Source organism: Dendropsophus ebraccatus, chromosome 8 (assembly GCF_027789765.1).
Source record: "Dendropsophus ebraccatus isolate aDenEbr1 chromosome 8, aDenEbr1.pat, whole genome shotgun sequence".
Classification (NCBI taxonomy): domain Eukaryota; kingdom Metazoa; phylum Chordata; class Amphibia; order Anura; family Hylidae; genus Dendropsophus; species Dendropsophus ebraccatus.
Genome location: NC_091461.1, coordinates 14,069,458 through 14,355,522, shown reverse-complemented (window position 1 = coordinate 14,355,522; position 286,065 = coordinate 14,069,458). Strand labels below are relative to the sequence as shown.

The 286,065-nt window shown below is 43.0% G+C and overlaps 7 protein-coding genes, 1 long non-coding RNA gene and 2 gene segments (V, D, J or C); 6 read left to right on the top strand and 4 right to left on the bottom strand.

Annotated features, from left to right (window-relative positions):
- Positions 1–45,871: 45,871 nt before the first annotated feature.
- Positions 45,872–46,828, bottom strand: LOC138799962 (salivary glue protein Sgs-3-like). The gene is made up of 2 exons (XM_069981767.1): positions 46,810–46,828; positions 45,872–46,530 (listed from the first exon to the last, which is right to left on the bottom strand). The coding sequence occupies exons 1-2, from the start codon at positions 46,826–46,828 to the stop codon at positions 45,872–45,874; spliced, it is 678 nt and encodes a 225-aa protein (XP_069837868.1).
- A 23,049-nt stretch (positions 46,829–69,877) lies between these two features.
- On the top strand, positions 69,878–70,885 carry LOC138798397 (uncharacterized). The gene is made up of 2 exons (XR_011364070.1): positions 69,878–70,278; positions 70,633–70,885. It is a non-coding gene; the product is annotated as an uncharacterized lncRNA (long non-coding RNA).
- A 9,491-nt stretch (positions 70,886–80,376) lies between these two features.
- Positions 80,377–104,781, top strand: LOC138799090 (DBH-like monooxygenase protein 2). 3 transcript variants are annotated; one of them, XM_069979858.1, is made up of 10 exons: positions 80,377–80,484; positions 80,787–80,889; positions 81,705–81,871; positions 83,494–83,585; positions 84,023–84,119; positions 88,255–88,314; positions 89,318–89,451; positions 93,088–93,202; positions 94,167–94,267; positions 104,719–104,781. In XM_069979858.1, exons 1-9 carry the CDS (start codon positions 80,398–80,400, stop codon positions 94,248–94,250), a joined length of 939 nt encoding a protein of 312 aa, XP_069835959.1. In that variant the 5' UTR covers positions 80,377–80,397; the 3' UTR covers positions 94,251–94,267; positions 104,719–104,781. The 3 variants fall into 3 exon arrangements, with proteins under 3 accessions (XP_069835959.1, XP_069835958.1, XP_069835960.1); XM_069979857.1 differs by lacking the exon at positions 104,719–104,781 and having other exon boundaries at positions 94,167–94,586; XM_069979859.1 differs by lacking the exons at positions 83,494–83,585; positions 84,023–84,119; positions 104,719–104,781 and having other exon boundaries at positions 94,167–94,586.
- Positions 103,605–111,368, top strand: LOC138799961 (DBH-like monooxygenase protein 2). Its single transcript, XM_069981766.1, has 9 exons — positions 103,605–103,796; positions 104,719–104,865; positions 105,656–105,811; positions 106,734–106,847; positions 107,382–107,465; positions 108,784–108,951; positions 109,274–109,376; positions 110,899–111,065; positions 111,279–111,368. The coding sequence occupies exons 1-9, from the start codon at positions 103,605–103,607 to the stop codon at positions 111,366–111,368; spliced, it is 1,221 nt and encodes a 406-aa protein (XP_069837867.1).
- A 695-nt stretch (positions 111,369–112,063) lies between these two features.
- On the top strand, positions 112,064–116,328 carry LOC138798396 (DBH-like monooxygenase protein 2). Its single transcript, XM_069978838.1, has 6 exons — positions 112,064–112,106; positions 112,390–112,486; positions 112,889–112,948; positions 113,433–113,566; positions 114,077–114,191; positions 116,100–116,328. The coding sequence occupies exons 1-6, from the start codon at positions 112,096–112,098 to the stop codon at positions 116,181–116,183; spliced, it is 501 nt and encodes a 166-aa protein (XP_069834939.1). The 5' UTR covers positions 112,064–112,095; the 3' UTR covers positions 116,184–116,328.
- An 8,050-nt stretch (positions 116,329–124,378) lies between these two features.
- Positions 124,379–195,093, top strand: LOC138799960 (ephrin type-B receptor 5-like). The gene is made up of 16 exons (XM_069981765.1): positions 124,379–124,530; positions 131,838–131,925; positions 132,512–133,220; positions 169,436–169,594; positions 170,719–171,051; positions 174,313–174,437; positions 179,331–179,490; positions 180,825–180,942; positions 186,890–186,945; positions 188,258–188,377; positions 188,758–189,005; positions 189,112–189,285; positions 189,696–189,845; positions 190,059–190,252; positions 192,232–192,387; positions 193,803–195,093. The coding sequence occupies exons 1-16, from the start codon at positions 124,379–124,381 to the stop codon at positions 193,909–193,911; spliced, it is 3,051 nt and encodes a 1,016-aa protein (XP_069837866.1). The 3' UTR covers positions 193,912–195,093.
- Positions 195,094–219,661: 24,568 nt separating this feature from the next.
- On the top strand, positions 219,662–220,105 carry LOC138799959 (T-cell receptor beta chain V region CTL-F3-like). The segment is given in 2 exon segments: positions 219,662–219,722; positions 219,792–220,105. Coding segments are annotated over 2 exon segments (375 nt in total).
- A 14,540-nt stretch (positions 220,106–234,645) lies between these two features.
- On the bottom strand, positions 234,646–251,680 carry LOC138799084 (immunoglobulin kappa constant-like). The segment is given in 5 exon segments: positions 234,646–234,878; positions 238,908–239,014; positions 239,617–239,634; positions 241,418–241,744; positions 251,160–251,680. Coding segments are annotated over 5 exon segments (486 nt in total).
- An 8,531-nt stretch (positions 251,681–260,211) lies between these two features.
- Positions 260,212–264,529, bottom strand: LOC138799081 (trypsin-like). The gene is made up of 5 exons (XM_069979850.1): positions 264,428–264,529; positions 263,246–263,405; positions 261,861–262,114; positions 260,993–261,129; positions 260,212–260,641 (listed from the first exon to the last, which is right to left on the bottom strand). Exons 1-5 carry the CDS (start codon positions 264,459–264,461, stop codon positions 260,498–260,500), a joined length of 729 nt encoding a protein of 242 aa, XP_069835951.1. The 5' UTR covers positions 264,462–264,529; the 3' UTR covers positions 260,212–260,497.
- A 3,200-nt stretch (positions 264,530–267,729) lies between these two features.
- LOC138799070 (trypsin-like) lies at positions 267,730–273,060 on the bottom strand. Its single transcript, XM_069979836.1, has 6 exons — positions 273,046–273,060; positions 270,831–270,992; positions 270,003–270,162; positions 269,670–269,923; positions 268,290–268,426; positions 267,730–267,947 (listed from the first exon to the last, which is right to left on the bottom strand). The coding sequence occupies exons 2-6, from the start codon at positions 270,922–270,924 to the stop codon at positions 267,801–267,803; spliced, it is 792 nt and encodes a 263-aa protein (XP_069835937.1). The 5' UTR covers positions 270,925–270,992; positions 273,046–273,060; the 3' UTR covers positions 267,730–267,800.
- Positions 273,061–286,065: the final 13,005 nt, after the last annotated feature.

Here is a 286,065-nt window from a genome sequence, read left to right as displayed (position 1 = left end):
AGGGTCACTAGAGAGGTGGGGGCTGGGATACAAAAAAAACACTGGCTAATTCTGGTTGAAGACAGAAAACACCTTCTTAGAATAAGGTAGTAAGTGAGACAAGGCAAAGCGGTGTAGCAGTGATGAGTTTGTGATTACTGCAAGTATGGTAAGGTAATGGGATAGGGGGAATTTTAATAACATTTCCAGCTCTGCTACATCTGTATATATGATAAAAGAAAAGAAAAGATATTATTTGTCCCCTGTTTGAGAGGAAAGCCCCTTTAAATTCTCAATTTCCTAGTCTACATGTTGCATCTAAGGGTCCATTTACACAAAAAGATTTGAAGCCAAAGCCAGGAATGGATTTGAAAAGAGGAGAAATCTCAGGCTTTCCTTTATCTGATCGCTGTTTATAGTCTGTTTCTGGCTTTGGCTTCAAATCTTTGACAGATAATCTGTCAGATAATCTTTCTGTGTAAATGGACATTAATGATTGTCATTGTGGTTGCGATGGATTTTTTGGGGGTTGCAGGTCACACACACCATCTCTACCAGCAATGACCTTAATGTATGAATATATGAATGTGACCTGCGTACGGCACGATTTTCCCATAGGTTTTGTAGCCCAATTACACCTGTAATAAAGTAATAAATTATAATAATTGTAATAAATTAACGGGATAATCTCCGCTGTGTCTGATTTTTAAAGAAACTATAGGAAGGCTTAGATAGAATGGAAGGAGAGGGGGGAGCAGATACAAGGCGGTCTACTCGGGGGAATCACATAGGACCTATTATTTTTCATAATTCGTTGCATTTTTTGCTATCTATCTATCTATCTATCTATCTATCTTTCTCCTATCTATCTATCTATCTATCTATCTCCTATCTATCTATCTATCTATCTATCTATCTATCTATCTATCTATCTATCTATCTATCAATCTTCTATCTACCTATCTATCATCTATCTATCTATCAATCAATCTATCTATCTCCTATCTATCTATCTATCTATCTATCTATCTATCTATCTATCTATCTATCTATCTATCTATTCTTTATCTATCTATCTATCTATCTATCTATCTATCTATCTATCTATCTATTCAATATCAAAACGGTGTATGACCATGTGCACACCTGCTATTGTTACCAAGTTTTTACAGCGTTTCTTTGAAAAAAATAAAAATAAAATAATAATAATATATATATATATATATATATATATATATATATATATCCTACACAAAATGTGTATGACCTCAGGTTGTGGTACAACATGACAAATCTTTTTACAGCAGTTAACAACAATGGCCATAGGGGGCAGTAATGGTGCAGCAGAGAGTAAATCCAGAGATACCAGAAGAATCTGGTTCCCTGGTAAACCTGTTACATGCAGGAGGCACCGCTGTCAGATGGCCGCACATTAAGATGTATAGATACCGGACACGGTAAAAGCTGAGGAGAATGAACAAATGAAGGTCTATGGGAGGAAACCTTACTAACTGAGCTATAGGTATAGAATGGTGAGGGGGGACATTGAAAGTATATTTATGTATATCTCCGTAATGACGTGTTGCTATTACCTGTCTGCAGTGTTTATCAGCAGAAATAAAAAATTTCAGGTTAAAAATGGCAAAAAAAAAAAAAAAGTGGGAAAAAAAACCTGTGTTTTAGAGGTAAACAATCTACATTTAGTTTTCTTTATGTTTTTCTCATTTATCACATAATTTGGCTTTTTTTTTTTTTTTTTTTTTTTTTTTCACATAAATGTTTTCAAATAAATTAAAATTAAAGATCTAATTGCTATAAAATGTGCTATAAAAATAACCAAAAACTTTATGAAAAGAAAAAAAAGAAAATGTAAGAAATTTGAGGCTCCTTTTCCTTGGAAAACAAATTTACTTTTATTCTTTAGAATCCTCTGTGTGAACGCGGTCTAAGCCGTCCTGAAACCTTCTGAGATTAATCCCTATATATTAGTAGTAATATTAATTATTATTATATCTTATTATTAAGCCAATATTTATGCTGTATATTATTGATAAGCCAACGCTTTATAGACTTTAATTCCATTCCATAATTTATCATTGTTATGTAATAATTATTATCTCGGGGAACGCCCCGGCACACGTCCATCTTGCCCTAAAAACAATTGTTACATAAATCATGCTTATGCTTTGTTAACACGGAGCGATAATTCGCCCAATCGATCGTTTAACGATTTTGAAGGAACAATTTGGTTTTTATAACAATGAGCGTTTAGACGAATAAATCGTTAGAAAAATCGTTAGAAAATTCATAAGAAAAATCGTCATTGCGATCGTTTTAAGATCGCTTAAGCCCATCTCACACATAGGGTAAATCGGTGAAAGACTGTTTACACTGAACGATCGGAGAATTTTTAGCGAACGACCAACAGCGATTTGATAACATGTTAAAAAATATCAAAATGAACGATTTCCTGCTCGTCGCTTGATCGTTCGCTGTGTTTACACGAGCTGATTATCGCTCAAATGCCATCGTTATCGCCAAAATTCGAACGATTATCGTTCGGTGTAAACGCTGCTTTAGTCTTCTTACCTTGTTACTTTTATGTTGTTTCATCTATTGATACATGGGTTGGGGGGGTAGGGATAGTTAGCTGGATAACTTGGAAATATTTGGGGGTCTATCTCAATGATCTATGGGACCTCCTCATCTGATTTTATGTTACATAGAATCATACAAACATAGAAGATTGTCGGCAGATCCCCCCTGGTCCATTTAGTCCGCCCTTTTAGTATTTCCCTCTTATTGTCTTAGGATAGATATATGTATATACCAGGCACATTTACATTCTGTTATTGTAGATTTACCTACCACATCTGCTGAAAGTTTGTTCCAAGCATCTACTACTCTTTCAGTAAAGTCATAATTTCTCACGTTGCTTCTGATCTTTCCCCCTATAACCTCTCACTGTCTCCTCTTGTTCCTGAGTTCAGTTTTTTTCTAAAAACTCTCCTGAAGCTTATTTAGTGCTTTAAAATACCTTGTTTTTGATTTATTATAATAGTTTTTTTTCCCTGACATGGATGGTGTTTTTGTTTTTGCCTCTTTATACACTTTGTAACTTATTGCAGCTTTTTTTCCCCCCTTCTACTTGTCCCCAGCTCTCGGTTCCCGAACCATAGCTGCGATGCTGTAAACCCCCCCCCCCCTCCTCCTCTCCCCGACTTGATTGACACCTGAGAGCTGAGCGCCAAGCAGGATCAGGGATGAGAATGCAAAAGAAAGAAATTTAGAAAAATTGCATTCTTCTTTAGTTTGTCCCCTTTCTCTCACTGTAGTGTTTAGAACATTTGCCTAGGTTCCCGACCACTGCCTTGTTTCCCAAATGATACACCATACAGAAATATACAATATGTGTCAAACCAGCCAATGAATGGCTTAGCCGTCGACGCATTTCGACCTTTGGTGGAGTTTCTTCAGGGGACTAATAAGGCAGAAATGATAATGCTCAGGGCAGAGATATAAGCCCAGGTACCAGGTGACCACATAGATGTCAGCTCTGGAGGAAATTAGCCTTTATCTGCTATATGACTCTAACACCTAGTATAATGGGACCTGTGTACTGTATGTGGCGAGTTCCCCTTTAAGAAGCAAAGGACAGACGGATAGTGAGCAGTGGGCAGGCATATAGTGACACAACTATATTGTTTTAGGTCCCCATAATATTTTTATTGAATGACAAGATCATAAAACAGTGGCGGGTTACAGTATCTCCTCTGTCCAAGTGATCGTCAGTGTAAAGTGAGATCAGAAACTAGAAGCAGCAATGGCCACAAAGAATACCTGCTAATGCAGGGGGATAGTGCGGGCATGCCTGGTGGTCTAAGACTGTGAAACATTTACTGTTTCACCGGAGGATATGAGTGATTAATACTATTGGTCCTGGTGGTCTAGAGTAGTTAGGAATTAAAGTGGTAGTTCACAAAAAATAAATAAATAAATCAACTGGTGCCGGAAAGTTGTACAGATTTGTAATTTACTTCTATTAAAAAATCTTCAGTCTTCCAGTACTTATTAGCTGCTGCATGCCCTGCAGGAAGCGATATATTGTTTCCAGTCTGACACAGCGCTCTCTGCTGCCACCTCTGTCCAGAGCAGTAGCAAATTCCCATAGAAAACCTCTCCTGCTCTGGACAGTTCCTGACATGGACAGAGGTGGCAGCAGAGAGCACTGTGTCAGACTGGAAAGAATACACCACTTCCTACAGGACATGCAGCAGCTGATAAGTACTGGAAGACTTGACATTTTTAGACAGAAATAAATTACAAATCCATAAAACTTTTTGAAACCAATTCACTTAAAAGATTTGGGGGGAGACTGTGGAGCAAACACATGTTTTCCAGTGCATAAGATATAACTTCCACCATTATATAAGCTGGAAGGGTTGGGCACCATAGATGTATATACAGATAGAAACCGAAAAGGAACCATTAGCCGCCCAATGGCTTATCTCTTCCCAGTCCAGAACTCCCTGTTATTGTTTAAGTCATTGGTATAATAAGTCTATTTTTATTCCAAGTTTATACTAGTATGTGTGATAACATAAAACATGAGTGACTAATACCGGGACTGTGCTGGCCGAGGAAAGAGTAAAGAGGTCACTAGACAACCTGGTGCATATGTCACATAAATGCAATGTTACCAAAGTAGCAAATGGAATCTTACAAGCTGTGCAATGCCTCATGGGAAAAGAGTATGCAAATTTGGCAATCTCCTCAAAGGGACACACTACTTCTTCTCTAGCCTCATGTTGAAAGCCTCTCACTAGCGGCAAGAATCCCCAAACAGATGTCTACAGATGGGTCACTCCCATTGAGGTCAGAGGTTTTCAGTGCAGTGAAGCAGAGATCTCTGTCTTTTGCTGGTTAACCCTTTTTTGTGTTGCAGCATGTAAGTAAACATTGGGTCACTTACACACTGCAGTACATAAGGGGTTAAGCAGAAGGACACACGCTCTTACCTTCTCCCTGGGCCCCCCTCCTGCACGGGCCCCATAGCAACTGCCTACCCTGCCTCTATGGTAGCTAGGCCACTACTAGTACACACACACACACACACACACACTACCGTTCAAAAGTTTGGGGTCACCCAAACAATTTTGTGTTTTCCATGAAAAGTCACACTTCTTCACCACCATACGTTGTGAAATGAATAGAAAATAGAGACAAGACATTGACAAGGTTAGAAATAATGATTTGTATGTGAAATAACATTGTTCTTCCATCACACTTTGCTTTGCTCCCAGAATCCTCCTTTTGCAGCAATTCCAGCATTGCACACCTTTGGCATTCTAGCTATTAATCTGTTGGGGTAAGCTGGAGAAATTGCCCCCCACGCTTCTAGAAGCAGCTCCCACAAGTTGGATTGGTTGGATGGGCACTTCTGGCGTACCATACGGTCAAGCTGCTCCCACAACAGCTCAATGGGGTGGTGATCTGGTGACTGCGCTGGCCACTCCATTACCTATGATAGAATACCAGCTGCTGCTTCTGCTGGAAATAGTTCTTGCACAATTTGGAGGTGTTTAGGGTCATTGTCCTGTTGTAGGATGAAATTGGCTCCAACCAAGCGCTGTCCACTGGGTATGGCATGGCGGTGCAGAGTGATAGCCTTCCTTATTCACAATCCCTTTTACCCTGTACAAATCTCCCACCTTACCAGCACCAAAGCAACCCCAGACCATCACATGACCTCCACCATGCTTAACAGATGGCGTCAGGCATTCTTCCAGCATCTTTTCATTTGTTCTGCGTCTCACAAACGTTCTTCTTTGTGATCCAAACACCTCAAACTTGGATTCATCCGTCCACAACACTTTTTTCCCGTCGTCCTCTGTCCAATGTCTTAGTTCTTTTGCCCATCTTAATCTTTTTCTTTTATTGGCCAGTCTCAGATATGGCTTTTTCTTTGCCACTCTGCCCTGAAGCCCAAAATCCGGCAGCCGCCTCTTCACTGTAGATGGTGACACTGGTGTTTTGCGGGTACTATTTTTTTTTTTTCCCCAATTTACTCTTTATTAATTTTACAAAACAACCAACATATCCCATAAAATCACAAACAATAATACTATTAGATAAATACCGCTACCCACCCTCAAAAGGAACCCTTATTAAAGTAGGCCCATGAACCATAATACAGAACCTATTTCTCCCGTGGAGTCACCCCGCAGGGCACCGATTAACATTTTTCAGTTGCATGAGGCAACACTTGTCTACCTCTCACTTCCACCTCCCACTATCTGTTCAGTCTCTATTTTACTCTATCTGTATGGGGTCCTCGCTCCCGCCCCCGCCCGCACGAGGGCCACACCCGCGGCCGGGCCAAACCGGACAACACCAAAAAACATTCCTACTTTAAAAAAAAAAAATATATATATGAACTATTTAATGAAGATGCCAGTTGGGGACCTGTGAGGCGTCTGTTTCTTAAACTAGAGACACTAATTTGCTTATCTTCTTGCTTAGTTGTGCAACGCGGCCTCCCACTTCTTTTTCTACTCTGGTTAGAGCCTGTTTGTGCTGTCCTCTGAAGGGAGTAGTACACACCGTTGTAGGAAATCTTCAATTTCTTAGCAATTTCTCGCATGGAATAGCCTTCATTTCTAAGAACAAGAATAGACTGTCGAGTTTCAGATGAAAATTCTCTTTTTCTGGCCATTTTAAGCGTTTAATTGACCCTACAAATGTGACGCTCCAGAAACATAATCTGCTCAAAGGAAAGTCAGTTTTGTAGCTTCTGTAACGAGCTAGACTGTTTTCAGATGTGTGAACATGATTGCACAAGGGTTTTCTAATCATCAATTAGCCTTCTGAGCCAATGAGCAAACACATTGTACCATTAGAACACTGGAGTGATAGTTGCTGGAAATGGGCCTCTATACACCTATGTAGATATTGCACCAAAAACCAGACATTTGCAGCTAGAATAGTCATTTACCACATTAGCAATGTATAGAGTGTATTTCTTTAAAGTTTGACTTCCTGATTGGTCCATGCTGAACACACCCCCTTCCTTATTGCTGTCATGTGACCACACAGACCTCTGACAGCAGTCCTGCTTCTCTATTGTATCCTGTACTACACTACTGCATTATTGGGATCTGCATCTTCATTCTGTGTCCATAAACTGCTGCTGTTTCTTCAGGTTTATACCCATACTATACATATTACTCCACATGCTGATTGCTATATTGTACAGTAAGTTTTATTCAGAATAAAAAATCATTATTTTGGGGGTGTGGAACCAATTGTCTGCATATTAGTGATTTCTTATGGGAAAATTTTCTTTGGTTTAAGAGTAAATTTGGATTACAAGCACAGTCCTGGAACAAATTATGCTCGTAATCCAAGGCACCGCTGTATATATATCTGCCTTCTGTCTAACTAGCTCAGTGATCACCAGGTTAGGTAGCACAAGTCCCAGGTCTCTGACTCTGGGCATAGCTATCTCCTTAAGATTTCCCCAGGTAGTCAAGTGTAGTCAATAGGATACTTTGGCTCTCAGCAACTTTGCTCTACTGGGGATCAGTCCCTCTTCCTTTCTTTGGGGGTCACTGTCCTGATGGTAAGAAGAATCCCAGGTGTACACAAGGGTTACCCATGTCAGTTACCCCACCTTTAAGGGTATAGAAACTGAAAACCCAATAAAACACCCTCCCACCAGAACTACCTGACTTATATGGGGCTGTGTCACAGGGCAAGAAGATACAGAGAGAAAAAGTGAAGGGATAGAGAGTCTGCACCTGTGATTGGTCAAAACATTATAGCTAAACCTTTACATACACAGAAGAGGAGAGTGAGACACCTAGTGGTTGGAGCAGAAATCACAGCTCCTAGCTCTTAGTCTGACACCTGACAGAGGTACACAAAGGTGGTAAAGAACTTAGTGAACCCTCCATTAATGGGACACTATACGTCAACATCTGAAAATAGTTTTCCGATGTCTCCGAGACTCCGGAGTTTACTGCTGAGGGTAATTTTTTTTTTTTTTAGAAATGCCACTAGAATTTTGTGGTGTCCCCTGTTGTCATTTGTTATATAGTTTCTCTATGGAGTTAAACATTCTGTCTGTGGGTTGAATATAATAAATTTAATAATAACATTTGATATGTTTTGTGACTTTGGGGAGGTGGAGTCCTTAGGTTGCTAATGGGGGATAATCAGTAGACCCCGACTCGACTTGCTCAAGTCATGGTCTCAACGCAAAAGAAACGGCCACCAGCTGTAGCTGTAACCTTCCTCATGTCGGTTGAGGGGGCACTTTTTTGTGTCAAGTCTGATGCCATGAGGTGCCGTAAAGCGGAACCATTCTCTTTTGGAGAAGGTGGTGGAGAATTGAGGCAGAAGTAGACTTGTTCATCATCCTTACCGCTGTCTGAACCTATTGCAACATAAAAACTATTTTAGTCTCCAATGACCTCCTCTGTTTTCTGGATCTAATCTAGCTGGATATTCAAGACAATCCCAGCAATGTTGGCAAAACAATGACCCTTGTTTTGTCGTTTTTCAACAAATTAAAAGGAAAGTTGTGCGGTAATTGTTTTTGCATTTTTTGGAACATCAATAGAAGAGTAATATTTACTATACAAAGGTTCAGTCTACATTTCCTGCCAGACGTACATCCAACCAGATATGGTACAAGTGGTGCCCCGAGGCTGGCCGTACACATAGGATGCTATCCTCTCTCACTTACTCACTCTCACTTACTATAAAAGGAAGTAGATAGCTGACTGCCAGATCCCTCTGATGCTGCTTATCGTTGGGAAAAAATAAAATTAGTTGGATTAGATGGGCTCTATTCATTCTCTATGAAGACATCATAGAGACGAGTACAGCACTCAGTGCTTTATAGCAGCCCCATAGTGGAGACACCACAAAGTGGCTGGAAGCTGATCTAGAGATGGTGGTGGTGGTGGTTTGAAGGTCAGGCCCTCCACAATCTCTTACCTGTCCCCTATCCTGTGGCTTCTATCTGGCCATTGTGCCACAAAGTCCAGATTGGTGGAGGATTTTTTGAGCTCAGACAGAGTGACATTTTTATTCTTTATCACCTCTCTTACCAAGGCCTTTCTCCTTCCATTACTTACTTTGGTGGGGCAGCAACTCTGGAAAGAGTCCTACTTGTTCCAAATTTCTTCCATTTAACCCCTTAATGACCAAGGGCTTAAATGTATGCGTCATTAAGGGCGTTAGAGGGGGGGGCGGGCGGCGACCCTACTCAGGACCTCACGATCCCGGGTGCATATGCAGCCCGAGACCATGGCTATTACCGGCCACGTTCCAATTGCCGTGCCCGCTAATTAACCTTTTAAATGCAGCTGTCAAAGTTGACAGCTGCATTTAAAATGCTGCTTTTCCCCTTCCCTGTTGTCTATTGTGGGGGATTGCCCTCCGCAACGTGATCACGGAGGAGCGATCCCCTTATCTTTACTAGGCCAGGGTCTGCACTGTAATGGTTATGATCCCGGCTCGACATTCTATTACTCACGGCTGCAGAGCAATAGAATGCAATAGAATCTCATTGATCTATGCAGTATATCTATACTGCATAGATCTCAATGAGAGATCAGAGTAGTAATACTAGAAGTCCCCCAGGGTGAATATCCCTAACCCCAGGGGGAATAACCCTAACCCCAGGGGGAATTCTAGTATGTACGTAAAAAAAGGGTTTTTTTTATTAATAAAAAATCCCCTCCCCTAATAAAAGTTTGAATCACCCCTCTTTCCCCATGTTATAAATAATGATAGATAAATAAATAAACCTGTTTGGTATCGCCGCTTTTGTATTCCCCTGAACTATAAATTTATTTCACTCCTGATATCTCACGGTAAATGGCGTAAGTGCAAAAAAATTCCAAAGTGCAAAATTGTGCATTTTTGGTCGCATTAAATGCAGAAAAATTTTAATAAAAAGTGATCAAAAAGTCACATATGCTCAATGAAGGTACCCATAGAAATGGTGCAAAAAATCATGGCGCAAAAAATGACACCTGACACAGCCTCATAGACCAAAGGATAAAGGCGCTATGAGCCTGGTAATAGAGCGATTTTGAGGAACATATATTTTTTAGAAAAGGTTTTAATTTTTTAAAAGCCATCAAATAAATTAAAAGTTATACATATTACATATCGTTGTAATCGTACTGACTTGAGGAACATGTATAACAAGTAAGTTTTACCCTAGGGCATACGGCCTAAACACGAAACCTCCCCAATTAAAAAAATGCATTTTTTTTTTCAATTTCACCACATATTTTATTTTTTCTGGTTTCGCAGCGTACTTTATGCAAAAATTAAGCCTGTCATTGCAAAGTACAATTAGTGCTTAAGGGGTTAAGGAGAAACTTTATCCACATTTAAAAATCGAGCACAGGCAGGGGGTGAGGGGAACACAGTAAAAAATCTATACTTACCCGTCTCTGATCCCCCTGAAGTGCAGCGTCACACGCTCACAGATCACCACCGGACTCCAGCTTCTCCTGGTTTCCTCCATCGTCATGTCATTGTCATTTTAAATAAAATAAACAAAGGTTAGAATGAAAAAATGTTATAGGTTTTTGCAAGCCGGGTTAAATGCTCAAGTCTCCATATGATTTCTATGGGGTTTGTTACTCAAGCCGAGCACTCAAACATTCAAAAATGCCTGAAAACGCCAGTAACAAGCACTCGAGCATTTAAGTGCTCGCTCATGCCTATCAATAGCTCGATCAGCAGATGATGAAACCAGAATAACTCATAGATTCTTTAGTGGTCAATTTGATTTTTTTTCAGGACTGGACTATCGACATTCCATAAACACTGCTTACAAAGTCCTATAGGAAGTAATGGGAATAAGTCCTTACCCTGCACCATCACATGAATAATTTTATTCTCTTAGTAAGATGCCGGACATGCTGACTGCTCAGGAGAACCTCAGGGTGGACATTTAAGTATTATTCACTTTAACTAGTCAAACTGGAGAAGCAGATGTGGCTTTTATCATGTATATCACCTCTGACTCCTGGGATACAAAACCTGTGTCATATCCACACACTGCAAACAGATGGAGACAATCTAAGGGGAACAACAGCCATGAAAGAGATTTGTATCAATGTAACCATAAGCTTTTCTAAGCAAATTGCTATTTAGGTTTTACTTAATCAAATATTTGGATATTCTTCCCGTCATGTCACAGAATGAAGCACAGATTGTATGTTCTGCAGGTCTCATGTGTCTTTTATTTTTAGTAAAAGACTTCAATATTAAAATATAACTACTATAATACTGCCTCCTATATACAAGAATATAACTACTATAATACTACTCCTATATACAAGAATATAACTGCTATAATACTGCTCCTATATACAAGAATATAACTACTATAATACTCCTCCTATATACAAGAATATAACTACTATAATACTGCCTCCTATATACAAGAATATAACTACTATAATGCTGCTCCTATATATAGGAATATAACTACTATAATACTGCCTCTATATACAGGAATATAACTGCTATAATACTGCTCCTATATACAGGAATATAACTACTATAATACTGCTCTATATACAAGAATATAACTACTATAATACTGCTCCTATATACAAGAATATAACTACTATAATACTGCTCTATATACAAGAATATAACTACTATAATACTGCTCCTATATACAAGAATATAACTACTATAATACTGCTCCTATATACAGGAATATAACTACTATAATACTGCTCTATATACAGGGATATAACTACTATAATACTGCTCCTATATACAAGAATATAACTACTATAATACTGCCTCCTATATACAAGAATATAACTACTATAATACTGCTCCTATATACAAGAATATAACTACTATAATACTGCTCCTATATACAAGAATATAACTACTATAATACTGCTCCCTGTATACAGGAATATAACTACTATAGTACTGCTCCTATATACAAGAATATAACTACTATAATACTGCCCCCTATATACAGGAATATAACTACTATAATACTGCTCCCTATATACAAGAATATAACTACTATAGTACTGCTCCTATATACAGGAGTATAACTACTATAATACAGCTCCTATTTACAAGAATATAACTACTATAATACTGCTCCTATATACAAGAATATAACTACTATAATACTGCTCCTATATACAAGAATATAACTACTATAATACTGCTCCTATATACAAGAATATAACTACTATAATGCTGCTCCTATATACAAGAAAATAACTACTATAATACTGCTCCTATATACAGGAATATACCTACTATAATACTGCCCCTATATACAAGAATATAACTACTATAATACTGCTCCCTATATACAAGAATATAACTACTATAATACTGCTCCTATATACAAGAATATAACTACTATAATGCTGCTCCTATATACAAGAAAATAACTATCATAAAATTGTGGGCAGTATTATTATCAGGGTGACAGTTTATAGAAATATTCTATGCAGTGACCAGGGTGTGGCAGTAGAGGGCACATTATGTGACACTATTATTTTCAGGGCCACAGTGTGGGACTATAAGAAGTTTGTCTTAGTATAGAGGGTAAAAATCTGCTGAGAAAGTGAAGAGTCAAAGACTGCTAGGTGCAATGTAGCAAGGTGCAATGTTTATGCCAAATAGGAAAGAGAATGTAAGAAAGTGACAACAATCCGAGAGGTTGTCACTTATAGTCACTGGATGGAAATGTTTATTCTGCCTGTAATTGTCTATTATCACCACTGTATTGACTGTACTATCTGCAGTGATTCTAGGTAGCGGCATTGTCATATCATAGAAGCCCTCAGCATATCATTACCATTGTTCTGGCCGTACTGGAAGCTGTAATTTCTAAGATTACAAACTGATATATCACACAATAACCTGACTTGCCAATTGGTTTACATCATTATTAGAGTCCCAGTAAGTTTCCACAGAGTGTGACATCCCCCAAACCAGGTAGGGAGCGTGTTATAAGAAAACAGCAAAAAAACAACCTAATTCTAACCCTGGTACATACATTATTTAACTTTTCCTTTACGTATGTGTTGTATAAATCACGGTCGTTGTTGCCATTTGCAACAAGGGCCGTTATTTATACAAACCAGGCTCCGGCCGCACGCTCCAATGTGTGCTGGGGTGAATTCGGATGCGGGCGCACGGGTGCACGCACCGGACTTAAGCAAGAATGAAGATCATGTGGCCGGTACTGCAGTATCGCCCAGAATGACCTTCTCACACCGGCTGTTCTGTGACCCGGCCTGGGCACAGAACCGCTGATGTTTTACAAAGTGTGACCACGGCCTTATACTGTATTATACTCCAGAGCTGCACTCACTATTCTGCTGGGGTGGTCACTGTGTACATACATTACATTACTGATCCTGAGTTATATCCTGTATTATACTCCAGAGCTGCACTCACTATTCTGCTGGTGAGGTCGCTGTGTACATACATTACATTACTTATCCAGTACTGAACCTGAGTTACATTCTGTATTATACTCCAGAGCTGCACTCACTATTCTGCTGGTGAGGTCACTTTGTACATACATTACATTACTGATCCTGTACTGATCCTTAGTTAAATCCTGCATTATACTCCAGAGCTGCACTCACTATTCTGCTGAATTTTAACCTAACCAAAAAAATTATGAACTGTTTTCAAAAAGACCCAGATTGTTTTTTGTTTTATGTTTTGTAACTTTTTCCTAAAATAATTGCTAGAACTTATATAACTTCACATGTACACCCTGAAGCACCTGGTAGCGGTGCCAAGCGTTTACCTGGTTTAACAACTTTGATTTGATAACACGATTGGTTCTATTTTTGTACAGTGTCATACCAGTCATCACCACTAGATGGCTTCCCGCACACAAACAAGTGTCCTCTCACCATCTATCTATTTCCAGTACGACATAGAGTTAAAATGATTGTGTCCAGATTATTCTGGAAACCTCGCTCTCCGTCTTACTCATACACACTTATTATGTTTACAACACTGGACAATACATTATGTAAGGGAATTAGCTTTTTAGGTAACACTGTCTGTAATTTTATAGATTAATTATTTAAATTAAAAGCTGAGCTGTTTTTTTTTTGGGTTAAAGGAAACCAATCAGCACCGTATAGAGATACTGTACAGCTTGCGGCACGTACTGGCCATGGCTTCAGCAGTAGCTTTAGTAAGGATAAAAAGGGGGGGCGGCAACTAGTCATGTGGGCGGGGAGCTGCTCAGGACTAGTCACTGCTCTCTACATGTCGTAGCGCAATACAGGGATGATTGACAGACAGGGGTCTCTCTGCCTGTCAATTATCCCTGCACTGTGCGCTGACAGGTAGAGAGTGGTGACTAGTCCTGAGCAGCTCTCCGCCCACATGACTAGTTGCTGCCCCCTCCTTCTTTTTCTCCTTACTAAAGCTACTGCTGCAGCTGCGGCCGGTACGTGCCATGAACTGCACAGTAGCTTTATACAGTGCTGGAGGGAACCATATCAGCACAAATGTGCTGATTGGTTCCCTTTAATAAATAGGGGGTCAGGTCAGAATCCAGATGTTTTAAAAACCAGAGTGAGGAGACCTTGCATAGGCGGTCTTCCTATCTGGAGGACCTGAAACATTCTTGAATGGTTTGTGTCCCGTCGCACAACTTCTCTCCGTGTGATCTGTAAAGTGATTTCTTATCCCAGAAACAAAGCCCCAACATATTGACCACTAGGCGCCTTACGCCACTGCAAACTTCTGTCCACTGCCTATCGTTAGGGGAATATTGTCTCTAGCAGCAGAGAGTCCAGGACAGATCCAGAAACAAAGACTGGGGCTTATCCTGGACTGTTTGCATGCCACCTAAGCCTACAGCGCCTCTGTGCTATAGTGGGCTCACACTGTACTCAAAAGGTATCCGTACTTCCCTCTTATCTCTCACCACCCGAACATTTCTGGGCAACTGTACTAGTGTTCCTACTATGTGCACAGTGCTGTATACGGAGTGTAATCCCGCTCCCTCTATTTGGTCTGTTTTTTTGGTGTAACCCCTTCCTTGCTGTTATCCTTGGAGTTGGCACTGGTTAGTGTACTGCCTTTACAGTAGTCACTATAGCTTCCCTGTTCACTACTGGACCTAACTTTCTCCTTTTGGTCATTTTTACCCCAATATGGCTGCAGTAACGGGTTTGGCCTATAGGGTGCACATGCATGCTCTTCTTGCCATTTAAAGGGCCAGCGATACACTCTCCTAATTTGCACCCCACCACTCTCTGTCTGGCACTCCTTTTTTAGGAGGAGTAGGTGCTGTCCATTGATTGGCCAGAGATGTAAGGGCAAGGAAGTCTAGAGGTAATCACAGCTGAGCTCTGCTCCCCTGAAATAGAATAAGACAAAGTTGTGAGAAATAATAACCGGGAGAACACTACCATCATTTGGACACCAAGTAGGCTCGGACTGGCCCACAGGGGAGCAGTGGAATCCCTCGGTGGGCCCTACCCCTTGGTTGGCCCCTGAGCAGGAGTTGTGCCTCCCTGTTTAGCATATAATAGACATATAATCCCCTAGCATTGTTGCAGATGCCTGTCACCCAGTCACCCACTGCCTCTATATAGTAACCTGGGGGGTTCATCGTATTATATAGAGGCAGGGAGTGACCAGGGTGACAGGCAGCAGAAAGTAGTGTACAGAATCAGTGCAGCCCCTCTGCCCCGGGAACCGCCCCTACATCCTCAATCTGCTCTATGTGCTGCGTGGCACAGCGTGGCCTTGGAGGAGATCCTGGATCTGACAGCATGTGAGCTGGACCTGGTGTTTTCCTGTACCAGAAGAAGATCTGTGTGTACATGAAGTATGTGTGTGAGTCTGTGTGTATGGTGCATGTGTGTGTACTATCTATGCACATATGTAATGTACATTTGTTTATATGTGTAGATGATGTGTGTATGTGACTATTGTGCGTGTGTGTGTGTAATGTGTATGCATACATTTAATGTGCATTTGTTTATATGTGTAGATGATGTGTGTATGTGACTATTGTGCGTGTGTGTGTGTAATGTGTATTAGTGATGAGCGAATACTGTTCGATCGATTAGATATTCGATTGAATAGTGAGATATTCGAATATTCGATATGCGTACGAATATCCCATGAATATTCGATAAATATTTGATAAGCGCTCAAATCCCCCAGCTTCCGGTTTTACCATCCAAATGGTCAAATAGATGTTTTTCACTAATCGAATACTTGTTCCCATAGACTTTAATGGGATCAAATATTAGATCAAATATTCGAATATTCACGGGATATTCGTACGTATATCGAATATTCGAATATCTCACTATTCGCTCATCACTAATGCGTATGCATACATGTAATGTGCATTTGTTTATACAGTATGTGTATATGATGTGTGTATTGTGCATGTGTGTGTGCTATGTATGCATATAGGTAATGTGCATTTCTTTATTATGTTCCCACACCCCCCTACCTGCCAGAGATTTGTTAGCTTCGCGGGACTTCTCCCTTCACGAAACTTAAGGGGCACGCTCTGCTGCACAGAGTGACTGACAAGTTACTAGCAGTGAGCTAGCATCGCCGGTCACATACACAGCTCCGTGCAAAGTCGCTATAGTAATGTGAAAGGTTTGGCACTAGTTATGTCTGTTTTATGTAGGGTGGGCCCCTAGAATAATATTTCCTGGTGGGCCCAAGGTACTCCAGTCTGACACTAACACCAAGACTGTGTAATGCTTCACCTCACCTGTGGTGGCACTGCAAGGTTATTTGGGACTTGATTCTGGGTTCTTTGGGGATAATGCAGCAGGCTGGTCAGTTTCCCTGCAGGATCCTGTAGTATTGCACAGCAGCCATTCAGGGAAGGAAGAAACCTTGATGGGTGTTCCAGCCTAAAATACTTATCCCCTATCCACAGTAATAGCATAACCCAGCTAGGAAGACATGACTCCTCAGGAGCTTAGGACCACCCACATGACTACACATACTTTATACTACTTTATAACTTTGAGTTTTATGTTGCGTCATGAGGAATATTGGAGACAGTGGCAGCTTATTGTATTACTGCTATATTAAACACTTAGGTGTATGGGGGAAAGGTTATAAAGAGAGGCCGGAGGAGACGCAGTTGGAGGGAGGCCGGCATGACATGGAAACTGACATGAAGGGGATAGTATAGTGTGGGGGTTGGTCTGGGGTGGGAGGGGGAGCTGGGGGCAGAGACTGCGTGAAGAGGTTATAAAACCTCTTCCTGTCTCAGCCGAAAAGTGTGTGTGGAGCCAGCGGCGTTGTGAGGCGAATGTGCAGTGTGACCGGCTTACCTGTTGGCGCTCTCTGAGTCTGAACTCCTCTGGCAGTTGAGAGAGGCGGCTGTGATGGTGGAGGATCGGGCCTGGTTGGACACTCAGGTGCAGTCCATCTTGGAGATCCCGGCTGCGACTCCTGCTTCCGGTTGTTCCCATCAGTAGCCTCATGGTTATATATATATATAGGTGCAGGAGCAGACTACCTTCTACTTCTACTTAACCCCTCATGTACTGCAGTGTGTAAGTGACCCAGTGTTCTCTTGCATGCTGCAACACAAACAAAGGGTTAATACAGAAGACAATTAGCTCTCCCCTTCACTACTCATGCACTGATAACCCCTGACCTCTGCAGGAGCTCAGAGAACAGAGGTCAGAGGTTATCAGAGAGCTCATTATTAACTCTTTTTTGTGTTGCAGCATGTAAGAGAACACTGGGTCACTTACACACTACAGTAAATAAGGGGTTAAGCAAAAGGACACAGGAGACTCTTATCTTCCCTCCATGGGCCCCATAGCAACCGCCTTCCCTGCCTCTATGGTAGCTACGCCACTGGGTGGACTCATTGGCTGTGGCGGTGTCTCCGGCAGCCGTTAAATCAGCTACTCCTCCCCTGCGGCATTGCAGTTGTCGGCGGTCTTGGCCGCCTGTCAGACTCAGCCCTGGCTCCCCTCCTCGGTCCCGGCGCTGGCGTAGGAGCCCCTCCGGGGACCCTCCAGGCCGGGTTCCCCTCCCTCCTACTCCGGGCTTTCCGGTTTGAGAGGAATCCAAGGACGTGGCCGGGCTCTGCGGAAAGGGGGAGGTGCCAGTTCGGTGCTTCGGGCCTTCTCCCCTTTTCCAGTCAGCTGTTGGTTCCAGTTGCAGTGGGTTCCCCCGGTGATAATCTGGCCTGCCAGTGCTGGCCGTCGTCTGGAGAGTACGCGTGGTTCTACCCGCTGGTCGCAGTCGGGGTGGATGACGTCATCGGTGACAGCCATCGCTGCGAGCCTCTAGCCATCGCCGGCCTACTAGTGGTGCCTCTGCGGGGGGGGGGGGGGGAGCCGGGTGCTCAGGTTGCTGCGTCTCCAGGCCCTGCTCCCGTCTTGGAAGTTTATCTAATCCACCTGCGGTCCTCCCCTGATGATGTCCAGTGGTGGCTTCTTGGATCCTGCTTGGCGGTTGGACCGGGAGCCTCCGGCCTCCAGCTCACAGCGCCCGGCAGCCTGGTGAGTTTCTGTCTCTGTTGTCTTCTTTGCCAGTGCCTGGTATTGCCCCAGGGGTGGTTGAGGGGCCCGTGGGTACTAGTGGGAGGGCATCTGTGGTTGGGTCAGGGAGTCTGGTTGGGGGCCCAGGTGCGGGCTGCCATCAATTGCTGGCTGGCTGCTGGTGCACGGAGGTGCATCTGGGTTGGGGGCTGTTCAATCACCAGTGTCAGCTTGGGTTGGGGCTGCGCCAGTGCCTCCGGGTCCGGGGTTTGCCGGGGTGAAAGGTCTGAGTGGACTGAGGACTGGGTGCAGTTGGACGATCAGGCTAGAGGGGAGGTTTATGTGTGATTCGAAGGGCCCTTGGGGGCCCATTTTAAACTAGAAGTAAGAGAAAAAATCTGGAAGGATGAATATGTGGAGATTTTCTCCCTTCTCCTGCTAGACAAATCCAATTGGAAAAAGGGGAAGCGTTTTGAGCTTAAAAAGGAAGAGAAGTAGAAGTGCCGCTGGCGCCTCATTCCTCAAACGTTCTCAAATTGGTTGCAGGCCTTCACCATTTTGTCCATTGTGATAGGGAAAAGACTCCCAAAAATTGTTCAGGCCTCTTCTGCCATTTAGATTCTATTGGACAGGCATACCGGGTTGATCGTGCCTGTCTAGGCTGTACCCTGTCCTATGCGTATTTTGAAGCTTTTAGCTCTTTTTTGGAGTGGGCGGTTCAGGACCTGGCAGGCGTGAGATCAGTTAAACGCGATTTTTTTGTTCGTTGGGCCTCCCGGGTCGACCATTTGTCGTACCTTGCTGGGAACCATCGAGTGGGTGTCGGATCACTTAAGGGTTCCCTTATCTCGGGAAAAGACTGAGGGGCCGGCGACTGCACTCAATTTCCTGGGAATCACCATTGATTCTGTTTGGAGTGCAGGTTGCCTGATGACAAGCTTGAGGCTCTGAAGTGGAAGGTCGAGTAGCCTCAAGTCTTGAGGAAGATTCAGTTGAGGGACCTTCAATTGTTGTTGGGCAAATGTAATTTTGCCTGCCGCATCATGCCCATGGGGAGGGTGTTCTGCAGGCATTTGGCAGGGGCAACTGTGGGCCTCAGGGCGCCTTGCCATTTCGTCAGGTTGATGAAGGAGCTGAAGGATGATCTAGCGATGTGGTATACCTTTTTGGAGACTTATAATGGGAGGTATCTAGTCCTGGCGCCTGTACTTGACAGTTTTGATTGGGAGCTTTTCACTGATGTTGCGGGGAGTGTCGGGTTCGGGGCTTACTGCCAGGGTCAGTGGTGTGTGGGCGTGTGGCCGAAGGTGTGGAACTTGGCTCTCTTGGAGCTTTTCCCCATAGTGGTGGCGGTGGTGGTTTGGGGGGACAAGTTTCGAGATAAAAAAGTCAGCTTCCATTGCGACAATCTGGCGGTGATGACGGCCATTAATTCAGGGTCTGCCTCCTCTCTCCCAGTGGTGAGGATGCTTCGGCACTTAGTGTTAAGCTGTCCCTCTCTCTCAATTCTTAGGTGGTGGCGGTTCACTTGCCTGGTGTTCACAACTCAGTGGTCGATTCTCTTTCTCACCAGCAGTGGGAGCGTTTCTGATTGTTGGTCCCAGAGGCTGCTGCGGAAGGCATAGCCTGCCCTCAACATCTATGGCAGCTGGTCTGAGGACAGCGGGGGAGCTGGTACAGTCTTCTTTGGCCAGGAACACCTGGATGACATATTCATCAGCCTGGGATGAGTGGACGGTGTGGGAGAGGGACTGGGGTGGTATACAGTCAGATCAGGATCGGGTCTTGGCAGTGTTGGGCTGGTTGGGCTGTGTATCTGCAGGGGGCTGGTTGGTATCCCGGTTGAATCATTTTATGGCGGCTTTAGCCTTTGGTTTCAAGTTGCGGAGGCTTTGTGATGCCACAAAGGATTTCCTGGTTGGCCAGGCTCTGAAGGGTTTTAGGAGGGGCAAGGCGTGGCCCGATACCAGGAGGCCTGTCTTACGGGTTGTTGGAGCAGATTGGTGTGTGTTGGGATTCAGTTTGTCAGTCGGAGGCGGAGGTTTCATTGTTTAGGTAAGCCTTTTTCGTGGGCGTTTTTTGGGATCTTGCGGGTGGCAGAGCTGGTGCCCCTGTCGGCCGTTCTTATGTCTGCTATGAGGTGCAAAGGGTGGCGGTTCGCCCGGTTGGACGTCAGATGGGCTTCTCCAGAGAGGTGGCGGTGTTGAGATGGCTGGGTGTGGGCGGTTTGATTTGGAATCGGATTCTCCCCGATTTTCATCGTTTTGCAAGACTTGACAGGCCTCCGGACATGTTGGTGTTACATGTGGTAGGTAATGATTTGGGGATTCGCCCCTTTCGTGAATCGATCAGAGATGTACGTTATGACCTCTTGCAGCTGTGGAGAACTTTCCCAGGGGTGCTTGTAGCTTGGTCAGATATCATCCCTAGGCAGACTTGGCGGGTTGTTTGGTCTGTTGAAAAGTTGAATAGGGCCAGGATGAAAGTGAATGGAGCTGTTGTGTCTTTTGTGGCTAGGAATGGTGGGGTGGCGGTGCATCATCGCCAATTGGAAGTTGGTTCCGGGAATTTTTGGCTGGGGTATGGCATTCATCTCAACGCCGTCGGAATGGATCTGTGGGCATTAGCATAGCAGGAAGGCTTGGCGAGAGCCATTGGTCTGTGGAGGAGCTCGTACACTTGAGGTGTTTAAGTGTGCTTGTTGTGGCGGGTTAGGAGGTCCTTGGGGTTGTTAAAAGTAACGGAAGGAGTACATAATAAGAGATGAACCCCACTTTAACTGGTGGCTCATCGGATAATGGTGAGGCGTATGGGCTACTGTCTGGGTGGTGTCCCGGGAAGCAGTTGGGTGTATTATTATTAGAAATCGGCCAGTGGTGTTAGATGTACGGGGGACTCCTGAGCCTGTGCTAACCGGCTGGAGACGGGGACCATAATAATAATAATATGGGTATTTGATGATGTAATTCTGGTGGCCGGTTTTTCTTATGTTTAGCTTCAAGGACCCCCCTTTCCATTTAGGATAATTCTCAGGTAGAATATTTTATCACTATTTATACATTTTGTTATGTTATATTTTTCTATCTTATTTATGTTTAATAAAATTGGCTGCTGTGGCCATATTTTTTTTTTTTAAAGAAATAGGTGTTAGTGTGTTTTCTTAATGTAAAAGTACAGTAATGGGTTGGGGGGTTGAGAAAAAGGGGGCATTGGGGTTTGAAGCAGAGAGATTAGTTTTCCCATGTCATGGGCTCTCTGTAACCACAAAAACAAATCTGGAGGGAGAGCCCCCCCCCTAACAAATATCTACTGTTCCCAATCCCTGTGTATTACGTAGTTTTTTACTTTCACTAACACAATAGAAACGACTACTGATTCACTCGCTAAGCTATGGCAACTTTCTCTCACCACTGAGAAAAAGTCTCTCCATTAGATCCGGGCAATCTCTGCACCTTCCACGCGCCTGGCACTGGTCCCTGTTGGCACAGAAGGAATTTTCTTTCATCACCTCACTGTAACAACCTGATAGTATTCGGCCTCATTAACCCCAGGCTGGCGCTGTGCCCGGATGGTGAACGCAACGACCTCGGCATGAGGGTGCAATATCGTATCTGTCGACTAGAGGGAGTATAGCTAAAAGTATCCAGTCCCTGCCACCTCAATGCATTCATAGTTTCTTCCACTGCGATTCTAAAAACATCAGCTACCAAGTGGAGAAGATTTGGTAGCTGGTCTGATTCATTTTGTGATTGATTCATTGTTTTTTTTTCTAGATTATCCACTAATAAGTTTTTTTTTTGTGTTTTTTTTGGGGGGGGGGGATATTTTACATATTAAGGCCATGTTCACACAACATATGTGTTATATAAATCACGGCTGTTGTTGCAATTTGCAACAACGGGCGTGTTTATACAACACATATGTTTATACAACACATACGTTGCATACAACACATACGTTACAGCACATACGTTGCATACAACACATACGTTACAGCACATACGTTGCATGAATGAAATCCCGTCCGGAGCGTACAGTATATGCGGTTGCGCCTGAATTCAGCAGAAGTGAAGATCATCTGGCCAGTACTGCAGTACAGACCGGGATGATCTTCTCTGACACCGGCCGTTCTGTGACCTGACAGGTGTCTTATGCCATGTGAACATAGTCTAAAGCCAATAAACAAGAATCCGAAATTTATGAGCCTCATATCTTGGGCCAATACCAAAGGACACTTTGTTCCTCCTAGGTACGGAGAGGAAATCATCCAATTGGCCTATACCAAAGGACCTCTTGTTCCTCTGAGGTAGGAATATGTCAGGAAATTGTAACATATCCCTGCTTGGATCGGCACTAGCCGATCAAAGCAGAGTATTTTGTGAGAGTATCCAAATTTTTCTTGTGGCTCATGGCCAATGGTAATGTAAAGAAAAAGAAAAGGTACATTCTCTTTAATGTTCGAGTGCTCGTTACTCGATCCCCACCGTGGTGAAGGATCTTCCCTTGACTTCTCTTGAGATTTTTAGACCATTTTTGGTAATTTTAAGCCATTTATGATTCAGTCCCAACCATCTTGGTTTCTTTCCAGGAGAGGGTGTGGAGAAAACTATTTAAGAGGCAGTTTCCTGGCACAGCTCCATATTATAGCTACTACATTGGCAATGCCTTCTCCTTAAACCCGCTGACTTCTTGAGAGTCACGTTAACCAGGCACCAAGCGGCTGGAAAACTACAGCTTTTACTGTCAACTCCAAAATTCCCATTGATACCCAGTTGGCGCCCCATGAATGTCTTATCTGGAGCTAACAACAGCATTAAGTCTTTATGAAAGATTGGAAACTGAAAATGTATTATATAACATGGCATCTGCTATTCAAGAGTCTAGGTGACATCTCCTGAGGGGCTAGTATTGGTCTCCATTAGAGATGAGCGAACATGCTCGTCCGAGCTTGGTACTCGATCAAGTATTAGGGTACTCGATGGTACTCGTTACTCGGACGAGCATCTCGCAATACTCGAGGAAATCTCATCATCCGTTTCCTGTAAGTTTGCGCACTTTTTCGCAGCCAATAAACATGCAGGAGACTCGTTGGTACATCCTGTGATCACGTGGGACCCATACATGTCGATAGCAGCGATTGGTTGGCCAGATCAGATGACCCTGCCATATAAAACTCGGCGCCGGCAGTGCTCGCTTCAGACGCATGCTGTGAGAGATCAGGGACAGAGCTGCTGCTGGTCAGGGAGAGTGTCAGTGTAGGATTTAGCGTTCTAGTAGGCAGGGTATATACTAGCAGTATAAACAAACAGACCTTTTCAGGGCTTAAAAGCTTTTATTAATACTATTACTATAGACTGCTGGCTGGGAGTTGTAGTGCTGCTCCCGCGATTTAACCAGCACACTGTGGTGACCGTCTGCAGGCAGAAAGGGGACATTAGGTGTTGCATACACACCCCTAAGAAGTGCTCAGTGTACTCCTTTTCGATTTTGGGTCCGGTGGTCCTGGTGTACTGCACTGTATAGCTGGGAGTTGTAGTGCATCTCGCATAGAACTTACTTCACTGCTCATATTGTATTGGGGTGACAAAGCATGTGTACAGTTGTTGCCCATACCAGAAAGCACCACCTAAACTAGTGTGTACTGCACTGTATAGCTGGGAGTTATAGTGCATCCCGCATAGAAATTACTTCACTGCTCATTGTATTGGGGTGACAAAGTGTGTACAGTTGTTGCCCATACCAGATAGCACCGTCAAGCCCCCCCTAAACTAGTGGGCACTACACTGTATTGCTTCTTTATCACTTCTAATGGTTCTCTGTGTCCTCACTGCTTTGCTCTGACGTCACACTACGTCTGCGGAGGAGCGGGACTGGTTGCCGGGGGCCCGCTGATCGCGCCCCCGCCAACCAACCAGCTGTTTTATTTTATTTTTTTTCATCAGCCTCTGAGCCACGATTGGCCGAGCACAGTTATGCTCAGCCAATCGCGGCTGAGCAGCTGATGACGCGGCAGAGGGCGCCCGGCACTCGGGAAGATCGGAGGTGTTCGGGCCGGCAGGCCGAAGATGACGTTTGGCACAAGATGGCGGATGGGCGCGACACGGATCAGGTAATGTATAATGCACTACACTTCCGGGTACACGGTTGGGGGTGGTGGGACACGGGGAAGGGGGCCGTTCACAGACATAACATACATTACAAAGTTGTATAACTTTGTAATGTGTGTTATTCTGTGAATAATTTTTTACCGCCGCACTACCCCTTTAAGCATCCTTGTGTTATCCATTTCAAACCATATAATCTGTGGATGTCAACTTGCGGGGGTTCTCTGCCGTCCTTTCATTTTTTAGCTCGGGGACTGTTAAGAAGACTGTATGCCTATCACGCACAACTGTGTGAGGGTGTGAGGCTAAATCTAGCCATAATACGGCTATTTTAGTTTTAGGCACAACAGCAATGCCATGGGTAAGCGCCAACAGGCGGTGCTCAAACTGCTGAACAGCACCTTCTACCTTCCTTGGATGTTTTAGCTGTTTTGAAGGCAGGATTGACCAGGCCTTTTACCAGTAGCTTCTTTCCTTCCTTGGATGTTGTAGTAGCCTTTTTGAAGGCAGGATTAACCACAATACGTCTCCGGAGGAGCAGGACTGGTTGCCGGGGACCCGCCAATCGCGCCCCCGCCAACCAGCCTGCTGTTTTATTTTTTATTTTTTTGTGTAGCCGTGGCCTCACCACCCCCGGTTGAGAGGCATCAAGTGTACTCTTGATGGTGAGTGCTGACTGACAACTGGCCTAGCCAGTTAGCTGTTAGCACCCGGGTTCATGTCCACTACATATCCCAGCCCCTGGACTCACTCCATTTTTTGGGTGGGCTCACTTGATTCCTCACTCACTTGTAATGGCTCTCTGTGTGCTGAATGCCATGCAGTGTCTGGCCTAATTTTTGGGATGCTCACTAGCTTCCTTACTCACTTGTAATGGTTCTCTGTGTGTTCAAGGCCCTGCAGTGTCTGGCCTAGTTTTGGGGAGCCTCACTAGGTGTGCCTGCCCTTGCCTCGTTTTTGCTGGGCCTTAACTGGCCTCCATGTTGACTACTGCTGGGCCTTTACTGGCATCCATGTTGACTACTGCTGGGCCTTTACTGGCATCCATGTTGACTACTGCTGGGCCTGCCCTTGCCTCCTTTTTGCTGGGCCTTAACTGGCATCCATGTTGACTATTGCTGGGCCTTTACTGGCATCCATGTTGACTACTGCTGGGCCTTTACTGGCATCCATGTTGACTACTGCTGGGCCTGCCCTTGCCTCCTTTTTGCTGGGCCTTAACAGGCATCCATGTTGACTATTGCTGGGCCTTTACTGGCATCCATGTTGGCTACTGCTGGGCCTTTACTGGCATACATGTTGACTACTGCTGACTACTGGTGTGCCTGCCCTTGCCTCCATGTTGGCTACTGCTGATCCTGCCTGGCCTCCATGTTAACTACTGTTGCTCCTGCCTGGCCTCCATGTTGGTTACTGTTGCTCCTGCCTGGCCTCCATGTTGGTTACTGTTGCTCCTGCCTGGCCTTCATGTTGGCCACCACTGATCCCGGCAGTTCTCTGTGTGCTCAATGCCATGCAGTGTTTGGCCTAATTTTGGGGAGGCTCACTTTCTTCCTCACTCACTTTTAATGGTTCTCTGTGAGCGCACTGCCATGCTAGGTCTTGTAAAATGTTTGGAAGGCTGACTGGCTACCGCTTCTACCTTGTTCACTCTGTCCTCACCGCTATGCTGTGTCAGGCTGAATTCACAGAATTAGGCATAATGGTGCCATTAGGCAGCCTCAGAGGCATACATACATGCTGCCCCTGCTGTTTCCTGTCCATTTCCGTTGTGTTTCCATCAATTTCTGAGGTTGACAGGTTTTCACACGACCTTCCCTCTACCGAACTTGGGTCCCCTCAAAAAATGCTCGAGTCTCCCATTGACTTCAATGGGGTTCGTTACTTGAAACGAGCACTTGAGTATCGGGAAATACTCGGCTTTCGGCTTGAGTACTGCAGTACTCTATACTGCAAAGATCTCAATGAGAGATCAGTGTAGTGATACCAGAAGTCCCCCAGGGGGAATAACCTTAACTCCAGGGGGACTTCTAGTATGTGTGTAAAAAATATATATATATCTTTTTAATTAATAAAAAATTGCACATTTTTAGTCACATTAAATCCAGAAAAATTTTAATAAAAAGCAATCAAAAAGTTGCAAATGCGCAATCAAGGTACCGATATAAAGTACAGATCATGGCACAAAAAATTACACCTCAGCTAGCCACATAGACAAAATGATAAAAGCGCTATAAGCATGGTAACAGAGTGATTTTAAAGAACATTTTTATATATATTTAAAAAGTTTAAATTTTTTTAAAAGCCATCAAAAAAAAAAAGTTACATATCGTTGTAATTGTAACAACTTGAGGAACATGCATAACAAGTCAGTTTTACCCTAGGGCAAACAGTGTAAATGTAATGGCCGAGAACAGTATTTATTGTCAGGCGTCTGGAAATGTATTGCTATTGACAACCTTAGACAGTCTGTATTAGGGCCTATGTATTTGCTGCTCTTCCTTAGCTCTCTTGTAGTGGTATTGTTTTCTGCTATGTATTTATTCAATATGTTGTTATGTATTAATTGCTAATAATACAAGTGTTGAGCTTGATCAGTGCTCCTCCCCTGCAACCCATCACACTCTAGTGATTGGCCAGGGGAAAGTTGGCTCCGCCCACCTCCTAACCAGAGGGGCTGTGCTATCTCCTCAGTGACAGTTGGTAGTCTGGCATTGCCAGAGTCCCATCTAACCTCCCTGCATCACCTCAGTAATCCTGTCAGACTCCATCTTCAACCCCCTAACCTGTTTCCAGTCAGCCATAAGGACTAATACATGTCTTCAAAGTCTCAGCAGGACGTCCTCTGTATTTATTAGTGCTTGCTGTCGGATTGGTGAAGGGATAGAGGGTCTCCCATTCACCGTCCACATCTTCCTGGCTTCCAAGTCAGTGTGTCCATGCGTCTTCCTCCTACATGATAGTGAGTGTCGACAGCGTCAAGTCTCTTCAGTAACTTTAAGTACCTATTCACATGTATCCTTATAAAGGCGGAAAGCTATAAAGTCTCTGGAACAGGTCTGTCTCTTTGAAATCCTATTTATCCACTAAGTCTAAGCTATAGTAACCAAGGTAACCCTCCCCCTGAAGCTAAGGACTCTGATCAAGCCAACAGTTTGCCATTATCAGATGCCCCTGTATTGGATTGTATATAGTTATCCTTCAAGTAAAGTCTTGATATACTTTCACCGCTTTTGTGTGAAGACTTTTATTAAAAATTATATGTCCCTGCATGTATGCTGAAGAAGACAAGGGCCCCAGCACCCTCGGACCCCATCGTGACAGGAAGGTTTCAGAAGGTGAGCCCTAAGGTTGCACTTCACCACCCAGCAACACAATACCCTCAGCATATTACAATAATACCACCAAAGGGACGTTATAATTTTTCTTGGCGTCACGCATAGGACATTATATAAACACGAAACCTCCCCAATTTAAAAAAAAAATGTTTTTTTTTTCTCTATTTCACCACACATTTAATTTTTTTCTGGTTTCGCGGCGTACTTTATGCAAAAATTAAGCCTGTCAATGTAAAGTGCAATTAGTGGTGCAAAAAAATAAGGGCTCATGTGAGTCTCTAAGTGAAAAAAAGGCAAGCGCTATGGCCTTTTAAGCACGTGAAGGAAAAAACCAAAGCGCAAAAATGGAAATTGGTCCGGTCCTTAAGGGGTTAAAATCCCAAAATTTATTATGAAAACATAAAAAATATAACAGATAGAGTACACTCTCTTTCCTGTTAACATGTTTCGGCCACATGTCAAGCGGACAGGAAAGAATGTACTTTGTTATATTTTTTTATGGATTTTTAATAAAATTTTCAATTCTAAATCGGACCATTGGATTGCTCTTCTTCGTATACTTCCCTGCCTGGCTGTCTTTAGGTGAAAACCCTATGCACTCCCGGCTGACTGCAACAGAGCTCAAGGTACTGTGATTTCTCTTGCAAACACAATTTGGGTTGCAGCGGTAACAAACTTATTTGAACTCGAGTACGGACAGGCACCGGCTCCATTGACTTCAATTGTCCAATAGTCTGCTAATGATTACATTTGGGTCATTTATAAACATATTATACTTGTATGGATCTGGATTGGGTCGGAGTGTAAACACATATAGGAGCAACAATCACAGAGGGAACCCGCCCTTAGCTGCCACCCAGCAATCTCACAGCTACACTGTGCCATTTAGTTCCATTAAAAGAAGATCATTCCTATCATAAGACTGCTTGATGAATTCCCCCCATGACTCTCTCCCAATCCTACTAGGACCCTCAAAATCCCAAATCCGAATTCCCCTCGATTGAGCTGTAAATACACATAGATGAAATTCTAAGAAAACAGCTGGTTTCGGCAGTGTTGCTTAACCCCTTCATCACCGAGCCCATTGATGCACAAAAGTCCGTCTCAAATTAATGCAATGTTCCTCTTCACCTTCTAAGACCCATCGCACTTTTATTTTTCCACCTACAGGGCTGGTTGGGGTCAACTTTTTGAGCAATGATCTCTAGTTTTTATTAATATCATACTGGTGTAAAAGAACATTTTTGATCGCTTTTTATTAATTTTTTTCTGATATATAATTTAGAAAAATCAGCAATTCTGTATTTTTTTTTCCGTTTACGCCGTTCACTGCGCGGGAACAATAATGTAATATCTTAATAGATTAGACAATTCCACACGCTATGATATATAATATCTTAATATTTAAGAAAATAAAATAAATATATTGTATGTATATTTATTTTATTAAATATTTTTATTTTTTATAATGGGCAAGGGGGTATATTAAACTTTTATGGGGGGGGGGTATAAGGGGTTTTTTCATACTTTTAAAAACTTTTTTTACTACACTTTTTTAAACACTTTTTTTCACTGTAAAACATGCAATCATTAGATTGCATATACTGATCTATGCTCTGCCATAGCATAGCATAGATCAGTGTCATCAGCGATCTATGCATAAAGCCTGCCTGAGAGCAGATTCTATGCATAGAACGCCAAAACGACAGGACAGAGGTAAGAGGCTTAGTACAGCCATCAGTACATGCAAAGAGGACCCCCGTAGTCACTCAGTAACAGATGCTTGTTCTCTCACTGAGTACCTTAAACACAGCGATTGCTTTAGATTGCGGCGTTTAAGGGGTTAATGAGACGCAGCCTTGGGACCGCAGCTGCCTCTCATATTTCTCGGCTCCCCGGACACTGATGTGTGCGGGACCACTCTCACCGTAGCGGTCCTGCACACATCAGACCCCTTCAGTGTCAGGAACGTGCATATATGTTCCTGCTGCACTTAGTATGTATCTACGTATTGCTGACATGAAGGGGTTAATGATCTTATGTGAGTAATGGCGGCACATTAGTATCACAGTGGTTCTTGTCTTAGAGCAGAGAGCCGCGGGAAGTTGCTGAGATACATTAACCACACTCTATATACACACAACAAAGTAAATGACTTCCCACACTGTCAGAGATACCAAGTACGTGTCCTTTCACACAGGCCGATCATTGACCAGGAACGTCGCTAGCGATAATTTGCCTGTGTAAGGGGCAGTGACCAGCTGAAGACTAAGAAAAAGCCATATTATCGCCTGACTGCTTCTTTTGTGCTTGTTCAAAAATGTATCTTTATTGGCCACACATCTACCTGTGTAAACAGGGGTTTCTGTGGCCAAGAAAGATAAAGAGGAACTGAAATCCTGGATATGTATATACTGGGGTCTGATTAGGGTATGGGATATGTATATATCCATGCTGTCAGATTTGCAGATCACAAGCAGTGGTGTATACTTACCAGCCATGCTACTTGTTATCTGGCGTCTGGTTCTCCGGTCCTCCGGTTGCCGTTTCTATCTTTAGGCCGCCACCTCCTCCGAAATGACTGACAGCTGGTGGAGGCGGGGATTAAAGATGGCCAATAAGTAAAATCTCCAAAATGGCTAGGAGAGATTAATAGATCTTGCAAAATTGGCTTCCTTGATTCTTGATTTAGAGGGAGACTAAGAGAATTCCCTACTCCTGTTCACTGAGAAGTGAGGCATACACTGGATGCCTCTCTGCTCAGTGAACATTCACTAAGCTGAGTGCAGGTCACATGTCGCAGCAATGGGTGCTCGTATTCTCTGGAGTACCTCAATGGATAAAACTACTGTATTTTCCGGCATATAAGACGACTTTTAAACCCCTAACAATCTTCTTAGAAGTAGTGGTAGTCTTACACGCCGGGTATGGTCTCCCCATACGGTGTGTGTGTGTGGGGGGGGGGCTAAAAAATGGCCACATCCCCACCATATGGGGCGACCATTATAGAATAAAAAAAAGACAAAAAAACAGTTAACTCACCTGGTGCCCGTTCCCTGCCTTTGCACGTCTCCTGGCCAATTCCTGGTGCAGGTAGTGTGATGTACACTGACTGTGCCGGGGATTCCCCAAAGCTATTCTGAACAGCTGAGCATCTCATCGGAGATGCTCGGCTACCGGGAGAGCTTTGGGAGGCTCCGAAGTACTGGAGGCTCCGGAAGTACCTGAAGCCTCTGTCATTCTCCCGATGCTCTCCAGGCAGCCGAGTGTCTCCGAGCACTGCCTGCGTCGGGTACAGGCCAGGAGACGGGCGGAAGCCGGGAACGGGCCACAGGTGAGTTAACTGTTTTTTTTTTTTAACCCCTTCAGGACCAGGCTGATTTTCGTTTTTTTCCTCCTTGTGCTTAAATGGCCATAGCAGTTGCAGACCCACATGAGCCCTTATTTTTTGCGTCACTAATTCTACTTTGCAATGACCGGCTGAATTTTTGCATAAAATATGCTGCGAAATCAGAAAAAAATTATATGCGCGGTAAAATTGAATAAAAAAACACAATTCTTTTTTTTTTTTTGGGGGGGGGGGGGGCTTCGTTTTTACGCCGTGTGTCCTGGAAAAACTGACATATTATGTATGTTCCTCAAGCCGTTACGATTACAAAGATATATAACATGTATAACTTTTCTTTTATCTGATGGCCTGTAAAAAATTCAAACCATTGTTAACAAATATATGTTCCTTAAAATCGATCCATTCCCAGGCTTATAGCGCTTTTATCCTTTGGTCTATGGGGCTGTGTGAGGTGTCATCTTTTGCGCCATGATTTGTTATTTCTATCGGTACCTTGATTGCGCATATACGACTTTTTGATCGCTTTTTATTACAAATTTTCTGGATTTGATGCGACCAAAAATGCGCAATTTTGCACTTTGGGATTTTTTTGCACTTATGCCATTTACCATACGAGATTAAGAATGTGATAAATTAATATTTGGGCGATTACGCACGCGGCGATAGCAAACATGTTTTATTTATTTTTTTTTTTTTTTTTATAAAATGGGAAAAGGGGGGTGATTCTGACTTTTATTAGGGGAGGGAGCTTTGCTCCTTCATGACAACTTCACGGGTGAGCGATCTCTCCACTAGACACCAGGGATAAGCTGCTCTGAAGTCTTCAGATGCAGCTGTCAATTTTGACAGCTGCATCTGAAGAATTAATTAGTGGGCATGGCGTTCGGACCATGCCCGCTAATAGCCGCAGCCCCGGGGTACATGCAGCACCCGGCGCCGCACAGCCACCCCGCTTCGAACGCCCCACCCGCGGGGAAAGGGTCAATTTAGCTACAGCGCTGCGGTCAGGCAGGGGTTAACATTTTCCGTCGAAAAGGCGAACACCATACAATCTTCTCAAAAGTCAGGGGTCGTCTTATACGCCGGAAAATGCGGTAATTCAGAACAAATTTTATTTCTTAATTAATGTCAAGAAGCTGCTATAAAGCCATGTAGGATGTTATGGTTGCAGGCGCTATTAATAGGTAGATGAAATGTGCAAAATTAGTTAAAATGACCCCAATTTGTACCCTATGTTATGGTGAGTTACAGATAGGATGACCTGACAGAGACTTAGCTTTGATTTATGTGGACTGTATTTACTGTTAGCACGTAATGTCATACTTAGCAGGGGTGTGGTAGCCACAGCCTGCATAGTCCTTTTCCTAATGGATAATCATTTCTGAGAATTATACAATGTATTAATGGAAGTCATCAACTGTAAACTTCACACTGACAATGAAAACAGGCTAAAGCCATACCGCATTGGAGAGATGCCAAACATAATGGTGTCAGACAACTGGTGCAACTTTTTGCCATGGTCACTTCTATTGCAATTCAACTTTTTGTAAGTTCAGCGCAACCTTGTACTGACGAAATCCATATGGGGCTAATTCAAAACTTTGTTCTAAAATATTTTTTAAAAAGACAAAACACAAAAAAAATTGCTAACTACCCTCCAATTCCATGCTAAAGACTATCCAGTCATCTGACACTAAGAAAACTGACACTTGTATGGGAGCACTACCCCAAACATGTAGTTTCTATGAATCAGGACTGTGAATACAACAGACCTGGGAGCATATTGAAATCCACATATGTACAGGAAACAAAGGATAAAAACCTAGGGGCACACAGATGAGCTCTACATAAATCCATCAAGTCTCGGTGCTGTGGGGACATTTTTAAACCTAAAAAAAGCCCAACTTTCTACTGCCGAGTTCTAATGTGTCTTGCATAAACCTGTTTCTTTTTTTTATTTCCATTCTAATGTTTGCCTGTTTCTTTTAACCTTCTCTTCAAGGGACGAAATTCACAAAAATTTGAATAAAAAAAGAAATAGGTTAAACAGACACCCTCCGCTCTGCCGGTTTAATGCTCGAGTCTCCCATTGACTTTAATGGGGTTTGTTACTTGAGTTGATCACTAGAACATAGAAAAATGCTCAACTCAAGTATTTTAGCGCTGGCTCAACACTAGAGCACATATCTCCCTATCATAGTCACCATAATGGTTATTGATGTGCACACGTGTTTGGGTGACTGGCGATCAGGGGATTCCTTTACTGTACTAAGGAGTTTTCCATGATTTTCCATGACTGTGTTTGGGACAATTTATTGACACACTGAAAATTAGTAGATGCATCCATACTCCATGGATATTACCGAGATACCATGCTTTATATATATATATATATACACTCACCGGCCACTTTATTAGGTACACCATGCTAGTAACGGGGTGGACCCCCTTTTGCCTTCAGAACTGCCTCAATTCTTGGTGGCATAGATACAACAAGGTGCTGGAAGCTTCCTCAGAGATTTTGGTCCATAGTGACATGATGGCATCACACAGTTGCCGCAGATTTGTCGGCTGCACGTTCATGATGCGAATCTCCTGTTCCACCACATCCCAAAGATGCTCTATTGGATTGAGATCTGGTAACTGTGGAGGCCATTGGAGTACAGTGAACTCATTGTCATGTTCAAGAAACCAGTCTGAGATTATTCTAGCTTTATGACATGGCGCATTATCCTGCTGAAAGTAGCCATCAGATGTTGGGTACATTGTGGTCATAAAGGGATGGACATGGTCAGCAACAATACTCAGGTAGGCTGTGGCGTTGCAACGATGCTCAATTGGTACCAAGGGGCCCAAAGAGTGCCAAGAAAATATTCCCCACACCATGACACCACCACCAGCCTGAACCGTTGATACAAGGCAGGATGGATCCATGCTTTCATGTTGTTAACGCCAAATTCTGACCCTACCATCCGAATGTCGCAGCAGAAATCGAGACTCATCAGACCAGGCAACGTTTTTCCAATCTTCTTCTGTCCAATTTCGATGAGCTTGTGCAAATTGTAGCCTCAGTTTCCTGTTCTTAGCTGAATGGAGTGGCACCCAGTGTGGTCTTCTGCTGCTGTAGCCCATCTGCCTCAAAGTTGGACGTACTGTGCGTTCAGAGATGCTCTTCTGCCTACCTTGGTTGTAACGGTTGGCTATTTGAGTCACTGTTGCCTTTCTATCAGCTCGAAACAGTCTGCCCATTCTCCTCTGACCTCTGGCATCAACAAGGCATTTCTGCCCACAGAACTGCCGCTCACTGGATGTTTTTTCTTTTTCGGACCATTCTCTGTAAACCCTAGAGATGGTTGTGCGTGAAAATCCCAGTAGATCAGCAGTTTCTGAAATACTCAGACCAGCCCTTTTGGCACCAACAACCATGCCACGTTCAAAGGCCTCAAATCACCTTTCTTCCCCACACTGATGCTTGGTTTGAACTGCAGGAGATTGTCTTGACCATGTCTACATGCCTAAATGCTGCCATGTGATTGGCTGATTAGAAATTAAGTGGTAACGTGCAGTTGGACAGGTGTACCTAATAAAGTGGCCGGTGAGTGTATATATATATATATATATATATATATATATATATATATATATATTGTAAGGGATTAGGTAGCGGGGTAGTCGTCTCCTGAGTAGACGGGGCACACTCTGGCAGGCACAGATAGAACACTGGAGTTTGTACAACTGACCTCAGCCAGTTTTATTTAGAGATAGTGGTACAGAAATAAATCAACACAAACAAAATCCTATGCCTGTCCGGCACTAACTAAACAGCAGGATACCTCACTAACAAGGTGCCAGCCTAATACCAGTCACCACACATAACAGAAGTTGTACGTACCACTTGTATGGCTCTCACAGGTTCTTAGCAGATGACCTGTTCCCAGGCTGAGAGCCAAGGTGTGTCTGCACTCCTGGCCTTTTATAAGACTTGCACACCTGAGGACTGACTGATTAACCAGACAGCCCAAGAGCCGGACTGTCTGTATGGAGTGGGGCCCACCCTCACTCCCCACTCCAGCAACACAGGCCCTGATAATTAGTTTTGTTCAAACCTGATCTGCAGAAGCCACAGATCTCTAGACACTATTTTCCTGGTTGCTTTTTTTATATCACAGACATGATAAATCTTGGGCATATATACACCCCATCTACCACTTCTCCAGACACTCTGTCACATATCCTCCCTCCGTGTTTCAGACCCAGGGCTGGAACACATCTGGACACAAGACAATGTACACGGGACAAGGCGTCAGCATTTCCCATTTGTGTTCCTGGCCTATGCTTTACAGTAAATCTGTACTCCTGTAAAGCCAAGAACCACCTTGTGACCCTCCTATTCTTTTCCTTATTCTCACACATCCATTTGAGGGGAGCATGATCAGTAATTAATACAAAGTGCCGCCCAAGCAGGTAGTAGCGGAGCGCTTCCAGGGCCCATTTAATAGCGAGGCACTCTTTTTCCACAATCGCATACTTTTTCTCGTGGTCATTAAGTTTTCTACTTAAATACAGTACAGGGTGTTCTTCCCCATCCCGCACCTGTGACAGTACAGCCCCTAGTCCCACATCAGATGCATCAGTTTGAAGTACAAACTCTTTCTCAAAGTCTGGGGTTATCAGCACTGGCTGAGCACACAGAAGGTTTTTAAGGGTCTGAAAGGCTTTCTCGGCCTCTGGTGTCCATCTAACCATGACCGAGTCTTTACCTTTTGTCAGGTCAGTCAAAGGGGCTGCAAGAGAAGCAAAGTTTGGAATAAACCTTCTGTAGTAGCCGGTAATCCCCAAGAAAGCACGAACTTGCTTCTTATTTATGGGCTGAGGCCAACTTTGTATGGCTTGAATTTTATTTATTTGGGGCTTTACAAGACCACGGCCTATAGTGTAACCTAGGTATCTGGCCTCCTCCAGACCAATGGCACACTTTTTTGGATTGGCTGTGAATCCTGCCTCACACAGAGAATCTATAACAGCTTGCACCCTAGGTAGATGGGATTCCCAATCCAGACTTTGGATGATAATGTCATCTAGATAGGCTGCTGCGTACCGTTTATGAGGTCTTAAAATCTTATCCATCACCCTCTGAAAAGTTGCGGGGGCTCCATGCAAACCAAAAGGCAAAACAACATAATGGAATAGCCCATCAGGGGTGGCAAAGGCAGTTTTCTCTTTGGCCTCATCTGTTAGTGGTATCTGCCAATACCCTTTGGTCAGATCTAGGGTGGTGATGTAACGTGCCTTTCCTAGCCTGTCAATGAGCTCATCCACACGGGGCATCGGGTAAGCATCAAACTTAGATATGGAATTTAGTTTACGAAAGTCATTGCAGAACCTCCAGCTGCCGTCTGGCTTGGGGATCAGAACTATGGGGCTAGACCATTGGCTATGGGACTCTTCAATTACCCCTAGTTCCAGCATTTTCCTCACCTCTTTGGATATAACCCCTCTCCTGGCCTCTGGTATTCTGTAGGGCCTAAGCTTAACCTTTTCCCCTGGTTCAGTAATTATATCATGTTTGATAAGAGAGGTGCGACCTGGGATATCAGAGAAAAAATGTCTGTTCCTAAAGAGGAAATCATGTACCTCGACCTTCTGTGCATTTGCAAGAGAGTCAGGTACTGTTACCTCTGGTATCAATGGCTTCTCGGAGCAAAGCTGCCCTGGTGGTAATGAGGTGTCTGCGGCAAGTGATAGTCTATCTTTCCACGGTTTAATAAGATTGACGTGGTACACTTGCTCAGGCTTCCTCTTACCTGGCTGGCGGATTTTGTAGTTCACCTCATTTACTTTTTCTAATACCTCAAAAGGGCCTTGCCACTTAGCTAGAAATTTACTTTCTACGGTAGGGATCAACACTAGAACCCTGTCACCTGGGGAAAAAGTACGTATTCTGGCACTGCGGTTATACACTCTCTGTTGTGCCTCCTGGGCCTGGGCCATATGTTCACGTACAATAGGCATTACTGCTGAGATCCTGTCTTGCATTTGTGCAATGTGTTCAATTACACTTCTATAGGGTGTAGCTTCCTCTTCCCAAGTTTCTTTTGCTATGTCTAGAAGACCCCTTGGGTGACGGCCATAAAGCAACTCAAAGGGAGAATACCCTGTGGATGACTGTGGGACCTCACGGATGGCAAACATGAGATAGGAAAGAAGAAAATCCCAATTTTTCCCATCTTTGTCCACCACTTTCTTTAACATGGCTTTTAGGGTCTTATTAAATCTCTCTACCAGTCCATCAGTCTGCGGGTGGTAGACAGAGGTACGCAGCTGTTTAACCTGGAACAATTTACACAACTCTTTCATGACTCGTGACATAAATGGGGTACCCTGATCTGTAAGGATTTCTTTTGGTATTCCCACACGACTAAACACCTGCACCAACTCTTTGGCTATGGCCCTGGATGATGTGTTACGCAAGGGTATAGCTTCAGGGTAGCGAGTAGCATAATCCATAATAACAAGAATATGCTGGTGACCTCGAGCAGATTTTACAACAGGCCCCACCAGATCCATCGCTATTCTCTCAAATGGCTCCTCAATGATAGGTAGGGGTACCAGGGGACTACGATAGTGGGGTCTGGGAGCTGAAACCTGGCACTCTGGACAGGAGTCACAATAATCTCTCACATCTTTGTGAACTCCTGGCCAGAAGAACCTTTGGAGGACTCTATCTGTAGTTTTCTCAACTCCCAAATGTCCCCCCATAATGTGACTGTGGGCCAGATCTAGCACAGTTCTGCGATATGCTTTAGGGACCACTAACTGCTCCACCAAATCATCTCCCCTTTTCACCACTTGGTACAGTAAGTCATGTTTTACAGCCATGTATGGAAAGGCAAGTCTGGTGTCCGGCTCCACCAGGTTATCATCAATCATTTTCACATTTTCCCTGGCTCTGATAAGGGTGGGGTCTTTTAACTGTTCTGCACCAAACTTATCTTTCCTCACTTCAAGATCAGGCATATTGTCACTAGGGAGGTCTGGACTGCTCTCACCCTCTGGGGACACAACATCACGGGGTTCAGCTTCCTCACTATCCCCAGCCATAACAGTGAAGGGGAAAGTTTCCTCCTCACCTAGAGCCCCCCTCTCAGGCATTGTATTGGAGACTCTCTGTTCCCATAACCTCCAGAAATGTGGGAAATCCCACCCCATGATGACATCATGCATTAATGATGGAACTATCCCCACCATAAATTTTACAGCACCAAACTGAGTATGTATGTCCACTAGGGCAGTGTTGTAATGGCAGGTGTCCCCATGTATGCATGTCACCCCAATGGTTTTCACCCTGCGTTTTCTGGGATCTACCCAATCAGCTTTTACCAGGGTGACTAGACTGCCTGAGTCTAACAATGCATTTACATCTTTACCTTCTACAGTAATAGCGCACATTTGTTTCTCGCCCCCAGCATTTGGTAATGCAGCACACACAATCTGAGCATACAGGGATAAACGACGGTTTATACAAGAAGCATCACATTGCATGGGTTCATCATACATTGGGCAATTGGCAACAACATGACCTGGCATATGACATCTGAAACATTTTACTAAGTCTTTATTTAGTCTCTTATAAGCCACAGACCTCTCTGGCATGGTTTGCCAGCTTCTAGAGCCTGGGCCTTCAGTCTCTCCCCTTGCACGCACAACCATATTAGATCTGCCAGCCCCCTCTTCCCTTGGAACAGTCTTACCAGAATGTCCTGGCGTTCTCCGCTGTGGGGCTAGGGGGCGCTGCGGCAGACTCATCAGCTCCTCCGCTGCTGTGTACCTCTCCACCATCTCCACCATCTGGTCAGCATTTTTGGGATCTCCATGACTCACCCACTTGCGCAAGGTAACAGGGAGGGATCTTAAGTACTGATCCATTACCACCCGTTCAACCATCTGTGGCCCTGACAGGATCTCTGGCTGCAACCACTTCTTGGTCAGGTGAATGAGGTCGTGCATCTGAGAGCGTGGAGATTTGTCTGTGCTGTAGGTCCAGTTGTGCACTCGCTGTGCGCGGACAGAAACTGTGACTCCAAGGCGTGTTAGAATCTCCTTTTTCAGCTTGTCATAGTCTATAGCATCATGATTTTCCAGGTCAAAATATGCCTTTTGGGGTTCCCCAGAAAGGAAAGGTGCCAAAAGTCCCGCCCACTGCTCCTTTGGCCAACTTTCTCGCTCCGCAGTTCTTTCAAAAGTTGACAGGTAGGCTTCCACGTCATCAGCTGATGTCATCTTTTGTAGAAAATGGCTAGCCCTTATGGAGGTGGGGGCAGCATCTGCAACACCTGGGACCTGTCCAGCGACAGTGGTTAGTTGCTGCACCACAGTTTTTAAGGTCTCCCGGTCATTTCTTTGCTCCTCCTGGGCAGCTTCTAGTTGGGCTGTCAACCTGCGGGTTGTTTCTTCGAGCACCCTTTGCTGCACCCTGGTAGCCTCTTGTTGCACTCGGGTAGCCTCCTGCTGAGATGCAACAGCACTCAAAATAGCTTTTACTACATCCTCCATTTTGTCAGATGTAGAGACACAGTCTTTAAACCAGTGCAATAGGAGTGACACTGGCCCTTTAAATTTTCCAGTCTTGTTTTCTTGTGCCAAGATTTGTGCCCACATCCTCCACCAATTGTAAGGGATTAGGTAGCGGGGTAGTCGTCTCCTGAGTAGACGGGGCACACTCTGGCAGGCACAGATAGAACACTGGAGTTTGTACAACTGACCTCAGCCAGTTTTATTTAGAGATAGTGGTACAGAAATAAATCAACACAAACAAAATCCTATGCCTGTCCGGCACTAACTAAACAGCAGGATACCTCACTAACAAGGTGCCAGCCTAATACCAGTCACCACACATAACAGAAGTTGTACGTACCACTTGTATGGCTCTCACAGGTTCTTAGCAGATGACCTGTTCCCAGGCTGAGAGCCAAGGTGTGTCTGCACTCCTGGCCTTTTATAAGACTTGCACACCTGAGGACTGACTGATTAACCAGACAGCCCAAGAGCCGGACTGTCTGTATGGAGTGGGGCCCACCCTCACTCCCCACTCCAGCAACACAGGCCCTGATAATTAGTTTTGTTCAAACCTGATCTGCAGAAGCCACAGATCTCTAGACACTATTTTCCTGGTTGCTTTTTTTATATCACAGACATGATAAATCTTGGGCATATATACACCCCATCTACAATTTCTCCAGACACTCTGTCACAATATATATATATATATATATATATATATATATATATATATATATATATATATATATAATATATATTTACTGTATGTACTGTTTTAGGATTGATGTATTAAAGATTGCGTTTTAGTGACAATTTACAGTGATATGTGTTGAGAATTAGTGTCACACAAAATTAATCTTTGAATATTACCTTAAACAAAAAAAGAATCTACGATAACAGAGACTAAGAAGCAGTAAAACCCAAATAACGTCAATCTACTATTATGATGGGAAAGTGCTCGCCCTCCGGTTCCGAAGTAAAAAATGTGAAAACAAAGACTTATGGGAGTCTCTGAACATGCGCGGCCCCTTACAATCTCCGTATTATGTGTGTGAGTGTCCCAGGCGGTCATGGTTGGGGCATGGTATTGTTGTGTTACTCCATCTTTGTTTCCGAGATAGAAATTCTCTTGTCTCTTCTGCTTGAAGAATTCTGAAGGACTTCCACTAACATGCCAATGGTCAAAATCGAGAAGTGGAGAAGAATCAGGACAAGTCTTTTTCTTAGAAACCATAAGGACAGAGCATTATAATCAGGGCGGATGACAATTAAATGTAATAATATTCATCAGTGATAGAATCATAATAACCAGGAAGAATTAGGATTCAGATTTGAACTTAGAATTGATCAATTTCTAGAACTGTCGTCACGATGTTGGGATGGATTTAGAGAAAAAGGATAAAGTTCTTTTATTGTACCTCTAATTTGGTGACAATTTTAGTATCATTTTAAAGCATTTTATTTTTTAACCCCTTAATTTTTTTCCATTTTCACTCTTTCCATTACAGTCCTGATGCTTTTTAGTCTATACGACGTATCTGTTTAAGGCTTTGTTAAAGGAGCTGTACTTTACATAGGTGCCTTTTATGCATATTAAAGCATTTCTTTTTAAATAAAATGGTAAAAAATAAAAAAAAAATTGACAGTTTTTGTAATTTTTTTAATAATTTTATAATTTCATTTTAATAATGTTATAAATGTACTGTACAGGTTGTGGTGTGGTGGTTTGAAACTAGTAGAAGAAGATGTTGTGGTGGAGGTCCCAGTGGTCAAACTACCCTACCCTATGATATGCCATAATTAGGGATGAGCAAACTTTTGAAAAGTTCGGTTCGTTTTGATCCGGCAAACTTTTGTGAAGTTCGGATTCGGACGAACGGCTGAATAATTGCAGCTACAATAGTGGGAGTCTGATAGGGTATAGTTTTGTTTAGTTGCAGTTGCTATTACAATGAAAAAAGTGGAAAAAATCAAAGTGCAAAAATAGTGAAAAAAAATTAGCCAAGGTGTAAGTGATTACACGGGACATAGGACACAAAGTGCCTTGGACCCAGTAGGGTTGAAAACAGACATTTGACAGTGGAACCAGCAGCAGTAATAGTACTGTATTGGACCCAGTATGGTTGATAACAGACAATTGACGGAAGAGGAGGAGGCAGCAGCACTTGATTGCACCCAGCCCAGTATGGTTGAAAAGAGACTATTGGAGGAGGCGGCACCACTTGATTGCACCCAGCCCAGTATGATTGAGAACAGACTATTTGAGAAGGAGGAGGAGGCAGTACCATATTGTACCCAGGCCAGTATGGTTAAGAACAGACAATTCACGGAGGAGGGGGATGTTCAGCCTTGGAGTGGTGGCCTGGGAATCCTCGCTGATGATGTTGTTCACCGCACTTTCACGAACACGGATGAGTGGGATGATGCCATTGATCTTATAGTCATGCCTGCTCACAAAAAGAGTTGCGTCCTCAAAAGGGATCAACAATTGGCAGGACATGTTCGAAGTAACCTGTGCACTATGATGTTTATCACATGTGCCATACAAGGTGTATGACTCAGCCCTCCCTGCTGCTTTCACTAGGCGGCACCCAGGTATATCTGAGGAGACTAACTTAAGGTCTCACCCTAACAGGGGTGACAACACACATCTTAATATTCACAGACAACCAGGATACATGGGATTATAGGAGTAATAATTCCTTGTATCCTGGTCTATTCTGTGAAAAAAGTACAATTTTGCATCGCCGTTGTTATTTTTACCAGATTTGTAACAAACTTTCTCAAAGTTCGGCAAACTTTTTGCAAAGTTCGTAACGAATCTGGTTCGTAACTGTTCGGTTCGCTCATCCCTAGCCATAATATTAGGATAGGGCATGTCCCTTTCAATTTATATATATTTATTATCTTTACTTTTCTTCTTTTTGTACTAAAACAGATCCCAGAACGAAAACCTGCGGGAGTCTTTACATCTTTCTGGTAACGTGCTGGGACCGCAGCCAAGAGCGTCCAATGGTTTTTATTGTTTTTGCTAAAGTTTAACAATTTATTAAACAAATCATCGTGTAAAGATGTATTGTATCTACCTGTAAATGTTGCTGTGACTGGCGGGATCTAGTTTGGCGACAACTGTTTTTTAATAGTTTTTGTTTTAAAGGTTACGAGGTGAGCGCTGTCAGGATAAACTGGATTTATAACCTCATTTCCATAGCGATTCAATACGGTTATGGAAAACATATCTGTCATTATGGGCTAATGTATGACAAAAGCTTCTGCAGAAGATCTGGATGATATTATTATTATTATTATTATTATTTTTTTTTTTTTTTAAGCGACAGTGGGCATTTAACATTTTCTAACACTAGTTGGGAGAAGTGTTCTCTCCCAGCTCTGTGCAATACAGCAAATAAGCTCTCCCTGCTCATTCTAATAATTGTTCAGGGTTTGACCCCTCGAATTCCAATGTATCAAAATTTGTGAATGCAACAGTTTAATTTTTCTATTCCATCTCCCTTTCCTTAAGGCAATGTTCACACAACCTACTTTTCCATTAAAAAACGGCCATTCTTTACATACTGCAATGAAATGCATTGAAGTCAATGAAACAACGACTGTCACTTTCACACAATGTTTTGAACAACAGCAGTTGTTTGGAGTGCCAAACAGTGGCCATTGTTCAATGCATTGCGTGAAACGGCCGCACTTTTCAAAAATAGTACGTTGTATGACCATAACCTAACACTCCACATATCACTTCCACTCCCCCAATACAGCTCTCCACGTCTCCCTATATCGGATTTCTCCTCTCGGTCTACCACTCTACCCATGCTCTATGTTCTGTCAACAATCTAAGACCAACACTCTCCATAATCCTACATACCTACCACCATTATCTGCTACACCACCTATGGAATGCGACACCGAAGGTTAATTCTCAACATCCATAGTTTAACCCCTTCGCGTCCCATGATGTACCGCGTATGTCATGGTGGCACGAGGGGAGTTCAGAGAGGGGTCCTGTTTCTGCGCCGGCTAATTAAGTATTTAAATGCAGCTGTCAAACCTGACAGCTGCATTTAAGTGCTCTGCTCCCGATGTCCCTGATGTCTAGTGGGACGGATGCGATCGCAGAGGGGAGACCTATTCTTCTGCCCGAGCCAGGCCTCAGCATCGCACTGACGCTGATCCTGGCTCAGCAATACATTGCTCTGGTCTGCAGCAGGCCAGAGCAATGTATCACTGATCTAATGGATCATAGCTGTCTGTATACACAGCATTGATCTCTATGAGAGATCAATGCTGTATAAATAGAAGTGCCCCAGGGGGACTTCTAGTTAATATAAAAAAAAGTAAAAAAGTGTTTTTATTAATAAAAAAATCCCCTCCCCTAATAAAACTCCAAATCACCCTCCTTTTCCCATTTTATAAATATAAATAAATAAACAAATAAACAAACACATTTGGAATCGCTGCATGTGTAATTGCCTGAAATATTAAATTATTGCATTCCTGATCTCGCACGGTAAACGGTGAAAGCACAAAAAAATTCCAAAGTGCAAAATTGCGCATTTTTGGTAACGTCAAATCCAGAAAGAAATGTAATAAAAAGTGATCAAAAAGTTGCATATACGCAAACAAGGTACCGATTGAAATTACAGATCATGGCACAAAAATGAAACCTCAAACAGCCCCATAGACCATAAAATAAAAGCGTTGTAAGGACGGGAATAAAGCAATTTTAAACACATTTAGTTTTATTTAAAAGGTTTTAAATTTTTAAAATCCATCAAATAATATAAAAGTTATGCAAGTTACATATCCTTGTAATCGTACTAATGGGAGAAACATAGATAACATGTCAGTTTTACCATAGGGCAAACGGCGTAAATGCGAAACTCCCTGAAATGAAAACAAATTCCTTTTTTTTTTTTCAATTTGACAGCGCAAATTATTTTTTTCCAGTTTTTATGGGAAAATAAAGCCTGTCTTTGCAAAGTACAATTGGTGTTGCAAAAAATAAGGGCTCATATGGGTCTCTAGGTGAAAAAATTGCAATTGCTATGGCCTTATAAACATAAAGAGGAAAAAGCAAAAGCGAAAAAATTAAAATTGGCTTTGACCTTAAAGGGTTAAAGTTGCTATTACTGTTATTATATCTGCATTTGACCGCGATTGGCAACCATCTCGGTTTCTCTCCAGGAGAGGGTGTGGATAAAACTGTTTAAGAGGCAGTTTGCTGGCACAACTTTTATAATAGCTACATGTTTGGCAACGTCTCCTCCGTAAACCCATTGACTTCTTAAGTGCTACATTAACAAGGCTGTGAGCGGCTGGGAAACTACAGCTCTCATTGTGAATTCCAAGATGTCCATGGGTATACAGGTAGGGGTGCATTCAGGTCTTAATGTCTGACAAGGACTATAAGGACTATTTTTTAAACATACAGTACAAAGAGGATGCCAGAGGTTCCTTCGAAAGAAAAAAATCGAAACCATTAGCTCTGTACTAATCAATAGCTTTCAGTCATTAAAGGGGTTTTCTCATCTGAGCTTGTTATCCCCGATCTGTAAGGATAGATAAATAGAGCCCTCATAGCGCATTCACTGTGGCCTGCCATCTATTTATTCTCTATGAACCCACAAAACCCTTTAAATCAGCAGCATTTGGTGGCCCCATAGAGAATAAATCAAGTGTAGGCCAAATGAGGCTATGCAGGCGTGCTGAGAAGAGGTGAGCAAACATTGAGCACACTTGATTTCATCGCAACCCAAGCGCGCTAGAAAAGATTACTGGTAGCTGAAGAAGTTGGATGCATCCCTAAGGTAGCTTGGAAGACATGGATACAGACATAGGTCATAGGCTGTATCCATGTTTTCTAGGACACCCTTGGGCTGCATACAATTTCTTTAGCCGCCAGTAATCAAATGTAGCACGCTTGTATTTGGATGAACCCAAGTTTGCCTGAGGTTCACTTGTCTCTAGTGATGAGCTCTCCATTCATGGCAAGGAGGTTCCATCCAGATTCTTTGGATCAGTGGGGATCCCAGTGGTTGGCTTGGGATCAGTGGGAGTCACAGTGGTTGGCTTGGGATCAGTGGGGGTCACAGTGGTTGGCTTGGGATCAGTGGGGGTCCCAGTGGTTGGCTCAGGATCAGTGGTTGTCCCAGTGGTTGGCTTTGGATCAGTGGGGGTCCCAGTGGTTGGTTTGGGATCAGTGGGGGTCCCAGTGGTTGGCTTGGGATTAGTGACGGTCCCAGTGGTTGGCTCGGGATTAGTGGGGGTCCCAGTGGTTGGCTCAGGATCAGTGGGGGTCCCAGTGGTTGGCTTGGGATCAGTGGGAGTCACAGTGGTTGGCTTGGGATCAGTGGGGGTCCCAGTGGTTGGCTCAGGATCAGTGGTTGTCCCAGTGGTTGGCTTGGGATCAGTGGGGGTCCCAGTGGTTGGTTTGGGATCAGTGGGGGTCCCAGTGGTTGGCTTGGGATTAGTGACGGTCCCAGTGGTTGGCTTGGGATTAGTGGGGGTCCCACTGGTTGGCTTGGGATTAGTGGGGGTCCCACTGGTTGGCTCGGGATCAGTGGGGGTCCCAGTGGTTGGCTTGGGATTAGTGGGGGTCCCAATAGTTGTCTCAGGATCAGTGGGGGTCCCAGAACTTTTTTCTATTAAAAGTACATTAAAAGTTATATAGATGTGTCTATATAATGTATAACCATATCTGTTCAGTTCTACCACACTGGTTAATTGACATCCAGGAAGTGAAGAAAAATGGCATCTGTGCCAATCCACTTTGTTTCCTGCTCCCACTGCTCTCCCACCTTAGGAGACAGAAATTCCATGCCTCTATCTCACATTGTGTGTGTTTACTGAGCACAGGCTGATGGTGCAGACAGGGGGCGGGGCGTGGTGTCACAGGAGGCGGGCGAGATCTTGTCTCCCACCTGAGGGAAAGCAATTCATGCTGGATCCTGTAGTACTAGTGTACAACTGCTCAACCAGGAAGTACAGCCACAGAATACAGAACAAAGACCCCTAAAACAAATGGATTTTTGTAGTTTTAAAACTGGCATAGACAGGTAAGTAATGCTATATGCTTCTGCAACAGGTTTTTTTTTTTTTAATTCTACCTGGAGGTCCTATTTAACTATGTAGCTCTAATAATTGTTTAACTAAAACAAAGGCAAAAAAAACCACACCCTTAAAACCAAATAAAAGCTCGGGTACTTTAGTGTCAAGAAGCTGCTAGAAAGTGCCGGAAAAAGGTAATGGTAATTGATTTTTTTTTTCTGATGTGTGAAGATGACAGGTGAAGTATGTTGAATTATGATCACGCAATGTCATATGTAGCAGAGGCGTGGTAGCCTAAACATACTGAGCCCTAATGGATAACCAGTTCTAAAATATGTAAGTGTGGGATTTATTACCTCTATCTCTCACTGACAAAGAAAATAGATTAGGCTAGAGCCAGATGATAGCTTGTGAGATGTAGGGCAACTTGATTCCACTGATTTTATTGCAACATTCTTAGCTGAGTCCTAATTTTAGCACAACCTAGCCTTGTAAAAGAAATGGTAGACCAGTCAGCCCTTACTGACCACCGAAACATGTTTTTAAGGTGGTCCGATAGTCATTGAATATAGAGTGGGTTTAGGGGTGGAGTTCATTCTTTATGCAGTGGATGCTGGATGTATCATACAGCTGACATCTGCCTGCAACTACCAGGAGCGGAATACAGAGTAGTTTAAGGCTCGTTTTTTGCAGGTAAACCCTAGCTCATATTTATTTTTTTTTAGTTAACCTTTTTTTTTTAAATATAATTTTAAACAATTAAATTTCTTTTGTATATTATGGATCCTTTAAATCAACGCTCTGCCAGTACAGCCTCTCTGAGGCAGACTATATAAGCATATCTACAATGACAGGCATGGAAGCCTAGTAACTGAGTCATGTTTTGACGCAAAAATGCCCCCCAAAAATCTGCCAAAAGAAGACCTTGAATAAACATAGCCTAAATAAATATATATATATATATATATATATATATATATATATATTATTTCTAATTACATAAGTTTGTAAAGTAAATGGTAGCGTGAAAAGATACAACTCATCCCACAGATCAACAGATCTCTTATATGCCAATGATAATGGAAAAGTACTATAGGTGAAGCATGTAAAAGGTGGGGGTAAAAAAAAACTAAAATACTGTTGCCTAAATCCAGTGTTAGGCTATGTTCACACGGAACAGCCGGTCTCTGAAATCATTGGCGCCGCAGTGTTCTGATGCGGGCGCATCCGTGCACGCCTGCATTAGAGCACTACACTGCAAGCTATGGAGCGAGCGGCTGGATCCACTCGTTACATAGTGTGCACTGGGTTTTCTGCGGCCGTTATTCACTGAATAGCGGCCGCAGAAAACTGACATGTCAGTTTTCTATGGCACCGCTACGGATCCCTGCCGGAATGTTTACCATGTATATACACTCCGGACGGGATCCCTTCAGCCTGCAGCACTACATCAGCTCCGTGGAAATCATGGCTGTTGAAACAAGGGCTGTGATTTCCACGGATCCTAGGTCGTTGAACATAGCCTTAGCCTGTGTTCACACAGTGCAAAAAAAGGGCTAAATACGGCCAGAAATAAGGAACATGATGATTGTTTCTGGCTGTATTTATCCAAATATGGCCGTATTTTGTCCTTATTTTTACGTATTGATAAGGAAACAATATATGAAAAACACAATCTCTTATCACAGCTGCGATCCTTAATAATATGCCGGAACCGCAGCCAAGACCAGCAATTTTTTTTTTTATGTTGTTGCCAAAGCTTAACAATCTATTAACTCCGAAGATTCAAGCAAACCAATGATTGTGTACAGATATATTGTATCTGTGTCAGCCTGACGATAAGATTAGGATATAAAGGTAACAATGGAGACAACTAGATTGAAGCGGTTCGGGCTTTAAGTCTGGATTTACCCAGAGGAGAATTTGTTCATCTTTTCCGTTCATCTCATTGGGATCACTTTGACGGCAATCACATGGATTTCTGCACGTTCTATGGAGTTAAAGGGGAGAGTTGCAGGAATTTTATGCTGGAAAAATTGTGTGAATTCACCCGAAAGGCTAAAGAGTTCAAACGATGAGGATGAAGAGGATTTATGACCTTATTTCCAGAGTTATTAAATGCAATCATGTAAAACATATGTATTACTCCAGCTATTCTTAAGTGATTATATAATAAAGACGTCAGGGTATAAAGCAGAAGCTGTTATTATTATTATTATTATTATTATTATTATTATTATTATTATTATTATTACTATTATAATTACTATTATTTTTACTGTACTTTATTCAAAAATATTTTCAAAAATATTAATTCAAAAATATTTTTATTTTTACTATATCTAGATTTTAGAGTTTTATGTTTTGACTGTTATATAACTGTTAAACTAGAAAACAGGCAAAGTCAAACAGCAGCAATCGATGGAAATTGCAGAAAGTGGTGGATACACGCTGGGAAGTCCATGATTCCAAAAAGTGGCCAATAGAACTGAGTATAAGGAGAGCAACAGCATCCAAGTAGAATAATCTTCAAATGTTGAAATACAAAATTTCGACTCGCGATGAGTCTTTGTCAAGTTGAAACATCATATTTTATGCTCGGTAAAAATCAGTATTTGTATTTTATTTTTTTATATTTTGTTTAAGTCAAACTAGGGCTATATTTACAGTGTTGTGCTCTTTTTGGGTTAGACTATGTTCCCACTGAATACTAACAATGGCCGTTCTTTAGTAAATAACCGTTGTTTAACGCTAAACCACATCCGTTGTTGTAAAACTACGGCCGAAATGAATGATCATGAACATTACTTCCAGACGTGGTTTTACAACAACGACCGTTGTTTGTGCTCATCTGTGTGTTGTGTGAACATAGCCTAATACTGTAACGAAAATGAGAAAATTCCAGAATGCCCCTTAAATTTCATGTTTTACATTAAACAAATGTAATTTAAATCTTTTTAATTAAAATTCTAACCCTTCTACTTTTTATGGTCATTTTTACATATAAACATCACATAACATACTGACATATCTAAGATTGTTTAAATATGTTACATGGGGGGATAAGTTTCCAAAATAGAACTTCAAAAATATTTTCCCCCGAAAACCTTAAAAAACTAATATCCTATGTCATTTACATGAGACATGTTATAACCCAATAATATGCAATCATTTTGTAGTTTGTACTGTTCTATCTATCTATCTATCTATCTATCTATCTATCTATCTATCTCCTATCTATCTATCTCCTATCTATCTATCTCCTATCTATCTATCTATCTCCTATCTATCTCCTATCTATCTATCTCCTATCTATCTATCTATCTATCTATCTATCTATCTATCTATCTATCTATCATTTATCTATCTATCTATCTATCTATCTATCTATCTATCTATCTCCTATCTATCTATCTATCTATCTATCTATCTATCTCCTATCTATCTATCTCCTATCTATCTATCTCCTATCTATCTATCTATCTATCTATCTATCTATCTATCTATCTATCTATCTATCTATCTCCTATCTATCTATCTATCTATCTATCTATCTATCTAATATCTATCTCCTATCCATCTCCTATCTATCTATCTATCTATCTATCTCCTATCTATCTATCTATCTATCTATCTATCTATCTCCTATCTATCTATCTATCTATCTATCTATCTATCTATCTCCTATCTATCTATCTATCTATCTATCTATCTATCTATCTCCTATCTATCTATCTATCTCCTATCTATCTATCTCCTATCTATCTATCTCCTATCTATCTATCTATCTATCTATCTATCTATCTATCTATCTATCTATCTCCTATCTATCTATATCCTATCTATCTATCTCCTATCTATCTATCTATCTATCTCCTATCTATCTATCTCCTATCTATCTGTCTATCTATCTATCTATCTATCTATCTATCTATCTCCTATCTCCTATCTATCTATTCCCTATCTATCTCATATCTATCTATCTATCTATCTATCTATCTATCTATCTATCTATCTATCTATCTATTATCTATCTATCTATCTATCTATCTCCTATCTATCTCCTATCTATCTATCTATCTATCTATCTATTATCTATCTATCTATCTATCTCCTATCTATCTATCTATCTATCTATCTCCTATCTATCTGTCTATCTATCTATCTATCTATCTATCTATCTATCTATCTCCTATCTATCTATCTATCTATCTATCTATCTATCTATCTATCTCCTATCTATCTATCTATCTATCTATCTATCTATCTATCTCCTATCTATCTATTGTTGTTTTTTACATTAATAATTTTATTTTAAAAAAGTACCATAAAGTATCCTTTATATAAAACTTGAATACCTATATAATTTTATTGATTGTGTGAAGTTTTGTTCTTAGATTTCTTAATACTGTAGATCACTGGAGCCCCCCCCCCCCCCAAAAAAAAAAAATAGTATTTATTTATACCAATATTGGTGTTATTTTTGCAATTTTCATATTTTCCCAAGTACATGAAGGTCAGAATGGTTTCTTTATAACCTTTATCCATCATGAAGCATCAGACATTTTTCTTTTCTGCTACAAATGACCTGCAGCCTAGTCTGACTTTAGCAGTGCTTTCCCCTCTATAAAGAGATCCCCTTTTCCATGATAATTCATCTGTGTAATACACCGTAACCTGAGTGATATTATTCAGCAGTTTTGTAGCCGGATCTTTTACCAAATTCTATTTTTCCTTCTTATTTTTATCGTTATAAAACACGTATATAATGTTATTCTATAGCAATCATTTGTTAGTTTTACAATTGCTCAGTTATCGAAATTTAAAGAACTAAACCAGGCTATTAAGCCATACCCCTAAAATAATTGAAGGTGGCAAAGAACGCATCCTTGGGCAATGTTTCCATGACGTTTTTTTTTTGTCCGTTTATGATTTTTTTTAAAACGATGTCCGTTATTTCGCTGTTCCATTGACTTCAATGCATGGCACTGAGGTCATCTAAAATGCGGCAATAACGGGCAGCTTTTTAAAAAGAAAAAGTAGACGACTTATCTATTTTTTTTACTTGAACATAGCCAAACACCCATTTACATCGGCCACTGCTTCACTGGAGTTAATCCCAGGATTGTTCTAGCAAAATTGCCAATATTGTACCCATATGCAATTAGAATTTTATCAGATTATTTATTTATTTTTTTGCTTTTTTAAAAAAAATTTTTTTTATAAATTCAGCAAACTGTATTGTAAACTACATTGTGTCTTAAAGGACTAAACCAAGGTTCTGTTGTAGTAAGGTGGTCAAGACTATTGTCTTTAACTTCTCTCATATAATAATAATAATAATAATAATAATAATAATAATAATAATAATAATAATAGTAGTAGTAGTAATAATAATAAAAATATAATATAGGACTTATACATTTGAAATACTTGTCCCTTTATATAAGGATCTGCCGCATCCTCCAGAATTCTACATGCTGCCTTTACGACCCTCTTTCCTTAATAGATGAGAGTTCTGTATGGGCTCCTCTATGTCAATATTTAATTGTTTTATAAAGTATTTAAGCCAATATATAAACTAGACAGCCCCTTAAAGGTTTTTTTTTTTCTCACAAGAACTATACAATTGTGCCTACTGCTTTCTTCTACAGTAAAACAATAAGCACACACCCATACCGCACGACTCCAGATATTCGGTCTTCCAGTCCTGGCTCTGTTTCTATTGGAATGGCTTCTGATAATGTCCTACTTCTCACTCAGCCAATCACTCAGCTTAATAGTGGGAGTGCGATGGGACGGGGGATGGTGGATAGGAGTGTAGTATGAAGTTATATACCTGGAAACCCCTTTAAGAATATACCTATCCACAATGCACATGTATTTTATAATAATGGCCACTAAAAGTACCAATAGTACATAGTCTAGTAGTTTCTCCTAATCAGTTAGGTATTGGCTACCAACTTTCTGAAATTAGAGGCCCCTCCCCCAAGTCTACTAAAAGTTATCTAGAGTACATGTATGTCAATACATCTTTTCTATATCTAACCAGTTGTCATAATAATAATACGTTTTTTCACCCTAATAATTTATGGGATGGAGAATGGAGAGTGAATCCTCAGTGCTGGACCTTGCCCGGTCTCTCCTATGTCATTTATGTCTGTTATAATAATAGAGAAGTTTTGTCGCAGATGTAAAATTATGTTGGATCATCGCCGGGCAAACAGGACGCTGTACTCGGCCCACAAATATGGAACGCTAACTTTGCACATGGTCTTACAATGGGTAGATGTCTATACAGTCCGTCATACAGTATATTCATAGGGGTTAGGGGCCCTATATCAAAATGTAAAATAGCATTGGCTTCTGGTGCTGATCAGTGATGAGTCGATTCTACTCCTCCTTCTTTGCTGCCATATTTCCCCGTAAAAAAAGGAATCCTTATTTTCTAAAATAAGACACCCCAACTAGCCTAAAATAAGGCATCATCCAAAAATAAGGCACCCCCACCCTAAACTATGTCCCACCCCCCCACCCCCAAAGTAAGGCCGCTAACCAACCGCATAACATCTGCCCCCTGGGACTCACCTAATCCCCTCGTGTATCTTGACAGCCGGCGCCGCACTGGTCCATGGCCCCTACGTCCCGCTGGTCACTCCTGGTTGGTGAGTATGTGAGTATGTTGGGGGGGGGGGGGGTTCCAGGCGGGATAGCCGGGGGGAAGGCCAGGGGGAGGGTGGGGGAGAACAATAAGACATCCCCCGAAAGTATATAATAGTGCTTCTTTTGGCCGGGTGGGCAAACACAACAACATTGTAGGGTCTGCCGAGATAGAACAGGTCCTCAGTACCTGCTGAAACAAGAGCAGCAGCAAACCTGGGCCGGGACACCTCGCTCCTGGGACATTACTACAAAAACTTACAAGGCCACATGGATTTTTGAAAACCTTTTTTAGTTGATTTTTTGTCTTTTTTAGGTCATTTTATTTGTAAGTGATTTCAGAGGCTTCACTAACCTTTTCTTATAGCTATGCAAATATTAAAGAGATACTGTGAAACCAAGTGAGGAACAAGGTGTAACCACCACCCCACACCACCACCATCACCACCACCATCATATGGGATAAGTGTGGGCGGCGGCTTAGAGGGTTGTGATCAGAGATGTGAATGCAATAATCTGCTTTGATTAATAGTTGAATATAGGACAGAAAATGACATAATCAGTTGGCCGTCATCCATCATTCACTCTCTGGCAGCCGACAGTCCATGTCATAAAGTTCACATTCACATTGTATGGACATACGTGAGACTTAACAAACATGTACTATATGTACTCTCTCCACTTAGAGCAGATGTATGGTGGGAAAGATGGGAGGTATAACCATTCAGCTCATGGGCAATGTATCTTGAAGTTACCCAATGGTAATGTAAATATAGGCAATCCTACGCACTAAGGAATACAATGTTTAAGCCCTTATACTGTAGTGGCTGTGTGCTCGGTGTGATCCATGTGATCTATGTGATCTGTGTGATCTATGTGATCTGTATGATCCAGCAATCTAAAGATCTGCATACACCTTATTCTGACTTTGTACTGATGGCCAAATCCACCACCAGTGTCCAAACCTGCCATTACTGGTAGATGTTGCCATAAGTACAAAGTGAATGGGGGGTCTCCCTTGTCTCCACCAACATCATCTTTCAGGCGTGATAGATTTTTTAACTACTTGACATCTTTATTCTTGAAGAGATAATCTACCAGCCGAGCTAACTGACAGCCGATGACCCCTCCCCCCCCCCCATAGAGATCACAAAGATGTCTGGTCATGCCAACCGTTAATTCTTTAAGGACCAGGCTAATTTTCGTTTTTGTGTTTTCGGATTTTCCTCCTTGTGTATATAAGGCCATAGCACTACTTTACACCTACGGACCCACATGAGCCCTTATTTTTTGCGTCAATAATTATACTTTGCAATGACAGGCTGAATTTTCGCGTAAAATGTGCTGCAAAACCAGAAAAAAATTATATGCGCGGTAAAATTGAAAAAAAAACAAAACACAATTCTGTTTCTTTGGGAGGGCTTTTTACGCCGTGTGTCCTATGAAAAAACGTACATGTTATATATGTTCCTCAAGTCGGTATAAAAAAAACAACATGTAACTTGTATAACTTTTATATTAATTGATGGCTCATAAAAAATAAAACCTTTTACAAAAAATAAACGTTCCTTAAAATCGATCTATTCCCAGGCTTATAACGCTTTTATCCTTTGGTCTATGGGGCTGTGTCAGGTGTCATTTTTTGCGCCATGATCTGTACTTTCTATCGGTACCTTGATTGCGCATATGCAACTTTTTGATCGCTTTTTATTACAATTTTTCTGGATTTGATGTGACCAAAAATGTGCAATTTTGCACTTTGGAATTTTTTTGTGCTTACGCCGTTTACTGTGCGAGATCATGAATTAACTTAATTAATATTTCGGGTGATTACGCACACAGCGATACCAAACATGTTTGTTTTATAAAATGGGAAAAGGGGGGTGATTTGGACTTTTATTAGAGGAGGGGGTTATTTATTTATAGGGGACTTCTATATACACAGCACTGATCCCCCTGGGGGACTTCTATATACACAGCACTGATCCCCCTGGGGGACTTCTATATACACAGCACTGATCCCCCTGGGAGACTTTTATATACACAGCACTGATCCCACTGGGGACTCCTATATACACAGCACTGATCCCCCTGGGGGACTACTATATACACATTACTGATCTCCCTGGGGGACTTCTATATACACAGTACTGATCCCCCTGGGGGACTTCTATATACACAGCACTGATCTCCCTGGGAGACTTTTATATACACAGCACTGATCCCCCTGGGGGACTCCTATATACACAGCACTGATCCCACTGGGGGACTTCTATATACACAGCACTGATCCCCCTGGGGGACTACTATATACACAGTACTGATCCCCCTGGGGGACTACTATATACACAGCACTGATCCCACTGGGGGACTTCTACAGTATATACACAGCACTGATCCCCCTGGGGGACTTCTATATACACAGCACTGATCCCCCTGGGGGACTTCTATATACACAGTACTGATCTCCCTGGGGGACTTCTATATACACAGCACTGATCCCCCTGGGGGACTTCTATATACACAGCACTGATCCCCCTGGGGGACTTCTATATACACAGTACTGATCTCCCTGGGGGACTTCTATATACACAGCACTGATCCCCCTGGGGGACTTCTATATACACAGCACTGATCTCCCTGGGGGACTTCTATATTCATAGCACTGATCCCCCTGGGGGACTTCTACAGTATATACACAGCACTGATATCCTATATACACAGCAGTGATCCCCCTGGGGGACTTCTATATACACAGCACTGATCTCCCTGGGGGACTTCTATATTCATAGCACTGATCCCCTGGGGGACTTCTACAGTATATACACAGCACTGATATCCTATATACACAGCACTGATCCCCCTGGGGGACTTCTATATACAGAGCACTGATCCCCCTGGGGGGACTCCTACATACACAGCACTGATCCCCCTGGAGGACTTCTATATACACAGCACTGATCTCCCTGGGGGACTTCTATATACACAGCACTGATCCCCCTGGGGGACTCCTATATACACAGCACTGATCTCACATTGAGATCTATGCTGTGTATATAATAGAGCACCGATTTATCAGATCGGTGGTCTATTATAATGGTCTGCTGCAGACCATCTACATAGACTGCGAAGATCAGCATCATTCCGTCATTAGAACGGAATCAGAACGGAGATCCCCCACTAGACACCAGGGACAGGGGGCACAGTCACTATTCAAATGCAGCTGTCAGCTTTGACAGCTTCTTTTGAATAGTTAATTAGCCGGCCGCTGCAATCGGCTGCAGCGGCTAATACCTGCGGTCCCTGGGTACACATAGCAACCGAGGACTGCGGGCTGCAGAGAGGGCTCATGCCGGGAGCCCTCTCTGATCCCCCTTAATGGCCGCATGACGTGTATACCCGTCATGCGTCATTAAGGGGTTAAAGGGGTTGGCCACTTTATAATAAAATAGTTTTGTATGTAGTATATGTGTATTCACATTACTTACTGACAGCAGCTTCATGTGCACCTCATAGAACTAAAATCAGACTCTTCCTCTAGGCTGTGCTGTCCTGCTTATGTGGTGAGTCTGCCCATAAGATGGCTGACATGGAGAAGCATGTGACTATGCCCCACCCAAAGTGTCCTCCATAGGCATACAGTATAATGGGTCAGTGTTGGACACTGGGGGCGGGGCATGGGTACATGCTCCTCCATGTCGGCCATCTTGTGGGCAAACTCACCACATAGCAGGGAGGGGAGCACAGCCTGGAGAGATAACTGTCGGCCAAATTGTTATTGAAGATTTATGAGCACCTAAAGGGGTTATTCAGTGTTCGAAAAACATGGTCACTTTCTTCCACAGACAGCACTGCTCTCCCCTGCAATTGGTGGCACCCAATATGTCTGTCAACAGGGAAGTCATCACTACTTTTTCTTTCAAATCAACTGGTGTCAGAAAGTCATATAGATTTTTAACTTACTTCTATTTAAAAATGTCAAGTCTTCCAGTACTTTTCAGCTGCTGTATGTCCTGCAGGAAGTGGTGTATTATTTCCAGTCTGACACAGTGCTCTCTGCTGCCACCTCTGTCCATGTCAGGAACTGTCCAGAGCAGTTCCTGAAAGTTTATGCCCTTATTAAGATATAGAGCACCGAAACTAATGGAGACGCTTGCTGGGGAATAGGGAAGGGGGTAATGCTACAAGAACAATAATGAAGAAGCAGCTACAGAGGTATCTCCATGTACAGTACTCTAGCAACATACAGGCTTCAGGGCTGTGCACTATGTAACGTTTATAAAAGATCCCTTGTAATCCCTACACAGATAAGATCCCAGACATCTCATTCTCCTGTACATGGGATTACACACACACACACACTCAGCCAAAGCATGCTGGGACTTGCAGTATCAATGTATAAATGGAACCTATAGTTAAATATATCTAAATACTATCTCTTAGGACTGGTTATTTATTCTTAGTTATATAAAGGGATTATAGAAATGACTTCATTTATTACATAAGGGTGTGTGGACATGTTCTCCTCCTTATATCTCTATGAGGTGTGACAATATAGGGAAATGCTGCTTACGGCCTCCTGCATATGGCTGCGCTACTTATACATTGTGAACCTAGTCATTAATATGCCTCAATTATGTGGAAAATTAGATTCAAATTTGATGGTCAATTCAGATTTGGTCAAATATGGTCACTGTGCCGGGTGCAGAACACTGGCTCAATCATTGTATAGATTAGTGCCATGATTTATGCCTTTTCCATTGTCTACACCTGGGGGGCATTATGATGTATGTCCCCCTTTGTGTCTGGGCCTGCATCAAGTTACTGAGCAGGAGGCACACAGCATATAGTAGCAGCCTCACTGGTACCCTAGTGTAGATAGCCATGGCTACTGAGCAGGGGCTCCTCATTTAGTGAGCAGGGGCTCCTGTCATTTTGATTGGAATCCCTGCTCCTGTATAGCATTCTGGTATTTTGTAACCTCTTTAACCCATGGCTGCCCGGCGGCTGAATGGGCTAATCCATTGATTAATAAGTAAATGATACTTTATTATAAGAAGGCATTTTCATATTAGAGGAATAGGTCACCAAAAATGTTTTTCTTTCAAATCAACTGGTGCCAGGAACTGTCCAGAACAGCAGCAAATCCCCATAGAAAACCTCTCCTGCTCTCCAGACTGGAAAGAATACACCACTTCCTGCAGGACATACAGCAGCTGATAAGTACTGGAAGACTGGAGATTTTTTTTTTTTTTTATTGAAGTAAATTAAAAATCTCTGGCACTTTCCGACACCAGTTGATTTGAAAGATTTTTTTTTGTGAACTACCCCTTTAAGTTTATTTCTCAACATCTTTAGAAAACAGCACGTATGCACAACGGCCTCAGATTACTACTGCCTAGTGTGAACTATTCGGTTACTTCAGGCCATTATTTTGATGCAATTTTTGGCAAATAAAATTACAGTCAAGCCACACCCCCCACTCATAAGAAGCCACACCCATTTCTGATAAAGCTATGATTATAAAACAAGGCACAAACGTGTCTGAAAATCGTAAAGGATGTTATGTAAACTATGTAAGGTGCAAATTATACAAGAATTCTGGGGAAATTTGCAGTATTACATTTAGTTGTGTGAATAAGCTCTCAGAGTTTACACTTTTGTCACCTTAACTAAAGGACGTATCAAGAATTAGAAAAACCAAAACTGTCTCCTCCCAGAAACAGCACCACCCCTGTCTTCATGGGGTATTGCAGCTCTGTTTCTCTGAAGTGAGTCGAGTTGTAATACCACACACAACCTGAGGACAGGGGCGGTGCTGTTTTTGCAGGAAAGTGGCTACTCCTGCCCGGCCCCTCTCTGTGTCCTGATGCTGCTTGTTTTTTTTTTTCAAGAGCGCCCGTGTTTCAGGCCAGCAGCGGTGACCTGAATATCCAATTAAGTTTGAATGTCCCTCCCCCCTGACCAGGAAGTGAGAGGTGGACAGAGCCCTCCATAGACTTCAAGGGGTCCGGTGCCAAAGCCCCTTAAAATCCTGACTTCTTTAGGTAGAGTTTATATTGAGAGAGAGAGAGAGAGAGAGAGAGCAAAAAGCTAAATATTCATGACCTCGCTTATCTATATTCTTATATTTGTTCATCCATCTTTAAATCTAGAAACTTCTTAACTTCATATTTGTCTTTGTATGGGGAAAAAAAAATATATAAAAATTATAACACATAGTAAGATGTAGTAAGGTAGAGTATACTGTATACATCTTTTATCAAACATGGTAAGAAGTGAAACTGGCTCAGTTGCCCCTAGCAACCAATCAGATTCCACCTTTCATTTTCCAAAGAGTCTGTGAGGAATGAAAGGTGGAATCTGATTGGTTGCTAGGGGCAACTGAGCCAGTTTCACTTTACACCATGTTTGATAAATCTCTCCCCTTGTGTATGTGTGTATGTGTGTGTGTGTATATATATGTGTGAATGTGCGTGTGTATATATGTCAATGTGTATGTGTGTGTGTATATATATGTGTGTATGTGTGTGTGTATATATATGTGTGTATGTGCGTGTGTATATATATATATGTGTGTATGTGTGTGTGTATATGGACCCACCATCATTTACCCTCCGGTGTCCCCGTAATGACAGGCTGCAGGGACGGGCTCGGGGTTTGTGGGTGTTCTGCAGGATATTTCTATCACCTGTACAATTAGGAATAAGATACTGCGCCTCTTCCATGGTGTTATTATAGGATTCCAGGGATGGCTGAGCACATGGGCAGCGGCCACACTGATTATTATTTATTATCTATACAGCTGGTTATATCATAGGAGAAATATTCTGATTATATCAGCACTGCCTACTGTAATATAGAGACTGCTGCTATCTATCTATCTCCTATCTATCTATCTATCTATCTATCTATCTGCTATCTATCTATCTATCTATCTATCTATCTATCTATCTGCTATCTATCTGCTATCTATCTATCTATCTATCTATCTATCTATCTATCACCTATCTATCTATCTATCTATCTCCTATCTATCTTCTATCTATCTATCTATCTCCTATCTATCTATCTCCTATCTATCTATCTTCCTCCTACCTATCTATCTATTTCCTATCTATCTATCTCCTATCTATCTATCTATCTATCTATCTATCTATCTATCTATCTCCTATCTATCTATCTATCTATCTATCTATCTATATATCTATCTCCTATCTATCTATCTATCTATCTATCTATCTCCTATCTATCTATCATCTATCTATCTATCTATCTATCTATCTATCTCCTATCTATCTATCATCTATCTATCTATCTATCTATCTATCTATCTATCTATCTATCTCCTATCTATCTATCTATCTCCTATCTATCTATCTATCTATCTATCTATCTATCTATCTATCTCCTATCTATCTATCTATCTATCTATCTATCTATCTATCTATCTCCTATCTATCTATCTATCTATCTATCTATCTATCTATCTATCTATCTCCTATCTATCTATCTATCTATCTATCTATCTATCTATCTATCTCCTATCTATCTCCTATCTATCTATCTATCTCCTATCTATCTATCTATCATCTATCTATCTATCTATCTATCTATCTATCTGTCTCCTATCTATCTATCTATCTATCTATCTATCTATCTATCTATCTATCTCCTATCTATCATCTATCTATCTCCTATCTATCTATCTATCTATCTATCTATCTATCTATCTATCTATCTATCTATCTCCTATCTATCTATCATCTATCTATCTATCTATCTATCTATCTATCTATCTATCTATCTGTCTCCTATCTATCTATCTATCTATCTGTCTCCTATCTATCATCTATCTATCTCCTATCTATCTATCTCCTATCTATCTATCTATCATCTATCTATCTATCTATCTATCTATCTATCTATCTATCTATCTGTCTCCTATCTATCTATCTATCTGTCTCCTATCTATCTATCTATCTATCTATCTATCTATCTATCTATCTATCTATCTGTCTCCTATCTATCATCTATCTATCTATCTATCTATCTATCTATCTATCTCCTATCTATCTATCTCCTATCTATCTATCTATCTATCTATCTATCTATCTATCTATCTATCTATCTATCTGTCTCCTATCTATCATCTATCTATCTATCTATCTATCTATCTATCTATCTATCTATCTATCTATCTATCTCCTATCTATCTATCTCCTATCTATCTATCTATCTCCTATTTACCTATCTATCTATCTATCTATCTATCTATCTATCTATCTATCTATCACCCTCCTATTAGTAGACATAAGAGAAGTGGGACTGTACTCACCTATTACATGTAAAGTAATCCTCCATTTCTGGACCGGTTTCCCTGTGGAATCACATTGTCTGCAGGTTGCTGTACTTACCCAGTCCGGCTCCTACATTAGACTCATTGAGACCCCAGTCATGTCTGTAGCCGCCCTTAGATCCCTCTATTCTCCTACTATGAATAGGCAGAGGACTGGGAAAGTTACGTCACTAAATAGACACAAACTCCATGGATTGTGAATGCAGATGTGGATGTGATCGGGGACATTAGACAGATGGGGTCAGAATGTGGGAAATGTGAACAAATAAGAAGGTGTCATACCTTTTCATTATACAGTCATGAAGCTTTAGATGTAAAGGAAGAGAAGTTATACTGACACAAGCTATAGCCATCTGTATCCCACCTGTGTGCCGCTGTATACAGTCTGTACCACCTACCGTCTGCATTCTGCCCAGTGTTCCTGTATTACAATGGGATTCTATGGAGAGAAAAAAAGACATGGTAGCACATCCATAAACTTATGACTGACCATCTGCTCATCAGCACTATATACTACTAACATCAATGGTTAGTGCATAAGCCCACACACCGCCTCAAGGTTCCTGATTCCTGTGGGTTCCTAACTTATGTGAGTCTGACACAGTGCTCTCTGCTGCCACCTCTGTCCATGTCAGGAACTGTCCAGAGCAGGAGAGGTTTTCTATGGGGATTTGCTGCTGCTCTGGACAGTTCCTGACATGGACAGAGGTGGCAGCAGAGAGCACTGTGTCAGTCTGGAGAGAATACACCACTTCCTGCAGGACATACAGCAGCTGATAAGTACTGGAAGACTTGAGATGTTTAAATAGAAGTAACTTACAAATCTATATAATTGTCTGAAACTTTTAAAAATATTTGCCCCTTTAAACCTGTATTACAATAGCTACAGGCATCAAGTGGCCTCTTGCATACGACTGTATTGTACAGTTCGGATACTGTTCGCATCTCAGGTCAGTACAGGACCCCTTGTATTTTATGTTCTTATGTACATAATTGTGGATTATGCAGCCAGGGTCCATAAAGTCGGAGTATTAGCCATCCCTCTGAGACGTATTAGGTAGATCTGGGCAGGTTTTCAGCCTCTGAATACACATTCCAGGAATATATTTTACCTGCAGCATACAGAACTCCACCCTGCGGGTAACAGAGACGGTTACAGATACAGTTGGCTGCTATATACTAATATGTAAAGTTGTAAAGCACTTTAATAAAATATAGTAAACTTTTCCATGTGATTGGCAGATATCATAAGTTTTCACAGTGATGAGTGACATCTAGTGGCCACTATGTAGAAATGCAGCCTGAAACCTCTGAATTCCACAAGGGGAAGATTTATTTCTAGTGGTGGATTTAAAGGCAGATATAAGGGGTGTAGATATAGGGGGTGCAGAGGTGGCAGTCACACTTTGATCTAGTACCTAAGGGTGCACAATGGTTACTGTGCCACATAAAAAAACTCTAAAGTCTGTTTAAAGTTTGTGGTAAAGACTTAAATAAAAGCGAAGCGTCAGTCACCCTACCACCGCCTCCTATATTATATGACTTATTGTTAGGATTATGATGGGGGAGATTTATCAAACATGGTGTAAAGTGAGACTGGCTCAGTCGCCCCTAGCAACCAATCAGATTCCACCTTTCATTCCTCACAGACTCTTTGGAAAATGAAAGGTGGAATCTGATTGGTTGCTAGGGGCGACTGAGCCAGTCTCACTTTACACCATGTTTGATAAATCTCTATAATTCCACTGGTTTTCTAACTAAAGTGGATGGGATCACAGATGTGTAGGGTCAGTGTTTTTCGGGGGTCAGTGTCTTTCGGGGATTGCTATCTCTAGGACCTAAGGTGGTTGGCTTACTAGAAATAGCAATCCAACACCGCAATGCATGTTTTATATCTGTCAGACATCTTTATTCTTTATCCAAAGAAAGCTACAGGCAACACTGCCCATCTGTGAGTTATACTCACTGTTCCCCATCCCCCCAGCCCCCTTTTCTTCTGTTTCTGCATGTGTTTAGGGGCGTCTTTTACTTTATGGACACAGGGTTGTGCGCTTTCTATTAGTTTGGGGTCTCTGGGGTCAAGAGAATATGTACCTTTTTAGCAGGTGTGTGTTTATATAGGGGGTCTAAGAGGGTCTGACTATGCTTATGGGCACTGTCATGGGCATGGTATACACTGGGGTTGGGGGTAGTGCTCATTTAGAGGGTCCATTCTAGGGTGTCTATAAGTCTAATGTTTAATGTGGTATGTGATCTGTATGGTCTGTGTGGTCAGTATCAGTGTACATTGATCTGGGTCTATTATTAAGGCCGGTGGGGTATCTGTATATATATATATATATATATATATATATATATATATATATATATATATAAATTTTTTTTTTTTTTTTTTTTTATGGCATCTGGGGTCTATTAGTAAGGCCATTGGGGGGGTCTATATTTACTATATTTACTTATGGGATCTGGCCGTCTATTAGTAAGACCATTGGGGGGTCTTTATTTCCTTATGTGGTCTGGGGGTCTATAAGTAAGGATAGTGGGTTATCTGTATACTGTATATTTATTTATAGGATCTGATCTGGGGGTCTATAAGTAAGGCCATTGGGGGGTCTATATTTACTTATGGGATCTGGCGGTCTATTAGTAAGGCCATTGGGGGTCTGTATTTCCTTATGGGTATCGGGGGTCTATTAGTAAGGACAGTGGGGTATCTGTATATATTTATTTATAGGATCTGATCTGGGGGTCTATAAGTAAGGCCAGTGGGGGTTTGTCTGTATTTATTTATGGGATCTGGTCTGGGGTTTATTCATTTAGGGGTCCAGGCATGATGGGAAATGTACTGTAGTTTTGCACCAGCTAGAGGGCCGCAGCTTCCCCATCCCTGCTCCAGACAAAGTCATTGTCAGTCTCAGCCTTGTTACCCCTGGAGCTGGATGTAGAGCCCCCCATTACTGATGTGCAGTAGAAGGAGACACAAGGGCCTTGGGGTGAAGTCTTCCTCTGAGCCCCTATAGCTACGTCCCTGTGCACACCGCTGCCATAACACAGCTGTGTCCTTCAGAGAGGAGGCGAGCCGGCCGGTGGGGGTTGTGTGAGGATATCGGATGTGATGGAATGTGAGAAGCAATAAAATCATAGAGCGTGAAGACATTACAAGAAGGTTCCACATCAGGTGTAACACTATGGGAGCTCTCTGATACTATCGTCAGGTCGGATTATGGACATGTGATACCCTCATTTCCGATGGCAGATTAAGAGCAGATATCCCTGACTAATAAGTGTAGGAGGCTGCGGGGGCAATGACCTGGAGTTTATGGTTAGTTTGGATAATTATGTCCAGATATCACAGGAGATGAGAAAATAAAGGAACCCATGTTATGTTATACTAGCCTCCATGGGGCCCCGAGAGAGAAAGAACCCTGTCATGGTTGGTCCCCTACTTATTACTACTGAGTGGTAGTCTCTCCTCTATAGAGAAACTACAAACAATGGATTGGGCCCAGGGGTGATGGAAATAACATGGAGGGGGAATTAACAATTTAAGTGATATTTATCGCAATGTATAACATTGTTGTGCACAACAACCAATCAGAGTTCAGCTTATATTTCTCACATTGCTCTGGTAAAATGAAAGCTGGGCTGTGATTGGTTGGTCTGGAGGTCTCGTAATAGGCCCACATTATTTTAAGTTTTGACACCCAGAGGAGACGGTCTTGATGATTTATGGTGCTGTCTTATAGTAAGATTCCCATAGCAACCAATCATAGCTCAGCTTTCATTTTACCAGAGCAATGTGAGAAATTAAAGCTGAGCTGTGATTGGTTGCTATGGGCAATGTACAGAATCTTACTATAAGACAGCACTGTAGAGTTCCCCTTGGTGTTTGTTTTCCACATTCTATGACTCCTAAATCAATTCTACAGCCACTTGAAAACTGCCCAGGTCCTTGTCATTTGAAGGGGTTATCTCAACTTAAAAAAAAAACCTGTTACCTATTCACAGAATAAGGGATAACTAGTGAGTATGTGGGGGCCCAACTACTGGGATCACAAGAACAGAAGCCCTTTGCCCCTGGGTAAAAGGAATGGCAACACATATGCTCAGTCACTGCTCTTCTGTTTCAGGAAGAATGCAGCCATGTTTTTGTGAGCCTGGACAACCACCTTTAAGTCCTATAGTACGTGCATGTAGCAGAGGCTGAGCATATGCACTGTTGCTCCTTTTACCTGGGGGACAAGAGACCCCATACTTTTGATGATAGTGGTCCTATACAAAGTGAATGTGTGGTGTCCCACCACTGGTGTTTGTCTCTCTCCTGTGCACCTGTTAAAAATCTCCTTCTCTCAAATTAAGTGGTGGATGAAGTTTCCCCACTAGGTGCTAGTGTTTGTATCCTTATATGTATTGCACAGCTGAAGAAGGTCATGGGTTAATGTTTTGTGTGTGCCATGTGTTCCAGGCTGACCAATAGGAGGTGCCCTTTTCTTTTCCACCTATTAATTTTCTTCTTGCTCCTGCGTACACTCATCCACACCCCTCACAGGCAGGCATACAGAAGGCCCCTGTAGTGGATTCTAGTTACAAGTGTAAACAGATGCAGTTAGAGACCAACACTTCTTCTACCACTACTACTATATCTACTATGCAGTGCTAGGCACACAACAAGGGAGAGTAGTAACCAAGGCCAACCCTAACCCACACCAGGAACATGTCTATACAGAGCAGGGCAGTATCCTGACAAAATAGGAACTAGCCTCAGTAGGACAAAGCAACCATAAAAGTAAAGGTCTACAAATCCTACTGCGCAGCGCAGGTAACTGGGAAACCTCGGACAACTAGCTACGCCCAGATAACCACAGCTGGGGCTCGTACTACCCTACTGGCATGGGTTCTGCGATACCAGAGGGCAGAAAGTGTTAAGACATTGTCTATACTGGAGTTTGAGTAACACATTATTGAAGATATATCAACTAAAAGTTCCGACAGAGTATACAAAGCTACACTGGGTTGCTGGCAAACTCCTCTCTTCTGCTCTACTCTTTACTCTACAAGCACCGCTACAACTACCTCTCTTACTTCTCTCAAGCACCTCCTTCAAGCACTAACGTCAAGCATTCCAGAGTGTATAAAGATTTTTTGCTTGTGAAACCGTGTACCATAACCTGCAAAGTTCTACATTAAAGCTGTGATATTTTTATACTAACAGGACTCTCTCATCCTCTGGGTTATTTTTCCCCCTTCTGTGGGTGGCAGTACCAACATTTCAGGTGGGTCAGTTGCCACTCAGGGCTGCCATGACAAGAGCCCAAGGGACCCGCAACAACCCAGCAGGTCACCGACCATTTGGGGAATACAGCCAACCATACTACAAAAACAGGTACCAACATTACATCTGTGTGCTGGACTAGCACTGGCGTCACGACAACTAACACCTCCGGCTGAGGTGACAAACACCAGTATCTACGTCACCTCAGGTACTAAACAACAACCACAAATGGAGCAGTGGTTAAGTATGTGCACTGATGTGCCGTCAATTTGGTCCAAAAGGACTAGTTAAAGGGGTTATCCAGAATTAGAAAAAACACATCTACTTTCATGTAAAAACAGCACCCCCCCTGTCCTCAGGTTGTGTGTAGTATTACAGCTCAGGTCTATTCTCTTCAATAGCTGCAATACCGCACCCAAACTGATACGGCAAACAGATCTCGGATCTCAGGGAGACTAGTCAAAGGAGACACTGTCGGCTGCTGGATAAACGGTCCATGGAGCGTTAGTTACGAGTCTCAAAACAGGGAACTAAACAGATATCCCTCCAGGGAAGGACCTAGCAGCCGACAGTGTCTTCTTAGGCTGGTTTCCCTGAGATCAGTGATCTGTTTGCCATAGTGGTCTATTAGGCATTGCTCCCACCTAGCCAAATCAGGTAGACGCATATCCGTGTAAGAGCAACGATCAGCCATGGTGAAGGCAATCATTCAGTCATCTGCTGATCATTGTCTTACATCATGCTTAAAAATCATAGGCCGCACATCACTCCGTGTAAACGGTGATATATGGCCAATGGCCCAAAGAAAACAAGGGATAACAATGTCTGCATAGCCATGGCCGCATGATTATCAAGCCATCTAATAGGATCAGTAAATGAGTGTGATCTAGCAAATTGGCGCTCACTTACAGAGAGAGTCGAGCCATCTAATATGGTCTTTATTGTGATCAGCAGAGGACTCATACTTGATTTCCTAGCGGGGGGGGAATACAACATTATACCGTGCTCTTTAATCAATGGATTGTCTGGGTATAGATGATCAGGATGGGTCCTCCACATTGTGAAACACTCTTTGTATTCATTCTCCACTCTACACAGTTTGAGGGTCCTGAACTGGCTTTTCTAAAATGGACAAACCCTTTAAGATGTTGAAATATCATTTAAGTATTTTTCCTATATTTTCCACCAGCCCAGTTATATGTAAATAAGCCAGAGGCTTCACCATCCTCTCCCTCTCGTGTGAGCTTCCTGTCGGGTTCCGGCAGTGCCGAGAGGGACAATTCATTACAGATTAATGACAAGATACCATGGACATTAACTTCTGAATGAGACTGAGATCAGGAGATAAAGCTACGAATGAGGCAGACACCCTGCGGGCCCCACATTAACCTTCACCTGACGGGTCCCACACCATCTCACAGCGGGCCCACACTGGAAAATAAGAATATTAACCCAATGACCCCAGCTCCTCAACAACCTCTTATCAGTCCCATAAGCCCTTATGTCAGTAGATGTTTAGCCAATAAAGCGTACACATTTCTGAGTACTTTTCATGGATATTAAACTCGGCTTGCACAATACTGTATATTGTTGGCTCAAGCTGCCAATGGGATAATTCCACAAAATAGAAATGGCTAATGGGATTTTCTTCCGAACTTTATTTCTTTGAGAAAAATCTTATTGCGAGTTACAATGGAAAATTACAAGCCGTGACTAATCTGTTAACAGAGGCCAGGGTTGGACTCGCCCACTAAAGTGCCATAGGGTGCACCAGCGAGCCTGGTCTCTGGCACAGTAATAGGCACCCAATAGAGCAGAGGATAACACCATGCCTCACGATTGTTCATTCATTTAAAAGGCTGGAAATCAGGTCACCCCCTTTTTACCAGTTAATAAAAACTTCCGTAGTGCAGCCCGCAACTGCGGACCAGCGACCATGACTGCACTACGAATGTGCATCAGTAGTGTTCCATGCTTTACGGACCGCTACATGGAAGATAACAATCCATGCTGCAAATTCAGGTCCGCACTAGGACCTTTGCATTTGTTTTGTGGAACAGATTAGGGCCCCGTTTACACGTACTGATGTGTGAAAGGTCCACTGAAATCTATTGGCCCTATGTTATGTCCAAAGTTGTACTGTAGGTTCGCAACTGCAGAGAGAACCACGGACGTGTGAATAGGGCCTAATTCTCTATGGGATCAAGGAAACAGCCACATATAGCATTCAGCTGTTTCCAGGTTTCCATAGGGCGCAGGTATCAAACACGTGGGCCCTCTAGCTGTTGCAAAACTACAATTCCCATCATGCCTGGACAGCCGTCTGTCCGGGCATGATGGGAATTGTAGTTTCACAAAAGCTGGAGGGCCACAAGTTTTTCTTTAGGGAACTAATAGAGATGTGGCTGTGTCAGCAAAGAATAAAAGAGGACAGTGGAAAAACTGGCAAAGACATGATGGGCAAATTTATCAATTGGTTGCCCATAGCAACCAATCACAGCTCAGCTTTCATTTTACCAGAGCACTATGAGACATCAAAGCTGATCTGTGATTGGTTGCTATGGGCAACACAGGCAGGCTCGATCGATCTTGGTCAGTGTGCCTCTTCTGAGCCTTTGGCTTCGGATTCAGTAGTTCTTGTAAGTAAAGGTAACACACTCTGAATAATACATATGTCACTACGGAAATTAAAGGGGTTCAAAATAACAGAACTGTTAACGATTATTCAGTTTCGATCATGTGACCCAGACTTCCCCGTTCAGTCTGTGAGCTCTGTTGTTTGTGATGACATCACGGCCTTGTACCCACTGTGACATCACATTCTGGAAAGGAGGTAGAGTAACCACCCATTAACTTCTATAAGAGCAGGACATAAACATAAGAGGATAAAGCCCATCAACGAAAGACAAGGAAGGAAGACTAGTATCAGTCTGAACATGGATGTAAAGACCCTGCTGCTTATACTTATCGTCATACAAGCCTTCAGCATGACAGAGATCACTCCAGGGACATGGCAATTGCCGCAAGACATCGAAATCACAGAAGAGGAAGGTAAACAAAGACGTGATTTATGTAGGAAGATGCCCGACCATCAGACGTAGACATTGTTGGTGGATACTTGTTGGTCAAAAGTTGCAGAAATAGAAAAGTCTATGTTGGCAACAGTAGATCCTCATCATTCCATGTAACCTGTTGCTGCCATGGCGGGATCCTTTAGACATGTCCGTAACAATGAGGATGATGATACTTCCAAAGGTGTATTCCCAGTGTAGAAACTTCATAGGCTTCATCAATCACCACAACATTTCCATTGTGGAGGTCTTATAAGGTACCCTCATGCTTACACTCTTTTTGGTCTTAGGAACATCTTCTCATTTTTTTTCTTTGTCCTCTTTCTTATTTTAGGGGTGGTGAGAGAAACCTTCTTTGCAGCTCCCCCAGGTGACCATGTTGAACTTGTAGATATGATCGTACCATTCAAGGATTCAGGAAATGAGAATTACATTATGGTACTCTACATCATCACCTTCAACCTCGCCTGGATGGCAATTTTTTTATGATAGATCCCATCATGGACCTGATCAATCTCCTCTTGGAGTCGAGGATGGAACCATGGCTCTGTTTCTTCTTGGCCTAAATAAACTGCATTATCCACCTACTTGTCTTTCCTGTGCCATGTATAAATTCAAATATGGAAATTTTTGATTAACCATTGGTGATTAACCCTTTTTGTTCTTGGGTTTTCATTTTTTTCTTATTTGCCTTCTAAAAAACCATTATTCTTTCAATGTTACAACTACAGAGCCACATGGGGGCTTGTTTTTTGCAGGATCAATTGTACTTTGTAATGACCCCCTTAAAGCTTTTTTCCACCTACGGAGCTGTGCATGGAGAGGAAGGGTTGTTTTGTTTATCAGTTTCATTTTTACATAGATAGAACCTTTTGATCACTTTTTGTTTAGTGTTTTATGTGACACCGCATACGTTTATTTTTACTTATTATTTACATAAAATGCAAGTGATTTAAATCTGGAGAACCGAGTGGTCAGTTATTGCCTGCACGGAATGTCAGTCTACAAATAGAAAAATCTACAGGGAAAAAGACTGCAAATCTTTTACATATAAATTAACCTTTGCACGTCCTGCATGGGCTATAGGGTTTGTGTAGGAAAATCACTATGTTGCTTTCCAAGAATGGTCTCTGATACCAACAACAGATCCAATAACCAAAGCATAATAGGATAGATACAGGTCAGTGCCGGCCACGATCCAATGAGAAAGGACGGTACAGGTCATGTCCAAGGGGAATAATAAACCGTATTATAAATAAACAGGAATTAAAAAATCTTGCTGCTCAAACAGGGTAAATATTCTGAACCATAGACTGAGCAATAACAACAGGCAAGCGCCTGTCTCAGGATGACGGTAGTGCCACCCTAATTCCCATCATAATAGATAGAAGATGTTATTGTTCTTTACAGTCCTGCTTATACCTCCATTGCACCTTGTTTTCATGAATGCTTAGTGACATTTGCTCAGGTCATGGTCGTCTTTCTGCCAGAATATTCTGCATGACGATTCTACAAGGACTTTTCATACAACAATCCTTAGTAACTCTGCTTAATATGTTAGCCACAGAGTAAATATCACTGAGCTGGAAATACATCAAGTTTCCATCTGAGCATAGGTATAAATGGAATCCTAATTTATGACTAATGATTACAGGTATTATATAACAACTATATCACATATGGTTTGGTCCACGAGAGAGATCCAACAACAGGGTCCTTCAGTGGGTCTAGGCTTTGACATACGGTAATAATGGTTGTTTACCATACCGATGTCCCAAGGGAACCCATTTGAAGTCAATCATTCATGTACTCTATTTCATAATTGAGTAATGTATATCTTATAAGATGTTGTTAGATCTGTCCTAGTTGACCAATTTTAGATAGATAGAAGTTTAAGGAATTCTCTTCACCCTTCAACCCCAAAAGATTAGCATTTTTTTGCATTGGGATCATAACCTTAGGCTGAGTTCACAAGGAGTAAAACTGGCGATAATCCGAATCCCGCCAGCCTCCGTGTGATACTGGCAGTCTATGGGAGGCTCGCCCACCTCCTCTCTCCACGCCTCTCAGCTTGAAAGAATTGACATGTCCACTCACACACGAGCCTCCCATAGATGGCCAGTATGACACGGAGGCTGGCAGGATTCCGCGGCGGAGAATTCCGCCAGTTTTACTCCGTGTGAACTGGCCCTTAAACATAGTCCTTAGAAAAGAATGTGGTTGAATGGAATAGTTACCTGGATACATAATAATGATAGACTGAAATCTATAGAAGAGAAAAGAGTGAGATTATAGTTAGAAGCTGAAGTCATGACCAGAAGATGAATCAAAAATGGAACTAAAAAACTGTCCAAAGCCAAGCCGACTGGAGCTGAAACAAGATGACCTACGAAGTGACAGAAAAAAAAAATACATACTAGTGTATTATGTATTGTATTCCAGTAGTCTAGTAATTATGAGCTATGGGAATTATTGACAATGTATCATACAAGCAATATGGTTGACAGAAGTCTTGACATTACTTAGAGTGTGGTGGTGTATGAATTTTCTTATGTAGTATGCCCATCTTATGATTCACTTTATTTTCTCCTCTAAGGGAAGGATACGGAAGTTAGAGGTGCTAGTGTCCAGAAATAGAAGGACGTGGGCCTCTGAGCCAACATTTTTGCCTTGTACTGTCTTTTTGTAGGACTACATGGACCACTACTTACTATACATTATAAGGCGTCTTCCCTCCCTGTCCTTGTTCTGCATGACATGTAACATATACAAGGTGGTGTAATCCTCCTGTCCTCCTCTAGACATGCCGGCACAGAGACAAGATGTCCTTGTGAGAATTTAGCTTTTGCCTGTAAAGTTTTTTCCACTGTTGACTTTTTTTGTCTATCCAGATTGATACGTCTGTCATGTTCTTATATGTCACGTTGCGCTCTATTCAGAGTTAATTTCTTGATCATTTTATGCTTTGTCAACACTGCTTAAGTACTTAGTGTCTTTCTTCAATAGCAATGTTTGCATAACGCGCAGATCATCTCAGGAAGAACGGATTACGGCCGCTTGATCTGCCAACTGCATCACAATTATGGTTTCTTTATCCCAACCAATGAATGATCTGTGATAGTAATAATGTGCCATCATGCTGGCTGAGCCGCTTTAGCTTTTGGAGAAGGTCACCATTACTGGTGGGCAAATCAGTTGGCCAATGACTTTCCGAAACCATATTACAAATGTTCCTCCTCCAAGGTAGTCCCCATACTAGCTTATAATGAGGGTTGTTCGAACCTGTAGAGAATAGATTCTCCAATACAGAGGTGAGCTGAGAGTACCTGATGAATAAGGGAAGCTATACCACTAGGTATCGGGGATGGTCTGGGATACTAAATCATTCAACACAAGAAAACACCAAATTACTTGACAACAAGAACTCTCTTGACACTGATACTAAATACATAGACATGGGCTACCCAAGGGCTGTTGAATAAGCTAAATCATTGAACACCATAGGTTGGAGACTGAATAAACATTGGGGGAAACAATCTACTAAAGGAAAGTGATTAGACGATGAGTTGGTCAGGTTAGGGTCTTGATTATTAAAACTGTTGTACAACTAATAGTATTGTCTGCTACACGAAACCAGTGGTCACCAAGAGCTGGCTACTGAACCAAAATTACAATGGGGGCTAGAGCACCAAAATATGGAAGAAGAGTCATAGGTCACTGTATGAGACCAGTTACCGAGGCATTAAAACCAATGGTTCCTTCAGATTGGTTAAGGTGCTAAAATACTGACCAAAGTGGACTATCTTGGACTATATTTTTTCTCTAAAAGACTAAATCACTTCCACTAAGGGGCTGTATGGGACATAAAACCACTAGATACATGGGGCACTAAGCAACTGGTCAGTGGGGTGTTTCATAATTCTTACCCATATAGTTCACATCTCAAGAATAACTTGACCAGTGGAACACGTCATCTGAGCTTGATAAGGCCGCTCAACATTTTATTGTTACCCCCCATAATTACGGAGCTTCCCAGTGTCTTCTCGGTGTATAGCAGAAGTATCACTAATCTAAGCCATTAACTCTGAGTTTTTCCTGCATATATTTCCCTTATCATAGACACAAAACCTGCTTCCTTATCTATTGAAATGTAAAACCCCATTTATAAGGAGGAGGTTGTGTAATATGAACATCTGTTACTGGTGAGAACTGAATCTATAACTGAACTATACACTAGATAAGGATAGGAGCCAGGTGGTTGGTATTACTAAAATACTCCAACGGTGCCTATACAGGGATGGCCATATAGTTTTGGACAGGGGCATACCAAAACAGGCTCCATAGCCTATCATCACTGAGACTTTATTTACGGTAAATTAATATATGGTATTGTAAAAATCAATGTAATTATGCATAATGGGTATAGCAAGGGGGCAGAAAGTTTTGCTGCTCAGCCAATCAGCAGCTGCAGTGTAGTCCAGCCTTAGCCGCTAATTGGCTGAGCCCCCTGGGGTGGTCAGACTGTCACTTTGTAAGATTTCATGGTTAACCAGGTACCATCCACTCTGCCAAATAGGTGGTACCCTGTTAAATGCTTGAGTCTCAATTTCAATGGGTCTTAGCTCGCTCAACACTTCTACGATAGCTATTGATACACCCATGGCAACCATGACTGTAGAGCTCAGTAGTTCCAAAGGATCTCAAGGAAAGAGAAAGTGGGCACCCTTCCAGCGGAGACTCTAATGCAGGGAATTTAAGCAAAAAATATTCTTTGGCCCAGAAAGACAGAACCTTTTTAAAAAAAATTCTCCTGTGGTCCTTTGTGACTAGTGAGGTCTTGGCGAGTTGTTGAGTATATTTTTCTCCCTATGTAACAGCATAATATGTCCAATGACCACTTTAGCCCATCTTGGGGCAGGTTTTAATGTTTTTACTCAGCTTCATGTCATCACTTTTCCCACCATATACCGTGACCACCGTACTTGGTAAACTGGATGTCTACAATGTTACGAATGAACAATTTAATTCTCGTATAATTTTTGGCAAGAATTGAGAAATCATATCACAACCTGGAATATAATATTCTGGCACCTTGAGTCTTGATAAGATAACTGTGAGATTCAGTGACACCAACACAGAAAGGAGGAATAAAATATAAATTAGGAAAATCCTGTAAAACGTCACTGACCCTTATTAATGAATGGACTCTTTTAGGAGTGGTCACTATGCCCTGCACCGACCCGTCCAGACCTCCTCACCATGAAGATTAGGAAAGGATCCATGTGGAGATGTGCCTTTCTGCTCCTGGTCGGGGTTCTCCATGTCCTGGGCTCGCGGGGACCTCTTGATTTATCGTCATCCAGGGAGATGACATCTCAGGAACGGGAGGACATTGTTCTTTTAAGTTGGGGATACGACAGAGAAGTCCAGGAGATTTCTATCCAGATACAGACACCTATTGCCTCCTCTATAGCTCTGGGTTTAGCTCCCGATAAATCACTGAATAAGACTGACTTTGTCGTGGCCGGATGGAACGAACACAATGAGTCATATTTTTATGTAAGTCTAATATCAAGGTCATCTCCATGTACTAAGGAGTAAGGGATGATTGTATATCATGCCAGTATGATCCATAAAGCTGCCATTTATCTCCAGAGTGCACTATTATAGTAGTTATATTCTTGTATATAGGAGCAGTATTATAGTAGTTATATTCTTGTATATAGGGAACAGTATTATAGTAGTTATATTCTTGTATATAGGGGGCAGTATTATAGTAGTTATATTCTTGTATATAGGAGCAGTAGTATAGTAGTTATATTCTTGTATATAGGAGCAGTATTATAGCAGTTATATTCTTGTATATAGGAGCAGTATTATAGTAGTTATATTCTTGTATATAGGAGCAGTATTATAGTAGTTATATTCTTGTATATAGGAGCAGTATTATAGTAGTCATATTCTTGTATATAGGAGCAGTATTATAGTAGTTATATTCTTGTATATAGGAGTAGTATTATAGTAGTTATATTCCTGTATATAGGGAACAGTATTATAGTAGTTATATTCCTGTATATAGGGAACAGTATTATAGTAGTTTTATTCCTGTATATAGGAGCAATATTATAGTAGTTATATTCCTGTATATATGAGCAGTATTATAGTAGTTATATTCTTGTATATAGGGAGCAGTATTATAGTAGTTATATTCCTGTATATAGGAGGCAGTATTATAGTAGTTATATTTCTGTATATAGGAGCAGTATTATAGTAGTTATATTCTTGTATATAGGAGCAGTATTATAGTAGTTATATTCCTGTATATAGGGGCAGTATTATAGTAGTTATATTCCTGTATATAGGAGGCAGTATTATAGTAGTTATATTCCTGTATATAGGAGCAGTATTATAGTAGTTATATTCTTGTATATAGGAGCAGTATTATAGCAGTTATATTCTTGTATATAGCAGTATTATAGTAGTTATATTCTTGTACAGTATATAGGTGCAGTATTATAGTAGTTGTATTCTTGTATATAGGGGCAGTAATATAGTAGTTATATTCTTGTATATAGGGGGCAGTATTATAGTAGTTATATTCTTGTATATAGGAGCAGTATTCTTGTATATAGGTGCAGTATTCTTGTATATAGGTGCAGTATTATAGTAGTTATATTCTTGTATATAGGGGGCAGTATTATAGTAGTTATATCCCTGTATATAGGGGGCAGTATTATAGTAGTTATATTCTTGTATATAGTTGCAGTATTAAAGTAATTATATTCTTGTGTATAGGGAACAGTATTATAGTAGTTATATTCTTGTGTATAGGGAACAGTATTATAGTAGTTATTCTTGTACATAGGATACTGAGGATACTAAAGTGATAGATTAGTGACATACTGTAGTATTTTTTACCCCTAATTCACACTGCAGAGTCTCAGTCTATTCCTATATAATGCTCCTTCAGCTGGTTTCCTAAAGGTTGGTTGTTCCTCATCAGATTTTAGAAGCAGGAGACAGGTGGGAACAGTTTGAAGATAGAGGTGTAATTTACTGGTTTACTTAGTTGAGCATCACATGACCTAAATTCAAATCTTTATTACCACCAGCCTGTTTACATGTATTAACCTTCTGTAATAATTATACCATATTCAGGATGCTCATGTAGAAGGGGATTGGCCCCCAGTTAAGGACAAGTCCCAGGACTATGTGTTGCTTAACCTGAGCCGCAATGATACTCACACTACTATGAGAGTTTGGCGTAAATGGTTCACATGTGATCATTACGATCATGAAATTGAGGTAGGTGTTTTTATTAAACTTTGAAATACAAACCGTCCATGCGATCAATACATCAAATGCTTATAGTAATCACAAGCACTTATAAGCTCAGAAAGGCTTCCAGGTGAGATCCCGGTGCGGCATTACAGCTAAATGAGTGCTGGATTCATAGGGAGCTGTACAAGGTAGCCCAAAGAAAGGGAAGGAGCAAACAAAACTGCATAGAGATAAAACATGAAACCAAATTAAAGTATCACTGTCGTTTAAATTTTTTTTTGCAGAAAGCAATAGTAAAGGCGATTTTTAAGAAACTGGGTATGTTAGGCGAAAAATGCATTTTTATCATGAAAAAGCAGTTTGAATCTCCCCCCCCTGTCTTTATGGTTCTGTATGAAGAGAAGAGGGGTGGAGGGAGATGAGGCACTAAAACAGGACAACAAAGAGTTAATTTACAGCTACATCACCGGGCTATCTCCTTTGAAGTCAACACTGATCTCTCTGACCTCTGAATACCAGCTTTCATACAGCTCCCGCTGTGTAATCCTTTGTTCTCTGCTGGCGACTAATCTTCCCCCTCCCCACTCCATAGATTAGACAGGACTCGACTGATGTAAACTAGTTGAGATTTCCTGATAATGGGCAGTGAATGAGAGAGAGGAGGGGGGGGGGGGGGGACCTGGGGAAAGTGTTTTCGAATGCAGATAATGGCTTATTTGCATAATAAACCCAATTACAAAGTTTCTTAAAATCGCCTGATTTCTGCAAAAAAAAAAAAAAAGACAGTGACACTTTAACTGACAAAGAACATCTTAAAGGGGTATTCTGCTCAAATTTAAGTTGAATGTACCATTATTACGCTGTTTTATTCCTGGTGATTGTAGTGAATGGGAGTGAAGGAAATACCCTAATAAGTATAGAATACTACCATCTGCCCACGTAAAAGGCCATTTGGCTGAGAATTCCTTCTTGTTGATATTAGATAGACCAATGATGAACAGCACAGGTTTGCAAGTGTTTTGCTTATATAAGCTGATCTGATACAGTTACTTGTATCTACTATAGCTGATGGGTATAGAGAGGGGTGGGAGAGGGCAACAATCATATCAAAGAACCAAATGTGATGGTCCATTTTGCCTATTGTTATCCTGGAGACACCAGCTGAGACCTATATAAGGTGGGCAAATGGTTCCATGACCATACCAAAAATAAGGTAGGACAATGGACACCTTTGGACATTAGTAATATGTATTGCAGATGACAATGCATTGGAGTTCGAAAATCTATGGCAGGTACACAGAGCCACAACTGACATCCCAGTTTGGAGGTAATCACCAAATTTAAGTACCCCTCTTAAATAACCCAAATAAACATGACTTACCATCTTCCCTGCATGTACAGTAGCTATTGTTAAATGGGGGACATCCGAAAATTACCAATGAACAACATGGCAAGTTACCGACCTCATGCTAAGTCAATGCGTCATCTCCAATAGATGAAGTAATATCGAAGAATCCGAATTCGATCAGTTCTTTTATGGGCAACGTCGTTTTTCATTCCCATAAACCAGCCTTATAAGTTTGGTAGATTAATTATTTTATAGTTTGGTTGTATTTTTTTCCAGAACGACACGGTGAGAGTGATGGTTGTCATCGGAGATGGAGAACAACTGGAGCTGAGAGATGACAACACATTCCGCAAGTCAATCTTCTTTCTGGAAGTTGTGTACCACATGGACTTTCCCGATATAACGTTAACCTACGATTTCAAAATGAATGATGTAAGTACCACAAGCATTCTTATAAGATGTCTATATAGCACCAACATATAATGTACTGTTGTACAGAATTGCTATGAAATGTATGACTATTGAACTCACAATTCAGCTTCATACAACTTTTTACTAGGTTTTACTTTTCTTCTCCCTACTAGTATGCTCTATCTGATCAAGATACGTCTTATGCATGTACGTTCTTTCCAATGCCCAGAGTGTCCAAGAAACATCACATTATAAGGGTAAGACCATCTTATGTCTATTGGATCTCTATTGCCCAGTCTATAGACAGACAAATGTGCACTTTTCTCTTCTCCTAAGGGGTTTTGATGCATGCCAATTGGCTCACAGCAGCTTCTTCTAATTGTTGAAGCTCCACAGGTGGTCTACAATGCCCAACTGAGGGGTGCAGGAAAATAGTTGATCACCACCAGCTTTTGATGACTAGGCCCAGCCTAAAGCCCAAAGAGGTCCTAGAAGACAATTAGGCAACTTATTCTTGCTAAATTTAAAAACAAATATGGTCCTCGATACCTATTGAGGACACTTAAAGTGTCTGTGGCATCATAAAAATACTTTTGACCCCCTCCAAGATCTCTATATATCACTAGGATTGATAGCTATCGAGTACCCTCACCACCCACATCTAGACAGCACTCAGACCCCAGCTGATGAAAACTTGCAACATGCCAAAATGACAGGGAAGTAGAGATATGTAGAACCCATTGGGCTAGACTCTCTACACATTATTCTGATCTACTGAAATTTCCCATCTCTACAGGGTATCTAAGGCGATTGGTTGACGGAGCAGGGATTTCCCACCTTCAAGGGCTTTCAGTTCCCATGTGGGATGTCTAGTGCTTGTTCCGAACCTGTCACAAAGTGTCATGATACATATGGTATTCCATATGTTTTATATCACTTCTTTATAGTAATTTTTTTTTTAATTTTTTTTTTATATAGTATGAGCCAATTGAAGACCCAGATACCATTGGCATAGTGCATCACATTCTGATATATGTTTGTGGAGACAACACCACCATCATGTCAGACGTTGGAGATTGCTATGGCAATGATGGCAGATATTCCCAGTGCATGAGTGCTACGTTCGGTTGGGCCGTGGGAGGAGAGGTGAGTAGACACCAGTAGACACCACATATAATGGTCTTCACACAATTCACTACCGGTCATTTTCCCAGTCTCAATAGGACGTGTAGTTAATTTCCATCCCAATCCTACTGGTTTGTAAATACCAGAAAAGTCCAGCTGATGTATAATAGAAAAAGTATCTGATGTCTGTATGGCAAAACTCCATCCTACACTCCATCCATGTTCTGCCATATGGGCTTTGCACAGTGGAAGAGACAAACGTAGGAATCTCCACAATGTCTACTCAACGTACTTTAGTACTTTTAGCCGTTCTTTCTTTGCAGCCATATGATTATCCGGCAGATGTTGGATTTGCTATAGGTACACCTGATGATCCTCAGTATGTCAGGATTGAAATCCATTACAGCAACTTTGAGAATAAACAAGGTAAGGAGATCAAGTCTATGACACTATGCCTGGTCATCCAATGGGCAGGAGAATTGTCAGCCACAAGATTTGTCTAACATGTATATTTTGCTCTGATGAACATTAGAAGGGGCACTCTAGACACTCATTGGGTATCTGGTGGTTCCTTGAAAGCAAATTGGGTGGGGGGGAGATATACACCCATCAGACACCTCTAAATTACGTATGTCATATAAAGAATATGATAGGAAATATGCTTTCTACTAAGGCCAGCAGATGTTGGATGAAGGTCTACTGGGTCAACAACTAGCTACAATAGGATAAAATAACAACATAAAATGCCATCCTCAGTACCAAGCATTCCCAGGCCTATGAGGCACAGGGGCCCATAGTCATGTTCATGCTCAAGCCCACACTGGCTAGCATTCCAAATCTCCCGAAGTGCTGTTGGGGCATTTGGGAGTGTTCGGGGTTATTTATGAGATGTTGCAGGATGTTCACAGAGGTAGAGCTTAAGGGGGAGATTTATGAAAGGGTGTAAAATTTAGACTGGTGCAAACTGCCCACAGCAACCAATCACAGCTCAGCTTCCAACTCTGGTGAAAGGAAAAAGGAGCTGTGATTGGTTACTGTGGGAAGTTTGCACCAGTCTAAATTTTACACCCTTTGATAAATCTCCCCCTAAATGTCCAGATTTTACCTGTTGTTTAGAATGCATTGTTGGGGATCGGGGAGACACAGGGATCACTGTAAATCTGTGATGCCCATGGATCAACATAGCTAGAACCGAAGCTCTATTTATTAAAGTTTTTGTTTATTGCATTTTTGACTTTTAGGAATAAAAGACAGTTCTGGAATAAGGATTTCTTACACCCCTGAGCTGCGTCCTCATGACTGTGGCACCCTGATGGTTGGAGTATTTACATTTCCCATACATTTTATTCCTCCTGGATCTGAAGAATTTAGAAGTTACGGACTGTGCGACACTCGTATGATGGAGGATGTAAGTGACCCAAGATCAGAACTCTGTACCGTTATGGTATTGCCCAACCCACCCATAAAGACCATCTCTTTTATTTAATGTCACATACTCCCTACTTAGAGCACAACATGTCCAAACATGTCCGACCACTAGATGTCTTCAAAGGCCACCAAGGCTACCAGATATGCCGCTCTTTCCCTTCCATTGTTGACAGCTCATTGTCTAGGTTACAGACCACCACTCTGCTACTAAAGCAGTGGTCTGGTGCTGTATAGATAGATAGATATATATTTGTATTATAGTATATATACACTAGCCAGACCACTGCTTTTAGAGCAGAGTGGTGGTCGGTAACCTAGAGAATGAGCTGTCAACAGTGGGAGGGAAAGAGCAGCATATCGGGAGAAGGGGGCAAATTTGCTAACAAAACATTTGTAGCTCAATGAAAAGTTGTTGTTTTTTTGTTTATCAGATTTTTTTAAACATTTTATTTTATTTTAGTTGGTCCTTAGGGGGACTCTTTCACAAAAACTGTAAACTTTACGTTCAAGTCCAGTACAGTGCAATATAATAGTCTTTGTTCACAATGTGCAGAAAGCTTTAGGCAGAGAGATGGTACACAGGTCACTTCTCCTTTATTTAGTACCTCTGCTGGTAAGTTAAGGAGACTTGAGTTGGGAAATACTTGACCTGGAATTTGACTAGGTGACAGTCTCTAAGATAGGGTACTTGTTAGGTAGACTTGAGCCTTGATATGGGTGACTACTTAAGGGTGCTCAGTGCATAAAGGATTAGACTGACAAGGCCCTCTACAGTCTTGTCTTGACTGCAGCATAAGTCAAGAGGAAACTGTACTAACAGAGAATTTCGTCTTTGCTATCACGTGACACCCATGCGGCATATGCAGGAGCACAGGCACTGATGAAGAAGCCGTTGTTGGCCAGAAGCTGGAAAAGGGTATATGGCAGAGCAAGGGGGCACTTCGGCAATACGTAACTTCTCCTAACCTGACCTGAGACACGATGGACCTTGCACCTTAGTGGTAGTCACACCTTAGGTGTTTATCACAGCAGGGTTCTTGGGCTCGGAAACATAGAATAGAATAGAATCACAGCAGTGCAGGATCAGGATGAGCACAGGCCCATGGCTAGGCTTCTGGAAGGAAAGGCTTTCTCTGGTCTGGATACAGCTGGAGCTTTTACCTAAGAACTCTGAAGAACAGACAGACTAAGAATTAGAACCCCTGGGCATGCTCCAACCACCAATTCATGCTAGAGAGAATGAGCTCCCATTGGTGGAGGGGGGCCTAAGGTAACTTGAGCACCCATTGGCCCACGGGAATGAGGAGACGTTTAGAGTGGCATGAGAACACACCAGTATTTACAGAAACATGGTTAACCCTTGCCTATACTTCAGCACATGCTACCTTTCAATGAATAGAACAACAGTGTGAGACACATGCATTCAGTAAAATATTATAGGCATACAGAGAATCCCTGAGACAATGAATAAAGCAACAGAGTGTGCCGCCCTCCATACTAATATCCTCCAGCAGCGCGAGAAATGGGGTTCTGGGACACTGAAACTGAATATTAAAGGAGGAGCTCGGATCACATATGAAGATGTCTCCTGTTCTTTTGTAGATGTTAGGACGCCCCATTCCTGACCTTACAGTCAAATCATTTCTATTACATGGACATCTCACTGCTTACGGGGTGCGGATCCTACATTACAGGTAAGAGCAGAAGAGACATTTGAAAATCCATTTCCCTCTAAAGCGCAGTAACTATAAATCCTTAGCCACTGAGTTAAAGGGGTTATCCAGCGCTACAGAAACATGGCCATTTTTCCCCCTACTGTTGTCTCCAGTTCCGGTGTGGTTTGCAATTAAGCTCCATTTACTTCAATGAAACTGAGTTTCAAAACCCCACCCAAAATGGAGACAACAGTAGGGGGGAAAGTGGCCATGTTTCTGTAGCACTGGATAATCCCTTTAAGAAAGCCTGAGGACAACCAATATGGCTGCTATTATATCTCCAATAGGGAAACCCATCCTTAAAATTGTAGGGGCTAAGCAACCACAGACTTGTGAATGGAGGAGGAAGGTGGCATTGATTGTTGTGTAGTCCATCTACCATCACCATTAACAGGAAAACCCTCATCTCTCCATAGAAATGGCACATTAATAGGAAGCCTTGGAGAAGACAAGAAATATGATTTTAATTTTCAGCAAGTCAGACATTTCCCAAAAGATCTTACAATAAAAATGGTAAGAGTGATATAGATATATAATGACATGAGATGAGTGAAGTGGGCTCTGTTAACAATCAACTCTTAAGTCCATGGAGAAGGTGGATACAGCCCGAGGACCCTGTGAAAGACATGGATACAGCCATAGGCGGTCCTCAGCTATGTTCGCCTTCTCCATGGACAGCAGGACTCAAAAGCAGATGGTTTGGCTTTGTTAAAAAACCTTATTAAAGCCGCTTCGCTCACCTCTAATAACTATGTTTTTATTTCTGTTCATAGTCTTGTCTTCTGTTACGTCCCTTTACGTTGTGATGAGAGGCGCATGTAATTTCTACATGAAAAACAGTCTCTTGTATAACAACCCTGACACACACATATGTCCCATGTAAAATACGACATGGAGAGAAAGGAGCTGCTGCACATCACACCTATGGCTGACACTAATGCCTCTCGGCTACAGCTCTTTTCTCTCCACTTTCTCTCCACTCCTCAGGGTAAGACCCACTTGACCCCAATCAGCAGGAAGCACCTGTGCACACATGGCAAGTACCTATCTTTCCCATTCTACCTGCAGGAGCAATGGTGAGTAGTAAGATCTTGTTCACACTTGTGTTGCTTGGTGGCAGTATTCTCCGCCAGCGGCGCCTGCTGGGTTTGGGGGGGCCCTTGGGTTTTGTCCTGTGACATCGGGGTTGAAGGGCAATTCTATGGCCTCCCTTCCCTGCTTGCGCTCGCTTTGCGGGGTTTGCGATCGCCACAGTGTTGAGTTAGTGTAGGGACTCATGTGAACCAGGGGACCTGCACGTGGTACATGCGGCAATATGGTTTGATCAAATTATATACCAACATCCTGGCGTTGGTTTTTAAATGTAGCCGAGAGGCATTACTGTCAGCCATAGGTGTGAGGTGCAGCAGCCCCTTTCTCTCCATGTCGTATATGTCCCATGTGGTTGTCCCTGTGGGTATTCCTTGCTCCTTCCTTCCAGGCTCGGTTTTATATTAGAGTGTGCCCAGAGGACAGCCTTAGGCCAGGTTAGTTCTAGTTCTCAGTCTTTACAGTTTGGTAAACACTCAAGAGAAATATCTCTTGAGCGCCTGTGCCAGAAATGTCACTGTATTCAGTATACTACTGCTCTGCGGTCAGTAAATTTGCTGTACTTTCTGCATTCATTTCCTCAGGAGAAATATCTGGGGTTCAACCAATTTTGTGGGGCCTGTGCCAGAATTGTCACTGTACACAGCAGACTACTGCTCTGCAGTCAGTAAATTTGAAGCACTTGCTGCATTCATTGTCTGTCTGCTCCTCTGTCTGTGGCAGAATGTTATGACCATTGTTTCTCCCTAAACATCTAGATATATACAGACTATATACAGGGAGATGGTGATGAATTCATTCCGAGGGCAGGGCTTGAACTCAGAGACAAGATCCAGCCAGACACAGCAGAGGATGATGTGTCATTTTGGGAGGCGAAGAAGTCGGCATGCTGTTCGGAGGAATATTTAGAAATATCTAACTTGCTGAAAAGTCCCTAAAGCGCACGGGACACTGGAGTTTCTTACCTTCATCCTCAGTACCATTTCCGTGCCATTAGGAGTTACCTATGCTAATTAGGCATTTTGGGGCGGGACCACTGCCCTTAGTGAACCAATCTGCCCCTGTCGGCCCACTCTACTGATATTCTTAGAAGGGGCGGGCTGGCCGGGCAGATTGGTGCACTGGAGTGGTAGCCCTGCCCCCCAGTTCACCAAAACACCTAATTAGCATAAGGATTAAACTTCCAATAGCGCAGAACTTGCATCGGAAATGAAGGCAAGAAACTTCAGTGCCCTATGAGCTATAGGGATATATAAGCAGGTTAGATGCTTCTAACCTGCTGATAGTTTCCCTTTAAAGTGAATATGCAAAAGAAGAGCCTATAAAGCCTCATTTAAGAGACTCAAAACACAGGACTAGCCAGGTATAGCAGCCTTCAGAAGACTGGACCTGGATACAGTAAGTATAGCTGTTATATAGCTGCCTTCAGGAGACTGAGACTGGATACAGTATGTATAGCTGTTATATAGCTGCCTTCAAGAGACTGAGCCTGGATACAGTAACTATAGCTGTTTTATAGCTGCTTTCAGGAGACTGGACCGGGATAAAGTAAGTATAGCTGTTATATAGCTGCCTTCAGGAGACTAGACCTGGATTTCTGGTAAGTATAGCTGTTATATAGCTGCTTTCAGGAGACTGGACCTAGATACTGTAAGTATAGCTGTTATATAGCAGCCTTCAGGAGACTGGACCTGGATACAGTAAGTATAGCTGTTATATAGCAGCCTTCAGGAGACTGGACCTGGATACAGTAAGTATAGCTGTTATATAGCTACCTTCAGGAGACTGGACCTGGATACAGTAAGTATAGCTGTTAGATTGCAGCCTTCAGGAGACTGGACCTGGATACAGTAAGTATAGCTGTTATACAGCTGCCTTCAGGAGACTGGAACTGGATACAGTAAGTATAGCTGTTATATAGCCACCTTCAGGAGACTGGACCTGGATACAGTAAGTATCGCTGTTATATAGCTGCCTTCAGGAGACTGGACCTGGATACAGTAAGTATCACTGTTATATAGCTGCCTTCAGGAGACTGGACCTGGATACAGTAAGTATAGCTGTTATATAGCAGCCTTCAGGAGACTGGACCTGGATACCGTAAGTATAACTGTTATATTGCTGCCTTTGGGAGACTAGGCCTGGATACAGTAAGTATCGCTGTTATATAGCTGCCTTCAGGAGATTGGACCTGGATACAGTAAGTATAGCTTTTATATAGCTGCCTTCAGGAGAATGGACCTGGATACAGTAAGTATAGCAGTTATATAGCAGCCTTCAGGAGACTGGACCTGGATACAGTAAGTATTGCTGTTATATAGCTGCCTTCAGGAGACTGGGCCTGGATACAGTAAGTATAGCTGTTATATAGCTACCGTCAGGAGACTGGACCTGGATACAGTAAGTATAGCTGTTATACAGCTGCCTTCAGGAGACTAGGCCTTGATACACTAAGTATAGCTGTTATACAGCTGCCTTTAGGAGACTGGACCTGGATACAGTAAGTATTGCTGTTGTATAGCTGCCTTCAGGAGACTGGACCTGGATACAGTAAGTATAGCTGTTATACAGCTGCCTTCAGGAGACTGGAACTGGATACAGTAAGTATAGCTATTATATAGCCACCTTCAGGAGACTGGACCTGGATACAGTAAGTATCGCTGTTATATAGCTGCCTTCAGGAGACTGGACCTGGATACAGTAAGTATCACTGTTATATAGCTGCCTTCAGGAGACTGGACCTGGATACAGTAAGTATAGCTGTTATATAGCTGCCTTCAGGAGACTGAACCTGGATACCGTAAGTATAACTGTTATATTGCTGCCTTTGGGAGACTAGGCCTGGATATAGTAAGTATCGCTGTTATATAGCTGCCTTCAGGAGACTGGACCTGGATACAGTAAGTATAGCTGTTATATAGCTGCCTTCAGGAGACTGGACCTGGATACAGTAAGTATAGCTTTTATATAGCTGCCTTCAGGAGAATGGACCTGGATACAGTAAGTATAGCAGTTATATAGCAGCCTTCAGGAGACTGGACCTGGATACAGTAAGTATTGCTGTTATATAGCTGCCTTCAGGAGACTGGGCCTGGATACAGTAAGTATAGCTGTTATATAGCTACCGTCAGGAGACTGGACCTGGATACAGTAAGTATAGCTGTTATATAGCTGCCTTCAGGAGACTGGACCTGGATACAAGTAAGTATAGCTGTTATATAGCTGCCTTCAGGAGACTGGACCTGGATGCTTTGTTTTAAAGCATGATAACAACAACAAAAATAATGAATGTATATTCCAAACTTGCAATCACATACTTTATCACATCTACTGTTGATTTAGATTTTGAAGTTATAACGACAATGACACTTTAAATTCAATTTCCTGATACTGAAAAATCCCTTTAATGTTGTACACAATTCCACTGGCACTAAATTGGCATACAGTAAGCCATCCAAGAACTTTGCCTGTTTAGTCTAGCTTTAGGACAGTAATAACACATCTCCCTCTGTATTACCCGTCTATAACATAACCCTGTTATTTGTTTTTCTTTCCTTAGGGGGATCAGATAGTGGTTGAATGTACATCCAACACAATGGACAGGGAAGGTGTCACCTTTGTAAGTTTTGTATCTCATACAATGCTTCTCAATGCTTTCTGTATTGTTTCATTATTTTCCATCAAAGTTTGATTAATGGGGCGTGACCTTCTGGACCAGCACAATGAAGGGACACAGTGATCAATGGACAGAATGCAATGCACTATCATTGTGTTGATTGGCCTAGGTCACAGAGGCCACTCCCCCACCAAATCAAAGGGCAGGCCATTTTGTTCTAATCCTGGAAAATGCCTTAAAGGGGTATGCCACTCAAACATTACTTTTGATATGTTGCTGCCCATAGTGAGACTAACAATTCCTTCCATACTTGTTATTATCTATTCAGTCTCCTTCCCCCTGTTATCAGACGCTGCTTTCTGCTGAAAACACAAAACTCTGTGTGTGAGCCTCTCTCTCTGTCTCCCCCTCATCCCCCCTCCCTTCTGAGACAGCTGATGTAAACAAGTCCTTGACTGGCTTTATCTGCAACGTTGTAGCTTTTTTGTTATGCTAGGAGGGTTAATCTAAGGTCAAGTTGCTAATGAACTGTGAATAACCCTCCCAGCATTACAAAGAAGCTACAGAGTTGCAGATAAAGCCTGCCAGGGACTTGTTTACATCAGCCGTCTCAGAAGGGAGGGGGGAGACAGAGTGATTTTGTGTCTTCAGCAGAAAGCAGCAGCTGAGAACTGAGGGGAGAAGACTGAATATATCATAACTAGATAATTGTTAGTCTCACCATGGGCAGCAGTATATCAAAAGTTATGTTTGCGTGGAATAACCCTTTTAAGTGACTGTAGCTGTACAGCAATCCAGCATATAGTCTGTGGACAAGAATATTCGGCCTGTTTTCTTAAAAAATAAATATATATTTCTTCATTTTTATGCCAGCTTTTATGAGCAGATAATATGATATAATGTTAGCAGCTAAGTCTTAAATTGATATTATCAAACAATATAAAATTATAATAAACTTACCACTAGGGGCACTGTTCTTGATTTTACAAAAATCCTTTTTCCTCAGGGAGGTCCCAGTACTCTGAATGAAATGTGTGCTGGATTCCTGTTCTATTATCCTATTGTGCCAATCGCCGCCTGTTGGAGTTTTATGGATATTCAATACATTACAGAGGCCCTGGGGTTGGAAAGGGGAGAGACGTGAGTTCTATTAAATATCATAACTCTTAGAATATATACAGACTCAGGGGACATTATGTATTGGGCTGGTCATTGTAGTTCACTAAACTAAACTGGAGGTAGCCATTAATAGGTCGGAAACTATCCTGTATTATGCTCCAGAGTTGCACCCTCTATTCTGCTGGTGGGGTCACTGTGTACATACATTACTGATCCTGAGTTACATGCTGTATTATACTCCAGAGCTGCACTCACTATTCTGCTGGTGGGGTCACCGTGTACATACATTACTGATCCTGAGTTACATGCTGTATTATACTCCAGAGCTGCACTCACTATTCTTCTGGTGAGGTCACTGTGTACTGTACATACATTACACTACTTATCCTGTACTGATCCTGAGTTACATCCTGTATTATACTCCAGAGCTGCACTCACTATTCTGCTGGTGGGGTCACCGTGTACATACATTATATTACTGATCCTGAGTTACATCCTGTATTTCTTTTATTAAAATTTTAAACATAACAATAAATAAATACAGAAATAACGCACCATATCTAACCAGAACGAAACAATAAATAGAAAAATGAAACCATAACATAAACCACCGGCCCATCCCCACACTCATTCCTCCACACAGACAACCCATATACTTATATACAATATATACACCTATATACCTATATACAATATATACACCCATATACCTAGATACAATATATACACAATATAAACTATTTAGCTAAACATATTAATAAACTATATACACTACTATATACAAACCTATATACACTACTATATACTATACACCTATATACACACCTATAAACACACCTATATACACTACTATATACAATACACCACTATAAACTATACACCTATATAAATAACTAAATGTGAACCCCCTGGGCCAGTTGCATTGTGCACAACCTAATACCACAGACATAATTCTACTCAACCCAACACCAACTAAACAAGACATCATCATTACACAAATAAACTAAAACTAAACAAGACACGATACAAAATAATAACCTACAACTAAACAATACATATAATATTTTTAATATATTTTTTTTTTTGGCCCTGAGCTGGTCCCGCATCCCATGCCCCCAGTACATGATCACGGACGTCCATGAACCAGCCCAGGATTTTATATATATATAAAAGTCCCAACAAAGTCCCACAGAAGCCCCCTCCCCCCTTTTACCCACCACCCAACCTATCACCAAACCCGAACCCCAGGTGCAAACAAAACATATATAATATATACAGTATATACAATTTATACAAACATACAAAGACAATCACAATACAAAAATATATAACATACTAAACCCAACAATAATGAGACTTCTCAGCCCCACACACAGCCCAAAAGCCCAAGTTCAGCATCTGCAAGCCCTATACTCCAGTATCTCTACAGCACAAAACAAAAGACTAATGTGCCAGCATCAGCCGCCACCAGGAGAGGAGACGCAGGCTAAGGAACCTTATAGGCAAAGCCCCTCCAAAGACAAGAGGCCCTACCAGCCCCCAGCCTCTCGTACTCCAGAGAGCGCACCTTCACCAGGTCACCGAGTGTGCCCCTAACCACCTCATCCACAGGGAGGATTTTACGTTGCGTCGACACTAAACACCGTGCACTCCACGTGTGGTGCCTGACCACTATGCTGACTAGGAATAAAGTGCTCCGGTCCCAGCCACCAAGGTTTCTGAATGCTCCATAGGCCTATTCCGCATAGGAGAGACGGGCCAACCTGGGCCACCCGATGGAAGCGCCCACCCTGTTGTAAACCTCTGTATTAAAGGGACAATGAAGCAGAAAATGCTCCATGCTTTCCAGCATTCCTCCACACTCCTCCCGGGGATATCCCCGATCCTCAGAGCTTCTGCACTTCAGATTGTCCCTCACATACAGTTTCCCATGGAAGCAGCGCCAAGCCAAGTCCCAAAACTTCAAGGGGATCCTGATGGAATTCAATAGGCCCAAACCAACCTCCAGATCCCGGCTTGGGCAATCCTTGAGCGCCAGCGGTTTTTGGAAATGGGATGACAGGACCCTATTGTCAAGGAATTTCCTCGACAGAGTCCTAATCTCCCACATCCCCAAACCCCACCGACGAATGACCTTCAGAACCAGGGTAGCATAAGCAGGAAGATGCCCATGTGGTGTGCGGAGATCCTTCACTTGCCCTCCTGTCTCCCATTCCTGGAAGAAAGGCCGAAACCATCCCCTACAGGAGAATACCCACGGAGGAGCCCTCTCTTTCCAGAGGTTTGTAATGTTGGTCTTAAGAAAGGTATTCCCCAGGAACACCACGGGGTTGACCATACACAACCCCCTCCCTTTACGGTAAGTAACCTCCCTCTTGACTAGGTTCAATCTATTCCCCCATAACAGTTGGAAGAACACACTGTAGACCCGAGTCCAGAGCGGTTCTGGCAAAATGCAAACACTGCCCAGATATATCAGCAAAGGGAGCAGGAATGTTTTGATCAGGTTAACCCTTTCCCTGAGGGTCAAAGACCAACCCTTCCACTGATCCACCCTCTGAGCGGCGATCTTAAGCCTGCTGTCCCAGTTTTGTTTGGGGTAATCCCCTTGGCCGAATTCGATGCCAAGGACTTTTGCAGACTCCTGGGGCTCTGGAAGGGTGTCCGGGAGATCAAATCCAGGATCTCCACCTCCCAGCCAGAGACTCTCACACTTATCCTGGTTGATCTTGGACCCAGATGCCTCTGAGTAGCGCTCCACCTCTGACATCACACACTGCACCTCCTCTTGCGAGGAGACGAATATGGTGACATCATCGGCGTACGCTACCACCCTCAGAGTGGAATACAGCACCGCAGGGTCCATTCTCACCCCCGTCAACGGTCCACAATCAATCCTCCTAAGGAAAGGATCAGTTGCAAACACGTACAACAGTGGGCTCAAAGGGCAACCCTGACGGACACCAGACCCAACCTCAAAAGAGCGGCCAATCCAACCATTCACAAGCGGGAAACTCTCTGCCCCTGCATACAAGGTCTTAAGCCAATCAACAACATCCAATCAGTTACATCCTGTATTATACCCCAGAGTTCCACTCACTATTCTGCTGCTGGGGTCACTGTGTACAAACATTACATTACTGATCTTAAACTAATCCTGAGTTACCTCCTGTATTATACTGCAGAGCTGCACTCACTATACTGCTGGTGGGGTTACTGTGTATATACATTCAGGGCCGTATTTACCACTAGGCACCCGTGGTCCGGTGCCTAGGGCAGCACCTTGCAGGGGGGCAGCACCAGGGGGACAGAAAAAACTATTTTTTTTTTGTTTTTATTTTTTTAGTTTCCCTGCTCCCGTTCAGACTTGCCAGTAAATCTGATGTCTTTTCCAGGGAGGTGGGGGGTATGGTAGTATTGGTCAGGTCTGGTATCGCCAATAGGTGCGTGTAGATGGGGCGTCTTCAGGTTTAGTGCCTAGGGCAGCAGCATCTGTTCATACAGCCCTGTATACATTACGTTACTGATCCTGAGTTACATCCTGTATTATACTGCAGAGCTGCACTCACTATTCTGCTTGTGGAGTCATTTTGTATATACACTACATTACTTATCCTGCAGTAATCCATACATACGCTCTGCTGTTCTCTTTTCCAGTATAATGGATGCAGTTATGAACATTGACTCGGTAGAATGGGATGATGAATCCAGAGCAGCTGCCCAGAAAGCCGTCATGGACACCAATCACCTTATAATTGTTGAGAATCGGGAGGTTAGTAGAGTTGTAAACTTGTCCAGTTGCCTGCTATCTGCTTAGCATTTTGTTACTCTCTTCTATCTTGTTATAATTACTGATTGGGTTAGAATGGATGGATCCAAGCCGCCATATCTCCTGTAAACCCAAAATGAGGGTTTGCTTAGTGAATTTGTTGAATGTGGCAGATTTTAAAGGACACACCCATGACACAACCACGGCACGCCCACTTGGCTAGTTTTTAGAGCTAAATGATGGGTTTGTTGAATTTTTGGAAAAATTGTGTCACACACCTTTAGTAAATATGCCGGAACACTAATCCGACAGGGAAGATACACAAAAACCGGACAATTTGCTGCCAGGAACACATTAGTAAATCAGCCCTGTAGTGTAAGGTTTGTAGATAGCCTTCCCAAAAATCTTCCATCAATAGACTTATAGCCTCTGACTTGTCCTAGAATACTTCCTTCCTTGGCTTTGTGGTGGACATTAAGTATAAAGTTCCTTTTCCCTGGTGATGTAGCTCCATTTCACCTTTGCTCCAGCACAAAACGAACATTTCCTCTCGCTCAGTAAGTCGGTGACATGCTTGAAGGGGGCTGGCTATGTGGCTCAGTTCATTGGCTAAACCAGCCCTCTGATCCACCATGGCTGATACAGAGACAGAGAAGGGAACTTTTATTTCTCCATGAAGTCCTTTTTTGACAAAAACGGCCGATGTTTTCCATTAAAACAACGGCTGTCCTTTTTCAAACTGCAATGAAATGAACGGCCGTTGTTCAATACATTGTGTGAAAACAAAAGACATTGTTACATTGACTTCAATGCATTTTATTGAAGTATGAAAAGGACGGCCGTTTCAATGTTGTTTTTCTTGTCGAACATAGTACGTTGTGTGAACATAGCCTAAAGAGAACCAGTCATATTATGGAGATTGTTTTAAAAATATAATTGAACGTTCTGTGTGTTTTCTTGTTTCCAGGGGAAGAGGTTGAATAAGACGACTCCATTGCCTCCCATCTCTCTACCTCCTCCGTACCACTGTGAAGACGATTCTTTGGAGTAAAACACATGGACATTCTAGTAGGAGTCCAACTTTCTGCAAATTGCATATAGATTCTTAAAGATTTTTAATTTTTTAATCTGGGATCTAAAATCTAAGAAGTGAATGTAAAATGTTATGGAGCTTTGGATGGACCTTAAGATTTTTCTAGACATCATCTGGAAAAGTGGTCTCCAACCTGTGGCTTTCCGACTATTGCAAAATGGTAACCATCGGCTTCCAAGGCATGCTGGGAGTTGTAATTTAGCAAGGGTTGGAGAACTACTACACGTGGGAGTATCCTGCTTTGCTATGTAGCAGAAAGACGGCAATATCCATTGATGTAGACAAGTTTCTGTAGATCAAGCCATGATGTTCCCACTGCTTGTAGGACCCGCCTGGTCCATGTGTGTACCGAAGGATCATCTGTATTCCTGGGAATAATGGAAATCCTGCTTATAAAATGTAATTAAATTGTATGTGTGGTTGACTAAAATTTCCCATTAAATTGGAGATGTAGTAGAATCCTATCTGATATAATGCCTGAAATCTCCAATTCATTTAACTGCTTTACTATCTAAGGCTATGTTCACACAGCAGCCGGGATCTCTCGCAGCCCCGCAAACAACTGACATGTCAGTTTTCTACAGCTGCAATTCATTGAATATCGGCCGTAGGAAACCCTGTCAGTTTACACTAGGAAGCGAGTGGCTACGGCCGCTTGCCTCATAGTGTGCAGTGAGGAGTTCTGATTCGGGCGCAGGGATGTGCCCGCATCAGAACTCTACGGCCAGAATGATCATCCGGCGGGTACTGAAGTACCGGCTGGGATGATCTTTGCAGAGACCGGCCGTTCCATGACCCGGCCGGTTCACGGAACGGCCGGTCTTTTCCGGCGTGTGAACATGGCTTTAGGCTATGTTCCCACACAGTATTTTGGTCAGTATTGTGCAACCAAAACCAGGAATAGATTGAAAACACAGAAAGGCTATGTTCACACACTGCTGAAACTAAGTTGATGTCCGGAATTTAAGTGGCAAATAATTGTTGTTATTTTAAAACAATAGCTGTTGTTTTAAAATAATGGTCGTTATTTGCCACTAAATGACGGTCATCAACTTAATTTCAACAGTGTGTGAACATAGCCTTTCTGTGTTTTCAATCTATTCCTGGTTTTGGTTGGTTGCAAAGTACTCAGCAGAAATGCTGTGTGGGAACATAGCCTAAGGCCATGTTCACACAACGTAAAAATAAGGGCAAAATATGGCTGTATTTGGATATACACGGCCTGAAATAAAGAATTGATAATTATTTCAGGTCATATTTATCCAAATATGGCTGCATTTTGCCCCTATTTTTACGTTGTGTGAACTAGGCCTTAATATGAATTTGCTTTATCCAGGAGACTGACTACACCCAAAAAGAGAAATCACACCATGCCGCCCTCAATATGAAGAAACAAGGATATACTGTGAAAATCCTGTCCCCTATAGTAATGGAACAGTGCTATTCTTTTCCTTTAAAGTGTCGCTGTCGTTTGTAAAAACTTTTGACATGTCATAGAGAAGTCAAAAGTTTTGATCAGTCTGGGTCTGAGTGTTCACACCTGTATTAATCGGGAGAACAAGCGGGGAGAGCATGGTGCTGCAGAATGTCGTCTCCCCGCTCTGCATCATGTGAGATCAGTCGGACTCCATAGACTTGCATATGCAACCAATCGGAGCCCAACTAATCACGTGACACAGAGCGGGGAGAGCATTGGATGGCTTGATCCTGCTTTATCTACATACTTTTTTTTCCCTTTCGCTGTATAGCTGTGTTACCACAACGTCTTTTTTATGTGAAAAACATCCGTATTTTAATAACGAGTGATGCCATTAATGTTTGTGATCATTAATAACGTCCATCATTATCAAAAGACGGATGTCACATAAAAAAGTTTTCTCAAAAAAGTTTTGGAAAAATAGCTTATTTGATGAAAAGGCTGAAAAATTGATCTTAAGGAATCAGCTTATTATTAGGCTTAGTGGCCAGAATGAGAACCAGAATGAGGCCAGAAAAATTCTACATTTATATTCTCTGATCATTTCTTTTGATCTGTACTACTTTTACAAAATAAAAATCCAGTTTGTTAAATAATTTGCTCCTGTATTGCTGCATTCCAAGATCCAAAACTGGCAGTGCGACATGGAGTTAAAATTGTGCAGTGTCCCACTGCGTGTCATGTTATCCAATGGTTGTACTTCACTATATCTGCACTTCATCAAAGTGTTTATTGTTTCTTCTGTTAATGCATTGTTAAGATGTCCTTATACAATTGTTATTGGCACCTAATAATGGTAGTGTTTATAACTGCAAGCACAAGGACTATGCTCAAACGTTGCCAAAAATTATTATTATTATGTATTTATTTATTTCTTTTTAAATCACCCCTGATTCCAGAGCGATATATAAGTGATAAGAGTTAACAAACAGAATATTACAAAATCAAGAAAAACAAATATGAATATGGTAAATGGGATAGAGGACCCTGCCCGCGAGGGCTTAGATTCTACAAGGTAAGGGGAGGGAGACAGTAGGTAAGGGGGAAGCTAGTCAGAGTGTTGTGCAGAGTTATTGTAAGTTGTACCCAATAGTTGGGCTTTCAAGTTGCTCTTAAGAACCAGTTGTGTTGTGGTAGAGAGTTCCAGAGTATGGGGGAGGCTCGGGCAAATTCTTGAAGATGGTTGTGTTAGATACAAGTAAGGAGTGAGCAAAGACGGAGATAATGGGAGGATCAATGGTTGCATGAGGAATGGTAGGGGGGATATCAAGTCAGAGTTGTATGAAGGGGACAGGTTATGGATAGCCTTGTATGTCATGTAGACTTAAATTTAGGTAGATCCTAGAAAAAAAAGGGTGTCCTTTCTCAAACCCAGCCTTCCTCAGTGCCTAGAAATGGCATTGATTTGGGAGCGCGCAATACACAGTTATCATCATAGTCATCGTCTTCCGAAACCTTGCTCCCACTGGTCCTGGCATGGCCTCCCTGCCCACACTCACAAATCCCTCCTCTACATTTGCCTTGGATTGTGCTTCCACTTATCACTGCTACTACCAATGCCCCTTTTACCACCATCAGTGTTATTATTGTCACTACTGCTAGCAGCATGCCCACCACCATCATGGTTATTGGTGGCTCTAGTAACCCCACAAGTGTCCCTGTCAGCACCACCAACACACTGGATACCACTGGATTCCACTGCCTATAAAGCCAGGCATTACAGCTACTGTATATGTCCTCTACCTTCACCTGTCCTCCAACCAAACTCAGGTGAAAAAGTTGCCCGAAAAGAGTGGAATGTTACTACACTATGAAAAAATATTTACTGTATGCCCATGAGCAACAACATATTTATTGGCATTGGTGATGTAACATTCTAAGGCCATGTTCACACAATGTATGTTTTACATAAATCACAGCCTTGATTTATAGAAAGCATTTCTATGATATTATAATTATTTTTGATTGATGTATTGGGGGAAATAAGATTTGTATATGTATATGTGTATGATTGTCCTGATTGATGGGACGAGAGCCATGTGGTTTGTAATGTGAATTTTATTTAAGTCAAATAAACTTTATAAATTAAAAAAAAAAAAAAAAAAAAAAAAAAAAAAAATTAATAGAATTCCGGCCGGAGCATATACACATAGTATACGCACACGGTGTGCGTGCATCCCAATTAATGGTCATGCTGGTCACAGAACGGCCGATGTCTTACGCCATGTGAATATGGCCTAACACTGTAAAATTGCTATAGACACAATATTTGAATCACCACTTGCAGTGTAAATGTGTGGTGACCAAGTGGTGACAACTGCTGTTATGCAGGACTAGTTGTGGTTAAAAAAAGAACATTTGTACTCACAGAAGTACTTTAAAGAACTGTCACATGTCCCGGAGGGACACATGCAGGAGCGGGATCACCAATGTAGAAGCTGATCAGCACCGATCAGCTTCTACATTTTGTCTCCAACCAAAGACCTACTAAGAAAATAGTAAATGCCAGTGGGCCCTTAAGCAGAATTATCCAACCCTGGACTACAATAAGGTTGTAGAAACTTGATGCTATCCTTACAGAGTGGACTGGTGGTAGTGACTTACTTATAGCAGTTTCAAGAAGTCCTGGAATCAACAGACTCTCAGAGTCAACATTCCTAGTGGCACTAGTAATAAAAGGAAAATACCTAATACACGGAACAATACACAACATGGTTTAAATACCCATGGAGACACAGGCTGCCAAAGTTTCAGTGTACAGCCAAAAAATCATACAGATTAAGAAATTGAAGGGTTAAAATGCAATCTATCACAATAAAGGTTGGATGTGTCTCTAATGGCTGTCCCTGACTGCCCCAGTTATATTTACAAAATTCTTATTTTACTCTTTTGCAGTAAGCCCCTGGATCCGTATGACAAAACCTTTCTTCTCAGCTCTTGCCTGCAAATGGCTGCTGTTCCCGGCTCTGGCTTTATACACTGCCTATGACATAGACAATATATCACCATATTTAAAGTGTCACACTCATCTATAGTCCCTCATATTTGGCTTAGAGACAGGAAGGACTGACTGCAAGGCCCTAGGGCTCAGGCTGCCTGGCCTTGTGTGATTCATCATCTGTAAAAAAAAATCCATGCATAACTGAAATGTATGTCTATCGCTACTACCATTAGCTACAGTAAAATAATTTTGAAATGTTAGTACTAGCTGAAATTGAAACTTTTGCGCCAAATCCGTTTTGTGATTAAATATTTAGCTCATCTTTATGTGCAAATGCACCATGGTAGCAACTTGTGTTGCAGGAGCGTTCACAGTAGGGTTGCTGTTAGAGTTGTTTTTGTTCCTAAGACTATATTCCCAATACTAGATCATAGGATGGAACGTTCTGATAGTGGAAACATAGTCTAAAGCCCCTATTATACGGGACGTTGGAGAGGGGCAAACGAGCGATGTCAGGGCTCGCTTGCTCCTCGTCCCTGGCTCGCTGCCGCTGCTATTACCCCCTTTGGCAGCAAGCAGGTGAGTACCGGGGGGGGGGGAGGGAGGGAAGCTGCGATTGCTAGATCGTCCGGGCAGCCCATAGCAGATATCAGTGGTCTGCTGTCGCCGCTCCTATTTCACAGAACGATGGCAGCAGATGGCTGCTTTATTAGTCGTTTGTCTTTCAACATGTTGAAAGACAAATAAATGCATCAGTCAGCCAACATCGTTCATGATGGCAGATCGTTGCCTTCTATCACACAAGACGATTATCGTCTGTAATGGCCGATATCGTCTGAATACAGCTGATATTCGTTTCGTGTAATAGGGCTTTAAGACTGGACATCAGTACCTTGCCCAAAGGTCCCTTAATCTCTTCTCTACAGGAAGCAGCTGATCAAGTAAGTACAGGGTGCAAGTGTCCAGGAATAGAAGGGCGTGGGGCTCTGGGCCAACTTTTTTGTCTTGCTGTCTCATGGTCCACTACTTACTATACATTATAAGGCGTCTTCCCTCCCAGTCCTTGTTCTGCATGACATGTAACATATACAAGGTGGTGTAATCCTCTTGTCTTTTCTAGAGATGCCGGCACAGAGACAAGATGTCCTTGTGAGAATTTAGCTTTTGGCTGTAAAGTTTTTTCCATTGCTGACATTTATTTTGTCCATCCAGATTGATACGTCTGTCATGTTCCTATATGTCACGTTGTGCTCTATTCAGAGTTAATTTCTTGATCATTTTATGCTTTGTCAACACTGCTTAAGTACTTAATGTCTTTCTTCAATAGGAATGTTTGCATAACGCGCAGATCATCTCAGGAAGAACGGATTACGGCCGCTTGATCTGCCAACTGCATGACCATAATAGTTTATTTATTCCGGCCAATGAATGATCTGTGATAGTCATAATGTGCCATTATACTGGCTGAGCGGCTTCGGCTTTGGAGGGGGTGGCCATTACTGGTGGGCCAATGATTCGTTGTAATGTCTGAAAACAAATTACAATTGTTCGTCATGCAAGATTTACCCATAGTAGCTTACAGTGCTGCTTGCTGTGCTGTTTTTCAGCAATTTTTACATAATATGTGTTGAAGGCTCAGAATGTAACCTCAGATATAGATGTGAATAGAGACTGAACCACTAGGCACTAGGGGCTCTGAACCACTAGGCTCCAGGGATGGTCTAGGACAGTATAGGGAGCCTATGGCCCTCCAGCTGTTGCAGGTTGCAGGTTCCCCATGCCTGGTCCAAGACATAAAACCATGAAAAATTGGAAGACCTGGAACAAGAGACCACTGCGCAACAAAAACTGTCTGGGTTACAAAGGGTCCTTTTACACGTACAGATAAATCGTCTAAGCACTCCTTTAGAGAACAATAAGCAATGGACTTTTTTCTTTTAAATGATAGGTATTTAGAAGAGAAGATAATAGCCGAAGTCGGCTCAAAACATGCGATCAACCACATAACAACAAATTTTCATTCATAGTTAGATCGTTGCTGCATTTACACCAGAAGATTATCACTTAAATTTGAACAATTTAACAATTTTTTGCACAACAATCGGCCTATGTAAAAGGCCCTTAAGACTTATCCATCAGACGCTGATACTAAACCAGTAGACATGGCCTAGCACAGATCTACTAAGGATATTATACCATTAAACACCCTCGGCTTGACCATGGTTCTCCAAACTGCGGCCCTCCAACTGTTGCAAAACGACAATTCCCATCATGCTCGGACAGCTAAAGCTTTGGATTTGTTTGTCCAGGCATATGGAAATGTAGTATTGCAACAGCTGGAGGGCCGAATTTTTGAGACCCATGTTCTAGATACTAAAGCACTAGCACTGAGTATTCCAATCTATTAAACCATATATGGGGAACCTTCAGCCCTCCAGCTGTTTCAAAACTACAATTCCAATCATGCCCTCGGTTTGGGCTGTCCAGACATGATGGGAATATCAGTTTTGTAACAGCTGGAGGGCCGAAGGTTCCCCATCTCTGTACTAAACAATAGTGATCAGACACTAAAGTGGCAAGGTAAGGGCCTTAGACATGAAAACAACTGTACATCTGATGGTATTATCTAAGCCATTAAACCAGTGTAAGGCACTAAACCAGTGGTCCCCATCAGATGGACAATGAACTAAATTGACCTTGGGGATTGGAGCCCAAAACTATGGAAAAAGAGTTATTACATGTTGAATAAATTAGACCCGTTACTGAGGTATTAAAACCACTGGACTCCTTGGACTGTCTGGGGCACTAAAACACTGACCTCCAGGGACTATTGGGGACATTAAACTACTAGCCAACCGGACTATCCAGGGAAGGAAACGACTGGCCATCAGGGACTATCTGGGACACTAAATTACTTACTACCAGGTACTTTCTGGGACACCAACCTTCTAGAAACCTGCCAGTTTCTGATACTCCATGGAATGGATACTAAACCACTAAACATCAGAGCCTGGGAAATGGAACCACTCAAAAATGACCACCAGGACACTCACTAGGACAATAGACCACTACCACAAGGTGGTGTCTGGGACACAAAGCCAATAGACATATGAGGCAATAAGCATCATTTCACCAGGAACCTTTTATAGCTGTAGCCTGCTTAGCTCAAAAAAGTCTCAAGGAGAACCCAACCAGCACAACATATCTTTGACAGACGGTCTCTCGTTATTTGGCCAGAAAGTTCTAGTTACCACTTACTCATGGGGCTTTCCAGTGTATTTACTTACTACTTAAAGTATCAAGGTCAGAGTACACTGGCCAAACCTGCTGCTTGCAGTATATTGTATGTGTGGGTTTCTCCCAAGACCTGAGACATGACGTTGGCAGTAATAAAGGTCGGGCATGATGAAACTTCACTGCCCGACCCCTTTTTTCTCAGTTAGAAAAGTCCTCGCCAGAGCAGTCTAGCTGCAGCCTACCCCTCCCCACAGAGAAGAGAGGATTGTTTAGTGGTGCCAAATGTTCGTGTGTATGGGGAGGACGTTCGACTGACTGTTACTTAAGGTGTATGGCCACTTTAAGTGCAGTATTACTGATATAAGCTTTATATTACTTTTATATATTTATTAGTTTTGTTCCAAGATGGTTCAGTTATGACCAACCTTATCTCCTTATCTCTCGAACTGTAAACCCTATTACTTGGGATGTAGTTGTATAATCTGAGAACATGTAATCCCTTATTATATAAAGACATATTCTACTCCAGATAAGGATGAGAGCCAATAGGTAGGTGGACACTGGCGTTCATAATATGCTGCATCAGTACAATGATTGCCTTATTGTGGACCAGGTATTATCTATAACAGAGCACCATTCCTTTTCTTACAGCCCCGAGACTTCAATTACAATAAATCAATAATATTCATTTGGACTCCAGGGCCCCACAAGCCACCATAGTTGTTATGATAAGGTCATGGGCCCCCACCTATCTATATTACTGTTGAATCTTATGTGTTGGATTCAGCATTGGGCTTCCATAGGCAAAAAAACGTAAGGCACAACCTCTACCTCTGAATGCCCACAACCGCTATATCTTCTGTGGTGGGTAACTTCTGTTCATTATACTAAGTCCACGAGTTTTGGAACTGTTCCTTCCGTAGAGTGTATAGAGGTTTTGTCTGTACAGTTCAGATAATACAAGAGATTTATTAGTTCGATGAAATATAAGTTCCACATTTTCCCAAAGAGTATCGCCAAAGCTTTCTCAACTTTTCGTAAGGGTTCAAAATATTTAGGTCTTTGTCCAGATTTTCTTCTCTCGTAGATCTTTATGACTAGTGAGTTCTCCAGTACCCTGCCAATTCATCGAGAACATCAAGGTCTAATATTAAAAGAGTCCATAGGAGGGCAACCTGACCAGATGACCACTCCTGTCCATCTTCCTCTATGAGTCTGTCTCTGGTTTTGTCTCTTTTTGACTGGCTTCAGAAATGGTTTTGACCATCGTACTTGGTGATACCGATGTCTATGATTACGAGTGAACAAGTTAATTCTTATGTAACATTTGGCAAGAATTAAGTAATCATTTCACAGCTTGGAATATAATATTCTGGCACTTCGAGCCTTGATAAGATAAATGAGATTTAATGACATAAATACAGGAAAGAGCAATGAAATATAAACCTCTTAAAAAGATCCTGTAAAACGTCACTGACCCTTATTAATGAATGGACTCTTTTAGGAGTGGTCACTATGCCCTGCACCGACCCGTCCAGACCTCCTCACCATGGAGATTAGGAAAGGATCCATGTGGAGATGTGTCTGTCTGCTCCTGGTTGGGGCTCTTCATGTCCTGGGCTCGCGGGGACCTCTCGATTTATCGTTATCCAGGGAGATGACATCTCAGGAACGGGAGGACATTGTTCTTTTAAGTTGGGGATACGACAGAGAAGTCCAGGAGATTTCTATTGAGATACAGACACCTATCGCCTCCTCTATAGCTCTGGGTTTAGCTCCCGATAAATCACTGAATAAGACTGACTTTGTCGTGGCCGGATGGAACGAACACAATGAGTCATATTTTTATGTAAGTCTAATATCTAGATAAGTTTGCTGAGGAGATAGGTATTATGGTACCAGTATGATCCATGAAGCTGCCAACTATTTATATGGGAGCAGTATAATAGTAGTTATATTCTTGTATATAGGAGCAGTATTATAGAAGTTATATCCCTGTATATAGGAGCAGTATTATAGTAGTTATATTCCTGTACATAAGGTCAGTACTATAGCATTTATATTCCTGTATATAGGAGTAGTATTATAGTAGTTATATTCTTGTATATAGGAGCAGTATTATAGTAGTTATATTCTTGTATATAGGAGCAGTATTATAGCAGTTATATTCTTGTATATAGGAGCAGTATTATAGTAGTTATATTCCTGTATATAGGAGCAGTATTATAGTAGTTATATTCCTGTATATAGGAGCAGTATTATAGTAGTTATATTCCTGTATATAGGAGCAGTATTATAGTAGTTATATTCCTGTATATAGGAGCAGTATTATAGTAGTTATATTCCTGTATATAGGAGCAGTATTATAGTAGTTATATTCCTGTATATAGGAGCAGTATTATAGTAGTTATATTCTTGTATATAGGGAGCAGTATTATAGTAGTTAAATTATTGTTCATAGGGGGCAGTATTATAGTAGTTAAATTCTTGTTCATAGAAGCAGTGCAATGGCTGGAGTAGTGATCAGCTGAACTACTGCTAGCAATGGCAGTAGGGCGCAGAGTTTAAGGGGTTGCTGGTCATCAACAGAGCCTAGATGACCCCCAGTTCTCTACCCTTGACCTGATTTGCTAGCCGTGACGACTGAGGTCCTAGGCAAAGTAGAAATGAGGGGATAAGGTATTTAAGCATATTCTGTGGTAGTTGGCATGGCCACTCTTCTTTTCACTTGCATTATTCCTAGTAATACCATCATAATTATCCTTATATAGGATGCTCATACAGAAGGGGATTGGCCACCAGTAAAAGACAAGTCCCAGGACTATGTACTGCTCAACCTGAGCCGCAATGATACTGGCATTGTTATGAGAGTTTGGCGTAAATTTTTCACATGTGACCATCATGATCATGAAATTGAGGTAAGTGATTTGATATTTAAGGATGGACCAGAGTATACAGAATAATCCTGATCAACATCCTCCAGTATTATACTCCAATAGTGCATTCATTATTCTACTGGTGGAGTTATTGGGCACATTTACCAATGTGCACCCCTGGCGTACGCCACGGAAAAGGCGCAGATTATTGGCTTTTCCATGGCGGACACCAGCCGTAAAGCAAGGTGCAGCAATGCAAGAAAGAGGTGTGGCCTCCTCGTACGCCTAATTTATCATGCTTTCTGACTAGTGAGTTCATGCAAACCACGTCAGAAATCGAGACCTGCTTCTGATCAGGTATACAGTTCTGTGCCTGCCGGATTTAAGGGGTTTGCATCACTTTAAGACCAGCGTACATCTGTACTGGTTCCTGGTGCAAGGGGTTCCCACAGGTAGAACTAGTGCTCTATTCTTCCATGGACACCCTGCAAACCCCAATGGGGGGTAAAGGCAACTAGTTGTAGCCACTTTAGCTATGCTGATAAAGGCCCGGACTGAAGCCCTAACAGATCCTGGATAGCAGCGAAACACTATTTTTTCCTCCCACCATCACAGTATTATTCCAATGATGCTATGACTGGTGCATTGAAGAGACTGCAACACTTACCCAAAAGCCACAGAACCTTGAAACAGTTGCCTGGTGGGGTTGCTTGCCAAAACCCCACTGATCTATTATTGATGATATTGATGGCTTTTCTGGAGGATAAATTATCACTTTAAAAACTACAGATAACCCCTTCAATAATTTATCATCTGATTATATTCTTTTTAGAATGACACGGTGAGAGTGATGGTCGTTATCGGAGATGGAGAAAAACTGGAGCTTAGAGATGACAACACATTCCGCAAGTCTATCTTCTTCCTGGAGCTTGTGTACCACATGGACTTTCCGGAAATAACATTTACCTATGACTTCAAACTGCACGACGTAAGGACCAGAAACCTTCTCATGAGATCAAATGATGGTTATATAGCACCAACATATTCTGTAGCATTGTACACAGACTGCTATCACTCACTGGGGATCACATATATACTAATTCACCTATCATGATTTTTTTGTGAGAGGAAATCTAAGTTGGCCATACATATAATGCGAGTGCTGGCTAAACCCATAGATTTCCTCAGGACCATCTAATCTGTATAGTAGCCTAAAAACTCTATCCCAATGGCACATGGTTGAAGAAGAGACAGATTGGGCCAGAAGGATTCCAACCAAACAATCCATTTTGTTCCCTGGGAAATAAATTGCCTTGGTAGGAATCCAAGGGCCCTATCACGAAGCAAGATTTTTGGCCAAATGGGCCAACATCACCCCAATAGGGCCAAAGATCAGCTGAAGCATTTGTTGGCTGATCAGATTATTTTCGTCAATAAAATTTGCTGCCAAATGGCCACATATCTCCTTACGTGGTAGGGGATATATGACTGATGCATGATAGCTACAAAGAGCCACACAAATGATCCAGCATGTGACCCAACCCATCTTATGACTGATCTGTCTGCTGAATGACATCACATCCACTTACAGGGCGGCTCATGCCATATAAAATGACCTCAAAAGTGTTTTTCTCTCCCTCACTAGTAAAAAAGCATAAATGCTTGATTAAGCTAGGCAAGCATGTATTTGGGGGGATTGGGAAAGATACAGCAGGTACCATCAAATGGCCATTGGTAAAGATTCCCGAAACCATGAATGCTCTTCATTTGACTCCTGTTAGCTGGAGAAAATGGATGCAGCCCTAGGGCTTCCTGGAAAATATGGATACAGCCATGGGTTGTTCAGGAGACAAGTGCCAAGCTTTTGGGGTTTAATGACCCAAAATTACTGTCATTTCGCTCATTTCTAGCCAGTAGCTGCTACTCCGCAGCTCAAAGGGAAACCAATTTCATTTAGATGCCATCCTAAGTCAGATCCGAACCCAAGACCCAAGGACAAGTGCTTAGCCAACATGGTTCAAAAGGTAGACATGGTGGGGGCATTTATTATGTCTGGCATTTTCTGCGCCGGACTTAAAAATCTCTCTGCAGCTCTGTCACTATAGAGATTTATGTAGAGGCGCACTGCCTCTACATAGATCCCAAACGCACCAGTGCGCGCCAGGAAACCTAAGCTAACTCAGAGCTGGAGTAGGTTTCTTGACTATTTTTTGCCAAAGAAAATGATGAATAGCGCGGACTCTGAGTCCACGCCCCCTATTTCGCCCCGTCCCCCTGGCGCACCAAGCGGAATGTGGCCAGATGCAAATATTTTATTTGCAAAATGGCCATTTGCGAATAAATTTATTTGCATCTGGCCACTTTCCGACAAAAAATATGAATTTTAACATTGATAAATGTCCCCCATGGTGTGTTAAGCATCAGGATGGGTATTTAATATGGTACTTAGTAAGTTTTATTAAAGGAAATTGTAAATTTGTCCTATTAAATGTATGATTCTTGCTATAACCCATCATTTAGTTTTATACTTTATGTTTTCATTTTCTTCTTCCTACTAGCATCTTGTATCAGATCAAGATACGTCTTATGCATGTACGTTCCTCCCAATGCCCAGGGTGCCCACGAAACATCACATTATAAGGGTAAGACTGATATGTGCTCAGGATCTTGAGGTGGCCAATAAGGCCCTTTTATCCCATCTGAGAATACCGGCGCTATGAATGATGCATGGTAGTTTAGGGCTCTTGTACTGGTTTTGCAATGGGGCCCAGGAGCTTCACGTTATAATTAGAGATAAGTAAAGTGAATCTGGCGGATCAAGATTCACAAATTGCGCAATTCATTTTGTTCTGCGAATCGAATTCCTGACGATTTGTTAAGGAAATTTGCAAAAAAAAAAAAAAAAATGCAGGCCACACATGCTGTCTGGAGTGTCACTGGGAGAAAGGGATTAAGCATAATCCCTAGCCCCCGTCCAATCAGCTGCAGGCCCCTCTGTGATGTCAACACCTCCCCCTCTATATAAGGTGGTTCGGTTATGGAGGTGGCCGGTCGGCTGTGTGTGAAGGAGAAAGCAGGATGGCAGCAAGGAGTTACAGCAGAGCAGGGAGAGACTAACAGAGTGATAAAGGGACAGAGAGGAGAGCAGGGAGAGACTGACAGAGAGATAAAGGGACAGGGAGAAGAGGAATGGCGGAAATTGGATGATTGACTGGCTGATTGACTTTTTTTTTTACACTTTTACCACAACATGATTTTAACACATTCACCCTTCTGTAATAGTCCCAGTATTGTAGCTACTATAGTTTTGGCTGTTTTAATGTAATTTGTTAGGGTTCGATTTGTGAATCTTAAGGAGTTTGACCAAAAATTTGCGAAGCTCGTGAAACAAATTTCCGTCTGCTTTGCTCATCTCTAGTGACAGGCAAGTGAGTGCCGACCTGTCAGAAGCGTTCGCTTGCTCCTCGTTCACCGCTTGCAGCCGGGGCTATAAGATGCGCCATCGGTGAGCGGGTAAGAGCACGGGGCCATGGGGGGGTGCAGGAGCAACAGCCAGCAGGCCGTCCTTATTGTTCAATAATTTTTTAACATATTGAAAGACAAGATTCAGCCGAAATTGTGCATGTCGGCTGATTGTTGCCTTTTAACAATAGCTATTACACCAAGGGATTATCGGCTGCAATGGTGTAATAGGGCCTTTACATTCACCACATGGCTAAGGAAATGTGTACTGTACAGGAGCAGTCACCCACTGAATTGGATCCAAAAGGTATATTTGCTTATCTCTAATGATTAAAATAAATGATTATCCATGGAATAGATGGCTTGTTCCGCCAAAGTGGGAGCAACAGTACTATTGTTAGCGGTTCTCATCTCTGTCACATTGAAGCTATATAGTGAACCATTGCTCTTGATATTTTATAACTAATGTTTTATATCACCACTCTATTTATTTTACAGTATGAGCCAATTGAAGACCCAGATACCATTGGCATAGTGCATCACATTCTGATATATGTTTGTGGGAACAACACCACCATCATGTCAACCGTTGGAGATTGCTATGGCAGTGATGCCAGATATTCCCAGTGCATGAGTGCTACGTTCGGTTGGGCTGTGGGAGGAGAGGTGAGTGGACACTAGGATGTGTAAGGAATTGATATATCATGGTATTCTCACAATCAACAACTTCAGCGCCTATAGCAATATCCATCCCAATCCCCCAGGTTCATAGGGAGAACACCAGAAAAGTTGTGACATTCATCAACAATGGTCTTATTTATGGAGCTATAATGAAGGAACATTTGTAGTGTAGAAGATCTCTTTATAGAAAATACATAATGGAGCCTGTACAACAATGCACATATGGAAGAGACTACAATACCTTAGCAATGCCCAGAATCTTCTGAATGCCAATGCACCATTTTATTGTACCCGTTCTCTTTTGCAGCCATTTGATTACCCTGAAGATTGTGGTGTCTCTGTAGGTACACCCCAGGATCCGCTCTACGTCAGAATAGAAATCCACTACAGTAACTTCAAAAATATAAAAGGTAACTAGATGAAGCATGGACTGCAGTGATCATAGCCATACATAACATGCATTCTAAAAGTCAGGGCCTTTCACTTTATTCACATTCTATGTTAGGCCTTTGTGCTAAATTGAAAAAAATAAAAATAATAAAAAAAAATCCAGTTTTCTCATAATTCTGCACTCAGTACCCCATAATAATAAAGTGAGAACAGAATGGTAGAAATCTTTGCCAATTTATTGAAAAGGAAAAAACAAAATCTCCCATTGCGATAAGTATTTAGAGTGGATGCTCCGCACTGGGGTGAAACCCCTTTGGCAGTGATCCCGGCCTCCAGTCTTCTTGACTATAAGCCTCCAATGTGTAAACCTGGACTTTTCTGTAATTCTTCTCGGCAGATCTTCTCCCCTCTGTCAGGTCGGATCGGGCCATTGGTAGACGTCATTGTCAGGTCTCTCCAGAGATGTTCCATTGAGTTACGGGCTCTGACTGGGCCACTGAAGAACATTCATAGACTTGTTCCTAAGCTGCTCCTGTGTTGCCTTGGCTGCGCGGCTTAGGGTCATTGCCTTGTTGCAGCGGAACCTTTGGCTCAATCTGAGATCCAGAGCGCTCTGGATCTGGTTTTCAGCAATATTATCTTTGTATCTTGCTTCATTCATCTTTCCCCAAGCTCCCTCAGGATCAGTCTCCCCTCTTCCACCAGGCCTCATTGTAGGGATGGTATTGGGCAGGTGATCAACAGTGACTGGTTTCCTCCAAACATGATACTTAGAATTGAGGCCTGTTTGGTGGGGTAGCCAGCTCTAATAAGAGTCCTGCTTCTTTTAAACGTCTTCCATTTTAAGGCAATTTGTCAGCACTTGGACCCACCCCAAGGTGCTGACAGTGTTATGTAAATGACAGTGCTCTAGTAGATATGATATCTTTTATTTAGCTGTCTGTGGAGGAGATTCAACACACTCTATACTTTCTTACACTAAAAAAGAGTCAAAGATTTTTGCTTCTGGCATGCCTCGTCGCTGCTTCCTCCTCCCTCTTTTCTTTGAATAATCATTCTGGCTCCATCTCAACAAAAGGAAGTTCCCACTCAGTAAATTACTAGGTAAAGTGGGTCACTAGTGAGACTAGTAATTGGCTAAGGGCGCAAGCTCTTGTGTTGGGTTGTCACCAGTAAGTGTTACGCAATGGGGACCAGGTACTTTTTAGACCAATGACCTATTTAAGATCGGTGGAGATGAGCACTTACCAGACACTTCTATATATATATTTTCTTCTGGAGCGAATGTAGAGGCTTCACCAAAGAAGGTTTTCTCGGCAACAGTCTAGATTTTTCAAGTGTTGCAAAAAGGTTTGGGGTTATATACAAATACAGAGAATACAGTAGTAAAATGAGAGCCTGCCACTACCAGGGTACGTTGAGTCCAGATGGGGATTTGGACAATCCTGGGTAGACATGGGGACCCGAAAGTCCCAAGGAATAACATAGAGCTGTACCCAACGCCGGTTTTTAACAGTTCTTCATTGCACCTTTGACTTTCAGGATTAAAAGATAGTTCTGGAATGAGGATTACATATAGCCCTACCCTGCGTACTCATGACTGCGCCACCCTGATGACTGGAATATTCACGTTCCCCATAGAGTTTATTCCTCCTGGATCTCAAGCATTTAGAAACTATGGAGTATGTAACACTCATTTACTGGAGACGGTAGGTGAACACGGAGCAAAACTCTGCCTTGACATCATTGTCCTCCCTTGTTTTACATCCACTGTTCCCCAAACAGAACTCAACATGTCCATTAATAGTTATTGATCTCAATGTTCCTATAAAACCTTAAAGGACAAGTCTGGCCTCCAATTGGCAGGGTCATGGGGGAAAATAACAAAGGTTATTAACTCACCTCTCCCCTTGCCCCTTTAGTCCCGGATCACCACTCCAGGACCCCCGCAGGGTTCTGGGATCTCTGGATACTGCACACATGACAACCCAGTTGATGGACTGGCCGATTAGCCAGTCAGTGACTGGGGTGGGCTGTCCATTAGCTAAGACGTCATCACAACTCAGGGGAAATGCCTTTTGGCGAGAGTCCTGGAGCGGGTACCACCGCCTATCGGAGGCAAGAGGAATGTTAAGCAATACTTCATTGTTACTCTCTCCCCTGCCCCTGTTGCCTGTAAGAAGTCGATTGAGGCCAAAATTTCTTTAAGAAATTTGTTCTCTGCGTCGGTAGCTTGTGTCTCACTATGGGATTTTAATATGCAATGGTTTCATCACTTGTTTCTGTAAGGGTGTAAAGAAAGAGCTAACATGACAGCTACAAAGACCTTCGCTAGGCCCCTGGCTGGTATGACAACTATTTGGCACTCTACAGTCATGTCACAGTGGTCCAAGATCCTTTCTAACATCTCAGATACCACATCCACTTCTGGCCATGGCATCTGAGGGGTTCTAGAGATCAAGATAGGAGTTATCTCAAAAATTGGCCACTGCAGATGGACGTCAGCTGTGTAACATGGATGTCAATGGTGGTGGGGGGCATACAATAGAGGGTAGCAAGAAGATCAGGCTTAAAAAGGTCTTGTCTCTCATGTGGGTGGGGTGGGGGGTAGGGGGTGACACCGCAGTCACTTTTGAAGATGTCTCCTGTCTTCTATAGATGTTGGGTCACCCCATTCCTGACCTTACAGTCAAAACATTTCTATTGCATGGACATCTCACTGCTCGTGGGCTGCGGATAATGCATTACAGGTAAGAGCAATGGAGGCTTCTGCTAATCTTTGTGATCTATACCTAAGATCTGTTTCTCTCTAAAATAGAAAGCAAAGTAACTATAAAGCTTTAGACGCTGCATTGAGATCTGGTTGCCTGGAGACAACCAATATGGCTGCCATTACATCTCCAATAGGGACATCCATCCTGTCCCTAAGATTGTGGGGATAAGGCAGCCAAAGACTTGTAGATGGACGGGGAGGATAGCATCTATTATTATCTATCTACTATGAGTAACTGGAATAATCTCATCTCTCTATAGAAATGGCACGTTAATAGGAAGCCTTGGCGAAGACAAGAAATATGATTTCAGTTTCCAGCAAGTCAGAAATTTACCAAGAGAAGTTACAGTAAAAATGGTGCGGGTATATATACATATATAATCATGTAACTGCTGTGGATAGACTTGTCTCCTATTACGTCTTATGATGAGAGGCACATACACTTGGCAGTCGTCACACAATAGTAACAGTCTCTTGTATAGCAGCACTAACACACACATATATTCCATGTGGTTGCCTTCCAATGCTGATGGCTGTACTTCCCATCACAGACACCCCCCCCCCCCCCCCCCTTAGGGTCCAAGCTCTACCGGGCAACCACGTCTTTAAAGTTAATAAAGAAAATCAAATCAAATGAGGCCATTTTCCATCCAGATGAGAATCAACAACTCTTTTTCTCCTTGGTGACATGAGCCGTATTGTGAATGGATCCCTGTTCTGTCTATAGCATAACCGTAGATTTGTTTTTTTTCTTTTCAGGGAGATCAGATAATGGTTGAATGTGAATCCTACACAATGGATAGAGAGGGTGTCACCTTCGTAAGTCTTATTATGATAGGTATTTTGCTTCCCAATACTTTCTTTCTTGCCCGAATTTGTTTATCTTGGAATTGGCCATCAGTGTTTGATTGGTGGGGTCTGACCTTCTGGACTCGCACAATGAAGGGACCACGATAGTTGGTGGTCATGACTTGTATCTATGTAAACAAATAACAGGATGCAGGGCACCATCATTGCGCTGATTGGCTGAGGGCTAAGAGACAACACTCCCAGTCATCAAACTAAGGATTGATCATCTTGATCTAGTCCCGAAAACTGCTTTAAATTAGATAAATGTGGCTAAACTAAGCAAGTTTTTTTAATTTTTTATAAAGACATGTATATATTTGTATATTACTGTATGTTATGGGTACATAATATTATGTTCTCAGATAGTTCTTATTTGCCAAAAAACATTGTTACATTTATATTAAACTCACCACTAGGGGGCACTGCTCATAATAAATAAAAAGTGTTTCTACAGGGAGGTCCTAGTACTCTAAATGAAATGTGTATTGGATTCCTGTTTTACTATCCCGCTTTACCAATTGCCACCTGCTGGAGTTTAATGGATATTCATAACGTCACCGGGGCCTTGGGGATGGAAGAAACCGACAGGTAAGTTCTACTTGATATAAAAGCTCTGTATATACAGAGGATGTGTGCACACTGATATACCTGAGCCACGCACCAAGAGATTTGTCACCAACCCTGAAGAGGTCCAAACAAAAAGATTTAAAAGAAATGTAAGCCTATTCATACGTGTATCAGGGCTTTAAACACTTTAAAGTTCATTAAAAGTTTTCGAAGTGCTTGAGAATCCTGGTACTTTCCAAGATGTAGCCTTAATGTCTCTGTTTTCTGATCTCCCATTGTATTTGTGGTCAAGTAGCAGAGCAATCTTTGCCATCTTCACCTGCATATCCACAAAACATCTTCAAAAACACCTTAAAAACAAAACAAAAAACCCTGGCTTCCGCCCTGTTTATGGTTTCTTTTTGGGTATGGGATGCTGATTTTATAGGAGGTTGTGATTATGTTATGGACCAGTAGGAGAAGGAGAAGAGTCAGGTTATGATTGCTGTACAGTGCTCTCTCCCACCCACGTCATGCTGTTTTCATTTGCAGTATAATGGAGGCCGTATTGAACGTTGATTCTGCAGACTGGGATGATGAAACACGAGCAATGGCCCAGAAAGCCGTCATGGAAGCTCCCCATCTTGCAGTGGTCGAGAATCGGGAGGTGAGTAAAGTTTATCTGTTGGTTTATCTGGTTTGTAAAGGTTATCCTCTTCTGACTCCCATATTTTTTACCATTCATCCAAGTTAAAGTAGACAGATCTGTAGAACCTTGTGGAACATGTAGAAAGCCATAACGTATCTTTTGTAAATCATGGCACCATCTATCTACTAAAGTAGACAGATCTGTAGAACCTTGTGGAACATGTAGAAAGCCATAACGTATCTTTTGTAAATCATGGCACCATCTATCTACTGTAACACTATCCTGGCGTTTCACTATATTGTCTTTTAGAAAGGTCTCAAGAATCATTGGTTTATGCTATTACACCAAGTATGCTCAATGTAATGCAGGGCTAAGCTGGACTGCCAGCCAATAAGTTCACAATCGACTTTGCCAAATCATCAAAATCAGGCTTGCCATCAATCGGAGCTTCTGCTTAGAAAATGGGATGCTCTTTTCTAGTGGCTGTGAGCATAACCTATGAAGTTGGCAGGTTATCCAAGCAGCTGAATGAGAGACATATCTCTTTAAGCTTAGTTCTAATCCTGTCACAAGGAGGGTTTCCAGTGAATATTTAAAGTTTTGTTGGATTGGAGAATGTCAGATGGACATGATAGGAGAGGAAGTTCTTGAAGAGAGGGTAAGAATGAGAGAAGTCTTGTTGGGGTAGATGGCTGAGAAAGGTTGCCATTGGTAGAGAAGACATAGAGTGTGGGTTGGTATGAGTGTTGAGTTGGATTCTTGGAGTTAGGCAGCCAATGTAGGATCTAACGAGAGGAGGTTGGTGTAAGGGTATGTTCACACTACGGAATCCACCCGTCCCATAGACTCCATTCTATGCTTAGGAAGATTCCGCCATCCGCCCAAAGAATTGATGTGTCAATGGAGCCTATGGGATGGTCGGAACTTCAAGCGGGGGCGAGGTAGCCAGCAGCAGAATCCGCGGGAAGTTCTCTGCACGGATTCCGTAGTGTGAACTTACTCTAAGAAGAACAGGGGGAACACGTGTCCAGTCATAAGCTGTCTTTCCTCAATTCACCATAAGTTTGCATCTTTATTTCGGTGGGAAGGGGAAAAATAAGTTGTTGCCAGAGAACTAGGAGAACAAAGGAATGAGCATGCTGAAATTCTACATTCCTGAATCTATTTCCCCTTCCATCTGCAGTGAAAGAAGAGTTAGGGTCCTATTCCACGAGCCGAGGAGGGCCCGATCAACAATGTAAACGAGCGGCGATCTGCTAGATCGCCCCTCGTTTACTGGGCCTATTCCACAGCCCAATGATGGTTGAGCGAGGGCTGCAGGGACATCGTTGCCCTTGCAGCATTATACATTACCTGTCCAGGCCTCTTTTCCGCGCTGTCTTTATCCCCGGGTCCCGCGCGCTCTATCTTCAGAATGGCCGATCAGCTGACAGGCCACACTCAGCCAATCACAGGACGCGGCGGTCCCGGCCTGTGATTGGCTGAGCGCTCCGTCAGCTGACCGGCCATTCTGAAGATAGAGCGCGCGGGACCTGGGGATGAAGACAGCACGGAGAAGAAGCCTGGACAGGTAATGTATGATGCTGCTGCTTGTCAAATCGTCGGTCGCCCGCCGCACAACGCTATTCAACCGTAGCGATGCGCGGTGGGGGAACGATGATTTAAGGTCTGGCCCTAAATGAACGATCAGCCGATGACACGATCATCGGCTGATCGTTCTCTCTATTTCATAGAACGATAATCGGCCGAATCGGGCCAAATGGGGCCGATCCGGCTGATTATCTTTACTGTGGAATAGGGCCCTTAGGGGCTTCCCTTGCAAAATTTCTTGTTGATATCAGCAGTATTTTTGTATTGTTAGTATTATTAAGCTTTTTCTACAAATTATTGATCGATTAATAATTGATTGTTCTGTATATTTTCCAGGGGAACAGGGTGAATGAGACGACTGCATTACCGCCCATCTCTCTACCTCCCGCATATCACTGTGAGGATGATTCCTTGGAATAAAACACATGAACATTCTAATAGGAGTCCACCCACTGTACCTGCAAGCTACATACAGATCCTGGAATCTGGACAAATCTGGAATATGTATAAGAAGGTCTTAGAAGCCACATATGTAGGGAATGAATGGGTACAAGTTATGGCTTTGGGTGGGCTTCTAGAATTTTTTAAACATTTTCTTCAACAGTGGTCTCCAACTTTTGGTCTTCCATCTATTGCAGAATCACAACCACCGGCTTACTGGGCTGGGAGTTGTAGTTTAGCAGTGGATGGAGAAATACACATAGGGGAGCACTGTCTTGTTCTATTGACCAAAAGGAAAAACAAAACTACTATGTTCTCGATGCCTGTAGGACAGACTGGGGACAGACATGTTTGTACGGGAGGCTCATCTGTATCTCTGTGAATAATGGAGATCCTGCTTATAAAATATAATTCAAAGCCTTAAGCCAAATGTAATGCGTGGCTGACTGGAATTTTCAATTATCTGCATTGTGTATCCAGTATAATCCAATCTGACGTGGTGCATTAAATTTCCATACCGAACAACTACTGTCCTTGGCGTTATTAAGAGTCTTTGCCTTGTATCCTAGAATTTACTGTATTCTCTTCATCCAGGAGCCTGACTATACCCAAAGGGTGACATCACACCACTCCACGCCATCTCCAATAGGAACCTAGGAACGTTCAAGGACAGACTGACATTATGCTGCCCCCTATAGTCATTACACAAGCTGTAAACTGGACAACCCAAGTTTAGCCAACGTCCTTTTCAACTTTTTGACTTTTTTTTATCCCATTTCATTTCAATTCCAATTTCAGCATTTACAAAGATGCATAATAGCAGCCACATGGACTATAGGACACCACTCAGTCTGGCACTGACTCATTGACTTCGTTGAGAGTATTCTAGACATGCTCTGTGACCTGTGCTGGTTAGGGGTAGCTGTGACCACCATCTTTTATGAACACTGGATCCTTTGTTACACGTTTGATAAATTTGCATGAATCCTCCGTTTCTAGACCCTCAATCTCCAGTGGCCAGTGTGGTGAGTACATCCTCCAGTGCTACCGTGCTTCAAAATGTATCTAAAGATGCTCTAATGTTCCTCAACCAACACAGCATGTATCCAATGATAATATATCCCATGTACCTTAGATGTGCGTCTCATAGGGCTGGATTTTCTGAAGGAAGATAGTGGACATTCCCAGACTGTGTTAGAAGCTGATCCATCTCTATCCTCCCAGCTGCATCTGCAGTACAAGCTGAGGTTGGGGCAATGGTGCGGACAAAATTCTAAGTGACATCCGGGCGTCTCAATCAATAATAAGACCAGATTCCCAGTCCTCCCAGTAGAGTGCTCTTATTTGTGGCTTATTCCATTACCACCTAGGAGGATACTGAATGTTCTCATGTAGTGTAGCTGTCAAATCCATTATTCTAACATTCGGGGCTCTGACCTAAACAGTAAAAAGAAATCAAAAAGATCTGACTGGTTAAGTTTGTGAAGATGGTGCCAGACTTTTGGGTTAATGTCCATTTCTTGGGTGTCGTACTAGAAGAAAGAAGAGAAACGAGAGGCGCTTCCTAGCGAATTATCTGCCCATTAAGTGAATGGGCAGATAGAACACAAGATAGATGAAGCAATCCCACTCACCTTTCAGAGTTGTGCAAATGTTAGGCACAACTCTATGAAGCGTATTCAGTGTTGCAGAATTGGTGCGGCACCTCGGGCGTCATACCCAGCGTTCTTACGAAGGTGCAATAAACATCCAACAGCAACACTCAAAGCTCACAACGGACAACTGGGTGCAACCGATATATCTAAACTTGCATATAAGGCCGATCAAGACGTAGCGGTTTTTCTATTCTTGGGAATTCAGACCTCTTCTACTCGTTGTGAGCTTTGAGAGAGTTGTTGTTGGATCTTGGGTGCCATGTCATAGGTCATCTCGTGGGCATATCCTAGCTACATTTCATAATTCAATCTGTGGCTCTCCAGCTCTGAGACAAAAATCCACATCCATAAACGTTGTGCTATACCATTGTATCTTTGTGTCCATATCATCTACAGTAGGGCTTTTGACATGCATCCATGGCAGATGTTTTGCTTGTTACATCCTGTATTATTCTCCAGAGCAGCACTCACTATTCTGCTGGTAAAGTCACCGGGGCACATTTTTGAAAAGTACATCAGGGGCGTATGCCAGGAATAAGGCACATTCACCCCTTCTCCCTGGCGTTAACTTGCCGTATCCCCTGCTCGCTCAATGGATGGGCGGCCTGAGGGGCTCGGGAGTGTGGCAAGGCAGGAAGTTGGAATTGCCTCCTCCCGTTTCTCATTCAGTACATGCATGACATTTTTATGTTGTACCAGTCCTTAATGCACCAACTATAAATGTATTGGAATATACTGTAAATTTAAATGAAGAAGTTACAAAACGATTATACTTGATCCAGTTCAGATCCTCGGGATCTCAAGCATTTTGATGGAGAAGGTAAGTGACCCAGTAACAGAACTCCGTACTGTACTTTGATGTCACTTTCCTACCCATAAAGGTCACCTCCCTTGTTCATCATTCGATCCTATACGGAACTCCGCACGTACACAAACAGCCCTTCATCGAACTCGTCCTTCGATACTGTAAGGAATTTGGTCTATGACCACTAGATGTCCTCAGAGGTTTCCAAGAACCATAGCTTCCCACGTTTTCATCATCATCCATCAGAGAGACCAGGTCTTTATTATATCACCAGTCGCACGTTTTACAGCAGCTCAGTATTTTCCCTTATTTTGTTACATTACAGTTATAATACTGCAAATCACGATGAATTTTTCAAAGCTTTAAAAGTTAAACACAAAGATTATTTAAGTTTTCATCTTTAAATGCAACAATAGTTTGAATTTGTGATTTATCCCTAAGAGCTTTTTTGAGGGAAGACATCAGGGAGCAATGCTCTGCAGCACAAAGAACAAATTACTATTTAAAATCGGACGCAAACTATTTCTACAAATGTCTCACCTTTGGGGATTACTTTTAAAGGGGTACTCCGGCAAAAATCTTCTTCTTTCAAATCAACTGGTTTCAGAAAGTTGTATAGATTTGTAAATTGCTTCTATTTAAAAATCTTAAGTCTTTCCATACTTATCAGCTGTTGTATGTCCTGCAGGAAATGGCGTATTCTCTCCAGTCTGACACAGTGCTCTCTGCTGCCAATTCTGTCCATGTCAGGAACTGTCCAGAGCAGCAGAGGTTTTCTATGGGGATTTGCTGCTGCTCTGGACAGTTCACAACTTGGAGGAAAATTTCTTCTGGCGGAGGTCCAGAGGCCGGTCCCACCACTCTCCGTGGACAAATGGAGAGATAAGTTCATACTCCTGAACAAATTCCCCCCTGCTCCTGCCGGCTGCCAGAATTTAAAAATGGCCGGACTTCAGGAAGTCAGAAATTTACCAAAAAAGATAACAGTAAAAATCAAATTACTGCTGTGGATTGACATATCTTCTATTACGTCTTGTGATGAGAGGCACATACACTTGGTAGTCACACAATAAACAAGTAACAGACTCACAGCACTGACACACACATATGTTCTATGAAGTTCCCTCCCAATGCCGATGGCTGCTCTTCCTGCCACCGACCTCCTGTGGGTATCTCCTGCCTCCGGGGCTTGGCGTAACAGAGTGTGGCCACAGGACCGCCTTAGGCCAAGTTAGTTCTAGTTCACAGTCTACAGTTCTTACAAGTTCTTGACGAAACTTCCTTTTGCAGAGCACAACATAACGTCCGGTAAATAATCTGTGATTCTTTTAAGCCCACTGCAATTGTCCCCTACTTTAACCGTCTATTGCAGAGCAGCTGGATCCAGGACATGAAGACTGTCCTCTGCCACCAACCCTGATGTTCCTTTCCACCGCTGCCACTTGTAAATGTGCAGGCAAGGCATCAAGAGGCCCATCGCCTGCTGCCATCCCCATTGTCCCTTACCGACAGATGTAGAACTGCTCACAGTCTGCACAATCCCCTTGCCTGCCGCCATACTGTATGCTGTCCCTGCTGTGCTTTACGAGTGTGCTGTGGTGAGCTCCCCCTGGTGGCCGGAAACTGCCATTCCATACACTGTTCCTGCTGTGCTGTATGAGAGTGCTGTGATGAGATCCCTCTGGTGGCCGGAAGCTCTATCCCTGCTGTGCAAGTGACATGTGAATTCTTCTTCATGAAAAAATAAGACAAAGCCATGGCCCAGCTAGACCACAGCAGGGATAAACTTGTCTTGCCTCTTCTCTGCTCACTTAAGACTCACTTAAGTGTGGGTGTATACTTCCTCTCCCCATGTGACAACCGCCTACAGGTGGTGTAATATCCCCTGTGAGTGGTGGAGAAGAAAGCATAGAAAAGAGAGGGGTTCAGGGATAGGTAGAGAAGAAGAGAAGGTCCTTATTGGTGTACAGATCACAATTAACAATAACCCTTTGGTTACCTGCAGCTGTGCAAAACATAAGTACAGTTACGTACAACAGTGAAATCTTGTGGCAAAACTTAGGTACTACTTCATTAACACAGGTACTTGACTGTGAAGTACAGACCGTGCTTACCTGGGCAAAGCAAAGTTCCCGGGGCGTCCCAGTTACCTGCACTATGAGATAGGATATGTAGACTTTCTGGTAGCTTTGTCCTATCCAGGCTAGTTCCTCTTTATTATCAGGATCACGGCGTGGGCTAGGATGTTCCCAGACTCTTCTCCCTTTTTGTAGAGTTTAGCACTGCATAGTAGATATACTAGTAGTATAGAAAGAACTAAGTGTCTCTAATTGCATCTGACCACTCTTGTTTTAGACTAGACCAGACTAGACTGAACTGACTTGCCTCGGACAAGGGTCCTTGCAGAGCCAGGCCCTGGCTTGACTATAGCAGGGATGTCCACTCTGTGTGTCCTTCTCCCACAAGAACTTATGCCTCACCTCCTCCCACCAAGTAACTTCCTACAGGGGCTAAGTAAGGTACCCTGTGAGTGGTGGAAAGGAATGTGTGCAAAAGAAAGAAAAAAGGAGATAGGCTAGAAGCAAAGAGCACCTCTCATAGGTCAGAAAAAGCATGTTGTATATGCAAAACAGTAACCCATTCCTAAAAGAGCATACATACAGAAAATACTGACATCTAGTGAAAAAACTTTAAAGGGCACTACATCACCACTTAACCACTTGGAGTAAGAAGCTTTTGAGACAGAGAAAAGAACACCTGTGGTGGCACACTATATTATTATCCTTCAAAATATTTCTAAAAGACTCTCAAATGTCCATTCATAAAGACAGCAGGTGTCCAATAGTAATATATCCCATGTACCTTAGTTCTATCCTTCTGCACCTAAGATGTATGGCTCATAGAGTGGATGTTTTAAAGGAAAGTTCATGGGATTTTAGACGCTGAGCCATCTCTACCCTCCCCCTCAGAGGTTGGAGCAATGGTGCAGACAAAATACTAAGTGAAATCAGCACGTCCCAATCAATAATAAGACCAGATTCCCAGTCCTCCCAGTAGAGTGCTTTTATTTGTGGCTTATTCCATTACCACCTAGGAGGATACTGAATGTTTTCATGTAGTGTAGCTGTCAGACCCATAATTCGAACATTCGGGGCTTTGACCTTAAACAGAAAAGGGAAATGTCATCAAAAAGATCTGACTTTGAGTTTGTAAAAGCGACGCCAGACTCTCGGCTTTACCTTTAATCTCTGGCTGCAATGCCATAATCATAATCCTGGTTCCTATAAACAAGTCTTTTACGGAAACATGTACTATATACACTTTGTAGTGAGAGCTTGAAGGGGCGGGATTAAAAAAAAATTAAAAAATTAAAAAACAAAACATTAAAAAAAAAACAACAACAGAGTTCTATGCTCCGCCCCTCTCACCCTGGACTGCTTTAAATATTGATCATCAATTCACAAATACGAGCTTGACTTTCCAGTCCACCATGTCCTGGATTTCTTGCCCTTCTTCATTAGTATTCTGCTATTTTGTAGATTTAGAATTTCAACCATTATATAAGAAACCAGTTTCCTAGCACTCGTTGTTAACTTCGCCACTGGTTAAATGTTGGTCAATGGCTAGCGTAGAACTGGGAACCCAAAAAGAGTTTTACCATGTCAAAAGCCACATGAACATTTCAGCCTACCAAATATTTATGTGTTGTGGGAGATCGGACATTATAACTCTGAATGAACCCTTGGCCTACAGGCATTGAAAATGTATTAGCAACTTTAAGGGGTATTTTTTCTTTGTTTTAAATCAAAAGTGGCTCTGACCTTAAGGGGTTAAGATATTCCCCTATGAGAGGATGTCGGGGGAGAAAAAAGTCAAGCAAGAGATGTAATGAATCAGTCAACCATTATCCAAAGTAATCCAATTATCCAACAATTTGTTCATACAAACGTGGCTCTATTACACAGACAGATAGCTACCTGATTTGGCAGGTGAGCACTTTGTGTAATAGGGCTGTAAGACTAGAGACAAACAAATGTCCTGAAAATTGTTTCAGGCAAATTCACTGGAAACGGTTGTCAGTTTAGTTCAGATCCACTTTGTGCCCAGCCCATGTTACCTGAGCAGAGAGATACTGCATACAGTGTGTGCTGCTCCACTAGGGTATAGAAGCAGGGACGCCTGTCTTGGATAGGTGTCTCTCCTCCTGTAATTCGCATGGCATAAATTCTGAAAAGGTTGGCTTTAGAACAAGTAAAAATTTGGGGGAAAATTTAGAGTGAATTTGATTAGCAGAGATATACTGTATACAGTGTGTGCTGCTCCACTAGGGTATAGAAGCAGGGACACCTGTCTTGGATAGGTGTCTCTCCTCCTGCAATTCACATGGCATAAATTCTGAAAAGGTTGGCTTTAGAACAAGTAAAAATTTGGGGGGAAATTTAGAGTGAATTTGATTAGCAGAGATATACTATATACAGTGTGTGCTGCTCCACTAGGGTATAGGAGCAGGGATGCCTGTCTTAGATAGGTGTCCCTACTCCTGCAATTTGCATAGCATATATTCTGAAAAGGTTGGCTTTAGAACAAGTAAAAATTTGGGGGGAAATTTAGAGTGAATTTGATTAGCAGAGATATACTGTATACAGTGTGTGCTGCTCCACTAGGGTATAGGAGCAGGGATGCCTGTCTTAGATAGGTGTCCCTACTACTGCAATTTGCATGGCATGTATTCTGAAAAGGTTGGCTTTAGAACAAGTAAAAATATGGGGGAAATTTAAAGTGAATTTGATTAATTTAGAACTCTCTCACCTCCATCTGGAATATTTCCTGGAATGCAGTACATATAAACGTGTTGTACAAACGCAGCGTGAACTTAGATATGAAAACTACCCCTTGTTCTTTTAGTGACTTGCTGGTCTGGTCTTTGTAGTGCCTCAGTGATGTCTTCACTTGGATTTTACTTTTGCACTAATAAAGTATTTCCATCCCGTGACCAAATGTTGAAGAACTGGGTCTACGTATGGAATTTGAAGCTTTGTATGCAGAAAATAAAAAAAAACTATAAAAGCTATAAAGAAGCTAAAAAACTAAATCAGTAGAAAATTACACACAGAGCTCTGATTTGCTCTGATGTTTTTCTTCGGAGGACAAGTCATTTAAGGTCTTTAGAAAGAGGTTTAATGGTATCGAGGCAGAAAGCAATAGAATCCTTTGTGAATGGTCCCCGAGAGAGTCCTCCACTAGTCCTCGGGGCAAATATAAACAATTTTCTGAACCATATTGGACTATTACCTACAGAGTAACAGGTGCTATGTATGATCCATCAGAATCCATGCAGAAGGTGCGGAGATGCTTGTAATACGTGTTCAGTAGAGTGGGTGAGGATTTAGTGACTGGTGGAGAGTGAGGGGCACTGAGCGTGGAAAGATTAGTGAGACAGCTGGGGAGGGAACAAGGTGGGGGGGGGGGGATACAGCTCTGAGCAGACACAGTCTCCGCTACCCCCCTAACTGGAGGAATAGAGACATTCATAACTCTGGAAGCCTGAAATACTGGCACAGGAGACTGCAATGAGCAGGGAGACACCCAAGGAGAGCCCAGGGACGAGGAGATACATCTAGTATGGATTATAATAAGGAAAAGAAAGACCCTAAAGTGTCTGACTGCTGTCTGTCTAACGCTCCCGGCACCGTCATCTGCTCCGGCATAAGGTCATGAGGGGACAAGCTCATCTCTTCCACCAGTATTACTTGTGGGCACCTTATAAGTCTCAGATACCTGCCTGGATTGAGCACGGATATCAAGATGTCCATCAAGACACTTACCTGTATCTTCTACCTGCTGCCTCTTGCATCTCTTCTTCAGGGTGAGTGTGCTCCGTCTTGTTATGTTCTCCTATGTTCTCCGTCTTTCTTGTCTGTCAGACTTACAGCTGGCTGTGCACCATGGAGGATGCAGTCGTGCAGGTATCCCGAAGGACTTGAGTCCGGGGATCTGATCGCCTCGACTTCTATTATCCTGGAAGAATATTAGAGTTTATATTTGTAATTTTTTTTTATAATTGGAATATATGGGGGGAAATATATTCTAATAGTGTGGAAAATGACCCAGCAAAACTTTAGACCAGGTCTGAAATGCGTCAAACTTGTCGTATCGGCTCCGGCTGTTTTTGGAATACCTTTACACACTTTTTATAACTTTACTCCATCTATTTTTTTGCAAACTTGTGTGCCAAAATTTATCGCAGTTGTAGAACAATTTGTTGCTTGTTGTGCCGCTCCCCTTGTTAATACAGATCGTGCCCCTTACTGGCTAATATAGAGGATGAGTAGACAAAAAAAAAACGACCATAAAATCCGTCACTGTCTCAAACCACCTCCGCATTTGCCAAACAAATGTTACAGCTAAAAACTAGTTTATAGATAGTAAAGCCAATATACGGATAACACTTTTCGGGATACTAACCAGATCTACTGGATGTGATAAAGGGAGATTAGTATCCCGAAATGCGTTATCCATATATTGGCTTTATTATTTTATAAGACTAGTTTTTAGCTATTACGTTTGGTAAGCGTGGAGATGGTTTGTGACTTCTGTGGTCAGCTTTTTTTCTACTTATCCACTATATTGTCTACAATGGTCTCTTTTCCTTGGAGAGCATCCTGAACACTCGACCCCCCGACTGGCAGCCCTCTCCAGTTTGTGATACCCCCAGGTGGGGTAAGATGCCTAAAGCCGAAGGGGCACTAAGGTGAGAGTCCTCCTTACAAGCTTCGGGTCATCCTTATTGGTACTATATCACACAAGGGGCTGTTCTTTGTTATTTATGTTCCTTCTTCCCTACTCCTTTCTTCCTAAGACATGGCGCACAATATGTATGCCAGTTTTATTGGAACAAACTGAACCAGAATTCTGATGCATTTATCTTGCATAAAAACAGTGCCCCATCTGTCCTCAGGTTGTGTGTGGTATTGCAAGTGGGCTCCACTTACTTTATTGGAACTGAGCTGCAATGACACACGAACGAACTGAGGGGTGCTGTTTCTGGAATGGGACCCCAACTTCTTTTTTTTTAATAGAGCGCGACGCTGCTCCATTCATTGTCTAAGGAGCTGAATATAATTTCTTCCTATAGAGAAGCAATGGAGCGGCTGCAGGTATGCTTCATTTAAAGGGGGACTATCAGCAGGTTAGATTAATAACTGATAGCCCCCAGGGTGTTGAGGAGGAAGTATCAGCGTGATGGGGGAGGGGCATTGGTCCTAACGGTGCTCCCCGCTGTGGATTCAACTACTAACTGCCCCGTACCCATTAGGGGGCTATCAACAGGTTCGATTAGCCTAAGCTGTTGAGGAGGTTAGAAGGTGGGGGTCCCGGCAATCAGACCCTCAGCAAGCTAACACTTATCCTATCCTATGGAATATCCCTTTAATTTGGAAGCAAAGTTACGTAAGATGAACCCCAGATCCATGTTCTCCACAAGAGAACAATTGGGGTATCTCTTATTTCAGGGGTCTCCAACCAGCGACTGATGGGGTCTGCAATTTCATCCCCGGCAGAGACACAGATTGGAGATTTCATTCTGCTTTTCCCCCTTTCGGACTTAATGGACTTTTCCATTCATCTGTTTCTGGCTTATCTTCCTGCATCACGTGGCAGATTTCCTATGTATTAAAAGATAAACCCACACGCAATGTTAATGCACATAATGTAATAATATTACCATATAACACAAGTAGGAGAGCGCGTACAACGCTGATCTTTCTGATCTGTAATAAATGACCGCCCATTGTTTTCCATAGAAAATGAAAAGCATTGAGAAAAAGCGTCCCTTATATATACTCCGCCAATACTTACCCTGGCGGTGACCCCACCATGATATCTGGGTAATATACCTCTTTCCTATCCGGTTCATTAGGTGATACAACTACCAGAGATACATTAGCAATGGCCAATATGTAGTATACCAAAAAACATGAGGCTGCTCTTATACACAACATGAACTATAGGCCATAAATCTCTGATCGGCCCTGTGTAGTGATGGTGAACTGAACAGGAGCTGAGCTGCAGTAACCTGCTATTACTGAAATAGGAAAATACTAAGCAGCCGCATTGACACTGTTCACATGACACTGAGATGGTACTGACAGCAGATGAGTGAATGTTTTGTTACTCCGGCCATCTTGAGAAGTTTTAAATGGTAAAGGATTATTGGATACCCCTTTAAAGAAAATAAAATAAATCAGGAAGCTGTAAAAATAAAGAAAGCATACTCACCTACCCTGATTCTGCACTACTGCAATTCCTATAGCTCCTGCTTCTGCCACTCATTCTTCCTGGTCCTTGTGACGTGCATCCCTATAGAAACTGACTGGCTAGGAAATGACTAACCTCAGCAATGCCTGGCCTTAAACAGTGATTGGTCTTACAGAGTGGCGGGGACCAGGAGTAGTCAAAACACAGCAGCAGGCAAAAGGAGCAGGTGAGTATGACTTTTTCTTTTCTTTGCACCCTGACCTCTTTTTTATTTCTGGAGTTCGAATACCCCTTTTATATGACATGTATGGTAGCCTGCCAGATCACCCCAACAAATCAATAGAAGATAGATAAGTGAACAGAGAGTACTTACCAAGTAGACTTTAATGGTCATTTATTGTAGAAACAATCACCAATCAAAACATTTTTGAGAGACAGTGGATTTCAGGGGTGTTCCACAGGCGACAGCCGTTTCGCGCTACTTGCGCATCTTCCGGCCTAGTGGGACCTTGCACTGGATTACAATTGGCAGTGGATAATTGCTAAAGCTGTGCCGGGAATACTTCTCTAATAGTATCTATCACCCCAACAAAGGATTTTGAGCCAGGGAGGGGTCAGAAAGTAATACAGATTTGTATATTACTTTTAGTAAATAAGTAAATACTATTTACTCACTATTTAAAAATCTCCAGTTTTCCAGTACTTATCAGGTGCTGTATGTCCTGCATGAAGTGGGGTATTCTTTCCAGCTTGTTACAGTGCTCTATGCTGTCACCTCTATCCAGAGCAGGATAGGTTTACCATATGGATTTACAACTGCTCTGGACAGTTCCTTCAGCAGACTGCATCCCACTCCCTCTTGCACACAGCACATGCTAAACCCCTCTACCACTTCCTGTAATTTGTCCTGATCTATCTGTTACTAGAGACAGATTATCCTTGACAACAAGCACTGGGCAGCAGATTATAGAGCAGTGGCCAACACTATAGAGCTGTTATGTTGAGTAAGGAGTCACTCAAAGTAAGTGAAGTAATTTACAAATATGTTAGGCATCACATGGAGGAAAGTGTTTGGAAACTTGATAGATATATAAGAATATTTTTGGATTATTTTCCCTCTAAAAATAGAACAGTTTCTTACTATCACAACTTTAGATTCATTGTGCTATTTTCTTTTTTTTATTATTATTATACATTTTGTATTATATTAAATGACTCAATGTTTCTCATCTATCTAATGTACTTTGCAGTGTGGGGGTCATTCTATAAAACCTTTACCTCTATGTGCAATTCTATAGACAGGTTTTCTGTTGATGAAACATCCACTCAACAGAATATAGGAAGCTAAGCCTCGTAATCCGGTCTCCATGTCTATAACATCTTCCAGTTCGTTTCACTCACTAAGTAGTTGCATGTTTCACTATCTGGTGCTTGAAGAATTGTCCTTATTTCCCCTTGGATCTGTATAAGGTGAGAAGAGGAGACATGTTCCTGACATGTGACATTCCGTGCGAGGATCCCTTGGTGAGGAAGCCCAGTGTCACAATGCATGGCAGACGTCACCAACGCTGTACGCCAGTGGCCATAAGTCTAACAATGCGGCCTGACCGGGGCTGGTCTCAGCTGCTACATGCATGCTGTATGACCTACTTTCTGATCCGGCAGATTAGAAATAAAATAGACAACACTCCAGAAAGAAATATCAAAAGAGATGAGGGAGAGAAAACAAAAATTAGCTTCGGAGAGTCCTTAAAGGACTCTCAATGCAAAATCTGCAACAGGACCTTCACCCACATTTGCACCCTTTCTAAGTGAATGCTATGAGTATGCGTCTTTAAGAAAAGTGTGTATAGCATATTGTACTGTAAAGTTGGTTTCCGCCATAATGTCTGTGCACCTGTATGCAGCATTGTATAGTGGTTGCCATCATGGCTTTCGCTGTATGCCAGGTGAAGGTGTTGGTCTGTGAGGGCAAGTAAGACGAGATTAATATTATATGGGACACAGTGGCTCCAAAAGTATCCTATAAGAAGACCTATAATGGTAGCCATATTGCCATTATTATGGTACATGGCCACTGGGACCACTGATTGGCTAAGGTGGTGACATGTTGGCTACCAGTCTGAGGCACCTACAGAACCTTCTGCACCAGATAACAGCAAAAACGGGGGGTTGAATAATTTTTTTATATTTGGACCTCTTAAATTTTATAACCCTTTTAAAGTATAGATAAGCCTATAGCACTTGAACTGTACTGGCCACATGGAAGTCAAAGGCCACACATTAGTTTTGGGGAGTAAATGTTTGTATGTCAAAAGCTGAGGATGGTCAAGTAATTTGCCATAACCTCTGGTTGCTAGGTGGTGTTAGCAGTAGGCTAGGCACTTGTCACAATGGCCAGGAGTGGTATGCCCAACCCCGGGTATACTAGCACTAGGTTTTGGAAAAGGTAGAACCAGGTGTATGTGGGTGCAGGTGCGGAGCAGAGTAATGAGCACAGAGTCCAGCACCGATCTAAAACAACACTTTACTTTGGAATATCCAGTGCAATAGAAGTTAAGAAAAAGTGAAAGTGCGCAAAAGATAATCACAAAAAACAATGTCCTTTCTCCTGGTGGACAATACAGAAAGATTGGTTTGGGCGTTTGTAGTGTAGATAAAGAAGTGTCGCTTGACTAAAGTAGGTTAAGGGGCTGTCTTGTGGCCTTGCCTAATAAGTGCGGTACACTGACGGGATACCTTGCACTGTGCGTGTTACTTGGTAAAGAATCTTGTACTCACAGCTAAGACTGAGAAAGAGGAAGAAGAAGGCAGCCTTATGCCAGATCAGCCCACAAAGTGTCAGGTTTGGAAGTAGTCCCAAGGTTGAACAACTGGGTGTAGCTAACCCCTCAAGGTTTCCCGAGTAGGTCAAGCAGATTTTAATAGAGTTCGTCAGCTTATACACTGCAGACTTTTCCCTTTTTTAGATAGTCCAGACTAGATCCAAGATGGTATCCAAGGCTTTTCCCAGAAGAAAGTTACCCTACCTTGGGGTTAAGCTCTGCATACTTGTTCTCAATACTCCTAACAAAACTGTCCAGATTCTAGAAAGAGAAATAGATGCTACGTGTCTGCAAAAGTCTGGTAGGGTGCTACCCCCTGACACCATTCATAATACTAGTGTTATCTAGGGGTCCAGGTGATACTGTTACATCTGAACTCTCTAAAGCTACAACTCTAGAACAAGAACATGAGATTCACATATGATGAGAAGGAATGGAGACATCTCTCCTAGAAAGAAGACCACCTCAGGATAGAAGACCTCCGTTCCTATTATTTCTGGATTTAGTCAAAAGGAATAATACACAAGGGAGGTGGTTAGGGAGAATTTTCACAGAATGGAGGAACCATGTAAGACTTTTTTGTTTTAATAACAAATGCCTTCCACATGCATTTCAGTTACCGACGTAGAGGTTAAGGTGCAATCTTTAATGGTAGAAGTTCCAACAAAGATGGTGGAAATGGCAATATACTGTAGCAGCCGCTGTCAGTAGATGAACAAGCATGTGCAGTGCTAAACGTGCAGTCTCAAAATGTCCAAGACAATAGCGGTGGAACTTCACATGAGTTGCAGCAGCAAACAGTAGAGGTGCAGACACAGGTATTTGAATTGGAATCACAGATGGAAAAATCCATTTATTGATTAGCAAGGTGTCACTCCAAATGGAAGAGGCAACCGTGTGATTAAAGAAGTGGTAATTCACATAGCCACAGTGGGACTGGGGTGCTTAGGGGTCATCTGTTAAACTGACTCTGGGAACCCAGAAGTGTCTGGGACTTTGATCTATTTAGGGGTTCACCATGGTTCCCCATTGGGCCAGTCCAAGCATTGAAATGTAAGCTAGATGTAGAGGTTCACCATACAAAATTATTGTCAGGAGCCAAGCCGCATGCTCGGTCTCTACCTCTGCCGAGGCGCGCGGCTTGGCTGAGAATGATGCTGACGGCGTCCTTCACAACGGGCAGCAACGGTTTCTGGGGTTGCGCCAACAGCGTCCTTAGCAGCCGCCCTGCACGTTCAGATCTCGGGCCGCGCTCTGATGTTATCACTAGAGATGAGTGAACCTCAAGCGAACCCGAACTTTCGGCATTTGATTACCAGTGGCTGCTGAACTTGGATAAAGCCCTAAGGCTATGTGGAAAACATAGATATAGTCATTGGCTGTATCCATGTTTTCCAGACAACCTTAGAGCTTTATCCAAGTTCAGCAGCCCCAGCTAATCAAATGCCGAACATTCGGGTTCGGATCGACTCGAACCCGAACCCGGTTCGCTCATTTCTAGTTATCACGCTCTGCTGTCGAGCGGGACTGGTTGCTGGGGTCCTGCCCATAGTATCCCCGGCAACCAGCCTGCTGTGTTTATTTTTTCTTTTGTGTATTGCCGCGGCTGGGGCCTTACCACCCCCGGTCGATCGGTTTCAGGTGTATCCTTAATGGTGACTGACAGCTTACCTAGCCAGTTAGCTGTCAGCATCTAGGTTCCTGTTCACTATAAATCTCAGCCCCTGGTCTCATTCCAGTGCCTGTGATAGCGCCTTGTGCCTTGACCTAGCATTCTCCTGACTGTTTATTGTTGTTGTTCTGACCTTTTGGATTACGTACCCTGGCCTTGCTTTCTGAATTCTGATTTTGTACCTTCACTGCCCAGCTGCTGTTGACTTAGTTTCCTGTGTATTTCAGTGTAAGATTTGTCGACCAGTTGTCCGCAGTAAATCTTAGTACTGTTTAGGGCAAGTAGGTAGGGACAGCTGGGGCGGGTGCCAGTCTAGGGCTGCACTTGTCTACGTGTCTTTCCAGTACCCTACCTGACATTTATATTTAGAAGACAGAAAGTCTACTATAAGAGCTTCCATTGTGTATGATTTGCTCACAGTTTAATCCTTTCTTGTATTACAGAGATCCTACTTGATACAACACAAGAAACCTCAGAGATTGGCTGGTCAACCCACCCAGAGGGAGGGGTAAGTAACCCGAGGGAATGCTAACTAAAAGCCTCCTACAGGTGCCCATACACTTTATACTTAAGTTGACCTTAGCCCCCCCCCCCCCCCCTACTCTCCACCTATAGATGAAGTGGGTGGAAAGAAAGGATGGGCATGCTGATTTCTTTGTGTACAACCCTACTGTTTCAGGAGGGATAAGCCAGTGCCAGAGCTGAAGCTTACCACTCCCCTATGCCTAACGTTCATGTGTATGGGATGAATGGAAAAGATAATATTCAGAGACAGTTATTATAAATGTCTGGGCAGCTTCTGGGCAGCCAAATCTAACCTGCCGCTAGTCCCCTATTCCTCATGGGGCACTGAGGAGGAAGGTATGTCTCTTACCTCTTTGCTGTTCCGGTGCTGTTAGCAGTGTAATCCTCAGTCTGTAGCACTGTTAAGAGCACTACCCTGCCCCCCAGAGCAGGATCAGCACTCTGGGCGGTGGGGCAATGCTCCTAACGGTGCTCCAGACCGAGGATTACACTGCTAACAGCACAGGACAACAATTGCCACCCTGGTTTCATAAGTATACTTTTTTCCCAACTTTTCTTTTCTTTTTTAGTGGGATGAAGTCAGTGTGTTAGATGGCCAGCGACGTCTCCTGCGCACCTATGAAGTTTGCAATTCATATGCTCAACGCTCCAACCAGAGTAACTGGCTGCGCACAGGATATATTCCAAGCCGTACTGCTCGACGTATATATGTCACATTACGTTTTTCAGTACGAGACTGTGCCAGCTTGCGGGCACCCCCATCTCGTCGTCACCTGGCCTGCAAAGAAACATTTACACTATATTATCGCCAAGTGGACAGTGCCATGGAAGCTGAGGATTGGGGTTGGACAGAAGAGTCTTGGATAAAAGTAGATACTATTGGAGCTGGTAAAAGTTTTTCACGAGACCCGGGAAAAGGTGGGCAGGGACCTCGAATGGATGAGAGAACTATAGATTTTGGACCAATAGAAAGAAGTGGATTCTACTTGGCCTTTGTGGATTCGGGAGCCTGCCTATCTTTGGCTGGAGTAAAAATTTATTTTAATAAGTGTCCAGCTACTATTAGGAGTTTGTCATCCTTCCCTGAGACCCCATCAAGTGGAGAAGGTGGGGCATCACTGGCGGAAGCTTCAGGAAGCTGTGTAAGTGGCGCTCATGTTCAGGGTACAACGCGGCTCAGTCTACACTGCGGAGGAGAGGGGGAGTGGATGGTGTCAAGTGGAAACTGTGTCTGTGACCCGGGAAGAGAAGAGGATGAAGAAGGAGCTGAATGTCGGGGTAAGATACTTACAAAATACCGTGTGACCAAACTTACCATGCTTCACCAACAAGTATTTTACTTCATAGTAGGTAAGGGCTTATGAGCCATCAAGGTAGGGCTCACTGGTGCTATAGGTTATGTTAAGGAACAGTTCCTACAGCTGGCACCATGCTATATCCTTACAATAAATTAATGGTGTACTATATGGAAAAGCAACAAGAGGAGAGAGTGGGAAACCACTTGATGCTCGTAACACAATAGTGGTATAGAATGATGGAATGAGGGCACAGCCACAAAAAAGGGGGAAGGGCGGGGGGGGGGGGTATTAGCAGATGGTTTTCACTTCTTGGTGGGGGAAACTATACTGCATTATGGCACTGCAACATAGCCCTTGAGAGACAAAGAATCCAGATCAAGGTAAACGTTTCACCATCCATTTTAAAGAACTTGGCGAATGTGATGGTATGACCCTGTTAAAAGTCTTATTATAGACCCAAATGTGTCTATGTACCCTGATACCGCCCCCCCAAGCCCCCCAAGCCCGTTGTGAATACTCATTTTGAATTAGAATTAAATTTAAAAAAAAATAATTAAAAAAAAAAAAATGTCATACTTCCATATAAAAACTTTTGATCAGTCATTCGTCCGACAGTTAGCTCTTATCCTCCCCATACACATGGTGGACAGTCTCGTGTTCCCCATTGGGAGGGGGGTATGCCACAGCCAGACTGATCTTTGGCTAACTTATCTCTCCAAAAACAAAGGGATTGGGTAGTGAAAATCCCTCACACCTGACTTCCATTTCCACCGACATCACCTGTTGGTAGAGACTCGGGAGAACCCCAGTCAGCTGATTGTAGTATAAACACAGAAGGTGCCAGGAGTAGTCCAGGCTTAGCATGTTCTCTCTCTCTCAGCTCTTTGTCATGTGACCTGGATGGACTTATAATGTAAGCCTATGGGGCCATCCTGGTTTTATCGACACAGCGTGGGGAGAGCACCTCGTGGCTCGTCCCCTATGTGTTTTTCTGATCGGTCATGGTAATGGCAAAAAAATATACTTTTAGCTTAGTAACTTAGTAACAAGTGCACTGTTATGAGGTCAAGTTATTTTAGCTCTTTAGAAAATAATGGCTTCTGGCTTTATATCCTCCATCCTATATGTACTCAACCTAAAAGCAATGGATTGGGCCCCAATTGCCCATGATGGGTCTCAGCAAAGATACATTTGCGGATAGAAGAGCTTTTCATCTTTTAGTCTTTGTTGGGGTTAAGGGTGGTGTTTCATATAGGATTAGGTTGCTGTTCTACATTCCTCCCATGCTTTACACTGCAGCATTGCTTATATCTATCTGCTTCTATGTAAAAGCAAAATACACCACACGTCCACCATGAATTCATAAAGAAGTCATATCCCGGACAGCAGTGATAGTGACTAGAAAATAGTATGCTTCTGTAACAAATGTGTCAGACATTGCATTATATATAGTAACTAAGGAGGCTGCCTATTTATTACAATAAAGACCATACATTGTATGTCTGTCCTATGGTTAGCTTTCTCCTCCATTGTCTGAATAGGGAAAGTTCCATCTCTGATTATACCAGTGTAATCCTTTAAACCCTTCAGTAATAAATAATCTGTTTCATTTAGGTTAAAGATTGAGTAGAGTCTATAGCCCAGAATATTCTGATTAAACTAGAATAGGGTAGTCACCATCCTCCTGACAGCGAGAAAAGTCTGTGTGCCTTTACTACCAAGGTTGTAGTGTCCCTCTGGTTATTACTCTACATTCTCAGTAATTGATAAAACACACTGTAGTGTTACTATGATTACAGCGCTACTACAGAACATGATCGCTATATATAAGAATATAACTACTATAATACTGCTCCTATATACAGGAATATAACTACTATAATACTGCTCCTATATACAAGAATATAACTACTATAATACTGCTCCTATATACAAAAATATAACTACTATAATACTGCTCCTATATACAAGAATATAACTACTATAATACTGCTCCTATATACAAGAATATAACTACTATAATACTGCTCCTATATACAGGAATATAACTACTATAATACTGCTCCCTATATACAAGAATATAACTACTATAATACTGCCCCTATATACAAGAATATAACTACTATAATACTGCTCCTATATACAGGAATATAACTACTATAATACTGCTCCTATATACAGGAATATAACTACTATAATACTGCTCCATATATACAAGAATATAACTACTATAATACTGCTCCATATATACAAGAGTATAACTACTATAATACTGCTCCTATATACAGGAATATAACTACTATCATACTGCTCCTATATACAGGAATATAACTACTATAATACTGCTCCTATATACAGGGATATAACTACTATAATACTGCTCCTATATACAAGAATATAACTACTATAATACTGCTCCTATATACAAGAATATAACTACTATAATACTGCTCCTATATACAAGAATATACCTACTATAATACTGCCCCCTATATACAAGAATATAACTACTATAATACTGCTCCTATATACAAGAATATAACTACTATAATATTGCTCCCTATATACAGGAATATAACTACTATAATACTGCTCCTATATACAGGAATATAACTACTATAATACTGCTCCTATATACAGGAATATAACTACTATAATACTGCTCATATGTACAGGAATATAACTACTATAATACTGCCCCCTATATACAGGAATATAACTACTATAATACTGTTCCCGATACACAAGAATATAACTACTATAATACGAACTGGAGAGAATAGAACGGCTGCACATCCTATCTATGGCTGATACTAATGCCGCTAGGCCTATATTAAAAATCAACACCAGAGTGTCTGTATATGAATTGATCAAGCCATATTGCCCCGTGTACCACCGCGCAGGTCCTCTGGTCCACACGGGTCCCTACGCTAACTCCACACCGTGTCGGTCAGCGACCGCCCACCCCGCAAAGCGTGCACATGCAGGGAAGGGAGGCCATGGAACGGCCCTGCAACCCCAATGTCACAGAACCAGACCCAAAAAGCCCCACCAAGACCCAGCCAGCACCACCGGCGGGGAAGGCTGCCCCCAAACGACACCAGTATGGATATGGTATTACACTTACCATTGCTGCTCTCACAGAATGGGGAAGACATAGGGTCCAGACATGTGAGCACAGGCATATCCTGCTAATTTTGGTCATGTGGGTCTTATAAAGGAGTGCTAGCTGTTCAGAGAGGGAGAACAGTAAAACACGAACTGGAGAGAATGGAACCGCTGCACATCCCATCTATGGCTGATACTAATGCCGCTAGGCCTATATTAAAAATCAACACCAGAGTGTCTGTATATGAATTGATCAAGCCATATTGCCCCGTGTACCACCGCGCAGGTCCTCTGGTCCACACGGGTCCCTACGCTAACTCCACACCGTGTCGGTCAGCGACAGCCAACCCCGCAAAGCGTGCACGTGCAGGGAAGGGGGGCCATGGAACGGCCCTGCAACCCCAATGTTTTTTATTTAGCCTAGCGGCACTAGTATCAGCCATAGGTGTGAGGTGCAGCACTCTGTTTCTTCCCTGAACCACATTTTGTTTCTCTCTTTTCTCCGTGTTTTGCACTCCTCCTGGTGAGACTCACATGACCGCAATTAGCAGGAGACACCTGAGTGCACATGGTTTTAATCCCTCCTGTTTTTTCCCATTCTGTTTGCTGCAGCTATGGTGAGTGTAATATCTTATCCAGACTTGTGCTGCTTGGGGGCGACCTTCTCCGCCGGCGATGCTGGCCGGGTTCTGGTGTGGTGTTTTTGGGTCTGGTCCTGTGGCATGGGGGTCGCAGGGCCGTCCCATGGCCCCCGTTCCCTGACTGTGCACGCCTGCGGGGTTGGTGGCCACTGACTGGCACGGTGTGGACTTAGTGTAGGGACCCATGTGTATCAGATACCGGCACGAGGTACATGGGGCAGTATGGCTTGATCAATTCATACACAAAATTCTGATGTGTTTTTTATTTAGCCTAGGGGCACTAGTATCAGTTATAGGTATGAGGTGCAGCACTCCGTTTCTTCCCTGAACCACATAACTACTATAATACTGCTCCTATATACAAGAATATAACTACTTTAATACTGCCCCTGTATACAAGAATATAACTACTATAATGTACAAACAAAAGAGAAAAAAGATACGTGCACTCACCGATGTAGTGTGCCGCTGGGGTACTTTAATGGAGGTTACATCCACATATGCAGGGAGGGGGGAGTGGAGGCAGGTGTCTGTTCAGTGGTAGACAACAATTGTTTCACGTGTTCCCACGCTTCTTCCGGTCTACGGAATGACGCCATGCCACTAAGGAGGTGCTTAAATACATAATAGTGCAAGTGATACAAACAGATTAAAATAATGTTACACAAATGGCGCAAACTCGTTGCGCTCATTTAACCCTAAAGGACCGAGGGCATTTAGCTTAGAGATCCATAGAGTCTCTTTGCGCAGTAGGTTGAGATGGCGGTCTCCGCCTCCTGAGACTTGGTTAACTCTTTCCAAACCGCAAAACTTGAGACATCTCGTATTTCCTTGGTGGGCTTGGCGTATGTGATCAATCAGTCTGGGCACGCCTTTCCCTGATCGAACAGAGTAGCAATGCTCTTTGTATCGGGTAGCTAGGGCTCGTTTAGTTTTGCCTATGTAAAACCGCCCGCAGTCGCAAATGATGGCATAAACCACAAAAGTGGTTTTGCAGGTGATCAAGCTGCTGACTCGGCATTCTACACCATTTAAATTAATGAAAGCTACATTGAGCAATTGCGGACAGTACAAACAGTTCCCACATCTCTTGTTTCCATTAGGTATGGAAGCGCTAAGCCAGGATTCCTTCCTTTGTTTCAAAGGAGGTGGCTTGATCGCATCTGCGACAGTCCTGTTCTTGCGGTGGGCTATGATGGGCCTGGCTGTAGTGCTCTCTTGTAAATCTGCATCTTGTGCCAAGATGCCCCAGTGTCTATGGATAATTTGGCGTAGGGTATCGTTCATAGGAGAATTAGTGAAGATGAAAGAGAAGCGATCGGGTTTCTTTACCTGTTTATTTCTGTTTCCCCTCAGCAAATCGTACCTCTTGGTGTTGCGGGCTCTCTGAAGGGCTACATCCACTAATTTCTCTGGATAAGCTCTTTCGAGCAATCTACCTTTTAGTTCATGAGCCTGTCGCTCAAAACCATTCTTGTCGCTATTAACCTTTCTGACCCTCAGCATTTGGCTGTAGGGTATAGCGTCTCTGGTATGGGCAGGGTGTGAACTATGGTAGTGCAAGAGGGAGTTACACGAGTTTGGTTTCCTATAGATGGAGGTGGAGATCACCTCGTTGTGTATCTCCACCAAGACATCCAGGAATTCCAAGCGTGTCCCTCCAAATACACTCGTAAAGGCCATATTGACGCGATTAGTGTTATTCAGATAGTGTACAAAGTTGGAGAAATCATCCTCCGTGCCCTCCCAGATGATAAAAATATCATCGACGTACCTAAAGTACGTTTTGATGAATTTAATGAAGGGGTTGGCTGCGGAAAAAACCAGGTCACTCTCAAAAAACGCCAAAAATAAATTTGCGTATGTGCAAGATACTGGTGTCCCCATTGCCGTCCCGACGTTCTGGGTGTACCATTGGTCCCCGAATGTGAAGCAGTTATTGGTCAGTATGAATGTGAGGGCGTCAGTAATGAAGGCGATATATTCGGGGGGCTGCCCGGCCTGCCGGAGGAAACAACCGACAGCCTCCACACCCGCATCATGTGGGATGCGGGTGTAGAGGCTCTCGACGTCCACCGACACGAGGGAGCAACCGGGGGTGAGGCAGATATCCTGGAGTGCAAGCAAAAAGTCACCTGTATCTTTAAGATACGATGGGACTGCAGTGAGTAGTGGTCTAAGAGCCCAATCCAGAAATTGGGACAGGCTTTCAGTGACGGATGCAACAGCTGAGACTATGGGCCTACCGGGAGGGGGATGTCTATTCTTGTGCACCTTGGGTAGGCAGTACCACTTGGGGGCCCTAGGGTGGTCGGGGAGCAACTTCTCTGCGGTTTTGCTATCAATAGCTCCTGTCGACACATGCACCCGAAGCAAAGATCTTAATTTATCCTTGATTTTATTAGTTGGGTCACCCTTGAGTGTACTGTAGACTGTCCCATCTGATAGTTGTCTTCTCGCCTCCTCTTGGTACATAACGGTGCTCATAATGACAGTGGCTCCCCCTTTGTCCGCTCTACATACTGTCAAATCCGGTCTTTTTTTCAGCCAAGTTACGGCTCTCTGTTCCCTGTTGGTGAGATTAATCCTGGCCTCTGGGTATACCAGTGCTCTCACGTCCTTAAGAACGGCTTGCGTGAATTTATCAATAGCTCCACCCGGTGCTACAGGTGGGTAAAAGGTGGATTTCTTCCCTTTGGTGAACGGTGTGTCCATCATGTAGGTGGTATCCGGGCGGTCATCCATATTGGCCAACATGTTGATGCCCTGCACATCCTGAGTATCCATATGTCCTGCAACATTAAATCCGAGGGGGCCAATGGTACATCTCCGAGGGCCAGATTGTAGTTCAGATTCTTGTACTTTGTTGGCGAAAAACTTTTTTAAATTGATACGTCTGAGACCTTTATTGAAGTCTACTTCAAATTGTGAAAATGAGAAATTTTCCATAAGTCCAAAATTGAGGCCCTTAGACAAAAACTCTGTGCATTCCTGAGGGATGTCTAAGCCAGAAATATTGAGGACTTTAGGGGGGGTAACTAATTTTGCCAGGTCACCTGCTTCCCTTTGCCTTTTCCTCTCCAAGCGCCTCTTCCTCTTCTGGCCCCCTCGCCGGATCCTCCTCCTCCCTTGAATCGTATGTAGCAAGCCAGAGAGTACCGAGGGGGCTACGTATGTACAAAGCCCCGGCCCAATTCCAAGAGAGCGAGGAGTTCGTGCTAGCCTGGCAGAAAGCACACTTGCAGCACGCTAATTATCTACTACTCCTGGTCCTGGAGGAAAACAAAAAAGAATATAACGTGGTCACCGCAGATCTATGCCGAGCTAAATTGGAATTCCGCACTCGAGTGACAGAAGAACAAATGGCCTCATTCCAAAAGAAATTGGATAAAAAACTTGTCACTCTACAGGCTGACATTAAACAACAGAAGCGCGACAAGTTCATGCGGGACAAAATGGACTACGATAACGGCAAACTGTTCGATTGGAGCGGCAAAAAATCTAAAAAAATTAAATCCCGCAAACGCGGTTTTTCGGAGTTCTGGACTACAGACTCCGATACCAGTGCCTCGGATGAAACCACAGGTCCGGAACGATCTGCCCCATACCCTGGTCGCCCCCCTTTAGGAGGAGGATCCGGCGAGGGGGCCAGAAGAGGAAGAGGCGCTTGGAGAGGAAAAGGCAAAGGGAAGCAGGTGACCTGGCAAAATTAGTTACCCCCCCTAAAGTCCTCAATATTTCTGGCTTAGACATCCCTCAGGAATGCACAGAGTTGTTGTCTAAGGGCCTCAATTTTGGACTTATGGAAAATTTCTCATTTTCACAATTTGAAGTAGACTTCAATAAAGGTCTCAGACGTATCAATTTAAAAAAGTTTTTCGCCAACAAAGTACAAGAATCTGAACTACAATCTGGCCCTCGGAGATGTACCATTGGCCCCCTCGGATTTAATGTTGCAGGACATATGGATACTCAGGATGTGCAGGGCATCAACATGTTGGCCAATATGGATGACCGCCCGGATACCACCTACATGATGGACACACCGTTCACCAAAGGGAAGAAATCCACCTTTTACCCACCTGTAGCACCGGGTGGAGCTATTGATAAATTCACGCAAGCCGTTCTTAAGGACGTGAGAGCACTGGTATACCCAGAGGCCAGGATTAATCTCACCAACAGGGAACAGAGAGCCGTAACTTGGCTGAAAAAAAGACCGGATTTGACAGTATGTAGAGCGGACAAAGGGGGAGCCACTGTCATTATGAGCACCGTTATGTACCAAGAGGAGGCGAGAAGACAACTATCAGATGGGACAGTCTACAGTACACTCAAGGGTGACCCAACTAATAAAATCAAGGATAAATTAAGATCTTTGCTTCGGGTGCATGTGTCGACAGGAGCTATTGATAGCAAAACCGCAGAGAAGTTGCTCCCCGACCACCCTAGGGCCCCCAAGTGGTACTGCCTACCCAAGGTGCACAAGAATAGACATCCCCCTCCCGGTAGGCCCATAGTCTCAGCTGTTGCATCCGTCACTGAAAGCCTGTCCCAATTTCTGGATTGGGCTCTTAGACCACTACTCACTGCAGTCCCATCGTATCTTAAAGATACAGGTGACTTTTTGCTTGCACTCCAGGATATCTGCCTCACCCCCGGTTGCTCCCTCGTGTCGGTGGACGTCGAGAGCCTCTACACCCGCATCCCACATGATGCGGGTGTGGAGGCTGTCGGTTGTTTCCTCCGGCAGGCCGGGCAGCCCCCCGAATATATCGCCTTCATTACTGACGCCCTCACATTCATACTGACCAATAACTGCTTCACATTCGGGGACCAATGGTACACCCAGAACGTCGGGACGGCAATGGGGACACCAGTATCTTGCACATACGCAAATTTATTTTTGGCGTTTTTTGAGAGTGACCTGGTTTTTTCCGCAGCCAACCCCTTCATTAAATTCATCAAAACGTACTTTAGGTACGTCGATGATATTTTTATCATCTGGGAGGGCACGGAGGATGATTTCTCCAACTTTGTACACTATCTGAATAACACTAATCGCGTCAATATGGCCTTTACGAGTGTATTTGGAGGGACACGCTTGGAATTCCTGGATGTCTTGGTGGAGATACACAACGAGGTGATCTCCACCTCCATCTATAGGAAACCAAACTCGTGTAACTCCCTCTTGCACTACCATAGTTCACACCCTGCCCATACCAGAGACGCTATACCCTACAGCCAAATGCTGAGGGTCAGAAAGGTTAATAGCGACAAGAATGGTTTTGAGCGACAGGCTCATGAACTAAAAGGTAGATTGCTCGAAAGAGCTTATCCAGAGAAATTAGTGGATGTAGCCCTTCAGAGAGCCCGCAACACCAAGAGGTACGATTTGCTGAGGGGAAACAGAAATAAACAGGTAAAGAAACCCGATCGCTTCTCTTTCATCTTCACTAATTCTCCTATGAACGATACCCTACGCCAAATTATCCATAGACACTGGGGCATCTTGGCACAAGATGCAGATTTACAAGAGAGCACTACAGCCAGGCCCATCATAGCCCACCGCAAGAACAGGACTGTCGCAGATGCGATCAAGCCACCTCCTTTGAAACAAAGGAAGGAATCCTGGCTTAGCGCTTCCATACCTAATGGAAACAAGAGATGTGGGAACTGTTTGTACTGTCCGCAATTGCTCAATGTAGCTTTCATTAATTTAAATGGTGTAGAATGCCGAGTCAGCAGCTTGATCACCTGCAAAACCACTTTTGTGGTTTATGCCATCATTTGCGACTGCGGGCGGTTTTACATAGGCAAAACTAAACGAGCCCTAGCTACCCGATACAAAGAGCATTGCTACTCTGTTCGATCAGGGAAAGGCGTGCCCAGACTGATTGATCACATACGCCAAGCCCACCAAGGAAATACGAGATGTCTCAAGTTTTGCGGGTTGGAAAGAGTTAACCAAGTCTCAGGAGGCGGAGACCGCCATCTCAACCTACTGCGCAAAGAGACTCTATGGATCTCTAAGCTAAATGCCCTCGGTCCTTTAGGGTTAAATGAGCGCAACGAGTTTGCGCCATTTGTGTAACATTATTTTAATCTGTTTGTATCACTTGCACTATTATGTATTTAAGCACCTCCTTAGTGGCATGGCGTCATTCCGTAGACCGGAAGAAGCGTGGGAACACGTGAAACAATTGTTGTCTACCACTGAACAGACACCTGCCTCCACTCCCCCCTCCCTGCATATGTGGATGTAACCTCCATTAAAGTACCCCAGCGGCACACTACATCGGTGAGTGCACGTATCTTTTTTCTCTTTTGTTTGTACATTACCCCACTACTTATACGGAGCACCCTATACACAGTGGCCATATCGGGGATACCTTGCTGGACTCTCACCTGCGAATCCGGTTGCCGGAGATTGCGAGGGCGGTGCGATCCACTCTCTCCCCTTCCGTGATTAACTACTATAATACTGCCTCCTATATACAAGAATATAACTACTATAATACTGCTCCTATATACAAGAATATAACTACTATAATACTGCTCCTATATACAAGAATATAACTACTGTAATACTGCTCCTATATACAAGAATATAACTACTATAATACTGCCCCCTATATACAGGAATATAACTACTATAATACTGTTCCTATATATAAGAATATAACTACTATAATACTGCCCCCTATATACAAGAATATAACCACTATAATACTGCTCCTATATACAGGAATATAACTACTATAATACTGCTCCTATATACAGGAATATAACTACTATAATACTGCTCCTATATACAAGAATATAGCTACTATAATACTGCTCCTATATACAGGAATATACTGTAACTACTATAAAACTGATCCTATATACGGGAGTATAACTACTATAATACTGCTCCTATATACAGGAATATAACTACTATAATACTGCCTCCTATATTCAAGAATATAACTACTATAATACTGCTCCTATACACAAGAATATAACTACTATAATACTGCTCCTATATACAAGAATATAACTACTACAATACTGCTCCTATACACAAGAATATAACTACTATTATACTGCTCCTATATACAAGAATATAACTATAATACTGCTCCTATATACAAGAATATAACTACTATAATACTGCTCCTATATACAAGAATATAACTACTGTAATACTGCTCCTATATACAAGAATATAACTACTATAATACTGCCCCCTATATACAGGAATATAACTACTATAATACTGTTCCTATATATAAGAATATAACTACTATAATACTGCCCCCTATATACAAGAATATAACCACTATAATACTGCTCCTATATACAGGAATATAACTACTATAATACTGCTCCTATATACAGGAATATAACTACTATAATACTGCTCCTATATACAAGAATATAGCTACTATAATACTGCTCCTATATACAGGAATATACTGTAACTACTATAAAACTGATCCTATATACGGGAGTATAACTACTATAATACTGCTCCTATATACAGGAATATAACTACTATAATACTGCCTCCTATATTCAAGAATATAACTACTATAATACTGCTCCTATACACAAGAATATAACTACTATAATACTGCTCCTATATACAAGAATATAACTACTATAATACTGCTCTCTATATACAAGAATATAACTACTATAATACTGCTCCTATACACAAGAATATAACTACTATTATACTGCTCCTATATACAAGAATATAACTATAATACTGCTCCTATATACAAGAATATAACTACTATAATACTGCCTCCTACCTGTGAGGACGTGTGTTGGTAGCTCTCCTGCATTGCTCTCATGCCTGGAGAAAGCCCAGGGCGGGGCCACCCTGGGTGGGGAAGCTCCCCAAGCGAGGCCCAGGCTCCAAGGCCTACACTGGGAGACAACTCCCAAGCTCTTTCTAAGGTGGATGGAAATCCCAAAGTTTCTAGTAATGAAAAGAACGTAAGAAGCACAAGTAAACTGAAAGATAACAAGATGGAAGTTAGTGAGAAAGCAGCAGCAAGCCCAAGGCCAAGCCAGCAAAGTGAGTGCATGGTGAGACAAGCAGGAGAAGCAGCAGGTGCACAGCCCCCCACTCCTGCACCCAGACAGAAGAGGACATCTCTGGAGAGACAGACCCTGCAGGAGAACATCAGGCAGCAGGTGATGGTCTCCAGGATGGTGGGTCACGGCAAGACCAGATCTGCAACAAAGCAGGAACCAGGTGATTGCAAACAGCCTGAGAGACCACAGAGACCTACACCTGAGGAGAAGCCAGAGAGACCAGCAGAGAAGGAGCCAGAGAGAGCACCTGAGCTGCAGATGGCGGAGGAGATCCCAGGTCTGGTAAGGAGGATGGGGGAGCTAAAACACCATAAACAAATGCTGCAAATGCAGATAGACTGCATATACAATCTAAAAACTGTCCACCCTGAGAGTAACACCCTGTATGATGCTAAACTGCACTCACTGAGCGTTGAGCTGGCTGAGGTGGTGAGGGAGATGGACTGTGTCCTGGAGAGGATGGGGCCTCTGGCTGAGACTTACCACAACCAGGAACGCTTTGCTGCCCAAGCACAGACAGTATCATCCCAGTCCAGACCCTCAGACGCTGCGTCTATGTCCCAGCGAGGGCCCCGTGTCATCCTGCAGGCCCCAAGTTTTGTGTTCCAGGAGGGGAAACATCAGCAGAGACAACAGCCAAAAACATCTCTGGCTGTCCCTGAGCAACAAACTATGCCTCAGACTGCACATGCACTACAAGTCCCAGCCAACACTGCACAGCAGCAGGACAGTGGAGTGTCATCTTTGTGTGAGACTGTGGATAGTAATGGTGATCATGGTGTGTCTGACCCTCAGACAGCAGCACATGGACTACAAGTCCCAGGAGAAGCATCATCGGCACCACAAGTCCCAGCCAACACTGCACAGCAGCAGGACAGTGGACAATCATCTGGGTGTCAGACTGTGGACAGTAGTGGTGGTCATGGTGTAGCTGAGGGGTCAGGGGTTGGAGGGGATACACAGTCTGTGTGGGAGATGGAACCATCTGATGATGCCATGGTAGATGGGGTGGTGGAGATAGGAAATAATGTTGCATGTGATTTCCCCCCATTAAGCCCCCCACATGTTGAGGCTGCCCCCTCTAGTACAGACCTTCACCCTAAACCCCCTGAGAGTGCCCCCCATCAGGAACCCCCCAGAAACGCCTGGAGTCGGGGTGCTCCATCATTCACCCCCAGTGCCCATTATACCGGCCAGGCGTTTAAGAGGAGGAACGTGGTAAGGTTCAAGCATAAGGGCAACAAGGAAGACCTCCCTGCCAGGAGACTAGTCATCCGGGAGCTCCTGTGCCACCAGATGGGGTTTACACCAGCCGACATCCTGGCCGTAATAAACCTTCCAGACAGACAGGGCTATGACGTTAGCTTTAAGCTCATGTCCAGTCTGGATCGGTTTTGGGCGCAGTTTCCAAGGTTTAGGGACACAGAGAGCTGGAATCAGTTCATCCTCATTCCCATTTCTAAGCCTGATACGGCCACAGTAAATATCATCTTCTGGAATGAGTCTGTTCCCCCCCAGGATATAGTGGTATGGCTCAGGCGACACTGTGACCTCATGTCTGACCTCACCAAAGCCCGTGACGATGATGGTATCTGGACTGGAGGGTGGCGGGCACTGGTGAAACTACGGCAGCACAATAATATCACGCTGCATCTCCCCAATTCCTTCTTTATTGGGAGGGAGAAGGGGGTCTGTTTCTACCCCGGTCAGCCCAGGAAATGTTTCAAGTGCGGTAAACTTGGTCATGTGGCGAGTGTGTGCACGGTGCTGAGGTGCAACCTGTGTGGGGAGGTCGGCCATGTCAGTTCCACCTGCAAGAACATCCGCTGTAACCTATGTGGTAGGATTGGCCACCCGCACAGGGAATGCCCAGATGCCTGGCACAACATATGTGGAGATCTCCCTGACCAGGACTTGCTGGCAGCGACAGATGTGTTAGAGGAGGAGGCTCTAATTTCAGGGACAATACTGACCAGACAGGAGGTCCAGCAGGGGTCAGATAATGTACATCCAGGTCCATCGTCAGAGGGGGTGCAAGCACACACACAGGGGGTACAGAGACGCACAGAGGGGGTACAAGCACCCATAGAGGCCACCTCAGACCAACAGCAGTCACAGACAGTCTCCTCTAAGTCACCATCTGTTTTTGAGGAAATTAAGAGCAATAAGAGGAAGAAAAAAGACCCGTCCTCCCGCAAACCTGAGGAGAGTCCCAGTGCAGGCCAGAGGGCCAAGAAACCAGTCACTAGCGGTGATGGAGTCATGGTCTTATCTAATAGATATGATGTTCTCTCGGAATCAGATGGTGACTATGAGAAGGAGCTAGAAAGGATTGACAAAGAGTGTGAAGAGGACACAGGGCTCCCCCGCACAAAAAAGAAAACCCCCACTATAGAGACTCCGACACAGTCAGATATGGAGACTGGAGGTAGAGACAGCGATTCTGACATGTGATGATGGCAGTCACTAATATGGTCTTCTTCTATTGTCTCCCCATGGCTGGGTTCACTTTAAACATCATCTCCAGTAATGCCAACAGCATAAAAGTAAGAAGGACGAGACATGCGGTATACGACCATCTGAAACACCTGAATGCTGATGTAATCTTCTTACAAGAGACACGTCTGACGTCATCTGGACTGTTGTCTGAGGCACAGAGAGATTGGACGTCTGGTCCGTCCTTCTGGTCACTGGCTGTAGAGCCTTATGCGGGAGTAGCCATATTGTTTAACACCACTGACGTGACTGTACATAGGATGACAGAGGTTGTTATGGGGAGGTGTCTGGTCCTTGAGGTCACTGTCCATAGCAGACGGCTCAGGCTTATTAACATCTATGGCCCACAGACAGTGACTGAAAGGATCCATGTCCTTAATGAGGTGAAGCCATACCTGTTTACTTCTATTCCCGTTGTATTAGCTGGAGACTTTAACGTTGCCCGGTCAGCGGGTGACAGGTCCTCCGGCAGAGCTGTGGCCAGGGACTCTACAGTCCTTAACAACATCATTTTGCAGGCTGGTCTGAGTGACGTCTTTGCACAGGGTGGAAGGAGGCCAAAATTCACATATTGCTGTGGTGACAGGAGGAGTAGAATAGATCTGGCGTTCGTGAATCCTACAGAAACTGTTAGCGGGATGAGTGAGAAAGCCGTCCCATACTCCGACCACCTGGCCTTGTGTTTCTGCCTGGGAGTCGCTAAACGTCCAGATCTTGGTAGGGGGTTATGGAAACTTAATTCCAGCCTCCTGGATGACGTTTATGTCCAGAATTGTGTTCACTCCCTCCTCCAGAACCAACTTGAGAGAGTGGATTTTTATGACAGTATGGCTGACTGGTGGGAGGATGTCAAGGAGGAGATCTGCTCCCTCTTGAAGAAACTGTCTATTAAGAGAGGGAAGAGTAAGTATGGCCAGTATCTAAGACTGCGTAAAGAATTGGAGTCACTCTATTCGGTGGGTGGGGGTGACCAACAAAGGATTGACCGGCTGAAATCTGAGATGAGCCAGTATCAGTACAGTAGGTATACCTCCCTGGTGGTTGAACGGGATTATGGGTCCTTAGGGTCTCCTGATCCCTATGAGAATTGCCGGGAGCGGGTGGCAAAGAAATTAATCTCTGGTCTCACTGACTCCCAGGGTGTTTTGCAGGAATCGCGGGAGGGTATCTTGGGGGTCGTGAGATCTTACTATACTGACTTGTTTCAGAGGAAGGCTTTGGATAAGGAAAAAGTGACCCAATTCTTGGAGGCAACTCCAGTGCCTGATACTAATGATTTGGACTTTTCTCCTTTGACAGCAGAACTAACGGTGGAGGAGGTCAAAGAGGCCATTGATAAGTTACATCTGAAGAAGGCACCAGGTCCAGATGGTATTACAGCAGAATTTTATAAGAAATTCAGAGATCTCTTGGCTCCAATCCTTGTGGATGTATATAGGAATTGTCTAGAAAATCACCTGATGCCTCCATCCATGAGGGTCTCATCGTTGATTCTGCTGTCTAAAGGTAAAGACCCTAGCGACATCAAGAACTGGAGGCCAATTGCCCTCTTGAATGTCGACAGGAAGATTCTGGCAAAAATTCTGTTCTGTAGATTAGTTTGTTTGTCCCCAGCACTGTTGGCAGGCTGTCAGTATGGCACAGTACAAGGGCGGAACATCTCTGGAGCGGTGCTCTCCATCAGGGAGATGTTTGAGAGATGTAAAGCCCTTGGGTGTGGGAGATATGTTGTAGGTCTTGACCAGGCTAAAGCCTTTGACAGAGTAGATCATGCGTATCTATGGGCCACTTTATCAAAGTACGGTATTCCGGGACAATTCATAGATTGGCTGAGAACTTTGTATTGTGAGGCTGAGAGCTTTCCTCTGATCAATGGTTGGCGGGGTGGCACATTCAGGGTAGAGGCAGGGGTGCGACAAGGTTGCCCACTGAGTCCACTGCTGTATGTGTTTGCTATCGATCCGTTCCTGAGATCGCTGCAGCGGTGTGGTTTTCAGGGGGTACCGGTCCCCCATTGCTTGCCCCTGGATGTTGTTGCCTACGCGGATGATGTGACTGTAGTGATATCTGAGCCTCGTGAGGTGGAGATGTTGTCTGCAGCCATCAGAAGCTACTCGGAGGCCTCAGGGTCTCTGGTCAACCTTGAGAAGAGTCAAGCTTTCTGGACATTGAATAAAGACCCAGATTTTGATCTGCCGCAGTTTGCCAAGGCCTCCACCCATATTAAGATCCTTGGGGTTAAATTCGGGAGGGACGATAATTCCAGGCTAAATTGGGAAGTGAAGTTGGATGCCGGAAATATAAAGGTTCAGCGGTGGAAGAACTGGAGGCTGACCTATAGAGAGCGGATCTCAATGCTGAAGACTTACCTGGTCCCCGTCTTCTTGTACGTCTCTGTCGTCTTTCCTTTGCCAGAATCTTTCTCGGCTAGGCTCTTTAGCCTGTTCTTCCAGCTCTTATGGGGCAACAGGTTGAACCCAGTAAAAAGAGGGATAACTTACCTGCAGAGGAGAGAGGGTGGGCTAGATATGTTAAATCCAAGGGTGTTCTTTGACTCCATGTTTCTTAAAGTAAATTTTGGTTGCCTGGACTCAAACAACAGTCCTCTGTGGGTGAATAGTATCAGGGACTGGATATTGCCTTTTGCAGAACCTTGGATGCGAGGCGGCAGTCTCAAGAGGGGGAGATTGACTCCTGGACACCTTCCCCAGTATCTGGAGTACGGAATACGATGTCTCAAGAAATGGAGTATAGATAAGTGTTTCATTGAGAGTAAAACCAGGAAAGATCTATACTCCAGAGTGTGTAAGACCTTCTACAGTGTACAGCCTGTACTTAGAGACTATCCAACTACCATCTTGCAGGACAGTCTGCGGCTTCTCAATGGTCCGCGGCTCCCCCCTAAGTTCTGGGATATCTCCTGGCTGTCATTACAGGGGAAGCTCTTTGTTAGGGGAAACCTGAAATTCCTCAGTGTGTCAGATCGCATGTGTCCCTTGGGTTGTCAGCAGGAGGAGACTATGGATCATTTCATTTCAGAGTGCTGGGGTGGACGGAAAATCTGGCATGACATATCCGCCAAGCTAAATATCCCCACATTACAGTCCCTGAAATACCCAGAAATCATCTATGGGGTCACATCTAATTGGTATAATATCAACCGGGGGACCCTGTATCTGATCATCTCTGTGATAAAGTACTATCACTGGCACACTAGAACGCGAGTCTCCATACATAGTGAGCCATTCAATCATGCCAAAGCCATATCCCTCATTCTCTCAGAGCTCAGGTGGATCCAGGCACTAGAGGTCAGGAAAAAAGGGGAGAACATCAGATTATGGAGGAACGTCCATCTGTAGTAATGTATTGTTTTGTTTATTGTAACAGAGGCTATTATTTATTTATTTACTACTTTTTATTTCCTTTAGTTAAAATGGATTTAAGTTACAATTAGTATAATTTTATTTTATTATGCACAAGTATAAGTTATACTGTTTATGATTATTTATTTTTTCTGATGGAAAAGTATTTTTGTATTTGTTTGTTTTATATCCATAAAAATTGCCTCCTATATACAGGAATATAACTACTATAATACTGCTCCTATACACAAGAATATAACTACCATAATACTGCCCCCTGTATACAAGAATATAACTACAATAAGCACAAGCAAAAAGATGTGCTGGCACTATCAATAACCCGTGGTTTTCTGAAACTTTTTTTGTGTTCAGGTTAAGTGACCTTACGTGATAGGGAGCGTTGTAGTCTTTGTTTGCTGAGTGATCTCAGTACAGTTTCTGCATCACAGTGGTGCTCAGCATAAATGAAAAAATGGCTTGTGCTTATTATATAACTACAATAATACTGCTCCTATATACAAGAATATACCTACTATAATACTGCTCCTATATACAGGGATATAACTACTATATTACTGCTCCTATATACAGGAATATAACTACTATAATACTGCTCCTATATACAAGAATATAACTACTATAATACTGTCCCCTATATACAAGAATATAACTACTATAATACTGCCTCCTATATACAGGAATATAACTACTATAATACTGCCCCCTATATACAGGAATATAACTACTATAATACTGCTCCTATGTACAAGAATATAACTACTATAATACTGCTCCTATATACAGGAATATAACTACTATAATACTGCTCCTATATACAAGAATATAACTACTATAATACTGCTCCTATATACAAGAATATAACTCCTATAATACTGTCCCCTATATACAAGAATATACCTACTATAATACTGCTCCTATATACAGGGATATAACTACTATAATGCTGCTCCTATATACAAGAATATAACTACTGTAATACTACTCCTATATACAAGAATATACCTACAATAATTCAGCTACAAGGAGACAGTGATCCAGAGAACATCCCAGTGTGGCCATACAGCTGGGGGGGGGGGGGGGGTGAAGACTAATTAGAGACCAATGCAATACAATCAGGGGAGGGAGAGGTGAATGTTGCAGGTGGGTACCTGGGACGGCTGTTTCGGACTACACGCCCATCATCTATTCAGGTTCAAAGAGAAAATGCTGCCCTCAGCCACACAAGTTTTTGGCAGGGTAGGGGGATCAATGGCTGCATTATTTAACTTGAGCACTCTTTAGGAGCACTTACAGTTAAAGAGTCAGCCGCAGCATCCGGTGGCCGGGTAGACCCTAGTTCAACGGGTGCTACCTAAGTTTTTTTTGCTGTCCGCTCAGCAGCAAGGGGCACCGCTTGAGGTCACATCTCAAGTGGCCTCGTGGCAGAAGTACCCTTGCAGCGTGTTCATAGGCAAAAGATTTTGGGCAGTGTTCTTCCTATCTGGGGCACTGGCCCCTAGTGACGCCCCTGCCTAAAACAGATGTGAACGGAGCCTTAGTATACTCTAGTAAATTGTCGCTGTAGATCTCCCTGTACACGGACCTGATGGTTGCAGTTACACAGCATATCCATGTTTATGATGTTGGAGTTTTATAATAATTTTTTTCTGTCCCTTTGGCGCTTTTCTCCTTTGCACATTTCTTCTTTTTTTTTCCATTATTTTCCTCTCAATTATCCTGTTATTTTGTCTCCGGTGAATCTGAGGATGCAGTAAAACATGTATCCGCACAAGTACTGCCGGCATGAAAAGACACTCAGCATTGTACTCTGCCGCTGGCGAAATATTCCTAACATCTCCGAATTTTTTTCTCCTGTTAGTGCTCTCAGCCTCTGAACATCATCCCTCCTGCCTTGTGTATGTTTTCTCTTCTCCTCGTTGCTTACACGCTATTTCCATTCTACGTTGCTTCAGTTTACAAAAATTTCCTCTTTAAATTTTCCAACTGACCTAGAATTTGGGAAAATTGATTTCAAATGACAATTCCACCCACTTAAGGAGGAGGGAGGGGGTCCGAGGAGATGGTTGGGGGAAGCAAACAGCTTTAATTAATTCCTGGAGTCTTTAATTAGCTGAATTCCTTGAAGGTTTATAAAAGAGCAACAATTATTTTGTGGAAGATTCTTTCACCTTCTATAGCTAAGCCCAGAACTCTTCAAAAACTTGCCCATATATATTTTTCTTAAAGGGGTTATCCAGTGCTACAAAAACATGGCCACTTTCCCCTTACTGTTGTCTCCAGCTTGGGTGGGGTTTTAAAGCTCAATTCCATTGAAGTAAATGGAGCTTAAATGCAAACCACACCTGAATTAGAGACAACAGTAGGGGGAAAAGTGGCCATGTAATTGTAGCGCTGGATAACCCCTTTAACAGTTTAACTCGGATACAGACAGACCCGAGCATGCTCAAGGTTCGCTCATATCTGTTTCTTTGTTGTAATAATTATTCACTATTCACCTCCAGTGTAGCATCATGTTGCCTGATGTCTGTTCACTGCCTGTTGTTAAGGGAAATCTGTCTCTAATAACAGCTAGATCAGGACAAAAAACAAGAAGTGTGGCAGGATTAAGCTTGTGCTATGTGAAGGAAATCCAAAGATGATCCATGCCATTTCTAAAGGGTAAATAATGGCCGACATAATGGCTGGAGTGGGGCTGGGAGCTGAGGAGAAGAAAAACATACTTACCTATCCCCATTCCCCGCTCTTCCATCTCTCTCTTCATCCTGCTTCTATTTAACACTAATACATTCTTGGCTGTTGTAGCAGCTACCTGATATTTAATTCTGTGAGTCCACTTGTTTTAAATTCCTTTGCGATTTACTCTAACTAGATCCATCTTTATGGTGTCATGCACTTTCCTCCTTATTCCTTATGCAACAAAATCTCTGTGATGTTTGTGCGTTTCTTGTTGTGTTGAACTGAAACTGATCTCTCTTTGCTGTAATAATTATTCACTGTTGACCCTCAGTGTAGCATCATATAGACCACTAGGTGCCTCACTTCAATACAAAAAAATTCTGTTCACTGCCTGTTGCTAAGGGAAATCTGTCTCTAGTAACAGCTAGATCAGGACAAAACACAAGACGAGTGGCAGGGTTAGCCAGAAAGTGCCAGAGATTTGTAATTTACTTCTGTACATTCCAGTCTGACACGGTGCTCTCTGCTGCCACCTCTGTTCATGTCAGGAACTGTTCAGAACAGCAGCAAATCTACATAGAAAACATCTCCTGCTTGCCAGACTGGAAATAACACCAATTCCTGCAGGACATACAGCAGCCGATAAGTACTGGAAGGCCTTGTGTAAGTTCTTCTTGCAAACAGCCCAGCTCTGGCTCCATCCCTGACATATAGAGAAAATCACTCTGAAGGGTTAATATAACAAAACTATGTAGTGTTTTTTAAAAGATAATCTTGGCTTGTTATGCCCACTGGGCTGCCATTTTACCTGGTTTGACCCCTGGCTTCATCTTCTTACCAGGCATCCAGTTTTGTCCCTTGGTGCTATGTTCTCTAGTTTCCTGGCTCGGACCTGGCTATCATCTGGCTTCATACAGTATCTGCAGCTCTCCCCGGACCAGTGACCTACTTAGATGATAGTTAGCCCATCCAAATACAAAAATTCTGCTTGACACCACCACACTACCTACCATTTCATCCATCCAATTTTCATGACTTGTTCACACTACGGCCATACTTAATGCGCCCGTGAACACTGCCTCTACTTCAATGGGATCCCTGCTGGAGTGTATACACATCGTATACGCTCCGGCCGGGATCCCATGCGGACCCCGCAAATAACTGACATGTCATTTTTCTGTGGCTGCAATTCAACGAATTGTGGCCGTAGGAAACCCTGTCAGTTCACACAATCATTGTGTGCTTTGGGAGGTTCTGATGCAGACGCGCGCTGATGCGCCTGCATCAGAACCCTGCAGCCGGAAAGATCATCCGTCCGGTACTTAAGTCACGAAACGGCCGGTCTCATATGTAGTGTGCACATAGCCTTAAAACGTAACTGTCATTTCAGTGTCATTTTCCAGAAAACAATAAATATCAATAGTAGAAGCAATTTTAAGGAACTCGGTAATAGGTTTTATTTAGCAAAAGAGTTTCCTTCTGTACTGAAAAAGCACTTTCCCTAGCTCCCTCCTCACTTTAGAAGAAGCAGGAGTTCTGTGTCCATAATGCTCTATGGAAAGGGGAGGGGCTTAGAGGAGTGAGGGAGCACGGAGCAGTCCTGCACAGCACAACACCCTGCAATCTTCTCTCAGCAAGTTCCTAGATAAGCACTGACCTTTCTGACCTCTGAATCCAGCGTTTTAGGTGCTCAGACAGTCTACAAACAGCTGACCTTTATGTCTCTTCTTTCTACTCACTCATCTCCCTAGGCCCCTCCCCCTCCATAGGATATAATGGACACAGCTGAACCCGTCTTCACTTGCTTCTCTATAATGAAGACGGCTTTGCCTGATAATAAACACATAAGAAGTCAGGGGGGGGGGGGGGGGGGGAGCTAGGAAACAGCTTCTTGAGTACAAAAAGAGGCTTTTTTGCGTAAAAAAAACCTATTACAGAGTTTATTGAAATCTCTTGTACTACTAACTTGTGCAAAAAAAAAAAAAAACATGACAGTTAAGTGCATTTTTTACTTTCTTGGTAGCATTGCAGTAAAGGTACTATCAGACGGGCCGATAGGGGCCCGATAACAACTGTAAACGAGCGCCGATCTGCAAGATTACGCCTATTACACGGCCCCGATAATCGTTTTACAAGGGCTGCAGGGACATTGTTACCGATGTCCTTGCAGCCCTTGCTTAAACGATAAACTTTACCTATCCACGCTCCAGGGCTCCTGCTACAGTCCGCTTCTCCCTGGGTCTCACGCGCTCTAGCTTCAGAGCATCCTGTCTGAGCTGATAGGCCGCTCAGCCAATCAGAGGCCGTGGCGGTCCCGGCCTGTGATTGGCTGAGCGGCCTGTCAGCTCAGACAGGATGCTCTGAAGCTAGAGCGTGCGGGACGCGGGGAGAAGCTGACCGCAGGAGAAGCCCTGGAGCGTGGATAGGTAATGTATATGATCAGTCGCCGGCCGCGCACAGCTATTACATGTAGCGCTGCGCGGTCGGCGCCCGACAATTGTAGGTTCTAACCTATATCAACGATCAGCCGATGATCGTTGTCATCGGCTGATCGTTGATATAGGTTACCTATAATCGTTGCGACCGATTCGGACGATTATCGTTCCGTGTAAAAGTTCCCTTACTGTAGAGACCACATACCGCTTAAGGTTTTAAACACCCTCTAAAATGTTGCTGCGACAGGGAGTCGGCCCCATCCCCCTACTGGTACAACTGAAGCCTCATGAGACGATACTATGCAATATTCCTTTGCAGTGAAACACAAAGGTTTTAAGTGTAAAGCCCAGGGTTTAGCGATGGCCGATACAAGTGCCCGTGTGAGTTAGCTTGGACACATGCCAGTTTCTTGGAAAGCAACACATCTGCTATCATTTCTGCTTAACTTATCTTCTTGACTGTTGATCTCTTGCTCTGGATCTTAACCCGAGTGGATTAAGTCACATTAGAGTGGCTGCTGACTCATTGGTTGCATATAATTTCCTATGCTGCCTACTCTCTGTGGGACACTCTCTCGCTCTCTCCTTAGTTGAGGGGCCTTTCTCTCTATTTATTAAAGTGTATTCTGACCACTGTGTAAAAATTAACAGGATACCAGTCTGAGGGTGGGGTGGGGGTAAAGGGAATAAAAAAATAAATAAATAAATACTTACCTATCCCCATTCCACGTTCCTCCGTTTCTTCATCCTGCTTCAAAAATAAGTGCTCAGCACCAGGACCTGCCATATCAGCCTCTTACCTACTAATGGCCACAGCACTGTCCCTTCTTGGCCAGTGATTGGTTGAGTCAGCAAGTCCTGATTCTGAGTACTGGTCTGGAACCAGGAAGAAGATAGAAGATCGGGGAACTAGACAGAGGTGAACAGGAGCTGCAGAAGAGCAGCAAAAAAAAGGTAAGTATGATCCTTCTTCCCCACCCCCCTCCTTTTTACACAGGGGCCTGAAAACCCCTTTAGCTCACAAGGCTCTAACAGAGTTTTAAAAAAAGAGATGATTTAAGACACACAACTGATGCATAACCTGTATGTGTTGCATGGAAGGCTCAAAACAAGCCATTTGTCAAAATTGCACCTCCTGCAATACACTGTAAATGTAGCTGAAAGATGACGGCTCCATACACTATGTAGTGGCCATGCTAGGTTACTACAGCTCAGGTCCCATTCATTTCTGTTCTCCCATTGACTGTATATTGCAGGCTTTGTGAGTAGGCCAACCGGCTGATCGGTAGGGTAGTATGTGTTGTTATATTAAGTGTACATCTTAAGGATGGGCCATCAGTAATTATAAAATAAAAGTCCTGTTAAAGGAGAAGTCCAGCGGGGAGGAGGTTTATTTTGGACTAGGGATGGGGGAACATAATAAAGAAGGTATACTTACCTGTCCCGAAATCCCCCACTTCAAAACTTGGCCTGAATGCAAGGACTAGACAGCGATTTCTGGTCATGTGACAGGAACGCCCATGTTTGGTGACTTCACTCAAATTCCTTTTTCTTTTTTGCCACTGTGGGGTTGCAGTCGTGCTCACCTGTAGGTCACAATGCGATCCTATTTACTTAAACAAGAGGCCAAGTCACGTGTCCATGCGTGACTAGAAACCACTATGTATCCCCAGCCGAATGCTCACGATGACAGATCAGTCCTGTTCTATATGTTCACGCTTCCATCGCACAAAACCTTTTCCTTGTTAGGTTAACCTCCTCCGATTCCCGACCTGTCTCACCCTGACACATAGATGGATGAAACAGGCCTATACCATGTTTAAAATACATTAATCTTTATAAAAGATTCATCCCTTCATTTCTTTACATGAATACGACATCAGGCAGAATCCGGTCCACTTTTTTTTTTTTTCCTTCCTGTACTCCCTATGGCAAGAGAAAAAAAAAAAAGATAAACCTTAAACATTTATCTCCTGATGATGAATCTAGGTCATAGGCCCCAAAGCGGGAACGGATTTCTGCTTCTCTGAAGAATAAAATGTCAATGTGGCTGCAGCGCGACAGCCCCGGCTCATGGACAATGTGCTCCGCAAGCGGCATCTCTGTTATCTGTAGAGAGGAACGGGAGGTGGAACATCGGGCAGGTCCGCGCATATGGACGCTTTCCGTCTTCTATCGGAAGCCGCAAAAGTTTCTTCTTCCACCCAGACCAGCTCTTTCTCTGATGCTCGTGAGCACTGCGGACTGAGAAGGACTTATTAGGGGGTAACTAAACATTGTTGTATTGTGTGGGAATTATATAGGAATAAAAAAAAAAATAATAATAATAATAAATATATAACTACCACTAACTACTAGCGGCCAGCAAAGTTTTCAAAAGTTTAGCAAACTTTAGCAAAAAGTTTGATTCTAGCTAAATGTTGATTAATAGCCTTAAACCCATGTATCCCATTGTCTAAGGGCATGAAAGCTTTGTGTATCCGTTTTTACATGAACCTTACGACAACATGTATGGCTATAGGTAACCAGATGGTGCCCAGTAGCAACTAACAGCTTGTTTAACCCCTTCCCATCAGTAACATGTTTATATACGTTCCTATTGCACATACCCCGTGCAATAGGAATGTATATATACGTTTCTGCATTGATGTGTGCGGGACCGCTGCAGTAAGAGCAGTCCCGCACACATCAGTGTGTCCGGGGCCAGAGGTCTCATTAACCCCTTAAACGCTGCGATCTATAGCGATTGGGGCATTTAAGGTACTCAGTGACAGATCAAGCATCTGTCATTGAGTGATCGGGTCCCGATCGCTTGTGACGACAGTCACTTAACTCCGACAGTCACTTAACTCTGTACTGTCGGATCGGCGACCCATGTATAGAGTCTGCTTTCTGCTATCTATGGCATAGCATAGATCAGTACAGGCAATCTATTAATTGCATGTTTAACAGTAATAAAAAGTGTAAAAAAAAAGTGTAATAAAGAAAGTTTTAAAAATGTTAAAAAAAAACCCAATAAATGTTTAAAATACCCCCGTGCCCATTATAAAAATAAAATTATTTAAAAAATTAATAAATAAACATATTAAAAATCGTAGCCTGCGGAATTGTCCGATCTATTAAAATATAACATTATTTTTCCCGCTCGGTGATAGGCGTAAACGGAAACAAACAAAAAAATTATTAAATTATATATCAGAATTTTTTTTTTTTAAAAGCGATCAAAATTTTTCTGTTACACCAAAATGATATTAATAAAAACTAGAGATCATGGCGCAAAAAAATGACACCCCAACCAGCCCTGTAGGTAGAAAAATAAGAGCGCTATGGCTCTTAGAAGGCGAGGAGGAACATGGCATTAATCTGACCCGAACTTTTGTGCATCAAAGGGCTCTGTCTTGAAGGGTTTAAAATTAGTTTAAAATTAAGTTGAAAATAAATAAAATAGTGACACAGATTTGAAAATTATTTCTATTTATAAATCTCCAGTCTTTCAGTACTTAGCAGCTGCTGTATGTCCTTCAGGAAGTGGTGTATTTTTTCCAGTCTGACACAGTGCTCTCTGCTGCCACCTCTGTCCATGTCAGGAACTGTACAGAGCAGCAGCAAATCCCCATAGAAAACCTTTCCTGCTCTGGACAGTTCCTGACATAGACAGAGGTGGCAGCAGAATGTGTGGCAGCAGAATGTATGGCAGTATACTATTTAGGAGCACAGTGTATGGGAGTATTATGTTCGGGGCACAGTGTGTGGCAGTTTTATATTTATAGGCAGTGTGTGGTGGTATTATATTGAAGAGGTACAGTGTGTGGCAGTGTAATATTTAGGGACACAGTGTGTGGTAGTATTATATTCAGGGGCACAGTGTGTGGTAGTATTATATTCAGGGGCACAGTGTATGGCAGTATCATATTTAGGGGCACAGTGTATGGCAGTATTATATTTAGGGGCACAGTGTATGGCAGTATTATATTTAGGGGCACAGTGTGTGGCAGTATCATATTCAGGGGCACAGTGTATGGCAGTATTATATTTAGGGGCACAGTTTATGGCAGTATTATATTTAGGGGCACAGTGTATGGCAGTATTATATTTAGGGGCACAGTGTGTGGCAGTATTATGATCAGGGGCACAGTGTATGGCAGTAATATATTCAGTGGCACCACTATCTTCAGAGGCACAGTGTATGACAGTATTATTTTCAGAGCCATAGTCTATGGCAGTGTAATATTTAGGGCCACAGTGTGTGGTAATATTATATACAGGGGCACAGAGTGTGGTAGTATTATATTCAGGGGCACAGTGTATGGCAGTATCATATTTAGGGGCACAGTGTATGGCAGTATTATATTTAGGGGCACAGTGTATGGCAGTATTATATTTAGGGGCACAGTGTATGGCAGTATTATATTTAGGGGCACAGTTTGTGGCAGTATCATATTCAGGGGCACAGTGTATGGCAGTATTATATTTAGGGGCACAGTTTATGGCAGTATTATATTTAGGGGCACAGTGTATGGCAGTATTATATTTAGGGGCACAGTGTGTGGCAGTATTATGATCAGGGGCACAGTGTATGGCAGTAATATATTCAGTGGCACCACTATCTTCAGAGGCACAGTGTATGACAGTATTATTTTCAGAGCCATAGTCTATGGCAGTGTAATATTTAGGGCCACAGTGTGTGGTAATATTATATACAGGGGCACAGAGTGTGGCGTTATTATACTTAGGGTAAGAGTGTGTGGCAGAGTGATTTAGAGGAAAAAAAAAGGAAAAGGGCTCCAATGAGAGAAGACGTCACTTGTGTGTCACTCAATATAAATGTCTCTTCTGCATCTGGACAGCCAGGCAGTGACTTGTAGATGACGTCTGGCACCTATGTAGTGTCAGTAACAACAGCTCACTGGATACCTTTCCATTATTTAGGTCATATTTGTGGCGGCAGTGTCACATGGTAAACACTTCTATAACACCCGCTAACCTGACAAATTGGTGTATTTGATTATTAGAGTGAGAATAATTTCCCACTCTCTGCTACCCCTGGGGCACTCTGCACGTCAAGTAAGCAGAGTGTTAGTACTCTGAATCCCACACCTGGGGGTTAGTGCTGGTTTTCCTTTGGTTTTTTTATTCTGTCACAGACATTGACTCCTGTGTCTTTCATTTTTGTGTCTTTTTGCTTCATGTTTTTTATTTGTTTTGTTTTTCACTTTCATTTGTTTGAACTACATTTTGCACACAGCTGGTTGGGAACAACCAACATCTTGAGCTAAACCCCGAACTTCTATAAATACAATTTTCACTTGTTACTTTCATTTAGATTCCTATAACACAGGAAAATGTGTTGCCAACAGACAACTATTTTCTACATACCATAATAATCACCCCAGGAATATTTGCCCGTTTGATGGATGATAATCACTCTGTGTAATAGGGCCCTAAAAATTTCCAGTGTAAAATAGTGGAAATATTGAAGTTCAATCAAGGAGTACTCATGCGGGCACCATGTCTGTGGGTGATAGAAACCTGGAACACACTGGGCACTTTTGGGTACTATGTTGTATTTGCACAATATGGCCCTGTTACTTGGGCATTATAGGAAGACAGAGTCACATTGCTGAGTTGGAATTAATTTTTTTTTTGCAAAGTTTGTAACTAGTCCATAAAGATGGCAGCCACACAATTTAATACACATAAAAAAAACTATGCTTACCTGTCCGCACTCCCCCTGTGTCCTCTTTCGGGTGTCCAGTGTCCCCCGCCAGCTTGTTTTGTGTATATTTACTTATCACAGTATTTTTTTTTTTTTTTTGATCCAATGTTGCTGATGGAAACAAAAGACAACATTGAAACAAAAACATGCTGTGAAGGGTACGTATACACAAAACAAGCTGGCAGGGTAGAAAGCAATATACACAATCCTGTGTCTGCCAATTGCTTTCTACCTTGCCAGTTTGTTTTCTGTATGTTTAGTTATCATGGCATGTTTTCTTTCCCTTGTTGCTGTTTTTCGTTTCCAACAACAACATTGGAACCAAAACATGCCATGATAAGTAAATGTACACAAAACAAGATGGCGGGGTAGAAAGCAATCAGCATGCACGGGGATCACGTCTATGCAAAGCTAGCATATGGAAAACTAACTACGGAATATGCAACTGCTTAATCTCCTAAAAAATTTAAAATTATATTATTTTAGGAGGATTAAGAAAAGTTGGGGTTTGTCAAACCAAACCCGAATTTTGCTTCAAAATTCGGCAAACCTACCGAACCGACCTTACAAAAAGTTTGCTGATCTCTAATAGATATAGATTAAAAACACTTCATAGTCATTCTGTAAAGTTCGCCCTATGTTACCATGTAGTGTAGATCCAGAAAAAAAAAAATAAAAAATCAGAACACGTCAACACGAGAAGCCACTTGCCATTGTGATTTTTGTCCAACAAAATAAAAAGAATGTTTGCCGCCTCAGCGCAATCGATTGAAGTAATGTGTTCATATTACGTACGGTGCAGTGGAGGAGAAAACACGGTGCACTGTGCTGGCCATGGGCTACAGGGTGAAGAAGCTAAAGTTCATTGTACAATCCAAAACTCATCTTTATATAAAAGCAGAAAAGTTACTTTTCCCAAAGTCATACAGAAAACTAACAGAGTAATGAAGTGTATGCAGATACGTGATAGGGGTCACCTGGTTGGGAGGATTGAGGTGTTTTATGAAGAATTGAAGCCTTAAGGCTGTGTTCACACGTCAAACTTTTACAGCATTTTTCGCATATTTTGACTTTTCCAACATGACGGTAAAATGGCAAAATAAAAGCAGTAAAATAGCAAGATTTTAGGAAAATCATAGCAAAAAACATAAACAGAAAAAACACCACTACTTCTGTGGTGCGGTGGTAAACCCCCGGTGTGGAGGCGACCCGGCCAGTCACATGCTAGGTGGTGAGGTGTGATGGCAGCTCTATGGTGGTTGGCCGAGATACAGCCGGGCCCAGTGATGTTATGTTGTGACGCCAGTGCCGGTTGGGCACAAAGGTATGGTGACACACCTGCTTTTATTTTAAAGGGCCGGTTATACCTTGCTCCCCTGTGAGCAGTGTCCTGCCGGGTTATTGCGGCGTCCCTTGGTTACTTATGACGGCAGTCCGGAGTGGAATAGTGACCCACCTGGACTATTGGCACTGCCACCCATAGAAAGGCACTACACTTCCTCTACTCATGTGACAGCCCCTGTAAGGTATGCTGTGAATGGGTGAAGAGTGCATATGTGAGAAGTAAAGAGAGAAATCATTGGATAGAAGAAGATCCATGTTACATATAAACAAACAATAATCCCCTTCAATAATGCAGCTGTGCAATAACGGAATACACATACTTGCAATAGTGACATCTTGTGGCGAAACTTTGGTACTATTACATCACCACTTATATCCAAAAAGTACAGGTTTTTACGAAGGGTGAAACTAATAGCAACACCTGTGGTGGGACACCACACTAAATGCCATCCTGTAGTTCACAGGAAGTCAGATGACCCAGGATGGACCACTTCTTCATTAGCCCCGGCCACTTCCTTATTAGCCCCGCCCTCAGAGCGCCAAGGATAAAGATAAGAACGTCGCGAAGGATAAAGATAAGAAGTGTACCTTCATCCTCAGCTCCCCTGTCAGGTTAGATTTGTCCCTTTAAGGGACCCTGGTATCTGTAATTTGAAGGTTTTAAGTTGGTATCCTGGACTTTCACCTGCCAGATTTCTTTATAACCTATCGAAGTGATGTTCCTCTTCTAGTCTCAGGGTCGACAATGCTCATCAGATACAGTACGCAGAAAGGCGGAAAGCTCAATAGCGGTTCTAAATCTGGAGAAGGTCCTTGCAATATTAAGCACATTTCTATGTCCATCAAGTCTGCGGTAATGGAAAGTTTCTGCAAACAACTGAAATCAATAAAAGGAAAAGCAAAAGTTAAAAACTAAAAGTGGGTCAATACGAGGTAGCAGCCCTGTCTGCAAGAGTTCATAGAGGTGCGAGGAAGCTGAGAGAGAGACGACAGCAATACTGGACTCATAGCTACAAATCACTGGGGTTAATGGAGCGAGGGTTATTATCACTAATACAATAGAGTATTGTTCAATAACATAATATATCAGACTGACAAATATGAATACAGATGTTATTATACAAAAAGGTATCAAAGATGGATCTCCATCAACAATGATATAATAATAATAGTCACCATGATATAGGTGAACGATGTTGTAGTAGCTATATTCCTATATGTACTGTACATAGGCGGCATTATAGTATATTCCAGTATATAGGGAGCAGTATTATAGTAGTTATATTCCTGTATATATGAGCAGTATTATAGTAGTTATGTTCCTGTATATAGGAGCAGTAGTATAGTAGTTATATTCTTGTATATAGGAGCAGTATTATAGTAGTTATAGTCCTGTATATAGGAGCAGTATTATAGTAGTTATATTCTTGTATATAGGAGCAGTATTATAGCAGTTATATTTTTGTATATAGGAGCAGTATTATAGTAGTTATATTCCTGTATATAGGAGCAGTATTATAGTAGCTATATTCTTGTATATAGGAGCAGTATTATAGTAGTTATATCCCTGTATATAGGAGCAGTATTATAGTAGTTATATTCCTGTATATAGGAGCAGTATTATAGTAGTTATATCCCTGTATATAGGAGCAGTATTATAGTAGTTATATTCTTGTATATAGGGAGCAGTATTATAGTAGTTATATTCCTGTATATAGGAGATAGTATTATAGTAGTTATATCCCTGTATATAGGAGCATTATTATAGTAGTTATATTCTTGTATATAGGAGCAGTATTATAGTAGTTATATTCCTGTATATAGGAGCAGTATTATAGTAGTTATATTCCTGTATATAGGAGCAGTATTATAGTAGTTATATTCTTGTATATAGGAGCAGTATTATAGTAGTTATAGTCCTGTATATAGGAGCAGTATTATAGTAGTTATATTCTTGTATATAGGAGCAGTATTATAGTAGTTATATTCTTGTCTATAGGGGGCAGTATTATATTAGTTATATTATGGTATATAGGAAGCAATATTGCTCACATCAAACTGTAGAAAAATAATAAAAAGAGATTAAAAAGTTGCATCTATATTAAGATGGTGACGATAAAAACTATGGCCCATGGCCCAAATACAGCCCCATAGTTCGGACAATAAGTCCTCATACGGCTCTTTGTGTCTATTGAAAAATAAAAGCGTTGTGTCTTTTAGAAGGCGCGGTGAGAAAAAATGTAAACCAGGTCACCAAGGGGTTAAACAATTAACCTGAAAGGAATTTTGGACCGGAATATGGGATGAGAATAAAAGTTGGAGGGTGACAATCGCTTTCAGGGTGACAATCTGTCCATACAAGCTTAATGAAATAGTAAAAAACTTTCACAGTTTGTATTGATTTGCACTGAACCTTGTATTAATTGCTATAATTAGAGAGGGTTGAGCATAGAGAGTGCGGCAGTGCCCCCGGTTATTCACAATCACTTCTGCCTGACCTGTCTCCAAGATACATTCCCTGCACCACAGAGCCAGACGCAATGAACGCTGCAGCATGGAGGGAATCCCGGGCGGCCTCACCCTGGCACTGCCCACTTATTTACATGTGCTTCTCACTATCACCCTGAGACCCAGCTCTACTAATGTGTCCCAATTCCAGCAGCTGAAACTAAGACGCTGCTCTTCCCTAGGCTGAATTATTTAGATGTAGCAGAGCTGAGTTTGTTAGATGTAAGAATGGGAAACTAGTTGAAGTTGCAGGGATGACTTTGTTGCTGACATGAAGGTTACCAGAAATCAGCTGATAATGGAATACGGTTGGGATTGTCAGAAGGAGCATAGCTGAGCTTGTCAGGAGTCGCAGAGCCGAGCTTGTCAGAAGGAGCAGAGCCGAGCTTGTCAGAAGGAGCAGAGCCGAGCTTGTCAGATGTAGCAGTGCCGAGCTTGTCAGAATGAGCAGAGCCGAGCTTGTCAGAAGGAGCAGAGCCGAGCTTGTCAGAAAGAGCAGAGCCGAGCTTCTCAGAAGGAGCAGAGCCGAGCTTCTCAGAAGGAGCAGAGCCGAGCTTGTCAGAAGGAGCAGAGCCGAGCTTGTCAGATGTAGCAGTGCCGAGCTTGTCAGAAGGAGCAGAGCCGAGCTTGTCAGAAGGAGCAGAGCCGAGCTTCTCAGAAGGAGCAGAGCCGAGCTTGTTAGAAGGAGCAGAGCCGAGCAGAAGGAGCAGAGCCGAGCTTGTCAGAAGGAGCAGAGCCGAGCTTGTCAGAAGGAGCAGAGCCGAGCTTGTCAGAAGGAGCAGAGCCGAGCTTGTCAGAAGGAGCAGAGCCGAGCTTGTCAGAAGGAGCAGAGCCGAGCTTGTCAGAAGGAGCAGAGCCGAGCTTCTCAGAAGGAGCAGAGCCGAGCTTGTCAGAAGGAGCAGAGCCGAGCTTGTCAGAAGGAGCAGAGCCGAGCTTGTCAGAAGGAGCAGAGCCGAGCTTCTCAGAAGGAGCAGAGCCGAGCTTGTCAGAAGGAGCAGAGCCGAGCTTCTCAGAAGGAGCAGAGCCGAGCTTCTCAGAAGGAGCAGAGCCGAGCTTGTCAGAGGGAGCAGAGACGAGCTTGTCAGAAGGAGCAGAGCCGAGCTTGTCAGAAGGAGCAGAGCCGAGCTTGTCAGAAGTAGCAGAGCTGACTTTGTTAGATGTTGTGCTACATTTATCAGTGTTTACTAAGCTGAGCTTCTTAGATGTTCAAAACTGGGAATGCAGAGGCCAGTATAGTAGTGCTAATTTTGTTCAATGCAGTTGAGCTGACTGTGTGTGAACTTTTCAGGTCTAATTGAAGCTTTTCAGATGTTGCAAACCAGTAATGTAGAGATCAGTATAGCCGGGCCAAGGGGATCAGAGACTAAGGGTAGTATTAGACAGCCCGATAATATCTGTAAACAAGCAGCGGTCCCGGCCAGTGATTGGCTGAGCAGCTTGTCAGCTTTGAAGCTGGAGCGTGCGGGACCCGGTGAGAAGACCGCAAGAGGAGCCCTGCAGCATGGATAGGTAATGTATAGAGTTTGGAAATTGTCAGCAGCCGGCCGCGCACCGCTATTACATGTCGGCGCCCGACAATTATAGGTCCAAACCTATATCAACGATCAGCCGATGATCGTTGTCATCGGCTGATTGTTGTGTTTATTGCACAGAGTGATGATTGGACGGATAGGGTCGATTATCGCTCCGCGTAATAGGGACCTTAGGGTCCATTTACACAGAAAGGTTATCTGACAGATTACCATTACCAAGGCCACGCGCCTTTCGACCTGTGCCATAGATTCCGTCATCCAAAGAATGCACCTGTTCATTCTTTGGACGGACAGCGGAATCCGCCCATGCAGTATGGAGTCCGTGAGCGGGTGCAAGTTGCGGAATCCGCGTCAGGTTTTCCGTCGGGATTCCGTAGTGTGCACGTACCCCAAGGAAGCAATATTAACTACTAACTGATGTAGCAGAGCTGAATTAACAAATGTTCTGAACTTTTCTTACAAGTTTTTTAGCGCTGAGTTTGCCTTCTGTAGAGGGATCAGCCGAGCTTGTCAGAAGTTCTAAGCTGATCCAGTGCAGCAGAGCTGAGTTTGTTAAGTCAAATATAGTAAAGCTTAATAAAGAGTTTATCTGAACTTCTCAAATGTAGAAGAGAATTTTGTCAAAACTAATTGGAGCTGAGTTTGCCCAATGTAGCAGAGCTAAATTTGTTAAGTCTTTGTTAAGGCGGCCTTTACACAGAGAGATTTATCTGACGGATGTTTGATGCCAAAGCCAGGAAGAGATTATAAACAGAGAACAGGTGATAAAGGAAAGACTGAGATTTCTCCTCTTCCCAAATCCATTCCTGGCTTTGGCTTAAAAAATATGTCAGATAAATCCTTCTGTGTAAAGGTCCCCTTAAAGGCCCTATTACACGGGAAGATTATCGTGCAAAAAATTGTTCAAATTTAAACGATAATCGTTCTGTGTAATTGCAGGCAACGATCGGAAAATCGTTCATATGTCGATTCAGACTGAACCTAAAATTATCGTTAATCGTTCGCTGTAATTCCACATTCGTTCGCTCAAGTTCCGCGTTTTTTCACTAATCGATCAGTGTAATTGCACATTGTCCATTGTTTTGATGGGATCAGAAGGAATAAACGATCATAGTAACAATCGTAACTAACGACCATTGTTCTGTGTGATATGGTGAACGATTTCAGCTTAACGATAAACAATCTTGTTTGCGATCGTTTCTCGTTAGTCGTTAAATATCGCTTCTTGTAATAGGACCCTAAGTCTTTAGTTCTGGGCTTCCCCGACACAGCAGAGCTGAGTTTCTCCAATGGTAGTGCCAAATCTAATGTAGATGGACCCCAGTTTTGCTGGGTTTACACGGAGCGCTAATTCGCTCGATCGTACGATTAACGAGTAACGATTTTTCTTTTATAACGATCAGCGTTTAGACGGAACGATATATCATAGGGAAAATTCGTTTTGCGATCGCTTAAGCCTATCTCGCACATAGGTAAAATAGGTGAACGACTATTTACACGGAACGATCTGCGATTTTTTTGCGAACGACGATTTAAGAACATGTTCAAAGATCAAAATAAACGATTTCTCACTCGTCGTTCGATCGTTCGTTGCGTTTACACGTACGATTATCGTTCGAATTCGATTGTTATTGTGCAAATTCGCACGATAATCGTTCATGTAAACGCGGCATTTGTCAAACAAGTTAGAGCCGAGTATGGCAGACATAAAAAGCATGTCTAATGTAGCAGAGCTGACTATGGCGGCTGTGAGATTGCTGAGCTTGTCACATGTAGTAGAGCCGGGTTTATCTCCTGCCGGTAGCAGTGCTTAGCTTGTCTGACATAGAAGGGCTGCACTTTCCCATGTAGCAGGCCTGAAATTGCCAGATGGAGCAAAACTTGAGTTTATCAAGTGTAGCCGTGCTGATCCTGTCCGATGTAGCAGAACTAAATTTGTCAAATGAATTAGAGCCGAGCCCGTCACAAGCAGCTGACTGAGTTTGTCGTACGTAGCAGAGCTAAACTTGACTTTTGCACGAGACAAGTCACAATGTGGCAAATATGGCAGTTAACCTCAGTTAACATGGAGTCCTTGTATTGTTGTATCACCACATGACAAACTGAGCTCTGCTGCATCTGTGAACCTGCTAAGCTAGGATGGGCACAACTCCCTCAATACATGAATACATAATATATCACCTGGCAATGTAGGCAATTCTGCAACATATGTTAAGCCGGCTCTGCTACATATGTATAGTATCTGCACAATATGCTTTATGTTCACAGCCTGCCCTCCTGGGACTTACAGTCCTCCAGATGCCGCTGCTGCTCGCTGCCATACCTGCCCAACCAACAGCAACACCACCACCCCCGGTGCCTTCAGCTGCCCGTGTAATAAAGGTTTCTACCGCACCCCTGAGGAGTCGCAGCAATCTCCGTGTACTGGTGAGTGGCCAAATATTAGGAGATCAGATTGACTAATATGAATTGTATTCAGGGCCCATTGTATTCCATTATATTGAACAGGCCCACCGGGCATCTGCCTAGGGAGCAGCTTTAATGGGGCGCTCTAGAATTAGCTAGTCAGTTTTAATCTATTGTCATTTTCTCTTTGTCTATTGTTCTAATTATTGATTTTTAATTGGGGGGGGGGGGACTTTGGGGGACACCCGCATGAGGCCTAAACCTAAAGCCATGAATCATAATCTGCCATTTGATAAATGGCCCCCAGAAAACCTTAAAGGGGTTATTCAGGATTAGACAAAAACACAGTTACTTTCTTGCACTAAACAGCACCACCCCTGGCCTCAGGTTGTGTGTGGTAGTACAATTCAGCTCCATTCACTTTAAAGTGAACTTACCTGTCTTACCTGTTACCTGGAGTTGTGCCTCCATAGCCTCCGTAGCACCGCTCCCAGGTCCTGCTGATGGCTGCTGGATGTCATTTTTGGATGGAATCACATAGCTGACTCCTCCAGTTGCAACGTCACAGCCTGGCTGAGCAATTGCCCACTCAGCTAGTCAATGACTGGGGAGGTGAAGATGAAAAAATCTGTATGTAAGCTTTTCTCTCTGTCTCCCCCTCCCTTCTGAGACGGTTGATGCAAACAAGTCCCTGACTAGCTTTATCTGCAACTTTGTAGCTTCTTTGTAATGCTGTAAGGGTTCATCTGAGGTCAAGGTGCTGATAAATTCACTTTGATTATCCCTCTGGCATCACAAAGAAGCTACAAAGTTGCAGATAAAGCCAATCAGGGACTTGTTTACATTAGCTGTCTCAGAAGGGAGGGGGAGGAGGAGGAGACAGAGAGAAAAGCTCACTTACAGATTTTTGTGTCTTCAGCCGAAAGCAGCAGCCTAGAACTGGGGAAAGGAGAGTGAATAGGTAATAACAAGTATGGAAGAAATTGTTAGTCTCACATGCCTTTATTACCTTTTAGATCCCAGCATCCTTCCGAATTTATACCTCAGGCTTCAGGGACAGCTATATGACACTGTTACAGTGACTGTAGATAGAACTGTGAGTCTTCCATCCTACATCACTGCTGATCCTGTCTGTCCATTTCTAGGACCTCCCTCAGCTCCGTATGACATGAATTATGAAGTCACTGGTCCGGGAGCTGCGTCTCTGACTTGGAGAACCCCAAAAGACATGGGGGGCCGGACAGAAATCATGTACTCGGTGGCGTGTAAGGAGTGTGTGAACGGACGCTGCCTCCGCTGTGGCGATGGGGTGACCTTCAGGCCTGGACAGGTGGGGATCACCCAGACCCGGGTCCAGCTGTCCGGACTTCTGCCGGGAGTGGCCTATACTCTGGAAGTGCAGTCCACCAATAAGGTGTCGGAGATGAGCGTGGAGCAACCCAAATACGCCTCGCTGAACATCAGCATCAGTCAGTCAGGTCAGTGGTGGGAGGTCCGGGGCAGGGGCTGGGGGTCTCACTGGACTTAAATGTAAATCTGCATCTACACGTTGACCATGATAGGGTTCTGTTCAGCTATTAAAGGGGTTCTTTGATTTGCTAGAAAGATCCCTTGACAATCTTCCGCTGTTCTGATCCCCCGCGATCCAGTGTTTTGATAGTAAGGATCTCTCATTTGAGACCCTGTGAATCAACCAGAGATATTGCCTAAAGCAGAGGGTCTCTTTTAAGAGGCAAAACTTGTAAGGGTCTATATGTTTCTCATATTACAAATTAAAGGGCTTGTTCACATTTTTTTCCCACTTAAAAATCAACTGGTGCCAGAAAGAGCTAGAGATTTGTAATTTACTTCTATTAAAAGTCTCCAGTTTTCCAGTACTTATCAGCTGATGTATGTGCTAGAGGAAGTGATGTATTCTCTCCAGTCTGACACAGTGCTCTCTGCTGCCACCTCTGTCCATGTCAGGAACTGTCCAGAGCAGCAGCAAATCCCCACAGAAAACCTCTCCTGCTCTGGGCAGTTCTTGACATGGACAGAGGTGGCAGCAGAGAGCACTGTGTCAGACTGGAGAGAATACACCACTTCCTGCAGGACAAAAAGCAGCTGATAAGTACCAGAAGACTGGAAATAGAAGTAAATTACAAATCTCTGGCTCTTTCTGGCACCAGTTTCACACTGTCTGCAATCTGGGTGGTTCTTATATCACTGTTCATCCTGTTCTACCAGGTGCATGAATAGAATGATAGAATGCCATATACAATAATATTAGAATTTGGAGACCTTTACACCTCTTTTTCTCACTTTATGTAATTTATAGTTAATTATGGGGGCTCCTATGTTATAGACAGCCGTGGCTCATCCTCCATCCCCTCCTGCCGTCCTCTGCTTATTGGTGACTGACTCCATGATTATGGGAGCCCTGATCACTCACGCATGGCTGCTCCCCAGAAGTGACAATTTCCCCCAAGCGGAACTGTGAAGTTCTTTTCACGGTCCCTACTTGTTGCGTCCATGTTATGTTCACTTGCGGTTAGGACTGAGAATAAGGGGACTGGTTCCATTTTGTTATGGTATAGAAGCCCTGACAGTGCCCAGAAGGGTTGTCACAGTCCCCCAACTTATACATATTCAATGTTATACTATCCTTCTCCAGTTGTAATGAAACTACAAACCCCAGCATGCCCGGATCATTGTATTCTGTCAATACATCTTGGGAGTTGTGGTTTCAAATCAAACATAAAGGAGTAAGCTGCGAATATCTGATCTAAAGCAGAAGCCGAGGAGATTTTTAAGGCTTACCTCTCAGTTTTCCAGCATAGAACGTTTTGCTGTTTATTGCACAAAAATTTGCCTCTTTTGCTACACTGGTTCTGTGATGGAAACCTCGATAAATTTCCCTTAGTCTGAATATGAAGCATTCTCTTGGAGAACTACAGGTCCCAACAACCCCCTGATGTTTGCGGCTCCTTCCTCTCTCGGCTGTCTGCTTGCCAGTCTGTCTCTTTCTCCTTCTCCCCCAGGCCTTGCACTCTAATTGAATCTGTCTTGGTGACGCTTTCTCTGTACCATGCGTGAGGGGTCTCGTAAGAGGCGGTGATGCCGTGACCCAAATTCAAAGTGACAGCTCCGGCCAAGCGTCACCCTCCCCGCAGTCACATGTCACCGCGCGGAGTACTTTCTGTGGATTATGATTTTTGTGTGTGTTTTTGATATACAAAAATAATATGTTGGTTCTCATATTCTCTACTTATACCACCCACCATCACCGATATCACCAACACTCCCCTATCATCACCAACACTCCCCCACAACCACTACCGACATCACCATCACCACCATCATCACCAACAACATCACCACAATCACCAACACTCCCCCATCACCACCATCACTAATATCACCAACACTCCCCCACAACCACCACCGACATCACCATCACCACCAACATCATCACCACATGTACCAACACTCCCCCATCACCAACATCACTAATATCACCAACACTCCCCCATCACCAACATTACCATGATCACTAACACTCCCCCATCACCACCACCAGTGCCAAGATCACCACCACCATTACTCCCATATCACCAGCACCAACATCACCAACAATCCCCCATCACCAACATCACCACCAGGACCAACATCACCAACACTCCCCCATCACCAACATCACCACCAGCACCAACATCACCAACACTTCCCCATCACTACCACCGACATCACCGCCACTTCCCAATCACCACCACCGACATTAACCATCTACACCAACACTCCCCCATTACCGACATCACCTACACTCCCCCATTACCATCTACGACATCACCAACACTCCTGCATCACCTCTACCAACATCACCAACACTCCCGCATCAGTACCAGCGACATCGCCAACACCATCACCAACATCACTACCACCACCAACATAACCACCACCATTATAACCAACATCACCACCATAACCAACACTCCCTTATTACCACCACTAGGGCCATCATCAACACTCCCCCATCAACACCACTAACATCACCAACACTCCCCCATCACCATCATCGCTAACATCACCAACACTCCCCCATTAACATCACCAACACTGCCCCATCACCAACATTACCATCATCACCAACACCACCATCATCACTAACACTCCCCCATCACCACGACCAGTGCCAACATCACCACCATCACTCCCCCATCACCAACATCACCACCAGCACCAACACTTCCCCATCACTACCACCGACATCACCAACACTCCCCCATCACTAACATCACCAACACTGCCCCATCACCAACATAACTAACATCACCAACACCACCAATTCTCCCCCGTTACCATGACCAACATCACTAACACTCCCCCATCAACACCACCAACACTCCCCATCACCACCACCAGCACCAACATCACCAACACCAGCACCAACATCACCAAAACTCCCCCATCAACACCACCAACATCACCACCAACACTCTCCCCTCACCACTACTGACATCACCAACATCACTAACACTCCCCCATCAACACCACCAACACTCCCCCATCACCAACATCACCATCATAACTAACATCACCAACATGACCAACACTCCCCTATTAACATCACCAACATCATCATCATCAACACTCCCTGATTAACATCACCAACACTCCCCCATCACCACCACCATCACCTATACTACCATCCATAGTTCTCTCCCTCATCTCTACTTATGTATGTCTGATCTCCATTCCAGTCCCGTCTGCCGTGCCCATCATTCACCAGGTCAGCCGCTCCATGCAGAGCATCACCTTAACCTGGCCAGAACCAGAACAGCCAAACGGCAAGATTTTGGATTATCAGCTGCGTTACCGAGAGAAGGTACCTGCTCCTGTATGACTGACACTCCTGTGTGACAGCCGATCCAGTGTGACTGCCGCTCACACATGGTAACATACAAACCAACATCTAGTGACATCTGTATTCACATTAATATTACTGCAGGGAAGAAGGACTGCACAGGGCAAATTAGCAAGGGCAGAGCAATGTGTCTGCTGTACGCCTATAGGTTATTCCGCTCAAACATAACTTTTGATATGTTGCTGCTCAAGACAAGACTAAGAATTCCTTCCATACTTGTTATTATCTATTCAGTCTCCTTCCCCCAGTTTTCAGCTGCTGCTTTCTGCTGAAGACACAAAAATCTGTGTGTGAGCCTTTCTCTCTGTCTCCCCCTCCTCCCCTCTCCCTTCTGAGATGGCCGATGTAAGTAATTCTGTGGCTGGTTTAATCTGCAATTTGTAGCAATTTTGTAATGCTGGGAGGGTAAATGTGAGGTCAAGGTGCTGAAGAATCTCGTGACATAAAGTTGCAGATAGGGACTTGTTCACATCAGCCATCTTGGAAGAGAGGAGGGGGAGACAGAGAGAAAAGATAGATAGATAGATAGATAGATAGATAGATAGATAGATAGATAGATAGATAGATAGGAGATAGATAGATGATAGATAGATAGATAGATAGATAGATAGATAGAAGATAGATAGATAGATAGATAGATAGGAGATAGATAGATAGATAGATAGATAGATAGATAGGAGATAGATAGATAGATAGATAGATAGATAGATAGATAGATAATAGATAGATAGATAGATAGATAGATAGATAGATAGATAGGAGATAGATAGATAGATAGATAGATAGATAATAGATAGGAGATAGATAGATAGATAGATAGATAGATAGATAGATAGATAGATAGATAGGAGATAGATAGATAGATAGATAGATAGATAGATAGGAGATAGATAGATAGATAGATAGATAGATAGGAGATAGATAGATAGATAGATAGATAGATAGATAGATAGATACATAGATAGAAGATAGATAGATAGATAGATAGGAGATAGATAGATAGATAGATAGATAGATAGATGATAGATAGATAGATAGATAGATAGATAGATAGATAGATAGATAGATAGGTAGATAGATAGATAGATAGATAGATAGATAGGTAGATAGATAGATAGATAGATAGATAGATAGATAGATAGATAGATAGATAGATAGATAGGTAGATAGATAGATAGATAGATAGATAGATAGATAGATAGGAGATAGATAGATAGATAGATAGATAGGAGATAGATAGATAGATAGATAGATAGATAGATAGATAGATAGATAGACAGATAGGAGATAGATAGATAGGAGATAGATAGATAGATAGATAGATAGATAGATAGATAGATAGGAGATAGATAGATAGATAGATAGATAGATAGATAGATAGATAGATAGATAGGAGATAGATAGATAGATAGATAGATAGATAATAGATAGATAGGAGATAGATAGATAGATAGATAGATAGATAGATAGGTAGATAGATAGATAGATAGATAGATAGATAGATAGATAGGTAGATAGATAGGAGATAGATAGATAGATAGGAGATAGATAGATAGATAGATAGATAGAAGATAGATAGATAGATAGGAGATAGATAGATAGATAGGAGATAGATAGATAGATAGATAGATAGATAGATAGATAGATAGATAGATAGGAGATAGATAGATAGATAGATAGATTGATAGATAGATAGATAGGAGATAGATAGATAGATAGATAGGAGATAGATAGATAGATAGATAGATAGATAGGAGATAGATAGATAGATTGATAGATAGCAAAAACGTATTTTCTTGTCATGGTCTCAGAACGCGGACATTGGGCAATGGGCGGTGGTTGTGTCACACCCTGCAGTTGTGCTTCCTCTCGTCCCTTCTCTAGTTTTTATACTGATTAACTCTCATATTGTTTGCAGGTTGCAGAGGATATATGTACATTTTATTCCCATCCCATTTTCCCCACTAGGTGGCACTAAACACAAAGGTTTTTTCAGCCTGTGCCTTCTTATAGTGCACAGAACTCTTAGCACTCTCACACAGTATATTTTTGGGGCAGAGATGAAATTAGAAGTGAAATTCATTAAAACCGTATTAAAGGACAATATTATGAACCATACAAAGTAACAGAATAATGAAACATTCATGGAGCGATGCGGCTCGCTGCTGAGTTTTGCATTTTAAATCCAATTTAAGTCCAATTGGAGGTGTCAGACTTATACTGACAGTGTTAAAAAAAAAATAAAGAAATAAACTTTACAAAGTGGACAACAGTGACACCTGCAGGAAGGTGATGATACAGCAAGAGCTAGGAATTACAATGTGCCTTGTCTTTTAAATATTGGAAATCTAATATGGAATATATTGGTTGTTTTATGTCAGGCAGATATCACACTGTATTATTATTGTACATATATTACAGTTTTACATAACTATAGATAACAGTTGGAGAAGAATACGAGTGTGATGGCTGTTGTCAAGTAGGACAGTGCAGCAGCTTGTGGGAAGAACCATGTTGGATGTATTCCAGGATAGAATAATCACTTACGACCAATTACACGGACAATTACCCTCCTATCTAGTTCACAAGCGCTAAGCAACAACTTTCAGTAGTCATAGGCCCCAACACTATGGAGATGTGTCAGGCCTGAATCTTAACGGCCAAGGGTCAGACTAAAAAGACTGGACCAAAGGGGTGAAGGCAAGGTTTATTATAAAAAGAGCATATAAAGTGTTGATGTCCATTTGTTGTAATCTAAAACCCATCACTTAGTAGATTTGTTTGGGTTTTTTTTACAATAAAGTTGTAAAATTTAGCAATTGAGCAAATATAAATGAACAACCGTTATTTAAAAATAAATAAAATAATAAAATCAATAAAATAAATATTTAGAATTTTTTTTTTGTTACCCACCAGGCATGATTAAAGGGGTTGTCCAGCGAAAATCCTTTTTTTTTTTTTTTTTTTTTCAAATCAACTGATATCAGAAAGTTATACAGATTTGTAATTTACTAAAATTAAAAAATCTGATCTCTTCCCATACTTATAAACTACTATATGTCCTGCAGGAAGTGTTGTTTTATGTTCAGTCTGACACGGTGCTCTCTGCTGACATCTCCGGCCGAGACAGGAACTTTGTCTCGGTTTTCTATGAATCCCCATAGAAAATCTCTCCTGCTCTGGACAGTTCCTGTCTCGGCCAGAGATGTCAGCAGAGCGCACTGTGTCAGACTGAAAATAAAAAATTTCCTGCAGGACATACAGTAGCTAATAAGTATGGGAAGACTTGAGATTTTTTAATAGAATTAAATTACAAATCTATAGAACTTTCTGACATCAGTTGATTTGAAAGAAAAAGATTTTTGTTGGACAACCCCTTTAAATGTTACTTTGACTCTGTGGCTATGTTCACACAGTATTTCCGTCAGTCTTTTGGTCAGTCTATTTTAAACCAAAACTAGGAGTGGGTTGAAAGCACAGAATTTTTTAAAAATCTTTCCATTATCCTTTTGTTCTTTCCACTCATTTCCACTCTTGATTTTGGTTGAAAAAATACTGACCAAAAGACCCGACAGAACATTCAAAAAATAGAAAAGGCGGCCACTTTTTCTATAAAAAAAAAAATATATATATATATGCCAATTATGACAATTATTTTCGGACGCCTTATGCAAATAGCGGGCGTTATTTTTTAGTTGTTTCTTTGCACTGACGGGCGGCAAAACCGCAAAATGATGGATGTCGCAACATTCACAAAAAACATAATTAGAGGGCTTGTTTTAAGAAAGATGAGAGGAATTTTTGCATTTTGGGATTAATATAAATTACATAAATACATATAATTCTAATATTTGTTTGATCCATTATCCCCCGATCATTAAAAAAAAAAAAAAAAGCAATTTCACTTTGACTTTTAGCTTTTTTTGTGGAGGTTACATCAATATCATACATATACATTTTTTAACACTACCAAAATTAAGCTTCTTTATGGAAAAAACCCTTATTGAACATTAAAGGGGTTTACTGGGACTTTTCAGTGATGGTTTATCCTAATGCTGCGTTTACACGGAACGATTATCGTTCGAATTTGCATGATAACGATCTAATTCGAATGATAATCGTACGTGTAAACGCAGCGAACGATCAAACGACCAGCGAGAAATCGTTCATTTTGATCTTACAACATGTTCTTAAATCGGCGTTTGTAAAAAATTTGCAGATCGTTCCGTGTAAACCGTTGTCGTTCACCGATTTAACCTATGGGCGAGATAGGCTTAAGCAATCGCAAAACGATCTTTCCGTACGATATATCGTTCCGTCTAAACGCTGATCGTTATACAGTAATAAAAAAAAATTGGTACTTGTAAAAAATCGCTCCGTGTAAACGCAGCATTAGTGAAGTTCATTAATATTTGACTGGCGATTGTTCTAGACCGACATATATAGTGACAGAAACAGACAGTTCAGTACATTGTGTAGTGGCCATGCTGGGTCACTGCAGCCAAGCTCTCATTGCAGTGAATAGAAACTGAGCTGCAGTTACCCAGCATGGCCACTACACAATCTATGGCACTGTCTGCCCTTGCTCTGTTTTTTCTGTTCTTCTTGGTTCTGTCAAAGGTGGCAAATGTTGGCACCGTATTCACTCAGGAGGTGGAGTACTTATTAGCTCTTTCCAAGAGCCCAGTGGGCCAACACTCTTCCTTTAGCCTTGGTTCTTTTTTGCAAGATGAAAAGCAAAGGAAAGGATTTATGATTATTATTATTTTTTTTCTTCCTGCTGCCACCACTAGGGGGAGCTCACTACAATGTCATTGATAATATTAAAAGATCTACGTGTGTTCTGTCTCTCAGGCTGATGAGGGCGAGTCTCTGTCTCTAACCAGTGAAACCAACACGGCAACAGTCGGTGGTCTCAACCCAGGGGCGATCTATTCCTTCCAGGTGAGAGCAAGAACAGATCGAGGCTACGGGGCCTACAGTGGAAACATGTACTTCCAGACCCTGCTAGAAGGTACGTCACAGCCCATTGTTTTAGTTATCTATACTCTGCTGAATAATGCATTACCACTCAAAGACAAGCAAAGCAGTTAACGAAAGCCAATCCATCTCGGTGCGCGTGGCGTCTCCAGCTGGGAGCGGTACACATGTCAGCTCTGATAATGCCAGCCTCACATGGATCAGCTCTGTATGAATTATATACAATAGCCGCGATAGCACAAGGCTGAGGGTGCGATATATTATGTATATGAGGATGCACATTTAACAAAATTGCTGTGACAGCCTCCAGCATATGGAAAGATGAGCCGTGCCTGGGGACAACACAACCAGCGACGGAAGAATGAACCAAACTCCATCTTATACCATCTGTTGTTTTCTGGTCCAACATTCTGAGCCAATTCTTATAGTTTTATATAGATTTTCCTGACACATAGAACCAAATACGCTGTAAAGACCTGTAGTTACAAGGACACCGCACTTTCATCAAAATTTGTATAAATCAGAGTACAGGTGAATATATTAGAGAAAAATGCCTCTATCTCCATGTATCAGGCTTCTGTTCTGTTCCCTGACTCATCATTCACTCTGAAAAACTGCTGAACGTTTATGTTAAGATAGAAACAGAGACAGAGAAAAACTGCATGAGCTTGTAGCGAGCGTTATAGCTTCAGGACTGAATTCATGGCTCACACTGCTCAGTATTGCTTTATAATGTCCTTTATGCTTCATCTCCTTCTAAAGGTGTGTTGTAGAGATAAGGAGGAGCAGGACCTCCTCCTGAGGGTGTACTATAGAGATATAGGGGAGCCGGATCCTCTTCTGTGTGTGTGTACAGTGTATTGAGACATCGTAGTAGCTAGTCTCCTCCTGAGGGTGTGCTATAGAGATATAGGGGAGCCGGATGCTCTTCTGTGTATACAGTGTATGGAGACATTATAGCAGCTAGTCTCCTCCTTCTGAGGGTGTGCTATAAAGATATAGCGGAACAGGACCCCCTCTTCTGTGTGTGTACAGTGTATGGAGACATCATAGCAGCTAGTCTCCTCCTTCTGAGGGTGTGCTGTAGAGATATAGGGAAGCATGATCTCCTCTTTTGTGTGTATACAGTGTATGGAGACATCATAGCAGCTAGTCTCCTCCTTCTGACGGTGTGCTATAGAGATATAGCGGAGCAGGACCCTCTCTTCTGTATATACAGTGTCTGGAGACATCATAGCAGCTAGTCTCCTCCTTCTGACGGTGTGCTATAGAGATATAGGGGAGCCAGATATCCTCTTCTGTGTGTATTCTGTATAAGGGAGTGAAAGCAACTAGTTTCACAGTATGTATTTATATGTTACTTTTCAGGTGGGGAGAAATCAGAATTATCCCAAGACAAGCTGCCCCTCATAGTGGGGTCCTGCCTTGGTGCTTTGGCCTTCATTGGTCTCTCCATCCTCCTGGTCCTGATACTTCTATTTAAAAGGTTATTGTTTTTTGGTTTTGTTCTTTTTTACAATATCTCATACATATAAACCTGTTCTTCGAAAAAGACATGGTCATCAGTCATCAAGCCCCCCCACCCTCCACAGAAGGGACGTTAAATAGAAAATCATCAGGAAGTAAGGCTGTGATATATATGTGACACATTTGCCTTTCTACTGGATTGTCCATAGAATGACACAGTACTGCCATCTAGTGGCCAAATAATACTGCATAGAATATCTACACAAATGATAAAGGGGTTAAAGTTGCTAATAATATTAGTAGTAGTAGTAATAACAATAATAATAATAATAATAATAATAATAATAATAATAATAATTGTAATACTTACCTCCCCGATCCCCCACTCCTACTGCTCTGACGTTATGGCCAGTGATCGGCTCAGCAAGTGGAGACCAGTAAGAGCCCAGTAAGCACTGGAACTCAGTAGATTTAAAAGAAAAGTATTGCCTTTTTATTTCATTTTTTACTGATTGGAGCCAAATACTGAACACATTTTGTTCTTTTAATCTTTTTATATTTTTAAATATGGAAAATCCTTATCTCATTTTCTGTATATTGCAATGGGGGCAGCCATATTGCCTGAGTTGGTTTTAACAAAAGTTAGGGATAGGGTTTACAGCAAGCCTCATGGACATAGACAACAATGGATAGGACCTGTCCCAATAACATGAATGGGAAATATTTAATATAAAATCTTGATGTAAAACATAGGTCATTTTCTAATTTCTGACGTTTTAATTTGATTTTTGACATTAAAAAAATACATCTTAACCCCTTAACGACTGCAGGCGTACATTTACGCCCCCAAAGTCCTTGCCTTAACTCAAATGGACGTAAAAGTACGCCCCCGGGTTTCCCTCGATCGCTGTGTGTACACATGCAGCCATCGGGGAAGATGGCCTGCTATAATGTATAGCAGGCCATCTTAGCTTGTCGGCACGGGGGGTGGTTAACCCCCCCGTGCTGACGATCGCTGCTTTTGGCTGATCAATTCAGATCAGCCAATAGCGGCTATCTGCAGCTTTCCGGGTCATCGGTGACCCTATGACCCAGAAAAAAATGGCGGTCGGTGCTGTCAGAGGACGGCACTGACCGCCATTACTGATAATGATAAAGCACTGATAAAGTAATGGTGGCCCGGTGCCACGGTCCCGATCGCCGTGATCGCTAGGTAGCTGAGGGGTCCAGAGCAGGTATTTGGGCCATACTCACCTGATCCGGGGTCCCGATCGGCGTCTTCCGGGTCTGCGGCGTCCTCTTCTCGCGTCGTCATCTTCGGCTATTTCCGGCGGTCCCCTTTGGCTTTTTTCGGATCCCTCGTCGTCTTCGGCTTTTTCCGAAATACTGCCCCCTAGTGGCTGATAAGTGTATATTATACACTTATCAGTAGCTACAGGGATATTCAGCAAGTAGAAAATGTTTTTTTTTTTTTTTCCAATTCTTTTTTTCTTTAATTCTCCGCACCCTACCGCCACTGAGTGCTGATCAGCATCGCACGCAAGTGCGATCAGCAACTCCTCCTTTTTGGCGTAGGGTGTTTTTTTCTATATCCTACCGCCACGGTCTGCTGATAAGTACCGCCACATATGTGCGGCATTTATCAGCAACACCCTTTTTGGCATAGGTTTTTTTTTATACTTAATGTTAAAAAAAACATGTAAAAAAAACACTACATTACACAAAATAAAGTTTTACACTACACCACTACACATTTACATACCCCATATACCAATCCCCGTATAAAGATGGCCCCCAGGGTGTTTTCGGCATCAGACGCATACATTATTATTGCCTCCGACACCGAAACAGCCAGTGAGGATGAATGGGGGGATCCTTCTTTCCTCCATTCATCCTCATCATCCTCATCATCTAGTGACGTGTCTGGGGGTAGCGTAGCGTACGCTGCCCCCCATAGACACGTCTTTCCCGTCAGTACCGTCCCAATAAGAGATGATGGTATGGCGTGAAATTCTCCAAACTCTGTGAGAGTACCTCAGGGTACACTTACAGATTCAGGGTACGTGCACACTGCGCAATGGCGAAGGATAACCCTTTGTGCATTCCGCAGGTGGCACCCGCCGGCGGACAGATGCAGGTGCGCGTCTCCACCCGTGTCATAGACTCCATTCTATGCACGGGCGGATTCCGTCATCCGTCCAAAGAATGAACACGTTCATTATTTGGACAGAGGGCGGAATCCGCCCGTGCATAGAATGGAGTGTGACACGAGCGGAAACGCGTGCCTGCATCAGTCCGCCGGTGGGTGCCAGCTGCGGAATGCACAAAGGGTTATCCTTCGCCATTCCGCAGTGTGCACGTAGCCTTAGAGTGTATGAAGGAAGGGACACCCGAATCCAGCCCCCAGATTCCCCCCCCCCCCATCCTCGGCGTTAGTGGGAAGATCGTCCGGGAACTGCTCTTCCCACTGTTAGATAAAGGTTACCACCTGTACGGGGATAACTTTTATACCAGAACCCCCTCTTCCAGTCCCTTGCTGCCCTGTAGCTTGCGGCACGATCCGAACATATCAGAAGTAGTAATAGAGCCCTAATATTTAGCAGCCATGAAGCGGACCCAGCGCTTCTGGATATGAAGGACCCCGTATCGCACCAGGGAAACATTTTCCAGGTGACGTCCCCCACACTGGAGAAAGGGAGACCCCAGAAGAAGTGCAGAGTGTTGCGTAACAGGGGGATCAGGAAGGACACCATTTACCAGTGTGCCACCTGTCCTGATCCCCCCGGCCTCGGCATACTGGATCGCTTTAAGGTGCACCACACGTCATTGGGGTTCTACATTATCTAAATTCTGTCCCTTATTCCTATTTCAGGGGTCACGTTGATCCAGGGATTTTTCCCCTGTGATGAGGCTACTGTCGTCTGCCTCACAAGGTTTTTTTTTGCCTTCCTCTGGATCAACACAGGTTGAGTTTGATGGACACCTGTCATTTTCAACCTTATAAACTAATAATTGGCCTAATACCCACAAAATAAATTAGAATTGTCCCTTTTCCTCAGCTAAATAGATATGGCCGCAATTCCCATTAGAGGATACCATGATGCAAATACAAAGCCTCTGTGCGGCCAGGACAGTAGAAACCCCCCACAAGTGACCCCATTCTGGAAGCTACACCCCATAAGGAATCTAACAAGGGGGGCAGCGGGAATATGGCCCCCTGGTGACGGGCACATTTGTGCCGTGAAAATGAAAAAAAAAAATTATTTTTTATTTTCACGGAACATGTTCTACACATGTGCCCGTCACCAGTGGGGTCCATATGCTCACTGCACCCCTCGTTAGATTCCTTATGGGGTGTAGCTTCCAGAATGGGGCCACTTGTGGGGGGTTTCTACTGTCCTGGCAGCACAGGAGCTTTGTAATTGCGACATGGCCTCCATCCTCCATTCCAGCCTCTAAATGGCGCTCTGTCCCTTTGGTGGCTTGCCCTGTGCCCATATGGCACATTATGCCCACATGTGGGGTATTTTCGTACTCATGGGAAATTACTCTACACGTTTTGCATTAATTTTCTTTTTAACCCTTTGTGGAAATGGAAAAAATCAAGGCTAGACCAACATTTAGTGTATAAAATTTTTAATTTTTACACTAAATCATTGCTCTTGTCTTGATTTTTTCATTTTCACAAGGGGTTAAAAGATAAAATAAAAACAGTAAATGTGTAGAGCAATTTCCCCTGAGTACGGAAATACCCCACATGTGGACATAAAGCACCATGCGGGTGCAGGGTAAACCTCCAAAGGGAAGGAGCGCTTTTGGATTTTGGAGGCTGGATTTGGCTGGAATGGATTTCAAGGGCCAAGTTGCATTTAAAAAGCCCCTGTGTTGCCAAGACAGTTAAAAACCCCCACAAGTGACCCCATTATGGAAACTACACCCCTCAATGTAACAAGGGGTGTAGTGATCATATGGACCCCACTGGTGACGGGCACAAATGTGGAACAATGTGGTGTGAAAATAAAATATAAAATTTTTTACACTATAATGTTGGTTTAGCCTTGAAGTTTTCATTTTCACAAGGGGTTAAAAGAGAAAAAAACACACAAAATGTGTAGAGCAATTTCCCCCGAGTCCGTAAATACCCCACATGTGGACATAAAGCGCCATGTGGGCGCAGGGCAAGCCTCCGAAGGGAAGGAGCGCCATTTGGATTTTGGAGGTTGGATTTGGCTAGAATGGATGATGAACGCCATGTCGCATTTACAGAGCTGTCGTGCTGCCAAAACACTGGAAACCCCCCACAAGTGACCCCATTCTGGAAACTACACCCCTCAAGGAATCTAACAAGGGGTACAGTGAGGATATGGACCCCTTGATGACGGGCACATTTGTGCCGTGAAAGTGAAAAAAATGAAAATTTTCACTTTCACGTCACATTGTTCCACATTTGTTCCCGTCACCAGTGGGGACCATATGCCCACTGCACCCCTTTGTTAGATTCCTTGAGGGGTGTAGTTTCCAGAATGGGGTCACTTGTGGGGGGTTTCTAGTGTCTTGGCAGCACGAGGGCTCTGTAAATGCGACATGGCCCTTGAAATCCTTTTCAGTGAAATTCAGCTTCCAAAAGCCAATTGGCGCTCCTTCCCTTTGGAGGCTCGTCCTGCGCCCCCTTGGCACTTTATGTCCACATGTGGGGTATTTCTGTACTCGGGAGAAACTGCGCTACACTTTTTGTGTCTTTTTTTCCTTTTATTCCTTTAAGAAAATGAAAAATTGAAGGCTAGAACAACGTTTTAGTGTAAAAAATAATTTTTTATTTTTTCACGCCACACTGTTCTGAAAATCTGTGAAGCACCTGTGGGGTCCAGATGCTCACCGCACCCCTTGTTACATTCCTTGAGGGGTGTAGTTTTCTAAATGGTGTCCCTTTAGGGGTGTTTTTTATGTTTTGGCACCCCAGAGCCTCTGCCAACCTGAAGTGGTACAGTCAAAAATGACCAAATAAAACAGAGGCGTTGAAATTCACTAGGCGCTCCTTTATATCTGAGGCTTGTAGTTGCGTCAAAAAGCGCAATAGGGCCACATATGGGGTATTTCTATAAACTGCAGAAACGGGGCAATAAATATTGGGGTGCATTTTTCTGGTAATAAGTTTATAATTATGAAAAATATTGGATTACAATAAAATCTCTGCACAGAAAATAAAAATTTTCTAATTTCTTACACACTTAGCTTTTATTTCTGTGCCTTCCCTAAAGGGTTAAAAAAGGGGTGCAGTTTCTGAAATGGGGTGCTTTGTGGGGCTTTCTAACATACAGTCCCCTCAAATACACTTTAAACCTGAACAGGTCCCTAAAAATATCTGATTTTGAAATTTCACTGAAAATTTGGAAATTTGCTGCTAATGTTTTAAGCTTTCTATTGTCTAAAAAAAATGAAAAAGTTTAATAAATGCCGCCAACATAAAGTAGACATGTTGCTAATGCTATTTAATATATAATTTAGGTGGTATAACCATTTTCTGTATAAGCAGAAAAGTTTTAAAGTTAGAAAAATGCAATTTTTCAAAATTTTTCACTTTAATTTGGATTTTTTCATAAAGATTCGTTAAAAGTATCGACTCCAATTTACCAAAAATGTAAAGTACAATATGTCACGAGAAAACAATCTCAGAATCAGCCAGATAGGTAAAAGCATCCCGAAGTTATTAATGAATAAAGTGACACAGGTCATATTCATAAAATTTGCCTCGGTCCTTAAGGCCATTTTAGGCCCGGTCCTTAAGGGGTTAAAAACAATTTACAATTTTTTTACACTACAAAATTACCAAATATTAACCCCTCCTTCACTGACACATCTTCTACTTAGACTCACTCTCTCTATGAATTACAGAAAGGTGACCTGTATGACGGCATTTTTTTTTATCATTTATATTGGTGTTAATTTACTGTGTTATCTAATTATAGTAAAAGACGAGAGACTCCGTATACCGACAGGCTGCAGCACTATATCAGCTCGAGAGGTGAGTGCAGCATTCACTGTGCTGGATATAAGGGATCAGCGATCAGCGGACACACAGGTCATGTCTTCTTATATTGTATATAACTTAGAAGTCTGCTGAGATATCAGTGCTGGAAAATACGGGTGTAAAGAGCAGCTCCTTTATTACTGTGCCCCACGGATTTTGTGTCTAATGCAGCAAATTCTCTAAATTTCATTACTTAAACTTTATTAATATTAAAGAGTCAAGTGGGCGTTGCTGAAATCAGGAAGAGTCAGGCAGACCAGCCTACAACTCTTGATTGACACCCCCTGGCCTTTGGCTGGTGGTCACATGCAGTGGTCTGGGGTGATAGCACTTAGGCCTGAAGGGGCAGGGTTAAAGGTCAGACTGCCTGACTCTTTCTGATACTGTCGGGGTCCAGTTGGCTCTTCAATATTAATAATAAGGGTTATTTGTAATTATTTTAAAATCACATACATCACCTTGTTTGGAAACGTAATGAGATACTATAAAAAGGCATAGTGGTATTTCCTTTAATAGTGATCTTGATTTGAGACAGTACTGTACTTCAGAGCTGTATGCATAATTCTGTTAAAGGGGGACTCTGGAGAAAATAATATATATATATATATATTTTCAAATCAACTGGTGCTACAAAGTTATACAGATATATAAATTACTTCTATAAAATGTCAAACCTTCCAGTACTTATCAGCTGCTGTATGTCCTGCAAGAAGTGGTGTATTCTTTCCAGTCTGACACTGTGCTCTCTGCTGCCACCTCTGTCCATGTCAGGAACTGTCCAGAGCCGGGGAAGTTTTCTATGGGGATTTGCTGCTGCTCTGGACAGTTTCTGACATGGACAGAGGTGGCAGCAGAGAGTGTTGTGTCAGACTGGAAAGAATACACCACTTCCTGCAGGACATACAGTAGCTGATAAGTACTGGAAGGTTGGACTTGAGATTTTTTTTTTAAAGAGAAGTAGTTTACAAATCTGTATAACTTTTATAGAACAACATAACTTTTTTCTTAGTACCCCTTTAACTCATGAAATGCCACACTCTTAACAGTATCCGGGGAATACCTGGTATGAAGATATCACTTTCCAGAATGCAAACCATTATAGTAAGACCTGGGGAGACACTGAACAAGCAGGGTCTGCTATGAAGTCTCCACTGTTTATTAGATTTGTATATATAAATGCTGCTCAGTGAAAGGAAAAAAAAAAAAAAAAAAAAAAAATATATATATATATATATATATATATATATATATATATATGTGATTAATATAATGGTCTGAAAAACGACTCCTATTTATCTTACTGTAGGGTTAGGAGTGAAATATTACATTGATCCCTCCACATATGAGGACCCCACAGAGGCTGTGCGCGAGTTTGCTCGAGAAATCGATGTGTCCTTTGTGAAGATCGAAGAAGTGACGGGATCAGGTAAGGAAGAGAGGGGAAAGAGAGAGGAAGAGATAGTGGCGTCTTCTTAAATAGTCCAAGGAGGCCCAGAGAAAGTGACATTCAAGGGGTGACTTTGGTGACTATAGATAATTCTCCCTGGCTTTCAAAACAGCCGACACTTATTGAAAGTTCCTGTTTTGCAGCTCAGTTCTGTTAAAGTGACTGGAGTTGAATTGTAATACCGCACACAACCTGAGGACAGGGGCGGCGCTGTTGTTTTTAAAGAACATAGCTTTTTCTAATCCTGGATAACCCCTTTAAATTAGAAAGAACAGCTCTGAAGGACAAAGTTCTGCACTTTTATGAGAAATTCTGAGTAGTCTGAGAAGATGACGCTCATGTATAATTTTCTATTACAGGAGATTTCGGTGATCTTTGCCGCGGTCGCCTGTGTCTACCTGGGAAGCGAGACATATCTGTGTGTATACGGACACTACGTTCAGGGAGCAGTGACAAGGAGCGGGGGGACTTCCTCAGCGAGGCCAGCATCATGGGACAGTTTGACCATCCCAATGTGGTGCGTCTGGAAGGAGCTGTGACTCGCAGCCGCCCCATCATGATCCTGACAGAGTACATGGAGAATGGCGCACTGGATGCATATCTCAGGGTAGGTGACGGACCAAGAGATTTACAGAATTTTCCCTTTGGAAAGTGAACAGATCCCATGGCTGACATGACTGCTGTCTGAGTGCCTCCTCCTTCTTGTATTGCAGCAGTGTGAGGGTGGTCTCTCCGCCCTACAGATGGTCTCCATGCTCCGCGGTGTAGCATCTGGTATGCGATATCTGTCAGACAGAAGTTATATCCACAGAAACCTTGCAGCTCGCAGTATCCTGGTGAACGGACAGTTAGTGTGCAAGGTGTACGGACTACGTGGACCTCTAGAGGTGGTGAGTCTGGAATATCGTAACACACCGACCATCGTCAGAACCAGTTGCATAGAAAATGGGACCATAGGCAAAGAAGCACAGTAGGCCACCCCTTAGATAATTTTTGCTTGCTCCACCCTTTGCTCTGGGGATCCTGCCCTTGGAGGCTCATAGAATATGAATGCCCTAGGCAGTAGTCTACTTCGCCACCACATAAAAAAAACAGACTATGCATATCATGAAATACCAGACCCATTCATTAAAGAGTCCTCCCAATCCCTTGAAGCATGTTTACTTCTCACTTAAAATTGGCGGTAAAGAGATGGGGACGCTGGGTACAGGTCTACTGTACAATGTCCATCCCAAGCCTCCTCTACTTATTACAAGGGTAATGTGTTTGTTATTGAGCCTCCACCATTTCCCACCAGGTCGGGAGACAGTCTCTACGTTGGATGGCGCCAGAAGCTCATCAGCAACGCAAGTTCTGCAGTGCCAGCGATGTGTGGAGTTATGGAATCGTCATGTGGGAAGTCACCTCCTATGGGGAGCGACCCTACTGGGACATGAGCAATCAAGAGGTGACCACCATCATTCTGTACATGGGGATGAGCAATTACATTCTATAGTTATAGGGTCATCATTAAACTATGGGTGGAGGGGGAAGCAGGACTCATAGGCTCTCTCTAACTCTATAAGTCCTGGTAATATCTACACAGGTTTATGAAAGGGCTCAGATTATGGAAACATACCCCGAGGTTACCGTTTCCCCCCCTGTGCTTTATACTCTTCAGGTATTAGATGCCATAGAGCAGGAGTATCGCCTGCCCCCTCCCCCGGACTGCCCCAGTGCTCTTCACCTCCTCATGTTGGACTGCTGGCTGCGTGATCGGACACAGAGGCCTCGATTTGAGCAGATTGTCAGCTCTCTGGACCGGATGATCAGAAATCCTAATTGCCTCAAAACAGTGGGAGTTTCAAGCAGCAGGTAAGGGCCGGGTCATATGAGTTTGTACAGCAGTGTTAAAGGGCTATACCATGTATTTACATTGATAATCCACCCTACGAAAACCCCATCACCAGCAGCAACTCTATAAGTAGAAAAGGGTAATGCCCCTCCCCAAGCATGAACATTTACTAATTCCAAAATTAATTTAGACCCCTGAATATCCATTACTTCATTAAGACAAGGGACGCTAAATTCATGCAGACCCCTAAATCATACCTCTGACCAGACCACTATATGCATTCACACCCCAGCCTAGACCTGGAAATTCATTTAGACCCCAGGCCAAACCCTAATAGCCATTTGCATCCTAGATAAAATTCCAAAAAGTATTAGGACCCCAGACCCTGACCATATCCCTAATTTTATTTAGACCCCTAATAAGCCCCTGATATTTATTCAGACTTCCAACCGGAACAATAAATATATTCGTACCTCAGATTAGATCCCAACATTCATTTGTACCCCAGGTAACCCCTATGTATAATCAGATTCCAGACTAGATCTTAAAGGAGAAATCCAGCGAAAATGTTTATTAAAGTATTGTTTTGGCCCCAAAAAGTTATACAAATCCCCAATATACACTTACTACGGGAAATACTTATAAAGTGTTTTTTTCCCCTGCACTTACTACTGCATCAAGGCTTCACTTCCTGGATAACATGGTGATGTCACTTCCTGGATAACATGGTGATGTCACTTCCTGGATAACACGGTGATGTCACTTCCTGGATAACATGGTGATGTCACTTCCTGGATAACATGGTGATGTCACTTCCTGGGTAACATGGTGATGTCACTTCCTTGGTAACATGGTGATGTCACTTCCTAGATAACATAGTGATGTCACTTCCTTGATAAGATGGTGATGTCCCTTCCTGGATAAAATGGTGCTGTCACATTTAAACCAGGAAGTGACACCACCATGTTATCCAGGAAGTGACATCCCCAGTTTTTCCAGGAAGTGATATCACCATGTTATCCAGGAAGTGACATCACCATGTTATCCAGAAAGTGACATCACCATGTTATCCAGGAAGTGACACCACCATGTTATCCAGGAAGTGACATCAACACTTTAACCAGGAAGTGACACCACCATGCTATCCAGGAAGTGACATCACCATGTTATCCAGGAAGTGACATCACCATTTTATCCAGGAAGTGAAGCCTTGATGCAGTAGTAAGTGCAGGGAAAAAAGCACTTTATAAGCATTTCTCGTAATAAGTGTGTATTGGTGCTTTGTATAACTTTGGGGAGGCAATACAATACTTTAATAAACTTTGTTGTCGTACTTCTCCTTTAAACTTCAATCAGGCCTCAGACAAGACCCTAATCTAATTATTTAATTTATTCCTCCCCCTAAATTGATTCAGACCTCAGGCCAGACCCCAATATACTCACCACCCTTCTGTCTCGTCACTTCTGTACTAAGCTTCTCTGAATCTCAACAGCTAGTGACAGGACCCAATTTACCTTGCTCTGTCTGTGAATTTAGCTTCCAATTACAAATCCAGCCATCTCTGTGTGACTGTGAGAGGGTATCCCAGTCCCCTGTCAAATGGAAGAACAAAACAGTCCCAGTTTTAAAGGGGAAATTCACCCGAAATCAGTCATTGGTACAATCCATTTTGATTAATGTTTTCTGCAGTCTCTAAATTATAATTTAAACAACATATTGAAGACTGAAGGGGTCTATTGGGGTCTCTGATGGTGATCTGTCTCCTGTAATGCAGTCTCCAGACAGGCTGGATTTCCCCTTTAAGTAACATGTTGTTGTCAGGTTGAGACTTTGTCTACAAACCCATCGTACTTTATTCTCACAGACAAGAGACTCTCTTTAATTTATTGTCTTCCTCGGCTTTCTATGTAAATTATTCAGCCTAAAAGCTGCTCCTCCTATAGTAAGATGCAGTGTCCATCCATGTGTAACACCCAGACGTCTTCTCTCCTCCGCCAGACCCTCGCAGCCGCTCCTCAGCAACCATCCTCCAGACTTCCCCTCTCTGTCATCACCTCACCAATGGCTGGAAGCCATAAAGATGGAGCGATACAAAGAAAACTTTGACAAGGCTGGATACACCACGCTGGACGCCATCTCCCGACTGACCGCCGAGTAAGAAAGAGATGACGTTCATTGGTTTATTAGGCTCATTGGTTATTAAATCTCTGCTTGCTGTCAGTGAATGAGACAATGCTCTGTGAGTCTATTCCTAATACATCTATAGTGGATGTCAGAGGTATTCATCAGGAGGAATCCCAATATATACGTCCCCCATAGGCTGTATGGCAATAAAATTCATACATATAAATATACGTTCTTCGTGAAGCAGTTAACAATAGTCTATATAGTTGAAGTCGGTGTATCTAAGACCGACTAAGGCCAAGCAAGCAGAGATCGGACAATGGTGAGCCATGGTGAACTGAAAGCTAAGCTTTGACTAGTTGCTATGGCCTTCATGGAGATTCAGGGCACTGTCTTATACTAGGGATCTCCCTTGTCCCCATAGCAACCAATCACAGCTCAGCTTTCATTTTACCAGAGCAATATGAGAAATGAAAGCTGCGCTGTGATTGGTTGCTATGGGCAACCGAATGATCCTTAGCATAAAACAGCGCCATAAATCTCCAACTTTGTCAAGATCTCTGCTTGCTTTTGTTGAATGAACAAATGGTTCTTTATAGACAGGAAGCCAGTACGGACCTGACACTTTTCACAACTCAAGGGTTTGTTATGATTGTATCCAGTCTAGACAATGCTCTATAAACACCCTGGACGCCATATTGTTGGATTTTACCTGCACTGATACATTGTAGCAAACTACTGCTGATGCGTTTCAGCCTGAATTCACACTGTGTGCCAAGTAAGCCGCCAGTACAATGTCAGCTGTATGCGTAGGCCCCCAGAGAGCCATTTTGGTCTCTGTCAGTCATTCAGAATTGCTATCTTGTCGCACAGTTTAACCCTACGTATACCGGCCACCTTACAATCGTCTTGTGATTCTCTGATATACCGTGAGGGTTGTAGTCTGTATAGTTGACAATGCCGATAACATTACATCTCCCATAATGCAGTACAGCAATGTACATGATGAATATTGGGTACTATAATCCAGCAAAATTGCTTTGGATATGACCAGTAGATATACAGGATTTACTATAGGTCTTTGATAGGCCGAATCCTTTCCCTTTCTGGAAAAGTTGGATTATGGTCACTTACAGCTCCCATTAAAATTGACACCCAGCTTTCCTTTGCTCCTCATTACCGTGTATTCCTAATTTGCAGCACTGCCATAAAGCAAGGAGATCACCGTATAACTATCTGTAATAGTGAGGCTGGTAGTCTTATATGAAACAGATATGCAGAGACTTTCTACCATCTTGACAGGAGGCGATTATTGGTGGGTTGAGGAGGATATTGGGGTCACACTATCTTAGCACCATTTACACTTGCAGAATATTTGCCCTTTACATCCGTGCCAGTCTTTCCGCCTCTGGTTTGGCATCTGACCCGTTTTCCTTCCTTTTCAGAGACATCCAGTTAATCGGAGTGACACTTTCTGGTCACCAGAAGAAGATTCTCAGCAGTATACAGCTCCTGAAGGCGCATCTACAGCCCCTGGAGCCCGTGGAGGTCTGAGGGACTGATAGACAGATGCGGCAGGCGGGGTGGTGACCCCAGGATGCGGGCAGGAGACATTGGCGCACACACAAAGACTCTCGAGGAATCAAACATTCATACGACGTAACAGAAGCAGCTCCAAGAAAGCAGAGCCGAGACTGAGACTGTACGAGTCCTGGGAACCATGGATACGGGAGGACGTGATGGCCGCCATGAAGTCAACAGAATGATAGTGCATTACCCGACATAGGAGCACGGCCTAATGTCCTGGAGGCCCACTAATACACATAATAGCCTAGAAAGTTGCAGACAATTTTAATTTTCATTTAAAGGGTTAGCCCTCCCCTATCTTAAAGGTTAAGTCCACATAAGGTGCAGCAATATAGATTTATTATAAAAATGAATAATAAAAAAGATTTTGACAGAATACCCCTTCTTAATTTGGAGAATATGCCACAAATTGGCAGCATTTCAGTCCTGTGTAAACGTACTATTATACACTCCAGAGCTGCACTCCCTATTCTGCTGGTGGAGTCACTGGATTCTGCTTGTAGATTCTGCAAAGGAATATTGTGGATCAACTCCATGAATGGAATCTCTGCCACATCCACTACACATGCACTGATGCCCGGACGAGGGACAAATCCTTAAAAATCAGTAGGCCTGCATTTCTGGCAATAGGTCACTAGAGGGCAGTGTTCAGGTAAAACAATGAGTTGAACAATATATGAGGCAATGCTATACAACCCCTGACTGACACCTGGATAAAGAGTGGCTCACCTGGCTGTTCTATGTATACAGATGCTGACAGTGCTGTCTGTTTTTATATACAGATGCTGACAGTGCTGTCTGTTCTATGTATACTAAAGCTGACAGTGCTGTCTGTTCTGTGTATACTGATGCTGACAGTGCTGTCTGTTCTGTGTATACTGATGCTGACAGTGCTGTCTGTTCTATGTATTCTGATGCTGACAGTGCTGCCCGTTTTATGTATTCTGATGCTGACAGTGCTGTCTGTTCTGTGTATACAGATGCTGACAGTGCTGTCTGTTCTATGTATACTGATACTGACAGTGCTGTCCGTTCTATGTATACTGATACTGACAGTGCTGTCCGTTCTATGTATACAGATGCTGACAGTGCTGTCCGTTCTATGTATACAGATGCTGACAGTGCTGTCGTGGGGTGACCCTTGTGTATTGTGCAGAATAATAAACTATTAGATCTGATCTTATTTTAACTCTGTGTCTGGAATATTCTTATACACAATATGCTGCTGTTCATGGAGAGATGATCTGCCACAAGAAGTCAGGCGGAGGCAGAAGTGCCGGCCCCTGTAGACTCATGTGTGGTGTTCCAGGGGTGCAAGATGGTAAATGCAAGGGCTGATGTTGTGGCACCACTTGTCACAGGGCTCGGAGTGGATACCAGTACACACCCATTAAAGGTGTTTGCAATGTCCCATCTGTAGTGTGCACTCTGCTGGGGGAAGTCTGACAACCTTGGCTACAGCTGTGCCTTTGCGGCCCCCATAGACTTATGTACCTGTGCGTCCCCTGTAGTCTTATGCACCTGTGCGGCCCCTGTAGTCTTATGTACCTGTGCTCAGTTTTTAGATCTAATCTGCTGCGAATTTGCTGCGTATCGCAGCAGTAAATACGCAGCGTATATGCCGTGTGTGTTTGTACCCTTAAAGGGGTTATCCAGTGCTACAAAAACATGGACACTTTTCCCCCCTCTCTTGTCTCCAGTTCAGGTGCGGTTTGCAATTAAGCTCCATTTACTTCAATGGAACTGAGTTTCAAAACCCCACCCAAACTGGAGACAACAGTAGGGGGATAGTGGCCATGTTTTTGTAGCTCTTGATAACCCCTTTAAAGTGGTGGAGAGGAAGCAGCGGAAGGGTAAGGAAGAGCTAGCTGAGCTTCCAACACCAACCATGTAATAGAGATTTTGTTAAGAGTTTTGGGTAGGAGATCTCAATAGATTCCTGTATTCATCTGTTTCTTGGAAGCGCATCCATGAAGACCAGGTTGCATGAAATTTTTTGTTTCTGGAGAGTATGTTGGAAGTGAGGTCCTCCATATGCATCAGGTCATTGATTTTGGCAATCCACAAGGATACCGCAGGTGTCTCTCGTTTCCAACACACTGAAATGCAGGCTTGTGCCGCCATCAACAGGCAACTGAGTAGTGAGTTTTTGTAGGCCTGCTGAGATATCTTGCAGTGATGGAGAAGGAACTCCTGAAATTTGGAATTGATGGACGACTTAAGTGTAAGGTAATAGATCCTGGATCTCTGTGCATCTGTCAGGGTTATTCCCAAATCAGCTTCCCACTTTAGGACAAAGTTTGGTGGTGGTTCTTCAAGGGTGGTCAACTGCATGTGGTATGTCTGTGATAGAGTATGACGGATAGGTTCTGTCTCTGAACACATTGTTTCGAAGGGTGTAAGTTTAGGCTTAAAAAGAATCAGGGGTAGGCAAGGAAATGTCATAGTTAAGCCACTTTCCAGGGACCCAGTAGACAAGGGTTCATCTGCTCAGAAAGTTCTGCAGCTGTCAACCAAGTCTTATCGTGGAGGAAATTGGGCAATCCACTTTCTGAAAACTTTGTCTGTTGAGCTAGGTGTAAACTCTGGGCTTCCTAGTATAGGGGACATCAGTGAGTTAAGTGTGAACATGAAGCCAGAGTTGGGCCAATGGTAGGATAATACTTAATATCACTCAGTTGGGACAAGGGAATCCAAGCTAGTCCTTGTACAGGGACTGTCGTGTATGACTGCTCAATGGTTACCAACTGTTTCCTACTGCCATTTCTACACCAATCTACTATATGAGCAAGGTAGGTCGCTTAGAAGTATTTTTTGAGGTCAGGTAACCCAATTCCTCCAGTGTGCCAGTTTATTTCCCCAGATAAAACACGTTTGAACTGACGCCATAGAGCGGAAAAATGCCACAGAGAGACGAATCGGCAGAAACTGAAAGAAGAAAAGAATTCTGCGTAGTATATTCATTTTATATATGGCGCAACGACCAAACCAAGTATGAAGGCCTTTGGTCCATCTCTCGCAGTCGGCTTTAACACTGTTAATAGTAACTAATCTATCCCTCGTGTGTGATACTGCGTTCTGTGAGATAGCATCTGCTGTGCACCTTCCTGTCGGCGTGACATCTGGATTGGTTTCTGTGAAGAATAACCCACAGGAAGAAGGTGAAGAGGTTGTGAAGCACAGACACAGAGACAGCCGAGCTTCAGAGCAGAGATCCCTACTCCTCCTCCTCCTCCTCATCTACAATGTATATTTCCTTCATTGTCTTGCTGTTGTCCCTCTCACCCTGCCGCCCGCAGTACACCACCCAGACTCCTCTGTTACTGGTTACCTATACCGGTCAGGGGTTTTCTGTGCAGTGCTCTATGGAGACTGAAGGGGACCCCCATACATACTGGTACAGGCGCGGGTTACATGGAGGTCCTATCATGTTTATATCCTACTCTCTGGGGGGCAGCTCGGTGGAGGAGCTGCAGAACTTCAAGGGACGACGATACAGTAACTCCAATTACACCCTGGTGGCTGAAACCTCATATGGGAGCGACTCCGGGGTCTATTACTGTGCCTGGAGCTCCACAGAGGCAGAAGGTGAGGGGGAGGAGATGCAAAATCTATGTAGAAAGACCAAGACCCTTTGGCACTGCTCAGAGATCTCCATTTATACTTATACAGTATTGTAAGTGCAGGTCCAGTGATGGGGCTCACACTGCTGATGGAGCCATGGGCCCTCCCTGCTGTGACCCATAAGTGTCCATTGATGTTATAGCCACATTGCTCTATAGCAATGCCAAGCACAGTGCCCCAATAACAGGGCAGTCCACCCAACACACCCCAACGAGCATTAGGTACAACATCACCATACATGCATGCTCCTTTATTAGTACCAAGCAAACATATAATCTCCATCAGTATCCGCCATAGTGATTGAAAGAGTACCAGCAGCACACACAATGTTCTCATCAGCGACAGTCACAGTGTCCCATTAACCAAGACCAGTGCCCCGATCAGTGTCAGACACAATGCCTCATCAACCGATACCAGTGCCCCAGTCAGTGTCAGTCACAGTGCCCCATCAACCAATTCCAGTGCCTCATCAACTAATGCTGGTGATCCACTCAGTGCCAGCCACAGTGCCACATGAACCAATACCAGCACCCCATAATGTACCAGACACAATGCCCCATCTACCAACACCAGTGCTCCAATAAGGGCCAGTCACAGTGCCCCATTAACCGACACCAGTGCTCCAGTCAGTGCCAGTCACAGTGCCTCATCAACCAATTCTGGTGATACAATCAGTGTCAGCCACAGTGCCACATCAACCAATACCAGTGCCCCAAGTAGCATGCCCTCTCAGCCACAATGGCCTATCAAGCAATGACAATGTTCCAGTCAGTAACAATCACACGGAACTATCGACCAATGCCAGTGCTGCAATCATCACCAGCCACAATGCACAACCAACTAACATCAGTGCTTAAACCAGTGCCAGCCACAATGCCCCATCAACCGGTATCAGTTCCCTAATCAGTGCCAGCCACAATTCCCCATCAGCCAACACCAAAGCCAGTCACAGTGCCCCATCAACCAATGCTGGTGCCATCCAAAGTGCCAGTCAGTGCCAGCCAAAGTGCCACATCAACCGATACCAGAGTCCAAAACAGCACTAGCCATAGTGCACATACAAAAGCATCGTGCCCCCTCAAACAATGTCATGAACCTTCACCGACAATAACCTCCACCCCAGCAATGCCCCTCATTCTTCCTATAACATGAAGTTTGGCCTATTTGTTCCCTTACGCTGGTTTCCGTCAGGTGCAGACCAGTATAATTCCAAGTTTACTGTATGTTTCCATCAAGTGATACAACAATCTTAGTGGTTGCAGTTCTCCATAAACGCACAACAGGTTTTGGGTTATTCACACAAGGTGGAGAAATCTCTTGATACTACATAAGTGTCAGTCTACATGATATACAACCATAGGGTTACCCCTGGCACAGCAGCCAGGGCCACTAGTCATTCTAGTCGTTTGACTTCCTGTAGTGGGTCTAGATGCTTTCTTCTGTTGTCAACTGTTTAGACCCACCAAAGCCCGCCCAACACCCCCCGCAACACCAAAAGCCTCTTCATTATATAGCAATGTGTGCCACCATGCTCCATGTGTGGTGTCCCACCACAGGTATTACGTATGCCACACCTGTCACAGAAGCCATTTTACTCCAAGCTAAGTGGTGATGAAAGTAGTTTATTATTTCACCACTAGATGTTAGTGTTTTATATGTGAGCTCTTATCACTCGCCTTCTCTCTTTGCACACATTCTTCTCCACCACTCACAGGGTCCCTTACACCGCCCCCACCCCCGTAGGAAGTAGTCACTTGGTGGGAGGAAGTGTAGCTTCAGTTTTTCTCAGGTTCTTGTGGGAGGAAGACACACAGAGTAGGCATCCCTGCTTTAGCTAAGCCAGGGCCTGGCTCTGCCAGGACCCCTTTCCTGGACAGTTCAGTTGTGTCGGAGACACATGTGTATGAGGCAGCCAGTCTATCTACTTCCACTATGCAGTGTTAAACACTACAAGGAGGACAAGTCTGGGATAAACCCAGCCTACGCCGAGAACCACTCTACAAAGTGCAGGGCAGTATCCTAGGCTGATTACTGTGTTTTGTTGGTTGATTTGTCATGCCCCAACTAGCCAGAATACTGCTCCACATTGACGAGGGGCAAATACCCTGAAACGGCTGTCTGTGGATGGATGCCTGCCTTGGCAAGCCCTTGTCATGATCGCAATACTCGCACCTTGAGTTAGACATTGACAAAAAGGGGCCACCCTATTATTTCCCTATTTATGTTCCAATACTCGCAACTAGGGCTGGGCGATAATGGCCTAAATTAATATCGCGGTTTATCGTACATATTGCCGCGGTAACGATAAATTGAGCGATAATTATGACACGCCCCCTTTTGAAAACCACACCCATTTGAAACACGACGTTTCGGCGTCTCCTATGCCATTTTCAAGTGGCACTTAGCAGACATAGGAGACGTTAAAACCCTGTGGTTTACTTAAGAAGTTTGCTGCACATCATTTTATGGAATAAATTCACATTTTCACATTTGTACTACAATCAGAGTGCTGCAGAGTATTTTTTACTAGCCGATTTGATCCAAGGTCTACGATTTGTCTGCTGGCACCCACAGTGCTGCCTATATTGTTTGCTATAGCTATCTATCGATCAACGATCGATAGATAGATATTAGAGAGAGGAGATATATTATAGATAGATTATACAGTATATCGATAGGATAGATACGATAGATACATAAATAGGAGATGGATAGATAGGAGATAGATAGATAGATAGATAGATAGGAGATAGATAATAGATAGATAGATAGGAGATAGATAGGGAGATAGATATATAGATATGTCTCATATATCTATCTGTTATCTATCTATCTATCTCCTATCTATCTATAATCTATCTAATTTCTCTCATATCAATCTATCTATTTTACCTGCTGTTCTGCCCTGAACCCCCCCCCCCCTAGCACATACACTTGGGGTCAGGTATGGGGTCGGCACCTCCTTGCTCCCCCGGGCACCGCTCTCTCCCGCACAGGAATCCTCCCTGTCACATATATCTGCTGTCAGTGTCCCGGGCAGAGCGTCGCACACGGCTGCTTCCAACACTGACCTGACAAATGATAACGGGCGCCGAGGATTCCTGCGCGGGACAAAGTGCGGTGCCTGATGGAGGGAGGATGTGCTGACCTATACCTGACCCCCTGCAGCCGCTGTATGTGAGGGAGAGGGGGGCCACGGCTCGCTGTGAGTGCAGCTTCCAGAGCCGTCTGGCAGCAGCAGCAGCGATGAGCACACACTGGAGGGGGAGCTGCTACCTGGAAACAGCCTGTCACATCTCCAGCCTTCTTCCTTACCCCCAGCAGCACTGTTATCAGTGTCCTGAGCCGAGCGTCACACATGGCGCACGCCCCCCCCCCCAGACAGCAGAATAGTTTTACCCAGGCCAGGCAGCGGAGGAAGAGGGACGCGAGGAAGCCTGAGGGGAGCAGAGCAAGCGGCCGCCGGGTAAGGGGAGGAAAAATACCGCAGATACCGTCCTGGCAAAGTTGAGGTCGGTTAACCAACGCCAGTGACGGTATCGGTATTTTTGCGGTATACCGCCCAGCCCTACTCGCAACCGAGTGGGACTTAAGTGTGGTGCTCTCCTCATCATGGAGGCACCCCGTGGCAACAGGCTAGAGATATCTGGCTATCCTGTGTTTTGAGACTCACAGCCTAGGCTCCACAGACTCTTGTTTTGCATATTTAAATTTTAGGGTGCATAAGTGGAGACTCTTGATTGAGTACTTTATTGAAATTTTTTCACTGATCTCCTTGAGTTCAGTGATTACTGTGTTTTGTTGATTCAGTATCCTAGGCTACAAGAGGAACTGACCCGGATGGAACAAAGCTACTGCAAAGAAGGTCTACGTATTCTATCTCGCAGTGCAGGTGTAACTGAGACACCCTAAGGCACTTAGCTTCACCCAGGTAACCACGACTGGGGCTTGTGTCACCCTAGAAGCACAAGTACCTCTAACTCCCTCAGGTACCCAGGAACTAACATCTCCCCGACATTTTCTACTTTGTTTAGGGCCAATTTCCCACTGCTCCTGCAGGAAGTGACCACACTTCTATCTAAATGGGACCCTCTCCCACTGTCCCTATTGGAAAGAGTGCCGGCTGTAAAAATGTCCATCCTACCGAAGCTCTTATACCTGTATGAAACCCTCCCGATCCCAATCTCTAAAAAGTTCCTGACCTCCTTTCAGAAGGTGCTCCTGAAATTCATTTGGAGGAATGGGCGCCATCGAATCTCAACCCAGATCATGACGGCGAAAACAGGCCATGGAGAACTGGGGATCCCAGATTTTTATAGTTACTACCTTGCAGTACATCTCCGTAGAGTCCCAGCGTAGATGTCTCTTTGGGCGTACACGAAATGGACACAAATCTAAAAGCTGTGGTTGGCGTCCATTCATACAAGTGTTATGATGTGGAACCCTCCTCTACAGATCCCGGATAGGGATATGTTAGGCCCCATGAGACTGAAGAGACGAGTATGGTTAGAGGCCAAGGACAAATTTACCCTACAATCCCGGTTCTCTCCCCTGACCTCCTTCCTATATACCCCAGCTATCCCTAATAGTATGGTAGTAGAGACGATAGACCCATGGATTCGCGCAAAAGCCTTCCACTACGCGGATATCATAGACCCCTTAAAACGGACCATCTTGCCCTTTGCTAAACTCCAAGATAGATATGGCCTACCTTTCAGAGCCCACCACTTTTATGAAGACATATGCCAGTATGCGACTACACTATGTGGAGATAGACCCTTCTCTAAGCCCTTTTCCTTTGAGTGGTTATGCAAACTAAATACATCCACCATTGGCCTCATTACCAGTACTCCCGGTACTGGAGCTATATGTCTAAATGGAAGACGTACCTGGGACGAAGCATCCCCTTCACCCTGTGACAAATTATATGGTCCCAAGTGGCAAAGGCCTCAGCGTGTGTAAGTTACAAGGAGAACCAGTACAAAATTCTCATGCACTGGTACCACACGCCTGATTTATTACACCGCTTGTTCCCAACTACGTCTCCCCTGTGTTGGCAGTGTTCCCACATGCATATTATGTGCTGAATGTGAATGCCTGTACACTTCTCAGCGGGTAATGATTATTGTCTTGTTTATTGGAAAAAACCTTTGAAAATAAACAGTTATAAAAAAAAGAAGCACAAGTATCTCAACACTGTAGGGCAGAAGGTGGTTAGACAACACAGTCTAAACACAGGCACAAGTATCTCTCTTTCTTTCTTTCTCTTCTCTTCTCTTCTCTCTCAAGTATTCTACTCTCAAGTTCCGGCAGAGAACAAAACTACCTTGGATAGGGACTCCCTTGACAAACTCCTCTCCTCTTCACTGCTCATGTCTAAACTATCCAAGCACCGCTACAACTACCTCTCTAATATCAGCACTTACAAGTATCTCTCAGTGAAACACTAGAGCCTTTATCCAGATAAGCTATTTACTGCCAAAGTGTTCTGTATTTCCAAGAGACTGTCTAGTAAAGCTGTTCTCTCTATTCTACTGGGACTCAGTCTTCTTTACATCTGCACCAGCACCTACACACAGTGGTCAAATGCCCAAGGAGCCCAAGGGACCCATCACAACCTGGCAGGTCACCGACCATTGGGAAGCAGTACAGGTAGCCATAACATAAAAGCAGGTAATCCACCACACCTGTGTGCTGGACTAGCACTGGCGTCACACCATTACCATCACTGGCTGAGCTGTATCATACCACTGATAAAATCCCAGTGGTCACCATACATGTCCTAGCCCATGCCAGGCTCCCCACTGTCCACACTACATCCCTAGGCCCCATCGATTTTTGGTTTACATGCCATGGCCGGGGTTGCTGGAACAGAAGTTGGGACTGCTGAGGCATTCTGGTGTTTTGGAGGCTACTTGTCACGATGGCCAGGAGCGGTAACACCCACCCCTGGACACATGGCAACCGAACCTTAGTTAGGACAGATGTGAGGTGTAGAGTGTAGGTGCAGGTGCGCCGATAGAGATGAGCGAGTCCCAGAGTCCCAGGTATCTTAGTGCAAACCTTTACAAACAGTGCTCCGGTACTTAGTGCAAAAATATTAATACAGTATTCCAACAGGTAGATAGGTGAGTTGATAGTAGAAAACAGTAGCAGGTGTCAGGGACTGGATAGGAGGGCCCTTGCCTAATGTACTACGTACTCAGCCGGGATGTGGTGAAGTGTTGAGAAGTGTTTGAAGAATCCTTGTTCTCATGTATGGATGAGTCTCAGTTCTCACCTAACGGCCTTCTGCCTCACAGTGTTGGGTTTCCGTCCTCTGGGGTAGTACAAGTCCCAGGTCCCAGCTCTGGGTGGAGCTATATTGTAGTGTCCTTCATACAAAACTGAGCATCTTGTCAGTACAGAGCGGCTGAACTTGCACTGTGCTCCACTGCAGGTCCAGTCTTAAAGGGGTAGTGCGGCGGTAAGCAATTATTTACTAAATAACACACAACTTTGTAATGTATGTTATGTCAGTGAATGGCCCCCTTCCCCGTGTTTCCCCCCACCCACGCTAGACCCGGAAGTGTAGTGCTCTATACTCACCTGATTCATGTCGACCCCTGTCCGCCATCTTGTGACAATGATGTCATCTTCGAGCGGGCGGCCGAACCGCTCCGACCGTCCCTAGTGCCGGCCCCCCTCTGCTGCGTCATCAGCTGCTCAGCCGCGATTAGCACGGCATCAACATATTTTGTGATTAAACAATGGCCGTTGTTGCAAGTTGTGGTCCACTTTAACCCCTAGATGACCCTGGGCGTAACTGTAGGTCCAAGGGACGCCTACAGGTCCCGGGTGCTGCAGGCAGCCCGGGACCGCAGCTATTAGCGGGCACGGTCCGATCGCCATGCCCGCTAATTAAGTAATCGGATGCAGCTGTCAAAGTAGATAGCTGCATCCGATAACCTTATATGCAGTCCTTCCCTGGTGTCTAGTGAGGTGGATCGCTCGTCCAGGACGTTGTCCCAGAGGAGAGATCCACATGTCCGGCTCGGGCCTGGGTCTGCGCCGTAATGGCGCTGATCCCGGCTCGGCACTCGATTGCTTACGGCTGCAGCAGCCGGAAGCAATCGAATGTCTATCTTATTGATCTATGCTGTATAGCTATGCAGCATAGATTTCAATGAGGGATCAGTGTGCTTATACTAGAAGTCCCCCAGGGGGAATAAACCTAACCCCAGCGGGAATAACCCCAACCCCAGGGGGAATAACCCTAACCTCAGGGGGAATAACCCTAACCCCAGGGGGGAATAACCCTAACCCTAGGGGGAATAACCCTAACCCCAGGGGGAATAGCCCTAACCCCAAGGGGAATAACCCTAACCCCAGGGGGGATAACCCTAACCCTAGAAGGGCTTCTAGTATAAGTGTAAAATAAAAAGAAAAGCCTCCCCTAATAAAAGTTCGAATCATCCCCCTTTTCCCATGTTATAAATAAAAATAAATAAACATATTTTCTATCGCCGCGTGCGTAATCGCCCGAACTATTAATTAATCACATTCCTGATCTCGCACGGTAAATGGCGCAAGTGCAAAAAAATCCCAAAGTGCTAAATTGTGCATTTTGCACTGCCCCTGTAGTCTTATGTACCTGTGCGGCCCCTGTAGTCTTATGTACCTGTGCGGCCCCTGTAGTCTTATGTACCTGTGCGGCCCCTGTAGTCTTATGTACCTGTGCGGCCCCTGTAGCCTTATGTACCTGTGCTGCCCCTGTAGCCTTATGTACCTGTGCGGCCCCTGTAGCCTTATGTACCTGTGCGGCCCCTGTAGTCTTATGTACCTGTGCGGCCCCTGTAGTCTTATGTACCTGTGCGGCCCCTGTAGTCTTATGTACCTGTGCGGCCCCTGTAGTCTTATGTACCTGTGTGGTCCCTGTAGTCTTATGTACCTGTGTGGCCCCTGTAGTCTTATGTACCTGTGCGGCCCCTGTAGTCTTATGTACCTGTGCGGCCCCTGTAGTCTTATGTACCTGTGCGGCCCCTGTAGTCTTATGCACCTGTGCGGCCCCTGTTGTCTTATGTACCTGTGCGGCCCCGGTAGTCTTATGTACCTGTGCGGCCCCTGTAGTCTTATGTACCTGTGCGGCCCCTGTAGCCTTATGTACCTGTGCTGCCCCTGTAGCCTTATGTACCTGTGCGGCCCCTGTAGCCTTATGTACCTGTGCGGCCCCTGTAGTCTTATGTACCTGTGCGGCCCCTGTAGTCTTATGTACCTGTGCGGCCCCTGTAGTCTTATGTACCTGTGCGGCCCCTGTAGTCTTATGTACCTGTGTGGTCCCTGTAGTCTTATGTACCTGTGTGGCCCCTGTAGTCTTATGTACCTGTGCGGCCCCTGTAGTCTTATGTACCTGTGCGGCCCCTGTAGTCTTATGTATCTGTGCGGCCCCTGTAGTCTTATGTACCTGTGTGGCCCCTGTAGTCCTAAGAAGCTGTGTGGCCCCTGTAGTCTTATGTATCTGTGCAGCCCCTGTAGTCTTATGTACCTGTGCGGCCCCTGTAGTCTTATGTACCTGTGTGGCCCCTGTAGTCTTATGTACCTGTGCGGCCCCTGTAGTCTTATGTACCTGTGTGGTCCCTGTAGTCTTATGTACCTGTGCGGCCCCTGTAGTCTTATGTCCCTGTGTGGCCCCTGTAGTCTTATGTACCCGTGCGGCCCCTGTAGTCTTATGTACCTGTGCGGCCCCTGTAGTGTTATGTACCTGTGCGACCCCTGTAGTCTTATGTAGCTGTGTGGCCCCTGTAGTCTTATGTACCTGTGCGGCCCCTGTAGTCTTATGTACCTGTGTGGCCCCTGTAGTCTTATGTACCCGTGCGGCCCCTGTAGTCTTATGTACCTGTGCGGCCCCTGTAGTCTTATGTACCTGTGCGGCCCCTGTAGTCTTATGTATCTGTGCAGCCCCTGTAGTCTTATGTACCTGTGTGGTCCCTGTAGTCTTATGTACCTGTGTGGCCCCTGTAGTCCTAAGAAGCTGTGTGGCCCCTGTAGTCTTATGTATCTGTGCAGCCCCTGTAGTCTTATGTACCTGTGCGGCCCCTGTAGTCTTATGTACCTGTGTGGCCCCTGTAGTCTTATGTACCTGTGCGGCCCCTGTAGTCTTATGTACCTGTGTGGTCCCTGTAGTCTTATGTACCTGTGCGGCCCCTGTAGTCTTATGTCCCTGTGTGGCCCCTGTAGTCTTATGTACCCGTGCGGCCCCTGTAGTCTTATGTACCTGTGCGGCCCCTGTAGTGTTATGTACCTGTGCGACCCCTGTAGTCTTATGTAGCTGTGTGGCCCCTGTAGTCTTATGTACCTGTGCGGCCCCTGTAGTCTTATGTACCTGTGTGGCCCCTGTAGTCTTATGTACCCGTGCGGCCCCTGTAGTCTTATGTACCTGTGCGGCCCCTGTAGTCTTATGTACCTGTGCGGCCCCACCCCCTGTAGTCTTATGTACCTGTGTGGCCCCTGTAGTCTTATGTACCCGTGCGGCCCCTGTAGTCTTATGTACCTGTGCGGCCCCTGTAGTCTTATGTACCTGTGCGGCCCCTGTAGTCTTATGTATCTGTGCAGCCCCTGTAGTCTTATGTACCTGTGTGGTCCCTGTAGTCTTATGTACCTGTGTGGCCCCTGTAGTCCTAAGAAGCTGTGTGGCCCCTGTAGTCTTATGTATCTGTGCAGCCCCTGTAGTCTTATGTACCTGTGCGGCCCCTGTAGTCTTATGTACCTGTGTGGCCCCTGTAGTCTTATGTACCTGTGCGGCCCCTGTAGTCTTATGTACCTGTGTGGTCCCTGTAGTCTTATGTACCTGTGCGGCCCCTGTAGTCTTATGTCCCTGTGTGGCCCCTGTAGTCTTATGTACCCGTGCGGCCCCTGTAGTCTTATGTACCTGTGCGGCCCCTGTAGTGTTATGTACCTGTGCGACCCCTGTAGTCTTATGTAGCTGTGTGGCCCCTGTAGTCTTATGTACCTGTGCGGCCCCTGTAGTCTTATGTACCTGTGTGGCCCCTGTAGTCTTATGTACCCGTGCGGCCCCTGTAGTCTTATGTACCTGTGCGGCCCCTGTAGTCTTATGTACCTGTGCGGCCCCACCCCCTGTAGTCTTATGTACCTGTGCGGCCCCTGTAGTCTTATGTACCTGTGCGGCCCCACCCCCTGTAGTCTTATGTACCTGTGTGGCCCCTGTAGTATTATGTACCTGTGCGGCCCCTGTAGTCTTATGTACCTGTGCGGCCCCTGTAGTCTTATGCACCTGTGCGGTCCCTGTAGTCTTATGTACCTGTGCGGCCCCTGTTGTCTTATGTACCTGTGCTGTCCCTGTAGTCTTATGTACCTGTGCTGTCCCTGTAGTCTTATGTACCTGTGCGGCCCCTGTAGTCTTATGTACCTGTGCGGCCCCTGTAGTCTTATGTACCTGTGCGGCCCCTGTAGTCTCATGTAGCTGTGACAAACCAAACAATTGTATCTAAGTCTATAATGTGTGATATTCTCTAACGACAGATGTATGTACGATACAAAATGTATGATACCAACCAATTGTATCCAAGCCTATCGTGTCATAGTGCCTAATGAGAGGTGTATCTAAGCAAATAACCTATGATAGTATCTAATCTAAGCCTCATGTGTGATACTACGTTCTGTGAGATAGCATCTGCTGTGCACCTTCCTGTCGGCGTGACATCTGGATTGGTTTCTGTGAAGAATAATTCACAGGAAGAAGGTGAAGAGGTTGTGAAGCACAGACACAGAGACAGCCGAGCTTCAGAGCGGAGATCCCCAATCCTCCTCCTCCTCATAATCGTCAATGTATATTTCCTTCATTGTCTTGCTGTTGTCCATCTCACTCTGCCGCCCGCAGTACACCACCCAGACTCCTCTGTTACTATATACCTATACAGGTCAGGGGTTTTCTAGTGAGTGCTTTATGGAGGTAAATGGGGACCCCCATATGTACTGGTACAGGCGTGGGTTAAGCGGAGGACCCATCAGGTTTATATCCTGACAGTGGGGGCGCCATTACAGCGCAGGAGCAGGGAGGCATTATACAGGTGTCCCTGCTGCTGTCTGCATATTCCATCAGGTAGTATGCTGTTAGCGTAGCGCACAATGGAATATGCGCACAGGAGCAGAGATATCAGTCTCTGCTCCTGTAGTGAGTGAGCAGTGGTTTAATTGATATATGCCGCCCCCTCAAGTGCCGTATGATCCGCCGCCTGAGACAAAGTCTTCACATTGCCTCATGGCAGATGCGGCTTTGAGGGTACCGTGATGTGACAGTGCCATAAATGTACGTTTGCCATAAAAAGCATCAAAGAGGGGTTAATGCATACAAGGTAATATAACATTATTGTCCTTGTGGCCTCACTTTATTATGATATATAAGGTACATATGGGGGAGGGGTCATTGTGAATGAAAGAGGAAGAGTGGTGAGAGTGAGGAGGAGGAGGAGGAAGAGGAGGAGGAGAGGATGGGTTAAACGTAGAAGACAAGAAGATTCCACAGAACATTCTAAGCTGTTACAATGTATCTTCTCCTCTCCCTCCTTTACTTCTTCCCTTCCCTCCTGGCTCAGTCCACAGAACAATCTCCTCCTGTCCTGATCACACACCAAGGGGGAAGGATCCACATGAGGTGCAGGGCACAGGCGGCAGGAGACCCCTATATGTACTGGTACAGGCAGACCCCCACAGCTGCCATAACCCGTATATCATCATCTACCGGGAAACTGACTGTAGAAGAAATGACTCTCCAGCACTTTACTGCAACAAGAAGCAGCGAGACCGAATTCAGCCTGAGCTCCGACAGTGTTCACACAGAGGATACTGCGATATATTACTGTGCCTGGAGTCACACACTGACTGAGGAGGTGGCAGGGGCTGTACAAGAACTCACCAACATCTATCTATCTCCTATCTATCTATCTATCTATCTATCTATCTATCTATCTATCTATCTATCTCCTATCTATCTATCTATCTATCTATCTATCTCCTATCTATCTCCTATCTATCTATCTATCTATCTATCTATCTATCTATCTATCTATCTATCTATCTATCTATCTCCTATCTATCTGTCTCCTATCTATCTCCTATCTATCTATCTATCTATCTATCTATCTATCTTCTATCTATCTATCTATCTATCTATCTCCTATCTATCTATCTCCTATCTATCTATCTATCTATCTATCTATCTATCTATCTATCTATCTATCTCCTATCTATCTATCTATCTATCTATCTATCTATCTATCTATCTATCTCCTATCTATCTATCTCCTATCTATCTATCTATCTATCTATCTATCTATCTATCTATCTCCTATCTATCTATCTATCTATCTATCTATCTATCTCCTATCTATCTATCTATCTATCTATCTATCTATCTCCTATCTATCTATCTATCTATCATCTATCTATCTATCTATCTATCTATCTCCTATCTATCTATCTATCTATCTCCTATCTATCTATCTATCTATCTATCTATCATCTATCTATCTATCTATCTATCTATCTATCTCCTATCTATCTATCTATCTATCTATCTATCTATCTATCTCCTATCTTTCTATCTATCTATCTATCTATCTATCTATCTATCTATCTCCTATCTATCTATCTCCTATCTATCTATCTATCTATCTATCTATCTATCTCCTATCTATCTATCTATCTATCTATCTATCTATCTATCTATCTATCTATCTATCTCCTATCTATCTATCTATCATCTATCTATCTATTATCTATCTATCTATCTATCTATCTATCTATCTATCTATCTATCTATCTATCTATCTCTAATATCTATCGATTTATCTGTGTATATATCTATTATCTATCTATCTCCTATCTATCTATCTATCTATCTATCATCTATCTATCTATTATCTATCTATCTCCTATCTATCTATCTATCTATCTATCTATCTATCCATTATAAAGTATCTATAAAATACCACCATACGGTAATTTATAATATCCGCTAAGGAGTTCCAATATTATCCAGTAATAAACTATATATATATATATATATTTTTTTTTTTTTTTTTTCCCAGTAATAAATTATATAATTTTCATAAAATAAAAAATACCCCCATTCGGTGCTTATTTCCAGTGATATTCAGTATTCACATACAACTATCATACGGTGCCAAATACAAGCAATATACAGCAGATTATCTCTATATTGGCTAAATACAGCCATTAGGTTCCAATAATACCTTATAATATAACCCGTAAGAAATGATCTCCATACGACACTATCAGTCATTGCTTACTACAAGGAGCGTGTAGTATCCACATAATACTGCCACATAACACAATGCCATTAGAGTGGTCGGGGGGACAGGCGGAGGCTACTACAGGCATTCATCCTCTTTCCTGATCCTATAATCTGTGTTACAGCTGGCCGCAGGATGTCAGTGTATAGCAGCTATTATCTCTATCTATATATCTACACTATGCTTGGGGTTTTATGTGTGTATTGTGCTGTATACTGTCCTTCTATGGGTAACAGCAATGTGAGGAAGAGGAAGAGGACAGAACTGAATGTAGTCAGCTATTGATTTTCTTCAGTCCAATACCTGACAATATTCGGTCCCTGGCAGGGAGTCTTTTTAGCCCCCACTGACATGGTTTACATTCAGGATATAGTCTGAACACCAGCAACAGCTGACTACATTCAGTCCATTAAACTCAATAGCCCCAATGGGAGTACAGTATGTCAGCATACTTACCTGTATATAGTGTGACGTGTACCCCAGCCATACAACCTAAGTATGTTCACACCCCACTGACACACACATACACACCACTTACACACACATACAAAAACACATACACTACTTACACACACAAACACACAAAAAAACCTTGTGCAAATATATACTGTAGCAGTTACAACTCAACATTTATACTTCAGTGATAAATATATACCACTTACACACACATACAGTGCATAAAACACACATACTGCTCACACACACCACACTTACACACACGCACTGCTTACACACACATACACAAAACATTCATGTGCACTATTTACACAAACATACAGTATATACTGTACCAACTACAACTCAACCACTTTATCAGTTTATTCTTCATTGATAAATACATACCATTTGCACAAATTAATACATATACATAGACACTTACGCTCTATTGACAAACACTTACTACTCATACACACATGCAAAAGTTTCAAACACACACACACACATACACACACACACACGGGATGTCGGTACTGCCCCCCACAGAGAAGGAGAAAAATACCCCAAGGTAAATGGTGGTGTGTGTATGGGTGCAGGTGCAAGAATATAAGACAGAGTCATGTGTATTTAGTATAAAAAATAAAACACATTGCTGGATAGCGTTGCAGGTAAACTGTACACTTCATATAGGTAGTACAAATCTTGATAACTGTAGCTGCTTACAATAGAGTAAGAACTAGTGCTTGCTGACGTAAGAGCTTATGTAGAAGTAGTAAGTGCTTTTGCAGAGAAGGTAGAGAGGAGCTGCCAGAGGAGCCCTGCCCAATGTAGGATATGTACTCTTCCAGAACTGAAGCGTTTATAGAAGATAAGTGATACTCATGCTCACATATAGACTAAGTCTGACTGCCATCTGCCCCCTAGTTGTGTAGAACCTGTCCTAGGTGGGTAGCCCGAGCCCCAGTCGTCGGTAATCTGGGTGTAGCAGACTTTCAAGGTTACCCAGTTGTCTTGCACTGTGCAGTAGAACACGTAGACCTTTACTTTTGGTGGCTTTGTCCTACTGGGGCCAACTCCTCTCGTATCGGGAATCTGCCTTGCATGTTTTTGACATGTTCCTGGTGTGGGCAAGGGTGTTCCTAAGTGACTTTTCCCCCCTAAGTGGACTTAGCACTGCATAGCTGTAGTAACTGTCAGGGGTTCTGACCAAAGCCAGGCCCTGGATTAACTTCTGCAGGAACTGTTCTCTGTGTGTCCTCTCTCACTAGAAACCTGACTAAGACTGCCCTCACTCACTTCCTCCTCCAGTTTAAATCCTTCTACAAAGTCTATATCTAAACCCTCCTATGAGTGGTGGGACTGAGTGTGGGTGAGAGACAAGAAGAAGAGGATAGGAAAGAGAGAAAGGGCACCTGTGACAGGTCAGCACAGAAACACATGACACAAAAATCTAAACCATGAGTCTTCAGTAGGGATAGTCTGAACTTGGTTCGGACGGGGTTCGGACGAACCCGAACCCTCCGTAATGATTACCGCTGTCTGCCCTCTCCGTGCAGCAGGCGGATCCAGCGGGAGGAACGCCTGGAAAACTGGGATACAGCCATAGCCATAGGCTGTATCCCAGTTTTCCAGGCGGTCCTCCCGCTGTATCCGCCCGCTGCACGGAGCGGGCAGACAGCGGGAATCCGATGCCGAGCGTTCGGGTTCAGCCGAACCCGAACCTCGGCGGGTTTGGACCATCCCTACTCTTCAGCTGTGTGCACTGAACATCAAACAGTAAAATCTAGTGGGAAAAAAACAAGGCACTTCATTTCCACTTTAACCTGAGTAAACGACTTACTGGAGTGCATATACAACACCAATGGTGGGACACCACACTATTTGAATGGCCCTGCTGGATATATTATCATTCATCCTATAATGTAGGATATTCACTTGTCAAGTAGAGGTAAATAGATGTCAAGCGCATGGGCATGTTGCCATAGGCTGATGTTAGCAGCCATGCTGTTTCATGGAAAAAGACTAATGGAAACTATAAATCTGCAGAGGTGGGAAGGTGTCTTTACTGTAAGAGCAGTAAAGCTGTAGAATAGTCTCCGGAGGATCTAATCTCGTTCTTATGTTTTCAAGAAAGGCTTGGATAATCCGGTATGATGGCCACATGAGGTTGAGAAAGAATTTTTCCATTTTCAGTGCAGAACAGCAAATAGTTTCCATTCCTAAATGTCACCTGAATTGACCAATTCTGTCAGGATCTGTCAACCATCTGCTCGGTAGGGGTTGGGGGCAGATATTGGGGAGAAGGAGGGACGGGCATGTTAAACTGGTTTCACACTATGTTTTTTTAAATCCGTTTTTACAAAAAAGGGATGAAAAAACAGATGGAAAAACTTAATGCATTTGTGCGCATCCGTTTTGATCATTTTTTCCATTGACTTCCATTATAAAAAAAAGGTTGAAAACACATCTTTTTTTATTTTTTTTTTAACGTACACAAAAATGTGGTCATCCATGTTTTTTGTGTACGTTAAAAAAAAATTGATGGGTTTTGATCCTTTTTTCATTATAGAAGTTAATGGAAAAATATGTGCATCCCTTTTTTGTATAAATGGATGAAAAGAAGAAAGGATGAAAACAACTTAGAGGGAACCTAACCGCCTAAGGCCACGTTTACACGTAGTATAACACAGAACGGCCGGTGTTACTGAAGATCATCTTTGCCGGTACTGCAGATGATCTTCACTTCTGCTGAATTCCCCGCTGCACACAATGGAGCGTGCGGCCAGAGCCGCTCGCTCCATTGTGTGAACTGACAAGTTTTCTGCGGCCGGAGTATATACTATGGGTGACATTTATGAAACGTCCGCCCGAGGCGTACGCCAAGGAGAAGGTGCAGATTTGCCCCTTCTCCCTGGCGTACGCCTCGCGTACGCCCCACTCCCTGATGGGCGGGCTGGGGGAGCATGACAAGGTGAGGAGGAGGCGTGGCCTCCTCCCGTGCCTCATTTAACATAATTTATGCCTGTTTTCAGGCATGATCCAAATCTACACCTGCTAGAAGTAGGTGTGGATTTAGTACTCTGGACGCAGGTTTGGGCGCCTGGCCGGCCGGATTCACTTAAAGGCGTGCACCTCTTAGTGATTCCTGCCTGGGAGAAGAGGGCAGGGCACAATATAAGAACGGCCGGGATTCCGACTAGCTACAGCACAATGTAAGTTAAGTATTAATCACGGCCATGTTTGTGTGAACATGGTTCTGGTGCTGGGTTTTCTCATCAGTTGAATTCCTGTTTGCAGACACAGATGTGAACCTCGGAGGAAGTAGGAGGAACAAGGCTATCTAGTGAGAGTAGGCTACCACCTGTGCACACAGAGCAGATGATTCCTTCCATCTCCACTGATCATGCACACCCTCATTCTCCTCGTTATATACTGTCCTTATTGCCTGGCTCAGTCCGTTATTACCCAGAGTCCACAGTTCCTCGTCCTCCGGCCAGGTGATCCGGTGTCCTTGCAGTGCACTGTGAGTAATGCCGGGACCCCTAATATGTATTGGTATAGACATGGACGGGATGGGACCCTCACACTCATATCCCTATCAGTGACTGTGGACTCGGTGGATGAGCTGACACTCACTCACTTCAAAGCTGAGAGGAAGATTGCTTCAGATTTTACCCTGAGTACGGAGAACGTTGCTGATGCGGATACTGGGGTCTACTACTGTGCATGGAGTAGCACAGGGGAGCAAGTGGAGGGGGCGGCCTTACAAAAACCCTGCACAGTCAGGCTGCAGAAAGTGCTCTACTATTATATTTCCATCCATTATATCAACTGTTATTGCTGCAATGCATCTAACATGAAAGAAACAAATGTACAAATAGGCTTAAATGAAAACCTTCTACCGTTTTGTGTATGCAGCTCCTATGCATGCCTATGTGTCACCATGGTTACACACTACAGATAGTTTAGTCAACTCTATCTATTGTATACTTATTGCCATCTTACAAGGTGTAGAAGAAATACTTTAGCTGCATTGTAAAACTCCAACTTGTGACCCTTTGAGTGTTGTACAACTACAACTCCCAGCATGCGATTTACCTGCGCCCACTTCTCGTATTAATTGCTACTCAAATAATTTATGTCACTAATTTCTGTGCTACGTAAAGTTATAATAAAGTCTTCTGTAAAGCTATTATTCTCTGGCAAGTTTAGTCTATGGGGTAGGGTTGTCTTTATACGAGTCCAAAGGGTGTGTCTGTCCCTGAATGAGTCTAGGGGGTGTTTCTGTCCCTGAATGAGTCTAGGGGGTGTGTCTGTCCCTGAATGAGCCTAGGGGGTGTGTCTGTCCCTAAATGTGTGTAAGGGTGTGTGTCTGTCCTTGATTGAATCTAAGGGGTGTGTCTGTCCCTAAATGTGTGTAGGGGGCGTGTGTGTCCCTGATTGAATCTAAGGGGAGTGTGTGTACCTGATTGAATCTAAGTGGAGTGCCTGTCCCTTAATGAGTCTAAGGATGTACTTTCCAGTATGGCAAGAGCCCGGGTAAGCTCTTCCCATGTCCTCTTTATCTAGGCTCTATCAGTCAAATGGGGTAGGGTGAGTGATATCGAGGTGGTGAATAAGAGGATATGGGCTGGACATATCTGGGCTCTTGCCATGCTGGGTACCCCCAAAGCCCCCCACCCCCGGGCACTTAAGAATCATATATACATATTGACAAAAAAGATTATATGTCAGAACTAAAAAAGGACTAGGAAGACAAATAAGGTGTGTCCGGAAGCATGAGGACTAGCCCTATCTAGCCATGGGCTTATTTACACCCCTGTTTTTCTGCTGACAGTTCCACATTGAAAGGCTATGTTCACACTACGTGAACACCCGACCGTTCCATGACCCCCATGGTCACGGAATGGCCGGTCTCAGCCCGGATCATCCCGGCCGGTACTTAAGTACCGGCCGGGTGATCTTTCTAGGCCGCGGAGCTCTGATGCATGTCAGTTTTTTACGGCGCCGCATGGGATCCCGGCCGGAGCATTTACGATGTGTGTACGCTCCGGCCGGGATCCCATTGAAAATAAGGCTATGTTCCACCGCTCAAAACTACGGCCGTAGTGTTACGTAGTGTGAACATAGCCTAAGTAGTCACTTTGAGCAATATGTAAAAAATTCAGTGCAACATGATTTGTGCTGAGCTGATGCAACGTTACTGTTCCCTACACAGTGGATGGTTAGGAGTGCAGCTCTGCAGGTAGAATACTAAAAGGAGTACTATTAATTCATTTTAAGGACCCCACACAGGACAATATTTGACCATAACATTATCAGATAAAGATAAATTTCCTTAATCAAAGGTACATCAAGTACTGTATCGTGTCTCCAATCAGGATAACCCCAGCAGTGCAGCATCTTTCCATGTCTTCCTGCAGTGTAGTCATAAGCATGAACAGCTCACATTGAAGTTCTGAAACTGTAGCTGCACCCAGGAAAGAGTTAATTCAGCTGTTTTTGCACCTGGGACTTTAGACTTCCTCTACGATGGAGTTTAGTGTCTTAGACCCTGAAGCAGCAGCAGCTATGTCTCCTGTACAGAGGCTTCTTGTTTGTCTGCTTATCCCAGCATGTAAGTATCTGAAAGGAAATATAATAATAATATAAAACTTCACTATGGTAGGAGATGTCCAAGGGAAATTCATCCTGTTCCTTTAAGGGCCTGAGTTATGGCATATCAACTGTATCTGTCATCTACATCTATAGTAAGAGTCCGAACATTGGAGCCAACACTGATCCTAAACTTGGGAAGAGGTGGCCACATGATCACTTTGCATCGAATTCTATCAAAGGTATGGAAAAAGTCGAGTACATGGATAGAGAATCCCCTTTTTCTGGATCAACGAGATTCCCATGGTCAAATCTCGAATGGTCATACTTATATGGAGACCAGAAAGTATTGTGTTTCCCAATGGTTTTTCTTGGATATGCCATCAACGTTTCATCAGCGGGGGTCTGACTCCCAACCATCATCTAAAAATGTCAACAAATATAAAAAGGATGATACCTCTGGGTCTTCTCAATCCTATTGTTGTCTATATTTTAGCCGAAAATTTCTTAGCGAGAGAAGACCAAAGAAAGTTGTGCACATTTTGACCATTTTTTTGTACTCTATGTGCTTCATAATATATTGTTTAAAATTGTTTTGATTTTTTTAGGTCTTGCTCAGGTCACCATCAAGCAAACACCCCCAGTAACAGTGGCCAAGGTTGGCTCGGACGTTCTTTTAGACTGTGAGCAGGTGACAACGGACCATAACTTCATGTATTGGTATCACCAAAGAGGCGACCAGGGATTAAAGCTTATTGTCTGGGTGCAAAGGGATGCGGAACCCAATTATGAGGGTGACTGAGAAACTTTACGAGGTGGGAAGTAAAAGGGGGTACAAGCAAAGCACCCTGAAGATGGCCTCAGCGACCTCCCAGATGGAGGGGGTTTATTTCTGTGCCTCAAGTGCTGCACAGTGACACAGAAGAGCTGAGGAGCTTTGATATAACCTGAGACAGGAACGAAGAACCTCCACAGCTGGTGAAACAATAGCACGTCAGGAATAGATGGTATCCTGTATACTGTCAGACAACTTGTGACACTTTTGAGTTCCACCCCTCTGATAGTATTTGGTGCTATAGACTTTACAGCATCATTGTCACCATGTCTTCTATACAGCATCTTGTATTCTATCTGCTGATCCCAGCTTGTAAGTAAAAGGATAGTAATAGAAGTTTTACCATCTAGGGTTGGGTCCAACCTACATTTTATAGGTTAAGTTCTAGGTCCATAGAAGGAGGAAGCTGATATAGTGGAAATGTTTGGTTCCAGTAGTTCTTCATATTATGAAAGAGTGGAGTAAGAGTCATTATGGTGGGTGGTAATCTCATGAGGTTCCTCATGTTCTGAAGGGTACTTTTTTAAAGCTATATTATGTCTCCAGGTCTTACTCAGGAGACCACAATCATCCAAACCCCCCGAGGTATCATAGACCGAGCTGGTAATGAAGCTGTGATAGAATGCGAGCAGGTGACCACAGACCATAACTACATGTACTGGTACCACCAAAGAGTCAATGAAGGACCAAGGTTAATGGCCACCAAGATTGCTGATCAAGAGCCAACCTATGAAGATGGCTACAAAGAACACTATGAGATGGGGAGAACCAAAGGAGCAAAGCACAGCTACCTGAAGATCAGATCTCTGACCGCCCAGGCTCAGGGGGTTTATTTCTGTGCCTCGAGCCAAGCACAGTGACACAGGAGAGCGGGGGGCTTTGATATAACCTCAATGTGGAATAAGAGGCAGGAACCTTGATCAAAGATGAGTGAAGTAACCAATGACTGAGTAATGACGACAACAACATACAAAGAAGCACATAAACACCATGTGGGGGCAGCACTGACTGTAATATATAAGTTATAAAGCAATAAGTCTACTTAATACCTAAAATGGGATCAGACTGCAACCCCTGGGCTTAATAGCGAAGAATAGCATTATCCTCTACCCCAAATGTCACTGTCACTGTCCTGTACCCCAAATGTCAGTGTCACTGTCCTGTACCCCAAGTGTCAGCGTGTCATTATCCTGTACCCCAAGTGTCACTACCCTGTACCCCAAGTGTCATTGTCACTATCCTGTACCCCAAATGTCACTGTCACTATCCTGTACCCCAAGTGTCATTATCCTGTACCCCAAGCGTCATTATCCTGCACCCCAAGTGTCCTTATCCTGCACCCTAAGTGTCCTTATCCTGTACCCCAAGTGTCAGTGTGTCACTATCCTGTACCCTAAGTGTCATTATCCTGCACCCCAAGTGTCCTTATCCTGCACCCTAAGTGTCATTATCCTGTACCCCAAGTGTCAGTGTGTCATTATCCTGTACCCCAAATGTCATTATCATGTACCCCAAGTGTCAGTGTTTCATTGACCTGTACAGAAAAGTGTCTGCATGTAATTTTTATTTTTTTTTCTCCAAGTGTCTATCGGTGTCTTATTGTCCTCAAGTTTTTTTGTTCTTGTTTTGTGTACTAGACAAAGCATAAAACTTCATGTATGCAGTAAAGGGTTAATTGCTCTGTTTTCGCTCAGAGGGTTTTTCCTTCCGCCCCTTCGATAGTATTGGGTGATGTAGACTCCACAGCGTCACTGTCACCATGTCTCCTCTACAGCAGCTGTCACTCTATCTGCTCATCCCAGTCTGTAAGTTATAGGATGGATGGGAATGGACGTTTTACCACCTGGGATCGGGTCCAGCTTTAACTTTACAGGTTCAGTCCCATAGGAGGAAGGAGCAGAGGTGGAAGGACTTCATGGTTCCCACCAACCCAATAATTCTTTATATTGTCAGTGAAAGGAATCAGAGCTGTCATGGTGGGTCTTCCCTATCTTCTGGTTTAAGTTATGATATCCTAACTTTTCTATGATGTATTATGTCTCCAGGTCTTACTCAGGAGGTCACCATCACCCAAACCCCCCGAGGTATCATAGACCGAGCTGGTAGTGAAGCTTTGATAGACTGCGAGCAGGTGACCACAGACCATAACTGTATGTACTGGTACCACCAAGAAGTCAACAAGGGACCAAGGCTAATGGCCACCATGATTGTAAATCAGGAGCCAACCTATGAAGATGGCTACAAACAAGACTCTGAGATGGGGCGAACCAAAGGAAACAAGCACAGCTACCTGAAGATCAGATCACTCACCTCCCAGGCTCAGGGGGTTTATTTCTGTGCCTCGAGCCAAGCACAGTGACACAGGAGAGCGGGGGGCTTTGATATAACCTCAATGTGGAATAAGAGGCAGGAACCTGAGATCAAAGACGAGTCAATGACTGAGCAACGACACATAAACAACCACATAAACACCATGTGAGGGCAGCACTGACTGTAATATATAAGTTATAAAGCAATAACTACAAATACTCCCAGTGTTACTGCCTGGAAGAGCAGAAGTAAAAGGTCTGTTCATCATAGTCTAACATACGAATACGAACCAGACGAAACACCTGGGCTTAATAGAGAAGAACAGTGTCATCATCCTGTACCCCAAGTGTCAGCGTGTCACTATCCTGTACCCCAAGTGTCAGGGTGTCACTATCCTGTACCCTAAGGGTCAGTGAGTCATCATTAGGTACCCCAAGTGTCATTATCCTGTACCCCAAGTGTCATTATCCTGTACCCCAAGTGTCATTATCCTGTACCTTGTGTCAGCGTGTAATTATCCTGTACCCCAAGTGTCACTATCCTGTACCCCAAGTGTCACTATCCTGTACCCCAAGTGTCAGCGTGTCACTATCCTGTACCCTAAGTGTCAGTGTGTTATCATCCTGTACCCCAAGTGTCACTATTCTGTACCCCAAGTGTAATTATCCTGTACCCCAAGTGTCAGCGTGCTATTATCCTGTACCCCAGGTGCCAGTGTGTCACTATCCTGTATCCAAAGTGTCAGTGTGTTATTATCCTGTACCCCAAGTGTCATTATCCTGTACCCCAAGTGTCATTATCCTGTACCCCAAGTGTCAGCATGTCACTATTCTGTACCCCAAGTGTCACTATCCTGCACCCCAAGTGTCATTATCCTGTACCCCAAGTGTCAGTGTGCTATTATCCTGTACCTCAGGTGCCAGTGTGTCACTATCCTGTATCCAAAGTGTCAGTGTGTCACTATCCTGTACCCCAAGTGTCATTATCCTGTACTCCAAGTGTCACTATCCTGTACCCCAAGTGTCAGTGTGTCATTACTCTGTTTTCCTAGTGTCAGCTTGTCACTATCCTGTACCCCAAGTGTCACTATCCTGTACCCCAAGTGTTAGCGTGTCATTATCCTGTACCCCAAGTGTCATTATCCTGTACCACATGTGTCACTATTCTGTACCCCAAGTGTCATTATCCTGTACCCCAAGTGTCACTATCCTGTACCCCAAGTGTCATTATCCTGTACTCCAAGTGTCACTATCCTGTGCCCCAAGTGTCAGTGTGTCATTACTCTGTTTTCCTAGTGTCAGGGTGTCACTATCCTGTACCCCAAGTGTCAGCGTGTCACTATCCTGTACCCCAAGTGTCAGCGTGTCACTATCCTGTACCCCAAGTGTTAGCGTGTCATTCTCCTGTACCCCAAGTGTCACTATCCTGTACCCCAAGTGTCACTATCCTGTACCCCAAGTGTCATTATCCTGTACCCCAAGTGTCAGCATCCTGTACCCCAAGTGTCATTATCCTGTACCCCAAGTGTCACTATGTTGTCCCCCAAGTGTCAGTCTCTGAGTCATTACTCTCTTTTCCTAGTGTCAGCGTGTCACTATCCTTCTGCACAAGACAAAGCATAAATCTTCATGTATGCAGTAAAGGGTTAATTGCTCTGCTTTCCGCTCAGAGGGTTTTTCCTTCCGCCCCTTCGATAGTATTGGGTGATGTAGACTCCACAGCGTCACTGTCACCATGTCTCCTCTACAGCAGCTGTCACTCTATCTGCTCATCCCAGTCTGTAAGTTATAGGATGGATGGGAATGGACGTTTTACCATGTGGGATCAGGTCCAGGTTTAATTTTACAGATCCAGTCCCATAGGAGTAAGGAGTAGATGTGGAGGGACTTCATGGTTCCCACCAACCCAATAGTTCTTCATATTGTTAGTTTGGGTTTGTCATCACACGAGATTCTTTTGGAAGTTATGATATCCTAACTTTTCTATCACATATTATGTCTCCAGGTCTTGCTCAGGAGGTCACCATCACCCAAACCCCCCGAGGTATCATAGACCGAGCTGGTAGTGAAGCTGTAATAGAATGCGAGCAGGTGACCACAGACCATAACTACATGTACTGGTACCACCAAAGAGTCAACGAGGGACCAAGATTAATGGCCATCAAGCTGTCAGAGCAGGAGCCAACCTATGAAGATGGCTACAAACAAAACTATGAGATGGGGAGAACCAAAGGAAACAAGCACAGCTACCTAAAGATCAGATCTCTGACCGCGCAGGCTCAGGGGGTTTATTTCTGTGCTTCGAGCCAAGCACAGTGACACAGGAGAGCGGGGGGCTTTGATATAACCTCAATGTGGAATAAGAGGCAGGAACCTGAGATCAAAGACGGGTGAAGGAACCAATGACTGAGTAATGACAACAACAACATATAAACAAGCACATAAACACCACGAGGGGGCAGCACTGACTGTAAAATATGATAATGTAAGTAAAGAGGAGTCATTGCCCCTTAATGCCACCCATTTAGTAAAGATGTAACCCCCTACATGGTAAAGAAGCCCTGCTGAGTAATGGTGCCCACCTTATTTCCTATCAATTAGTAAAATTGCCCCTGTATTGTCCCTCACACTTAATAATTCCCCCTAATTGACCTTCACTTACCAATAATGCCCCCTCATTAACCTCCTTTTACTAATAATGCCCCCTCATTGACCTCCACTTACTAATAATGCCCCCTCATTGACCTCCACTTACTCACAATGCCCCTCATTGACCTCAACTTACTAATAATGCCCCTCACTGACCTCCACTTAGTAATAATGCCCCTCATTAACCTCTTTTTACTAATAATGCCCCCTCATTGACCTCAACTTACTAACAATACCTCCTCATTTACCTCCACTTACTAATAATACCACTTCATTAATCTCCACTTACTAATAATGCCCCCTCACTGACCCCCACTTACTAATAATGCCCCCTCATTGACCTCCACTTACTAATAAAGCCCCCTCACTTACCCCCACTTACTAATAATCCCCCCCATTGACCTCTACCTACTATTAAAGCCCTCTCATTGACCTCCATTTATTAATAATGCCCCCTCATTGACCCCCCTTACTAATAATGCTCCCTCTCTGACCCCCACTTACTAAAAATGCCCCCTCATTGCTCATCTCATATATATATATTGTCCATGCAATACTGTTCATGTTCTGTGGGGAAAACTTTTAAATAGCAGCCATGTAATACCAGACTTCCCCTGTAGTGGCCGCTATAGGAGATGCTCCCAGCTCTTGAACCTGCAGCAATCACATAACCACCAGCAGGTGGGGCTGTCCTGATGACACTTCCGCTTTACCATTGCAGGAAAAGTATGTCACTTCCGAACTAGGGATCAGCCTCACTTAACGCTCTGGATAAGTAACCCCAGCATGTCGCACATATCTCCTGTGCAGAGGCTCCTCTTCTGTATTCTTATTCCAGTTTGTAAGTATTTCTATTATGTCTAATGTAATATTGACCTATAAAGATACATTAGGCTTTATATCAGTGTGATCCACCACCTTAAAGTCCCAGCATGCTTTGATGTAGTCTCCTAACTGGTGGATAGCCACAGGTTATGCTCCACTATGTTATCAGTAGCGAGCAATTCATGGCTACTGATCGTAACTTTCTTGCAGGTCTGTCCCAGAATGTCTCCATTACCCAGAATCCTCCACTACTCATAGAAAGGGTTGGTAATAAGGTGGTGATGACTTGCGAACAGCTGACTACAGACCATGAGTGGATGTTCTGGTATCACCACCGCAGGGGGCAGGGGCTGAAGCTGGTCACCTATATGCTGAGAAGGGACGTGCCCACCTATGAAGATGGCTACAGGGTCGGTTACGAGATGAACAGGACTAATGGAGACAAACACAGCTCCCTAAGCATCACGTCTCCCGAAGCCGAACATGAGGGGAGTTACTTCTGTGCCTCCAGTGATGCACGGTGACACAAAGAGCCTGGCGGCTTTGATGTAACCTCAGTCCCCGATAATAAGGAATCAGTCACTGAGACAGATGTGATACAAAGTAACAGAAAGTATCCACCTAGAAGTATCTAAGACATCAAAGTCTAAAAAATAAATAAAGTCTAATAGACAAGGCTGGACCCTTCTTACCACCTGACACACTGGACAAGCTTAAAGGGACATATCTGGTATCCTAAAGGGAAGTTCTGAGAGCACTTAAATCTCTTAAAGGGGATATCCCACTAAATAGAGAATAAAATTAAACTCTGGGATGAAACACTCCACTATTTTAATCCTATCCATTGTGAAAACAGCTGCTCTCTGATGTCACTTTCACTGTTTTTGGCCAATTTCTTCACCTCCCGGCAGCTCTGGTCTCTACCAGGAAGTAGCTGTATCTCCAGGTTCGGCCCTTGATAACTCCCTGGTTACCACAGATCACTTCTCCTGTATCCCTTCACTGACCTATATACAAAGTAGTCCCTCACATAGCTCCAAAGATCTCACTGATACATAGAGCTACATGGGATCTTATTTCCCTTCTCCCCTCTATTTTCTTCTCCGTTCTCCCCTCTATTTTCTGCTTCTGATTTATTTTATGTGTTTCATATGCTTCATACATTTCTATAAGAGACAGATTATATATTCCTATTGATTACTATGTGCTACTAATTCTCTCAGGCATAAAGAGAGTATATGAAAGTATCTGTACACAGGTATCATTGCATCAGGGGAGAAGGCCAGCAATGCAGACAGTAATCAGCAGGGGGTGCTACCACTGCCATCAATGTAAAATAAGCCATAACAGAAACTCATCTATTGCTAGGAATCAAATATTTGTTTTCATATATTCTATTAAAACACAATATTATTTTGTCAGATAATCCCTTTAATTGAAGTGGAGAGCAGCTACAAAGAGTGTCTCTCACTCTGGAGGACCAAGCATGTCCATGCAATTACCTGGATACAGAATAAATTCCAGTGGGAACCTTGTAATGCTTTCTTTATCCTATGGGGGTGCTACAGGGAACTTTTTACCATGTTCCACTGCAGATCAGAGCTGATCTGTAGGGATCCCAGCAGAGGGACACACTGCCATCATTTTTATTTATCGCTGGATTCTATTTTTTATTTGTAATTATATATTTTTAATTTTTATTTTTCAGAACGGGATGAAGAATGCTTCTGATAATGTGGAGAGGGATGTTCAAAAAATACAAAACTGGAAGACACAAAGGTCTACATGGCTTAAAGGGGAACTCTGGGTAGAGGTAAAAAAAATGAAACTTCGCAGGAGCATATAACAATACTTACCTTTCTATCCCAGTTTTGAAACGACCAAAAATCCATTTGTTTTGGGGGGGTTTGTTCTGTTTTGTGTTTCCGTATTTCCTAGTTGAGCAGATGTACTCAGCACTACAGGTTCCAGAATGCAATGCTTTCCCTCAGCTGTTCCATCACAGTCCCCCACCCTGCACATTCCCCGCCCAAATCTATTGCAGAACATCTAGGCTGTGTTCACACCTTGCAGTTTCATTGTGTTACTGAATTATTTGCAGTACTTTATAACTTTAAAAAAAAAAATTTCTTTTCCTTTCCACACACATATTATGATCAAGAATCTTTTATCTTTGAAGTTGATTCCCAAAAAAAGGACTTTATTCGATACTATCTTATATGGGATATACTGTTTATGCCTTGTTTTTTGTGCAGGTGGGATTGGCAGTGCCGGCTCTGATCCTCTCTGCTGTTTAGCGCTAAATTCTCTGTAGACTTTTGCACAATCAGCGAAGCTGAAACACCTGCTTCTGGCCGGTCAGAGATGGTGAATCACGCCCTGCCCCCTCTCTGCATCATCAGCCTGTCCTCAGCAAACACACACAATGGGAGACAGAGGCCTGGAATATTTGTCTCCTAAGGGGGGTGAGCAGAGGGAGCAGGAGACAATGTGGATTGGCACAGAGGCCATTTTTTTTTTCACTTCCTGGATTTTTTATCAGCTACCAGTGTGGCAGAACCGTACAGATACAGTAATACATTGCATAGACACATCTATATAACTTTTAATGTACTTTTAATAGAAAACAAGTTTTCCTTATCCAGAGGTCCCCTTTAAAGGAATGAGGAAGATCTGATTTGTTGTGGCATGCTGAAGGTCCATACTGCCAGGATACAAAGAACGGCAAAGAGAGGCTTTTTGTATCGTCCCCAACTCCACAGTCCTTACACTACTACAGTATGGCCACTATGGTGTCACTTATGGAGAAAGCAAAAAGTGGCCATGTACCAGCATTTAGGGGCCTCACCGCTCACTTCCAGCCATATGTTGTATCCATGTTTTCCAGGACTCTCCAGGCCTGCATCCATCTTCAGCGACCGGTAATCAGATGCCGAATGATCGGACTTGGCCATGCTCCAGTTTTGCTCATCTTTAGTCTTGAGCGGTCTAGGATAGAGATGCACTGTCTGACAAGCCCATATTATTTCATTAGCAACAGTGTTGAGTGATTACTAAAGTACTTGAGTTCTCGTTACTAGAGTTGATCGAACCTCTGGAAATCCTAGATTCGATTGAACTCGAACATTCACGAACCTGCCGCATTTGATTGCTGATGCCTTCCTGGTCCGTGGGGAAGGAGGAGAGTGACCGGGTACCGCCTGGAATAAGGGGATTAAGCCTAGGATTTCCCAAGGTTTGATCAACTGTACTTGTTACCTATTGAAATCAATGGGAGTCATGAGCAGTTTACTAGATGTCCCCTGGACGAAAAAAAAGGAAGACACATTAGAACTCTGGTGGTATGCCGCCAATTGCAGACGCACCCCCGGAGTTCTAACTTCTCTTGCAGAAACCTATTGCACATTTTGTTCTAAAAAATAGAAAAATAGAAAATAAAAAAAATACACAAAATAAAAAAATACAATACATTACTAATGGCTGTCAGAGGCCGCACCATCCTGGGGGGTGTTGGTGCTGTGAGAGCCGCACTATCCGGCGGGGGGGGGGGGGGGGCTATGTGCGAGCCGCTCTTAGATACTGCTGTGGGGGTATTGCTGTTAGTAACAGGAATGCAGGCCACGTTCTGCCATAGCGGGTCCCATAGCAGCTGTGTGGTCTGCCTCCATTGTAGCTACGCCACTGCAGGGACCCCTCCATGTATCCTGGGACCTTTGGGGCCCTCTTAGCCTCTTGAGCCCATCTTCTTCCTCTGCTCCCTTTACAGTTACATTATTAATCCTGAGTGCTTTTCTTTGGTTATTGTATTGTTGTTATTGTATTTCCAATGTAACAAACTCATACAGACAGGTGTATAATAAATATGTCATGGGGTCTCTGTGTATTGCCGGTGGTTTTCTTTCTATACCTGTATCTATATAGGTTTATTTTTTACACCTGTTATAAACCACATGATGTGAGCACAACATCAGAATTTGGAGCCCGGAGAGCCCGGAGCCATAGGATGTGGTATATACATGCGTTGTATGGTGAGGGTGTTTTCGCAGCTGTGTGCTGTGTATTGTTGTACAGTAGGTCACCGCACACAACTGTGACCCAAATATACACCCATACAACCTCAACCTCATTATAGCCTATTGCTGAATTGTACATGTTTTTTGTGCTTATACAATGTAGTGTAACATATGGGGGGGGGGGCATAGGATCATTCAGAGGACCCAGAATCTGAAATAATAGGGGCCCCCAATGTCCAGCAGAAGACAACTCTATGTACATATGACTAGGGCCATTACTTAGCACTAGGGGCTATGTACCATGGGGTGACTTACTGGTAGATCTTATTGATGGTGTGTGCTATGTGTGCTGTGATATGAATGAGGACAGGAACATGTTCTGTATATAGGTGATGGCCCTCAAAATCATCTGCTATTATGCAGCCATTCTAACACATTTAAGAATAGACTTGTATGGTAATTCATACATACAGGTCCATACGGCAGCTCTATGGATAAGATGCATACTGTCGATAGAAGTCCATAGGGTCTGGTCCTTGACGTCTCCACTCTATAGATTATTTAAACGATATTCCTAGTTGCTAATACAATTGTGTTGGTCCTCCTTGTGCTGGCTCTGACGTCAGAGGAAGTGTATAGATTACGCGAAACAGCTGTCACGGTCGTGGAAGGTGTCGGCATTCCAGCTGCCACCATTTGTATGGACTACATCTTATAAACGACAAGTTTTATCGAGTGACTGCACTCTCATGTTTCTTTTTGTTCATGCGAATTTGTATGGACTTTCATGTTCTAGAGAGTAGCACCCCCGTAACTACCCCAAGAGTGCCCTGCACCCTCACCAGTTATACTCTGTACACTGTTGGTGCCCATTGCTTTATGCCTGGGTAAGAGAGTGTACATTTAAATATACCGCCTCCGGACGAACAGTTCCTACTTTTTAACCCAAACCCTCTCTCCCACCTTACTGAGCACTAAATGAGCATTGCCATTATTAAAGGGAAAAAAAACTCCTTTTGGTGTGTTAGAGAGACATATCAAAAGTTTCCTTAGTTCAGGGTCTGAGTGTTTTTATTATTCCTGAACAATGTCTGCAGTGCAGCCCCCTGGGTATTATCCTGCTCACCTCTGCCATTATAAGGGTCTTGCTGCCATTAAGGGTGGGTCTTGATGTGTACAATGGTTACATACAGTAGGTGGTGCATGTAATATCTACATGATGCCAGGACATAGGATTTTCAGCAGTACATTACCCATCACACTGCCCCGCCATCTTGTCTTCTTCACACAGTGCATCCTGGTACCATCTCTCCTCCAGGTAAGTGACACCCACCCACCCAGCTACCCACATGATGGAGAACGTGACCCATCAGACCAGACGCCTTCGTCTATCGTTCCAGGATCCAGTTCTGATGACCATTGTAGACAGTATCAGTGGTGGACAGGGGGTCACATGGGCTCTGACTGGTTTGCGGGGCCCCATACCCATATCCTGTGTGATCTGACTCCTTTCCATCATAGCCAGCAGGAAGTTTTCATCAGTTTGAGCTCTTCAGTGTGATCAGACCATCAGACGGCTCTAGCCATAATACAGAAGCCGGGGCCCGATACGGAGATCGGTGGGGGTACAGAGGTTGGGCCCCCCACAATCCCCTACTTTTTAAGTTTATTTTTTTTCCTGTAATACCCTTTTAAGGACAGAGTCCCCCCCCCCCCCCCCCCACAACCCATATTGTCTACCTCCACCATACCCATACACTTTTATTATCCACCAATTATTATCCATATGCTTAGGGGCATCTTCAACACTTGATCGCCTTCATGCAACTTCAACTTGCATTTATGAACATTTGCCTATTATATCTCCCTGCCCCATCCAGGCAGAAATGACTAATACAAAGGCCTTAAAATAACATCCGCGTATGAAGCCTTAGCTGTAGGCGGCCATCTTATAAAGATCGCAGACCTAAGGGTGGAAACAACGCTACAGACAATGCGAATGTGAGATCTTTATCATAGTGAAACATAGTGAAACTGTGCTGTAGCATATAATGACTTGTACTATAATAACAGCCGGAGCCCGTGTAGCCGCCTCATACACACCTGCCGTTTGCGGACGTGACTGCAGCTGTTTTTTCCTGCCGTGTGGGTTCTGTGGGTGGAATATTGAGCGTGTGGTTTCCATGTCAGTTATTCTTTAACAAGGCTGCGGCGAGAATGAGGTCATTGTACTTATAATAAACAATGAGCTCTGTTTCCTGTAAATCAACCTCAACGATCGACACTTACAGCGCCGAGAGCTCGGTCTACAACACGCTGCAAAGGTGCAACAACGGGGTGCAGGCTATAAATATTGGTGGATTTACTAACTATAAAAAACTATATACAAGTATCATTGTAATTGGTGGTCACGAATAATTGTCCTCCATTTAAATGGCTCACTTCAGGTCCTTTCATAAGATTTCTATTGGATTAAGGTCAGAACGGACCACTTATTGGCAGAAACACTTAAGGCCCTGTTACACGAAACGATTATCATTCGTATTTGGACGATATCAGCCGCTACGGCTGATAATCGTCTCGTGTAATAGATGTTGGCTGATCGTTGTCTGTCATTTGTCTTTCAACATGTTTAACCCCTTCCCTCCGCAGGACGTACCGACAAACATGACAGCTGCCTCTAACTGTCTTGTGCCCCCCTCTCCCTGGTGTCTAGTGGCTGGATCTCCCCCCTCCCCCCCCCCCCCCCCGCGCAATCGCATCGCGGGGGGAGATCCGGTGTACTGAGCTGGCCAGGGCTCGGAATGATGGTCTGCAGCAGACCATTATAATAGAGCACCAATCTGATGGATCGGTGCTCTATTATATACACAGTATTGATCTCAATGGGAGATCCGTGCTGTGTATATAGGAGTCCCCCAGGGGGATCAGTGCTGTGTATATAGAATTCCCCCAGGGAGATCAGTGCTGTGTATATAGAATTCCCCCAGGGGGATCAGTGCTGTGTATATAGAAGTCCCCCAGGGGGATCAGTGCTGTGTATATAGAAGTCCCGCAGGGGCCTTCTAATTACTGTTAGTTTAAAAAAAAAAAAATGTTTTTAATAATAAAAAATCCCCTCCCCTAATAAAAGTTTAAATCACCCCCCTTTTCCTATTTTATAAATAAAAATAAACAAACATATTTGACATTGCTGCGTGCGTAATTGCCCGAAATATTAAATTATCACATTCCTGATCTCGCACGGTAAACGGCGTAAGCACAAAAAAATCCCAAGGTGCAAAACAATTTTGGTCGCATCAAATTCAGAAAAATTGTAATAAAAAGTGATCAAAAAGTTGCATATACGCAAGTAAGGTACCGATAGAAAGAACACATCATGGCGCAAAAAATCACACAGCCCCATAGACCAAAGGATAAAAGCGCTATAAGCCTGGGAATGGAGCGATTTTACCACCCCAAATAAAAACCCACCCAAATAAAAAATATTAAGTTTTATTTTCAATTTCACTGTGCCTATATTTTTTTTCTGGTTTCGCAATAAATTTTTTGCAAAAATTCAGCCTGTCATTGCAAAGTACAATTAGTTGCACAAAAAATAAGGGCTCATCTGGGAAAATATGCCCAGGAGGGAAGGGGTTGAAGACAAACGACTATGATAGCAGCGATCTGCTGCCGTCACTCCGTGCAACAGGGGCGGCGGCAGCAGACCGCTGCTCTCTTCTAAGAGCTGCCCGGACGATCTAGCGATCACCCGCATCTCCCCATGGCCCCCCTTCACTTACATGCTCGCTGCTGACGCTTGTAACAACCCGTCAGCAAGCGGGGAATGAGGAGCAAGCGAGCGCTGACAGTAATGACCCCTATGGCCTTTAGGGTCATTGTTAGAGATGAGCGAACCAAACTTCACAAACCCAGATTCGTCACAAACTTCAAAAAATGTTTGGTTCATTACAAGACCAAACTTTAAAAAAAAATTGTAAATAGAGATGTGCAAACTTGCTGAAAGTTCGGATCTGCATGCCTTTTCTCCGCCTTACTGTGTCCTCCAGTGTCGGACTAGGATACCTGGGGCCCACCAGAGGAAATGATCCTTGGGGCCCACCAAAGAACAATCGGTAAAAAGCGACATACTGACCCGGCCCTATTCTGGATTCATCTGGATCTGCAACAACTCCCTTGTCCCCCACTCAGAGCAGGCTATAGAGATAGCACTCCAATGACTGACTTTATATACTGGTACTGTAGTTTGTGCACATATGATGCAGCTGCACCCCATATAATCGTTTTATTACCCCCTCCATCCTTCTGCCGTCCATCATCATACTACTACCCCCTTCATCCTCCTGCCCTCCATCATCCTACTACTACCCCTTCATCATCCTGCCCTCCATCATCATACTACTATCTCCTTCATCCTCCTGACGCCCATCATCATACTACTACCCCTTCATCCTCCTGCTCCTCCATCATCATACCACTACACCCTTCATCCTCCTGCATCTCCATCATCATACTACTACCCCTTCATCATCCTGCCCTCCATCATCATACTACTACCTCCTTCATCCTCCTGCCCTCCATCACCATACTATTACCTCCTTCATCCTCCTGCACCTCCATCATCATACTACTACCTCCTTCATCCTCCTACCCCATCATACTACTACCCCCTTCATCCTCCTGCCCTTCCATCATTATAGTAGTACCCCTCTCATCCTTTTGCTCCTCATCACCATACTACTGCCTTCTTAATCATTCTCTGGCCCCTCCATCTCTATTTAAAATAAAAAACAGCTATACTTACCTCACCTGTATGGTTCCCCTAGTCTCCCAGTGATTCCTCTCCCTGCTCTGCATGAGAGAGATCAGTCATGCCGTCAGGGGGGGGGGGGGGGGGGCTTCCCAGGTGATACCAGGGACATGGTTTTGACCGGTCTTGAGTCCAGGTATCCTCCCTGGGCTGCTGGAGACCTGACAGCTGCTGCAGTGTCAGATACTGTCAGTGGGAGTGGGGGAGGGGCCCAGTCCGACACTGGTGTCCTCCCCCCCTCTCATCGGGCAAGTGGAGGTTACAGCTGACGTACGCCATGGAGAAGTGCCGAATCTGCGCCTTTTCCCTAGCTTACACCAGTGGCGCAGCTTTCATATATGTTCCTCAATCTGTCTGTCTGGGGATTGGTGGAATCCAGATTTTTTAAAGATGATGTAACCTTTTCCAGTCTTATAAGCATCAAAAACTCTTCCTCTGAGAACTTCTCAGAGTCTCTAGCTCAGTAAGTGCATCCCCACTTACCTCCACTGGCCATACAGTAAACAGAAAGATATGGTGGAATTATTCAGATCTGGTGTGGCGGTGTTATCCAGTCACAGTATGGCGGTATTGGTCAGGTCTGGTATGGCAGTGTTATCCAGTCACAGTATGGCGGTATTGGTCAGGTATGGTATGGCGGTGTTATCCAGTCACAGTATGTTGGTATTGGGCAGGTCTGGTATGGCAGTGTTATCCAGTCACAGTATGATGGTATTGGGCAGGTCTGGTATGGCGGTGTTATCCAGTCACAGTGTGGCGGTATTGGTCAGGTCTGGTGTGGTAGTGTTATCTAGTCACAGTATGGCGATATTGGTCAGGTCTGGTATGGTGGTGTTATCCAGTCACAGTGTGTCGGTATTGGTCAGGTCTGGTATGGTGGTGTTATACAGTCATAGTATGGTGGTATTGGTCAGGTCTGGTATGGCAGTGTTATCCAGTCACAGTATGGCGGTACTGGTCAGGTCTGGTGTGGCGGTGTTATACAGTCACAGTATGGTGGTATTGGTCAGGTCTGGTATGGTGGTGTTATCCAACCACAGTATGGCGGTATTGTTCAGGTCCAGTGTGGCGGTGTTAAATGTGACGCCTGGAGCTATTACCTACCAATCCATCAATCCTGTGGTGAAAATTCCCTCAGACAATATGCAGACGGCTCTAGTCATTAACTCAATGTTGAAATTTGTTTGTTTAAGCCAATAAAAACTATGAAAAACGCGATTCAGACAATGTTTCTACATGTAGAGTGTCCCCCACACTCCCCAAGATGGGACGTCTTCAGGCTTGGTGCCTAGGGCAGCAGCAGCTGGTAATATGGCCCTGGGTATCAGGCCAAATATCTGGGACTTGCACCCTGAATGATCATCAGAGCTCTGTGGCCGGACGGTTCATCTGGCCGGTACTTAAGTACCGGCCGCGATGATCCGGCTCAGACCGTCCGTGTCACGGAACGGCCGGTCTGATACGTTGTGTGAACATAGCTTAATACAGCATGTAACTCAGGATCAGTAATGTATGTACACAGTGACCCCACCAGCAGAATAGTGAGTGCAGCTCTGGAGTATAATACAGGATGTAACTCAGGATCAGTAATGTAATGTATGTACACAGTGACCTCACCAGTAGAACAGTGAGTGCAGCTCCGGAGTACTGTACATTACAAGGCTTCTGTACACATCCTAATCAATCTAATTAAAGTAATATATTTACATAATGTGTTTAGACAGAGATAGTAAAAAGGATAAAAACAGCTATAGGCTATGTTCACACAACGTTTTTTCTTGACAGTTTATAATTTTTAAAATAGCGTCGGTCATTGTGAGACTAAAATGACGTCCGTATTTTTGAGGATTGGCCGCCCATCAGTGCACTTAAAGCTGTTGGTTCGTTATTCTAGTTTAGGTGGACTAATTGGCTTTTGTCCTAAATTGAAAAGTCCGTTCAATTTAATAGTAAAAACAGAGAATGGACGGTGAAAAAAGAAAAACTGTGTGTGAGCAACTAAAAAAATAACGTCCACTGTTTGCAAAAGACGTCCAAAAATAACTGTCATAACAATTATTTTGAATTCTGCGCAGATAACGTCCGTTATTTTTTTACACTGTGTGCATTGGACGTCCGTCATTCCATTGGCTTCAATGCATTGCAATCAGTTAAATTGCGACAACACATATCTTTTTAAATAGAAAAAGCGGACGCCTTTTTTGACGTTGTGTGAACATAGCCAAACCCTGCATTCTCTTTTCCTCTATGCCAAAGTATGTGTGTATTAAACAGACAGGAGAGGACTGTATTACAGTAATCATTTATTAGCAGGTAAGTACATATTGCACACAAATATCACAGCACAATACATAGATACATGAGAGATCTCAGCAGACAATAGGGATCAGGAACAATGGCTTTTATTCAGCTTTCTCTCTGCTCCATAATACGTCTGCAGGTGCATTTATCCATGAAGCTTAGGCGTATAGTATATATAGCTTGAAAAATCACCGACATCCATTAGTAGGAACTCCCCATGATCTAAAAAAAAGAAAAATACACAATAATTTCCACATGACTCCAACCTGTATCTGAGAAAGAAAGTAGCTGCCTAATATATAATGTACTGACCGTCTGCTATATAACAGTAGTAGTATTATAGTAGGTATATACTTGTATATAGGATCAGTATTATAGTAGGTATATTCTTGTATATACGAGCAGTATTATAGTAGTTATAGTCTTGTATATAGGAGCAGTATTATAGTAGTTATATTCCTGTATATAGGGGGCAGTATTATAGTAGTTATATTCTTGTATATAGGAGCAGTATTATAGTAGTTATATTCTTGTATATAGGAGCAGTATTATAGTAGTTATATTCTTGTATATAGGAGCAGTATTATAGTAGTTATATTCCTGTATATAGGGGCAGTATTATAGTAGTTATATTCTTGTATATAGGAGCAGTATTATAGTAGTTATATTCTTGTATATAGGGGGCAGTATTATAGTAGTTATATTCCTGTATATAGGGGCAGTATCATAGTAGTTATATTCCTGTATATAGGGAGCAGTATTATAGTAGTTATATTCTTGTATATAGGAGCAGTATTATAGTAGTTATATTCCTGTATATAGGAGCAGTATTATAGTAGTTATATTCTTGTATATAGGAGCAGTATTATAGTAGTTATAGTCCTGTATATAGGAGCAGTATTATAGTAGTTATATTCTTGTATATAGGAGCAGTATTGTAGTAGTTATATTCCTGTATATAGGGGCAGTATTATAGTAGTTATATTCACACTACGTACATTTCAGGCAGTATTTGGTCCTCATGTCAGGTCCTCATAGCAACCAAAACCAGGAGTGGATTAAAAACACCGAAAGGCTCTGTTCACATAATGTTGTAATTGAGTGGATGGCCGCCATATAAGGGTAAATAACTTCCATTATTTCAATACAACAGCCATTGTTTTAAAATAACAGCACATTAAATGACGGCCATCCACTCAATTACAACATTATGTGAACAGAGCCTTTCTGTGTTTTTAATCCACTCCTGGTTTTGGTTGCTATACAGCCTCAAACATACAGCCTCAAATATACAGCCTCAAATATACGTAGTGTGAACATAGCCTTATAGTAGTTATATTCTTGTGTATAGGAGCAGTATTATAGTAGTTATATTCCTGTATATAGGAGGCAGTATTATAGTAGTTATATTCCTGTATATAGGAGCAGTATTATAGTAGTTACATTCTTGTATATAGGGGGTAGTATTATAGTAGTTATATTCCTGTATATAGGAGGCAGTATTATAGTAGTTATATTCTTGTATATAGGAGCAGCATTATAGCAGTTATATTTCTGTATATAGGAGGCAGTATTATAGTAGTTATATTCCTGTATATAGGAGCAGTATTATAGTAGTTACATTCTTGTATATAGGGGGCAGTATTATAGTAGTTATATTCCTGTATATAGGAGGCAGTATTATAGTAGTTATATTCTTGTATATAGGAGCAGCATTATAGCAGTTATATTTCTGTATATAGGAGCAGTATTATAGTAGTTATATTCCTGTATATAGGGACAGTATTATAGTAGTTATAGTCCTGTATATAGGAGCAGTATTATAGCAGTTATATTCTTGTATATAGGAGCAGTATTATAGTAGTTATATTCTTGTATATAGGGGCAGTATTATAGTAGTTATATTCCTATATATAGGAGGCAGTATTATAGCAGTTATATTCTTGTATATAGGAGCAGTATTATAGCAGTTATATTCTTGTATATAGGGGGCAGTATTATAGTAGTTATATTCCTGTATATAGGAGGCAGTATTATAGTAGTTATATTCTTGTATATAGGAGCAGTATTATAGCAGTTATATTCCTGTATATAGGAGCAGTATTATAGTAGTTATATTCCTGTATATAGGAGCAGTATTATAGTAGTTATATTCCTGTATATAGGAGCAGTATTATAGTAGTTATATTCTTGTATATAGGAGCAGCATTATATTAGTTATATTCCTGTATATAGGAGGCAGTATTATAGCAGTTATATTCCTGTATATAGGGGGCAGTATTATAGTAGTTATATCCTTGTATATAGGAGCAGTATTATAGTAGGTATATTCTTGTATATAGGAGCAGTATTATAGTAGTTATGCGGTTCCCTGAACCGTATTTTGTTTCTCTCTTTTCTCCGTGTATTGCACTCCTCCTGGTGAGACCCACATGACCGCAATTAGCAGGAGACACCTGAGTGCACATGGTTTTAATCCCTCCTGTCTGTCCCATTCTATCTTTGATAGCTATGGTGAGTGCAATACCTTATCCAGACTTGTGCTGTTTGGGGGCAGCTTCCTCCGCCGGTGGTGCTGGCTGGGTTTTGGTGTGGCATTTTTGGGTCTGGTCCTGTGGCATGGGGGTTGCAGGGCCGTTCCATGGCCTCCCTTCCCTGACTGTGCACGCCTGCAGGGGGGGGGGGGTCGCTGACTGGCACAGTGTGGACTTAGTGTAGGGACCCATGTGTATCAGATACCTGCACGCGGTACATGGGGCAGTATGGCTTGATCAATTCACATACAGAATTCTGATGTTTTTTATGCAGCCGAGAGGTACTAGTATCAGCCATAGGTGTGAGGTGCAGCACTCTTTTTCTTCCCTGAACCGTAATATAGTAGTTATATTCTTGTATATAGGAGCAGTATTATAGTAGTTATATTCTTGTATATAGGAGCAGTATTATAGTAGTTATATTCTTGTATATAGGAGCAGTATTATAGTAGTTATATTCTTGTATATAGGAGGCAATAGTATAGTAGTTATATTCTTGTATATAGGGGCAGTATTATAGTAGTTATATTCCTGTATATAGGGGCAGTATTATAGTAGTTATATTCCTGTATATAGGGGCAGTATTATAGTAGTTATATTCCTGTATATAGGAGCAGTATTATAGTAGTTATGTTGTTTCTCTCTTTTCTCCGTGTATTGCACTCCTCCTGGTGAGACCCACATGACCGCAATTAGCAGGAGACACCTGAGTGCACATGGTTTTAATCCCTCCTGTCTGTCCCATTCTGTCTGCAGCAGCTATGGTGAGCGCAATACCTCATCCAGACTTGTGCTATTTGGGGGCGACCTTCTCCGCCGGCGGTGCTGGCCGGGTTCTGGTGTGGTGTTTTTGGGTCTGGTCCTGTGACATGGGGGTCGCAGGGCCGTCCCATGGCCCCTGTTCCCTGACTGTGCGCGCCTGTGGGGTTGGTGGCCACTGACTGGCACGGTGTGGACTTAGTGTAGGGACCCATGTGTATCAGATACCGGCACGAGGTACATGAGGCAGTATGGCTTGATCAATTCATACACAAAATTCTGATGTGTTTTTTATTTAGCCTAGGGGCACTAGTATCAGCCATAGGTGTGAGGTGCAGCGCTCTTTTTCTTCCCTGAACCGCATTATAGTAGTTATATTCTTGTATATAGGAGCAGTATTATAGTAGTTATATTCTTGTATATAGGAGCAGTATTATAGTAGGTATATTCTTGTATATAGGAGCAGTATTATAGTAGTTATATTCTTGTATATAGGAGCAGTATTATAGTAGTTATATTCTTGTATATAGGAGCAGTATTATAGTAGTTATATACCTGTATATAGGAGCAGTATTATAGTAGTTATATTCTTGTATATAGGAGCAGTATTATAGTAGTTATATACCTGTATATAGGAGCAGTATTATAGTAGTTATATTCTTGTATATAGGAGCAGTATTATAGAAGTTATATTCTTGTATATAGGAGCAGTATTATAGTAGTTATATTCCTGTATATATAGAGCAGTATTATAGTAGTTATATACCTGTATATAGGGGCAGTATTATAGTAGTTATATTCTTGTATATAGGAGCAGTATTATAGTAGTTATATTCAGTATTTTGGTGGACAAATTTGGCAAAAGAAGAATGAAATCATTAAAAAGTGACTTGGGCTTCATTCTCTAAGCTTAACCCTTTCCTTGTCTATATCCACCAGACATATTTTCTCGCCTTACCTTTTTTCTCCACAACAAGACAAGGACAATCAGTGCGTATAAGGCGCTTTTGCAGAGAACCATAATGTAGGACATCTTCCCTTGGTTAATGGAAATGGTGTAGGACTCTGTAAATAAAGATATAGACATTAGACACCTCCAGGCTTTATATTATATACTGCAATCCATGCAATCTAGCAAGAAGCAGTGATGTAGCAAACCTCCCTGTAAGAACTTCTGTAAATTATTATAAGCAACTAGATTCCATATTGGGAGAATTTTTGGTGGATTCAGATTTTTAGGTTTTCCTTCTGCTTTTTGGAACTCTTTTTTTCTTGTTTTGGCATTTTTTGGACACCTTTTTGGTTCATTTGTTGGCTATTTTCTGCACCATTTATGCAAATCATGTTTTTGTTTGCATAAAATACACCAAAATGCAAATTTAGGAAAATTTAGACTATATGCTCCAATAGGGCGTATCTGAGTGATGACTGACTCTATACAGCAATACCATATGTTTGTGCTATAAAAATTAGGGAATTATTATTTGGTATCATGTGGACATGACTGCATAATAGCCCGGGAATATTGTAACCCATAAAATTAGAAGACTGCAAATACAATGGAACATAGGTCAAATATGTCCGAAGGGGTTAATATTGGGAAAGGTATGACCAGTCTCTGAGGTTGAGACTATAGTAAACCTGTAAAGATCATGGATTTCACTCACCTTTTGAAACACCACAATCTGTGAATAAAATCAAAGAAAGACCATGTTAGTGTCTAGGATTAGAGTTATAATTATATTATAAAGTAGGATATTGGCTATGGTCACACAATGTCAAATTTTCATACAACGACTGTGTGTTGGTGCCAAAATAGCATCCATTAAAAAAAAAAAGTTGCAGAACAGCCAAAAAAAAAATGTTGTATGAACATAGCCGTTTTCTCCATTTCTTGTTAACTTTGCCCCATTGGGTATCTGAGGCAGCGTCCATGCATATGTCCTACACTTGGTGGAGGGGTCACCATGCATACACAATTGTGACCCCCAAAAGGAATATATAGACATGTAAGTGATTACATAAGTATTATAGAGGGAGAAGAGATCTAATGTGAGAAGAAAAATAGTTGACTTCCTGATACTTTTTTCCCTGTCGGAGGAGAATTAGGGGGAAGCCGGCACTGACAACACTGTTCAGGAGACTTGTCTCCAATGTCTATGGGGGGGGGGGGGGTCTTTGGGTTCTTCCTAGGTAGCATAATGTTATGCGTTTAGCTAAGTGTAAGATGACATGGACCCCCATTCTCCCATCATTTTGCTCTCGCGACTTGACTGCTTGACTGAACAAATATGTGAACTTTTACAGGACAAAGAAAGGAGTAGTAAAAAAAATTAAAGATGGCCGAATCTACCACCAACACACAAGGATGTAAGGTCTTTGAACCCCCCCCCCCCCATATATATTAAGGGGGGCATTTATTAAGTCCGGCGTAACGGGGATTTATGTAGAGGCGGACTGCCTCTACATAAATCCCGTGCGCGCCGGTGCGCACCGCCGAAAACCTATGCCAGCTGAGGACTGGAGTAGGTTTTCGGCGTACATTTGGGCGGAACGGATGGTAAATCCGCCCACTATACGCCCCCTTTCCGCCCCCCTGGCGTACTCGGCGGAAAGTGCCGATTTGCGAATATTTGATTCGCAGATCGGCCATTTGCATATAAAAAAATACACAAATCGGCACTTTCCGCCGCAAATCATCCGTTCGCCGGATGATACATGTGGCCCTTAGTGTGTTGTGAAGCCTAAAGATTATGTTAACCTAATGTTCATTGGTGGTTTTGTTTTCAAACTTTTTTTTATTTATTTTTTTCAGCTTAAAATTTACTAGAAAATACAAAAAAAAGTCTGGTTGCAAAATCATGAATTTTTGTTCCCAGTCAACCCCCTTATTGCAAAAAAATCTATAATACTATTGGCGTGAACTGTAATTCTGGAAAACCTCATCTCAATCTACTGTTCTTCTTTCTTACTTGTCTCTATAACCCTTGGGCTATGTTCACACATGGTTAGCACCGGCGTACAAGGACCACTTAGGGACTTACTAATACTTAACTTTTAATAGTTCATTAAAAACATGGTCCACACAAACAAACATAAACACCCAATAGTATTCTCTATATACAGTGTAGTTTCCTGAAGGGCACCAGGAACTGGGGAAGTTGTTAATCCCACACATTCAGGGGGTACTAATAGATTAGGACTGTAGGCCGGACACTATGATCCTTTTGGTTGCCTTTTGGTCAGTCTTTCTCTAACCAAAACCAGAAATGGAACTGACCGGGCAAAATTATAATGGAAAGATTTGTATAGATTCTGTGTTTTCAAGCCATTCCCGGTTTTGGTTAAAATTAGACCGATGGAACTACTATGTGTGAACATATCCTAGGTCTTCCTCACTTAGTATTCAATGTTAAGATTCCAGCTTCATTGTATCAATTTTAGGTCATACTCCATCATTCCAGATACCTGCTTCTCCCTTAATTTCAGCCGAAGTTTTATATGTTCCATCTAGAAACGCAGCTTCACATCGAAATTTGGAATCTGGGTTGAAATATTCGGAACTGGTCAAGGTGAGCCGCTTACTGGTGGAGTAAGTTTTGTCCTTAGACTCCTGCGGCACCGGCTCATATAAATTAATCTTTTCGTTATCATTCACAAACCATCGGATTTTCACATGTTCGGGGAAGAAATTGCTGGCAACGCAGACCAACGAGATGAAATTGTGGTCTTGAAGTTCTCTTTTGTTGGGACGGTAGATGGTGATGGTCGGCCCCTTTATTTCTTGGTCTTTTTCTGTAAAAAAAAAAGAAATTAAGCCAATATAGGTTAGAAAAATAGATATCTCCACAAATTATATCGAATCACTGATTCCAGAGCCCGGTATCCCTCATTTATTGATGGTTACTACTAAAATATTTCTTAAAACTTTTTACATATTGGTATTGATTTACTGTAAAGACTCAGCCTACAGTTATAGGTTTGGCAAATTTTGCTTTTTTTTTTAGACTATCAACCATTGGAAACATTGTATGCATTGTCCGGGGCTATGTTCATACAACATATATTTTCATATAATCACGGCAGTTATACAATGGTCGTTATTATTACGAGAATATATGTTGCATTGCTGTCTATGGGATCCCGGGCGGAGTGTATGCACATATTGTACGATTCCTAGCGGCACCGCAAACAACTGACATGTCAGTTTTCTGCGGCCGCTATTCATTGAATAGCGGCCTCAGAAACCCATGTCAGCGCACATTATGGAAAGACCGGATCCGGACGCTCGCTCCATAGCCTGCAGTGTAAAGTTCTGATGCGGGTGGGCACGGATGAGCCCGCATCAGAACACTGCTGCCCGAAAAATCATCTGGCCGGTACTGCAGTTTTAGAGACCGGCCATTCCACGACCCGGTCATGTAAACATAGCCTAATATTGATAGTTTATCCTAACAATACACCATCAATATCTGGTTAGTGGAGGTCTGCACCCTTAGTGATCGGCTGAATGAAGATCAGGAACAGCTCCATACGTTTTCGTGTGGCTGTTTCTGGTACTGCAGCTCAGTTTCCCCTTATGATCTGCAGACATCAGTAGTGAAATGTGACGTATATTAATTGGCTTTTATGCTTTCTCATTTCTAATGTGAAAACTCCAATCTTGACAGTAATCAGAAAGCAAAAGTAAAACAAATTATTAAGGTTATTCCAAGATGAGAAGTTGTCCCCTATCTACAAGATTGAGTTAACTAGCTAATTGGTTGGGATCCAACTGCCCGCACTCTTACCAATCACAAGAATGGAAGTCGATTGTCCTCTGAATAAATGGAGGGCATTGTTCCATTCATTCTCTATAGGGCTTTTGAGTGTTGCAAACTTGTTCAGAATAGAGATGAGTGAACCTGGAGCATGCTCAAATCGATCCGAACCCGAACATTTGCCGTTTGATTAGCGGTGGCTGCTGAACTTGGATAAAGCCCTAAGGCTATGTGGAAAACATGGATATAGTCATTGACTGTATACATGTTTTCCAGGCAACCTTAGAGCTTTATCCAAGTTCAGCAGCCCCAGCTAATCAAATGACGAATGTTCGGCTTCGGATCGACTCGAACCCGAACCCAGTTCGCTAATCTCTAGTTCAGAAGTCTAATAGAGAAGGAAAAGATTTCAGGCTGCACTTCCATTCCTTTTATTAGAGGGACCACCGGCCTCTGTTCTTGTGATTGATAAAAGTCCTGGCAACCAGACCCCCATTGGTCAGCTAGTTATCCCTTAAGTTGTGGTTAGCCCTTGATATACACATGCCATGTGCCTACTTGCTACTGTCATACATGGACAAACATGGTCCAAACTAGAAACGATCATGGGATAACCCCTATATGGATAAAGCTATAAGATCCATATTTGCTGCATACAAGTCAATAGAGGGAGCCGTGCCAGATTCTAGATTCATATTACAGTCTTCATTGTATTATATGCAGCCAATATGAAATAGCAATGCGGCTAGTTAGTAAAAGCAAAAATTAGTTTGTAGAGTAAAATTTTAAAAATTGTAAAAATTTCAGCATTTCAGGAATTAGACATTTCTAAAAATAAAAAAAAAATAAAAAAAAATGCAGAATTTTTTAATTATTTTTTTGTATTCAGTAAATTTTTTTGCCATTCTTAATAAACTTGGATATACATGTTTTGTAGAGATGAGCAAAACCTTAAGTACGCTCTGGTTTGTCCAAATGCGTGCATGCAGCATTTGATTACCGATGGCTGAAGAAGTTGGATTCATCCCTAGGGGGTCCAGAAAAACATGGATACAGTCTATAGACTATAGCTGTATCCATGTTTTCCAGGACTTCCTAGGGCGGCATTCAACTTCTTCAGACACCGGTAATCAAATGCCACACATACGGGTTTGGACAAACCAGAGCGTACTTGAGGTTTGCTCATCTCTAATGTTTAGTATTAGGTTGGATTCATACAAGCAAAATACAGGGGCATTTCTGAGCACATATTAAGTCCAAGAGTCTAATGACCTGAGCATGAAGATCACTAAAGTGCTTCTAGTCATTAGACCTGAGGTCAGGCCAGGACTTGTGGCCATAATACAGACATTAAAAAACTTTTACTATGCTCACGTGAATCCAGAATAAGAGCTCAATATCAATCTAAAATTCTAACTTTATTTTATATAAATTTTATTTATTATTATTATTATTATTATTATTATTTTTATATTTTTTTTCTTTTTTACTGTTTTCATTTATCTATTTTACCATAAAACCATTTTTTTTCCCTTCTGGGCTGAACATGTTTCCCAGAAATTGTCATAAAAATTTTATAGTGATCATTTATAAAGTTAAAAATTACATATAAAGTCAAGTCAATAAAATACAAGGTATTTTACATGTATTAATATTTTCTAATTCAATAGTAAAATTCTAAGTAAATGAAATGAGTCTACTAATTGTTTGCTTGGTAAATATGTTCAATTGTACGTAGCAAAAGCAAAATATGTATACATTATTTTCAATCGTCTTTATTTTGGCTAACTCACCCGTAACTGACACTACTGTCCCTTGTCCAAACTCTTGTTTGTTTCCGGTATTCAGTCGTATACATATGTATAAAAACTTCTTCTCAATTTTATAACCTTTTTTGTGTGTCTTTTTCTAGCATGCACTCTCATGTACTTACCCAGCACTCTGATAACTGTTCCACTTCCAAAATAGACAGTGGAAGTAGTCACAGTGGACTAAAGTGAACAGGAAACCTCAGGGATCCACTTGGACCCTATGGCACATGGTGCTCGATACAGAACAACTCCAGGACATCACTGTGCATAAAGGAATTCCATGCCAATCATAGAATACTTATGTATTGATTACAAGGGGGTAGGCAGATAATTCCTTCCAGCTCTTATGAAGACATTACATACAATTCAATGGACAGATATTTGTTAAGAGCTGACTATAATTTCTATTATAGTGCTCCCCCAGTCCCCACAATAATACATTGTGCTACAAAAATGTTATCTTTTAAAATTGTAATTTTTGAATTTTCTTTTTAAATTTAACTGTTGAGCTTGTCCGGTATATGAAGGTTTATGTTACTGAGTTACCATAGGTTTTGGATCAGAGACTGGGCAACATGTACTATACATACATACATACATACTATATATACTACCATACAGATATTATTATTTATTGTTTATGCATCCACTATAGTAGGGCCAATAAAACGTGGACCTCCCCAGTCCTCAACTTGGCCTTAACATGGACATAAAAAGTTGGTCTTACTGGGCCCTCCCGAAACTGACCTCTTTTACCTAATTTCTAATATATTTTTTTTTTTGTGTGTCCAAATGAAATTTTTACACATTGAATATTAAAACGCAGAGACAAACTAGACTGTAACCATTAGCAAATTCAACATTTTGAATACTAATTTTTAGTAAAATATTGCTAAATTATTTAAGCCTGATTTTCAAAAATGAAATGTTTTTAAATAAAATATTTTTTCAATGTGATATTTACAGCTATTTATTTATTCATTTTGAATTCCATTTATCGAAAAAAAATTGTGGTTAATTGTAAATCTCAATGGAATATTAAATTTCTTTTCCTATTTTTTTTTTTTTTTTAGCAGTAATTATAGTTAGATGAAATCTGGTGAAATTAGATGGACGTACTTGAAATAACATACAATGAAATTTAAGAATTATAATAAAAATAATTTTTTTAAATAACTTGATTTTATTTTTTTTTTCCTTTTCACTTACCCAACACAGTGAGAACAGTACCGCTTCCAAAGTACTGTCTCTCAGCGTTCACAGTTAAAAACCACTGTACTAAATCTCCCCATAGTCATCCAGACTCTAATATCTTGACACAGTTTTAAAGCTTGAACCCAGATTTAGGAAATTAGGTTATAAGAATCTTTTTCAAAAATTATTTGCTCAAGAACTTTACATCGATTGAGACAGGAATTTCTATCCTACTTGTGATATCATGGCTATAAGGTACTATAACAGAGACATAAAACAATATCACTTACCAAGCACTGATAATACGGTACCCCCTCCAAACTCAAGCTTGTTAGCACTGGTCACAGCCAAACAACATTGTATAAAAACCCCAAATTCCTTAAACTTACCCAAAACACTGAGAACTGTTCCACTTCCAAAGTAAGCTACAGAATTTCCTGCACAGTAGGTGACCCCACTAATAAAACACCTTCAAATCCAAAAAGTGTAACCTTCGGGACCTTGGAGAATGTTTTTGGATTTCTTCTGACATTGCTCATTTTTGGGCTAGATTCTATCCAATGTTATAACCTCTTTTCTTATAGCATGCTCCCACCGCCCCTGTAAGGCAGCCATCTGGGTCATTCCTTGAGGACCTCATTTGAGCTAAAGACTCTACATAGTGGACAAGTTATCACTTATTGCCTCTTTGACATTGGAAGGAGGCCATATTGGGCGTTCATAAATAGTTGTAACGCTTGGACAGGTCCCATCTATAAGAATTCGTCTGGGATCTCAGGAGAGGGTTTTTGTAAAGGATTTCTATTAATTTGAACCATGGTGCCCCCACTGCTCACTGTGTTATAGTCAGTGACAAAAAAGTTTTTCCTAGTTCTGGTATGAGAACATTCAACCCTAATTGAGTTCTATTAAATGCTAATATATTTACTAATTTGGGAGCTTTTAAAAGTATATTGTCTTCTGTCTGAACATAACTTGAACATTTAGGCTGTGAATAGGGTTAACTTGGTCAACACGTAGGCAATGAATAAAGGTAACTGGGTCACATACAGATGTAGCAGAGTGGAGGGTGTTTAACTCTTTAGGGGTTGCATTATAGTTAGATTTCGCTGAGGCAAAACACTATAATTTTACTATTACTACTACTACTACTACTACTGCTACTACTACTGCTACTACTGCTACTACTTATACTACTACTACTACTACTACTACTGCTACTACTACTGCTACTGCTACTACTACTGCTACTACTACTACTACTACTACTGCTACTACTACTGCTACTACTACTACTACTACTACTGCTACTACTACTACTACTACTACTACTACTACTACTGCTGCTACTACTACTACTACTACTACTACTACTACTACTACTACTACTACTAGAGTTTAGATGGTTATAAAGCCTTATGGTATTCTATCTGTTCAGTAGGGCTTTGGATGGTTCCGATGTTTTGGGTGTAATATTGACCGTACAATTTGAACATATCCTGGGCACCTCATTTTAAAAAAGAAATTGTTCTCGGAGTTAGGCCAGTTTCACAAAGTAATAATATGGTCCCCAACTCCCCATAGTTGTACTGTGTAGTCTATGTTCTGATCAGTAGAACGTTGAATGGATCGAGTGTTGTGGTTGTAATATGGACCATACAATGTCAGCATATCATAGATACTTAATGTTTAAGACGAAAATTACACTAATATTCCAAAAATGTATGAAACTCATCCAACCCTCCCTGCCCCCTTGAATTTTAACCGCAATTTTAACCACAATTATTTGTTTAAAATCTGAAATAAGTTGGAAATGTGAACTACAATACAATGAAATTTAAGAAGAAGAATAAAAAAAAATTCAAAGTAAAAAAATTGCTGGATTACTTTTTTCTTTACACTTACCCAACACACTCAGAACTGTACCGCTTCCAAAATACAGTCTTTCGCTGCTCACAGCCACAATCCACTGTACTAAATCTTTCCATTATCTACCCTGGCCTTGAATCAACAATTTTTTTGACAATTTTTTAAAGCTATAATCACGCTTAAAAAAGTTGTCTCTTGTAGGCATCAATTTTAATCGAGGTGACCTCCTTTATAATGATAAAAAATAAAAACTTCAATCTGGCATCGCATATCTTGGCTATAAAGTTATAAAGCAGAGACATAACAAAAAATGAACTCACTTACCAAGCACAGATAATACTGTGCCCCTTCCAAACTCAACCTTGGAGCCGGAGTTCACAGCCACACAACATTGTATAAAAACGTACTCAACTTACCCAAGACACTGAGAACTGTTCCACTTCCAAAGTAAGCTACAGAGTTACTTGCACAGTAGATTATCCTACTATTAAAACACCTCCAAATCCATAGACAGTGATCCGAGGACCTTGGAGAATGTTTTTGGTATTTTTGTGACACTAACAATTTTTAGGTTATGTTCTTATCAATGTTATAATCTTTCTCTTTATTGGGTGCTCTGTAAAGCAGCCATTATGGTCATCCCTAGATTTTAATTCAGGACCCTCATTTGAGCTGAAGACTCTACAACGTGGACAAGTTATCACTTATTGTCTCTTCCATCTTGGAAGGAGGCCAAATTGGGCGTTTTTAGACATTTTGAAGCATGGACAGGTCCCAGCTAGGAGAACCTGGTTATAATCTCAGGACATGGTTTTTGTAAAGCATTTCTATTAATCTGAATCATGGTGCTCCCACTAATCACTGTGTTATGGTCTGTGACAAAAAATTATCCCCAGCTCCTGTACAGGCACATTCACTTCTAAGTAACTTTTTATAAGTTTTTTTTTTAATTTGATATTTAGAAATTTAGGATATATTTTCATGCATGACATTTGAACACTTGGACTATGTATAGTGGTAACTTGGTCACATACCGATGTAGCAGAGTTGAGTTTGTTGTTTAACTCTTTGAGGGAGTTCATTAGTAACAGTTTTCTGAGCTAGGCCCATTTCATACTGGAACGATATGGTTGCATTCTATATTCCGTTCTATGGCCAAAACAGCCCAACTAATTGTACATTATAAAACTCTATAGTAGTCTATGATTAGTCTTTGGTTCAGATGTTGTGACTGTAATGTGCATCTTACTATGTTAATATATTATTGCCACAGAATTAAAAAAAAAAAAAGAAATAAAAAAAATTATGAACATTTTTAAATCTAACCAAAAATTATTATTATTTTAATCCCCCCTAAGTAATTTCACGTAAAATGTTAACCCTAATTATATTTGGATCAAATCTTTTGATACAAGATGGACATGTGAACCAAAGTACCATGACATTTAAGAATAATAATAAAAGTTATTTTAAAGAGAGAAGTTCCAAAACTTGATTTTTTTTCCTCCGGTTTTTAACTTACCCAACACACTCAGAACTGTCCCACTGCCAAAATACTGTCTTTCATTTGTCACAGCCACAAACCACTATACTAAATCTTCCCTCCATCCATCCTGGAACTTCAATCTACTAATATCAATTTATTAAAGCTATATCCACTTTTTTTTTTTTTTTTTAAAGTTGAGTTGTATCTGTCTTTGTTGGGCATAAAGTTTAATCAAGGTGACCTACTTTATAATAAACAATAAGAATTTTTATCCCACGTCTGATATCGTAGATACAATGTAGTATAACATAGACCTAAAACAATATCACTTACCGAGCACAGATAACACCGTACCCCCTCCAAAGTCTTGCTTGGCACCGGAGGTCACAGCCACACAACATTGTATAAAAACTTACTAAACTTACCCAAAACACTAAGAACTGTTCCACTTCCAAAGTAAGCAGCAGAACTTCCTGCACAGTAGGTGACCCCACTATAAAAACACTCCAAATCCAAATTGAGTGACCCATGGGATCTTGGGGTGTGTTTTAATTTTTATTTTTTTTGTGACGTGAACAATTTCTATGGAGTTTTATAGTTTCATACTTTTTGCGCTCACTCATAGTCTCCATAAGGCGACCTTTTGGGTTGTTTCCTTAGGATAATTCAAGACCCTTATTTGGGCTGAAGAGCCCACAGTATGGACCATCAGTTGTCATTCAGGGTCCCTGAGACTTTTAAAGAGGCCATCTTTAGTGTTTATAGACATTTTTAGGCACGGACAGGCCACATCATTGGGATTATGACCATAATCTTGTGTCATGGTTTTTGTAAAGCGCTTACATTGCCTTGAATCATGGTGCTCCCACTGCTCACTGTGTTATAGTCTGCAACAAAAAGTGTTCCCTAGCTCCCTGTCCGAGCACATTCATCCCTAAGTGAGTTCTATTGAGTTCTTCTTTATTTAGTGATATTTGGGGTTTTAGGCTATGTTCACACAACGTAAGTTCCGCACTAATCACAGCCATTGTTGCAACGGCCGTGATTAGTGCAGAACTTACATTGTACTGAAGGCTGAGGGAATCCCGGCCGGAGTGTATACACATAGTATACGGCCGCATGCTCCATTGTGAGCAGCGGGGAATTCGGATGCGGGCACACACAGATGCACCCGCATTCGAATTCAGTGGCGCTAAAGATCATCAGGCCGGTACTGCATTACTGGCTGGGATGATCTTTTCTGAGACTGGCCGTTCTGTGACCCGGCCAGGTCACGGAACGGCCGGTCTCATACAAAGTGTCAACATAGCCTTAGAGTGTATATCCATTCACATGCAGATGGAGAAGAGCTGAGTTGGTTCTTTAACTCTTTGAGGTTCCATCCTTTGTGCATTGTAGCAACAGTTGACCCAAAAATAGTAATATAGCCCAATTTTGCAATCCATTCTAGAGCTATATCACCCCAACCTCCTGCAGATCCACTATATTGGGTTTAGATCACTATATAGCCCTAGCATAATTAAACATCTGTTTGGTACTTTGAATGGTCCAAGTTATAAGGGTTGTCCTTAAAATGTGAGCATAGCTGGCCACTAGAAATGATAGATAACCCATCATATTGTGTAGAAATAAATTTTTATACTTCAAACAGTATATTTTAGGCTTTATTAATCTGCAAATCTAAATTTTAAAATGCACAATAGAGTCCATTATGCAGCCAAACTTTAAAACAATTCAGGGGGCTATTCATTTAATGAATTAGACATTGTGTTATTTCTTTTGGCTTCGGCTATTACCAAGTAAGATGTACCAGTGTTATATAAAATACTTAAAAATACATCTACGGGATTTTTTAAATAAATTTTCCTGTTTATTTTTATAATTTTCTTTCACATTTTTTATTTTATTTTGCATTTCCTTGTGACCCTTTGGATATTGGACCCACGTTAACGATTATTCCTGTAGTCAATGACCTAAGTCCTACTCATTGACCTACAATATTACTACAAGTCTAAAATTCACCATCTGAACAATAATCGGTGATTCTGCACTAAAATGAGGAATATAATTTGTTAAATTGAATAACTTACCCAAGATTGTCATGACGGTCCCACTGCCAAAATATTGTCTTTCATTTCCCCTCACAGCCAGAAATCACGATACTAAATCCGACCCTCTTAGCTTCCACCAACTCTCCCCATAGAGGAACCTTAAGGACAATACTTTATAAGAGCACCGATCCTGGAAAATGCACTAACCCTATACTCAGACATACTAGATGAAATCATTCACCCATATACGTGATAGTTCTTATATATTAGTCTCAGCACTCACCTAAAACACTAAGAGTGGTTCCACTACCAAAGTATATCACCGAGGAGGATGTACACCATACCATGCTCACTTACAAAAAGACCCTTCCCAAACTTTTATAAACTCATTCCAATATATAGACTGTCCCAATATTCCCAATATTTTTCAGACCTAATATCGGGTTCTAGATAAAAAAAAATAGTCTAGATAGTTTTGATCTATTTCCTACCCCCTGTACTAGAAATATAAAGATTACATAAGGATACAATTGTTGACTGACTTTTTGATATTTCAACAACAATACTAATGTCATGTCTATTCTCTTCTGCGAGGACTTCATATACACTATATGGGGAGGTATTCTGCGGTATCAAGGTTAATATCCGTTTGTAGACCACAGAATATTCTAAGAAGAACATCTGCACAGTTACATACTGCCGGTATCTAATATTCTAACCTAAGTACACAACAAGGGCCCTTCTCGTGAACCCTGCGATGCTCTCATACTAAAAGACACTCTCAGTCACTATTGTACAGTTACTATATTCCCAACGTAATACTCTCCCAGGTCTCTCATGTGATTTTTAGTTCTTTATGGAACGTTCTAAATGTCACATAGAAACTCCTGCCCCAGACATAAGCGGTTTGAGCTTCTTCTCTATTGAACCTCAAGGACGTGTTGGGGTTCAGCTTATATCTAGTTATTATGCTAGAACTTCACTCTATGGTGGACCAGGGTGACCACGTCCATGAATAAACTCAGCTAAGCTCTAGGGCTTGTGTAGAGTATGGACATGGACACCACAGTCTTCTAGTCATGGTCCCTAAAGAACCTTATAGATGACCTAATACTAAGCCTTATCTTCTATAAAGATTGATGTTCTATTCATACACACTGCCAAGAAATATCTAACAACTAATAGAATCCTAAAAATGTTATTCTTTGACTTGTTTCAAAAACATTCATGCACTCACCCAGAACATACAGAACAGTCCCAGCTCCGAAATACTGCCTGTCGCCGGCGTTCACAGCCACCTAACTCTGTATAATATCCGCCAGCTTCCTCCCAGCAGGTGCACAGACTGGAAGCTTGGAAATCCACATACAGACCTCAAAACATCTGTTTCTGGTATCCTTACAGTTTTCACCTTCAAACCAACATCTACTATATGTGTAGACAAGAAGTTCAGATGACAAATCTACGGTTTCTTGTAGATCTACAATATCTTCACAAAAAATTTCCTTATACATTTCTGTAGGCTACACGTACAGTACAAACATGATCCTATATGAGCAGTCTTTGGGTGGCTTTGGCCTCCAGACTCCACAGGTTCTACCCAACAGAACCCAGATCACCAGACGCCTTCTAGGGTCATGTAAGTTTTGATTCAGTAGAGCGGCGAAGATGTAAAATCACCATATTACAGCTGTATTACTATTTCCAAAAATTTTCCCCCAAAACCAATTTCCCCCCATTTTGGGAAAAAGTTACTAGAGCAAAGTTTCCTTAGATTTCCATTCAATCACTCTTGATAATAGTCACCCCATCTATGTTGACCAATCGATTAAAAAGGACAATTTTTCAGCCAGATCCTCAATAATTTTCAAAACCTAGATAAACAGAATCCTTCAAGTCAACATTTTGAAGTTGTATATTAACTCACCCAATACATGCAGATAGGTGCCTCCACCGAAATATTGGGTGTCATAGGAACACGTTGAGAAGAGCCAGCACCAAATCTGGACTAGGCTCCTTGGTTAATCTTTAATGTTCCATACAGTAAACATTAACCATTCATTCTAGGCTAGGTGGTCACCTATGAATTGGTCTTGGTACCTTAATTTGCCTTAAAACAGGAAAGAATTAGTAATAATTCAATGGCCTATTGTAGTATAATCAGTACTTTTACTATACCTCATCTAATAGTCCTGAAGTTATAGGACATGCTATATACATTATATACCATACCAAACCAAGGACCATACCAAGACGCATCTCATTACAACGAAACAAAAAGTTTTTCATTATTTACCCATTACACTTTGGTTACACTGCCAAATTTCTGACAAAACCCTTCTCCATAGCTACATTAGTCTATAAAATTTTTACTCCAATTATAATAGATAATGACCAAAAAAGAATATTATATGGATTTGTGTCATGATAAATTCCCCTATTACACTTACCTAGTACAACTAAGTGGCTCCCAGCTCCAAAATATTGTACATTGCCATCACAGCGGTACCTCATCGCATTAAAACCCTGACCATGACCATTGCTTTCGGCTAATTTATTATACATTTTGCCTCAAACTATCATAGCTTTATAATACAGAGCCTTATAATTGTAATTTTAGGATTAAACATAGAATTCTAGGTGAGTTTAGATTATCATGAAGGACTAGAAGTCTTTAGGAACCTAAAAAACTCTATAGCTACTCTTTATGGCCAATATTTTCTGGTTATAACTTCATATCCCTATTTCATAGTCTTCACCTTTACTATGCTTAAAAAATATTTTCTTTCAGTTTATCAATCGACATATCTACTGATTTTTGTTGTCGACGTCATGTGTCCATCTACAGAAACTTACCTAACACGGAAAGGACAGTTCCAGATCCGAAATCTTGTTTCTGATTGCTCACAGCTCATTAAGACCGTATAAAAACTTCCATATCAGAAGCCATCAACATTTACCCCAAATTAGGTCTCATAGACCAAAAATACTTACCCAAGACACTGACCGTAGTGCCTGCTCCAAAGTACACAACAGAGCTGGTCACAGAGACACGACCCTCTCCGAAAACTTATCTCAAGAGCAGCATAATCCTCTTAACCCACTTAAGTAACCCACCTTTGGGACATTTGTTGTCCCCCAAAGATGTTAAAAATTTCACTCAATTTTAGATTACACCAAGAACTTTTTGAGACCACGAAAACTTACCTAAAACACTGACCACAGTCCCCGCTCCAAAGTAAGCAGCAGAGGTTGTCACAGAGACTCGACCCCCATCGAAAACCTACCCTGAGAATTGCACCATGGTCCTTACCTAGCACAGAAAGGGTCGTTCCAGCTCCGAATTCCAGCTTTTGGGCAGTCACAGCCAACTATCACTGTCTAAAAACTACACTCAAATCTAGGTGGAACTCTGACCTTTTTGAGACCATCAAAACTTACCCAAAACACTAAGAACTGTTCCTGCTCCGAAGTAAGCAGCAGTGTTTGTCACAGAGATAGAGCCCCCTCTAAAAACTTCTACGAATCTCATATTGGGTGAATTTATTCTAACATCCCGACCTATATCTACAACAGTATCTTCTCTTCTTGATCAAAATTGTTTTATGTCTCAAACATCTCATAACTTGACAACCAGTTGTCCAGATTTCAAATGAATTTATGTGTAGAGTTCAAAGTGCAAAAATACTCACCTATAACTGAGAGGACCGTCCCTTCTCCGAAATACGCCTGATAGTTACACAGGGTTGATGGCCAATTCAAGAACTACATAATGAGCAGGAGATACAGTGCATCAAACCCTGGCTACCTCCAAATGGACGGTCATAAGAATAGTTGGTAAAAACCATGATGGGGCAAGGCTTACCTAGGACAATGAGCACAGTCCCTTTTCCAAAAACAAGAGCAGCTCCGTATGAGGCCACAAAGACATTTCCAGGCGCAAAAACATCATCAGGTAGGATGTCTATGAATCCAATGTCCATCTACTCGCATTAGGAATTGTATCCACCATGATGCTCCAATGCATTGGCTAATAATATAAAAGAAGGACTCTTAAGAAATAGCTTCTTTTAATCCTTGACTGCTTGAAGATTTTAGACGTCTTCTTTACCCTCTGTACTCACTGTCTAAGTCTCCTCCTCTATTTCTCATTGACTTTAAGAATGCTTAGACATCAGAATGACTCTTTCTCTGAGTCTTACCCTACTGTATCTGAGCTTCTTCCTTCATCCTCTTACTCAGTTACTGTTTCCTCGCATCTTCTTTCATCTTCTTCTTCTATTCATTTCACTTATTTTCTCTTTGTTGTTACTTTATGCTCAATCTTTTCATAGTTTTTTTTTCTTTTTGTCTCCAATGATCTGATGTTATGAATGTTACATATTCTGTCCTTGGCCTCTTTGGACAGTCTTATTATGGATGTGATGGGTTTAATTGACTTTTTATTATTCCCAATGATACCAAAAAATAGTGGAATGTTCCATCCTTTGGTGACTTCACCAAATGCTTCATGTGTAAGCTTTCATGGTAGAACCAAATGTCCCACCTATTCTCTCAAACTCTTATTTAACAGTAGGAGCACATGAACAGGTACACCTGTCAAAAGAAGGAGTCCCTGCTCCTGTTCAGTACAATGCAGTAAGTGGCCGAGCCAGGTGCACAGTTCCCAGTCCAGCAATTGTAGTGAATAGAAGTGGTGATGCAAACAGTATTGCCACTTAGCTCTGGGCCATATAGCGCAGGGACTTCTGCCTTTGACAGGTGTCCCTGCTCCTGATCAGTACATTACATTACAGTACAGTAACTAGCTGGGCCAGGTGCACAGTGTCCAGCCCAGCAATTGTAGTAAATGAAAGTGGTGGTGCAAACAGTATTGCCACTTACCTCTGGGCCATACGGTGTAAAAGAGCAGGGACTTCTGCCTTTGACAGGTGTGCCTGCTCCTATTTGTTGTTTCTGTGTTGCTGGTTGTTGTCCCTTATTTCACTCTATTAACAGATTTATCCAAAAAGTAAAATTTATTATATAGGAGATAACTAGCTGACTAATGGGGTCTACCTGCTGGGATAATCATCAATTACAAGAATGGGGGTCAATTGTCCCTCGAAAAAATGAGACAGTGTCTTCTATGCCCGACCACTACTTCATTCATTCTCTGCTAAAATTCTGAGCACTCCTGAGTCTTTTAGACAATGAAGAATGTGTTATGACTTTTTTTTTGGAGGTACATGGCAGCCATTGTTCTACTGTCCTTCATGCATACGTGTATAACAGATTCCAACCTATGGGGAAGCATTCATCACCAGAATTAAAATAATTGTGTAAAAGACGTGGAAAATCTCGTTGTAGCTAAGCAGTCTTTGTCGGGTTGGCCCCAAATGGCCCTCAAACCGGAGTCCAGGGATAGGTTGATGACTTTTGTGTTGGCAGAAGCCATGGCTGGTTTTATGATATCAGATACAAGCTTTCTACTCTACAATGATAAACTCCCTAGGGGGTTTTTGTAAAGGGTTCCCATCAGTTTACATCACAGTGCCCCCTGTCCCCACAATGTTACATCCTCATACAAAAAGGAGACAATGTGCTCCCAGCTGCAGTGTTACATGACAGATCCAGGGACCCTCGCCCAAGAGAAGCTGCCGATTGTGGTTTGTAACTCAACGGCTTGTACGGGTTCTCACGGCTTCTATCTATATATTAGTCTTTGATCTCTGTTTCTAAAGAAAGATGGAGGAAAACGGAAAATGTGCTAAGAACCTCGTCCTACTGGGAAGTGTCTACCTGATGCGAATCATATATTTAAAAAAAAAAAAAATCTGAAAAAAGTAAGCCTCAATTTTTTTTTTCTTCTTGTTTTACAAGCCCACTGCCTACAAACACCCCCATCACAGAGAATACACAGACTGACAGGAGGCTTCCTGACCCACATTGTTTTATGGCACCTTAAACCAGGTCACACAAGAATTCACCCAGTGATGTCACACTGATCAGCCAATCAGAGCGCACCAAGACCCACCTGACCTATTTTATTGTATATCTATATTGTGCTTTTTTTTTTATTTTTTTTTTTGCAGACTAGCCTTTGGGCATTATGTATAGTTAAAGGAATGTTACAGAGATTTGGAGATTTTTAAATAGAAGTTAATTACAGTTTTCCAGTACATATGAGCTGCTGCATGCCCTGCAGGGAGTTATGTATTCTTTCCGGTCTGACACAGTGCTCTCTGCTGCCACCTCTGTCCATATCAGAGGTTTTCTATGGGGATTTGCTGTTGCTCTGGACAGTTCCTGACATGGACAGAGGTGGCAGCAGAGAGCACTGTGCAGACCTGAGACAATACATCACTTCCTGCAGGATATATAGCAGCTGATAAGTACTGGAAAACTGACATTCATTAAATAAATGTAAGTTATAAATCGCTGGCACCAGTTGGTGTGAAAGAAAACCATTTTCACTGGAGTACCCCTTTAATGTTATTTCCCCTTGCATGTTTCTATATTAAAAAGCTAAGATGTTGCTTAAGGGTATAAACACACACACTGTATACGCAGCAGATACGCAGCAGATTTGTTGGTACAGATTTGATGCTGTGTTCAGTTATTTAGATCTAATCTGCTGCGAGTTTGCTGCGAGTTTGCTGCGAGTTTGCTGCGTATCGCAGCAATAAATACGCTGCATATACGGTGTGTGGGTTTATACCCTAAAGGGGTTTTCCCATCTCAGACATCTGGTGGGTAGCAATGGGCCCCACACCTATGTTGGAAATCAGAGTCCCCATTCCGAGTCCTGCTATTGGCTGCCCCAACCAGGTGGAGAATAGAATGAGAGATGGCCGCACATATGCTGGACTGCTTCGATATAATACCGATACAAGATACATATATATATAATAAAGCACCTCTGTAGTCGTGCAGACTTGTGCACGTCATTTAGGGCTTTGTTCTCTTTCATCCCGTATACATATCATAGAGCAGGAACCCAGCGGTATCCTACAGGAAATCACTGTCTGAGAACCAGTAACAATCTCCATGACTCTCTGGATGAATTTCGGTTGCTCTGACCACAGTCGGCGCCTCTGTATACACAGCGACTTTCTCATATATCTATCTTTACACGCAGCCGTCTCAGCATCCTTTACAGCAGCTTCCTGAACCAAACAGACGGGGGACATGGTACAAAGGCATAGGGACCTGTCACTCGTTGGATTTGCCAATCTCTTTAAACTGAACCTTCCTGTACGGACTCATTAACCCTATAGTGACTCCTTGTTATGAAGATAATACAGGGACATAGATGGAGTAGAAACTGGTCTCATCATGGGACAATCATGGCGGTACAGACAGTGCTACATACCCAGGGAGACCAGACCAGACCAGTCAGTGCCACCAGATGACAGATTGTCCATATAACGACTCATGTATTAGTTCTAGTAGGTTTACAATGTCAATGTAGCATACAATGTCATTGATTTTATTCTAAGTGCAAAAGTGTGAGGTTGTCATACAGCAGATCTACCACTAGAGGGAGCTACATATCTTCTTATTTTCCACTTGTAAGAAAATGTCATCTGGTAAGAGCAGGTTGTTAACTCCTTGCAGTCTAAGCCCTATACATGGGGGTGCCGGCAGCAGGATCTGCTCATTTCATAGGATTCTCCATTTCTTCCCCTGTGGAAGAACTCGGTGGACTTCAATATGCCCAGTTCTTATTTTTCATCAGACAAATACTAAGGGGGGAGCTGTCTGCTACATGCACCACTCATACACTGGACACATATCCCACATGCACCACTCATACACTGGACACATACCCCACATGCACCACTCATACACTGGACACATACCCCACATGCACCACTCATACACTGGACACATACCCCACATGCACCACTCATACACTGGACACATATCCCACATGCACCACTCATACACTGGACACATACCCCACATGCACCACTCATACACTGGACACATATCCCACATGCACCACTCATACACTGGACACATACCCCACATGCACCACTCATACACTGGACACATACCCCACATGCACCACTCATACACTGGACACATACCCCACATGCACCACTCATACACTGGACACATACCCCACATGCACCACTCATACACTGGACACATACCCCACATGCACCACTCATACACTGGACACATATCACACATGCACCACTCATACACTGGACACATATCACACATGCACCACTCATACACTGGACACATATCACACATGCACCACTCATACACTGGACACATATCACACATGCACCACTCATACACTGGACACATACCCCACATGCACCACTCATACACTGGACACATATACCACATGCACCACTCATACACTGGACACATACCCCACATGCACCACTCATACACTGGACACATATCCCACATGCACCACTCATACACTGGACACATACCCCACATGCACCACTCATACACTGGACACATACCCCACATGCACCACTCATACACTGGACACATACCCCACATGCACCACTCATACACTGGACACATACCCCACATGCACCACTCATACACTGGACACATACCCCACATGCACCACTCATACACTGGACACATACCCCACATGCACCACTCATACACTGGACACATACCCCACATGCACCACTCATACACTGGACACATACCCCACATGCACCACTCATACACTGGACACATATCCCACATGCACCACTCATACACTGGACACATATCCCACATGCACCACTCATACACTGGACACATATCCCACATGCACCACTCATACACTGGACACATACCCTACATGCACCACTCATACTCTGCTGGACACTGGACAAGTGCCTTAAAGGGGAACTCCAGGTAGAGGTTAAAAAAATGAAACTTCTGCAGAAGCATATAGCATTACTTACCTATCTATCCCAGTTTTGAAACTACCAATAAACTTGTCACCTGGGGGGGATAGCAGAAGGAGCAAGAGACAATATGGATTTGCACAGGGGCCATTTTTCTTCACTTCCTGGATTTCTATCAGCTACCAGTGTAGCAGAACCATACAGATACGGTAATACATTGTATAGACACATCTATGTAACTTTTAAAGTACTTTTAATAGAGAACAAGTTTTTCTTATTTGGAGTTCCCCTTTAAGCACATTGTAAAGATGCTCCACTCACATGCTGAACACACAGCCCTCCCAGATCACTCCCTCAGCACTCATATGACAGACACACAGCACTCTAGGGCCCCTGCCCCTCCGGCACATATACCTGCTCATTTTTTATTTTATTGTTTATTCTTTTATTTGTTCTTTATTGCACTGTTACATTTACAGGGTAGCCCACAATCTCCTCTTCTATTCATTGCTCAGGATTTGTTCAGGCGGTGGTTTTCTCAATCCAGGACACATAGTTACACACCTTAGTATATACTCCCGGGTATCCAGGGAGAGCGCAGCCCTGACCCCAGGACACTATTCCTTGCAGCTTTCCATTGCAAACCACAGGACCCCCGGAGTCACGCTAAACAAGAGATAAAACAGAGGACATTGTGAATATTTAATATTAAATCTATATTACTTTGCATTATGTTTCCTCCTGGCAGCACCCGGCTATGTCTGTAATACTGACTCCATCTATTACTGTATGCAACAGACACAATAGAAGCTCTAATCTGAATAGGACTCTATTCCCTTTAAGACCAATCAGAATTTTACTGAAGGGAAATCCTTATCCCCATGGTCTCATGTAATATTCACTACACAAATCCCTGAGGTAAATGTCATCTGACAGTCCGCATTACATGTACATATTAACTTCAATGGGGATTCAAGACTTCAGAACCATCTGTATCATATAGAGTGCGGATTATACCTGACAAGTGTCTTTTCCACCTTCCAGGTAACCCAGGCAGAACATGTTCTTAGTGATCTGATCAGGATAAGCGGCATGACACAGCTGATCAGACAAAACCGGGGCCTTCAGGCATTGAAGGATATTTGGATAATTATCTAGGAAAAAAGAAGCACAATAAGATAAAAAGAGTTTTCTCCTTCCCTTCTGTTACTATACTCCAGAGCTGCACTCACTATTCTGCTGGTGGGGGTCACTGTGTACATACATTACATTACTAATCCTGAGTTACATGCTGTATTATACTCCAGAGCTGCACTCACTATTCTGCTGGTGGTGTCACTGTGTACATACATTACATTACTGATCCTGTACTGATCCTGAGTTACATTCAGCATTATACTCCGGAGCTGCACTCACTATTCTTCTGGTGAGGTCACTGTGTACTGTACATACATTACACTACTTATCCTGTACTGAACCTGAGTTACATCCTGTATTATACTCCAGAGCTGCACTCACTATTCTGCTGGTGGGGGTCACTGTGTACATACATTACATTACTAATCCTGAGTTATATGCTGTATTATACTCCAGAGCTGCACTCACTATTCTGCTGGTGGGGTCACTGTGTACATACATTACATTACTGATCCTGTACTGATCCTGAGTTACATTCCAGAGCTTCACTCACTATTCTGCTGGTGGGGTCACTGTGTACATACATTACATTACTGATCCTGAGTTACATCCTGTATTATACTCCAGAGCTGCACTCACTATTCTGCTGGAGGGAGCACTGTGTACATACATTACATTACTGATCCTGAGTTACATCCTGTATTATACTCCAGAGCTGCACTCACTGTTCTACGTTTTATTTTCTTACCCCCATCGCTCAGAGTGTTCCCCCATCCTGAGATGAGACAGAGCGTCCCCACCGTCTCACAGTGAGAGGGTAGATTGACCGTCCTAATCTGAGAGCTCAGCCGCACCGGTTTTTTCAGCTTGATTAACATGATATCGTTGTCGAGGACAGAAGGGTCGTACTGCGGGTGCGGAATGACCTTAGAAGCGGCAACAAATTGCTCGGGTCCTTCTAACTCTTTGAGGTTATGTTCTCCAAGACGGACTTGAATACGTCTAAAATGGGGAAAATTTCGTCACATAGATCAAAAGAATCTTCTGGCTGACCTTGTGTGTACCCCAGCCCCAGTCAATGTATGTAACACAGTTATTGGGGTCCACCAACCAATAGACCCCACCCCTATGATAAGTAGGCTGTCCTATTATGTCAAATATGGCCATCCGTATGCCATACTCTAGCTTATTATAAGAGTAGTAGAGGCTTGGAACAAACTTCCAGCAGATGTGGTTAATAAATCTACAAAACATGAAAAGCTAAACTTCCTGTGTTTTGACTTCTAGTTTTTTATTTTTTATAACAAAGAGTCTAAATACAGGAAGTCCAGTGTATCCCAGGTCATCTGAGCTCACAGAGAGTAGGCAGCCATGTGACTGAGCGTGACTCTCTGGCCAGGGCTTCATGTGTTTGGTCTCTTTTTTTCAACCAGAACAAGTCTAAAAAGCTTCAGGAGATTGGACCTGGATACAGTAAGTATAGATGTTATATAGCTGCCTTCAGGAGACTGGACCTGGATACAGTAAGTATAGCTGTTATATAGCTGCCTTCAGGAGACTGGACCTGGATACAAGTAAGTATAGCTGTTATATAGCTCTCTTCAGGAGACTGGACCTGGATACAAGTAAGTATAGCTGTCATATAGCTGCCTTCAGGAGACTGGATCTGGATACAGTAAGTATAGCTGTTATATAGCAGCCTTCAGGAGACTGGACCTGGATATAGTAGTATAGCTTTGTTATACGGCTTGATAACTAAAAAATAAATAATTATGAATTTATATTGCAAACTTGCTTAACATGACATAAATTGTTGATTTAGATTTTGAAAGTTATAACGACAGTGACACTTGCTAAAATTCACCTTCAATATTGAGCAGAATTTAAAGATCTGTGCAGCAGCACTAACAGGAGCAGAAGTGTCACAGTTTTAATTTACCAACTACCATCCCACTGGTCAATTGCTTATTGTTTCCAATTCACTGAAATTTCTCCACAATATTCTACCAGTACAGCATCAATGAATATTCTCGCACCATTGTACTGTATCTTGGACTATGGCCAAAATCAAATCTAAGTGCCAGCCCGGTGTGAGGCCAGTACCTTTGAATAGGTATATACAGAGTTCCTTACTTTTGGTTGCAGTGAGCAGCAGACACCACCCATATGGTGTTGATGAGAGCCCCTCCACAGAAATGGTATCCAACATTCAGGGACACCTGGTAGGGGACAGAGCCCTCCTGGCAGTTGTAACCCCCCACAATCTTATCATCATCCTCAATGGGGGCTGCAGCTGAAAAAAATATATAAGTAAAAACATCAGGGGAAGTGCAATTTTTTGACCATTAATTAAGATATTTTTCACCAGTTCTCCCCTCTGGAGGCTCCATCTCTCTGTAGACTAGCTACCATGATGTCCCCCATACACTTCACCCATAAAAAGGGGGATCCTGCAACTTTGTATCTCTACATTACACCCTCAGAATCAACAGCAGCATGGAGGACATTAAAGAGCAGTACTTAGCAGTGAAAGGTGTAAATCCAGCTCAAGGGTGAGAAATAATTCTCACTATAAACTTTTGCAGTCTCTCTTCAGTCTTTCTATTTGCATCTCTCTCTCTCTCATTTGTCAGCCCCTCCTCTCTTTCTGCCCTCCATTTCCTTTTGCATGTATGGGCAGCAAGTAACCAATCCCTCAGTGAGCTAATAGTCTACTTCCTCTCTTAAGATTAACTTGAGATTTTTTTTTTTTATATATAAAGAATGACAACTTTAGGAGGTTAAGGGAGTGTGAGTTAAGTTTTTTTTTAGCTGATAAGATCTATTTTTTTTCTGATAAGATATATTATTTATATATATTCACTTGTGCTATTGATTATTGCAACATGTGTTGAAATAACAATGACTCTTTAGGCTACCATGAGTTTTTGAATGTGTATTCAGGTGTATTTGTTTCGTGTCACTAAAGGAACAAATATAATTCACTACTGGGGCATAGTTATAGGTGTACATGCTCTAGGTAGCACAGGTAACGCAGATCCAGGTGTCTGAAGTATAGTATATTAACAGTATTAGCAGTAAATAACAACATATAAAGTCATAACAATGTTTTAATACCACTTGCTCTCTACTAGTGGGCAATGCCGTGCCTCTCTATAACCTTATATTTACCCCGGAGCCTTAATAACACCTAAAATATTATACTTATGGAGAGTACAGATGTAGCAGAGCTAACCGAGGTATGGCTCTTTAACTAGATGCGGTAACCCATAAACTTTGCTACATCTGTATAAAGAAATATAAACTTTTACATACCAGCAAGTCCCAGGACAAGAAGGAGAAGCTTCATGTTGACACTGTGAAGTATTTCTTGGCCTGACCTGACCAATATAAACCCTTGAATGGCCCAGGGTTATCTGTATCTCCAGGACACATGTCTGTTCACACGGAGGTTGGAGCGGAATCCTGGATTTAGTAATAATGGATTATTTATTGATTCACGTTCACCCTATCAGACATAGCGACATCTCATTTGTCATCTCCGGATGAAGGTTCCTGGGGTAGAATTATTACACTTTGCCAAAATGATCAAGGATAATGGCATAGATAGACGGCTCATGTACTCATAATGGACTGTATGGAGCTGCAGCTGCCAGTATCACTGGTAATTTACTTCTATTTAAAAATTTCCAGTCTTCCCATACTTATCAGCTGCTGTATGTCCTGCAGGAAGTGGTGTATTTATTCTCTCCAGTCTGGCACAGTGTTCTCTGCTGCCACCTCTGTCCATGTCAGGAACTGTCCAGAGCAGGAGTGATTTTCTATGGGGATTTACTACTGCTCTGGACAGTTCCTGACATGGACAGAGGTGGCAGCAGAGAGCAGTGTGTAAGAATGGAAAGAACACACCACTTCCTGCAGAACATACAGCAGCTAATAAGTACTGAAAGACTGAAGATTTTTAATACCCTCCCTGGGTCCCAAACACATGCCCATTAAAGTAGTAGGCACCATATTTTTCGGCGTATAAGACGAGTTTTTAACCCCAAAAAATCTTCTTAGAAGTTGGAGGTCGTCTTATACGCTGGGTATGGTTCCCCCATACGGTGGGGGGGCTCAAAAATGGCCCCATCTCCACCGTATGAGGAAACCACTATAAAAAACCCCCCAAATATTTAACTCACCTAGGGCCCAATCCCGGCCTCCGCGCGCCTCAGATACCGTGACGTACACTACCTGGGCCGAAGACGGAGATTGCTGAACCTCTTCCGAGCAGCCGAGCATCTCATCGCCTGCCAGGAGAGCTTCGTCTTCGGCACCTTCCAGCGCCTCTCTCATTCTCCCGTAGCTCTCCCAGCAGCCGAGCATCTCCAAGCTTCTCCGATGAGAGAGGTTCGGCAATCTCCCTCTCCGGCGCAGGTAGTGTACCTCACACTGTCTGCGCCGGGAATGGTACGGGAGTTGCGCGGAGGTTGGGAATGAGCTCTAGGTGAGTTAAATGTTGTTGTTTTTTTTAATTATTTAGCTGCAGTTAACCCCTGCCTGACCGGAGGGCTGCGGTCAGGCAGGAGATGACATTTTCCCCTGGCGAACCCCTGACAATCTACTTAAAAGTCAGGGGTTGTCTTATATGCCCAGTCGCCTTATACGCCGGTAGTCCCTGTAGTTTGTGGGAGTGTTGCAGTGCAGATGAACCACAGAGTCCAGGTTAAGTTAACCACTTAAATGTTTTATTGAAACAGCTCTTAAAGTGACAGTACAGTTCAATACTTTTGCACAAGTTTGGATATAAAAGTTTGCACTTGAATTTTTTTTGCCAAGTCCCTTGGAAGACTTGGAGATCATTTTTAATAGGTGATACTTCAATTGCAACAGTCTCTAGGAAGGTTTTAGACTTGTAGACTTGAAGACTTGTAGAATAGATAGAGGGATACCAGGGGGACATGTATAGGCAGTGCAGAACTATGTCAGGGTGACCTTATTACTTGACTCTTGATAGAAGAAACTCATATTATTGGTTTAGAGAATACCGCCTTATACCAGATGAGATCACAGAGTGCAAGATCCAGGAACATGGGCCCTGGGCTTAAACAACTGGGTATAGATAATACCTCAATACTTCCCAAGAAGATTGAGGGCAGTTCAGTGGGGTACTTCGGCTTTACTTGCTCTTTGCCAACCACTTGGGATAGTCCTGAACAGCTGAAGGACTATCTGAGAATACTTCTATAGAACATGGTCACCCCAGACATAGTTTGTGGACCCCTTAACAATAGTTGCCCCACTTAGGGTTTAGCTGAGCTTAATCTTGTAGACAAGAGCTGGAGGAAAAGGTACAGTCTCTGGTAGGAGCAAGCCAGGCGCTGAGGTAAACTCTCTCTGGAACAGCAAACTTGTCAGGAACACACTTTCTAACCAGTTAAGACCCAGAACTAAGCACTACCCCCTACCCTTTAAGCACTAGGCCTAAATATGCACTAATCCCCTATTGTTGGAAGAACTGTGAGGTACTACAATGTTACATTGATAGAAATTTTCTAGGAGAGTAAGAGGTGTCTGGTAGATATAAATACAATAATACTTAGTGGCGGCATCTTGTGGCCAAAAGTGAATACTACAGTTCTGAAAATAACAATAGTGCTATAGTGTCAGGGAGCATAAGGAACCTTCTAGAAACTAAGACACAGTAGTGGCACATTGGTTCCAGGACACTACAATAATGCTTCCTATTACTTTATATGTCAATATGCTGTGCGTTGTGTGCTGCTACCTTCCTGCCTGTTATTAGTAGAACTAGTCGGTGCTTGTGAGAACCCCCATAGACTTCTATTAAAGGTTTCCATCATGTCCTCCCTTTCCCTTCTTCCTCTTGTAACATATATAAAGGTTTCCATCATGTTCCCATTTCCCTTCTTCCTCCTGCAACATATATAAAGGTTTCCATCATATCCTACATTTCCCTTCTTCCTCCTGTAACATATATAAATGTTTCCATCATGTCCTCCTTTCCCTTCTTCCCTCCTGTAACATATATAAAGGTTTCTCAGATGTCTCTCCTTTCCCTTCTTTCTCCTGTAACTTATCTGTATATGTTTCCATCATGTTCTTCCCTATCTCTTCTTCCCCCTATAAGGGTATGTGTACACTGAGCATTTCTCGCCGATTCCGCTGCAAAATACATGCGGAATCCACGCTGAATTCCGCCCATTTAAATGCAACATTGCTCCTTTCTATACAGCAAAATGGAAATTCCGTCTGTCTGTGCTCACAGTGGAAATTCCGTCCGGATTCCGTGCGGAATCCGTGTCCCGCCCAAAGAATGAACAGGTTAATTCTTTGGACGGATTCTGCTAGAGGAATCCTATAGAAGTCAATGGGGCTTAAATTCTGCTCAAATTTAGCTCCTATTCTGCCTGAATAGGCCAGAAAATTCAAGCAGAAAATTTTCCTCTACATTTCCTCGAGAATTCCTCAGTGTGCACATATCCTAACAGGTATAAAGGTTTTTATCATACCCTCTGTTCAGTAAACATTTAGTGGAGAACAGAACAGGTGCAGGAGCTTTTCTCAGGTTTGATCTTATGATTTGATGTAAAGTAAAAGCAAATGACAGAAAATTAGATCTCAACTTTTTTTTATTTGCATTTTACACTTATATTGTGCTTCTCATTCTGGCCAAATCTGATGTTCAAGCATTGATGGTTTCCTCAATCCAGGATACGTAGTTGCAGACTTTGGTGTAAACACCGGGATATCCTTGTCGGGCGCAGCCGATTCCCCATGATACCACTCCTTGGAGTTCTCCATTGCAGACCACTGGACCGCCAGAGTCACCCTGGAAGAAATATCACACACAGGTATGTGTATGGTTGGTGGTTTTCATATCCTTTTAATATAATGGGCGTGAAAAAGAAAGCAATGTTGCTTAGGGCTCATGCACGTGGCTGTAATACAGATCTGTCGTTCAGATCCCTAATAGGATATATGAGCTTCTCACTTCTTACAGAATCATATATAGGTGGCTTGTTTTATTATATACCATATTGAACAAGAATAATTTCCTGAAAGCCCTGGTAGAAATTGGCACCATACAGTGCAATGCACTTCTGCTCAAAACAGAACCAAATGGGCATTGCATGGCTTTACCATGTGCATATATACTATATGAGTTGTGTACCTGGCAGGAATCCTTGCCACCTTCCAGATATCCTACACAGATCATGTTTTCAGTGATCCTTCCAGGATAGGAGGCCTTGCAGTCCTCGTCAGATAGGATGGGAGCGTCAAGACACTGCAGGAGATCTGGATAGTTTACTAGACAAGACAAGGCAAGGATATGAACAACAATGTGGACTGTTAACTCATATACAGTTTATTCTATAAGTGGTGTGGGCAATGTTGACCAAGGTACTCATCCTACATGAATGCATTGTAGAACTACCCATCTAGTAGCAATTGACATTAAAGGGGTTGTCCAGTCGTACTCTCCTTTCCAATATGACATCAATACAAAAATGAAGAAATCAGACAGAAGGGCATCAGAAAAAAATGGAGATTCTCACCTGAAGGTGTTGTGCAAATACAAGGCACAACACTTGACCACAGCAGGTATATGAACCGCAGCCACTCCCAGGCAACCACAACGGGATAGTAACAGCAACAAGAAATTCTCCACAACCCAACTGGGTCCAACGGACGTAGGTTCAGGTAAAAAACCAAGGCAAAATGAAGTACTAAAAATTTATTAAAAAACAACAAAACGTGTTTCAGGATTGTACCGATCCCTTTCTCAAGTGTCTTGAGAAAGGGATTGGTGCGATTCTGAAATGATCTGTGTCGTTTTCTAATATATTTTGCCTTGCTTTTTTACCTGAACCTGCGCCCGTTGACCAGTTGTAGAGTGGGGGATTCTTTGTTGCTGTCAATATGGCATCAGGCATGGAGTGAAACAATGGCACACTGGGAAGTACAGTTACATATTCAACCCTATGATTGTCAGTGATTATTGTTTATTGGTGCTTGTTTATGAAATAGGACATGGGGGGTTTATTCTCCAATCTGATCTTAGTTGGGTTGGAGCCTGGATGACCCCGAATTTCAAGTAAGCCAAACATAACATGTATTTCCTGGCAAACATGTACAATTGGTAAAGAACCAAGTGGATCCTGGCCATCAGTCTATAAAACTCTCCTGGGATTAGGGACAGCAATCCTTTACAGTATTTTTGCTCTAACTAGTTGAAAAAGTATTTATACAGTATTTTTGCTCCTAAACTAGTTGAAAAATTACCAGTAAAACCAATGGCACAGTGGTCCCTGCTAAGTTCTAGCTCAGACAACCTCATTGAACTTTTTGTACATTCCTTGTGTAATAGGAACCTCAGCTTTTTTTATTCTTTGCAATTAGGAACCCAACTTTTTCACTTGGTACCATGTTGGGTTGCATGATCATATGACGTTACAGTCCAGCCATAAAGATCAGGACATTTAATGGAACCAAACATAACCAATTGTAAAGAGGAAATCCATCTTTTTGGGTTGCAGATAACCATACCCACCTCCGCTGCTCAGTGTGTTTCCCCAACCAGAGATTAGGCACTGGGTTCCAGCCACATCACAATGAGTGGGGAGACTGATACTCTGGATCCTGGAGTTCAATGCAATTGGCTGGGAAAGTTTTATTAACATGATGTCATGGTCAAGCAGATAGGAGTTGTATTTTGGATGACGAATGATCTTTTCAGATGAAATGAACTGTTCCGTTCCTTCCAGAACCTCAATATCGTGTTCTCCAAGCCTGACCTCGATACGTCTATGAGTGAGGAGAGTGGATATGTTTAGCTCCATGAAGTGAGGTTATAATAAGAGCTGTATGTTATCCCATGACTTACGACATGTAGCAGTGAGCAGCAGAGACCACCCATTGGTCATTGATCAGGGATCCTCCACAGAAGTGGTAGCCGGCATTCAAGGATACTTGGTAGGGAACAGAGTTCACGGCACAGGTGTAGCCTCCTACAATCTTGTCATCGTCATTGTAGGGGAAAGCCGCTGAACATAGACAAAAAGATTACATCTATCTTATATAAGCCAGTAACAAAGTTAACTGAATACTTAAGTTGTGACCCAAATACACAGAGGTGTAGCCAGGGAAAAACTGGCAACATGAATGGTTTATGGGCTATTAACTTTGATGCCATTCTTGGCTTTAATGCTACAATTTGGGATCATGAAGACCTCAGGTTATTGTAAGTCATTCTTGACACTATCGGCAACCAAGTGAGGAAGATGGTCACCATTTCTTAGCACCAAATATTACAACTTCTTTTTCCTCGTAGGGGTATGGAAGATGAGTTACCAAATACTTTTTTAGTACTTTTTAATTGTATGGTGAGTTATAGGAACAGTGCAATTGTTTTACCATCAAAAGAATTTCTTCAAACTTACCTAAATTATTTTGGGTTTTGATTACCAATTCTGACACAATTTGTTTTGTCTTGATTGATGCAAAATTTAATTTAGTTTTTCCTAGGATTTAACGGACAGTTTGGATTTGGCCATACAGGTCATGCTGGATGGTGTACGTGTGGAAGAAGAAGTCTTCATATTGTGTATGCTTATGTAACCTTTGGTCTTCTAGACTCCCACATTAATTTGGCCCCTTTCCTATAGATATAACTCAAGAACATAACAAAGGAACAGAGAAAGTCTCTACTCACCAGCAAGTCCCAGGACCGAGAGGAGGAGAAGACACTTCATGTTGATGAGAACATCTGGGATGCAGAGACGGCTTTTATACCTCTCCACCACCATATCTACAGACGTCACCAAATGTCTGTTCTCACGGATCAAGTTCTTTGGTGCCAATTCCTGGAAAATATCTATTAAAGAAAATTTTGCAGAAGGCTGGACTTGGCTTTAACAATAATGGATAATAAGTGATTATACTTTTCCCTCTGTCTCTTAGAGTTGTCCCTTGTGTGCATGGTTTAGACTTTCTCTTACTTTCAATCATGGAGGGCAGGATAATGTAACGATCTATAATCATAATTCAAAATAAATGTATGTCTTAGATTCCATCCTCTACTGCATGTTATATTTCACTTAACCCTTTAAAGGGGTTCCTTGCCTTAGACCATCTTATTTGTTCAAAGTTCCCATTGGCAATAAGGTAAGCACAAAGGGGGGCATTTACAAAGCCCGCGTCCTGGGCGTATGCCAGGTAGGAGACCCATATTCGCCCCTTCTCCCTGGCATACACCTGCGGTATCCCCTGCTCACCTGATGGGTAGACAAGGGGTGGTGCAAGGTGGGGAACAAGTGTGGCCTCCTCCAGCACCTGATTTACCAAAATGTATGCCTTTTACCGCAGAAATCTACCCCTGCTCAGGAGTAAGTTTAGATTTCTGCACCCGCCGCATGGCAGGCAAAAGTAAGCCTGGGTTTACTAAGAGAAAGAGTCTTAGTGAATCTAGTGGCCCAGGGGCAGATTAACTTTTCCATGGACCCCGGGCTGTTCACCAAGCTTGGGCCCCCAACCCACTGTAACTATGGTGGCACTAGCTTTAGTCTTTTTCCTCCATAATGCAACCTGTAAAGGACCTGTGGTGACATCATTGTCACATGATAAGGTCCTTCAGTATGTTCTCAAATGTTACTGCATTGTCTCCTGGCTGCAGCTTTGCCCTGATTTGCGGTAAATGTACAAGTCTGTTTGGGTGGCCATGGGACCCCCAGGAGCTCAGGGCCTCGGGCTGTCACTTGAAACAGACCTATTATAATCCACTACTGAGTGGGGCATTTGGGAGCATGGTCTTACGAGTACTCCGGTCTTCATAAATGTCCCCCAAAATGTCCCTCCGCTAGGATCCTACTTGTAAGCAGCTGTAATGTGTTTGTGAGGAAATCTAGCTAAGTGTTCAGTTTCCCTGCATTGCCATCAAAGGAAAAAAAATAGCATTACACCAGCCAGGAGAATGTGAAGTCAGTGACGAGGCATACACTCACTGTACAACTGTACTACAGCAGGGATTGCCATCAGTGTCGCTTTGTAATGGTAGACAATAGATGTGCTATGTTTATAGTGCAGAGAAGCACTTGCCTGAGAGTCAGCTTTAACAGTGCAGTCCTATATCTGGCTCCATAATGGCCTCCGTTCCTGTGACTCTGCCTTCAGTCACTTTGTTACTCTTCTCCCCCCTTTGTTAGTCTTCTCCTTGATCCTGCCTTGCTTCAACCTCTTAATTCTGATCTAGCTCTATCTGACCACTCTCTATTCTTGACTTCCTGATGTGTTCTGATGTGATCACTTTTCAATCTTGTAGCAACCTTCAAGTCCTGTGACCATGCTCCACTCTTATGAACATGTTCCAGTACTGTGAAATGTTCCAGTCCTATTATCATGTTCCAGTCCTGTTCTGGCTATCCCCCTGCAGAGCCGTTAATGGGATAGGGAATCCAAAGGATAGGGAATTTGTCTGATTGCAGAGGGTCTAACCTCTGGGATCCCCATCGATCACGAGAACGAGGACCTAGCTGTCCCCATTGAATGGAGCAGCTGGTTGGCATGTGCACCCGGCCACTATATTAAAGGAGAAGTCCGACGAGGGGACTTTTTTTTTCAGAATTCAAGGGCAGGAGGGAACATAAAAATAAGCTTAACCCACCTCTCCCTGTTCCTTTCAAGCATTGGATCACCACTCTGGGACCCCTGCCGGGCTCAGGGGTCTTCTCAAAGCCGACGTCACAACCCAGTTGATTGACTGCCTTCTCAGCCACTCACTGACCGAGCGGCCTATCCAACAGCAAAGGAATTTCCCCCCTCATGGTGACATCATCAGGACTTGGGGAAAATGCCTTCCGACAGGGGTCCCGGGCCTGGTGAAGTGGCACGCCATGGGCACAAGGAGAGTTAAGTTAGCATTCCGTACTTACTTCCCCACTGGCCCTTCCCTAAGATAAAAATGGCCGAACTTTCCTTCAGTTCTTTATTGAACTGCTGATATAACCAAAGCAGCACTTGGCTGTCGCACTGGCTCCATAGAGAATGACTGACAACGTACAGCTCCATTCGTACCATTCCTACCACAATCGCGGTAGGTCGCAGAGGTTGGATCCCCCCCCCCAATCAGACCTGTGGATAGGGCATGAGACTTGGTCCTTAACACTCAGATCCCCATTCTAGCCTCTGCCAACCTCTCGCAGCCTTAAGTGCCCCCTTTGCTAGTCACATGAAATGTAACAAATGTGCCTCAAGCAGTCGGCTCTCAAGGTTTCTGGCTTAGGATTCATGTGTTGTTCTTGGCAGCCATTGTAATTGGTTTTCTGAAATAGTTTATCAAGCTAATGTGAAGGACGGAAGTGCTTTGTGGAAAATGTAATGGATTCACTACTGGGCTATAGCCAACTTTGCCTCTCAACTTGGGTATTGAACTCTAGATACTCAGGGGTACATTAGAAGGTTCCTCCAATCCCTATAAGGGAGGATATACTGTACTATACAGACAATCTGTTACAAACATGTAGCATCGAGTAGTGGTAAGAAGTAGTGATAGAGCTTTCTACATTCTAATGGGCTACATAATATCCAAGAGACCACAAATGTGATTCCCATGGCTCAGAGTCAATGGTTGGATTACGGCTCTAATGAGGGAACAATGAACGAATTAGATAAAGTAGACTGAACCATCTAAATAGTTGAAAAAACACTGGCCATAAGCTGTTCTTGGAAGAGGCTATTTGTGCCCTTTGGAACCTGTACTATATGTTCTTTATCAGTAAAGAGCAAAGCGTAAAAGGATGTTCCAGTGGAAACCTGTTCATCCAAGAGTGATCTATATGAAGTAAAACTGTTCCAGCCGTAGACATCTTTGGTTAAGTGTCTATAATGATATATATTAAGTCATCTATATCATATGCAATTTAAGTCTGTCCCAGAAGGATGATGGATGACTGTTAAGTTCTACTTACTGGAGGTAGAGACCCTGTAAACCAATGTCCAACATAAAATCATAGAACCATGGCTAAGCGCAGTGTCCCACTACAGGTGTTCATACAGGTTTGGTGAAGCCTCATGTTATACTGTTTGTACATTGCACTTTTTTTATTTACTGTTGAAACTGTATTCTTGTATTTTACTGTGTATTAACATATGGTTGGTGTTTTTTTTAGTTCCAGTATATTCTGTGTGATTTATGGAAAAGATGCACTTTCATAGTAAATGTGTCAAAGTAAAAACTCCCCCAAAAATTCACAAATAGATTTACCTGGTACCGACCAGGCGTAGGCCTGCAACAGTTGCACAACTTTTTTAAAAGGCGCAAATGATAAATTGGGCACAAATCCTGGATTATGGGAATTTTGGGGTAAATACACAAAACAGGCAGATTGAAATAAAAGTTGCATCTAAAAAATATTCACCTGTCCAATACTGCAAGTCTGTAATAAGGGTCCTTCCTAGGAGCACTTATTTACCCGATAATCTTCTCCCGTAAAAGAACCAGTGATCATCAGCTTATATATGAGCTCGTTCATCGGCTGATTGATTCTTTTTGATGAATTGAGATTGAATATTCAAGCTATCTTTTGTGCTTCCCAGCTGCTTGTATTAAAAGTACCTTGATAAGGCTCTGATAATCTCACTGATCAGCGCTCACGTCCTGCCTCACATCGGGCCCTTAGGCTGATTAAGTAGTTTACAAATACCCAGGTTGTTTTGTTTTTCTTAACCTTTTTGTCTCAGGTCTCTTGTCTGAAGTAATTGCTGTAAAAGAGTCCCATGAGTTAGTTGCCAGAACTGTTAGACTACCAGAACTGGCTACAATGCTGCTCCACCTAAGCCATTTGTGTATGGAATCTGACGTCCCTCTAATAAACTCTGAGGGGATAGCAATTTGCCTCTATAATGGTTTATACAGTTAGTTCTGCTTTAAAGGGGTTATACAAAAACATGGCCACTTCCCCCCCCCCCCCCCTACTGTTGTCTCCAGTTTAGGTGCAGTTTACAATTAAGCTCCATTTACTTCAATGGAACTGAGTTTCAAAACCCCACCCAAATTGGAGACAACAGTAGGGGGATAGTGGCCATGTTTTTGTAGCGCTGGATAACCCCTTTAAGAGGGAGGAGTATGTTGCCTGATGGATTGCACCCCAGAGTTCTTAGGGAACTCAGTTCTGTAATTTCTCTACCCTTGTATGAAATATTCAGTGATTCTTTGCTTACTGGTATTATGCCGAGGGACTGGCGTAAGGCACATGTAGTGCCGATCTTCAAAAATGGCTCTCGAACTTCCCCAAGTAGCTATAGACCTGTCAGCTTAACGTCCATTGTGGGAAGGAAAACTATTTGAGGGGCTTATAAGGGACTACATCCAGGAATATGTAGTGGCTAATAGTATTATAAGTGATAACCAGCATGGTTTTACTAAGGACAGAAGCTGTCAAACCAACCTAATATGTTTCTATGAAGAGGTAAGTAGAAGCTTGGATGGCGGCGTGGCTGTGGATATCGTGTACCTGGATTTTGCAAAAGCGTTTGACACAGTTCCTCATGGACGTCTGATGGGTAAGTTAAAGTCTATCGGTTTGGAAAATTTTATGTGTAACTGGATTGAGAACTGGCTTAAAAATCGTACCCAGAGAGTGGTGGTCAATGATTCCTACTCCGAATGGTCCCCGGTAATAAGTGGTGTACCCCAAGGGTCAGTACTGGGCCCTCTTCTGTTTAACTTGTTTATTAATGATATTGAGAATGTAATTAACAGCAATGTTTCTATCTTTGCAGATGACACCAAGCTTTGTAGTACAGTACAGTCTATGGAGGATGTGCAGATGTTACAGGATGACTTAGACACACTGAGTGTTTGGGCGTCCACTTGGCAAATAAGGTTCAATGTGGATAAATGTAAAGTTATGCACCTGGGTACTAATAACCCGCATGCATCATATGTCCTGGGGGGAGTTACTCTGGGAGAGTCGCTGATGGAGAAGGATCTGGGTGTACTTGTAGATAATAGACTACAGAACAGCACACAATGTCAGTCAGCTGCTTCTAAGGCCATACATTAAAACAGGCCTGGACTCACGGGACAGGGATATAATATTACCGCTTTATAAAGCTCTGGTGCGGCCTCATCTGGAGTATGCCGTCCAGTTTTGGAACCCGATTCATAAAAAGGATGTTCTAGAGCTGGAGAGGGTACAAAGACGGGCAACTAAACTAATAAGGGGAATGGAGCATCTTAGTTATGAGGAGAGATAAAAAGAATTACATTTGTTTAGTCTAGAGAAGAGACGTTTAAGGGGAGATATGATTAACTTATTTAAATATATAAATGGCCCCTACAAGAAATATGGGGAAAAGATGTTCCAGGTAAAACCCCCTCAAAGGACAAGAGGGCACTGCCTCCGCCTGGAGAGACAAGGGGGCGCTGCCTCTGCCTGGAGAAAAAAAGGTTCAATCTCCGGAGGCGACAAGCCTTCTTTACCATGAGAACTGTGAATCTGTGGAACAGTCTACCACAGGATCTGGTCACAGCAACAACAGTAGAGGGCTTCAAAACCGGCCTAGACAAGTTCTTAGACCAAAATAATATAAATGCATATGTATAGAACCTATCACCCCTCCCCCTTCCCTGTATCCATCCCCTCCTTGGTTGAACTTGATGGACATGTGTCTTTTTTCAACCGTATTAGCTATGTAACTATGTAACTATGTGCCTAGTGTAAAGCTATGCAGAGGGTTGGGTTTAGGAATAGATATAACTTCCTTTCTTATCTCTTCCTTCATTTCTCTCGCAGGATCTGGAGAAAACATTTCCCTCCCACCCGCTCCTTTTTTTAGTCTTTAGAATTGATTCTCTTGTTGCAGGTGTGTGTATAATTGGAAATAACGCATGTATTATTGGAAATCTTATCTGTTTGTGAATGGAACAGGATAAGAGATGACAATGTCAATTGTATTTTCAATTAATTAGTTACAGTTTGCCATTACCTTCAAAGCGTAAAGAAAGGGTAGTCCTTTAGCCATGGTTCCCCAGAGGTTTCCTCCACTGGATTTTTTTTTTCTTCTACTGAGTTCTGGAGAATGACTCTTTAGGAGTTGGGGATTTGCTTTGTTTAGTATTACTCACCCTGGGTGGGTAGGTGAGGTGGGCAAAGGGATGCACTTTTGTGTGAATTGGTGTAGGTACAAATTACATTGTTTGGTCTATTAATGAGTGGGCTTGTGGATAGTTTGGCTGTTAAACAATGTGAGCAGGGTAAGGTATTTTGATTTCTAAGACTTTTTTTTGTCTTTTTGATTGTATATTTTTCATTCCATTCCTCTCCTAAATTTTGCTATATATTTTTTTTTTGTTTCACAGGATTTTTATTACTCTTTGATTTACTGGTATACCCCCATGTATTACATACAATCAATATACCATTTGTGATTTTATACTGTGTCCCCCTCACCAAACGGGTAATTTGTATTCAGGGGCATAACTAGAAATGGCTGGGCCCCATAGCAAACTTTTGATTGGGCCCCCCCGCCCCACCCCCTCTCGATCGACCACTATGCCATCAACACACTCAGCTCTACACAGGTTCTGTACACCATATAAATTACAGTACAGTTACATCAGGTGACTTACAGGAGACGTCTTCTCTGATCGGAGTTCTTCCCTTTTCATTTTCTTCTCCATTTGCCCTGTGCCGTTATGAGAACTTCTCCGAGCCACGAATCCACAGAATCTGCCAGACAGACATATTAGGCTCCTCACTCTGTCACCATCCTCATCTCTACCAACTGCACATCTGTATTGGCCCCTTTACACCCACATTTAGTGGGTAGGCTGACTCTATGTGATCCCATTTTAGTATATGGCCCTCCTCTTTGTCGCCCCTCCTGATAGATAGCTTCCTTATGTTGCCCCCCCCCCCCGCTGTCCCCCTTATAGATGCCCCCCATGTTGTCCCCTTATAGATGGTCCCTTATGTTGCCCCCCCTATAGATGGCCCCCTCTTCCCCTATATTGTCCCCTTATAGATGGCCCCCTTTCCCCCTTTATTGTCCCCTTATAGATGTTCCCCTCTCCCCCAATGTTGTACGTTTATATCCCCCTCTCCCCCTATGTTGTCCCCCTCTCCCCCTATGTTCTCCCCTTATAGATGCCCCCCTCCTCCCCTTCCTTATAGATGTCCCCCTCCCCCCCCCCTTCCTTATAGATGGTCCCTCTCTCCCCCCTCCCTTATAGATGCCCCCCTCTCCCCCCCTTCCTTATAGATGTCCCCCTACCCCCTTCCTTATAGATGCCCCCTTCTCTTCTAGATGCCCCCTTCTCTTCTTCCCCCATTCCTTATAGATGCCCCCTTCTCTTCTCCACCCCCTTCCTTATAGATGCCCCCTTCTCCCCCCCTTCCTTATAGATGGTCCCTCTCTCCCCCCTACCTTATAGATGCCCCCCTCTCCCCCCTTCCTTATAGATGCCCCCCTCTCCCCCTCTTCCTTATAGATGTCCCCCTCCCCCCCTTCCTTATAGATGCCCCCTTCTCTTCTAGATGCCCCCTTCTCTTCTCCCCCCATTCCTTATAGATGCCCCCTTCTCTTCTCCCCCCATTCCTTATAGATGCCCCCTTCTCTTCTCCCCCCCCCCCTTCCTTATAGATGCCCCCTTCTCCCCCCCCCCCCCCGTCCGAGGAAAGCAAGTTTAAAAAAAAGAAAAAAAACTCACCTAACAACACGCTCCCCCGTCGAGCCTTTTTCCTGTCACCCCCTGTCTGATGCACGGCTGCCGTCTGATGCCGCGTCCTAAACCCGGCAGCGCGCGTATCATAGAGTTCTGTGTAGGGCCTGTGGCCGCGACTTCCGGCACACGTCTCTGTGCCGGAAGTCGCGGCCACAGCACAAGCCCACACAGAACTCTATGATACGCGCGCTGCCGGGGCTAGGACGCGGCATCAGACGGCAGCCGCGTATCAGACGGTGGGTGACAGGAGCGCTGTGGACCGGTCCCGTGCTCCTCCTGGCCCAGTGACTCCTTTTCCCTATGGTTGGGGAAAGGAGTCTCCGGGTCGGGAGGAGCACGGGACCGGCCCCCGGCTACAGCACTTGGGAGGCATGCTCAGCCGCCCAGTGCTGCAAGATATGTAAGCTCTAGGGGCCCGCGCCACGGGCTCCCTGATGCGGCGGGGCCCCGTAGCAGCCGCTACGGCGGTAGTTCCGCCAGTGTTTGTATTTCTTCTTGTACATTTAATATTTTTTAGTTGATACTTGTGTATGGGGGGGGGGGGGGATCATGACCAGGAGAGGGTGAGAAGTCATTGGACGGCTGCTAGGCAATATGGATAATCCCTTGCATCCACTTATTGTCACAGCCGCGGCGGCGTCCCGCGTTCCGGGCCGCCGCCGCGACCGCTTCCTGCCCCATGCAGCAGCCGGTGTCCATAGTCGGGGACCCGGCGCTGCTATCACCTCGGCCCCGGGGGGCGCCTCACCTCTCCACGCTCCTGTCTCCCGCTGTGCCGGCCGGCGCGCGCGTCCCCGCCTCCTAGGGCGCGCGCGCGCCGGCTGTCTCAGATTTAAAGGGGCAGTGCGCTCCTAATTGGTAGTTGCACCTAATCACTCCCCTATAAATCCCAGCTTGCCTTGTTCCCTGTGTTGGAGCCTCTACATGCTTCCCATAGCGTTTGGCCCAGCTCCCGGTTGTTCCTGTGTCCTGTCCGTTACCTGGTCCCAAGTCCCTGTTCCTGAGTCCTGTCCGTTACCTGGTCCCAAGTCCCTGTTCCTGGTTCCTGTTCCCCTGTCACTCCACCTGTTCCCGTGTCCAGCCTGTCACGTGCTCTCTCATCTGCAGACTATTGCCTGTGCCATCTCCTGCCACGCCTCGCCTGCCGACACCAGCAACCAAGCCAGGGGTAGCGACCTGGGGGTCGCCTGCCGCAGCAAGTCCATCCCGCCTTGCGGCGGGCTCTGGTGAAAACCAGCGGCCCCTTAGACTCCGCTCCCTGGTGAGGTTTGTGTCATCGCTGGTGCCGGTCCAGTGGATCCACTACTCCGGGCGTTACAGTAGGCTCCAACCATGGATCCCGGCGAGGTGCCCGATCTCCGTGACGTCGCCAGAGTGGTCACTCAGCAGGCGCAACAAATCCAGAAACAGTCACAGCAGATCCAGCAACTCACTGCCGCCTTACAGCAGCAGACTACTGCCCAGCGCACACCACCTCCTGACGCTTCTTCTTCACTCCGACTGGCCCTCCCAAGCAAGTACTCTGGGGACTCTAAGTTGTGCAGAGGATTCTTGACTCAGTGCACCATGCACATTGAACTTTTGAGTAGTCAGTTTTCCACCGAGCGCTCTAAAGTGGCTTTCATCATCAGCCTATTAGAAGGTAGAGCCCTGGCCTGGGCCACGCCACTGTGGGACCGTGATGATCCAGCTGCTGCCAATCTCCGGGCCTTCCTATTCGAGTTTCGCTCCGTCTTTGAGGAACCTGCCCGTGCTTCTTCAGCCGAGACTGCTCTCCTCAACCTCTCTCAAGGCAGCTCCTCTGTTGGTGACTACGCCATCCAGTTCCGCACCCTGGCAGCCGAATTGGACTGGAACGAGGCCGCCCTATTGGCCACCTTCAAGAAGGGCCTGTCTAGTCGTGTGAGAGACGTGCTCGCTGCCCGAGACCTGCCTACCTCCCTGAACGAACTCATTCTACTGGCCACCCGAGTTGATACTCGTTTTTCGGAGAGGGAGGAGGAGGTTCGGCATGAACATTTACTAACCCGTTCCCGTCGCCATCCCCAGCTGGCGCCGGTTTTCCAGAATCCTGACCTTTCGATGTCCCAACCCTCTCCTGAGATTCCTATGCAGGTGGAACGGGCTCACCTGACGCCTGATGAAAGAATCCGGCGCCTGGAGCAGAATCTCTGTCTCTATTGCGGTGGTTCCGATCACTTCCGGCTGGGATGTCCCCTACGTCCCCAAACATCCGGAAAATGCTCGCACCTAGGTCCGGTGGGACAGGTGTCCCTAGGTGTGAATGCCACCATTCCAAGTCTGTCTATGCCAGTTTCCATCCGGACTCTCTCAGGACGAAATCATCAGACTACTGCCTTCCTCGATTCTGGGTCAGCAGGCAGTTTTATTGCGGCAACATTGGTCCAAAGATGGCGGCTACCCGTGACCCGACTAGCCAGGCCCCTGACTATCTCCTCGGTCACAGGCGAAATTCTTACCGACCGTGTGTACTACCAGACCGCACCTTTAGTCCTCCAGGTGGGTCCTTTACATCAAGAAGAGATATCCTTCTACGTCCTGCCCCATTCTTCCCCCGCGGTCCTCCTGGGACTCCCGTGGCTGCAAGAACATGCCCCTCAACTGGACTGGAGAACCGGGGAGATTCTCAGTTGGGGTCAGGACTGTTCCAACCAGTGTCTCAGGTCACCTCAGACCAAGTGTACTATGTCGTTTCCTGTCCCAGCCAAGCCTCTATCTGACCTACCGGCAGAAGACCAAGACTCGGCGGATGCCTTCTCTGCCGAGGTGTACCCTCTCTCCGTACCCAAGACTAAGGTCGGGTCCTCTCACCACCGGGAGAACTTACAGAAGGTCCTCGTCCACAGACCCACAGTCCCTTGCCATGTTTTACCGCCTGATCGCCTAGCACCAGTCGTCACCTCCTCGCTTCGGAGAGTACCCCCCGGAAAGACTCATGTTCACCCTGCGCTTCGAAGAGGTATTTTGAAGTGGGGTCATTCCTCGTTGGAGGCCGGGCACCCTGGAGTCCGTAAGACCGGCCAACGGATCTCTCGCCACTACTGGTGGTCCAGTTTGTTTCAAGATGTCAAAGACTTTGTGGCTTCCTGTGCCATCTGCAGGCAAGAAAGAGGGGGAGGCCAAAGGGGGGGGGGTACTGTCACAGCCGCGGCGGCGTCCCGCGTTCCGGGCCGCCGCCGCGACCGCTTCCTGCCCCATGCAGCAGCCGGTGTCCATAGTCGGGGACCCGGCGCTGCTATCACCTCGGCCCCGGGGGGCGCCTCACCTCTCCACGCTCCTGTCTCCCGCTGTGCCGGCCGGCGCGCGCGGCCCCGCCTCCTAGGGCGCGCGCGCGCCGGCTGTCTCAGATTTAAAGGGGCAGTGCGCTCCTAATTGGTAGTTGCACCTAATCACTCCCCTATAAATCCCAGCTTGCCTTGTTCCCTGTGTTGGAGCCTCTACATGCTTCCCATAGCGTTTGGCCCAGCTCCCGGTTGTTCCTGTGTCCTGTCCGTTACCTGGTCCCAAGTCCCTGTTCCTGAGTCCTGTCCGTTACCTGGTCCCAAGTCCCTGTTCCTGGTTCCTGTTCCCCTGTCACTCCACCTGTTCCCGTGTCCAGCCTGTCACATGCTCTCTCATCTGCAGACTATTGCCTGTGCCATCTCCTGCCACGCCTCGCCTGCCGACACCAGCAACCAAGCCAGGGGTAGCGACCTGGGGGTCGCCTGCCGCAGCAAGTCCATCCCGCCTTGCGGCGGGCTCTGGTGAAAACCAGCGGCCCCTTAGACTCCGCTCCCTGGTGAGGTTTGTGTCATCGCTGGTGCCGGTCCAGTGGATCCACTACTCCGGGCGTTACACTTATTTAATGTCAAGCGTGGAAACATGTGCGGCTGCCATTTTATTTTAGCAAATTTTATTAAGAATTGGGCAAAAAATCGCTTCGTTGAATAAGCTAATTTTTGCCAAATTCACTGTAAAGATAGGCTTCACTCATCTCTACTCATAATCCCTTAAAACATGCTAGGAATGACTCTCTGGGAAGTAGAAACTTTATTTCAGAACAAGAAGCCTCTGGCACTGAGGCCTAACTAATAAAAAGGGGGTGATAAGGCACTCCTCACCTTCACTCTAAGCTAGACTAGACTGAACAGAGTTTCCTCTCTCTAGGGAGAGACAGACTGGACTTCTGTAGGCAACACCCACTATCTGCTATATACCTCAATGTCGTAAATTGGGCTAATGGAAGTGAATGGGCTCCCCCACTTAGCCAAGATAATGGCACATAACTATATCATACTGAAATTACAGAATTATTATGCATGGCAACATGGAACGGGACAATACCATCAAAACCACTAATAACAGCAAAGGTCCAACAAAGTGCTAAAGGTTGTTTTATGGGCAATCAAACACCAAACCATATTTTCTGTCTTTTAAGGGGTTGGCCACTTTATAGTAAAATAGTTCAGTTTACAGTATTAGTAAGTGTACTCACTGTATATACTGACAGCAGCTCCCTGTGTACTCACTGTATATACTGACAGCAGCTCCCTGTGTACTCACTGTATATACTCACAGCAGCTCCCTGTGTACTCACTGTATATACTGACAGCAGCTCCCTGTGTACTCACTGTATATACTGACAGCAGCTCCCTGTGTACTCACTGTATATACTGACGGCAGCTCCCTGTGTACTCACTGTATATACTGACAGCAGCTCCCTGTGTACTCACTGTATATACTGACAGCAGCTTCCTTGTGTACTCACTGTATATACTGACAGCAGCTCCCTGTACTCACTGTATATACTGACAGCAGCTCCCTGTACTGACTGTATATACTGACAGCAGCTCCCTGTGTACTCACTGTATATACTGACAGCAGCTCCCTGTGTACTCACTGTATATACTGACAGCAGCTCCCTGTGTACTCACTGTATATACTGACAGCAGCTCCCTGTGTACTCACTGTATATACTGACGGCAGCTCATTGTGTACTCACTGTATATACTGACAGCAGCTACCTGTACACTCACTGTATATACTGACAGCAGCTTCCTGTACACTCACTGTATATACTGACAGCAGCTCCCTGTGTATTCACTGTATATACTGACAGCAGCTCCCTGTGTACTCACTGTATATACTGACAGCAGCTCCCTGTGTACTCACTGTATATACTGCCAGCAGCTCCCTGTGTACTCACTGTATATACTGACAGCAGCTCCCTGTGTACTCACTGTATATACTGACAGCAGCTCCCTGTGTACTCACTGTATATACTGACGGCAGCTCATTGTGTACTCACTGTATATACTGACAGCAGCTACCTGTACACTCACTGTATATACTGACAGCAGCTTCCTGTACACTCACTGTATATACTGACAGCAGCTCCCTGTGTATTCACTGTATATACTGACAGCAGCTCCCTGTGTACTCACTGTATATACTGACAGCAGCTCCCTGTGTACTCACTGTATATACTGCCAGCAGCTACCTTTACTCACTGTATATACTGACAGCAGCTCCCTGTGTACTCACTGTATATACTGACAGCAGCTCCCTGTGTACTCACTGTATATACTGACAGCAGCTCCCTGTGTACTCACTGTATATACTGACAGCACCTCCCTGTGTATTCACTGTATATACTGACAGCAGCTACCTGTACTCACTGTATATACTGACAGCAGCTCCCTGTGTACTCACTGTATATACTGCCAGCAGCTCCCTGTGTACTCACTGTATATACTGACAGCAGCTCCCTGTGTACTCACTGTATATACTCACAGCACCTCCCTGTGTACTCACTGTATATACTGACAGCAGCTACCTGTGTACTCACTGTATATACTGACAGCAGCTCTCTGTGTACTCACTGTATATACTGACAGCAGCTCCCTGTGTACTCACTGTATATACTGACAGCAGCCCCCTGTGTACTCACTGTATATACTGACAGCAGCTCCCTGTACTCACTGTATATACTGACAGCAGCTCCCTGTGTACTCACTGTATATACTGACAGCAGCTCCCTGTGTACTCACTGTATATACTCACAGCAGCTCCCTGTGTACTCACTGTATATACTGACAGCAGCTCCCTGTGTACTCACTGTATATACTCACAGCACCTCCCTGTGTACTCACTGTATATACTGACAGCAGCTACCTGTGTACTCACTGTATATACTGACAGCAGCTCCCTGTGTACTCACTGTATATACTGACAGCAGCTCCCTGTGTACTCACTGTATATACTGACAGCAGCCCCCTGTGTACTCACTGTATATACTGACAGCAGCTCCCTGTACTCACTGTATATACTGACAGCAGCTCCCTGTGTACTCACTGTATATACTGACTGCAGCTCCCTGTGTACTCACTGTATATACTAACAGCTGCTCCCTGTGTACTCACTGTATATACTGACAGCAGCCCCCTGTGTACTCACTGTATATACTGACAGCAGCTCCCTGTACTCACTGTATATACTGACAGCAGCTCCCTGTGTACTCACTGTATATACTGACAGCAGCTCCCTGTGTACTCACTGTATATACTGACAGCAGCCCCCTGTGTACTCACTGTATATACTTACGGCAGCTCCCTGTGTACTCACTGTATATACTGACGGCAGCTCCCTGTATACTCACTGTATACACTGACAGCAGCTCCCTGTGTACTCACTGTATATACTGACAGCAGCTCCCTGTGTACTCACTGTATATACTCACAGCAGCTCCCTGTGTACTCACTGTATATACTCACAGCAGCTCCCTGTGTACTCACTGTATATACTGACAGCAGCTCCCTGTGTACTCACTGTATATACTGACAGCAGCTCCCTGTGTACTCACTGTATATACTGACCGCAGCTCCATGTGTACCTCATAGAGCTAAAATCCGTCTACCCTCCTCCAGGCTGGGCTGCCCTGCTCTGTTTTGTTTCTGTACATAAAATGGCTGACATTGAGGAGCATGTGACCATGCCCTGTCCCCTGTGTCCTCCATAGACATATACAGACTCAGTGGTGGACACTGGGGGGTGGGGTATGGTCACATGCTCGTCCATGTCGGCCATTTTATGGACAGAAACAAACCGGAGAAGGGCAGCACAGCCTGGAGGAGAGGAGTCTGATATTAGCTGCTGAGGGAGCTGCTGTCAGTATATACAGTGAGTACACAGGGAGCTGCTGTCAGTATATACAGTGAGTACACTT

Coding starts and splice junctions, on each gene's coding strand:
- LOC138799090 (XM_069979858.1), top strand. CDS start 80,398: ATGTCAGACGTTGGAGATTGCTATGGCAATGATGGCAGATATTCCCAG. Junction 81,872..83,493: donor ACACTCGTATGATGGAGGAT/GTAAGTGACCCA, acceptor GTTCTTTTGTAG/ATGTTAGGACGCCCCATTCC. Junction 93,203..94,166: donor TAATTGTTGAGAATCGGGAG/GTTAGTAGAGTT, acceptor TCTTGTTTCCAG/GGGAAGAGGTTGAATAAGAC.
- LOC138799961 (XM_069981766.1), top strand. CDS start 103,605: ATGACATCTCAGGAACGGGAGGACATTGTTCTTTTAAGTTGGGGATAC. Junction 104,866..105,655: donor ATCATGATCATGAAATTGAG/GTAAGTGATTTG, acceptor TATTCTTTTTAG/AATGACACGGTGAGAGTGAT. Junction 105,812..106,733: donor ATGACTTCAAACTGCACGAC/GTAAGGACCAGA, acceptor GCTCATTTCTAG/CCAGTAGCTGCTACTCCGCA.
- LOC138798396 (XM_069978838.1), top strand. Junction 112,487..112,888: donor GAGAAGTTACAGTAAAAATG/GTGCGGGTATAT, acceptor TTTTCTTTTCAG/GGAGATCAGATAATGGTTGA. Junction 114,192..116,099: donor CAGTGGTCGAGAATCGGGAG/GTGAGTAAAGTT, acceptor TATATTTTCCAG/GGGAACAGGGTGAATGAGAC.
- LOC138799960 (XM_069981765.1), top strand. CDS start 124,379: ATGAGGGGACAAGCTCATCTCTTCCACCAGTATTACTTGTGGGCACCT. Junction 171,052..174,312: donor CATCAGCATCAGTCAGTCAG/GTCAGTGGTGGG, acceptor TCTCCATTCCAG/TCCCGTCTGCCGTGCCCATC. Junction 180,943..186,889: donor CTGATACTTCTATTTAAAAG/GTTATTGTTTTT, acceptor ATCTAATTATAG/TAAAAGACGAGAGACTCCGT.
- LOC138799081 (XM_069979850.1), bottom strand. CDS start 264,461: ATGAAGCTTCTCCTTCTTGTCCTGGGACTTGCTG. Junction 262,115..263,245: donor GCTGCTCACTGCAACCAAAA/GTAAGGAACTCT, acceptor TCCCCATTTTAG/ACGTATTCAAGTCCGTCTTG. Junction 261,130..261,860: donor GAACACTCTGAGCGATGGGG/GTAAGAAAATAA, acceptor CTTTTTTCCTAG/ATAATTATCCAAATATCCTT.
- LOC138799070 (XM_069979836.1), bottom strand. CDS start 270,924: ATGGTGGTGGAGAGGTATAAAAGCCGTCTCTGCATCCCAGATGTTCTC. Junction 269,924..270,002: donor GCTGCTCACTGCTACATGTC/GTAAGTCATGGG, acceptor CCTCACTCATAG/ACGTATCGAGGTCAGGCTTG. Junction 267,948..268,289: donor GTGGCAAGGATTCCTGCCAG/GTACACAACTCA, acceptor TATTTCTTCCAG/GGTGACTCTGGCGGTCCAGT.